Below are 227,279 nucleotides of genomic sequence, written 5' to 3'. Positions count from 1 at the left end.
AAATCTTCACAGTCACTGGCCCGACTGGCTAGTGAATTTTCATGGGGTCATTTTGTAATAATATCACTCTCTCAAATGCAAGATTATGGCCTGATAAAAAATGTACATCATATTAGCAGCTTAATGATGAAACCTGTGTCATGCCGACAATATTTTATTCTCGTCTATGTCTGTAATCTTTTGTTTAGTTTCTACATCCAAATTTTGGGCTAGTGAATTAGTTTGTGGGCTTGTAAGTTTCAGACATAGTTAGCCTGACTGGCTAGCAAAATTTGAAAAACTATTTCGCACACTGGACATGATAAATTCAGAGTGGTGCATATTTATGGCAGAGGAAAATGGACTGGGGATTTTTTCATTCATGTGGAGTCATTGCTGAATATTGAACATTTAATAAGAGTCATAACAACAATGAAGCTTTCACCAACGGAGAGAAATAACATGAATAATGGAGAAATAATCTGAAGTCTCTTGGAAACTGTTCCAATGTTAGATGATGACAGCACTAAAAGGAGGACCAGAGCTCCAGATAAGATTTAGCTAATGTGGGTACTGTACCCACTGTATTTTTTTTGGAGTGGGTATTATGAATGTTGAGTGGGTATTTACCCACTGCTTTCAAATATGTGCGTATTTCAGTCATTTTACACACCTAAGTATTGTGTCATTGGGTTTACTAAGCAGGTATGTTCTGCCTTATGTCATACCTAATCAAAACCAACTTAAATATAAGGGAAATGATTTCATAAAAAAATCAGTCATCCTATACTGACAGTACAATTTGATAGCAATCGATGTCTTTTTCATTACGCAAGCGATTTTTATAAGTATATTCCGTACGCATTTGTTTTAAACTCTTTGCGTATCTAACAGTTTAAATGCGTAATTGGTACGCAACAATTATTTTTCAATGCGTAATTGGAAATTTTCTATGTGTCTTTTACCTGGATACGCAGCTTATCTGGGCCTCTGGAGGACAACATGGGTGTAGCATTACAAGACCAATGTTTCAACTATATCACTAACAGAGTGTTAGGATGACAAAGTTTAAAAGAGCCACCAGATGCCAACCATGCATGTAAACTCCATATTGATGTGAACAACAATCAATAAAGACAAGTGACAGTTGGAAGACACAGATCACTCACATGAAGCAAGAAGTAGTCACACAAAGCATAAGCTAGCCCTGAATCAATAACCTCAAAATATAAAATATAATACCTTTGCTCAAGCTAACATCTTTCATAAGAATCCAACAGCATTAGAAAAAGCACTATGATTGTCATTTCAAACAGGCTTTAATTATCAAAGAAAAATGTTTTTCACCTGATGTAGCACACACTTGAACAATTGCAGCCCATAATGCAGAATGAGATAGATGAAGTCTTACTGAAGCAAGCACTGTAAGAATCCCAGTGTACCAGGATTTCAATGGTACAAAGAGAGAACATACTTAACAACATCTGACCACATAGCATTGGTCTTGGTAGCCTTAGAAGCCTCCCTCATTCAGCTGGTAATAAATACAATGAGCATGGCTAAACGAAGTCACTAAGTGTTGAAACTTATGGGGACCCTTTGGGTCTTCTTTTGTAGTTTCTGAATCTTGGGTCTTCCTAAGTCTCTTAACATGTAACATTTGGGGAATGATAAGTACTCCCTGATTTTCATGCTAAATCTCCTACATTGGTTCTGCATGCAGCTGTTTTTCTGGTGAGAGTTTAATGTCTATGTGTGACCGATTCAAACAGAAGGTTAGGAATGTCACTCCCATGATGACATATCCATCTCTACCACCTCTATATTGTTAAAATATTCTGAGGGTCGACAACCCCTACTTTAAAAAACAATCGAACATCAGTGAGGGGAGACTGCTTTGTGCCACATCAAAACTGTTGGAGATGAACAAATATTAGTAGTATATGACCATAATAATATACAAAATATCAACATTTCATTGCAGTAACTCTACAGCTTGATGAAATATAAAAGTTGAACACGTAAAAGTATTTATGAGAAATACATGATAGATGTAATGAAGTGTGACCATCACAAGATGATTGTTAGTACATGAAATTATAATTCTATGATTGCAAACATGGCATAACAAGGAAAAAGGTAACAAAAATACACACAGTGGAAACATCTCTGAAATCATACATCTATTTGATATGTACATAACCAAAAATAACATTTATTTGATTAATATATCACATAGTCTGTGTAAATCAAACAGTAAAATCAAACATGGATGGAACCAGGAAAATCACAGACAGTAGCCAACAAGTATAAAGGTTTGAGGAATGTTTCTCTCATGAAAAAAGTATACAAATGCCTTTTTCAAGCTGAACATATTGCATCACTTGATAATTCTTAACACTGACGTTGACCTTTCTCTAAACTTGTATTTTGACTTGAAAAAAGTTAACTCATTCATTTGAAACGTGACCATTCAACACATTTTCACAAAGAAACAATAGTCTCTCACTGATGTGACACTTGGGATATGTAATTTGATTACATACACTGTTAATAGTCAAGAGTCAATACGAGAAGGGGTAAAATACTATTATGCATAAGATAAATCCTATACAAATTTGTTAGCATAGTTACAACAGATTTGCAATCAGACTTGGTAACCTACACATGTTAAATAGGCAAAAATCGTAACATTCATTCAGTTCAAGGCAACTTACTAAAGGCTGAATGTAGTACAGTCAAATAATGTTGTGTCAAGCAGGGATATATCAAATTCCAGAAAGTCTCAAGCTCTCCTTACAGACCTGCAAATTCCTTCTACATTTATGATCATTTATACTTAAGTATTTATACTGTTGATGTGGATGTGTGAACTTCCTGAATGTCTTGAACTCATTTGGGAGTCCCAAGTATCCAAATTAAGCATAATATACTCTGATGACTTGAAGAGTTCGAAATTAAAAATCACATCCACACTCCCACTTTCGGCAACTTCAACTTCAACTCACTTCACACACAATTCACTGGCCTTGTTGAAAGTGGCACTATTACATCAAAGGCAGAAGGTTTTCTGACAAAATACCAATATCCAATCAAGCCTAATCAACAAGCCAACCACCGCTCCATGGTGCAAGCTGATACCTGGAAACAAATCCATAGCAAGCTCCTTAAAGGCACAATGTCACACATTTTCGACAATATTTTGGTCTATATTATATATATTGGTGATATAATCACTCGGTTTAGCTTCCTATTGATGCAATAAAAGTCTTGCCTGAAATTGATAATTGGTGAACAGCCTCAAGAGAACACTTACCATATATGGAATCAGTGTATGAAAAAAGGCCCGCCCGAGACAGGCTACATTTCTGAAAGACGGTCTAAATTAACAGCTAGCCAGCCCATTGAGTGGTAAAAACCTATGTAACATGTCCCACACATCTAAGTAATTTCATCATATCTTAAAATCTTTTTTTCAAATTGAGCATTACATTTAGATTTGACAATTACTGTTTGAACATTGAACAATTGTATCGCAGGCTCAAAGAACTGTGTTGACATATATTATAACTAAAACAGCAACACCTATCGATGTGTGGAGTTATGCAGACAAGTAGTAAATACATGTCTCTATTTCTCTAAAAGTGAAAACAATAAATTCTATCAAAAATGGATGCTGTATCATGCTCTTGTAGACCAGTAGCACACTCCCAGCCATCAGTTTAACACCATATTAAACTTCTCACCCAAATCTATATCACTGTACATAACATCAAAGTGTCATTTCATCCATCATGTGCTAGTCATTTTCCCTTATATGCTCTATACTTCATGTTATTTGCTACCTATTCTGTCAGTGTGAATGTGTGAGTGAATGCAATGTGCTTGTCTAATGTCTTAAAAAAAAGAAGTGTTTGTCACTGATATGGTAATGTCCCCTGCCGCTAAAGAATGGAATATCTATATTTACTACTTTTTATTTTTTGGTCACATACAAGATGCCTGAAATGACTGGTGTCTGCATAATCACCCAATGTAGGCTGTCAACGTTCTTGAAAACATTGGGTGCAATGTTTTATGAGATATCGCGTTTAAATAAGTTTGAAAAGCGGTCAAAGTGTCGTGGTGACCCCGAAGATAAGGTCAAGGTCACCCAAATAAACTGGTGTCAGCATAATACCCCAATGTAAACTGTCACCAAATTTGAAGACATTGGGTACAACAGTCCATGAGATATCGCGTTAACAAGAGTTAAAAGTGTGAAAAGTGTCGTGGTGACCATGAAGATGTATGCTGTCACTAAATTTGAAGACATTGGGTACGACAGTCCATGAGATGTCGCGTAACAAGAGTTTGAAAAGTGTTCAAAGTGTCATGGTGACCTTGAAAATAAAGTCAAGGTCACCCAGATCAACCAGTGTCTGCATAATCCCTTAATGTAGGCTGTCACCAAATTTGAAGACACTGGGTACAACAGTTCATGACAAGAGTTAGAAAACTGGTCAAAGTGTCATGGTGACCTTGAAGAAAACGTCAAGGTCACCCAAATAAACTGGTGTCTGCGTAATCCCCTAATGTAGGCTGTCACCAAATCAGAAGACATTGGGTACAACAGTTCATGAGATATCGCACTAACAAGAGTTTGAAAAGTGGTCAAAGTATTGTGGTGACCTTGAAAATAAGGCCAAGGTCACCCAAATCGACTGGTGTCTGGGTAATCTCGCAATGTAGGCTGTCACCAAATTTGAAGACATTGGGTACAACAGTTCATGAGATATCGCGTTAACATGAATCGGGACGTACGTACGGGCGCCGCTGAATCCATAGTCCCCTGTTCCGCGTTGCGGCGGGGGACAAAAATAAACCCCAGAAGCCTGTTGCTTCAATTTCTTTTCAATGGGATTTCTGCTTTGCTGGGCTGCAGCCCCAATTTGTAACAGGGGTTTCTGAAATAAAAAGATAATGAACAAAACAAAAAATACATGTCTCAGGTTCATTATATTATTCATTGTAACTAAAAATTGAATTATTTTCTTTGGATTGTCTGGTGTGGATAAATTCATTTTGGGCTGGTAACATTTGGAAGTAACCAGCCCTGATGTCTGGCTGGGTTTTTGGCTTATTTCATACACTGATGGAATGTAAACAATTGCGCTGTACATCAGAAACTGTTGCACGCGATGTTGTCAGTGTTTGCCGAACTGGTTTCAATCACAAGTTGTGAGTAGGATATTCGTAAAGAGCACTCCAAGGAACATAACTCTATGGGGTTCACTTGAAATAATGTTTAGCCGGTAGAGGGCACGAGAGTCGATTAAATGCAACATTGCATTAATTCATTCGAACTTTTCAATCTAATATTGTAATCTAAATATGTAAGTTTGTTTGAAATAAATTATATGGTAGATTCCCTGAGGGCTGATAGTTAGTATTATCGAGAGAAATGCATTATTTATTTTTGGAGAAGTGTGGTGTGATATAGTGCCTTTAAGACTTCTGCCAATAACACATATAAAAAGTTAAGGATTAAGATTATGGTTGTGAATCTATTTTACAAGTGGCAGTCCCTGACACTACCAGAAACTTTGGCATTCTTACCTGGTTATAAACTCTCATAACATGGTCTTTTGTTTTAGAAAGATTCACTTTACTGGTTGTCTCGAACTTAACATAACTCAAGCTATTTTTGAGGTTCTAACAAGCATGACATAACAATATTTGACTGTATATCTGATTGGTTGTCAAGCAGATAATCATTTTTGATATCTGATAATATATCCAAGAATGTAGTGACAAGACCAGACAGCAAATGTTCCTGTATGCAACAGTAAGCATCAATTAATGATAAAACCATCTGTCATTTATACAAGGAGACAAGTTGACTGAAATGTCTGTAGTCAATTATAACAATAGTATTTAAACAATAAAAGATAAGATCTATCTGCAGGTAATGTAACTGCAGTGTATATTTACTATAACACAACAGGTATATTTGAAAATGTACAATCAATCAATCAAACAAATGAGATTTTTATGCAGCATTTTCTCATCAAACCAAGACACTATTGCACTCTTAGAACGGAGAAAACTACTGAAGATCAATCTGGGCAGCTACCAAACTACTGAATATAATATATCATAACTAGACATAAATGTTACTCTGACTATACAAGTATGATTTTCCCCATTAAAAAATAGTCCAATCTGACATCATTGCTGTATTCTCTCAAATACACATCTGGTAACTATGTATTCTCCCTGCCAAAACATAATGTATTTAAAGAAATTAACAATTACAATATATGCCAAGAAAAAGACCAAAGAAAGTAAAAATGTAACACCTTCTTACCACTATGATACAAATACCCCGATATACATAGACACATCTATCTAAATGGTTTATGGAAATAATTCTCTGTTTAAATAATAACAATAATAATTATGATGGTGATACATGTAACATGAACAGACCTTGGACCACAACTAGTTCAAAGCATGACAATAAATGACCATGTTTTACATACACTAAATGTTGACCTTGACCTTTGGCTTATTTTGAACAAAAGCTTTAAAAAACATGGAACCAGCCTTAAATTGCCTCACTGTATTTGCTATAATAATTCTCCAGGGAGAACTTCATTGAAAGATGTATTCTAATGTCAATAATCTTTGCTCCAAATCCAGTCATATTTTGACTACTACTTCAAAGGCGACCTTGACCATTTACATAAATGCAAGTGACACATTCAGTGAGTAGGATTTCTCAAGAATACGAACAATACATATGTTTTACTAAAAACATGAACACTGACCTTGACCAGAGATAAATCATGACCAAAACCTTCTCAAAGAAAGGCCCTATGCTTCAAAAATGTTAATGATAAATGTAGGAAATACTTTTTCAGAAAGTATCATGACAAACCCATTTCGTGAATTTTGCCTGTGCCAAAAGAATTACCCTGATGATTTGGAAAAGTCCCTTGGAAGAAGTGTCATGAATGTCATTAATCTTTGTGCGGCAGTAACTTGACAGAATGACCAGCGGTGGCAGTTAACACAGCCGTGACAGCCACCCCATTTCACAGAGTTGCTATTAATATCCAATAACATGACTCCACACCAGAGAGGAACATGCTGAAGCACATGGCATTATTATGCATGATGCATTCTCAACTGCCCAAGCTGCCATTATGCAAACAGATGAAAAACAATGTTCACTGACGAATGAGATGAGCTGAGCTCTATTGCCCAATCAAACGAGACCACTGACTGCAACCTGGTACACACTTGCCAGTAGTGAGACAAGGTAAATACATCAACCATATTGGTCTTGTCAACATTCTTATTGATCACACAAACAGGCTCTGGAGTACATGCAGAAATCTTGAATATCACAAAATATAATACACAGTTTTTTATGTCTTTAAATACATTTGCCAGATGATCACAGTTGATAACAATCAGGGAGGGGAATCCACTAAAAGAAGTGGCCATTATAAGCATACATCACTACACATCACAGTGAGAAGAGATTGCTGACGAAATAAAATGTAGATAACAACATTAACAGATGATGTAGTCAGTTGCAACAACAATTACATAAAATATATCACCAGTAACAGAATAACAATCAACAATTAAATCTTTGAAGGGCATTTCAGAATATATACTATGAAGATGCACGCTTGTCTTTTAAAAGTATTTACCTTTTCCTAAGATAGAATAAATAACAAAGATTTTAGAAACTGTCCCAATATAAAAAACGAGGCATTCAAATACTTGTCATCTGCCGAGTTTCCACTTTATGTTCAAGGTACATGATGATTTCACATTTAGTATTTTGATTCTCAGGTTCATCACTTCACACACGCAATAGACAGATATGTCGATAAAGGACTCTCAGAATAAGACTGGTTTTGTGTTCATGGTGGAAAGTGAACATGCAACCAGAGATTCAAAGATCTCGAAGGAGATAGGAAGATTTGTGGTCAGATTTTACTATGCTACTATATATAGATATAGTGGAACACTGAATCACGTGAGCAGTGAATTATCACATCACAGGGCCATACATCTGTCATTATATGGTTCATGCTCAAAGAAATGTAATTACAATTGTAATATGTCTTTAACATTATCATCTGACAGTGTCACTGTTAATCAGCAGAACCAAACTGACAAACTGCATTTTAATTCTGTGTGAACAATTTTATGGTAATAAATGTATGATGAGTGTTGACATGAAACAGCCACAGTGTACAGATTCTTTGTATCTTATATATCAGATATATCTATACACCTTTCATGCTATCCCTGTTGTCATTACTTAGTAATACCACTGTTTTATTATCTCATTGGCTTCATCATTATACATGTATTGGTATCTTTGTATATCAATCCTATTCCACTGGCTTTGAAATTATAATGCTATCATTGTACATTCATAACCATCCTTGTGTTGTGTAAACATATATATATTTTATCTGTGATCAAACCTAACTTTAAATACTGACGTATGGATAAACCTCGCCTATAAAGGTCTGTACCAAATGAGATCAATGTAAATGTGGCATGTGTTAAAATATTAAAATTATGTATGACGTCCATTTCCATGGGATCAGATTTACCTTAACTCTGTGGAGATTGTATGTGTATCACGACTGTGACTTAGTTCAAAATTTGGCAACCCATTGCTGGTACAGTCATCCCTCACCATAACTCGGGCCTTGGGGTCCATTAATGACCCCCCGCATTATGAGACACCCGCGGTATAGTAACTTATACATTACACGGAATAAAGGCCAAGTAAAATCGTATTTTCCATGGACATAACAGAACTGGTATTTCGTGTATTGTGCCCAGTCAAAACTATATTGTATTGTCAGAGGTGAAAAAACAAACTTTGTAAATTAAAATAGATACATGTACAGGAAACTTGCAATCAAACATCACTAGATATGATAATTCAATTGTTGTTCCTGTTATGCTACCTGTTATTCAACTAAGCTGGAAATAGCAATCAGCTGTGTATGCATGTTTTGGTCCAATGTACCATTGATTCAGTTAAAAACAATCCAAAAATATAACATCAATTAATTAATTAAATATAACATCAGTAATAGAAATCTCCCCTCAAAATCAGATATCAATGTAATTGTTGTTTGTAAATGTACTACCAACACAACTAATTATTTTAGGCAATTTGGCAACATATTCTACTAATACTTCAGATCAATGATAATACAATTCAGATCTCCAGCAGTACAATGCTGAAACAATCATGTTTAACAAATACATTGTATATAAAATATGTCACTATCAAATCAAGACATAAGCAAAGTTTTCCCAATAAAGGAAAGGTAAATATACATCTATAAAATCTTTATACAGAGAAGTTTCATATCAGAGTGAAAGATCTGATTTTAATCTGACAGAACTTAAAGTCATAGCCTAAAACCTGACTACAGATCCAGACATCAACATAGGTCTTCTACAGCAACACAAGTCTTCTAAATGGCCAAGATGAGTTTTGTTACTACAACAGAAACTATCAGGATCTACAGGCATCACACAACATGGAGGACCAGTTGAACAAACAGTTGAGGTCTCATAAAAGACCAAACATAGTACAGCATGGCAAAACAACAGTCACACATTTGATACACAGTCCCTGAAGAGATCAGATAAAGCTTTGACACAGAATATATCAAACGATATACGAGGTGAGCCATGTTGTATTGCATATCAATAACATTGCATGAAATGTCTCTCAATTTCATAATGCATAACAGCTAGTCAGAAAGCCTGCTACTTACATTTCAATGTATCATGGGAACAAAATTTAAACATTATCAAATCGTGTCTCTTAGTGAACATTAGACTTGTTAAAACACATTTCTGTTTCGTACTTATCTATGCTGCACAATTGTCTATGTAAACCTAACAAGATACTATCTCATTCAACTGAAGTCAGCAATCTATCTTACAGGCGTAATCTATCAGTCATGTTCAAGTTTTCAGTTTTACACTGCCATGCAAATTAGCTACTGTTTAATGCCCAGCATTCATTCCTCAGTTAAAGAAGCATGATACATGGATTTCCAACTGAATGTAGATTTCCTCTGTATTATACCTGAAACAGTTTTCTGTAGACAGGACTGAAAGTATGACCATTAAATATTATTTCTAAAATATAGCCAAATTATCATACACCTACCTACAGAAGACATCAGTATAGTCACATCACAGAAGCTATTATCTGACAACAAAATGTGCTTCAACCACTGAGAGACAACTGGTTGGCACAACTAAGTACAGAAAGGACAAACCTGATCACAAGATAGTACAACTCTTCGATTTTGCTTCATCCCCTTTTTGTGACCGTTTTGAATTTCTTCGTTTGACCTTTTCTCTTCCATTTCCCTGCGTGATGATAGAATCAAATCCTCTATCTTGTGGTGCCAGATGAAAATTCTGGGGAGGCGGAGCTTGATTTGAAACTGAAGCAGGCTGAACAACCGGAGTTGTTTCTTGCTTCCCTGGCTCCACGTACTTCTCAGTGGGTATGTCCTCTGGAATGTCGGGGAGAGGTTTGAAGAGTTGGTCTTTGATGTCAAGGTCATCTAAGTCCCCGCCATCTGCTTGTACCGAGTTTTCAAGATCAATCAGTTGTTTTGCCTCTTTGACAAGAATGTCTACTGCCTGCTTTGTGAAAGGGTGCGACTGGATGATGGAGGCAGAAAAGTCAAGCTGAACTTGATTTACTGAAAGGAGAATAAGGACACATTTAATTTCATTTTCAGATTATGCTAATGTTAAAATTGTATGGACATGTTTAATACATACATGCCTCAATACAGGTGGGTAAACATTGTAGATTTATTAAACAGTGATATCTTCAACGGGTAAGTAATAGTCAGTGTTTAATGTTCCAATATGTATTCATCACAATCTTCAATTCCACAATGTGTTAAGCCCATTTCTGGTGTCCTCCGCCATGATATTAGTGCTATTATGGCAAACTAAACTCAGTCAGTCAGTCAGTCAGTTTAATGTTCCAATATATCATATTTTAGTATAGGGCTTTATATCATATTATATATTCAATTCAGAAAATAAATCATGTCAGGACAACAAATTATTTTGGTCTGGCTTCAGTATGGTATACTTCTAGTGGATGTTTTCCTATTGTACTGAAGTAACTAGGTATTACTTCACTTTGTCTGCATTATTCATTTCCCATCTGTACTGTGAAATGGGAAATATATGTAAATTATAATCTTAGCATTTAGCCGAAAAAAAAATAACTTCTTCTTGCTTAACATAGTGGAACACTTGTATCTCCCTAACTGAAGCTCCTTCAATGTAAAATCACTAATTAGTACACCACTCTAGTTACCTCCCTTCCACAAGCTGGGAACGAGGGCCACCTCTACCCATGTGCCTCACTCTCTCCTCATATACTGAGCCCAACATTTGAATTTACAGGAAATCCAAAGTGTTATGTGGGGAGGATGGGAGGGGCTTACCTCATGAGTCAGGATAAGTATAAAATATCAATTTTACTCTAAAAATTACATATTTTTCCTTATCCTGACTCATGCTCTTTTTGCTTGTAGAATCCTATGGCAAAGGAGGTGGGAATATATAATACTTTGGATTTTAATAATTAGTGATTTGAACTGTGATGATTGTAATAACCCCATGGGAACTTCATAAAGGCACTGAACTGATGAATTCCTGCTGCTAACTTATCAGCTGCCATATAAAGGTTATTACAATGTACTTATTATGATAAAGTATATATAACATTAATACAATGCTTAAGACTAATAGACTTAAGCTTGTTAATATGCTAGTATAAACTCCTTAGAGTTTGTTAGCTAAAATACTTAAGATATAAACATAGTACTAAGCTTAAGATATGATTAAACTTAAGCTAATTATATAATAGCAAAACTCTTTAGAGTTTGTTAGTTAATATACTTATATGATATAGATATAATGCTGAGCTTAAGATATGAATAAGCTTTAGTTACATATATAATAGCAAAACTCTGTAGAGTTTGTTAGCTAATATATTTTTACAATATGAGTATAGTACTGTGCTTAAGATATAATTAACTTAAGCTACATATACAATAGCCAAAAACTCTGTAGAGTTTATTAGCTAATAGATTTATAATGTAACCATAGTACTAAGCTTAAGATAAGATTAGACTTAAGCTAAATGTATATAGCAAAAAAAACCTCCTTAGAGTTTATTAACTAATATACTTTTATGTTATAAACATAGTACTGAGCTTAAGATATGAATAAGCTTAAGTTACATATATAATAGCAAAAACTCCGTAGAGTTTGTTAGCTAATACATGTTATAATGTAACCATATTGCTTAAGATATGATGAAACATAAGCCAAATAGCAAAAAACTCTTTAGAGTTTGTTAGCTAATATACTTATATGATATAAACATAGTACTGAGCTTAAGATATGAATAAGCTTAAGCTACCTATATAATAGCCCAAACTCTGTAGAGTTTGTTAGCTTATATATTTTTACATATGAGTATAGTACTATGCTTAAGATATAATTAACTTAAGCTAAGTATATAATAGCCAAAACTCTGTAGAGTTTGTTAGCTAATACATTTATCATGTAACCATAGTACTACTCTTAAGATATGATTAACTTAAGGTAAATATATAATAACCAACTCTGTAGAGTTGTTAACTTATATATTGTATGATGTAATAATCATAGTACTGTGATGATAAAAAGAACTTAAGCAAATTATATATAGCATGTAGCTATTTAGTACTGTTATAAGATAAGTAGAAATCTGTAAGATTGACTTATCTTCTCCGAGGAACTGTCAACTGTTGTGCGAGGACCATGGGATCGAATTGGTGGATACCTGAGACGCCCTCGGTGGTGATATCTCTCAGATAATGGTTGGCAACCACCATATCGATCTCCAGAAATAAACCCTCCATTATTTCAAATAACATTTGTGTAGATCAATTGTAGAAGTTAGCTTCTAATATCATGAGTATTAAAAGCTCATGGAGGGTCGGATTGGGTCCATCCGCCTTGTATGCACGTGAGTATGACAGTTCTGATCCAAACGGAGATATAGTACGTGAGACTTCATTCTGCATAAGTTGATGATAGAGGAAATAATCTGTTGCATTTTTCCCTCCTGTTTGGTTCGGGTGGAGATAAATTTACAGTGCTCTTGCTGGCCATCGTGATAGAATCATCGTGATCATGGAGTCCAAGTATGTCATCCAGGCGTGTTCATAAACCTCACTTGTGAGGTGTTGGAGCACTATATTCAGATCCCCAAGTTGGAGGGTGAAACTTCCGCTTTAATCTCCAATCAGAAAGCTTAAGTAGGTTTACTAACCATCTAGTTGTGTTAGTAGCTTGATGATGAAATTCAGCTGTAGTTCTGAGACGCTGTGGATTTAGATCCACTTGTATCCCGTCGTCTAGGTTATTCGCCGCGAAGTCCTTTGACGATGTAGGTGCACAACCAGGTGTGTCTGTCCTCGTTGAACTTTATGTAAAATGCAGCCTGACTGCCGTGTTCTCGTCCTGACTTGACAGGGAGGTCTCTAACCTGAAGAAAGCAGCCCAATCATGAAGGTTCAGATTAACTGGACTGTAAGGAGGCTTGCTCGTTCACTGATATATAGTTGTCACTTGTAACCTAAGTCTTGAACTGTGAACTAAGATCGACCTCTCGTGTAGAGTCAGTGTCCAACACGGTCCAATCAGAACAAGGCATTTTGATTCTGTAGAATACCCGCTGTGATCGCCACCGGTGTAGCAGGAAAAAACCTTGTATAAAATCGGGCCGCCATTGATATTAGCATAATCGTCGGTCTTCACCGTGAAGCTTCGAAGTTACCCGAAAGTGACCACATGTTTCGAGGGTTTAAGGTAAACGCATGAAACCTCCGTAAATAATTACTCGCTTGTAATATTAATGCTGGGTAGGTTATTTTCCTGGCTGTCGTGAAAGTAACTTCAGTTTTGAATATAATTCACTTCCTTATATAAAGGTACAATAAACTTGTAAGTTGTCAGCTTGTAGACTGTATACATGAATGTATCGTCATAATTGTAGAATTAAAGCTGAACTTGTTGTACATATTTCTTCTCAGAAACTTTGACGATTATGAGTTATACCGCTGTAACAAGGCTGCTGTTCAATTTCGATATTGAATTGTCTGCAGATCTGGCGTAATGGTCACGCGATGTAGATAATCGTATCAGAAGTCCGGGATTGCATATTCTAGCAATCTATAATGAAAGGTTGATTCCTGTGAAGATCTATGAAACGCCGCTGACTAATTAATACAGCGACGTTCTATGTTGTAAATAGCCTGTGCAATTGTCTTCGCGTAGTTTTATAGACGGCATATGGCATACAGTTGATAGACAACTTATGCGATGTCTTGAACGGACTGACGAGTAGATATATATGACGAGTGGCTAATATATGGAGACCTTGGAGGAGATTTCCTCGGTGGACGCCGGAGACTTCGCGAAGCTCTCGAAGTATCCATTCTAGATTTTCTGTGTGAAGTAGACTTGGAGCCACTTAGCCTTCGCGACCTTCGCGAAGGTATCGAGTCAGAGCCCGATCAGTATATATATATACGACCTCTGTGTTCAACAGGAGTGAGTGAGTGAGTGAGTTTAGTTTTACGCCGCACTCAGTAATATGTGGGGTCGGTGAAGCGCTACTCCTCCGCGACGTCCCTTGTAACTGGTGAGGCTCTAGCTCCTTCTTCGCGGAGGTGGCCTGGGACTTCTTAGCGAAGTGTCTAGAGTCCGATCAATATATGAGCGCTTAGCTTCATACAGGGTGTGGTTCTTGCTGGTTCTGCATAAGTAGAGCCGGTGTAGATCATCCTATCATCTTCAGAAGTCGCGGTCACCTAAATCTGGTGATAAGAATCTCATTGATCGCTCTAGATCTATTAAGGCCAAGAACATACGCCTCTGGCGCTTTGAACTTTTATGGCTTTACGGTAGGCTGTGTCCACATTCTGTGGCACCGCAGCAATCGAAGTCGATCGGAGGTAAGGTGATGGCGCCTGCATCGCCTTCCTTTATCAGGTATGTCTGCCGAAAGTTGCCACTCTTGGAAGGTGAAGAGAGGTCTAGGTTGTTTACCATCCAATATCGTGATCTCAGCATCTGAGAAAATGATGCCTCCATCATCTTCTATCCCAGCATCGCTGATGAGAGTTGATGCTCTTCTGATGGTGGACTGTGTATTTCTATCTCTATGTCGGGTGACGCCGGGAGACCTGACTGTAGACTTGTGTGCAGACTTGTGTGGTGACCTGTGAGGCGTCGACGTGGTGATGTACGAGGAGATCGGGCGCCGTGAACGGCGAGGAGATCATCTTGGTGATCTGGCGCCTATGGGTTGACCTTCTCGAGACCTGTGAGGAGAATGTTGATAGCTTCGGCTCTTGTGTAGTCAGGTGTCCTTCGCGAAGGCCTTCGCGAAGCTTCCTCTGCGTCCGGTCCTGGGGAACGGCGACTTGACCTTCGCGAAGGCTTCCTTGAGGTCTGGTGGTCTGAGTCCGCATCTAAGGATGAAGCCGAGGAAAGGTGATGATCTATCCCGCCTTCGCGGGCTGTACATCTGGGTCCTTCGTTGAGGTGGTCTGCGACTTCCTTCGCGAAGGTGGCTTCGCCGTGGCTGCTACGCTGACAGGGGTGCCTCTGGGTGTCGCTCGCGTTGGAACCTTCAGCGAAGGCTCAGGCCTTGGGCTGGCTGCTTCTCCAGTCTGTAGTGGCCCTCCATCATGATCATGATTTGCCGCAACAGTTCATCTGGGATGGTCTGCGACGAAGTAGTCGGTGCCCTCTCTGCGATGTTAGCGGCGGGCCCTCAGGGAAGTCGCCTGATCGCCAGTGTAGAGACATCAGGCTGCATGGCGATCTCTGCTGATGTCACTGTAGCTGTCTCGGTCAAACTTCTTGTATGCGTCGTCGGGATGATGATCGGCTGATCATCGTAGAGAGGCCCAGTTCAGCGGCTGGAACAATCTCGGTTGAGAAAGTCCTAGTAGACTTCGCTGATTTCCCCTCAGAGGTCGACGCTGCCCTGGGGGTGCGCGGTCCGCGCTGAGTGTTGGTAGGCAACGGACCCTCAGGAAGATCATAGAATATCAGCGTTGGTACATCAGGCTGCATGTTGATCTCGCGCTGACATCACTGTTGCCGACATCGGTCATTCTTTTGATGTAATTATCAGGTATGATGATCGGCTGATCATCATACAGGCCCAAATCTCGCGACGGGAACAATCTCGCTGAGAAAGTTCAAGTAGACTTCGTTGATTTCCCCTCAGAGGTCGCGTTGAGATGCAGTAGAAGCCCTCTAGTCTTCGGCTGCGCGACGATGGGATGTCTGGGGAAGCAGGACGCTTCTTGGAGGCGGCGGACTACGCCCCACTCTCCACCACTCTAGCGGAACACCAGACGGGAGGGGTCGACCAACAGCAGTAGACTGGCGAGGGATTCAGGTGTATCAGTCATGGCTAGACTCTGCATGCATGACCTATCTGCTGCGCCGCCTCAAACGCAGTAATTATTTATTAAAGGCAGAATTGATAAATTAGTACCGCAACTGCAACGTGAATAACATGAAACATGGCGCAGTACAGCTAGGGCATATTAAATGCGGATCAGCAGCAGAATAAAAACGTAATGTGCAATAGTACAGAATTTTATCAACGTAATCCACTGAAACAACACGGCCCCCGTGAATAAACAGTAGAAACACGACTAAATATCAATATATAATTGTTGAAGGATACTAGCTAAACCTCTATAGATGTCTATACGAGGTAACTAACTAAATATAATCAAAGGATATAGTGTGTCGGGAGACACAGGCGCTTTCACGCCCAGCTCACTGGGCGAAGAAGGAGAGAGTGAGGCACATGGGTAGAGGTGGCGCCCTCGTTCCCGCGCTTGTGGAAGGGAGGTAACTCGTGGTGTACTAATTAGTGATTTAACATTGAAGGGAGCTTCAATTAGGGAGATACAAGTGTTCCACTATGTTCGCAAGAAGAAGAAGACAAGCAAAAAGAGCATGAGTCAGGATAAGGAAAAATAATTCTTTTCTAATTTCTACTTTTTGAACAAAGTTACAACTTGTTAAAATAATCTGACCTGAAAAGATGGATAAGTCCCTATAATGAAAGTTGCAGGAAGCATTTGTTTATCCACTCACCACCAGGTGGCAAGATAACTAGGGGATAGAAGCCCCCCGGGGGCTGGTAAATGACACGGGTCAGAACCATGTTCCTGTTGACGGTCAAGTAGCAGATGACCAGTTGCTCCTCATGGTCCTCCAGGGTGTTGTCCAGATACAAAAGACCCCAGCCAACCAGGTCCCCCTTCTGCACCACATCTCTGGCTGGAACACAACATGACACTGCATTCATACATCTTTTGTGGAATACAGCATGACAAAGCATGAATACATCCTAGGCTGGAATACAAAATTACACTTCATTAATACATCCGAGGTTGGAATACAACATGACACTGCCTTAATACATCCTTAACTGGAATACAACATGACACTATTGATACATCTTTGTTGGAATACAGCATAACATGGCATTAATACATCCTTGGTTGGAATACAACATGATACTGCATGAATACATCCCTGGATAGAATACAACATGGAAGTGCATGAATACATCCCTGGATAGAATACAACATGGTACTGCATGAATACATCCTTGGTTGGAATACAACATGATACTGCATGAATACATCCCTGGATAGAATACAACATGGTACTGCCTTAATACATCCCTGGATAGAATACAACATGGTACTGCCTTAGTACATGCCTGGATAGAATACAACATGCTACTGCATGAATACATCCCTGGATAGAATACAACATGGTACTGCATGAATACATCCCTGGATAGAATACAACATGATACTGCATGAATACATCCCTCGATAAATACAACATGGCACTGCCTTAATATATCCCTGGAGAGAATACAACATGATACTGCATGAATACATCCCTGGATAGAATACAACATGGTACTGCATGAATACATCCCTGGATAGAATACAACATGGTACTGCATGAATACATCCCTGGATAGAATACAACATGGTACTGCATGAATACATCCCTGGATAGAATACCACATGATACTGCATGAATACATCCCTGGATAGAATACAACATGGTACTGCCTTAATACATCCCTGGATAGAATACAACATGGTACTGCCTTAATATATCACTGGATAGAATACAACATGGTACTGGATGAATACATCCCTGGATAGAATACAACATGGTACTGCGTGAATACATCCCTGGATAGAATACAACATGGTACTGCCTTAATACATCCTTGGTTGGAATACAACATGATACTGCATGAATACATCCTTGGATGGTACTGCATTAATACAATTCCCCAGCCATACAATAAGATATTGTATTAATACAATCATCATACCTTCTCCTGTAGCCCAGAATCGGAGAAAGTCCTGCTTGAAGTTGGACTGAGGTGGAGGATCGAAGGGACTTGCTGTTGACAAGGCCAGAGCTGGAGGAGGGGAGTCATCATCAAATTTGTCAATAATCTTGACCTCAAAATGGTTGTACCCTGCAACAAATGGATGGAAGAACTGTGGGATCATCTACACACACTGCTGTTTATATGTATCTCATCATTCATGCATCAACACATTGGAAAGCTGAATCTTCTTGACCTAATATAATTAACTTCTCTTCTAAGACTATTGTAACAGTTGATGTTCCATCTCATACCCCATTCTGTGTCAACACTCATGTGTGAACAGATCCACCAAAGGATGGCAGAAATCCCAGTCACAGTCTTAGTGTTAATCATGGCCCAACTTTTTCATAAAACTCGACACACATTTATTTTACAAGTGAAGTTCTTTATATGAATCCTCCACCCTACCTCTATTGAGACTGTATGGAGCTTGGAGTGCGACCGGAGATATGTGATCCCTGACGTTCACCTGGCAGGCTGCCTGGTCCACTTTGGAGCCGCTTGGCAAACACCAGTGGTCAGCATTGGTCTGGAACAAGATGGCACCGATGATGGTCAGTACCACCAGGACAACTGCATATCATACTGTTTGTTAAATCAGCTGAAAACACTGGAAATACTTAATGCAGATCCATATGTGTTCAGTCATCTACTTTCAACTGCCATGCTCAGAATACGAAAAGTATAGTGCAAAAGGTTTGCTGCTTTAGTTTAAAACTGTATCTAACAGACCTTAGCCCAAGTCTAGCATAAATTTATACAAACCTGTAGAGGTTATGAATTCTTTGAAGAAAGTCCTCCTTGGGGTACATATAAGCATTAAAATGTCCATTTTAAATCCTACGACAGTTGTAACTATATTTTTAATAAAATATTTACAAAACAAAAAAAACTCGTTTTGTCTTGTGAGACCACCCCTACAGGGCCCCACGGGACCAACACAGCCAAGAGCAGGTAACTCGCCCGTCTACCTCGTGCCTCACTTTTCATGCTGAACGTGTCAGACAGAATGAGGGAGGAGGGTGGCATTACTTGTTGAGGACTTTCTTCAAAATTCATAACCTCTACAGGTTTGTATAATTCTTTTTCAGAAGAAGACCTCCTTGGGGTACATATAAACATATGACAGACTCCCAAAGATATTTGAGACAGGAGTGGCATTCTGTCTGGCAACAACTAAACCCGTGGTGGAGTGAAATCTACAACCGATACGGAAATAGAAAACATCGAGCCACCTGACCGCTGATGTCAATCAGACGGGGCGGGAACTAGAGAGCCCAAGCTTACATGTCAATTGGCTCAATATCAATGACATAAAACCCGGCCCCCAACCATTACAATGGAAGGAATGTATGGGGACATGCCGAAACAACTCCCAACCCTAATATAGCCCCAGCCAGACAAGCGTGGCGAGAGGTATAAGGGTAGGGAAAGCTTAAAAACTTTAAACGCTACAAAGCCAATAACCCAGGAGTCGAGCTAAGAAGTACTGCAAACTAATGCTCGATAAAACCCAGAGAAATTATTAGCCTCGCTAAAACTTTTCTGAGGAAATCGAACGAGTACAAACGCCATGCATTGTACGAGTGAAAAACACCCCCACCAAACACTCTCTGCGTGAGGAGGGTAAGTGTAGGCCACCATCCCACAAAGCTGATTAACACAGACTCCCAAATACCGAAGGCTCGGGAAGAGGGAAAACCTGTAAGCGTACAAAAATCCTCTGAATAGCGGAAAGCGTAGCTGAACATGTGTTGGCTCACCATTACACTAACCTGGTCCGCGTGACATGCGGCTCGGCGGGAGGCATACCAAACAGTGCCCGTGGGGGTTCGTACCCAATTCCGCCGCAAAGGCGGGTTAATAGCATATGACTGGTTAAAGCGTTCAAAGCGGACCCTCTCTTGAAGAGGGCGTAAGGGACATATGTACACCCAAAACCGACCCAACCCGAAGGATGGTAAAGGCTAATACGATGTAGTGATATGAAATATATCGACATTGAACACAGAACCGATACCAATGACCAGTTACTGACTTGGTCAGGGTGGCAGGTCACTCTCCACTGGAGAGAACCGAAAGACCGAACCGAACCGCGATCCTTAGAATGCGTGTCAAGTTGGTAATGGCGAATGAAGGCGTTCTGCTGGCTCCAAAGAGCGACAGAACCGATCTCTTCATTGAGCAGTGCCGCTGTGTAATGTCAACAAAGCGGCATCTGCCCTACCCAGTCTGCCTTCAACCCCTCGGGGGGAGGTAAACCTTATCATTGTAACCATACAATTATGGAAACAAGCCAACGAGATAAGGTGCTTTGCTAGCAGACTCCCCAGTCTTCCGCCACCCGAACAGCTCACATGGGTACCCATACGGATCCTTGTTGTTCGCTTAGTTTGACAGGAACACGGGTGAGCAATCGAAGATTGGTCCCGGTCGCGCGAAGGCTGGTTAAAGTAGAGTTGAAGTCGCGATATGAGCAGTCACGTGAAAGCAATATCGCGACTGAGAGTGGTTGGTATCCGGGAGTCGAATACGGACATGATCAGTATAAAATACTGTCAGTGTCGGGTCAGTGGGAATCGCATGGATGTACCCGACCCTTCTACCAGAGTTCACCACAACAAGTAAAGTCGTCTTCCACGTCAACAAGTGAAGTGAGAGAGACGATATACTTGAAAAATTTGGGCCAGACAGCCAATTGTGAATAAGTGGCAATTTTAAGGTGGGCTGGGTTCATGCCAGCAGAGCACCATCGAACGAGGTGTGAAACGTGGAACTAGCCATGGAGTACCCGGCAATGGTGGAGGTCATAAGGCTCTCAACCAAAATGAGGTTATAGTAACTCCAATATCCGAACTAAATCCGCAGAATAGGGATTATGAAATCCCCCTATCTGCACACCAGCGGGCCCCACCTATCAACACACTGAACGGGTGTCGAATCCCAGCCAGAATTGTGTCTGCAACGGTTGCAGGAATTCGCAGTGTGTTATACCGACAGAGGCCAAGCCACCCAGTGAATCCGAGGATTCGGTGTGGCGCCCGTTCAGAGTGAGAATGTCTGGTCGAAGAGGTAATTCGAATCCGGCGTCAAGGGATCGAACACCAACCTGACTGCTGTCAATTCCAGCACATTGATGTGCAGGTTGTAACTTCGTCTCAAGAGGCTGCAGGTCACCCAGAACATCGCCCTAACCCGGTAGGGATGTATCTGGCTGGACTGAGAGCGACGGTGTCTCCAGGGTGGGACCTCGAGAGAATCTTCGCGTCTGTCCATCTGACTGCGTGAGGTTGACAATTCCGCCCAGTTTAAGTGGAAGAGTGACCAACACTGATCGTGGGGTCCCCAGACTCAATAGTTATCTGAAACCACAATGAGCCAGTCGACTATGTACGGGTGACAACACCGGCACTGCGATCTGGCTATCTGAGCTGTAATAAACCTCAATTTGGTGAACACCCTTGGCACCGTAATGTAGCCTAAAGCGACACCGCCGAAACTGGTAGCACGTCCGTCAAACAAGAAACCGGAAGGTAAATCTTGAAATCAGGGTGCAATGGAACAAGGAGGTACGCGACCTCGAGGTCGATTGACATGCGCCAATCCCCTGTCTCGGCAGATGAGATCACCGAGCGCGGTGTCTCCATCTTGAAAGACAGTACCTCTATGAACTTGTTCAGCTCCCAGATGAGAATGGGTCTGAACATTCCGTTCGTAATGGCAACGATGAAATAAATGGAGTCAAGCCCCACATATTCCTGACCATTGGAAACCACCACACTGGTTGCCTAGCCCAGCAGAGACTGGATCTCGGCACGGAGTATTGTCGCCGTCTCCCGGGAAGCCGACACTGGAGTGTGTCGCTCCGACCTGGGATTGCGGCAGAATATAGTAACCCCAGCAGTTGGCAACTTAACGTTTGCCGATGCCTGGGCACCTGAGGAATTAACGAGAAGCTCAACAGACTTCCGTATTCCTCGAAACGGTCCCGGGCGTATAGGCCCATAACCGCCCTCATCATTTGGCTGGCACAGCTACAATGCAGTCCCTAGCCAGATGAGAGTTGCCCCGTCAGATGCCGCCCAGATTAAGCCCGGCGAAAAAATTCCACCGGCGCTCTCTCCCTTTCCACAAGCTCCCTCAGCAGAGCTGAGAGATGCGCCGAGTGGAGCATACAGCGTTGAGCTGTGAAGGGAAAGAACGGCAGACTTAAGGGAGAGAGTGAGGCCTTGTCCCGGATGCGTGCGAAGTAGGCTTCCCTCGGGGAGGCTTACTCCGACGGTTCGGGTATTCGACATGGACAACACCTGAGGCAACACAGCAGCGATTCTATCTCGCACTTGCCCTCAGGGACGAACCTACTCAGTGGTAAGTTCAAAGTGGCTTAAAATGAGCGAAGCTCAAATCGACTTGTCCACTGTAATGAGCCTGAACCCCGATTCGAGGCACATGTGAGAAGCCTGACAATCAAGGTTTCGCAAGCACTCAGACAGACCTCGGAGCGGCGAGGTGACCGTCACACTCGATGGCATCTTGGTCAAGACGTCGATAGACATCAGGCCGAGACCTGAACTACCGGAGCAAAGACCTGAACTACCGGAGCCGGGAATCTGCGCCCTACCAGTGCCGAAGCCTGGGTCGGCGCTACCCACGGGGTTCAGAGAATCCGCAGAGCCGAAGCTCAGCTGTTCTAGACCGAACCCCGATCCCGAGACACGTGGGAGTAGCCCGATAAATCAGGTTTCCCCAAGTACTCTCCAAAAGCACACTAAGCATATAGTCAAACATAGCCTATAGCGCTATATAAATACCCATACATACACATGTATGTGTGTACATATATATACACAGATATATATGTCTATACGTAAGTGCTCGGGTCGGCGGTTCGAGTTCGAACCCCGATCCCAAAACACATGGGAGTAGCCTGGCAATGCAGGGCTCCCCTGGTGTACACGGGTAGACCTCGGAGCGCCGAGGTGATCGGCAGCTCAGTGGAACCTAGACCGGGGCGCTGAGAGGAACCTGCCGATATACAGGTTTCCCGGGCAACCCCGACTGACCACTTGGCGACGAGCTGTCCCCGAGCTGGTCGGCGCCTAGGCGACCGCCAGTCAGGGCACCAGGCTTAAGACATGGTGAAACCTGCATCGCCGGGCCGCGGACGAACCTGAGCCGAAGCCAGGTCGCCACAAGGTGTCGAAGGGGCCCCTGAGCTGGTCGGCGCCTAGGCGACCGCCAGCCAGGGCACCAGGCGAAGACAGGGTGAAACCTGCATCGCCGGCGCCAGGCGCCCGTGACAAACCTGAGCCCGAAGATAGGTCGCCACAAGGTGCCGAAGGCACACCATCACCTGAGCCGCAGCCAGGATCAAGCGTTCTCCGAGCAGCCAACCCCCCCAGATGCGTCCGATCCACCCCCGACGACAGGCGTGCTGAGCTCCTTGCGGAACCCAGACAGCACCGTGTCAATCGGGGATTTCACCACAGACGACACCTGGTTAACTTACCTTCGAGATCAACACTATGCGAGCCGAGCTACTCACGGAGCCCGGACATCGTGCTATCAATCATCGACTTGACATTATGTTGAATATGTTGCTGCAATAGTAAAGCAAATTGAGTCATATTTAAGTCAGCAACATTGTTTGCGGGGGATCGATAAAGGGATTTCCTTAGAAACCTTTTATCAAATATTATCCCGCCTGGAAGCAGATTAGTGAAAAACATAAAATCTGGCGCGTGTCGGAAGAAGAATGCCGCGTGGCGCAGAAACCCAGACAAAACCACAACCTCGGCCTATGAGCCACGTTGTGTATAAATAGCGATTAAATATGTATCATAATACAACATAATGTAACAGGAATATTGGCGCTTAAAGGCTTATTATGAGCATCCTTGTGGCGTCCTCGGCTAAACACCGGGCACACTTTATAACCATCCTGTGGCGGTAGTGTTACTTGCGCACTGCTTGTAGGGCTTAAACTGCAACAAACAGAACCACGCCAGTGTTACTAGCAGGAACTGTGAAGCAGCAAACACATAAACACAAGTAATAGCAAGAATAACCTGCGGGCAATATATAAATGCTACAAGCTACAGCCATTTAAATACTAAACATACAATGCAAAGCAGAAAAAAGGCTAGCCACCCTGGTTTACATAGAGTAAAGTTGAGGTGATCTGAAAGCGAACACTATCAAAATTACCCAACAACGACTTACCACAAATTCGCTGAAAAGAAAGAGAATTTAGGCAAGCCTACCATATAATATGCAAACATAATATATGAACTCCCTACTACACTGTACTGTCTAGTAAGCTCAGATAACAATAGTCCATATGACAACACTAAATCTACTGAGTGATGTTTGTAGTCTCAAAGGTTTATGGCATAAACCATTTCATTACAAACATTATAGAGAGGATTTGGATTGACCAATGTACCATTAGAATAATTACATACCACACTAAAGGTGGTGTTGGACAGGATCTGTGTCTGCCAGTAGACGTGTATCTCAACCTCATAGCCATTGCCGCATACAGCTATAGTGGGCAGGTTCTCTGACATTTCCCTTTCTGTGTAGAAGCGGGTGCCAATGGCACGGGAATTTTTACTGAACAGACACACAGACATTTCCTTGGCAAAAGATGATATTTCCATTGAAACTGTGTCTCCTGAAAATAAAGCGACCCATGCATATGTGAATCAAATGTCTAAACTCTTCAGCACAATGGTAAATAACCAATAATCTTTCCAGAAATATACACTGCATATAAGTCAGAGAATCACTGACATGATGGGAGACAGCATGCAACAAAATACACATAGACCAGACTGAACCTGTGTCTTCTCAAACACTGGGAAAGTTTAACAGATCAGCAGACCACATGCTGTTTTAATTCTTGTAGCTCTAGTCATCTAATGCTGCACCCACCTTCACAGAACCTCTCCCCTGGCATGTTGCCTTGACTCTTTTCATTTGCATATAGACGTCCATCCCGCGACACCCAGCCCACAGATGCCGCACACTTCCCGGGGAGTTTCTTCAGGGGGAAACCAGATCCCGCTACACCAAACGACACTATTGAGTCCTCATCTGGAAACAGTCAGCTCATCATCAAGCCAGCAAACAAGTGTCTCCTCTCTCAGAGTCATATTCTGAACCAAACCACAAAATTAATAAAAACCGAACACAGACTTGTCTTTTTAAGTTGACAGTGTTGAGACAGACGCACAACTAGATACATCAAACTAGACTTACTGAATGTCCTAATCTCAGTAATGTTAACAGTGTTGAGACAGATGCACATACATCATACAAGTTTTACTGAGTCTTCTAATGTCCAGATGCCCAACTAGATACATCACACTAGACTTACTGAATCTCCTAATGTCCAGTACGCAGCCCATATTGACAATGTTCAGACACACACAGCTGGATACATCACAATAGACTTACTGAATCTCCTAATGTCCAATATTGACAATGCTCAAACACACACAGCTGGATACATCACAGTAGACTTACTGAGTCTCCTAATCTCCAGAACATAGCTTCTGTTGACAGTGTTGAGGGATTTCTGCAGTTGTATGACATGAATGCCCTTCTCCTCAGCTGGCAGACGGATCTGACTGTACTTCTCCATGTTCAAAACCTGGAGAGCATCCGACTTACGAAACATGGACAAAATGATCTCTGAAAACATATTGAAGCAACCAGACTTAAATTTATGTTCTGAAAGAGAGTTGGTTCTATTATTGACATTTCAGCTGTATTACAGATATATCAATGCACTGCACTTTGAGTGGTAAAAGACTACTGAGGTAAAACTGTATTCAAGCACAGAGCATTTCTAAAGATGAATTATAACTTAAGCTTAAGAGAGATGGGATATTTATCAGTGCCCACTTTCACAAACAGCACTTGGTGCTGAATATAAGTCTATGTTAAGTTCAAGCACAGTGGGCAAATGGGACATCGTTGATGTATTCCTTGGATCAAATGTCAGTGGTCTGTGAAAGACATGTTTGACCCTCGACAACTACATTATGAAATATTTGGAAGTTGGGACCAGAGATGAACAGAGTCATTGTAACCAGATAATGCGCACTAGTTTCAGGTGTCATAACTTACTTACCTGAACTGATTGTAGCAGATGTCAGGGTTCGCCTAGCTTCTTCTAAGAGTCTGAGAAATGCTTCATCTAACTTGTCATTTACTGATGGCATGGGATTGGACTCAACATCCACTGTTACTTTAGATGCTGCAGCACAAAAAATCCACATGGTTAACTAACTTGTACCATGAAGTAACTGGAGATGACTCTAAGTTTTAAAGATACAGTTTGTGTTAGGGAAAGATATAGATACAAGCTTAAAGTTCAATTAGAACACAGCTGCAGCAGAATTACTTCAGGCATTCCACTTATTCAGATGACAACACTAAATAAGGGATGTATTGGGATTCAAACATGAAGTACTGGGGTGAGTGAGTGAGTTTAGTTTCATGCCACTTCAAAGAATATTCCAGCAGTATCACAGTGGGACTGGGATCAAGGATTGGTTCAGTACAGTGACACTGAGTACAACAATCGAATGTGTGATGTGCAGGCAACTAAAGACGTTCATGTAAACATTAGTATTTAATGAGGTATTTGATGGACTGTTAATATCTTAATACACCATCTAAAAACAAACATTGTCACTAAGGTGACATAATCCCCACCGCAAATTATCAAATCAAACTTATAAAGTAATGAAAGTTTATATCTTGCTCTTTATGTGTTCAAACACACACATATTTTCAAGACTGACTTTGACCTTGACATGAATGTCATAGTGTATGAAATATGCAAAAATAGTACAAAAGAAATTGCTTATTGAAAAACATTTAAGGGAAGTCTTGAAAGTCTGAATAAAATCCAGTGAACTGTTCTTGAATTATCTTGCTGACAATTCAGGTTAACATGCTGAAATCTTCAAAGTGTCTCTGTGACCTTGAAAATTAAGTGAAGGTCACCAAAATTGACTAGGCCCTGCACCTTCCCTAGATAAAGCTTTGTATTGAATATGAAGAAAATCCAGTGAACGGTTCTTGAGATAGCTTAACATGCAGGTAAATATGCTGAAAGTCCCCTTGTGACCTTGAAATGAAGGTCAAGGTCACCAAAAAGCCAAATATCAAGACTCCAGTGGCGGTTCCTTTCTTATACTGTGATGAACCTAGGTACCAAACATAAAAAGAATCTAGAGTGAACGGTTCTTGAGATATTCATGCAATTTTGTGACCTTGAAATGAAGGTCAAGGTCGGAACCTGACTTGGACCTTTCTTATACTGTGATGAACCTAGGTACCAAATATGAAAAGAATCTAGAGAACGGTTCTTAAGACTATATCCCCCGCTTCACGATGCGCGGACGGATTGACGCCAAATACTATATCCCCGGGCTAAACGCACCGCGGGGGATAACTAACAAAACATTACTCATTCTAATTCATAAACCGAAATATATCTTTACAAATATAGCATACTCATTTCTTAAGCACATTACCTTCACTATACAAGACAACAACAGGATAGAACCCGCCTGCAGGTTGCAACATCATCTGGTAATGACCAATCCTGGTATCCATGGAAACATAGCACAACACCAGTTGTTCTGCTCTGCAGTCAAATCCTGGCAGATCCCGTGTGAGGGGATTGTAATGAACGCCCCAACCAATGTGCTGTCCCACCATCACCTTACAGTCTGTAGAAATATAGGGGAAAACAATTTTCATCAGGTTCTTTGGCTTACTGAGCTTCTGCATATTTAGAAAAATCATGAAACATCAAACAAAGGACAAAACTATCTCTCAAAATGGCAGTCACTTAAGTAGATCCTTTTTGATATCTATGTAATGTAGCAGTTGACACATTTTCAGAACATTTTATTGACTTTTAAAGCATTTTCCATGCAGATTCAAATTTAAGTCCTTTTCAGGACCAAACTGACAAATCAAGTGCTTTTCAACAAGCCTTATGTGAAATGTGATTCTCAAATGCCTTGGTGAGTGTTGGCATTTCCTTGTGGTCCCACATCGATTCATTTCAGCAAAGAGTGTGACTAAGTTTGAATCCAGAATGAAGACTCTATCAACTGAGCTAACTCTTGATATGAAGATATATAAACTGTCACATGTACTCACTCTTGCCGTTAGCCTGCCACATGAGGAAGTCAGATGAGAGGGAGCAGATAGGGCTGGGTTTCAGGGGGCTACATGTGGCCAGGGTAATCCCCGGACCCCGCCCATCAGGGCTTGTCTCCTGGACAATCACCTCAAAATGCTGCTGACCTAACAACAAATGATATAACTGACAAATTACCATTTGTCACAATGTTCAAATATATTTTATCAATAATAATTAATCTCTCACCAAACATTTGTATTCATGACTGCAATTGTAATAACAACAATTTCAGCCTGAAAGTACTTTTATCATTACATATTTACTAGTCTTTCAAACATTGACATGACAAAAGAAGCAAACACAAATCTGATATTGCTATTTTCCAGAAACTATATCAACTGGTAAACCAAATTAAGTAGTACATTAGATAAGTTCATCAACATGGGCAGACTTTCAAAAATATGTAATTTTTAAGTAAAATTGATATTTTATACTTATCCTGACTCATGCTATTTTGCTTATCTCCTTCTTCTATGCAAATGGGCTGAATGGTAGTGGAACACTTGAATCTCTTGTAGTTCCCAGAAGGGGACGTAAAAGTTCCCTCACCCACGAGTTGCCTCCCTTTTCCCGCGCAAACAGTCATGTGACCTGCCATGCTTGTCACTATCTCCTGAATAAGTCCAAGCTCCTGGTTTGCTGGGAAACCCGAAGTGTCTTCTGCAGGGGAGGTTGGGAGGGCTTGATCTCATGAGTCAGGATAAGTATAAAATATCAAGTTGGATGAGAGCCGTTATACTGAGGCCCTACAAAGCAGCAGGACTAGAACCTCCAAGAACTTCCAATCCACACAAAGTCAGAGCACTGGCGTCCACACTTGTTCTACACGGAAACTGCTCAATATCATCAATAATGGAGGGCTGCTTTTGGAAGTCGGACACAGTGTTTGCCAACCACTACCTCAGAGACATGGCCACTGAAGACACCAGTTTGGGCCACTTGTTGTAGCACAACAACTAACGGTTCCACAAAGGTGCTCAGTTGGAAATCTCACCCTTTATCACGTTGACTTGTTGATAACCCTCACTCTGGAGAGTTTTGGTTGAAAAGTCCATGCGCACCATCTTAGACTAGACTAGCATGAGTGATTAAGACTGTACGGGTAACGATCTTACCTGTACGTTAAGGGTCCGAACTCATTTATGGTAACGATCTTATGATAATCTATGGGTTGTTTATAGATCTCTAGTAAGAAGAAGATACTAGTAGTCTGTAGACGTCTCTGGTGACAAGGGGATGAATAGGAGCTTGAATTTTCTTCTCCTTGTTTTAGTCTTTTGTAGATATATTTTCAGGGCTCTGACAGGGCACAAGGATAAATCCTGGGTGTCCTCTCCCCATCTAAGTCCTTGTTCATCCAAAGTCCAACGCATGTATTTCAGACATCCGAGCTGCCATGGCTAAGGCGAGGTGGAATACCCCACTCAGACACATTATACTGACTCCGAGCCGACCAGTCCTTGTTGTACCCATTAATGCCGAGCGCCAGACAGGGACAAACAAGTACCACATTTTAACGTCGTTTGGTATGACGGGCGGAACGCTCTAACCACTACACCACGGAGGCGGTCTGAGGAGGAACAGAGTTTTCTGTGTGAGTAACTGGAATGTAGTCTGTTCTAGTGGTTCGTAATCATCACTCGTAAGATGTTGGAGAACTATGTTCAGATCCCAGGCTGGTGCTCTGAATTTCCTCTGCTGGTCTTCCAACTTGAAGGAGCGTAGTAGAGCAAGTACTTCTGGCACTTTCGTCAGTTTGATGCCCGTCCTCATTGTGACGACTGTACTGATAGCTGCCAGGTATGTAGATAGTGTCGAACCTTTCAATCGCCTCGTATGTCTAAGGTGACATAGATATTCCGCCACTTGAGGATGAGTTGCTTTCATATCTGTGAAGCCTTTCCGCACTGCATATTGTTCAAAGTTGCGAGTTGATCTGCGTGAGCTAGAGTTACTGCTTTCGCTGCTCTGGCGGAGTACCCTCTGTTCTTCAAGCAAGTCTTGATATGGTCCATACGTGTAGCTGGAACGTTAGTGGGTTTCCGTGAGCTTGCTTGGTGTGCGGATGTACTAATAGGTTCGACCACTCTGGTAGTTTCAGGGTTGGACTTCCAAGTTCTTGTATTAGATCTGGGAACCAGACTCTCGCTGGCCAGTTGGGCGCGACCAAAGGCAGTTGTAGTATTTGGGTCTGCTTGATCTTAGATATTACTTGTGGTAGTAGAACCAGAGGCAGAAATGCGTATCCCTTTAGTCTTCCTATGACATGCTCAGTGCATCTGTTGCCCAGGCTTGAGGATCCAGTACTGGTGAGACGAATGGAGGGAGATCCTATTTCCCTTATGATGAGTCGGAACGCCTCTGGCTGGAGCATCCATTCCGTGGGTGATGGATGAAGTGGGCGAGATAGAGCGTCTGCTAGCACATTCTTGGCTCCCGGAATGTGACATGCTTTTAGCCAGATGTTTGATTCGTCTGTGATGTTGAACAACTGGAATGTGAGCTGAAGCAGGCTTGGTGATATCGTTGATCCCTGCCGATTTATGTAAAACGCCACTGTTGAGTTGTCTGTGTGCACCATCAGTGTGTGGTTGGCCAATGGGCTTGACCAATGTTGAATGGCATTGATTACAGCTTTCATCTCCAGATGGTTGATGTGAAGATGTTGTTCTTGTTTCGACCACTTCCCTGATGCTACTTTGTTGTCAAGATGTGCTCCCCATCCCTGTAGTGAGGCATCTACGTAGACGTGTGTGTCGCAAACTGGCTCTCCGCAGACATTCGATTTGTGAGTCCACCATAACAGGTAGTGCACGGGCTTGTGTAATTTTGTGGGAATTACATGTTAATTTTTTGAACCAATACTAATTGTAATCACTGTTGTGTATGGATTCAGGAAAAACGTGGTTCCATTTTTTTCTGTTTGCTATAAGTGTAATTGTGGGGTGATTGAATATGAGTTCCCAAAATTGCTTGTGACACCATTTTGAGAAAAACATGTTTTCATAAACCTATCACAACATAGTCATGTAGCATATCAAAAGGCAGCTTATGATGTATGACATAGAGTTAACCACATAATAGGCTTCTAATTTCAATTTGGTGACATAAAATATGACATAATCATATAAATTAATCAAATATTGTCTTTCCTTCATTGGACACCAACATTGTAAGTATTGTCCTATATTAATGGAAACGATTTATTCAATTAATGTATTCTCCCATTTCATAACATATATAGCCAACCCAGTTGTGTGAGCAGTTTGATGGTAAAGTCTAGCTGCTGTCTGAGTTGATTGGCTTCTTGATGAACTTGTATCCGTCCATCCAGATAAAAGACACTGCGTAGACCTCGACGATGTAGATAGGTTACGATGGGTTTTGTCACTCGGGTGAATAACCACGGTGCCGATCATTTTTCCAAATGGTAGGACGCTCCATTGGTAGTGACGACCTTCGAACAGGAATCTTATAGTCCGTCAACTGAACATTTGGCACCCTGTTTTTCACAATTTACCTTTTAACCAAAAATGCCTTCAAAATGTTTTTGTGCATAGGCTCTTTATATTTTATGACCTATCCAAGGTTTAAATTTCATAATTTTATGTCAAGTATTAAAGCTTCTTCTTAAGAAGCCATCTTATAAAGATATGAAAAATAGAAGTAGTTATACAAGGGAGTAAAATGATACGATGGAACAGCCATCGTCAGGCTCTGAAATAGTGTCATGGGAGATAACTCTTTGCAATATTCTTTTGCAGATCTTGGTGGCATTAAATGTCTTTTGGAGAAACATTCAATTGAAAAAAAATTGAATTTTTTTTCGCTTTGCCTCGTGCTTGAAAAAGTTGTAAACTCTTTTGATGATTTGCCAGTCATCTTTGTGCAACCTCGTTTTCCCTACAACCTGTGCGTGTTGACGATCTTTGACATCACTTAAGCGTGCTAATGTAAATACCTGTGCATGTACATATTACGCTGACACACATTTTACAGTGTTGTTGGCTTTACCATCAGGTGTGTTAACCCCTCGTAAAACTCTCCACAGTTTTACAATTATTATATGACAGGTTTAAAGGCAAAATCTTTAATAATCGTTTTAAAGTTACTAAAATCGATATCTTGTTAGGTCACGGTATACAATTATCATATGAACAGAGTAGTGTTTTAAAATATTCAGGAGTTTTATATAAATTGTGAAAAACAGGGTGCCAAAAGTTAAGTTGACGGACTATAGGTATTTTCTTGATACCGGATGAATCGGGATGTGTAGATATGCATCCTGTAGGTCTATGCTGGCCAAGTAATCTGCTGGACAGATGAGTTGTCTAAGTTGAGGTAGATGGACCATCTTGAATCTCTCTGGCTTGAGTAGATAGAAGCCAGGCGTCAGATGATGTTGATCTATCATTTCTATGGCGCTCTTGGCCAATAGCAAGTTGATGGCTTCTTCTAACTGTACTTCCTGGTCGTCTGCGTAACTGAAGACTACCGGGTCGAGGGTCAGAGGTGGTGTGGCGTTCAGCTGAACTCTGTAGCCTTCTCGCAGTACTTGTGAGACGTAGTCGTCCTCCAATATTCCCCAATTTTCTCAGTACCTTTGCAGATGTCCACCCACTGTCGATGGTTGTACGGAACAGCTGGGGATGGAAGCATCCAGTCGTTCCAAACCCCATCTTCAATGTCTTGAACCTCTGAAGCCTCTGGGATTACGCCCTCTCCCAGAGTTGCCTCTGCTGTTTCCGGATGAGCGACGAAAAGAGCTTTTCCAGCCTCTAGAGCTGGAGTATTTCTTCTCCTTCGCCTTCTGTATACCGGAGAATTTAGACCTGTTGCTGTACCTCTGATGTTTGACGAATGACGTTGGCCAACGTGTCAATAGACTTGATCATCATGACTTCCCTGGATTCATGTGTAACTTCCCTGGCAACTTCATCAATCTCTCCACCGAAGATAGTAGGCGCTGCCCAAGGAACTGTAAGTAGTGGCTGGGTAAACCTGTCACTCCAGGAACATGTAGATAGTAGACCTTGTCTTCGTAATAGAGTGAGACCCGCCGACGTCGAGGCCAAGTGATCTGACATGAAGTGTTGGTCCTTTTTCTGAGTTAATAGTGCAGATAGAATCATTCTATCTTCCTCCGTTTTGGGGTTCTGGAATCCAGATATCAATGTCTCGTTTATAGCTCTGGATCTCGCCAGGCCGAAGAATGTTCTTCTAGTCGTGGTGTTGGTTGAGCAATTTTCTTGTTTTCCACTTTGTAAGACTTATTACGGGAGTCGTTGATCAACCTCATGTTAGCATCTAAGTCCGGCGCTCTCAGGAAGGGTTCCATATGATGAAGAGGGAATCTCCTAGCATTAAATGTAGGTAGATGTTGATTTTGATGCCGAGTTGCTTTCTCAAATGCTGCACGGAGATTAGTAGACACCTTGTAGATCGGTTCAATTGGTGGAATCGTGAGGGTGTCGAAGTCATCATTACTAGAAAATGCTGCATCCGATTCCTTGGAGGGGGAGTCCAAGTCCAAACTGTTAGCAATCCATGATGTGACCTCTGCTTCTGAAAAAATAAAGTCGCCCTCTTCCTCAGATAGTTCCGGGTCCGCCGAACCTTCCTTCCGTGAGTCTATGTTCCGCGATGTGGGTTTGCTGAACCTTCTATATACTCAGGGACGTTCGCCAAACCTCTTGTAGACTCAGGGACGTTCGCTGAATCTCTCATAAACTCATGGACGTTTGCCGAACCTCTTGAAGATTCATGAAAGTCAGCTAGGTCAAAGTTCTGTGTTGTAGGCCGAAACTGATGTTGTGTGGATGAAGCGTTTGAGAACGCTAAGGCGTCAAATGCGTCTACAGGCAACTGCGATGATGCTACACTGTTGTTGTCTACATTGCCCAACGTCTGCGTTGCTGCCGGCTGGTCAGCAAAAAAGTTGATCGGATGCCGAGGCTGCAGGGGATGATCGTCTCGCCTTGGAGGTAGACTGTGACGAAGATCTTACCAATACTTCAGGCAATAGTATCGGGGGTTCAGCATACACGTCTGCTTCATCACAATGTCTTCATTAAACGACCTCTGATGCGTTGACTTGCTGGAACGAGTTGACTTTGACGAAGTTATAGACGAAGAAGATTTCTTCTGCGACGAATACGATGAGGGCATCTTCCTCTTACACCCAGCTGGCGTCAACTCTTCTTGGACCCGGCTAAGTCCCGACTAGTCACAGATGACTGCCCCTGTAATGTACTTGGCAAATCACCGGAGTTATGAATTACATCAGTAGTTAACAACATATGGTTACCGGCGTTATCTACGGATTTACCACCAGTGACTTGAAATGATTTCCTCACCCGTTCCATGGCACGTTTAGAAACATAAGACAAATAACGATTAAATTGCCAATCTGGTAAAATAATACAATATCTGCAACGCAAGCTAGAAGAATATGGATTAATGCATGTCGGACATTGGATCAGCCGCTGATAACCGGTACCTGCAAATACTGCAAGATTTCATCAAATGTAAACAAACTACATTATGATGAGAAAAAGTGACAAAATATGAATAATTTTTTCAAAATTTTGGCACACAATTAAAGCTAAATATAACCAGAAACCATACACAGCTAAATTGGATAAAAGGATCTAAATATCAAAGGATATAGTGCTGTATACGGGACCCCAGTGCTCGCTCAACCATCCGCTTGGGCAATGAAGGAGAGAGTGACAAGCATGGCAGGTCACATGACTGTTTCCGCGGGAAAAGGGAGGCAACTCGTGGGTGAGTGAACTTTTACATCCTCTTTATGGAACTACAGGGATTCGAGTGTTCCACTACCATTCGCACAGAGAAGGAGTAAAGCATAATAAGCATTAGTCAGGATAAGGCAAAATAATGAAATGCGTGAAAAACATGTACATTGTTGAATGGACTTTATTATATGCGATGAATTGTCAAAACTCACTGGTGAGTAGCTGATACTAGGTTGTCAGCAAGTGTGTCTTCTTAACAGAGTGAATTGATAAATGACTCAAGCAAAACAACACTTTATGATGGAACTACTTTCAGTGTGCTTCCATTATGCAATGGTGTTTAGAGTAAGATCCTGAAGATCAGCAGGATAATGCATTTGTCTTATCCTGTCACTCAGTAACCATGTGCTCATTTCATTAAGTCACATGTAGTGGTGGTCCGATTAATTGAAATAATCAAAGATTGGTCGCAGTGGCCAAACGACCAAGCAATCGATCACATTTTCTCATAATCGAACACAAACGATTTTGGAACCGCTGTAATAGAGTTTGAAATACTTGATGATGGAACATATCTAGGACGTTGTCAGGGCCTGAAAACGTGTTTATTTCTAAGAAAACTCACTTCACTTCCTGAAAAGTCATGACTGAATATTTCTTGAAGAATCTGGGAAGTTAATGTTACACTGGAACTGAATCATTTTACACTGGATGTGAAATCTGCAAATGTAATTTGTGCAGTTTCTAAAAAACAACAACAGAGAACCAAATGTTTGTTTCTTTATACTTATCTGCAACTACAACCTGAATAGAAAAATCTAAAAAATGACGCTAACCAATTTTTTTCGATGATTGGTCGTTGGTAATGAACCAATCATCAATTGTGAGATTTCAACCAATTCCCAACACTAGTCACATGATGAGATTAACACACCATTTTGACAACAAAGAACATGTATCTTCCATGTCTGTCTGACACCAAACAGTTTCTGGTCACCTCCAACCTACCTGTTCTCAGTGGCCGTGGACTCTGTATGATGTTTGTTTCTCCAGCATCCTTGGCAACAACAAACATGTTGTTTACAATGTTGTACTGAACAACACTTGGTCGGATCCAGTGCCGCATGTTGGTCTGAAAACAATGTCAACATTTTGTGCCCATGAGACAAGTACTTCACACTTAATATGGAAATAATGTAAAGTGTATATCAAATACAGTAATGTTTATGTGAATAGTTTTTGACATAGTATGTATCTTCGGACCTCTGAAATGCTTAATATGTAGAAAATAGTAATGCAACAAAATGTCTTTACATTGACTGACAGTAACAAAACATGTTAGTATTGGTACATTAGTACATTACAAAACAAATGCACTTCTTACAGTTAAAGTTTACAACATGGAGCACTGATAGGATCCGAACTGCTCACCTCAGTGAACTCTGGAACACTGAGAAGGGTCTCTGGCCACATGAGACCAAGGTCAATTGGTCCGTTCTCCAGTGCAATGGTTGGCAAGAAGTGGCTGTGTTCAGTCTCAAACAAATACCTGTTGAATGTATAAGTAGTTGAAAAAGCACCTCAAATAAGGTATAACATTGACCACATTACATTACACATTATACTGTAGCGTGACATACAGTATCTCATATCATATACTACAGCTTAAAAGATACAGGGTACACAGTCGGTACACAGCTTAGAAACTAATCTGCACTGAGATACACAATGTTTCAAGAAACATTTTTCAACATTTTTCACAAAATAACATGTTAGCTGTTCTTAGTCTGAAATGGTAATGTTTTAAATTTGATAATTGCTTTTGTGACCTGTCATTTTCTTCTTGACTGTGAAACTTAACATTGCTCACCGTGTAGCAACTGGTTGGCCATTCTTGAGAAACATTACTGTCGACATAGTTGAGCCAAAGTATGTCACCAATACTCCGAACTCATCACCTGAAGACACAAAACGTACACCATATAAACTGTAAAACATGTTATTACTTTTCTGACAGTGTATCATGCACAGGGAATCAGAGTACACCCCATATTTCTATAGGTATCCATAACTCTTTATGCTCTGAAACAGTGTAGAACAATGTAGAACATGCACCTGAACACATCCTTTGATCATCTCACTCTCAGCAAGCACATCATCTATGATCACCCACAGATAGGTAATAAATCTTCAAGGGGAAGGATGGGCAGGCAGCAGGGATTTACATGGAGTCCTGTATTTCAGGGTCCCTGGGACTCATCCTCTTAATTTTCAGGGATCCTGGACAACAAAATGGGGTCCAGACACGTAAATATTATTATTAATACTGTTATTGTATTGTGCATCATGATCATCACATTGTTACAGTCAAATAATTCCATAACCCAGCTAGTAGCAAACCAAGTGGAGAGTAATATAAGGACAAACTTTATGGATAAACAACTTCTTTATTCTGATGATGCGACGTTTCTGATGATGCCGAAGTCATCCACATCAAACGACACTGACCCCTCATCAATAGAGATCAAGGTTACTTCATCCCCTCCGCGTACGATGATCTCATCAACCAATCCTAACTGGTTGTTTTACTTGTACAAACAGTCCATAACCCCACTGGCTTCTACATGTATCCCTTATGATCATATTGTTACTGTACATCCCTATTCACGTCCTTGTTGGTTTAGTTAATTATTTACTGTATATATATATATTACCCTGTTTTCCATCTTACACATACCTACAAGAATCTGTATCGAAACATTGCATCATCAGAATAAAGAAGTTGTTTATCCATAAAGTTTGTCCTTATATCAGTGATAACTTATTGTTATTTGATTGGAAAAGTATTTGGACTATTTCTGATTCCCCGTGGACGCACATTAAATTTCGTTGTGTCCATTGTCAATTTTTATGCTTATAGGACACAGGAATTTGCGTCCTGTAAATCCCTGAGGCAGTGATGATGACAACTTCTTAGAGAACATGCACGTGAAGTGAAGTGAACAGTGAGCATGCTAGCTATAGGAGCAAGGTGGTCAGATCTGTGTTTAAGTGAATGTTCTACATCGTTGCACGACTGAACCAAGACGGAATACTGCATACTAATTAGTTGAAAAATAGGTTTTAACAAATACCTAATCAGACTATGACCTCCACATTGCCTGAAAAAACTATGGAAAGACGCTTTTGATTTCTCAAAAATATATGATAAATGAAATGGAGATTATGGCAGACATTCAAATTAAACAAGACATGATCTGTTTATCTGAATGCTTATCTATACCAACCATACATGGACATATACAGTAGTGAGTTTGGTTTTACGTCGCTTTTAGCAATATTCCAGCAATATCACGGCGGGGGACACCAAAAATGGGCTTCACACATTATACCCATGTGGGGAATCGAACCCAGGGCTTCAGCATGACGAGCAAACGCTTTAACCACTAGGCTACCCCACCGCCCTGGACATATACAGTAAAAGTAAAGGTCTTTTAATAAACGTTTTTTGTTGAATTACAGAAACAATTTGTTCCTCACCAATGCCAAACTTTTCCCCCTCTGTGTTAGCTGTGCCATTATGGGATGTATAGCACTTTCCTGTGTCACTATGGTAACCCACAGAATTGTTCCAGTTTCCTGGGTGAGCATTATCCTCAATGTCTGGACCAGCAATGCCCAGGGTGATCTTGCTGTTCTGAGCTTAAATACAAGTCCAGGAAGATTACAAACATTCAACTGATGTCATACCTTCTATCACAAAACTTATTATTTAAAAATTCTACAAATTTATTAATATCTATCACAAACACATGGCTGAAATGAAATGAGATTACAATTGTAAGAAGTGTTAAGTTCCAGCTCAAGTCTCATTTATTTCAGTAGTCTGTTGATAGGAGCCGTTATAGTGGTTATCTGATTTTTATAAGACTTGAATTTGCAGAAAGAAGAATTTGTTAATAAATTTGAATTTACGGAGACCCAATTGTACCCAAGTAAAGACCAATTATACACTCGCCAAAATATCTTGAGGCTACTGCCAGAATGATTCTGCACATCACTTTCACTCAACTATTATGTTATGACATGGTCTGATATTTCTTTACTTCCTAGAATTTCACATGAAACTTGCTTCAAACTAGTAGCTAATGTCACAGATAAAACAATTCAGTTATTTCTCTCTTTTTTAAAAATGTTTTCATTGTTTCTGTCTTTGTACATCCTGGCATACCAATTCCTCTGATTTGTGCGAAGAAACATGGCTGCTGTGGTGTGAGGGGTTTCAGGTACTGCAGGAAGTTGCATGTCTCCGAGTACTGTTTCAGCTGCACGCTACTGATGCTGCCCGGCCTGGGTGCAGTGCGGTCAAACACAATATCACCCGCACAGCGGAACAATGACGTCATTGAGGACACTTCTCCTGGAAAACACATGATGAGGTACTATTTTTCACAAAGTAGAAATACTAGACAAAAGTTGAAATTGTCTTGATCTTTATGTAAAACAAAACAACATATCATCTAGGACATCATCGTTAATGTGTCAGTTACCACATGATTATAGTATAAAATGCTTTTCCATTTCAATAAAATTACAAAGAACAAAAACAAGACATTATCCTCATCCTCATCCTCATTATCATGATAGTAATAATCTTCATTTTACTGATAATTTATACTTGACCAAGCACAACATATATTTCCTTTGGCTATGTACATATTTGTTTGTCCTTTTCAATTTCAGTTTGACTGAACATACGGGTATCGTCACCACAAATTGATTGTCTCTATAGACTACTATAATGCTGGCACTTGACGGTCTCTTCCTCTGATTCGCAATATAAGGGACTTTCAGGCAGCTATTATGGAGTAATAATTTATACAAAAATTCATTATCATTTATTACCACAAGTGATAATTAGGCAATTAGGATTCAGATATTAGGAAAATATAAATATAGAATATTAGTGTCACCATGATCAGTAATAGCTTTTAGAAAAACACCAGTCTACAGTAATAAAAGTCATTTGGTTTAAACATATTCATGTTAAAAAACCTGGGTTGGTAAACAAGCATTGTTATGCTTATATAAATACCGCCCCAGCAACATAACAATTCTAGTAATGGTTACAAGTAAACAAAAATAATTAACAACTCATGTATTCATAGATAAATAAGCATGTGTTCATTAATAAATGAAGCAAAGGTGTAATTAACAACATGATGATAAGTGCTGCAATGATGGTAAACATACAGACATATAAGAGTTCCAGCTTTTTTAGATTTTGAAGTCTCAATCATACGAAACTTGCCTTTACAAATCGATTGCTTTCAGTTATGAAGTGATGTACAGATTTTAATATATCCATTTCAACATTTCTGCTTTAAAACTTGTTACCAATTTTATAAGATAGTTTCTAGATCATATCCATGGATGTGAAACATGGCATTTTTTTCTGATTTCACTATATTTAGTACAAGTAAAGAAATAATGATATGAATTCTCAATTAGGGGCCCACAAGAGCAGACCGGGTTTTCTGATATATATCTTTGAAATTTGTCCCAGTTAAGATCACTACATCCTAGTCTCAGTTGACTGTGAGTTATTTGACAGTTTCTACTACCATAATATACGTCAAAGTAAACATTACATTTATTTTGTTCTTTGATAAGGGTTTTGAAATCAGATAGAGGCATACAATTTCTAAATTTGAGAGGCAGTGAATTCCAGAGTTTGACTGTATCTGGAATGAATGATTTGGCAGATCTTGTTGTTCGGCAGTAAATGCTTCTCAAATTAGTGCCATCAAGTAAGGGATAACAACTATTTGCCCCGACTAATTGGGGTAACAGATTGCACAGATAGTCCGATAATAAATAATGATACATTTTATAAAATGTTAGCAATTTATAGTATATTCGCCTTTCACTCAAGGAAGTGAAGGAAGTTTCGCGATAAATATTTTCATGGCTTGTTCCACGGACAGCACCACATATTGTTCTAAGGGCATCTAAATGTAGTTTTTCTAAAGTCAGAGCTTGCTGATCTGTACAGGTGTCCCAAATACGAGAGCAGTAATCGAAAGAAGGAAGAATAATATAGGATTTGTACATGGTCTCTAGTGTTTTTCTAGACAAGCGATATTTGAAACTTTTAAGACAATTTATCATGGGACTAAAATTGAACAGTCAGTTTGCAGTGTTATTCCAAGGTGTTTATGACTTTCAACGTCTTGGATAGCAATCCCATTCATAAATAAGTTCGGCTTAGGGTTGAGAACATTTCTGCGCGTGAACTGCATAGTTTCTGTTTTTTGAAGGATTAAAAGTATCTTGCCACGTATTTGCCCAATTAGATATTTTTTCTAGATCGTCATTTCAGCAGTTAGCTAATTCTAATGGATCGTCTACGATAACATAAATGGACGTATCATCAGCAAAAAGTCTGATGCTACTGTTAATCCCATCCACTATGTCATTTATGTATATAATATAAAGTAGTGGTCCTAAAACTGAGTCCATTAATAACAACTTCTTGTACTCTATTTTCTAAATAACTTTCAAACCATTTTAATAAATCTCCTTTAATTCCATTAGCCTGAACCTTTTAAATAATTCCCTTATTCCAGACTTTGTCAAACGCCTTACTAATGTCGCAAAAAAACTGCTCTTATCTCCTTACCTTCATCCAGGCCTTTAACAATAAAGTTATACAAGTATGTTAGTTGATTGGCACACGAGTCCCCCGGCATGAATCCCGACTGAAGATTGCATAGTAAATTGTTGTCCCTAAGGTATTAAAAAACGTGCTTGAAAACACAGTTTTCAAAGATTTTAGATAAACAACTCATTAAGGCCACGGGTCTGTAGTTAGAACATTCATTTGTGCTTCCTTTCTTATGGAGAGGAATTACATTCACTTCCTTCCACACGGACGGAAATATCATTTGCTGTAGGGAAAGATTAAAGAACTTAGTATTGGTGTTAAGGTATTAGCCGTTATTTTCAGAATTTTGTTACTGATTCCATCTGGACCAATAGCTTTAGAAATATCAACCGATTTAAGGATGCTTTCAACTTCCCCCTGGTTTAGGAGTATATCTGATAGCGAGTCCCTTTGGACTCGTAGTTCAATGTCGGGTGGACTAATATTAGGATTCGGAATGTTTGATTGTTCGGTAAAATATTTGTTAAAAGCCTCAGTTATTTCTGTCATATCATCAATAATTTGGATTTTGTATGACACTGATGGGAAGGTAGAGATGTTAAATGTTTTGGTCCTCATATAGTTTTTGACAAGGCTCCGCCTTGATTTATTTCATAAAGTAAACATTTCATCAACTATATTAGAACAACATTAGGCAGATACTTCAATTTAAACACATTAAGATTTAGACCCAGCATCTATTTTAATACTGAGGTACCATAATTATCCAAGCATCCAAATGTGTCTCCAAGCATCCAAATGTGTCAACAAAATCAGTGCCAGTTCAATTAGGATTAGCAGGATTAAGTACTCCCCTCTGTCTGGTCATTTCATATCGATAGTTTTCATACATAGTTAGAAAATGAAAGTGTTAGGCAGTAAGGTTTAAACTCCTTCACACATGTAAGCTCTAGCCCTCAGCCTAGAGGGTTGTACTGACTTTCTGCCACCACCCTATGTTACTCTGTTCCCATAAATAAAATTGTAATTAGGTTCTCGTGACTTCAGACTCTTTGCTGAACTAATTCCACACAATGACCAGCATATCTATAGACCCCAACCATAATAATGAAAAAGTCCTTATCAAATACTACTCCATTTTAGGGGTGACTATTGAGACAAACTAACTATTGTGATAGCGATAGTCTGTAGCAACCTGCTATTGCGATAACAATACACTACTGCAACCACTTATTGCAATTACTATTGTAAGAGTTACCTTTCAAGTTTTTCCAATTTCAGAAATCAAAATGTATTCTGAATTCTTTGAAATAAAAACAGATATTTTGTTTTGTTGGAGGTTTCACTTTTTCTACTTATATGTGACGGACAAGTTTTCAAAACAATAGAACACCCCACCCCACCCCCACCCCCCCCCCGTAACTCTTAGCTTGACTCATCAAATCTAAGTATTTCCTCAATCATTGTTGTGCTGCACATTTGTTTATGAAAACAATCTCTGAAATATGGATAGTCTCACATACTATTGATCTATGGACAGTAGTTTATGTTTACAATCAATTAATTGCTATTGGGGATTTTGCTATTGCAAGACATCAATAGTTTGATCTACACTCCTACTGCACCGTATGGGACCTCCGAATATGTACTGGCATAATCGAATTTGTTTCATAAGGAATATAAAGGCACACAATCTCTCTCTCTCTCTCTCTCTCTCTCTCTCTCTCTCTCTCTCTCTCTCTCTCTCTCTCTCTCTCTCTCTCTCTCTCTCTCTCTCTCTCTCTCTCTCTCTCTCTCTCTCTCTCTCTCTCTCTCTCTCTCATATTAATACACAATTGAAATTAATGCACATGTTCTCCTAAAATAACAAACCTTCACAGTTCCCATTATTAGTAGCGAAAATTATGGTTCCAAACATTACAGATGGGTAATCATATAAACCCAGTGATAATGTCATATCCCTCAATTAACTCTTATCACATCTAGACACCTACCTATACACAGTGGAGATCATAAACAAGGTTTCAGTTCATAGAAGCTATACCGAATCGACCATCCTTAACACTGGGTCCACTAGAATTCACAATCAGATCTTTTGATGATACATGCTGTCGCAACAAATTGTACCCTATTTCTTCGCATGTAGCCTTGTAATGTTGGTAAACATAAATGAACATGAGACTTACCTCCCTTGCTTCAGCCCCATTATCAGTAAATAATAAAATAGCCTTACTTTTTTAGCATTTCTTACAATACGCTACTCACAATTCTCAGAACGCTGTCAATCTGTTGTCATCGATAAATCTTGTCTCGGGGGTAAAATGTACGTTTGGCGAGCAAAAGAACGTTGAATGTATTCGTCATCGGAAGGTGTTTCGTTGCTACAACAAGTGCACGCGAGAACTGTTCAAAGGGAAGTAATTCTTGGTTTTAAATAGCGGTTTTAGTAAAGATCATGTAAAATCATCAGATGCGGTCAAAGTCGCTGTATAGTTGTCCATTTTATTTGACAGTTTACATTTGTAATCTACATTCCAGCAGCATGAGCGTGTGTGTTCGTGCGTAGGTGCGTTCGTGCGTGTGTGCGTTCATGCGTGTGTGCGTGCGTGTGCACCTGATGTTTATATACCTCTCTTTGACACTGAGTACAGCTTAAATTTACCACGTACTTTGGTTATTTTTTAACATAAGTCTAAAGGAAATTGTGATGTAATTGCATTTGAACATGTTTCAGTACTAGACATGTTATTATAAGACACTGGCTATGTCGTGAGCTTTTTTAAATGGTACATTTTCTACACATTTTTCTAAATTGAAAATCCGATGCCCAGGAGGAACATTGTGCGAACAAAACATTCCCACGTCCAGAAGATATCTCTTCTAGGCGATTTTATAAATGCGACATGTGTTTATGAATCACTATCCAATAATGACACCAGGTGTTCGCGAAAAGGTGAACGTATGCTGCCCCAACCTAAATTGTTACCCGTCATAAACAAATGCAGAGGTTACCGAGTCACCTGCTCAGTCATGTGCTCAACAGAACAAATTGTGCTTCAAAGCTTGTAAAATGTCAACACTAAAGGCTGGAGCTGCTGGAATAATGCTGGACATGAAAGCAAAGTTGACCATTAGAAAGTCGACGTCATCCCTCTTGTCAAACAGCCCTCTAGGCATTTTTTATGCATAGACAGAGATTATTACACGAGCAAATGTGTCACACGACTTATACGAAACGAGTGTGAAATTTTGTATTAATACATAACTTTGCACGAGTTTCGTATAAGTCATATGACACATGCTAGAGTGTAATAATTTCTTTATTATCCATTTCGTTCCTGTACATTTGTGCAGCTAAACACAGTAAGCAAATGACGTCACTACATTGACGTGACGTTCAATTGTTTAATGACGTCACAGACGACGAAATACAGAAACAATGGTTGTTGGGCAAAAGTGATATGTGCACATGTGTAATATGTTATATATGACACTGGTTATGTTTTACCATGTTGGTAACAAAATCAAAACATGAAACACACGAAGCGGTCTTGATTTCAAGTAGGACTTACTACTCTTCACAGGCGAGTTCAGGTAGTCTGTTATACAGACCCTGAAACAAATATACTTGAAGCAGCCCATGCAAGTCTGGAATGTGTAGCAAGCCTTGATTTCCACAGTTTCAGCTTCTGAAAATCAAGAAAGTCTGGGCACCTTTTTAATATATTTTATGTATATAATTTAGGAACTTTCTTTCTGACAAATATGTTCATTTCATAGACCAGATGTTAGTCAAGTCCCCAGGTTTCACCCTGACAACACTGATGGTCGTCAGGACTTTCAGAAAGAACGTTGTAAACACTGGTATTCTGCATTTGGTGGTGGGAGCCTAATGAAGTTTACGTCGTTATTTTTCTTCAAACCCATGGATGTGACTACACTTTTCACGAGGACAATGCACGTCGTCCTCACGTGTCGTCAGAAAGAACGTTGTAAACACTGGTATTCTGCATTTGGTGGTGGGAGCCTAATGAAGTTTACGTCGTTATTTTTCTTCAAACCCATGGATGTGACTACACTTTTCACGAGGACAATGCACGTCGTCCTCACGTGTCGTCAGAAATTTCACCGGACGTTTTGTCTCTGAATATATTTGATTTTGATAGCAACAGATAATGCCAATTGTATTGGATCTCCAATAAGATGGGAGCCGAGGAAATCTACATTTGCTTCAGTTAGGGTTATAACATTGTGGAAAGAGCTTGGCGAAAGAAAATAATATGGGACCCTGGACATGCTATCCCTCCCGAAGCATTCTGCAGTCATCCGACCGAAAGTCCAGGTGGTTTGTAAACTTTTGAGATTAAATCAGATGGGTATGAATAATCTGGTATCAGGAGAACGTGGAAGGATACCTGCATTTGCATGTGGTGCATATGTAACCTGCATAACATTTTGGTGTAAAATATTATACCTCTAGAGAGTTAGCCCAAATAGTGTTAATTAGTGTTGAAATCTATGGAAGAAAATGCTGAAGATACTTGTGCTTTAAACGTTATGAATATGATATATTTGTATATAATTAGGTATGATTTGTTATCACAAGAGACAGACAACGAGAACGTGATTGGGTTGGGGATATGGGCGACTGTATTGCAACGTCATGCATTTCAAATGTTGTCTACACTTGACTCCTCTTACGATTCAATGTTAATTTCAAACGAAACCCCATAAATTCATAGATTGAAATGGAAAATTGGAAATGTTGAAATGCAGCAGGCCCTAAGGAGCCAGAACCATAAAATGTTGTGGGTCCTGATCAGAATGTGTAGGTCCTATATTTTAATAAGGACAAAATACTATTAATTATTGGGGATGAAAAAATGTCAGCCATAAGGACCTGCAGACCACAAAAGTCCGAGTGGTTGTCAGGCTTCAAATCTAAGGACCGACGTTAATTTCGAACGCTGTACATGTGGTCATTTTGTAAACTCTCCCCGACTTGTTAAATTATAATAAACTTTTAAATCCTGCAAGATTATGGTCTGACAAAAAATGTTCATCATATCAGCAGCTTAATGATGAAACCCATGTCATGCCGACAATATCTTATTCTCATCTATTTTTGTAAGCTTTTGCTCAGTTTCTACATTCAAAATTCGGGCTAGTGATTCATTTTGTGGGCTAGGAATTTCAGGCATAGCTAGCCCGACTTGGCAACAAAATTTGAAACTATTTTGCATACTGATTGCATATTTGTATAATAATTTGTAAATTTTTTAAATATATTTGAAATCTTAACAAATTTAGGTTTCTTTTTACAGGTGGCATACAGATAAAAGAACCCAGTTTTCGCAGTCTAAGTAAACTTAGGCTCAGTATTATTCGTAACACTGCTATACTGAGTCAGTATAGTAGTGTAACGAATAATACTAAGGGACCGTTCATAATTTATGGCTAGGGGTGGGGTTGGGTTTTTTTTGTTGATGATTTTAAGGGGGGTCACCCATTTTGTTCTAGGGAGCTAGAGGGGTTCAGCAATTTTGTACACACATACTGGGGGGGTGTTCAGCAATTTTGTACATAAACTTATATTTAAAATTATGCTTAGAAATTATGGGAAGGGGAGGGGCTGTCATTGATTTTGCACATGAAATGCAAGGGGGGCACTTATTAGCTCATACATTTTAGGGGGTCATTCACATTGTACATGCTTCTCCATAAAAAATCATCACCACCCCACCCTAGCCATAAATTATGAACGGTCCCCAAGCCTAAGTTTTCTTACACTGCAGTTTTCGATTTAATCGGAAACTTATGGCAGTTCATTCACACCCGTCTTTACAGAGTCTCAGTGGTCATATAATAATTTTTTCTGCCCAAAGGGACTTCTCTCTCTTCCCCCAATCCCCAGAAAAATGGTTTCTAGATTTTTCGAAGCTCTCTTAGCGCTAAGATAGTCGTAAGTTAATGTTAATGTATGGCACTTACGACTATCGTAGGGCTAAGAGAGCTTCGAAAATCTAGGCCCTTGTGCTTTTTGTCCCTGGGTCACTGGCGCCCTAGTGAAAAAAAATAAATCGCGTCATCGCGTCACGTGTCTTCTGTGTGAGTGCGTGCGATTAGAAGGCAAGGCAACAATTATATCAAACAGTTGATATTCACGTATGGTTGGGTGCGTTGAAAGTACTTTCTTCGTAATTAAAATAGGCTTTTCTGAGCCTGAACGCTCAACAATGATCAGTTTAGACCATTTGGAAAAACCCGTTTCTTGGAACTAAAAACGAAACCGAAATTAAGCTTTTCCTAGAAGGATTGTTGTGAACCTTACGTCATATGAGGTGACTCGGGCTACACCCTATTATGTACTTTACGTGTGTGGTGTTACTCTCAGGTGGATCTGCACATTGGTTTGCAAAGCGATAATATGGGTGCATCAGCTCGTAAACCAACATACATATTTGACTTTGAGGTAAGCGCAATATACATGACGAGGAATGGCAAACTAAATCTTCAGCCCTCAAATGTTAATGGCGGATTGTAGCCGTATCAGCAATTTAGCTGCGATTCGGTCCGGGTTACACTTGATAATTCACCTTTCAAACTTTATTCATAAATAATGGAAAGTTTGGAAGCTCATAATTGCTTCAAGCTTCTTCCTTCCCTGTATGGTCTTCGGTTAAATGCATTGACAACTGAGCTGAACATAAGATTTACAGCAATGTGCAGTTTCATATTTGTGGTGAACGACAGACGAACAGTCGCGCCGTATGTTTTAGTTATTATCTTAATATTGTCACAACAGTTACCTTAACGTATTAGCCGCCAATGTCGCATTTGTCAGCTTAAGACATGTATCTGCAACTTGCATGGTTTTGCTAAGTCCTGGAGTGAGGGGTCCAATCACTGTTCCTAACTACCTAGCGCGCATGCACAGGCGCACAGGTACCACTCTTAACACAAGGTTGATACTCAACCAGACTTTTCAAAACCTCAATTATTCTATCTTTCAATAGAAAATAGCACCACAAAAGTACAAGACAGGACTGACACTTCACAGAGTAGGTTACTAAATAGCCCAGGACCCACCCACATGGACAAAGCATCTTGGCACTAAGATGATCGTACTCCAACATGGGCATAAAACATGGATGACAAGAACAAGCCCTGAAACGTTGTACTCGAGAATAAAAAGAAGATGTAACCGAGAAAAAATCTCTATGTTCCAGAAGGGAGTAGTAGTAGTTATTCTCAGTTTTCCTGATGAAGTAAAAGTCATCACTGTTTTGAGTACATTAACTGAACTTCATTGATGCAAAACTAATAGCACACATAACTGACATATACTGAAATACATAATTGTACATACACATTGGCACACATATATGAATTTGCAACATGACAGGTTTTCGTAAGCATAATCTGATGAACTATGAGAATTCAAGGGGATTCCCCTGGTTTTCAAAGGATTCCTTTCCTTGTCCTTACACCATTGTTTGGGTGGGTGACGTTAATTGGCAGCTGGTGATTATGTGAGGTAATTAAAATAGGTGGACGACTAAAATTTGGAGTTTTGCTTCCCTTTAAAAGTCAATCCCATGACTGAACCTACCACAAAAGTAGCTGCAATTTTAAATGAGGTTATTGTTATAATTTTCCTAAGTTTTGGGGATATGTTTTAGGGATACATTTTGACCGTACAATAATATTTTAGGCTCCCAACTTGTCCAGTCCTTGACGAGCAAGAAATTAGCTCTCTGCTCATCATGTGTAGATTACACCTACATGTCTACATATTTTCACTAGTTTACATGTATATTACTCATTTCAGAATAACTGTAAACTGTTTATGTGGGCTGGAACGAACGAACGAAATTTAAAGTTTAACGTCGGCTTTTAGCATGGCCAATGTCGCCGACGGGGTAGGTGGGGTTGATATATAATTAATTAATAATGTAATAATAGGGATAAACCACCATACCCAAAAAAATGTAAATTATGGGGGATTAAGCTTAACTAGTTTTAGGATAAAATAGTTAAAAATATAATATAAATAAAATAAAAAGCCGAAATTATAGAGAGAGAGAAAAATAAAGCAGTTGTTAATAATAAGAGGAGTTGGAATGAGTATGTGATAGATAAAATTGGGGTGGGGGGTGAGGGGTGGGGGTGGGGTGGGGTGAGTATGAAGTAAGTGTATAGCATGTTGGGGGTTAAAATTGTATTGGTACAGTTAAGCTGTACTATTTAATAATAGGGGACCTAATAAAGAAAGAAAAACGGGTTTGTAACGGGGTTGGGGGGGTGAAGGAGACGATAAGGCAAAGGCCGTGGCAGTGGTTATAAGGCTGTGGGTGAGCTGGCTTGGTAGGGAGGCCGTGACCTTTGTACACAAGGGCTGGTGCTCGGTTTATTTACATTTTAGAGGTTGCTGATTGGCTGAGAGAGGGCGCGGACGTTTTAGCGAAAATAAAACAACTATGGGTAATTGAAATTTGTTTCCCAGGTCTAAATGAGTAGGCTAATGTTGGTGATAAAGTAATAGTATGGATAAATGAGGTTTGGAAGCCTGGTCTAAATATATAAGCTATTGAGAGGTAGTGTGGTGGGGATTGTTTGGGAAGTTCTAAATTTTATTGATTAGGTTGGAGTTTTGTAGGAAGGTGGCTATGGCATGGAAGATAGTTGACGGGTTGAGGGGATTAAAAAGTAGATGTATATTATTGTGATATTTAGCTGGTATACTGCTGTGTATTTGTGTGATGTTTGTTTGTTGCAGGTGGCAGTGTGTAAATATGTGTTCAATTGTTTCTGGTTGTTTGCATTGTGTACATAGTCCATCTGGGTGTCTGTTTTGTTTGAATAATGCGTGGTTTAAGTTTGTTATGCCAGTGATTAGTCTAGTGATGAGTGTGTCCATGTGTTTGTTGTTTGAGTAGGTGAGGGTTTTGGTGATAGGTTTGGTTATGATGGCTTTGACCCAGGTGGATTTGTTAGTGTTGAGGTTGTGTTGGTAGTTTTGGTTTATTATGTGAGATTTAATGAGTTGTTTTATTTTAGTTTTGGATGTGTGGAATTGTATGACTGGAGAGTTTTGTGTGGTGGCTAGTTTGGCTGCTATGTCTGCTGTATTATTTCCTTGGTTGTGGGTGTGAGCTGGTATCCACATTAATGTTATGTTTTTATTTAATTGTTGCAGTGAGTGAATCTGTATAATTATGTTGTGTATTAGGTCGTTACGTGATTTTGAGTGATCATGTTGGAGTTGTTTGACGGCGCTGAGGGAATCTGTGAGTATTAAGATGTTGGTGTGGGACATAGTGGGGATGAGGTGTAATGCAGTTAGGATTGCTGTTAATTCTGCTGTGTTAATGTTTGTGTGGTTTTGTATAGTGGAGGTTTGTTGTTAAGGGGGTGTTTGTTGTACATGGATGCCTATGCCTATGTTTATTTGTACCGACTGAAAGCGTCTGTATATATTTGGGTGTGGTTGGGGTAATTTAGGTTGATGTGGGTTTGGATGAGGTTTGTTTTGGTTTGGGTGTCAGTGGTTTTAGGGAGATTTTGGAGTGTTTCTACTAGGGTGGTATCTGTAGAGGGTGGGGGTTTGTCATGAATGTAGGTTGTTATGGGAGGTGTGTGTTGGATGGTGTTTAGGTGTTGTGAGTGAAGCAGACTGTTGAGGTGAGTGAGTAGAGGGGCTTTGTTTGGGTTGTTTTTAAATTTTTTAATGGTGGATTTGTTAGTGTTGGTGTATTTAGTTGTGATAAGTTTGTATATTGGGTTGTGTTGGGCCCCAGCCCAGTATTTGAGTGCAGTTTGATTTATTCGTGTTTTGATTGAAGGGATGCCTGTGAGTAGGAGAAGAGTGTTGTGGGAGGTGCCAGTCCTAGTGCCTAGGGCTTGTTTAAGGGCTTTGTACTGTATAGAATTGAGTTTTTGAAGGTTGGATGGGGAGATGGAGTGGAGGACCGGAGCAGCATGGTCCAGTCTAGACTGTGTAAGAGTTTTGTATATATTAATAAGTGTTTGTTTGTCGGCTCCCCAGTTTGTACCACTGATAGCTCGCATGAGATTTAGATCTTTTTGACATGAGTTGACCAGATTATTAATGTTGGGTGTCCATGTCATGTGTTGGTCAAAAGTTACACCTAAGAATTTTGCCTCTTTTTCGAACTTGATTTCTTGGTTATTAAGATGGAGTTTGGGTGTATAATTTTGCATTCTTTGCTTTTTGAATAAGATGCCCACGTTTTTTTTAACGTTAATGTGGAACCCCCATTTATGGGCCCAGTTTTGGATGTGATTTAGCATTCTTTGAGTTTTGATTGTGGCTTGGTTTCCTGAGGTGGATGATGTCCAAAAGGAAATGTCATCAGCAAATTTTGCAGTAGAAATTTCTGGCCACTTGTCCGGAAATATGTCGTTAATCATAAAGTTGAAAAGTGTTGGGAAATTATGCTCCCCTGGGGGGTTCCATTTTCTAGTGGAAAAGGATCCGAGACAGTGTTGTGGGATTTAACTATTATTTGTGTATTTTTGAGGAATGCCTGTATGAAATTTAAAATACGCCCGTGTATGGCATTTTCTTGTAGTTTTTGGATTAGGCCGTTGTGCCAGATCATGTCGAAAGCTTTGCTAAAGTCAATAAAAATGGCCAGCGTGTATTGTTTTTGTGCTTGGGCTACCTTAATATCGTGTTCCAAATGTAAAATGTGATCTAAAGTTTGCCTATTTGGAGTGAAGCCACTCTGGTCCTGCTTAATTAAGTTGTGGGTTTGGATTTGATGTTTTAGCCTATTATTTACTATAGACTCTAGTCTTTTACATAAGTGTGAAGTGAGGGAAATAGGTCGAAATGAATCTGGGGAGTTAATGGGTTTCCCTGGCTTTAGGATTGGCACCACCTTAGCTGTTTTCCATGAAGATGGTATGTTTCCTGTGGTCCAGATATGGTTAAATAGTGTAAGTGTTAAGTTTAGCATGTTTGGTGGAAGTTTGTTAAGTATGGTGTATGTAATGTTATCTGGACCAGGGGATGAGGCTGTTTTTTTATGTTTTAAAGCTGCCTTAAGTTCGTGAATGTTTATGTTTTTGTTTATAGGTAGATGTGAGTGGGGTGGTTCAGGTGAGTAGGGTGGTTGGTTTTTAATGATGTTTTGGAAGTTTGCTGTGTAGTTGGTGGAGCTACTAGTGTTCGAAAAGTGGGCAGCAACTGTATTAGCTTTTTCTTTATTTGTGGGGAGGTTCGGAAGGTTTGGTTGAATTATAGATTTGGAATTTCCCTGAATAGCTTTAAAATTTTTCCACATTTTTCTAGAGTTGTGTTGGTTTAGCCTCAGGGTCGAGCAAAATTTTCTCCAGTGTTCCTTTTTTGCTGCCTTGATTAGTTGTTTTGTGTTGTTTCTGAGTTTTTTAGCCAAATGTAATTTTGAACGGTCCCTCTTTGATTTATTGAGGGCCTTTTTTCGTGCCTTTCTGGCATTGATAATGTCTTGGCTCCACCATGGGACTGTTTTCTGTGCTTGAGTGGTCCGAAAAGTGGGTATGCATGTATTTGTTATATCAATGATGGTGTTGGTAAGCTGTGAGTTAAAGGTTTCTGTGTCAGTGTTTATAATGTTGGATGGGTCAACTTGATTGCATAGTTTAGTGAATTTATTCCAGTCTGCTTTGTGTACATTGTATTTGATTTCTGTGCTGGGGGTGGGGGTAGTATGGGGATTTGTTTGTGGTTCTGGTGTAAGTAGTGTAGATATGGTAATTTTTATGGGGCAGTGGTCACTGCCCCAGGTGTCTGCATGTACCTCCCATAGGCAAGATTTTGTATATGTAAGGGTGGTGATTGTTAGGTCTATTGCTGTGGGTGATTGAACGTGGGAGAGAGGGTATCTGGTAGGTTGGTTATCATTTAGTGTGATGAGGTTGTGGTCGTCTAGCCAGTTAGATAGAAGAAAGCCGTTATTGTCAGTATAGGGTTTTGTGCCCCATAATGGATGGTGAGAGTTTAGGTCTCCGAGGATAAAGGTGTTGGGCGTTAAGAATTTTGCTATATTGTCTAAATCTTGGGGTATAAGTTTAATAGAGGGTCTTCTGTAGATATTTATGAATGTTAATAATTTATTATTTATTGTTGTTTTTATAGCCAGGACTTCTAGATTAGTGGTTGGAATGTCAATTTCTGAATAGTTAAGTTTGTTTGAAATAAATATCCCCAGGCCCCCAGCTGGGGGGACCTGGGAGGTTTATTGGCCGGGGTCTATCTTTCCTGATATAATTGTAGCCTGGGATTTTGAAGGCGAATTTTGGTGATAATTTTGTCTCTTGTAAGAAAATTATTTGGGGCGAGATTTTGTTTTGGGCGATGAGTGCCTTAAGCTCATGCCCGTTTGCTCGGAGGCCATTGCAGTTCCATTGCATCAGAGCCATGACTGCGGTAATTTGGAATAGAATATTATAAAAAGCCATGGATGGGGCAGAAATTTAGAATGGGCGGTTTAGGTGCTAGGGTAGCTTTAGTGGTGGGTTGTTTATGATAGGGATTTTACTGCGATGATGAAACTGGCTAGGCTTTTGTGGTATATTTTGTTTTTGCGTGCAATATTGTGTAGTTTTTTAGCTGTTGGATTTTGCATAAGTATTGCTGCAGTGATGAATTCTATGATGAGGTTTAGGTTGTGGTTTATTTTTTGTGGGGTGAGTGTGAGGTTTGTTTGAGGGGCAGATGTAGTGGATTTTTTAGGTTGCAGTGACCGGGGTTTTGGTGATGCAGTGAAAGAGGGTTGGGGGGGATGGAGGATGTAGGAGGAGTGGTTGGTTGGGGGTTTGGTGGGTGGGGGTGCAGTTTTGGGCCGGGGTTGTTTGGGTGGGTTGGATGGGGTGGGGTTGGGGAGCCGGAAGTAATGGTTTTTAATGGGTTGGGAGTTTGGGGTGGGTATTTGGGCTTGGGTTGGGGCTTGGGTTTGGTTGGTTTGGGGTGGGGTGGGTTGGGGTGTTGGGGTGGTTTGGTTGGGGGGGAGGGAGGGTGGTTGGGAGTGAGGTAGGGATGGAGGTTGGCGGGATTTATGGGATTTGGTGGGGCGGTGGGGGATGGTAGGATGGGGTGGAGGTGTTGGAGGAAGAGGAGATGTTTGAGGGGGTAGAGGATGATAGTGATAGTAGTGAGTAATTTGTTCTGTGGTTGTAGGTTGCAGGTTTGGGTAGGTCAGTGTGTTTGAGGTGCTTGTTTAGTTTTAGTATTTGTGTTTGTTTTATGGGGCATGTGTTTTGGTTTGCAGAGTGTCCATGTATTTCACAGCGTATGCAATATGTGGCGAGTGTACATTCTGTTATGTCGTGCATGTCTGACCCGCACCTTGGGCATAGTGAGTAATTTTTGCAGTTTTCTGTAGTGTGATTGTACTGGAAGCAGTTTTTGCATTGTGTGGGGTTTTTGCGTATGGGATGGACTTTGTAATTGAGTGCTCCGAATGTGATGTAGTTTGGTAGTGTGGTGGACTGGAATGTGAGGAAGGTGATTTGAGTGTTTGGCTTGCTTGCAGATGGTTGCTTTGTGTTGATTGTTTTGTAGTCGATGATTTTGGGTTGGGTGCTGATGTTGTTTGCTATGTGGATGTACTCTTGTATGTCTGCTGGTGTTTCCCTGTTGTCGATATGTATAACTCCTTGTGATTGCGTCTGCCACCTTGGGTATTCCCATTTTATTGTGTTTCCATCGATGAGTGTGTGTTTGAGTGTGCTTTTTAGTGACTGTTCGTCTGGAAATGTGACCTTGAACCCTCTGCCACAGAAGTTTATGTACTTGTAAGTGATATTTTGTTTTTTCAGGCAGAGGGCAAATTTGTTGGTCAAGTATGTTTGGTTGAGTGGTGTGTTGGTGTTTGTGGCGAATGCGAGTAGTAGGTGTTTGGTGGGTAGTGGTTGGGGTGGTGTATCTTTGTCACATGATTTTTTGTTTGCTTGTTGTGAGGCTTCAGGTGAGATATGTGGGCGTTTTTTGTTTTGCTGAGTATTGGGATTTTTTGTGGGGGGTGGTGGTGGTGGTGGGGATTGGGTGGTTTCAATGGGTTGGGATGGGAGAAAGTGTTCTAGGTCTATGCCGAAGTTAATTGGTATTGGATTGATGTTGTTTGGGGAGGTGAGTTGGGGGAAATCTTTGTTTGGGGTGGAGAAGAGTGATGTTGATGGTAGTGGGGATGACATGTTGGGGGTGGGGTTGGGGGAAGGGTTTGAGAGTTGAGGGGGCAGTGGGTGTGGGTGGGGTTGTGTTACATACAATATATACAAGAAGAACAATAGAAACATATAAGGTTGAGGAAACAAACATAGAATATTTACAAAACAATTGATGGTATTTATGGTATTTACAGATTGGATTTAAATGGTGATATTTACAAGAGAGCAAGTTGTACTTGCAGTTTGTTTGGTGGGCAGGAGCCCGGAGTGCCGGTGGCTAGGCGCCCTGCCGAGACTTTAGAATAGATTGTCTTTGCTTGAGGGTGAAAAATGGCGACGCCAGGGTCAGATGATTTGTGATTTCCTTTTGATGCTGCGGCTTGCTTAGCGACCAGCTCCAAGGACGCTCACGAATCGAATGTGGGCTGGAACATAGTTAACTCATATTTGTACATTTAACATCAAAACGAAATTGCTAGGGAGATAGAACAATGGTCACTGTAATGAATTATGTGAGATCTCATGAGAGTAACCAGCACACCACTGCCCCATATTGAATATAACATAACAATGCAATTTAGTCACAGCACTGTTTTACAGTGAATAACACTGACACATAACAAGTATTACAAAACCAGCTTAGCAAGCTCATCAGATATTTGGAGATTAGTGTTTTGCTGCAGCTTAGCATAACTCAAATACTATACATTTCTGGTCTCAGTCCAAAAGAAAAGCTGTAAGCAGGAACATCTCCATGTATGAACGTACACAATGCTATGGTATCAGTAAGACTCTTGGAAGTTTACAGAAGTGATAGGACTATATAAAAGCACCAACCCGTTAACATCAAGTAGATGAAAGCAATAACCTTTGGAATTCTCAGTTTCAATGCCTGGGGTTCTAACATGGTAAATGCTAGTCTTTAGGATTCACTGACAGATAGTTGAATATTTTGGAGAATTGTATATATAAATATAACTACTGTTAGCTCAGAGGTAAACAAATCTTGTAGACTCAAATTTTATTGCATATTTTTGTGTGGTTGATGACAAGATAGCAAGTTTCAAGTAGCAAAAGAGAGAGAATATTTGATAATATGTTTAGCTCAATGAAATTTAATGAACACAATTTTGAACATATATGAAAGTCCTAATAGATTTTTTGTAAATATTTGAGGTTAATAGATTGGTAATGAATGATATGGTATTGTGAGAATGTTGAAAGAAACCTTTTTATAGTGTATATAGTTAAATGTAGAACATTGTGGTGTAAACTTTTATGAATGCCTCTGGAGAGGTACCATCGACATTGTTGTTTAATGTTAAAATCTATGGAAGAAAATGGTGAAGATACTGGTGCATTAAAGAATAAGAATTTGCTACATTTATTTGGATTTGGTTATGCTTTGTTGTCAAAAGAGATAGACAATGACAACATGTTTTACCAGAGTTGTAAAATGAACTAAAAACGTATTCATGCAAAAATTCAGAATGAGAACTAGTGACAGATATGGATAGATTTAAAGTCATTCCATCCCATTCCAATGGTTGGTTGGTTGATTGTTTAATGTCACTCTCAGCAATATTCCAGTTATATGGCCGTGTTCTGTAAATAATCAATTCTGGACTGCACAATCCAGTGATCATGAGCACTGATCTATTTTTTTTACAATTTTTTTTACAGATGAACTAAAATGAAGTGTTCTGGAACGAATAAAGATGGTTCTCGATGCAGATATGAATCAGACGAACAACTTCTCTTTTGTCCAATATGTGGTTCGGGTTGCTCTGAAGACCAATCAACAACGAAGAAATCCATCAAGTGTCCTGGCAAGAGTGGGGTTTGTGGCACAGATCTTGCTGCAGATTCAGATGTAAATTTTTGCTTTAAATGTGGTTGGAAGATTGACAAGTCACTCTTTGTGACACCAAGGACATGCCCAGGTGAACTAAAGGGTGTCCCATGTGGAGCAGAGTTAAAGGAAGGAAGTAACTTTTGTAGCAAATGTGGTTTTGACCTTTTTCCTGAAGATGCAATAACAGGTTGGTCAGCTTGTTTATGACCTGTAGAAATGTTTCTTGCTCTCTCACTGGTATGATCTAGGAGCATGTATGTGATGACATTTGCCCATGCATGGCCATTAAAAACCATTTGCTTACATATTTCGTATGTTTGATGCTTTTTGCTAGCTTACATTCAAGTGTGCTTATGCTGCTCATTGCCTGTCAGTCCATCCATTTGATTTCAGAGCTTGCATTTTTTACTAATCTTCTAAAACTTTAAGGCTTAAGTAGCCTCCAAATTGCCTGTATGAAACAGTCATTTTGAGCCATTATTCATCTATTTCTGGATCTGTCACTGTGGCATTTGAAATACAGTAAGTTTGTGGTTTTCAGAATAATATATAATACTTTCACATACCACGGTTTTCCTTGTTCCCCTAAACTTTGGGCTTCTCTGCTGAAACTGCAAGAACCATTTTGCTGAAACATATGATGAATGATAATGAATAGTGATAATTAGTGAATATACACAGGCCCAATGCCATGCATACTTTTCTTCCTTACACTGGCCTCCTGAGTGTAAACACAGACCATGAGGAATGAGGTGACATATAGTTAGCCATGCCATCTGATGTAACAGAATTTTACAGAATGATATAGGTTATTGTAACAACTGGTCACAAACTCACGGTAAGGAGCTCTGTCAAGAGCAAAAAGATGTTAGATCATATTCCACACAGAATCAGAAAAATCATGCACAACACAAACTCTCCCACAACTGATGCAAGCTTTGCTGTGCAGTCTGCTTCAGTGACACGAGAGGAACATCAGAACCATCAATTGCCTGTATTAGAAGCATCTGCTGAATCCATAATCAGTACCTGGTGTAGCCACCACTTGCCTGGATCAATTCCTACAGATTTGGAACATCCGATCTCTAGCTCGAACTTGGGGTCCAATAGTTCCAGTGTGGTTTTCTATTGGTTTGTCATTATTATTCTGTGTGCCATATTAACTTGAAGACCCTCCTATTTTAACAGCAATATTCTGACTTTTTTCCATTTTCCATCCATTCCACATGAAATATGCATGAGTTATTTAAGTGTGGGTCAATGCAGAGTCATCAGCAAACAGTAATAGTATAATATTATTATTTCTTCCAATATATAAATGCCTTCATCAAATGAAGAAATGATATTTACTACTAATTCATCATAATCAAAGGAAAACAAGGATAATGGCACACCCATGCCTGGCACCATAGACACTATCAATATATTCAGTTAAATGTTTTCCATGATCAACTGAAACAGTGGCTTTGATAATACATGTCGTTTTGAACTGCCCATGGATTCTAGTTTGTAGCTGTGCGTGTAATAATTCATACAAAAGTCTAGGAATGTGTTATATACTGTTCCTTTCTTTGATTGTGTGGTCTCTTGTTGATGTTGGTGTGGCATTCATTTCTTTGTTGCCAGACCACGCCTGTCAAGGAAGTCCAAAGTGAATCAATACTCATCCGAAAACATGAGTGAGTGAGTTTAATTTCACGTCCCTCAGCAATATTGCAGCTATATGACGGCGGTCTGTACATAATCGACTCTGGACCAGACAATCCAGTGATCAACTGCATGAGCACCAATCAATGCAACTGGGATATGATGACATGTGTCAACCAAGTCAGCGAGCGTGACCACACGATCCCATTAGTCACCTTTTTTGAGAAGCATGAGTTACTGAAGATCAAGAGTCTTTGTGCAACTATAGGCCAGTATCCAACCTGCCATTTATGTCCAAGGTACTTGAAGACTCAAATTGTGGCCCATCTGAAGCAATTTCACTTGATGTATGTATCGGCCAGCACACAGTATTGAGACTGCCTTGATCTCTGAAATGAACAATATCATGTGTGATGTGGATAAAGCTGACTTCGCCATGTTAGTGCTCCTAGACCTTTTCACTGCTTTTGATATGATGGACCATACCATACTGACTTATCATCATAAACTGGAATATGGATTAGATGGCACTGTTCTTCAGTGGTGTGAGTTTTACCAGTGCAATAGATTTCGAGCTGTGGAAATTGGAAATTCAGTTTCGCAGAAAACAACTTTGTCTTGTGGTGTCCCTCAAGGGTCTGTTTTAGGGCCTCTTGTCTCCACAATGTATACAAAGCCTTTGAGAAGATTGATATATGATCATCAAATTGGAAACGATTCTCAATTGATGAAAGCTTTTTCTGTGGAAGACAGTATGTTGTGATATAAATGTCATGTGTTATCGGTTTAACTCCAATCCATTTCCCTGACTCACAAGAGTTTTTAAAATGAGATTATTATGTATTGAGTAATCAAGCTCTGGATTGACTACCATGTCTTATGACTGATGTAGTTTCATGTTAATGTCTATCCAAAGGGGAGGTGGGGTAGCCTAGTGGTTAAAGCGTTCGCTCGTCATGCCGAAGGCCCGGGTTCGATTCCCCACATGGGTACAACTTGTGAAGCCCATTTCTGGTGTCCCCCGCCGTGATATTGCTGGAATATTGCTAAAAACGGCGTAAAACCATACTCAGTCAATCAGTCAGTCTATTCAAAACTTTCAAACTGTTAACAGTACATACTGCTGACAGTACACAACCCACAGACCTGTTAACCAACAGATTATCACTGTGAATAAGTGCAACAGGATTTTCCATGATAAGAATGATGCTCAGAGATGCTCCACCCATGACGTCCATCTTCCCCCATTCATGCAGGGCACAATTGAAGCAATCTGTTGTATACCTCATGGCAAAGCAAACCACCCAATTTTGCCTCCATGTTACGAAATTCCCAATCGTAATAATAACTAATAACTTCTCTTCCAAAGATATATTTTGAAAAATACCCTATCTCATTTTAAAAACTCTTGTGAGTCAGGGAAATGGATTGGAGTTAAATCCCATGAGGGAGCCATAGTCTCATTCTTTGCTAATTAACATGGAGATTCTTTTTCATTGAAAAATTTGGTTCTTTGTGGATTCTATATACACATTCTGATAGTTGGTTCTTAACTATGTACGGTCCATCCCAGGATCTGCGCAATTTGCTACAGAGTCCTTTTTTTATAATAGGTTGAGGGCAGTGGGGTAGCCTAGTGTTTAAAGCATTCGCTTGTCACGCCAAGATCCCCAGGTTCTTTTCCCCACATGGGTATAATGTGTGAAGCCCATTTCTGGTCTCCTCTGCTGTGATATTGCTGGAATATTGCTAAAAGCAGCATAAAACTATGCTCACTCACTCTAATAGATTGATGTCACCAACTATGTCACCAACATAGTAAGGTATACAATATATATACTTATACTGCCTTATTAAGATTTTCTTGTATTTGTGAAATGCCTCTTGCAACTTGGCCCTGGTCTTATTGACATCAAACTGCTCATTTAGAGTAATTTCTAGCATGATTGGTACGTTAATTTCATGTGCCATCATAGAATAGAATAGAATAGAATAGAATAATACTTTAATGCCTTTTCAGGAATTTGTGTTACATCAGCAGAGCTACTGACACATTAGAGAGATACCAAACATATTTACATAAATTCTTGATTTAGATATCTTCACATTTGTTTAAGAGAGATATGGTACTTGGAATAAAGGATGTACGGGCTCTCTTAGTTTTCACAATTGGAACTTTGTATCGGCGGCCTGAAGGGAGAAGGTTGTATTCCGAATTTAAGTAGTGAGTAAGGGTCAGATATGATTTTGACAGCTTGATTCACGATTTGCAGCTCATATATTGATGATAAACATTCAAATCTGACTCCAGCGATTTTACTTGCAGTGTTAACAATTTTGTCTATTTTAGATTTGAGATGAACTGAGAGAGACCCATTACCAACAATGGAAGGAAAATGTTAAAATACTCTGAATAAATGCTACATAAAAGATGACATCACAGATGGGTTAACATTAAAAGATCTCAATTTACGATGAGATGAAGACGTTGTTGACACTTTTGTATAGGGCTTCAGTGTTAGAGTTCCAGTTCAGCTTAGAGTCAATGAAGGTTCCCAGATACTTATACTCCGACACTGTCTCAACACATTCACCGTTGATTATCACTGGAAGCAGTTCTGTGGGTTTACTCCGAAAAGTCAATTATCAGTTCCTTTGTTTTTGTGACATTTAAGAGTAAGTGGTTTTCTGCACACCAAGTCGTAAAATGATTAATGTCCTCTTTATACAGTTCTTCAGAATCAGTGTCGCTCAGTTTGCCGACAATTGCTGCATCATCTGCGAACTTTACAGTTGAACAGGTTGAATTCGAGCTTGCACAATCATTAGTGTAGAGGGTGAAAAGAACAGGAGATATTACACAGCCTTGTGGTGCACCAGTGTTGGTGGTCCGCTTACTTTCGATACAGCCCGCTAACTTTCACGTGCACTGCTGTCTGTCCACAAGAAAGTTTTCGATCCACTTGATGAGGTATGAGTTAACGCCCATGTCTAACAGTTTCTGTATCATGATATGTGGCTGGATAGTGTTGAAAGCAGATGAAAAGTCAACGAAGAGGATCCTGATGTATGACTTAGGTGTCTCTAGATGTTTATAGACATTATTCAGGAGTGACAGTGTGGCATCAACAACTCCTCTCCTTGGCCTGTAGGCGAAACTGAAGCGGTTCCAGTATGTCGGCAACTTCCTGACAGAGATGTCTCAACAAGATGCGTTCCAGCGACTTCATTGCTATAGATGTGAGAGCAACTGGCCTGTAGTCGTTGAGTTCTTTAGGTTGTGTCTTTTTAGGAACTGGTACAATTTCTGATGTTTTCCAGACCGAAGGAATAACGTGTGTATTCACTGAGAATTGAAACAATCTAGTGAAAACTGTACACAGTTGAAGTCTGCACACCTTCAACACAATGCCGTCAAGGCTGTCAGGTCCTTTTGCTTTTCTGATGTTAATTCTGGAGAAGCTTTGAATGACGTCCGCTTCTGATATATGGATACGACTTTCACTATCCTGTACGGCTTCACTAACTTGGGCTCTCTCATCGGTAAAGTCGTGACAATCAAAGCGGCTGTAGAAAGTGTTGAGGTCCTCAGCAAAGGTTTTATTATCCCCGGCGTTGGTTGTCTGTCGTCGCCTGCTCTTGCCAATCCCCTTTATTAGCATTAAAGGGGAAAATTTTGCTTTGTGAAACATTTTCTTGATGCTTCTGCCTGAGTATACCTTCTTGTTACCCTTGTGTTTGCCTGTTATACACCCACAGGAATAGGGTATCACCTTAGTCAGGAGCCAGTAGAATTTGACACAATATCACTACCAATATGGAACCCTCTATGAAAAGTGAGTGAGTTTAGTTTTACGCCACACTCAGTAATATTCCAGCTATATGGCGGCGGTCTGTAAATAACCTGATGTAAACCAAAAATCCAAGGGTCAACAGCATGAACATTGATCTACACAAATGGGATAAGATGACATGTGTCAACCCAGTCAGCAAGCCTGACCACCCGATCCCATTAGTCAGCTCTTACAACAAGCATGGGTTACTGAAGATCAATTCTAAACCGGATCCTCATAAGAGTTACATGCTTGGTTTGATACTGAGGATGATAGTCCACATATACTTATTTAGTTATAGAAATTGAATCTAATTCCTTTTCCCTATGCTTGGAGTGTAAAATGTTGAAAATGTAAGAGACAAAAGCTAGCAGTTAATCTTCTTTCAGTTGAAACCTTTGCAAATGTTCTGGTTGAGGTTTCAGGGTATAACTCCCTCAAAAGCAGTAAGGGAATAGTGCCAAAAAAGGTCAGTTCCTTGCTGATATGACTGAGGAAGACATTTCAGATGAAATTTCATCCAAGTCCAATGCTTACATGTTTATTGTTGGTCTTCTAAACCTTCCAGAATCAATTAGAGCATCCATAACCCACTATGATGCTGCAAGTCTCAACATTATGGCCATGGAACAAGAACATGTGATATATAAGTAGGCTGCTTGTCATTGACGTGGTGGCAGTTGTGGAGACAGTGCATGTTTATGGTGTTCCTTCAACTGTTGTGCTTCCTCTGATAAGAATGTCACCTTGTACACTAGACAACTTGATATTTTTTAAAGCAACTTTTTCAAGTGTAAATATGGCAGACAGCTGATATTGTTTGGTTGAGGGTATCCATTCCTGATTTTTATTTATTTTGCATTTCATCATGCTCATTTGGAGACAAACAGACTCAAGGAATAAAATTTGCTTCTGTTATGTCTTTGTAAAGCCTTAAAAACAAAAACTAACAATTTAATTGCTCAGGTCTTAGGGGTAACTTTTAAAGAAAACTTCTGCCAAAAGGATTCAATTATTCGGGAGTTTCTGGAAATTGAAACCACTGACACAGAATGATTACATGCCTGCAATTTTTTTAACTGACATTGTAGACATGTTTAATATGTAAATTCTTTTTATATATCCATTTCTAATGGTATGCATTTTGATGACAGTTCGTGTTTACATGTTCAAGTATTTGTGTTCTTTCAGACCAAGCATCTAAAACAACTGCACCAGGTCTAGATCCAAATGACAGTGCCAAAACTATGAATAATTTGGCAGATCATGCAGGGAAAAAGTGTAAGAAAAAAAAGAAGAGGGTTAAAGATGAAGCTGAGAAAGAATCTCCAGATAGTAACAGTACTGGTGACAGTGATGATGACCATGTCAGTGAAGATCCTGATCCTAGTAAATCTGAAGATACTACTAGAAACATCCAGGTGGTTAATCAGACAGAAAACAGTGAACCTGTCGTTACAAGAATGGAAACTGATCCAGTCTCTCCAGGAGCTGGACCATCTACTCTGGATGATCAATTAAAAGTATCACTACCCCAGCAAGAGAGAGGACATCACAAAGATGTTTTGCAAAATGAAACAACTCAACCAATGACTGAAAGGGACCTTCTCCAACCCAAGGTAGATGAACGTTCCAGTCAACAGGAAATGGGCAATGACAGTATTCCTACAGGAACAACAAACAGTCCTTCTGATGGCACAGAATCACATGATGCCCCTTGTAGTGGGGTCACCACTCGTCAGATGGCAAGAGCTCAGGAAAATAGCAACTCTGGAGTACCCAAAATGTCCTACTCAGAGGCTGCAAAGCAAAATCCAGTTTGTATATTTAATATTTTGAAAGCTCATGTTTAGCTCAAGTCAAATGAGTGGCCTGTTTGTCTGACATATGGTGTGTTGTGTCTATCATCTGTTGTCTGTTGTTTTTAACTCAGAAACAACTGCACTTATGAAACTGATGCATCACATGTTTTTTTTCTGACATATGATTATGCCAGGATTAGTTCAAGTGAGTGAGTGAGTTTAGTTTTACGCTGCTTTTAGCAATATTCCATCAATATCACGGCTGGGAACACTAGAAATGGGCTTCACACATTGTACCCATGTGGGGATTCAAACCCAGCAAATGCTTTAGCCACAAGGCTAGCCCACCACACCAAATTAGTTCAAGAGTGTCTGATGTACATCTTTAGTTTGAGCTTGATTTGCCTATTGACTGCTTTGATAATGTCCAAAGTCTATCAAAATGCATTTCAGACAGACAGACAGACAGACAGTTTATTCAGTAAAATGGCCATAGATCTATCATGCAGACAATGTTTGGTCGCATGGATCATGCATGCCAGTGAAGTAATTGATTAAGTTTCTCTTAGCTTTTGGGGGCGGTGGGGTAGAGGAGTGATTAAAGATTATCAATGTGTTAACACTAAGAGATTTTCCATGTAGCTTTTTATTTGACTGTGTTATAAGGACTCTTGAGTTGTTTGGTTTGTGTAAATTCAATACAAGATTCAGCTATCTTGTATGGGAGTTACAGTTTCTTGTGTATTTCTAAATAAAACATTAGCCCATGCTATTAACCGTAATGGGAAAAATCATAAGTGGTCTTTGTTATTCTCTTTCAGAAAGTGAATGAAGTTGATACAGGAAATAGAAGGCAAGTATGTTCAGCCAATAAAAGATTCCCTAAAGTATTCATGATATAGTTAAGTTCTGTACCTCAAGGAAATAATACTTTAGAAGTTTATTGGTTGTTGTTTGCAGTTTATGCTGTGAAAAATGGCATTTGGTAGGTCCAGACGTTAAAGTATTTATATCCATTCTGATGTATGAGAAAACTCAGTTGTGGTTTCAGTTTGTTTATAGATATAGTACTGTCGCAATAACAGTATAATATTTTACATGTAAGTATATGTAGCAAAGTTTAACCTTATGTTGATAAGTAGAGATAAAGAATATTTTGAATCTTGAAATTAAAGTCATATGGTTGGCAGTTTTCTTGACTGGATCAAATCTATCTTACAGGTCTTGTCAAGGAGAACCAATAGTGGATGTTATATTCCATGTTCTTGTTTCTGAAGAAATGAACTTGAACCATTCAACTGACAAAGTAACTGTTCAGTTTGGATCACAGCTTCTCAAAGGATGGCAAAGTGATCACTGGGAAATGAAATTTGTGAGGTAAGGTAAAATTATACTGAAGCATAGTTAGTATTTTATAATGATCTGACAGTATGTTTGAAAGAGTACAAAGTCTGTTAGCCCTTATCTTTGGTATTTTTACATAACCAACAAATGAAAATATAGTAATATGATAATCCTAAGAGTGTATATCCATCATTTAACTGGACAGTGATGTATCCTACTGGTTAAAGCATTCGCTCATCACGCCGAAGACCCGGGTTCGATTCTCCACATGGGTACAATGTATGAAGCCCATTTCTGTTGTCTCCTGCTGTGATATTGCTGGAATATTGCTAAAAGCAGCATAAAACTGAACTCCCTCACTCACTTATCATTTATCTAAAGCATTCATCTATAAGGTAAAAGTATGGTAAAAAAACATCTTCGTCATACCTCTGTGACATGAGCATGGAAATCACATGACTTGAAGTGGAAATGTTTTGGCTAAGAGACATGGCAGATGTACTTCAAAATAGAAGTGATTCCTTTGATGTTCTAGAAAATCTAGTAATAGATCAAATGGGTAATGCTATAACAACAGCATTGCTAGTACAGAATACACATTGATGGTAATGCATTTGAATGTGATTGCGAGGACAAATAATTTTCTAAACCCCACAATGACATTGTTGCTTATTGTTGAGGTATGTGAGGAAATCTAAGATGCCCAAGGTAGACTACATGATCAATGGAGTAATTCTGGTGTTACCTTAGAAGAAATCAGCGATGCAATTCCCCTCTACTTCAGAGTACAATCTACACATCTAACACACATTTATATGCAAATGTAGGCACAAATGCAGGAAAAAAATAGCATTTTACTAAACTTAAAATTCTAAAATGGAGATATTTCAGTATTTTCTTATTTCTGTGGAACTATAGGGAATACTAACCTCACATCTCTGATGACAGCTATTTGAGTTGCTTTCACCAATCACACCTTCTTTGGTAACTATGCATTCATTAGTGCTTACTTATCATGTAAAAAACTCACTTAACCCCATGACAATGTTAACACCATGTCACATTTTAGTTATCATCATGAGATACAAATCAACAGTGTAATTATCATTTGTCCAAAGCTTCATTGATTTACACATGGAAAATAGTATTGCATTTTTTCTGAGGTTTATAAGAACAGGTACAGCATCTTGTGTCGTCTTGTGGCAAACATAGTGAACAACTCCCAACAGCAAATTCCAATGAAGTGTTCCTCTTGGGGGGAGTTGAATATAAGTGAAAAGAACTTGCACTAGCTCTCTTTAAAGCAACCATGCCATTTTTTATGTTCATTTTCAGTCTTGCCTTTAGGTATAAGACCTGACTTCTTGGAACTTTTAAGAAAGGAAGCAAGTTCTGTAGATAACAACTGAGACATTGTGCAATGATCAAATATCAAAGAAGGAAAACAGTACAAACACTACACAATGATTCAGACACAGTACCAGGATGTGTTTAAAAATCCAGAGTAAATTGTGTGTGAACCCCAATAGAAAAGAGATTACATGCTGGATAATTCAGGAATGTTTTACAGCACATAACTGTGTAATACATGTTGTATGAGACAACATATATTTACATGGAAATTTTAAGTGCCACGTGTGTTTAAGCGATTGTGGTATTATAGCTCATAAATCGGTGTCCTCCCATAAGAACTACTTCCCATAAAAAACTACAGTCTAAAAGTCTAAAACAACACTGGTCAGGGTCAGTTGCACCAGGCTTATACCTATGTCAGGACAGCTGGACTGATCTAATAAGTTGGAAAACTCAGTAAACTCCCATAAGAATTGCAGGGTGATAAAAACTACAGGGTGAACTATAAGTGAAAACAAAACAAGCTTTTAGTAGTATATACAATGATAGTCCGAGATCAAGTCCAACAAAAGCCTCTGTAAAGCTTTATTTCATAAATAAAGCTTTTGTCAGGTCCTTAGATCTCGCCGCCATTGTATATACTACTTTTGAATCCCCAGTTAACTTCCTGGCCACACGTGACACAATAGTATCACTATGACCGCGATCCTGATCACGTGACACTATGTCGTGTTGACCTCGAGGAAACAGTTTAATGTGAATCGCCTATGATCTCTTTGGTGTTCGTAATAAAGGCTTGCTGGGCTTTTCGTACCCCTTGTTCTATGTACTTTATTTTCTCGTCTTCGCTGATAGGAGACTTATGAGACTTGGACCAGATTTCTTGTTTCATCTTACGGTACTTGTCAAGTTCAGAGAGGATTGAACGAAATTCCTCCTCTGAGATCTTACTGTCAGTGAGTGCCGTGGAAATACCCTCACTTACAGTGTTCAGCTTTGCTTCTGCAAGAACCCTGATCTCGTCGTGTTTCAACGCTTTACGGTGCAGTCTGTGGGATGCGAACTTAAACACCAACCCTGCCACCCCTACAACCCCAGCTGTTATTTCAATGCCTAGCACTATAGGTGCGGCCACGATGGTGGCTAACTACCCATCACCTGCCACCCGTAGTCCCATGCTGGTTGTCGTAAGGGCAGTATCAGTCCCGTCCATGATATTGAAAGCTCTATGGTACTTCTTATATAGTGCTTTCCACGTGTCGCGGTCTTGTTCTAGTTGGCGTTTTACATCACATAACTGTCTCAAGCGGAACCCGTCTACGGTTTCCAGGGTCTTCACGACTTCCTCTACGACTGGGTACAGGCCCATACTGTGCATATAATATATTCTAAAAAATATCTTTAAATCGTATGACATTTAATTCTTGCACAGTGTATTTGAGGCTTATAAGGTTTAGATCATCGTACAGGGAAATAGGCGAGAGGCTAATAGGTAACTCTGCATCCACACATCATGGGGGCATCTTACTGAGGGGACTATAGAACCTGTTGAGGGGTCCGGTTGTATGATGATACGGCAACGTTGGTCCCTGCCTGTGACGCCCCAGTGTATTGTCACCCCGGGTAAAAGTTGCCATTCTGTATCATCAAAAACCACCCCGAGGCAGACTTCTATGGCGAGTGTGGAGCCTGGTTTCACGGTCATAAGGTCCAATTGGGAATTGGGGACGTCAAACCTTAACTCGTTCTTCCGGCTTGAAACTAACACGTTACCCATGTGATCCCGTATTAGCTGAGTACTTATACCATACTTCGGAACGAAAATCCCAAGCAAGATACCGTTGTTCCTAATTTCGGAGACCTCCCTATCTTTGTTTAACGAGATATAAGGTGCGGTGAGGATCATGTTGATCAACCATTTGGGCTCTATAAAGTCGTCTGGCAGACGCCGCCGCACGTACACACTGTTTCTTAAGTACAGGGCGTACGAGCCTTCCAAGCCAGGCAGATCGAACCCCTTGTGTCTCCTAGGCCCCCGAATGTGATGTTGGGTCGATGATCGGCCATTGCCGCCCTCCTATACACGTTGTCTTTCAAGTGTAGGACGTACAAGGCGTCTTCCTTGCCAGGCAGATGAAACCCTCCGTGTCTCCTAGGTCGTTAAGCGTGGCGTTGGGTAGATGACTAGTCATTGTTATATTACTGTCATAAGATAGTTTCCAACTTTTTTTCTGATAATTTCTCAGGGGTGCACTTCACCCCCATGAAGTGTATGTTGTCGGGTAGGAAGATCTTGGTGAGTGATATCGTGTCTTCCACAGTCACGGTGACCCCCTGCAGACTGGTGTGGGAGTCAACACCCACCCGCACGTAAACAGTGCAAACCTGATACTGGTGCTGTTTCACCCACCGGAGTTTGATTCCCTTCACGATTTCGACTTCATCCCGCGATGGTTCCCCTAGGCAGACTTGGATGACCAGCGTGGAGTTCGCCGGTAGGCTCTCAAGTATGTTGACCACGCCTTCGAATTCAGACACCACCTGCAATGCCACGTTTTGCATCCCGGGCTTGCTCGACAGCATGTGGGCTGTAGATGACTATGCTACGTCTCTGCGTCGGGACGTAAGCCACGAGCTGGGTTCTGTTGTTCACGACTTTGTTTAGGTAGTTGTCTTTGTTTTCCGTGAACACGTAGGGGGAGCCGAGCCTAATGTTGAGAAAACCAATCTACTCGAGAGGGCAACAACACCCACTTGTCATCGTCGGTGAAGACGAGGGTATACTGCTTGTTTCGGGCGACGGTCGTGCTCTCAACATCTGCTAAGTCGAACAGTTTGCCTCCGAACGATTGGTATACCGCCCATCTATCATCACCGATGCGAACTAGGTTGAACCGAGTGTTGAGGGCCGCTCCTGAGGTATCTACTATGTCACCTAGGGTTCTACCGATGGAGGGGACTTCAACGCGTTTGTAAATGTTGTTTTTCAGTTGCAAGGCTAACAATTTACCATCTACCTCGGGGTCGTCGAATCTGCGTGTGTCCCCAAGGTCGGAGATCCCCACATTGACGCATTTTTTCAACTTCATTCCGGGACCTTGTGCGCTAGTCATTTTATGTGCAGCGTTATGCTGAGGTATCCTATATTCACAGGATTATGCTTTATATCTAACACCGATATTATCAACTCAGGGATGTTGCCCCAAGTTAACCTCTTATACTGCCGCTGTGAAAACGACTCGGTTCTACCGTCGTTGTATTTCTCCATTTCACCGCTACGGGTCTCAGTATCGTGGAAGGGTGACCACCTTGAATGTTGTCCGTTGTGCTCAACTGGCCGAGATGAATGCACAGCTCTCGGTACGGTACTAGGTCGGGTAACTTCGTGCCTGTGACGGTAGTTGTGGGTTTTATCTCGTCTGGGACATCCCGAGTGTCCTCGCCAATGGTCGGCCGAGCCTCAAGGGGTTTATCCCATTGTTGGTTAACACCACTGTGCCGTTTGAGTCGTTCATCTTGCGTTCGGCTCCCAAGGGTTTGAAGACCTCGTCGCTTAGCGAGCACACGCTGTAGTAGCTGTCAGTTATCTGGTTGCGGGCGCCACTGATGAACAGCTTGTTGTTGTTGGCGTTGATGTTAGTCCATCGCGGTAGGTAGGTGATATCGCAGAGGGTGACTTCGAGTTGGCCCAACGTGTTATCGATCGTGTGCATCAGCTGAACGGACTCACCATCGTTATTCCTGGAAGTGTTAGAGTATATATACCCATTATATAATACTTTAAAAATGTACAAACCAGGAGTGTTTTACCCTAAACTGGACATAGATTTCCCGCACATGAAGATCGTGGTCGACGCTGCTGGGCTGTATTTCGGTTTATAGATGTGTTCGACCAGTATAAGCTTTCGGTGACTAACATCAAGGCAGTCCATGCTTGGTTCAACAATCCTATGCAGTTCTGGCAGAATCAACTCAACTTTGCCGTGTGGTGCGCTACAACGGGGTGTGGCTTGACACTGACCGACACTCGGCGAGATGCGCTGAGTAGATCTGTGTTCATGTTTCACGTGTACTACCAGGTCAGGCGTATCCTCAAAGAGATCAGCGCCCCACTTCCACAGGACAAGGCGTGGGATGCATCAAACAATCCGCACGATCGGCGTGCTTACGAACGGATTTGTGGTTAATTCGGAATCGATCCAAAAACGGATTGGCGTATACCAGGAGGAGTGAACCACGGGTTGGGTATTCCATACAGTGATGGACTCTCCGTAAAAGCATTATGAAAAGATACAGTGGTAAACTTTATGAAGCACCATATGTTTAGTTCGGGTAATTTCTTCCATCCATTTTCCAACCTCGTTCCTAAACCCATACACAGTGGGCCAAAACCAGTGAAAGAAGCCAGCGATGATCTACTGACGACCAGTGACGACCAGTGAAACGGGTATAGTCGTACCAACCCCGGAGCCTAGGGTTCAACCCACACCACCACAGCCCAAATCCTTACACGTGCAGGCGTCCAATCAGCAGCATATCGACCGTAAAACAGCGATGCTGGTCGGGGGCATCGTGGCCGGGTTGGGTCTCATTTGGTTAAAAATTCCTTAGCCGCTACGTACACCATACCCACCACGGCGACAACGGCTGCCCACAGGTTTTGGCCGATCCACGTGACAGTTTTAGCCAGCGTGCTCAGCAGCCACGAGACGATGCTACCCAGGATGCTTTGGGCTTCGGCGGCCTTACCAGCGAGTTTAGCCAGGGCCTCCCCGAGTGATTTCAGGTGTTTTTTTTATCCAGTCTCTAATATCACCAGTGGGTGTTGGTGTGCCACCACTTGGGGGTGTGGGGGTACCCCCACTCAGCGATTGATATGATGAAGCCCAATGCAGTCAGAATGCTGGCGATAGTAATCCCTTTCTCTCGGAGGAGGATTCGGATCCTGTTGGCCAACGTGGTGTCTTCATTCAGGATTCAATCGATGGTTGCCTGCACATGGCTGATCTGGGATCGAAGCTGTTCCTGGTTCGAGGGAATGTTTATGTAAAGCCCACAGGGCAAACGTAGTCAGGCACCAGCTTATCTACGAGAAGAAAAAAGACTACATAAATGAATGTAGACGCCTCCTTAGTATGGGGTAAATGTAGTATTGACAACATCAGACCTCTGGTAATTAGCAAACTCGGAGAGGAAATAAACGAATTGGGACACATCAACTTTCAAATGATTGTTGCTACAAAGCTGGATGTATTCAGAGAACAAGTATTGACTGAATCAGCTAATATATATACATGTATCCCCAACGTTCTGGAAATAATAAAACGGGAAGACTATCCTGAAATTGATACGGTTATTCTAAATATAGCGCTGGGCGGGGGACTAGTTTCGTGTTACCTCCCTTGTTGGCGGCCCAATTAGAGATTGTATACACCTTGGTATAACAATGACTACTGTCCGAGAGCTCAAGCAGATTGCGAGAGAATGAGGTGTAGTGGGTTACTCCCGAATGAGGAAACCAGAGTTGTCGATATTTCTCGGCATACAACCCCCTCCCATGGTAAAACAACTAAAACTCTGAGCGAAAGAGCTTGGGCTGATGGGTTATTCTGGTATGAGGAAAGCCGGGCTAGTCGCACTATTGCACGACCACGTAGTAAAGACCCACACTGTGAAACAACTCAAACAGGAGGCTCGAGAGCTGGGGTTAGTAGGTTATTCCTGACGAAGCCCGACCTAATTGAACTATTGCGTCAGAATAAAGCTATTGATCTGGAGTTCATGCGCACTGAGCGCGCTGTAGGTAACTATCTGAGAGGCTGGCGCATGCATGTTGATCAGAACATAGACATCGCCGACATCAAGCCTCTAATCGCTGATAAAGTTAATGAGGAACTGAACGATTTGGGACGTCTAAAGTTTCAAATCACAGTGAAAATGTCACTCGATAAACAGCAGAATGGGGGGGGATGGGGGTCATTGAGTACGTTCAGCCTTACTTCCGAGGTAAACAAGAAGTCGTGACTCATACCGAGACTATAGACGAGTCAATCGATTTCAGTTTTCAGCAGATACAAGAATACAGTACAAACGCTACACACACATGGGTTCCGGGTGGGTCGTGGATAAAATCAATAAGGTCTATCTAGACATAGCTAACTACGTACCATTCAGAGGGGGGTCATACCTAGACTTGCCCCCCTACTATAAAGCAAAACAGGCCATAGTCAACATCAAGACTAGAGGAGACGATTGCATGAGGTAAGCTATCAGGTCAGCCTTGTTTCCAGCTGACACTAATTCGAACAGGCCTTCTAGCTATCCCCAAGACGATGGGCTCAACTGGGATGGTATAGCCGAACCCACCCCCATATCCCAGATCACTAAAATAGAAAAACAGAATGACATAGCCATAAACGTCTTAGGGCACAAAGGCAACACAACGGTCGTGCACAGGATTAGCCCAATGTTGGGGGCACCCCAACTGGGGGGTCGCCGCGTGATCAATATATTCATGATCCAGCGAGGTGATAAGTATCACTACACGTGGATAAAACACCTCAGCAGGCTGTTGCACGACCAGTCGAAACACTTTGGGAAAAAACACTTTTGCGTACGATGCCTGCACGGTTTCAGCCGACCCACCCTGCTGGAATCCAACCGGGAGGATTGCCAAGGTGTGGGGCAGACGGCCATACGAGTCAACAATATCCTAAAATTCGACAACCACAAGAACCAGATGCCCGTGCCTTACATCATCTACACCGACTTTGAAGCCTTGGTCAAACCCGTTGAGGCTGCTGGGGTTCCCCCAGGGGTCACACAAAAAACACAGGAGCACGAGGCCTGTGGGTTTGGATACGTGGTCGTTCGATGTGATGGGGAAGCGAAAGCTCCCGTAGTGTACAGGGGTCCCGACGCGGCTGAAAAGGTTCTAAAGTGTTTGCAGGAGGAAGAGAAAACTATCAGGAATGTGCTGTATACAGTCACCATGTCACCGGTAAGTATAGAGGCGACGCTCACAACGCATGCAACCTCAAGCTCAGAATCAACCCCAAGACAATAAACATCCCCGTGGTCTTCCACAACTTGAGAGGGTACGACTCTCACTTGATCATGCAGGCCATCGTGAGGGTCGACGGCAACCTGACGTGCATCCCCAACAACATGGAGAGATACATCTCCTTCAGCTTGAATGGCCTGAGGTTCATCAACTCGGTTCAGTTCCTCCTGTCGTCACTCGACAATCTGGTCAAGGCCAACGATACCTTCCCCATCACCGATCGATACACCGACTCCAAGACTCGACCCCTGCTGATTAGGAAGGGCGTGTACCCCTACGAGTACATGGATGGCTGGGCCAAGTTCGCCAATACCCGACTGCCTCCCATCGGCCGATTTTACAGCAACCTGACCAACTCGGCAATCACCCAAGACGATTACTCACACGCGATTAACGTATGGAATAAACTGGGCTGTAAGAATCTGGGTGACTACCACGACCGGTACTTGAGAACAGACGTACTCCTGCTAGCCAACGTATTTGAGACGTTTAGGAGGACGTGTTTTAAGCAGTATCAACTCGACCCCACATGATACTACACCAGCCCAGGTCTATCTTGGGATGCCTTGCTGAAGAAAACCGGAGTTAAGTTGGATTACGACATGCACCTGTTCATTGAGAAAGGCTTGTGAGGTGGGATTTCCATGGCCTCTAAACACTATGCGAAAGCCAATAATCAATATGTGAAGGGCTACGACTCGAGCAAGCCAACCACTCACATCCTCTCCCTCGATGCCAACAACCTGTATGGCTGGGCCATGAGCCAGTATCTACCCACAGGGGGATTCGAATGGTCATCACCCGAGATCGATGTTATGAGCATCGCGCTGGATTCGAACAAAGGCTATATCCTCGAAGTGGACTTGGAATACCCCAAGGCATTGCACACATTGCACAACAGCTACCCCCTGGCCCCCGAACGTTTGAGGGTTAACCCGGACTGGATGTCCGAGTACCAACATAACTTGTTGGGTGGCTGGGTGGCAGACGTTGAAAAACTCGTGCCCAACTTAATGAATAAGACCAAGTACATTGTTCACTATCGCAACCTACAGCTGTACCTGTCGTTGGGTATGAGGCTGACCAAAATACACAGGGTGCTCGTATTCGACCAGAGCCCCTGGTTGGAGCCCTACATCAGAATGAACACAGACCTGCGAAAGCTGGCCACCAGTGACTTTGAGAAAAATCTCTACAAGCTCATGAACAACTCGGTGTTCGGTAAGACGATGGAGAACATGAGGAAACGCGTGACCGTGAAGCTGGTTCGGTCGAGAGAGGAAGACAAGCTCAGGAAACTGATAGCCAGCCCAGCATTCAACTGGAACAAGATATTCACCGACAACCTGGTGGCCCTGCACATGAAGAAAAGCCACATCAAATTCAACCGGCCTGTTTATGTGGGGATGACCTCGATTTATCTAAACACCTGATGAACGACTTTTACTACAACGAGCTCAAGAAACAGTACGGCGCCAGGTGTGAACTGCTGTACACGGACACGGATTCCCTGCTGATGGAGATTCGAAACGAGGACGTGTACGAGGACATGAAGAAACGCCTCGATTTGTATGACACCAGTGACTACCCCAAGGACCATGCCATACACAGCACGGTAAATAAAAAGGTCCTCGGTAGGATGAAGGACGAGTGTGCTGGCACGCCCATAGCCGAGTACATAGGCTTGAGGTCCAAGATGTACTCCATACTGAAAGCCGACAATGGTGAGATCCGGAAGGCGAAGGGTGTTAAGAAGTACGTGGTTAAACAACACATCAAACACGCCAGATTCAAGGAAGCCCAGTTCAAGACCCGCACCTTCAGGCATCAAATGAACATGCTTAGAAGCGACGGGCACAGGATATATGGACTGACGATAAACAAGATGTCCCTGTCGCCGATGGACACGAAGCATTGGATAGCCATCGATGGGATCAACACGTACGCATACGGGCATGAGAAAATTGAACCAAGAACATAGGTGTATATATAAATACCCTGTTGGGATGTCACGGAACCAAAGAAAGTTTGAGGCTATTTACTACAGCCCGCGTGGGTACTGGAAAGGAGCTAGCGCCGTACATAAGCTAGCCAAAATGGCTCGAGTACCCCCGGATGAGGCCAAAGCGTGGCTTGAAAAATAAGCCCTGTGGCAGATCTATTTACCGGCACCACGCTCCGTGCCTCGAAGAAGGTTCAGCAGTACCGTACCCAATAGCGCCCACCAGGCCGACCTCCTGTTCCTACCACACGACAAGAGGCACAAGTATGCCCTAACCGTCGTGGACGTGGCCAGCAGCTACAAAGAAGCCGAACCCTTAACCGCAAAAGACTCGGCCCAGGTAGCCTGCAGATTCGAATGCATCGCATTCCGCTGACATGGCCCACCGAACTGCAAGTCGATCCCGGACGGGAGTTCATGGGTGTCGTGTCACAACTGCTAGCTAAACACGATACTAAGATCAGGCGTGGCGCGGTCAGAGCCCATCGCAACCAAGCCATAGTCGAGAGATTCAATCGGACTTTGGCTGAGCGCTTATTCAGGCAACCACGAAACCACCCGTCTCACCGGCAAGAAACCAGCCAACGCTATCAAACTGATATCAGTGGTGGCTGAGTCGGCTGCACCATCGCGTGGGAAGGAGAAACAGATACCCGATAGGGCCATCGTGAGGGACGTCTACCAGCCGGGGGAACACGAAGGGCACACTCGGAAACAAGCAACCGATCCAATATGGTTAGTCAAAACTTACAACATAGATAAAGTGGACATCAAAGCTGACGAGCCGAACTTGACCTACTTGAAAGATGGGCCAGGGAGCGGTTTCGTTAGAGAGGAATTATTAGTCATACCGTACGGCACAATGTTACCCCCCAAGCAAAATATTTAACACTTACCAAGTAATCCCAATAGTATCCTGTAACCAGCTCATTCACATTAAACTGTTTCCTTGAGGTCAACACAACATAGTGTCACGTGATCAGGAAAGTGCTAGTTCGCGGTCATAGTGACACTATTGTGTCACGTGTGGCCGTGAAGTTAACTGGGGATCCAAAAGTAGTATATACAATGGCAGCGAGATCTAAGGGCCTGACAAAAGCTTTATTTATGAAATAAAGCTTTACAGAGGCTTTTGTTGGACTTGATCTCGGACTATCATAGTATATACTACTCTTTTGTTTTTAACTTTTGTATTTTGTATGTTATATTCATATTTATTTATATAATAATAATATATATCAGCACTGGAAAGTATTTCACATTGTTTTCACATTGATTGTTTTACTGGGTTTCACTGGATTGTTTTACTGGGATTGTCAATGGGCACTTCATCCAAGCTCAACTAGTTGGCCAACAGCATCCAAATACTGAAGTGGAGTCTTCTCTGCTCAATGAAGCTGCATTTTCAATCGATCTAATCTGTTGTCAATTTCTTTGTACACTCGCTTCCTTCTAGGAGGGGCAACACCAAAGTCGAGCTGGGCGATCTTCGTCCATTCTATTTTCACACCGCAGATCAGTTCAAGAAACTTGAAAATGTTGGGACGTCGGCACGACAGAGAATGATTGATCTGTGAGTGAAATCCTTCGAGACTGTAGTTTGTCCTAGGGACGGTATTTTTTAAGTGATTCCAAAGTCCAAGGGTGAAGAAAGCATCGTCATCAACCCAGGTAGAAACTATGTAGTCATTGAAGTCAACGGCTCAGGGAACGTCTGTTCCTACAGGGATCCTGCACCTTTGCAAGGGGAAGTAGAGGAAGAGCGGCAGCTCTACGGATCCATCGCTGAAACTCTGGGTCTTCCTTGTACTGGACTGCAAGGCTGGACTTGGGTCTTCCTCCAGATTGCCTGTGTATAGTGGAAAAAGCAACCTGATACTCGGACATTCGGAAACTTGGATGCTTGGATAGCTGCTTGTTCAAAATCAGTCTGGATTTGTGTAGGAGCAAACAGACAATGTAGGATTTCTTGGATAGATGTCTTGAGCTTGCTGAAGAAGCGGCGATAGGTACTTCGTTGACGAAAGGGTAGTAGCACAAAAACAAGTGGGCACATAGACAAACCCTTCCTAACATGAAGTATGTAGAGCTGGTTCCAGAGAAGAGGTGCTACTGAAAAGGTTACATCCATGTAAATAGTGTCTGTGGACTGGAGAGTGGCCAGCTGTTCATCACTTGAGAACACCAACATCTTGTCTTCATCCCCATCCGCAAATAGCAGGAATCTTCTACCATCTCTGGTCTGTGTCCATCTATCCTCAAGCTGAACCTCTGATCTGGTCTGTGGAAGTAATGGAAGGACTGTTCTTCTATGTCTGTACATGGCACTAGCAACACTGGGAAATGATGGAAAGTTCTGGGTTCTCTTTGGTGGAATATGGCCAATCTGCTCATTGTAGATATCCTGTACCGATCCGGTGTCCTCTCTATCTCTTTTCCTCAAGTTACTCACAAATATCACTTGTTCTGAATCAATAGGTGGATGACAATGTTCGGATGTGTTGCGCACAAACTCTCCAACAGTAGTACACTTCCAGTGAACTCTATCTCCTCTGGTGTCGTTTCTTTGGTAATGGAATTCATCAAGAAGTACTTACTTTCCTTTCATAGACAGAACAAATTCTACTTTCCGAAGTGGAACACTTTTATGGATAGACAACATCTTTGTTGCAGTAGTAGCTGCGATGTTTCAGTGCAGATCCTAACACCATTATCAAGCAAATGAAACAGTGTTAGGATCTACACCAAAACGTCGCATCTACTGCAACAAAGATGTTGTCTATCCATATAAGTGTTCCACTTCATCATACCAGCTTCTAAATGCCACTTAAGGAAGTTCTACTTTCCGAAGCCCATCCATATCTGAATGTTAGCTGAATGTCAACCATATAATGATGAGTTGGATGGTTTAACGTCGATTTCTGGCAGATGCCAATTTTCCCGACGGGGTAGGTGGGATTTAATTTAAATTATTAATAGTTGCTAATAGGGGATAAACCACCATACCCAAAAAAATGTAAATGTAGGGGCTTTAACCTATTAAATTTGGAATATAAAACGTTTAAAACGTGAGATGTAAAAATAATAAAAGGCCGAACTTATAATAAAGGGAAAGAGAGGAAAAAACTAGGTTGTTGGTCAGTTAATGAGAGAAAGAGTGATAACTGAATGATAGGTTAGATGTAAATGGGGGCCTATGGGTGTGAGTGGGGGGCAGGGAGTATGGTGATCTAAGAAATAAGTAAAGCATATGTGGGGTTATATGTAGATAATACAGTTATGCTGTATTGTAGTGGTAAAAAGGGGGCCTATAAACGTGGGGGTAGGGGTAGGGCAAGAGAGGGCAAGTTGGCTTGGTTGGGTGGGGTGGGTGAAGAAGTATGGGTGATTGAGAGAGGTATAAGATGGTTGATGGCAGTTGATGACAAAACCGGATCAAGATTGCAGTGTGTAGATGAGGGCTCGGACGTTGGAGAAGACAGTAAGTGTTGGGGAGAGTGGAGAGTGTTGTAGAGCTACAGCGTTGACGGGAGAGATAGAGGGGATTGAGATGGCAGTGTGGAGGTGCGGCGCATGGACGTGGGAGAGGACATCCAGCGCTGTGGAATGTGAATTTCGATCCCTTTTCTAAATGTAGATGCTGAGAGTAGGTTTGGGAAGATATTTAATCAATTTGTTTGGGAGGTTCTAATTTATTTGCATTATGTTTGAGTTTAGAATGAAGGTAGATATGGCTTTGAATATATTGGGGGGATTATGAGGATTTAGTAGGAGATGTACATGTGCTGTGGTATTTGGGAGGTATGTTGTTGTGAAGTTGCTTAATGTTTGTTTGTTGTAGGTGGCCATTGTGTAAATATGTGGTTAATGTCCTCTGGTGTGTTGCAGTGTGTGCATAGGCCATCTGGGTGTCTGTGTTGTTTGTATAATGTATAGTTGAGATTTGTGATGCCTGTAATTAGTCGGGTTATGCACGTGTCAATGTTTTTGGTGTTTGAGAATGTAGGAAGTTTCTAAATAGGTGCCTTGATGATATTTTTAACCCATGATGATTTGTTTGTGTTTATGTTGTGTTGGAAGTATGTATTTGTTACTAGTATGTTTCTTTTGATGAGTTGTTTGATTTCTGTTTTGGATGTGTGGAAGTTGATACTAGGTGAGTTGTGTGTGGTGGCAAGCTTGGCAGCTGTGTCTGCAGTGTTGTTTCCTTGGATGTTGGAGTGGCTGGGTATCCATATGAATGTTATGTTTTTGTTTAAGCGTTTAAGTGAATCGTGAATTGTGATGTTGCGATTAGATCCAGGGGTGATTTTGAGTACATGTTGTGTAGTTGTCTGATAGAGCTGAGCGAGTTGAAGAGTATAAGGAAGTTTGTTTGCTGTAGAGAAGGTATTAAGTGCAGTGCAGAGAGGATTGCAGTTAGTTCAGCAGTATTGATAGTAGTGTGGTTAGAATAGTGCAGGTTTGTTGTTAAAGGGGGAGTTTGTTGTACATGGATGCCTATGCCTCTTTTGTTGTTTGTATAAATGGATGCATCTGTGTAGATGTGGGTGTAAGAGGGGTACTATGTGTTTATATGATGGTTTATAATGTTTAGTTTGGTGTGAATGTCAGTGTTGTTTGGTAAGTTTTGTAGAATGGTGGCTAATGTGGTGTCTGTGCTTAGTGGGGGTTTGTCGTGGATGTAGTTTGTAATGGGAGGTGTGTGGTGTATAGTGTGTAGCTGTTGTGCATGTAGCAGGCTGTTGAGGTGGGTGAGGCATGGAGCTTTGTATGGATTTAGTTTGAATTTTTTGAGGGTTGATTTTTTAGTGTTGTTGTATTTGTTTGTAATTAGTTTGAAGGTTATGTTGTGTTGGGCCCCAGCCCAGTAAGAGAGTGTAGTTTGGTTAATTCTGTGGGTGATTGAAGAGGTGCCTGTGATGAAAAGGAGTGTACCAGGGAGGTACCACTCCTCGTACCGTGGCAAGCTTAAGGGCCTTCTACTGTACTGATTTGAGTTTTTGTAGGTCGCAGGGGAAGAGGTTATGGAAGACTGGGGCAGCATAGTCCAGTCACGACAGTATAAGAGTTTTATATATATTAAATAGTGTATGTTTGTCGGCACCCCAGTTTGTGCCGCTGATGGCTCGCATTAAGTTTAAATCCTTTTGACACGAGTTGACCAAGTTATGAATGTGGGGTGACCATGTCATATGGTGGTCAAAAGTTACTCCTAAGAATTTGGCTTCTATTATTAACTCAATTTCTTGATTATTTAGGTGTAGTTTTGGGGGATATCATTTTGCATTCGCTGAGTTTTGAATAAGATGCCCACAGTTTTTTTTCATTAATGTCGAACCCGCATTTTTGGGCCCAGTTTTGGATATAATTTGGTATTTTTTTTATATTTTGGTGGATGCCTGTTCAACTGAAGTGGAGGAAGTCCAAAACAAAATATCGTCAGCAAATTTGGCAGTTGAGATTTCAGGCCGTTTTTCTGGAAATATGTCATTAATCATGAAATTGAATAAAGTTGGGGATAATATTCTCCCTTGGGGGGGGTCCGTTTTCTAGAGGATAAGGATCCGAGATGGTGTTGTGAGATTTGATTGTTATTTGTCTGTTATTTAGGAAAGAGTGAATAAAATATAGAATTCGGCCATGGGTGGCATGTATTTGGAGTTTTTGTAGGAGGCAGTTGTGCCAAACCATGTCAAAAGCTTTACTGAAATCAATGAAAATGGCCATAGTATATTGTTTCTGTGCCTATGCTACTTTAATGTCTTGTTCTAAATGTAAAATGTGGTCTAAAGTTTGTCGATTTGGAGTGAAGCCACTCTGGACCTCCTTTGTAAGTTTTTCACTTAAAGAACTTATAAACTTTGGGTTTTTTACTCTTTCAACTATTACATATGAAAGATTTGTGGTTAGTCTTATGCAGAACACTAAATTCATTCTTTAAAAAACTTGTGGTTAATTAATACTGAGCGATTAAAAGTTGCCAAAAAGTCGCCTGCTTCACTCTCGCCTGCCAACGAAACCACAGACAGGTTACGTAACTCTGTCGCCAAAGCACTGCAGTGATGTCATATAAGGAAGGAATTTCAGTTACTTGTATATAAAGTGTGTAGCAAGTGTCATGTTGATGATTTCTCAATATCAACGAAGATATGCTGAATCTTTGCGTTGTCGTCAATTGCTCCTAGGGGTCGGGCGATGGTGTCACCATGGTGACCCCGCAGTTCATGCTAAATGGGTTATGTTTGTGAGTGCGAAGCGAGCGTTGTGGAAGCCTGAAACGATATCTTACTTGTATTCAGATCGCTTCACGGAAGTTAAAGAATCAAAACTACTTACTAGTTGTAGTAAAATATGTATATGATTGATGACCATAAAGATTTTCCATGACACAAGTTGTAACATAACGATTTCTTCCTCAGAAGCGAGGTTGTGGTCGAAGTAACAATAATACTGTAAGTAGTATTATATTGACACCCACCTCGCTTCCACGAGAGACATTGTTATGTTATGAGCTATGTCATGCAAAATCCAATTGGCCATCAATCAAATACTTAGTTTACTACCAGTAGAAAGTAGTTTTGATTTTGTAACTCGGTGAAAACCTAAATAGCATTTATCCTCTGACTGGTGGATGTTCACGACAGGGCGCTGCCATTTTTGAAAATCGCGGCTAAAGTCTGTTAGAATTATTGAGATTATGGTTTGTTTTCTCCAAGTTAGAAAATCAAAACTACTTTCCACTCGTAGTAAAATATGTATTTGAATCATGACCAACAGGATTTTGCATGACACAACTTATAACATAATGATTTCTTCCACGGAATCGAGGTGGGGGGGGGTGGTGGGGTAGCCTAGTGGTTAAAACGTTGGCTCGTCACGCCGAAGACCCGGGTTCGATTCCCCACATGGGCACAATGTGTTAAGCCCATTTCTGGTGTCCCCGCTATGATGTTGCTGGAATATTGCTAAAAACGGCGTAAAACTAAACTCAGTCAGTCAGTCAGTCAGTCAGTCGAGGTGGGGGTCGAAGTGATAAACTTCTTGCTACATTCACTTGGTTAACGTCGCCTCACCAGTATGTACATACAAGTCAATGTACGTCTTTATATTTGGTCTTATAATCCTAATTAGTTTATTATCATACTTGTATGCATTTTGAAACTAAATAAAAAGCAGACGATCTGCTGATACTTATAGTGAATTTATAACAGGACTGTAATATCTAGACATTGCATAGTTTGCCAATGTAAATCATAATTCGCACACACGCCCTAGTGTATGTTGTCTGTCTCATTACACTTCACGGCGAAAACAATGATTCTGTTGAATGCTACGACAAATGAATAAAAACAAAATGCAAATATTAAAATTAAAACAGATTAAAGTTATAGGAACAATGTCAGGCTATTACCTTGTTCGAGAAATGTATCCATCAGTATCCACAAAAACGAGTGATATGCCATTCATCTGCAGCTGTTCCAAATGATGTGTCTTTTAGCGGTCTAATATACGAAAAATTGATATATCATTTCAGGTATTTCACATTGGTGGATAGTCTCATTGGTCACCCAAGATAGCACACCTGGCAACTAACTGCATAATGTCCGCCATTCTTTAAAAAAAGTAATTTAGTTAGCCAATAATGAGCAATCAATCAATGTATTGGCGGTTAATCCTTTGAAAGAAAGACGTTTTTTCGCAGACACAGACACGACAGAGTGTATTCAGTATAGATTAGTAAATCTACATTCATGAACACTACCTTTTGACAAATCCGCTGTGTAAGATAAAATAATTAATCAATCGTGTTATCAGTTAATCCTTTGATCGATGTTCATAATGTTGAGTATTTACTCCAGACACAAGAAATGCCAAATGGGAACCTTTGTCGGGTAATCTAAGTGATGTTACCACTAATTATACCTGTTATAAATTCATTAACTGACCATCAAGTGATAGATGACAAATAACATGTGTATAGGTTTATACCAACTAACACGGGTTACAACAAAGGAGTATTAATTGCTGTATTGCATGTGAAAACCTTTTGGCCGACAATGTTTTGAGAATACAAACAGAACTTCATTGTTTCATAAGAAATACATGTAAGCATTTGCTGTGTGCTAAAACTGTATGTACCTATGTACCTAAGTAAATTTTCAGATTCTTTTATCAATGGCAGGGTTGTTTAGTTTACGGATTCATATAAATCAAATGTCAATTTTTAATATCATACGTAATAGACGACATATTTTTACATGACATGATTAAATATCGAGGTAAAAAAACACAGAAATGGGATCAATTTGGATCAGTCATTATACCATCCAGGCATTAGAAAACCTGAAAAAGCCCACACTGCTTTGATACTTTATTACAATCAGACAAGAACTACCGGGGATATTTTCAAATAATTGCATCTGATGGGCATCCACCCTTCTTAATGTCGCACGGTTTAGGTGGAAGAAATTAACCATTAACCAGCAGATTTGAAGGTGATAATTTTGTTTCTTGCAGAGTGATTATTTGGGGAGAAAGTTTTTTTTGGGCAATGAGAGCCTTAAGTTCATGCCCGTGTGCTCGGAAACCATTGCAATTCCACTGTAAAATAACCATGGCTGCAGTAATTTGTAATAGTAAGTCATGAAGACCATGGGTTGGGGCATAATTTTGAATAGAGAGTTGAGGGCTAGAGTAGCTTAGTGGTTATCAGGATTTAGGAAAGGTTTTTAATGGCAATGAGGAGGCTGGCTAGATTAAGTTTGTTTAGGTTTTGTGGTGTGAGAGAGAGAGAGTGAGAGAGAGAGAGAGAGAGAGAGAGAGAGAGTGAGAGAGAGAGAGAGAGAGAGTAGGGTAGGGGAGTTTGTTGACTTGGGGGAGAGAGTGGAGAGAGTTTTGGTGGGGGTTAGTGTGTGTTGGTTTGGAGGTGGATTGGGTGGTAACGTGGTGTGAGGGGATTTAATGGGGGGGGATTTAATGGGGGTGGAAGGCTGAGGAGGGAGCTGGAGGAGGTGTTAGCAAATGGGGTGGATGATGAGGCTGAGAGGAGGGAATGGTAGGAAAGTATTATGCGTACTGGTTTGGGCAGGTCGATGTGTTTGATGTGTTTATTTAGTTTGATTATGTGTTTTTGTTTGATTGGGCAGGTCTTTTGTGTTGAGGTGTGGCTGTGTGTGTTACAGTGTATGCAATATTTCTGCCATGTACACTTGTCTATTGTGTGAGTGTCCGACCCACATTTTGCACATAACATGGGTGATTTGCATGTATTGGATGAGTGTGTGTATGAGAAGCAGAATTTGCATTGTTGTGAGTATTTCCTGATTGGGTGAACTTTGTATGTTAGTGCTCCAAAGGTAATGTGAGTGTGGTGGTGTCAAATGTGAGGATTAGGTTGTTTGGGTGTTGGTGTTGTACGTGGTGGGTTCTTTATTGTTGATTGTTCAGAATTGGGTGATTTTGGGTTGAGTTGGGATGTTGTTGGCGATGTCGATGTAGTGTTACATGTCTGTTTCTGTTTCCCTTGTGTCAATATGGATTACCCCTGTATGGATGATTGCCACTGTGGTATCTGCCAACTTATTTGTTTGCCATCTATGAGTGTGTGTTTGAGAGTGCTGCTGAGTAATTGTTTGTCTGTGAATGTAATTTTGAAGCCCCAGCCACAATTATTTATATATTTGTATTGGATGTGTTGTTGGAGGCATAATGCAAATTTGTTGATTGAGTATGTGTGGTTTAGTGGTGTGTGTGTTGGTGGCGAAGGCTAGATGGATATGTTTGTTGGTTTGAGGTTGGGGTGTGTGTGTGTGTCTTGGTCGCATTGTTACTTATTGGATTAGGGTTTTTCGTTGGGTGAAATGTGTGGTCGTTTTGGTGGTTTTGGTAGTTTGGGGAGGTTGGGGGGAGGGAATAGTTCCAATTTGTTGAGGGGGTAGTATAGAGTCAAGGTCAAGGCCAAAGTTGATAGGAATAGGGTCTATTTGATGTGGGGATTTAAGGGGTGGGAAGTCGGTGGGGTAGGTGGGGTAGTGTTGATGGATCGCTGTGGACGGTTTCGTGTGAAGGCTGTGTAGAGGAGGAGGGTTGAGTTGGCACGGCCAGTTTAGAAGTTGTTGAGTGTGATCGACGATCGGGACCAGGCGTCAGTAGCACATCCAGCTCCAAGCGCAGTCAATGAATGAAATGGACTAGATCGTTATATAGGTACATGCATGATTAGTATCTTTTACTCAACATTTACTAGTGTATACATCTTATTATACTCATCCAGTATCATTTCCTCATTTAAAATATCCAACAAAATGTTAACCTTTAACAAACCATTTTTGCTAAATACATACTTCTCCAACCTAACTATTTCTGCATTTAGCATTGTAGAAATAGTGGGTATACATATCACCAACTAATATTTTCTTGCAATACACCTTGAAATACAATACATTGTACTATTGTCTTAACAGTGTTTTGTTTACACTGTAGTTCTTGTGGGAGTAGTTGCTTCCTTGGGCACTCATTATCCACAATAGGGGTGACACAGTTGTCATAACACTTCCCATGTATTAAAGTGGTATAGTTCTTACCTTCACCAACACCATCATCAACATAACAAGTAAATGCATACCCACTTTCCAAACCACCCCTGCACACAAAAAAACAGTCCCATGGTGGTGCCCCTCAATCAATCAAAGAGGGACCGTTCAAAATTACATTTGGCTAAAAAACTCAGAAATAATACTAAACAAATCATTCAGGCTGCAAACAAGGACCACTGGAGAAAATTTTGCTCAAACCTGAGGCTAAACAATAAAAAAAAGTGGAATACATTTAAGGCTAATCAGGGAAATTCCAAAAAAATAATTCAACCAAACCTCCCGAATCTCCCCACAAACAAAGACAAAGCCAACACAGTTGCTGCCCACTTCTCGGAAACTAGCAGATCCACCAACTACCCAATACATTTTCACAAACACCACCAAAAACCCACCCCCATACTCACCAGAACCACCCCCACACACATCTACCCATAAACAAATAATATAAACATTCATGAACTTGAGTCAGCCCTTAAACATAAAACACAGCCTCAGCCCCAGGTCCAGATAATATCACATACACTATACTAAACAAACTCCCATCAAACATGCTAAACCTAACACTCACTCTATTTAACCAAATCTGGACCACAGGTAGAAAACCCACTTCTTGGAAAACAGCCAAGGTGTTGCCAATCCTAAAGCCAGGGAAACCCATTAACTCCCCAGATTCATTTCGACCAATCTCCCTCACATCCCACCTATGCAATACTTTAGAAACTATAATAAATAATAGATTAAAACACCAATTCAAACTCACAACCTAATAAAACAAGACCAGAGTGGCTTCACTCAAAATCGACAAACTTTAGACCACATTTTACATTTGGAACAGGATATCAAGGTAACGCAGGCACAAAACAATACACTTTGGCCATTTGTATCGATTTCAGTAAAGCCATACACGGACACATTCTAAATTTCATTCATGCTTTTCTAAATAACAGACAAATAATTATCAAATCTCACAACACTCTCTCGGATCCTTATCTCTTAGAAAATGGAACCCCTCAGGGGAGCATATTATCCTCAACTTTATTAAACTTTATGATAAATGACATATTTCCAGACAAGTGGCCAGAAATTTCTACTGCTAAATTCGCTGATGATATTTCCTTTTGGACATCTTCGACCTCAGTTAAGCAAGCCACAACCAAATCCCAAAGAATGCTAAACTATATTCAAAATTGGGCCCCAAAATAGGGGTTCCATTTCAATGTAAAAAAACCATGGGCATCTTATTGAAAAACCAAAGTATGCAAAATCATACACCCAAACTACACATTAATAACCAAGAAATTAAATTCGAAAAAAAGAAGCAAAATTTCTAGGTGTAACTTTCGACCAACACATGACATGGACACCCCACATTTATAACTTGGTCAGTTCCTGTCAAAAAGATCTTAACCTGATAAGAGCTATCAGCTGTACTAACCGGGGTGCTGACAAACAAACACTTAACAACATCTATAAATCTCTTATACAGTCGAAATTGGGCTACGCCGCCTCGGTCATCCACTCCCTGTCCCCATGTAATCTACAAAAAATCAACTCCATCCAATATAAAGCCCTTAAACAAGCCCTAGGCACTAGGACTGGCACCTCCCACAACACACTTCTCCTACTCACAGGCATCCCTTCAATCAAAACACGAATAAACCAAACTACACTCAACAACTGGGCTGGGGCCCAATACAATCCAATCTACAAACTAACCACAACCAAATAAACAAACACCAAAATATCCACCATGAAAATTTTTAAAAACAACCCTAACAAAGCCCCGCTCCTCACCCACCTCAACACTCTGCACCATGCACAACAACTAAATAACATAAAACACACACCTCCCATAACAAGCTACATCCACGACAAACCCCCACCCATCACAGCCCTAGCAGGCACACTACAAAATCTCCAAAAAAACATTGACATTCACACGAAATCAAATCTCATTCAAACCCACATAAACTCAAACTACCCCCTCCACACCCATATATACACTGATGCATCCATCGGCGCAAATAAACACACAGGCATTGGCATACATGTACAACAAACACCTCCTTTAACAACAAACCTCCACTACACAAATCATACCACTATTAACACAGCAGAACTAACAGCAATACTAACTGCACTGCACCAAATCCCCTCCCTCCAACCAACCTGATACTCTCAGATTCCCTCAGTGCCATGAAACATTTGTAAAACATGCACTCAAAATCACGAAACGACTTAATACACAACATCATTCTCCAGATTCATTCCCTACAACACCTAAATAAAAACAGTGAGGACACACTCACAACAAAGGCAACATCACAGCAGACACAGCAGGAGTAGTATATACAATGATAGTCCGAGATCAAGTCCAACAAAAGCCTCTGTAAAGCTTTATTTCATAAATAAAGCTTTCGTCAGACCCTTAGATCTCGCCGCCATTGTATATACTACTTTTGAATCCCCAGTTAACTTCACGGCCACACGTGACACAATAGTGTCACTATGACCGCGAACTAGCACTTTCCTGATGACGTGACACTATGTCGTGTTGACAGGATACCATTGAGATTACCCGACAAGGTAAGTGTTAAATATTTTGCTTGGGTGGCAACATTGTGCCGTACGGTATGACTAATAATTCCTCTCTAACGAAACCTCTCCCTGACCCATCTCTCAAGTAGTACAAGTTCGGCTCATCGGCTTTGATGTCTACTTTATCTATGTTGTAAGTTTTGACTGACCATATTGGATCGGTGGCTCGTTTCCGAATGTCCCCTTCGTGTTCCCCCGGCTGGTAGAGGTACCTCACGAGGACCCTATCGGGTATCTGTTTCTCCTTCCCACGCGATGGTGCAGCCAACTCAGCCACCACTGATTTCAGTTTGATAGCGTCGGCTGGTTTCTTGCCGGTGAGACGGGTGGTTTCGTGGTTGATGGCCGACACCACCTGAGGTAGCCAGACTAACCATTCCGTCGATCGTTTTTCTGGGTTAACCATCTCTCTCCCATACTGGTGCCCTAATAAGCGTTGGCCAAAGTCCGATTGAATCTCTCGACTATGGCTTGGCTGCGATGGGCTCCGACCGCGCCACGCCTGACCTTGGTATCGTGCTTGGCGAGCAGTTGTGACATGGCACCCATGAACTCCCGTCCGGGATCAACTTGCAGTTCGGTGGGCCATGTCAGCGGGCTGCGTTTGTATATGCGTTCGAATTCGCGGGCTACCTGGGCTGAGTCTTTCGCTGTTAAGGGTTCGGCTTCTTTGTAGCGGCTGGCCACGTCCACGACGGTTAGGGCATACTTGTACCTCTTGTCATGGGGTAGGAACAGGAGGTTGGCCTGGTGGGCGCTATTGGGTACGGTAATGCCGAACCTTCTTCGAGGCACGTAGCGTGGTGCCGGTAAATAGATCTGCCACAGGGCTTGTTTTTCAAGCCACGCTTTGGCCTCGTCCGGGGTTACTCGCGCCATTTTGGCTAGCTTATGTACGGCGCTAGCTCCTTTCCAGTACCCATGCGGGCTGTAGTAAATAGCCTCAAACTTTCTTTGGTTCCGTGACATCACGACAGGGTATTTACTAGAGCCTTAAAATCTGTAGGGTGCCATGAGATTCGGCAACCCCAATGCAATGGAACCAAAAAAAAGCCCAACGTTTCAAGATTTTCCAATTAGACATTTGGTGCTGAAGTAGGTATACAGCAACCTATCTATATTTCCAGAAAATATGGCAACCGAAGCAACTTTCGAAAATATGGACTTGCGAGCGGAAAAAGCGGTGGCATACCACCTCCTACTGGAAAATACCGTGGGAAGCAATCTTCTACCGGACATTGCCCGTGTAGACAATCTCGATGGCAATCTAGGCAAAACAAACCTCCAACCACTGAAAGGCCTACCTACATTTGTGGACGATATATACGTATTTGGCTATCTTCGGCGAAAAGACTGTGTCTATAGAAAAGGAACCGTGTATTGCACCATCGGACTGACTGACTGACTGAGTTTAGTTTTACGCCGCTTTTAGCAATATTCCAGCAATATCACGGCGGGGGACACCAGAAATGGGCTTAACACATTGTGCCCATGTGGGGAATCGAACCCGGGTCTTCGGCGTGACGAGCCAACGCTTTAACCACTAGGCTACCCCACCGCCCCTGCACCATCGGAGAAAAAGGAACAGCATCTATTGTAGATTCCAATAAAGCGAATGCAGTACGCGAATCTTTCGAGCAAGAGGAGGGCTATGTGCAAACCAAAATCGTACATACGCTACAATATGCCATAGATGCGCTCTCTGCAATACGGAGCACTGTACGAAGGATCGAGAAAGAAACCAACTGTGCAGCAAAGACACAATGGGAATCTCTACACGTGGACGACCCAATATTCGAACATTCGTAGCAAAAGTGGATGTCTCGGAAATACCCATAGAGCAAATACAAGCCAATATTTCCAGATTAGAACAATTTCTGTTGGTACATGGCTATGGCCTGTATTCTATCGACTATACGAGGGATTTCTCCGGCACCCTAGATAGAAAGTGTCTGCGTGGAATACCTCCAAAGGATACGACTTTCGAAACCAAAAGATCTTGCAACTGCCATGGACTGCAAGGGACCCACCATCCTGGACAATACAAAAGTGTAGGCAACCACGTCTGTACTTGGTTTGGAACCTGGAATGGCTATACCATGCGAACAAAAATCTACAACAAAGTAGTTTCCAATTTTTGAAGCCGGAGAAGTGCGAACACATCGGGGCCATTTGGCCGACTATGCGATTGTTCCAACGAACACCTGCGGAAAACCTTTCTCCATCCAGATGTCCAGGCTAGAGGTTGTACTTTCGCATAGAGGTCTCTTTGTGCGCGCATAGAACCAACACCGCGTATGGCCAACGATTTGGTGGAGCACTAGAGCTATTCTCGGGGAAAACCTGATTCCGTAGTACAACCATCCATCGCAAAACAGTGGGAGAATCTATCGAAAATGTCTAGACCGTTGCATGGTGCTTGCAGACAGACCCCAGGGGACCATCTTCGTTGGTTGGTATGCACACACGGGCACGGGAAGAGTATCCGGAATTCTAGTACAACCAACCAAAGCCAACGTGGAAGACGATGCTAGGTTGGACCACGCTGTAGAATGGGCTACAGCCGATTTTTGATTCCGAGCGTGTCCTCTATTCCGAGTAGACATTTTGGCTGCTACACCTACAGGAGTGGAAATAGGCCCAGTACGATGCTATACAAAAGCTCCCCATACGAGAACTATACTATCTCAAAGTCGTAGGCCGACATAGCTACATCCCCAAGGTCCAAATCCAGATACGATGCTACCCCCGAACAAACTAGTCGCTTTCGAATGGCGCAAAAGAAAGACCAAAAACGCCATTGGCATAGAAAAATCGAAATACGAGATAGAGGAAGTACCGGAAATCGTAGTAGGTCGCACTATACTATCTTGTGGGTGAAGCGAGAGATCGCGAAAAAGACAACTGGAAGAGATTTTGCATGCTGCCAATGCAGAAGAATGGCGTGAGATGCATGTCATCGCTCTAGAGACGGTGATGCGAGGACTACAAACAGAGCGAGAGAAAAAGCTTAGCGGAGGAAGTCCATGCGCCCTCGAAGAGATCGTTGCCACCAAAAGCTTATGCAGAGATTTGAAAAGCACAGGGAAATGGCCGCTTGCCTCTCCCTTCCCAGCAAAATCCGCCTGTCTTGCTTTCGGGGAAAAAAAACTATTCCGGTTCTCGGATGGCGTATACAGAAATCCAAATGGGGACTCCAGCAAGACTTCCTATAGAGTAGTTGTGCAAAACGAAAAGCAAACCAATAGCAGTTTGGGCAAACAAAGGTCTAGAACGAATTCTCTCCGCGTGCAACAAGTTTTATGGAAAAGAAATGCTGCGATAGGTGGGACGAACTAACATTATTGGACTCCCAATGGAACAATTTCTTTCTGCGTAGAGCCTAGTAGGAGTTTCGAACAGAAATGGTGTTCGATCTATTGGAATCCAGTGTCTGTCGTATAGTTGCCAGATGCTATAATGATTGAATCTGTTAAAATCGAGCACTTGCTACTGAATCTGCAGTGCAAGATCTCGAAGAACTACACCAAAGGCAATAGAAGAAACGAATCAACCAAAGCCAAACGAAACAATGCGTGATATACAACATGCTTCCTGGGGAATACATTTGTTGGAAATTTGCTTCTACAACCTATCGCGGAAACCAGAGAACCATACTGTGGCTGGTTCCGACTGCAGATGGAGTGGAGACAACAGACGTACATGTACCCGTGTGTGGATTCTATCTAGAAAAAGAAATCGAACGGCTCGGGGGGACACGATGCTCTTCGAAACAGGGAAACTCCAATTCTCTGCTCCATCTGCAAACTGAAAAGAACCCCACCAAAAAAGAACGATAGATATTGTACACTAGAAATTGCAAGGTCTACACGACAACATGGCCAGTAGAAATGCAGAACAAAATCTTCCCACGATAGGCTACTGGATACAAACAACCGAGAGACCAGCCACAGTATGGTTCTCTGGTTTCCGCGATAGGTTGTAGAAGCAAATTTCCAACAAATGTATTCCCCAGGAAGCATGTTGTATATACGCATTGTTTCGTTGGCTTTGGTTGGATTCGTTTCTTCTATTGCCTTTTGGTGTAGTCTTTCGAGATCTTGCACTGCAGATTCCGTAGCAAGTGCTCGACGTTGAACAGATTCAATCATAGCATCTGGCAACTATACGACAGACACTGGATTCCAATAGATCGGAACACCATTTTCTGTTTCGAAACTCCTACTAGGCTCTACGCAGAAAGAAATTGTTCCATTGGGAGTCCAATACGTAGTTCGTCCCCACCTATCGCATTTCTTTTCCGCAAACTTGTTGCATGCGGAGAGAATTCGTTCTAGACCTTTGTTTGCCCAAACTGCTATTGGTTTGCTTTCGTTTTGCACAACTACTCTATAGGAAGTCTTGCTGGAGTCCCATTTGGATTTCTGTATACGCCATCCGAGAACGGAATAGTTTTTTTCCCCCGAAAGGCAAGACAGGCGGATTTTGCTGGGAAGGAGAGACGTTTTTCGCCATTTCCTGTGCTTTTTCGAAATCTCTGCATAGCTTTTTGGTGGCAACTTAGCGATCTCTTCGAGGCGCATGGACTTCCTCCGCTCGTTTTTCTTACGTTCTGTTTGTAGTCCTCTCGTACCGTCTCTAGACGATGACATGCATCTCTACGCCATTCTTCTGCATTGGCAGCATGCAAAATCTCTTCCAGTTGTCTTTCGCGATCTCTCGTCTACCCGCATAGTATAGTGCGACCTACTACGATTTCCGGTACTTCCTCTATCTCAGATTTCGATTTTTCTATGCCAATGGCGTTTGGTCTTTCTTTGCTAGCCATTCAGCGACTAGTTTGTTCGGGGGTAGCATCGTATCTGGATTTGGACCTTGGGGATGTAGCTATGTCGGCCTATGACTTCGAGATAGTATAGTTCTCGTATGGGGAGCTTTTGTATAGCATCGTACTGGGCCTATTTCCACTCCTGTAGGTGTAGCAGCCAAAATGTCTACTCGGAATAGAGGACACGCTCGGAATCAAAAATCGTCTGTAGCCCATTCTACAGCGTGGTCCAACCTAGCATCGTCTTCCACGTTGGCTTTGGTTGGTTGTACTAGAATTCCGGATACTCTTCCCGTGCCCGTGTGTGCATACCAACCAACGAAGATGGTCCCCTGGGGTCTGTCTGCAAGCACCATGCAACGGTCTAGACATTTCGATAGATTCTCCCACTGTTTTGCCGGTGGTTGTACTACGAATAGGTTTTCCCCGAGAATAGCTCTAGTGCTCCACCAAATCGTTGGCCATTGCGGTGTTGGTTCTATGCACGTACAAAGAGACCTCTATGCGAGTACAACCTCTAGCCTGGACATCTGGATGGAGAAAGGTTTTCCGCAGGTGTTCGTTGGAACAATCCGCATAGTCGGGCCAAATGGCCCCGATGTGTTCTCGCACTTCTCCCGCTTCAAAATTGGAAACTACTTTGTTGTAGATTTTTGTTCGCATGGTATAGCCATTCCAGGTTCCAACCCAAGTACAGACGTGGTTGCCTACACTTCTTGTATTGTCCAGGATGGTGGGTCCCTTGCAGTCCATGGCAGTTGCAAGATCTTTTTGGTTTCGAAAGTCGTGTATCCTTTGGAGGTATTCCACGAGACACTTTCTATCTAGGGTGCCGGAGAAATCCCTTGTATAGTCGATAGAATACAGGCCATAGCCATGTACCAACAGAAATTGTTCTAATCTGGAAATATTGGCTTGTATTTGCTCTATGGGTATTTCCGAGACATCCACGTTTACTACAGAATGTTCGAATATTGGGTCGCCCACGCGTGTAGAGATTCCCCATTGTGTCTTTGCTGCACAGTTGGTTTCTTTCTCGATCCGTCGTACAGTGCTCCGTATTGCAGAGAGCGCATCTATGGCATATTGTAGCGCATATGCGATTTTGGTTTGCACATAGCCCTCCTCTTGCTTTCGAAGATTACGCGTACTGCATTAAGCTATATTGGAAACTACAATAGATGCTGTTCCTTTTCTCCGATGGTGCAATACGGTTCCTTTTCTATAGACATAGTCTTTTATCGAAGATAGCCAAATCGTGTATATATCGTCCCACAAATGTAGGTAGGCCTTTCAGTGGTTGGAGTTTGTTTTGCCTAGATTGCCATCGAGATAGTCTACACGGGCAATGTCCGGTAGAAGATTGCTTCCCACGGTATTTTCCAGTAGGAGGTGGTATGCCACCGCTTTTTCGGCTCGCAAGTCCATATTTTCGAAAGTTGCTTCGGTTGCCATATTTTCTGGAAATATAGATAGGTTGCTGTATACCTACTTCGGCACCAAATGTCTAATTGGAAAATCTTGAAACGTTGGGCTTTTTTTTGGTTCCATTGCATTGGGGTTGCCGAATCTCATGGCACCCTACAGATTTTAAGGCTCTAGTAAATACCCTGTCGTGATGTCACGGAACCAAAGAAAGTTTGAGGCTATTTACTACAGCCCGCGTGGGTACTGGAAAGGAGCTAGCGCCGTACATAAGCTAGCCAAAATGGCGCGAGTACCCCCGGACGAGGCCAAAGCGTGGCTTGAAAAACAAGCCCTGTGGCAGATCTATTTACCGGCACCACGCTACGTGCCTCGAAGAAGGTTCGGCATTACTGTACCAAATAGCACCCACCAGGCCAACCTCCTGTTCCTACCCCACAACAAGAGGTACAAGTATGCCCTAACCGTCGTGGACGTGGCCAGCCGCTACAAAGAAGCCGAACCCTTAACCGCAAAAGACTCGGCCCAGGTAGCCCGCCCCGCGGATTCGAACGCATATACAAACGCAGCCCGCTGACATGGCCCACCAAACTGCAAGTCGATCCCGGACGGGAGTTCATGGGTGCCATGTCACAACTGCTAGCCAAGCACGATACCAAGGTCAGGCGTGGCGCGGTTGAAGCCCATCGCAGCCAAGCCATAGTCGAGAGATTCAATCGGACTTTGGCCGAGCGCTTATTAGGGCACCAGTATGGGAGAGAGATGGATAACCCAGAAAAACGATCGACGGAATGGATAGTCTGGCTACCTCAGGTGGTGTCGGCCATCAACCACGAAACCACCCGTCTCACCGGCAAGAAACCAGCCGACACTATCAAACTGAAATCAGTGGTGGCTGAGTGGGCTGCACCATCGCGTGGGAAGGAGAAACAGATACCCGATAGGGTCCTCGTGAGGTACTTCTACCAGCCGGGGGAACACGAAGGGGACACTCGGAAACGAGCCACCGATCCGATATGGTCAGTCAAAACATACAACATAGATATAGTAGACATCAAAGCCGACGAGCCGAACTTGTACTACTTGAGAGATGGGTCAGGGAGAGGTTTGTTAGAGAGGAATTATTAGTCATACCGTACGGCACAATGTTGCCACCCAAGCAAAATATTTAACACTTACCTTGTCGGGTAATCTCAATGGTATCCTGTCAACACGACATAGTGTCACGTCATCAGGAAAGTGCTAGTTCGCGGTCATAGTGACACTATTGTGTCACGTGTGGCCGTGAAGTTAACTGGGGATTCAAAAGTAGTATATACAATGGCGGCGAGATCTAAGGGTCTGACGAAAGCTTTATTTATGAAATAAAGCTTTACAGAGGCTTTTGTTGGACTTGATCTCGGACTATCATTGTATATACTACTGCAGGCACTACCAACCTAAATCACACATTATTTAAACAAAACAGACACTCGGATGGACTATGCACACACTGCATATCACCTGAAACAATTGAATATATATTCACACACTGCCACCTGCAACAAACAAACATCACACAATTACACAATTCTATACCAAGCAAATACCACAACAACATCCACCACTCAACCCACCAAACATATTCAACGACAACTCTACCTTTCTCACAAACTCTAACTTAATTGAAAAAATGAAGACCATCCCAAATAAAACTCACAACAGCTTAAGCAAACCTTTCCCCTCACTGTTTAGACATGGGATCCAAATTCACTTTCTCCAGCGCGACCATCCTCTCCAGTGTCCGTGCACCCCTTCCTAACTAGACATTTCAATCCGCTCTTCCCCTCTCACTCAGTACATAACCACAGCCCGGGTTGTCCACTCTGAGGGTGGTACCACCTCTATTACTCAAGTTACCACTAAATGTTAAAGGTCACATGCAATGTAAAACACAACTTTGCAGATTCTGATACCTTTCGGTATGGACTTACCGAAACAAATCGTCAAAAATGCAAATTCAACTTATGAAGTTGAAAAATAACGCAATTAAAAAAAACGCGCGAAATCGGAGTTCAAACGTTTCACTAATTTTCCGCAGACTTTTCTGGTTTCAACAGCTGGGCTGCGCTCATAGCACGTGCGCAGTGAAATAGGTTCGCGCAACTTGGAAGCGGGCTGTCTGGTGAATACTCCGTGAAGGCTTTGGTGTGAGCTATTTTCATAATGTTTTGTTGATATCTCACAGGCGAGCTTTTATATGTTATGACAGTAAATAAACTGTTTATATAATTTCATTTGTCTATTTCACCACACGTTCTTCTTACCGAGACACTTTCTCAGTTCGATACTTAAAAGCAATGTCATTATTAAGCGTTGACACAATTTCTAACTGTGATATAGATATGTCGCTGTCACAGACAAAACTCAATGTCTTGTTTTATTGACACGTGTGTGTCTGCCTGCCTGTCTGCTAATGACAATATTCAATACACAACTGCGATCACTGACCACATGCAATTTGAACTTAACACCAATCAGGCTATACACCATAAACAAAACGCATTGATTTATGGCCCGAGTTCGGTCTCTGTCACATTATGTAATTACACAGACAGGCAGGTGTGATACTTGAACACATGACATGTTATGATGTCTGTTGATTGCAAAATGTTATACATAAAAAATGAGCATGTATTTACAAAACCCAACATCTCTATATATACACACACAATGAGCCGTGAAGGCGGCATCTGCTAATGAACCAGCCGTTACACTTGAGTGCACTCCCACCCCATCTGACTGGGTTCGGTATCCCGGCTGCTTCGTTTCGAGGGAGGTAAACCCAAGTACAAAATATTGCACTTTTGATTTGCGATTATATGCTTATAATTTTGTTTATTTGTTTTTTCATAATCAGCAATGCATATTATATGTCATGAAGAAGTGATAATTGTGTTTTAATTATGTATGATTTTTTGGTTGCACGTGACCTTTAAGGAATTTTAAATTATATTCAAAATTGGGCCCAAAACTGGGGTTCCACTTTAACGTAAAAAAACCTGTGGGCATCAAAAACCAAAGAATGCAAAATTATGCACCCAAACTCCACCTAAATTACCAAGAAATTGAAATAAAAAAGGAAGCAAACTTCTTAGGAGTAACTTTAGACCAACACCTCACATGGACACCCCACATTCATAACTTGGTCAACTCATGTAAAAAAACACTTAAACTTAATGAGAGCCATCAGTGGCACAAGCTGGGGTGCCGACAAACATACACTTATTAATATATATAAAACTCGTATGCTGCCGAGACTGGATTACGCTGCCCTGGTCCTCCACAACCTCTCCCCTGCAATCTCTTAAAACTTAATTCAATCCAATATAAAGCCCTCAAACTCACCCTAGGCACTAGGAGAAACTGGTACCTCCCTTAAAACATTACTTCTTCTTACAGGCACCTCTTCAATCACACAAAGAATAAACCAAACCACACTCACTTACTGGGCTGGGGCCGAACACAGCCCAACATTCAAACTCATAACCCACAAATATAACAACACCAAAATATCTACCCTCAAAAAGTTTAAACTTAAAGGATAATACGAACGAAAACAAAACTTTTGATATATTGTAAAGGATATTCTAAAAGTCACATTCCGTGATTAAAATTGAACAAAAAGTTTGTAAAATAGCAATAAAAACACAAAAATGTACTCGTATTCCCGCGTATTACAGAAACACCCGACAGTTAATGAGCAGAGGGGGTATCACGTGACATGACGTCATAAGTGCCTGTTGCTGATGGCTTTTTCTTTGATTTTACCTAACAACTTAACAGTGTCCGTGTATTCTGAAGCAGTAAAAGATGTTCCTGATGTCATTTCTGAAATGGATGTTAGACCGTATCAATACGATCCGATTTTACATCTTGCAAAACAATCTTCCACTGAAGATGAAGAAGAAGAATCAAGTGAAACGGAGGCACCGCTTGAGGTCAAAATAAATTTTAAAATAGACCATACCATTTAACAAGATTACTATTTGTCAGCAAAATGTCATACAGTTCCAGCCAGCAAACTCACTCCTATAAATATATGACCAGTCACTAAGAATTTTTTTTTTTAAATGTGATTACAGTTCATTTTGTGTCAAATGGGTGACTGTAGGGTGTCTGGGATTTAAAAACAAAATAATTATGCTTCAGACGAGGGAAAATGAAAATTATCTGTTTCAAAAATTACACTGGAATTATTTTGGTGAAAAAATTAGGATTTTAGTTCTCATTAATAAGGTATTAAGTCTCGATACAAGATCCCAGCCTGGTTGAGCAGAGATAATATTCGCGACGCAGATAAGTTATTCCCTGAAAACTGGTGAATTATAAAATACTAGTCAGGACAACGTATGTTTCCCCATTGTTTGGTTATGGAAATAGTTATGGTACACGACCATAGCCTTAGAATGACATCTTGTCAGCCAATGAGAATACAGAACAACTTTCACGGCACACACTACTGACAAATAGCGGGTCTGATGCCGACGTGAGTAATTGGACAAAATGGAAAACAATGAAAGCAACAAGTACTTCATGATTTGCCGTTGTATTCGGCAATGTTTCGAGTTGACTGCATCATTTAGGGCTCCAAACCGAAAAGAACATTGTAGCGAAACATTTTTTAGGTCATGTGAAATCACTTACTGATTTTGATAATATATATCTCATGTGTACCAGTGGAACTGCCCCAGCTACAAAATGCCCCTGCAAATTTGGTCATTCATTCTAATTTGTTCAAATTTATTTATAATGATTGAATATATGCCGTAAATGCATAGTTTTTGTCAACTTATTATGATATTATGTTCTTCATATAAAAGTTATTAGGAAGTAATATTTCTGATAAATGTTTCATTAGTAAACTCATAACTATGTATATACTTATATATGAAGAACATAATATCAAAGTTGACAAAACTATGCATTAATGGCCTATATTTATTCATTTTAAATAAATTGGGGCATTTTGACTACCCAACTGGGGCAATTTTACCAAATTTGCTGGGTCATTTTGTAGCAGGGGCAATTCGACTGGCAACCGGACTTGATTTAATTTATGTTAAAAATACCACTGACAGTAAGTTGTTACAGGGAATGATGGAGTATAAATGAATCACGTGGATACTTTTTCCTTCTTCAGCCTAGCTTGGGGATTTCCATACCCCATGCGTGCATGTCTCTTTCATATGCATCCGACTTCGGAATGATCAGCGCATTTCTCCTGCGAAATCTGTCATTTCACTTGGAAAGCGGAAGAAATGGTGGTTCTTTCCCATGTTCGATGATGCTGTGCATCCCCAGGCAACGCAATACACCATCGTACCATTTCAAAGAACGACAGAAACAACGCGATTTGTACTACTGTAGCGCTTGGTCTTTGGCAATATGGCGGACTCCAGGCACATTTGACGTCACGAGCGGAAGGGTCACGTGGGTTCCAGCGAAATATGCATAATGGCCGAAGCTGAGATTTACAGAAACTGTTTTCGCGATTAAAACATAATTATGCATAAATTTTAATTGAAAATTTGGGAATATGTTTCTGATGACTTTATCTTTCACCCAGCAAATTATTGCAATTCTCTCGTATTCTCCTTTAATCCATCTAAAGCTACATGCCTCACCCACCTCAACAGTCTGCTACATGCAAAACAGCTTAACAACATACAACACACACCTCCCACTACAAGCTACATTCATGACAAAGCCCCACCCACTACAGACACCATTCTTGACACCAAGGCTACCGTATATGACCGTCTATAAGACGACCCCATGCCAAATAAGTCTGCCAATTACATCAATATAGTTTGAAAGACAATGGAAGGACAAGTAAAATTCTATTTTCCACACTTTACTTGTTATCTTCACCAGTTCTCTAGAGAGCACAATGAAAGTTGGCAGTATGTATCTCAAAAGTTTGCTGATCATTTTCTGTTCATGATGCATGTTAAAAGTATCACCATTTAATACATATCTTTTTCATGATTGCTTGCGTTAATTGAGATAGCTGACAGAAGCGCCAGTAAATCTACCAACAACCCCCACTCGCTGGCTTTCTAATGCCCAAAGAGTAATGTGCTTTCAGTAACAATTTGGTCTTCTGCAGTTTGCACGGATATTAAAACTTAATAGGCGACCTGTATCGAGGTGTTAAGTGTACTTCCAGTATGATACATATACTTGCTCTTGATTCACAAGTTCAGTTTACAACAGCCTGAGCGTAACAGTGTAATGGATACTGCAGTGTTTGCCAGGGCAGGGTTCCTCACATGCACAGATGAGAGACACGTCTTGACAGTTCTATACTTTATTCATGAATACTCCATACAGGCCATGCCGCTTCCAGTCAACCAGATAATACTAGTGACACAACTTATTATCACCAATACACTACATTCCCTCTTTTCCTTAAGATTAAAATAATTTACTCATCCTGTATATTAAAATGAGACTGACAATCACTTCTTCTTTTTTCTACATACATGTATATGACTATAAAAATATATATAAAACATCACAGTAAATACTCCTTGTGTTGCTTCACCTTTCCACATCTTCTGGAGAATCACAGAAAATAATATTCAGTTCAAATACAATTCACTCTCCTTTTTTCCTTTTTTTTTTTTTTTAAAACCAATTCCTTGTTTATTACAATAGTAAGACACTGGTCAGTCAATTGGTTGACTAATTCTCGACACTTCAGACTGTTTCAGTACATGATGTAGATGCAAATGCTTGGCACTGATTACTTCACTACTATACTCATTACATAATCTCTGTATTTTGCTGACCCCTATGCCTCACTGGTCTACCACTACACACATCCTGTAAATCAGGGGAACTCTCACCTGATTTAGACACACTGGTGGATGCACCACTTCCACCACTGCACGGCACCACATGCACTGACCCACTATCCACTTCCTGACTATCCAGGGTATTCTCACTAGATGATTCTTTTTGTGACTCTTCTGCTCTTGTCACATTTCCACCATCACACTGAACATGCACACTGTTCTCACCCACACATGATGACTCCACAAACTTTTTCACATGACTCGAATTTCTTCTATATCGACTGCCATTCTCTGCCTGAACTAACACGCTATTACCATTCTTGCTAACCACTGTATATGGTCTGTGTTCAAATCTTGTCGTCATTTTGTCATGTCGCCTCTGTTGCACTAACACCTTGTCACCCGTCTTCAACGTAGACTCACACACTCTCCATGTTCTATCCGCATATTGCTTTGTTCTCAACTTGATTTGTGCATCTCTATCTCTTACTTCTTCATCCAGTTGCATGTTGGTCTTCACTTCTGGTAACTTTGTCCGGATTGCTCGGTTGAACATCAGTTGTGCTGGCATCTGTCCTGTCGTTGAATGTGGAGTTGATCTGTATGAAATTAAATAAGTCTGTATGGCTCTTTTCCAGTCTCCACCTTCGGCTTGAGCAATGCAAATTCTTTTTGTTATAACTGTTAAAATAATTGCATTAAAAATTGTAGGTCATCAGACTACCGCAGCCTGACGCTATTATATGATTAGTCGTCACAAACATTATCGCATGCTGCACGTGCAATGTACAGGTCAGTGAATAAAGGGCGGCAGTCTTGTCGCAGTCGTCACCCAGTCGACATGTTGTGTGATTTGTGTATGGAACAATCAATGGTAATAATTAACGAACCTAACACTTTTCATGAGTGACCTATTCTGTCTCTCAACCTCACCGTTAGCACTAGGCCACAAAGGTGTGTGTGTCAAAATGATCCCACATTCATTTAAGTAAGCTGACAGTTCAGCTGATATGAATTGTCTACCATTGTCACTGATGATGGAGAGAGGAAATCTAAATCTGGCAAACATTACTTCTAAACTTTTAATAATATCATGTGAGGTAATGGACTTCAAAATATCAACCTCATAGTACCGGCTGTAGTAATCAACCACAACAAATACATGCTCACCACTTGGAAGTGGACCCATAAGATCCATAGCGAGACGCTGCCATGGACCTTGAGGCAATTCTGTCGACACCACAGGTTCCGGTGGAACTCCACTAGAAACAACCTGACAGCTGTGACATGACTGGACAAACTTTTCAGCTTCTTTGTCTATGCTGGGCCACCATACTTTCGTTCTCAGGCGCTGCTTTGTTCCAGCTATTCTTAAGTGACCTTCATGAGCTGCACTAATAATCTGTTTCCTCAATGACTGTGGAGTCACAATTCGAGTTCCTCTCAAAACTACAGTTCCTTGTACACACAGTTCATGTTTGACATGCTTGTACTGCATACACAGTCCTTTGTCCCACAAATCTTCTTGAATGCATCTCCAGTAGTTCTGATATCTCTTGGTCAGTCTCTGACAGTTTCTGGATTTCTTCTAGTCTGATTGATCTTGGCACCGCTCTTTGTGTTACAAAATTGACATATTCCTCTGCTAGAATCGAAGGCCAGGAGTTACTGGTCTTAGTGACTTGATCCTTGTGGAGTCGTGACAATACATCAGCAACATTCTGATTACCTGGCTTGTATTGCACTCTGAATGCATATGGTTGAAGTCTGAGCACCCATCTCTGAATTCGTGCAGACGGCTTTGAAGATGCAGAAGAAATCACCTCCAATGGCTTGTGATCTGTGACGAGATCAAACATGATGCCGTACAAATACAAATGGAACCGTTCGCACGCCCACACCAATGCGAGCGCCTCCCTTTCCGTTTGCGAATACCTCTGTTCAACATCTGTCAAACTGCGACTGGCATATGAAATAAGTCTAGGTTCATTTTTTTTAATCTGTACCAAGACAGCACCAAGGCCAACCAGACTTGCATCCTCAATGATTTTTGTTGGGGCATTTTTTGTCAAAATATGCCAAAGTATCAGTGTTCGCCAGACTTGCTTCGAGCTGTTCAAATGCTTGATCATGTTCACTGTTCCAAATGAACGACTCGTCTTTGTGTGTCAATCTTCTCAACGGTTCAGACACTGTTGCCATGTTTGGTATGAACCGAGCACAGTAATTCGCTAAACCTAAGAAGCTTCGTGTCTCCGATGCATTTTCAGGTTTTCTGAACTCCTGTACAGCTTTGACTTTCTCTGTTGAGGGGTCAATACCTTTTGCCGACAGCACATGGCCCGTGAAAGTTAATTTCGACATATGAAATTGACACTTGTCAGGATTCAATGTGAAGCCAGAGTCTCTGATTTTACTCATCACCTGCTTGAGTCGCTGATCATGTTCCTCCCGATCCTTACCATGCATAATGATATCATCTGAAATGTTGTTCGCACCAACACATCCGTTAAGTACTTGTCCAACGGATTGGTATTTCTCTGGAGCTGATGAGATGCCAAACACAAGCTGTTTATAACGGTAGAGGCCTTGATGCGTCACAAAAGTTGTGATGACGCGTGATTCTTCATCTAATTCCAACTGATATCCCCACTTTAAATCCAACTTTGAGTACACTGTAGAGTTGTTCATGTCATGCAGAACCTCTTCTATTGTCGGTATTGGATGCCTCGCACGCACAACTGCACGATTAGCTATTCTCATATCAATGCACATCAACTTATTATGACCAATACACTACAGATACTGATACAAACTACTGAACCTTTGATGTTGTCTGTTTTTTAAGTAAGGGATTAACTGGTCGGGAAGTGTTAAATTCTGAACTGTAATCCGGAATTGTCAAGGTGTCATGAACTCTGTTCACTCTGGTAAGTGTGGTAAGCATGTGACTATGATAGGTGAGTGAGTTCACTCAGAAATTGTTTTCAGTGTTGAATGATTTCATAAAATATGTTCACTCCAATAAGTATACACCGCTAAGTGAGTAAATTAATCAGTGTCAGGAAATTGTACTATATAATTCTGACAAAATGAGGTCAATACATCACTTTCACTATGACAAACGTACAGTTAGATTACAAATGTCTTCCGACATCACGAGGTGGAAGATATTTAGAAGATAAAGCTACTATGTTTTCAATTTTGTGATCCTTTATCGTTGATTTAAGACCACTAAATGTAATTTAAAAACCAAACGCGTTAGCGTGAGGTTTTAAATTAAACATTTAGCGTCAACGTCAACACACGTAGATCTGGACCCACTTTGAATATACTGCCGCTTTTGCGCTGCTGATGGATTTTCCAGCTTCGTAGTTTCTTCACTGGGATTAGGGTCAAGAAATTCTTCTTCAAACCATTCACTTTTTACTTCAAAAACACCAAAGATGCTGCCGAGATAGAAATTGCAGATGTCCGACGTGTTTGTTTACAAACAATAGGGTCAATGAGTTCGTTGTATTCATACGCTGTGAATCAGTCACTTTAATTAGCGGTCCTTAAACTGTCATTTAGGTATGGTTTTGATGAGCTCTCAGCCAATCAGAATCGAGTATCACACATTGTCGTACTAGAATTCTGCGTGAATGGACACACATACAGAATCCTGAAGAGAAGAAGAAATGAATGGTGTTCTTGGCATCAAGGGTTGTAAATCAACTGTATCTACAGTCAACGACATCCTCACACAACCACCCCGCTGTTCCAAATGAAATTGAGGTTTATCGATGTTTAATAACCATGGGGACATCAGCGTCATTGTGTTTGCCGACACAGTGTCTTATAATTTTATTAAAACTGTTAACAAAACCCCTTGTTTCGTTTCCTCATAATTTCACAAATCTAGTATTGCCCGAAGCCTTGCAATCACACACTCTGTCTATTGTCTGGCGTTAATTAGGTTAGTAACCCAAAATGGACACTTTTTCTGGACTTTGTGTTTACATGACTAGGGTGTCCACATCCCGAGAATACCCCTACTGGAATACCTTAATTGCAGCGAAATCCCCGGTTCACTTGCGTCGTGAGAGAAACAGCGTTATGTATATTGATAAACGCTACAGATATACAGAGCAAGAGTGCTTCGTGTCAACATGTCAATTTGGCTGCTGTTGATATTTAAATGGAAATGGTGTCTACCAACAGTGCAGCAAAAATCTGCAGCACAACTTGACAGGTATCTCTATCAGTAGGCAATGCATAATGATAAAGAGCATAAGAATGTCATTCTTTTGGTCAAATGGCTCAAGAGTTAATAATAATACAGTAATAATAATACAGTTTGTGCCCAAAACCCCATAGCGCCACACAAAATTAAAATACACTGTAGTAGAGGTGCTATTTCTTCATTGTAATTCAATCTTTTGGAAGAGGTATATCTTTAGGCAGCTTTTAAAAATTGTCAATCATTGGGATTTTTTTATTCCCAAGGAAAGAGCGTTCCGGGTCATAGTAAAAGTTAAGGGACTAACTGTGGTCTAAGGGGGGTAACTCTGGTCTGAAGCTGTGTTTCAGCAAGACGCTCGCGTATCAAAAACGTGTTCGGGCTCCGTTTTGGACGATTTCAAGCCCCCTTCAAACACCCTTAACTCTAAGACTTTCAGTCCGATTTCGACCAAAATATGTGTATTATACCTATGAATTGTAGCAATACAGCACCAAAGACAACAGTAGGACAAGAAAAAATCTATTTTGCTCACTATAGTTGCTGTTTTCATTGGTTCTCTTCAGAGCACAATGAAAGCTGGCAATATGTATCTCAAAAGCTGATCATGTTTTATGCTAATGTGCATGTTAAAAGCATTACCGTTTGTGGGTTAGATACATATGTATTTGTGAGTGTTGGCGGTAGTTGCGCTAAGCTAGCTGAAGGAAGCGCCAGTAAAATATACCAACAACCCCCACTCGCCGGCTTTGCAATGCCCAAAGAGTAATGCTCTTTCGGTAACATTTGGATCTTCTGCAGTTTGCATGGATTTTAAAACTTCATAGGTGACCTGTATTGAGGTGTTACGTGTATTTCCAGTATATATACCTGCTCTCGAGTGTAACAGTGTAAGCTGTGAAGTCACAAGTTCACTTGAGCCAATGTGAGAGTGAGTGAGTGAGTTTAGTTTTACGGCGCACACAGCAATATTCCAGCTATACAGCGGCGGTATGTAAATAATCGAGTCTGGACCAGACAATCCAGTGATCAACAGCATGAGCATTGATCTGCGCAATTGGGAACCAGTGACATGTGTCAACAAAGCTCAGCGTGAGAGAAACAGCATTATGGTTATTGGTACTTACTACAGAAATACAGAGTATGAGCGCTTCGTGTCAACATTTCAATTTGTCTGTTGTTGATATTTAAATGGAAAATTGAAACTCGTAGGCAATGCATCATCATAGTAAAGAGCATAACAATGTTATTCTTTCAGTCAAATGGCACAAGAGTTGTGTTTACTGACAGTTAGATATGAATCACGTCAGCTACATGTAGCGGCATGTAATGCAGATCAAGAGTATAACAATAGAAAAGGATCTCGTGAAAATAAAACAATGTCTTTGCTGCTTTTTGTATATATCTATTATTGATATTAGATCAATGGAAAAGTATGTTTTATTGTTAAAGAAAGACGTACATTTAAATTTGCATAATGTGAATCACAGTGAGCCTTGCAATTAGTTATGGCCACCAAATTTTATGTTTCTCTGACTGTTTGAACAAAGGGTTCTTCTGTTTTGAGATTCATGATACCCAAGAATATTTCTTAATCTAAGAAAATAGGTTTTATGATGAATTTATCGAAACTTAAAGACCTTCCAGTCGAAGGGCATTCGACTAGCAGTGATATGATTCATATTAACTAAAACTGCTACTACTTTCATCAGATATGTGACAGATACACTAGTCTAGATAGAACTAAAGCCAAGGAGCCCCATCGTTGCTTGGAACTATATTTACTAATACTGTTATTGTATTGTGTATCATGATCAACACATTAATGGTTACAGTAATGAAATTGCAAATGATGCCATACCCATCTAGTAGCAAACTCAGTGATAACTTATTGTTGCTTGATTGGAATTTTTACAAAAGTATTTGGACTTTATCTGCGTCCTAGTGGATGCGCTAATAAATGTTGTTGCGTCCATTGTCAATTTTTATGTGTATAGGATGCAGGAATTCGCGTCCTGTAAATCCCTGATGCCTAAAGCTCAATCTGTCATTTTCCCCGAGGCGTGGCATGTCGAACTTGTTCCAGAATGAAGAGTAAAGGTGTTTTTCTGACTTCTGCACTTCATAAAGAATGCATTGAGTGGAAATGATAAGCCTCTGGTTATCTGGCCTTTTAATGTGAACATTGGTGGCCATTTGTCTTGATTATGTCATGTTTCTTGCAAAATACATGTAATTAGAATAACAACTGCAGCTGTGTTTCTTTAACCAATTTAACACACATTTCCCCTGATTCAAATCCTAGTTCATACTAAAGAGTCCCAATGAACAAATCCCATGTAATAATAACTTTTCCCCCTTGAGTTTATCTTGAAGAAACCATTGAAAATTTTATTCTAATTGAGTTTGTTCTTATGAAATGTGATGTAATAAAGTATTTCATTCTTCACAGGGAACATCAGGATGGTGTACATGAGTATCAGTGTTGTGTTCCCATGACCAAAGGTCTACGAAATGGAGGATTTGAATACAAGTATAGAGTGAAACAGTACTCAAAAAAGGAAAGGAAATACAATAACCACTGGGAAACTGTACACTATATGAACAGGCAACACTTAGCAGGAAATGATCCAAATCGTCATTTCAACATTCCAGAACAAAAGAGAAAAGATGTGTGTAAGTATATGTGCATCATGTTACTTTTGGTGATGGTGAGTTGAACTTAATGTGTTTTTAGCTTAACTCCGGTGTAGCAGGTCATTTCTTCCCCAGTCTAGACTTTCCCTTGGTAGAACCTGGCTCAGGCCAAACTTTCCCACGGGGGAGTTTTGTCATAGGATATACTTATCCCAGGGAAAGTTTTGGCTGGGGTAAAGTTCTCTTTCCCTTTCCCCTACCCTAAAGGGGGAGAAAATTCTGGCCTGGCTAGGCCACTTCTTTTCCACCCTTGTTCTTATATGAAAAGGGGAGAACAAGTTATTACCAACATCAAACCGACAGTAGTGTTGACTTAATTTTTGGTACAAATTTTTGCCAAATATTCCATTCTTGCCTGTGACTTAGGTGTAGTGATTTGAATACATACATGCTTGAAAGGCATATATCTCTAAATCCGTCCTGCTCCTGTCTCCAATCCTATGAAGACATGTTCAATTAGTTCTTCATCTGCCCATCTGACAGTTGGATTGTTTCATTTTCATCTCCTGGACGTGTATCATTTCTGTACCTGTTCCAGCAGGTTGCACCTGGTGCAAGTAACTTTGTACTCTCAATAAGTTCTAGCTCATGACTATTTGATCATTATTGACATATTGGAAGATAAATGATGCAAACAATTCATACTTTGTTTCATGACAACATCTGCATCATTAACTGTATACACATACTTTTGATGCTTTGCTTTTACGCTTTTCTTTGCTTTTGAATCTCACCTTATATAAGGATATTGAACCAAAATGTGCACCATGTACATCTTATATATGAAGATGAAGATGACCTGTAAATTGTTAATGGAACTTGATATCAACATGAATATCTTATCAAAGTGTTCATGTAAATAGCTATGTCTTGTTTTCGTTTCTGACTTTTTCAATATTAACATAAACATGAAAACAAGCACTACAAAAATAAGTTGGTTTCCGGGAACACTGAAACTGAGAAGAAACGACATGGAAACCACCATTTCCAGTTGGTTTCCATGTAGTTTCCTATAGTTTCATTGTGGTTTCCATGAAAACTGAAACTGAATTTTGCACCATTTCCGGCTGGTTTCCAGTGAGATTCATTACCCACTCCTCCAAGCTGGATCCAGCTGGTTTCCGTGTTTTCGTTTATTGTAGGTTTCAACCTGGTTTCCGTGTTTTTTGTTTATTGTAGGTTTCAACCTGGTTTCCGTTTTTTCGTTTATTGTAGGTTTCAACCTGGTTTCCATGTTTTCGATTATTGTAGGTTTCAACCTGGTTTCCATGTTTTAGTTTGTTGTAGGTTTCAACCTGGTTTACATGTTTTAGTTAGTTGTAGGTTTCAACCTAGTTTCCAAGTTATAACCTAGTTTCCATTAAAACTGAAACTACATTTTGCACCAGTATCTGGATAGTATCCATGTCGGGACTTTGCCCACTCGTTCATGGAGGCTCTTGCTGGTGCTTAGTTTATTGTTGTTTCCAACCAAGTTCCCAGCTTATTACCTGGTTTCCATGAAACTGAATCTGTTGTGCTGGCCCCTTACCCGCTCCTCCAGAAAAGAGGTTGTGTTTCATGCAACACACATACCAAATCAGGTATTTCATACAATTGCACAATGGTAAAACCGTCAGGATAACAAATAACAGAATAAAACACAAAGTCATGATAGCTTTATTTACATTCAACAATTTGCTGATAAACAACTGATGTTTGGAATGTTCACATTAATAAAAACTGAATTTTCAAAGTGCATAAATAATTAAAAGTAATAAGGGAATAAATAGCAGTGAGTATGAGATGTTTTCTTAAACTCGTCAATGTAGATGAATCCATATTATTTGGTTTTCCAATTTGAGAAATGTTAACTCTTTCCCCAAGCGAGGAATAACTTTCTGTTTCTTCTCCGGCCAGTCAATCGTCAGGACCTTCCTCCTGCTTTCCAGCTTCTGAAAGTTAGAAAACAATAAACAATCAGTACAAACAAGCATTCGTCAACAATATCGCTAGCTGGAGAAAGGAAAACTGTCCAATGTTCCTTAAGCTTGAGGAAAAATAAACTGTAACCACTGTCCAATAAGAACGAAGTTCAATAAATCAAAACTGATCATTTGACCTGAAAAGTGACAAAAGTTTCAATAGCAGAAGAACTTAATGAAATTTGTAAGAGTAGAGAGACAAGCGAGAGAAGGACGTATTTCCTTAGCTTGGGTTGGACATTTGATGACTGACAAAAAAGATTTTCTTTCACTAAATAACAGTTGTGACTTATAGAAAACATTGACATTGAATTAATAACATTTCTTAGGAATGCACACTAAATTCATGCTATCATTGCCTATATTTCCGAGAAATTCTCATGTGAAAGCTATAACTTATTTTCTGAATGTTACATGCATTATGCTTTGATATTATATTATAGAACTATGAATTATCCATTATTCTGAAAATAATGTGAAAAGAAATATTTGGGTTTTAAAAAATAATAATGTGGGGTCATTCTGGCAGACAAGAAAGTGAATGGGGTCATAGGCGGACCTCCATAACTAATATCTCATACTGCTATTGACAATGTGTTTGCAGCTACTATTTAGTGGGGTATTGTTAATAAATTGTTAATTGATGTGTGCAAGGTGAAATATGTCCGGACCAAAACATAATGTACATTGGCGCTGTACTATGTACTATTTAAAACTCTTTTAGCTGCATATTTCTAATTATACATTGCACGTATTAAACAGTGTTTATTTTGTAAGTTCTTTGGAATATCAGTGTACATTTTCAAGAAATTACATTAACTTGATTTTTGTTCAAATAAGGTTTTTCTTAAATTTTAACCTGTGTTAGAATTGAGAACGGTTAGAATTTACTTACACATCTGAATCTTTTGTTGTTCTTTGCGGACAAAGGCATCTGCTTTCCCACTTCTTTGTCTTCTAGGTGAATGAACCCTCTTGTTCGTCCAAAACCGCCAAACTGCTTCTGAAAGGAGATGTGTATAGGTGGAAAATATTTCCAGTTGGAAGTTACGAAAATAGTGGTTGTGTAATTTTTATGTATTTTTCTGATTCATAGGATTTACATTATTTGGATAATTTTATGTACATCATTTACTGAAGGGTTTGGATTACACATACCTGTTGCAGGTCAAGATCAGTTAGTCATCTTCAGTTTTTCCAACACTGCCCCAATTGAATGCTGGAAATATAGAAATTAAGGGAAAAATCAGGAACTTTCTAAGTGATATTGTACTCTTGATAACAATAAGGCATGAAAATAGAAGAATAAATATCAATTTGCAAGGTGTAGATATGCTAATATCAAAAGAAGCAAAATTAACAAGTTCATATAATTTTTGACAATGGACATCAATGTATCCCCAACATATCCTATTAAACGTTCTATATATCCAACTTTCTTTGCAAACTTCTTTTGTGGATCTAACAAAATCCACATCTTTTCATTCAGAGTTAAATATCTTCACATTCTAAGTGTAAAATTGTTTACATCAGATGATTACCTCATACATCAGTAATCTATCCTATACTGACTTGAAAACCTTTTAAAAAACTGTTTCCAAAAATATTGTGTTGACAATTTATCCACTCAACAGCATTATAGTATCATGATGAATATCGTCTTAAAAGTTGGCTGAAAAATATTGTCGATTTTTTTTGTCATAGGCTGTCTTGTAACTCTAATAACTAGACAAAGAATTTTGAAACTTCACTCTAACCATGCACCAAATCTGGTCAGAGAATTCCTATAAATGCAAAATGGCTCACTATCCCCCACTGAATTGTTTTCAGTGGTACAAATATCAAAAGCAATTTTCATTAATTTCAATAACAAGCTTTAAAATAGAACTTCCAATCATTGGATTTCTTGCAATAACATTCGAATACTTCTAAATACGTTTGGAAGTTATCTTGAGTCGTGACATTGCTGGATATATTTGTGGTTCATATTGTTCTTGCAAAGACAATATTTCATACATTACGATAATGAACCATTTAGTCATATGTGACCTGATCCAAATCACAATCGAGTTCTTGAGTTGACTAAGTAAAGGAAGCCATATCTCTTGCCAACATTTCGACACGCAATTGCTTATCGAGTTCCATCAAGTCTATAACTTTAATTTCATATTTATTGTCCTAGCTACTTATGTACATTAAACGTTACACATAACATGAGCTATTGCTTAATTCAAGAAATTTACACTATACCTGACATGGTCGTGGAATGTTCCCTTTCTCCCTCCGCGATCGACGACTGCTCCTGTTTTCAAGTTTTCACGTACCCGAGCCTCCAAAGCTTCTAGTGTAACCGCATTGCCATTTTCTTGATTCAGATAACATGGACAAGTGAAGGAACAATTCATTGTGCTAGGTTCCTTGTTGTGTTAAAAACGGGAGACACTTTGGTCCACTTTCAAGACAACTTCTCATGAGTTCAAGTGACAAAATGGCGGCAATTGTGTGTAGGGGCATTGTGGGTAATAACAAATACCTAATCCCTTTTCGATTGGCAGGTATGAAAACATTATCTGACCAAATTTGGTTGTGATTTCAAGACATAAAAGACGAAAATGACCACTTCAGTACATAAAACATTGCTTTTATAAAATGTGTGAGTTAAGTTCGTGCCCACGGATTACCGACTCATTACTTCTACATCAATTCAATTTTGATAATAGGTGCCCGTTAAGATGAGACAACCCCAAGGAAGCCGACACACAGGCCCCGACATACAAATGACATGACACTGATTGTTTGTCAAGTACTTAAACTCACTGTCAAAGCTTATACTAACTTTTAAATGCTTTTAATGGTAAACATTACTCACAACCTCAATTCATAGTACAATTCCCTGATATTCTAGTTATTGAGAAATCCGTAATGTATGTACCGGATTGACAATTGTTTCAATTACATTATACTAAACTTCCTAAATGCTTATACTCTTTCACATTCTAAAGCAAAAATAATGAAACCGAGTTTTCCCTCAAATTTCACTTTTTGACGTTTAAGCTTTTTCATTACTACAGTGAAAATTGTTACTCATCGTAGAATATCATCCATCTATTTAGATTTTCAAAATTCCCCATGATATGAAATGACGATAAATAATTGGTATTTAATAACAATTAAGATTGTAATAAATGATAAAATTTGATAACTGAGGATTGTTCATCTAAGCTTGTCAGACTTCACAGTTATTGTCGAACACAAGTGAAACACTTCATGTGTCATATATATCAAAATTATAACAGTATAGTGATTTGGTGTCCCACATGAATATCAATTCTTTCCACACACTCAACATCTTGGTTCAACAAAAACAGGTAAATATAAAGTTGACCAATGCGTCAACAACTATTTGGGGTAACCTTTCTTCTTGTTCATCTAAGCAATCTTACAAATTACGTACTCTTTCAAATGTAAATCTGCTGTTCCTTCCCCGGGCATATTCATTTTGAATTTTAAGACCTCATAATTATTCTACGCAATTACTGATAATGTAATATGATATGAAAGTAGTTAATCTTCGAAACTAAGTTTCAGGAATGGAAACCAACAGTATACACATGACCATAGTTTCTTGTTGGTTTCCATTACCGGAACTATAAGTTTACAGTATCCATTATGGATTCTATTAGGAAACTAGGTTACCCAGTTTCAATGAATGGATACCAACTGGATGCCAGGATGGTCAACTTCATGCCAAATACTTGCAGTTACTCAGTTCAAAACAGTGGACAGGAAACCAACATGAAACTACATTTTCTGGTTTTATGTTGGTTTCCATTTCATGAAACCTTCAATTGCAAATTCCAGGAATGGAAACCAACAAGAAACCTATAACCTTAGTTTCTTGTTGGTTTCCATTTACTGAAATGCAAAAATCAAAGAATCCAAAATGGAATCTAGTTGGAAACTCAGTTACTCAGTTTCAGTGAATGGAAACCAACTGGATTCCCCATTTACCCAGTATACGGATGGTTTCCAGATTTCAGGAAACCAAGTCATTTTTGTAGTGAAGGTTGGGGAAGAAATAGCCCCCTTTTGATGTAAGAACAAGGATGGGAAAGAAGTAGCCTTTAAAGTTGATTCAAGGGTGGGGAAAGTTTGGCCTAGGACAAACTTTCCATCGGGAAGATTAAGCCTAGGGGGTGAAAGTTTGGCCTGGGTGAAAGTTTCAATGGGGAAGGTTTGGCCAGAGAGAAAGTTTGGCCTGTTACAGTATGTGGTATTCATTCTAAACAATTGGACATTGATTAAGCAACACCCATATTTTTTCTGACTCCGCAACTTTAATGAAGTGGTGCATAAAATGTGTCAAAGATTTTCATATGAATTTTGTAGTGAAAAGACAGGGTTGAGGAGAAATAGAGCCAAGGTTACCTTGACATAATGTGGTTTATTTGAAGATGGTACAGATTTGGAAAACAATGTCATTTCATGCAAAAACATCACGAATTTAATTTTTCTTGCACAGGCTTAACTGTCAGTTCCATACACACATCTTGTTCAGGTATTGAAGAATACCATCTTGCATGTCCAAATACTGACTTTCCATCAGTATCTTGTGTAACCTCTCTGCACACGAACAACTGATTCAAGATGCATCCTCATTGCTTGGATCAATATCTGGATTTGACTCTGAAAAATCCTGTTCAATTCCTCATGCAAAATAGCAATCAATTCATTTAGAGCCTGGACAGGTGTGTCTCTTTGTTGAATATGATGGCCTAAAATGTACCACAGATGTTCAATGGTATTGAGACCTGGTAATGAAAATGTGGGAAAACAGCCATATCAATGATCTTCTGTTGATACTGAAGCCCATTGAGGATACCATGAATGGTAATGAGGTCCATCTTGCAACCTAATTAAATGCATCCCCATACCATGATTTACCCTCCCCCTGTAGGGAACTGTGTCCTAGATATTTTGGGAGACCATAGACAGGCCAACGAAAGAAAACTTTCCCACTGTGCAGAAAAATGCTGTTTAGTCCACATTAATCATGGAAATAGCAACATAAACATAATACCTCACTACTGAAACTATAAAAACAGTAACTTTAAATCGCTAAAACTGGATAAAAAAACCAAAGAACCTTCGATTTTGCGCATGCGCACATGGAAGAAGAAGTCTCAACCGCATGTTGACATTTTCCAGATTGGACAAAAGTTACATTCCCCTTTTAAAGTCTTTCTGTTGTGTTATCTGTTATCTGTATTATTCTGTTGCATTTATCATCATGATTATTATGTGCTCATTACTTTCCATGTGTATGAAATGACTGACAGCAATTATTTCGACATATTTAATACTTTTTCTATGCGAGGCGATTCACGGTTGCTCAGAAATTTGAAAGCGCATAATGCGCATGCGCATTAGAGTCAAAGTTTGCTGATATAAAAATGTTGCAGTTTCATAGTCTTTAGTTGCCGTTTTTACTGTTTCAGTAGCCAGGTCATATGTTTATGCTGCTCATTCCACGATTAATGTGCACTTATCTGCGTTTTTCTGCACAGTGGGAAAGTTTTCTTTGGTAGGCCTGACAGATGTGCTCTTTTGTCTTCAGACACGTATACCCTCCGTCGTTATACAGTGTTCAAGTTAACACATTGATTGCATCAGGCAAGTCGTGCTGCTTTGTGAGCTGGAGATGGGTTTTCTGGCCCTGTATCTCATGAGTCCGATTTGCCTAACAAGTCGCAGCAATGCTGTATTTCCTCTTAATGTTGTCTTACAGGGTCTGCCAGGCCTTGGAAGATCTTGAACATCATTGGTAGCCCTGTGTTTGTTCAAGAGTCTTCAAATAAAGGAAGGATTGTGCCCAACTTGATGTCCAGTTTGTCTGAGGGACATTTCTGCATTTCTCATGCCAACTATTTGCCTCTCACAATTTACTACATGCCATTACAATTATGGTACTGAATATTCAGTCCAAATGGAAAGGAGGGAGTGTGACATGTTATGAGTAAAAACTTGATTTCAACAATATTGGGGACGTGATATTTCACACGCTTTGCACGCTGTTGCACATGCATTGAATATCCATTAAAAATCATGCTATGCTGCACGATGCATAATGTTAATAGATCATTCAGAAAAGTGTTCTCTTTTCTTAATTCATAGAATTATGGGTCTGTAAATTAGGTGTTGCTTAATTAATTTCCATATGTATATAATTTTGCATTTATAACTAACCAGTCATCTTCAGTCAGACCCTCAGTTACCTTTTGACTTCCTCCCTGAATTGTCGGAAGTGATTGGCCTTAAAGTGTGCAAGAATGTTCAACATCATTATTGGTTTTGTTTGGGTGATATTGTATATGTGTAAAGGTAAAACTTACCAAGAAACCATCTTTTTCTTTCATGAACACATTTGAATAATAATGTGTTGCAATACACAATATCATTGATTTCATGGCCCTCTTATGTAAGAAGATTCTCCTTAAACAATCGTTGATTGCACATTTGTTTTTGTTCAAAAGCCAATGAAATTTGGTATATATTTGGATAGTATTAAGGCCCCCATGTCTTTCTCTTAAATTTAAAGTTTCAAAGTTTTAACCATGCTCTTGCTTTTTTCATCATTTTCTTGTCATTGTACAAGACTTCTCTTCTGAATTTCCCAGATTCAGAATACTGAACTTTAACATGTTATTGTTTCTTCATGATGACTTTGTATACTTTCAAAATAGAATTTGTTGTTCATGTTCTCACTATTTATGCATAAAATCAGTATCAAAACTTGACTGAGGCTTTTGATAAGTGTCTGACATTTCAACTTGGTGAAAACAATCATGTAATTAAATGTTTTCAATGTGGATTTTGCCTTTGGTTAACAAAGTGTTGGAATATCAAAGAATATGGTAATAAACAAACTCTTAAAAACAAACAACCTGAATATCCTAATATTTGATGTATTCCTTCTTCAGCACCATGGCATCAATATGATGGATTTGTATATCCAAAGATGTCAGAGAACATTGTGAAAAGATTATGGTCCAAAGCTTTTGGAGGTGGCCTTCAAGGCAGAATACGTCATGATGTCATGTTTGCAGGAGAATTATTCCTACCATCTGCAAAATCAATTTTGACAAGGTTGATACAGAGGGAATCTGGAGAGTCGAGTGTTATTGAAGAATACTTGGATAAGATTGGCATGACATATACTGGATTGTCAATTCAAATGGTAGACAAAAACATGGCTTATTTGGACAAAGAACTATCTCTGCAGGTAGGTCAGTTTATTAAGCAGATGTTAATGGTAATACATTAAGGGCATCTTAATTTGACTGCTGACATGTTTTGTCTTGAAACAAAACAGTGATAGGACATCTGAGGGGTAAATTTATATTACTTTCCTTTAGAGCTTGATTTCCTTTATGACAAATTGATCACTCAAAGGCCAAGATTACCCCAAAAGTCATAACCTGAAAATAGTTTGTTTCGAAGAATTGAGGAGCATTTGTCATAAATGTAGCTTAGGAAATGTCCTCCTCATAGTTTGGCATGAAATGCATGTGGACCCGTTTTTTTGTAAATATCTCTTCATCCAATGATCCAATCGATCTCAAACTGTGCAAGTGGATGTTTTGTCAGACAACCTAATCACTTTGTAAATCACCGATTTTATGCATTTGTAGTAAAGAATCTGTCTCTGTAACTGTCAACAAAATAAACAGCAGAAAGCAGACGGCTTGCAGAGGGAGGGAGCCAATGACCTGTAACAGTGGCAGTGTTGGGTCATTAAGGTCAACGTTCGTCAATGTAGGTGAGCTATGCACGTGACAGGTATGAAGAGGTGGCACAGGTCGTGAATAGGGTAAGGTGGGTGCCAACTGTTAACCATTATACGGAGTTTGTTTCTCTGAGTTGTTCAACATGAACCACAAAACCCATTAGTGAGAATTATTCTGTAGGTTAAAATCTTTAAATTTGTAATGTTAATGTCATATTTTGTTTATGCAGTACCGAAGTGGAAATGCATTTAAAGAACACAGAAAGTATACTTACACTAAATCATTAATCGGACCACCTATGGTGAGAACTTAACAACTGTTAAAGCCCCGTTCCCTCGGACACAAGCACACACAATCATGCACACTCATTGAAGAAAAGATAGAATGAAGACAAAAGTTTTATCTTTTGATGTCGTTCACATTCCAAATGAAGCAATGCATTTCTAATAGCTTTAAGCATATAGATAGTTAATATTTATATTTTCATGATAATTTTATGTGAAATGAGTGTTTCATGTTACACTATAAGTCGTTGGAATTAGTCAGTGCTGTCATTGTTAAAAGAAGTTATATTTCTTTGAGCATATCTGACTGGATACTATTATTATCTGTAAATATAATAACAGAATTAAACTTCATCAAGGTCACTCCATTCTTCCACAGAGGAGTCATCAGTGTCCAGACGAATGACAACTGGATTAACTGTTTGCTCCTTCAAGCCATCTTTGAGCCAGTACTCTTTCTCCACCTTCTTGACATGTTCAACACATGCATGCCAGCGTGCAATGTCAATGTCACATATAGCAGTGTTGAGAATGTGCTTGACATCATTCAACTTGTATGATTGATTTTTCGGGGCCACTGTACTTTTAAGGTCTCCCCAGATTAGTTCGATTGGGTTGAGATCACAGTGATACGGTGGTAATCTCAAGACCTTATGGCCGTGTTGGCGTAGCATGTTGTCAATGTTATATGTGGGTGGAGGTTTATTAGGTTCAATGAAAGAGTACAACTGTGGTTTAGTGGCCTTAATTGAAAATTGTGTAGTGTTATTTGTTAGCCATTGCTGCATATCTGACTTCTTTGTATTGGAAGTTGGGCACCTATTGTTTGGATCTCGAACACTGTGATAGGGAGCATTGTCCATGACAACAAGACTTTTGTAAGGCAGAGCTGGCAACAATTGTTCCTCAACATACTGTGTGAAAACCGTTGAGTTCATTTCTGTATGATAGTCCCTACCATCTGTGCTCTTTGACCGAAATACCAGATCACACCCAGGTAGGAATCCACGGTGGGAACCAGCATGAAGAACGATTAAACGTTCACCTTTGCCTGTTGGTATTTTCCTACCATCACTGGGATCAGTGGGTAGCCACTGTCTGGCAGCAGTATGGTTTGCATTGACCCAGGTCTCATCCAGTTATATAGGTTCGAACCCATCCTCTCTTGCCTGCTTAATTGCTCTCAGATAGTTACACCTTATTTTCACAATATCAGATCTCTCACACATTACAAGTTTCTGGTTTGCTACCTTCTTGTAATTGTATCGAAATTTGAGCAGTAGTTTGCTTAGCATAAACCTAGAAACATTAATGTCATGATCCTCTGCAAGGATGTGTTTTAACTTTCTTGTGGACAGGTGTTCATTTGTAGCAAATAGCCGGCGAATGACATCTCTGATGACCCTGATGTCAAAAGAATCTAACTTTGGATGCCTACCTTTTTGTACAAGGTTTTGTTTATTGGTTGTTGGTTTATTTTTCACAATTTTTAGCACAATGTTCTTTTTCATGCCAAGAGCAAAAGTTGTACGTTTCATGTAATCCGACACCTTATAAATTGGTTTACTACGTTTGCTCTCTTTTTAAAAAAAATTCAACACATTTCTAATTAAACATTTAGCATCATCTGAATAAGCTTTCATGATGACAGCTAGAAGTAGTCAATGTGAATGATCCAAACGGTCTATCACTGTGCAGTGCACAGGTAACTATCATGAATTGCACATGCATTGACCTTTATGACCCAACACTGCCGCTGTTACAGGTCATTGGCTCCCTCCCTCTGCAAGCCGTCTGCGTTCTGCTGTTTATTTTGTTGACAGTTACATAGACAGATTCTTTACTACAAATGCATAAAATCGGTGATTTACAATGTGATTAGGTTGTCTGACAAAAAAATCCACTTGCACAGTTTGAGATCGATTGGATCATTGGATGAAGAGATATTTACAAAAAAACGGGTCCACATGCATTTCATGCCAAACTATAGGTTGGGCTGCAATAGTTAAGGTAACGTCATGTTTGCAATTTTTAACTAAAATGCGTTTCCTAGCTGATATAATTTTCATTTCTGGTGCATAAATTTGTTATATGAATTGGATACTGATACCATATATCCAAAGTGAACAACGCACACATCAGCATACCGTTCACCTTGCCGTTCTTACTCCTTTGCCCTGCCATCTGAGCTGTCCAGATGAAATCCTGACTCGTCAGTGAACAAAACACAATCCCAATCTTGTCTCCTGTACTGTAAATGTTGTTTGATTTGATGTAAGCCAGGAATGGTCCTGGCAGTCAAACAGTCAGTCATGTATTGATTCCAAAGATGGATCAGCCGAATGTGGTCATGCTGATGTGACATCATGTGTGGACAGCTGGTCTGAGGCAAATCTCTCGTGTTCCCATAATGTTGAAAACGTCTCCACAGAGATGAGATCATGTTTCAATGAACCCCAAAATGTCTGACCACTTCATTTTGGGCCATTCCAGTCTCCAGCAATTGGAGACTCTGTGGCATGACATACATGCAGTTTAAGCTGAAATTCAGAGGTTGCAGAATAAACAGTTCTTAAATTTTCAATATCAGGTTATATCCATAACAGCGTTTCTAAATTGTGCTTGTTATAAGTGGCTATTACTTGAATATTGAGTGGTTACTTTTGATCAGCATGCTTATAATATCTCTTACTAGTTTGTTCTTGACTTCAACTATTTACAGACTGTCATGATAAAGCTGTATTAATTTTATGGTGTTATATATAAGGAAATACATTAAAAAATATATTTCAAAACAAGAAAAGCATACAAGTATTGGTTTTAAAACAAAAAAACTGTTATGTATTTCCTGCTTCGACCTGTAATCGATATTGATAGGGAACATGCCAAGAATGACAGACAAATCTGACCTTCATTATTTAGTCAGCCATACATTTTCTGCATGTGCACGTGATGGCATTATTATGACAAACATGATGGCTCGAAATAGAGGAAAAACCTATTGATGGACATAATACTAACTGCATTTAAGTTTTGGTATCTGAATAAAAGTGAGCCTCTTCAGCCTTAGTATACAGGTATGTGTGAAATATTCTGGATATACCACAGCAAGTGATGCCAATTTCAACTGCTCTTCACACATTGGTCCCATGGATAACATAAAAAATGTCAAGCTCTATTACTTTTCATTATATTGATTTTATAGGCCCCCTTCTCCACCTGTATAGTATATGTGATCAGTGTTGAACACTATTTGGTCAAAATACTGTTTTGATAATCACTTGAATAAGACAATATTAGTTCATGACTTACCTTTTTCTATAATGCATTACTATTGCAATCACATAACTACATTTGTCTTTTGTAGATGTTCCAAAACGTCATAGATCCTCTGATGGACCATCTTGTGAAGATTGAAAAGAATTTTGCAGCTTCCCTTGTGCTTAGTGTTTTTATTCTGTCTGCACACAGTGAAAACAAAATTCCTTTCAAAGCTGCAGGTCTGAATAGGGATTTTCTCAAGATTTTGATGATGAAGCCAGATTCACAGCAGAATACTGTTGAAGGCTTTGAAGCTTTAAGGACACACTTCCCAAAGAGGTCTTCAAAGTAAGTAATTGAAAGTTCCTTTTGTGATATTGATAATTTTGATGCTGTCTATGTCATGAGTGACTTATGTCTACCCTCAATAATAGTCAAACTTTAAAGCATACAATTTCCAAATGAAAGTATTCTGTCCAATCCAACTCAGAGAATCATGGCAAATACCTCAGTGTTCAATAGGAAACTGTCATAAGAGGGGGTATGATCATTTTAGCCATTAAAGAACCAATAAACTTTGTTTTTTGTTACTCTTTTAACCATTACATATGAAAGATTTGTGGTTAGTCTTATGCGGAACACCAAATTTATTCTTTAAAAACTTGTGGTTAATTAATACCGAGCGATTAAAAGTGGCCAAAAAGTCGCCTGCTTCCCTTTCGCCAGCCAACGAAACCACAGACAGGTTACGTAACTCTGTCGCCAGAGCACTGCAGTGACGTCATATGAGGAACGATTTTCAGTTAGTTGTATAGAAAATGTGTAGCGCTCATCAATTTTGATGATTTCTCGACATCAACGGCGACATGCCGAATCGTTGCTTTGTCGTCAATTGCTCCTAGGGGTTGGGTGATGGTGTCCCCATGCACAGATTTCCACAGGACCCCGCGGTTCGTATGCTAAATGGGTTATGTTTGTGAGTCCGGCGGCGTTGTGGAAGCCTGAAGCGATATCTTACTTGTGTTCAGATCGCTTCATGGAAGTTAAAGAATCAAAAGTACTTACTAGTTGTAGTAAAATATGCATATGATTGATGACCATAAAGATTTTCTATGACACAACTTGTAACATAACGATTTCTTCCTCGGAAGTGAGGTTGTGGTTGAAGTAACAATAATATTGTAAAGTAGTATTATATTGACACCCACCTCGCTGCCACGAGAGAAATTGTTATGATATATTATGTCATGCAAAATCCTATTGGCCATCAATAAAATACATATTTTACTACCAGTAGAAAGTAGTTTTGATTTTATAACTGAGTGAAAACAAACCTAAATACCATTTATCCTCAGACTGGCGGATGTTCCCGACAGGGTAGCCGCCATTTTAAAAATAAAACAATCTGTTAGAATTAATGAGATTATAGTTTGTTTTCATCAAGTTAGAAAATCAAGACTACTTTCTACTCAGTAGTTAAATATGTATTGGAATCAAAACCAAACGGATTTTGCATGACACAACTTATAACATAACGATTTCTTCCACGGAGGCGAGGTGGGGTCGAAGTCACAATACTAGCGATAAATTTCTTGCTACATTCCCATGGTTAATGTCCACTCACCAGTATGTAGATACTAGTCAATGTGCGTCTTTATATTTGGTCTTATAATCCTAATTAGTTTATTATCACACTTGTATGCATTTTGAAACTAAATAAAAAGCAGACGATCTGCTGATACTTATAGTGAATTTATAACAGAACTGTAATAGCTAGACATTTTATAGTTTGCCAATGTGAATCATAATTCGCACACACCCCTCCCTAGTGCATGTTGTCTGTCTCATTACACTTCACGGCAAAAACAATGATTCTGTTGAATGCTACGACAAATGAATAAAAACAAAATGCAAATATTAAAATTAAAACAGATTAAAGTTATAGGAACAATATCAGGCCATTACCTTGTTCGAGGAATGTATCCATCAATATCCACAAAACTGTTCCAAATGATGTGTCTTTTAACAGTTTAATATACGAAAAAAGAGTGATAAATCTTTTCAGGTATTGGTGTATAGTCTCATTGGTCACCCAAGATAGCACACCTGGCAACTAATTGCATAATGTCCGCTTTCTTTAAAACAGTAATTTAGTTAGCCAATAATGGGCAATCAATCAATGTATTGCCGGTTAATCCTTTGAAAGAAGGACGTTGTTTTACGCGAGACACCGACAGCGACAGAGTGTATTCAGTATAGATTAGTAAATCTACATACATAAACATACCTTTTGAAAATTCCGCTGTGTAATATAAAAGTAATTAATCAATCAGCGTGTTACCGGTTAATCCTTTGATCGATGTTTATAATGTTGAATATTTACTCCAGACACAAGAAATGCCAAATGGGAACCTTTGTCGGGTAATCTAAGTGTGTTACCACTAATTATACCTGTTATAAATTCATTAACTGACCATCAAGTGAATGATGACAAATAACATGTGTAGGTTTATACCAACCTAACACGGGTTACAACAAGGGGGTATTAATTGCTGTATTGCATGTGAAAACTTATGGGCGACACTGTTTTGAGAATACAAACAGATTTTTACATGACATGATTAAATATCGAGGTAAAAAACACAGAAATGGGATCAATTTGGATCAGTCATTATACAAATAGGGCCTAACGACACCAATCGATTTTGACAGAATCGTCTATGAAAACAAGTTGTAACTCGAAACTAGGCAAAGCAGAAGACAAAATTAAATGACAGTAGATTGTGAGAACATATAGCTTTCATTTTCCACAACAATTGTCACGATTTCAGGTTTATACAAGCCTGTAAACAAGATAATTTACCCCCTAAAATGTAGATGAATTCTGCATCGGCCCTCAAAGCTATTCCTCATATGACGTCACAGAGGCGCGCCGCTCTGATTGGTTGAAATTTCGTTCGCGGGTGAGAATTGTGCACTGTTGTCAAAAAGGTCGATTTAAGTAAATTAAAGGTCGAAATGAGTAGTTTTAATGACGGGGTTTCATTTATAACGATGCCAGTTAGTGATTTATGTATTTGTACCCCCTAGGGTTTATGTGACCTTTAAGTATGCTCAATGAAGGGAAACAAGACTCCCAACTTTCTCAGGAAGCTATTTAGCACCAGTGTGAACTGAACAAACTGTACTTCGGACCAACTAGTGTGGACTTCAGTGACAACATATTTGATCAGATTATACTTACCAAAACTTTTCACCTCGCAAACTCTTATAGATGTATATACTCTTCAAAAAAAAGAAACTTGACATGCTGTTTCGGAGTTTATTTACTGCGTGCATATAACTGATTCAAACATGACATCATTGCTCAATTACAGTAAAATCATCACTTTACAAATTTCCAAAACATGATTATCCAGAAAGTGTTTGGTTTAAACCACCGAGGGCTATTAAAGCCACTTGGTCAGAGTAAAATGTCAGTATCTGGTGTGACCACCATAAACATCGATAACAGCTTGGCAGCAGCGTCCAATAGAAGAAAGGAGATGTCGAATGCTGTCTTGAGGAATGTTTTAATACTTTTGCTGAATTGCTGCATACAGTTCTTTTAGTCTCTGAGGTGGCAGATTACACTGGTGCAAGCATCGTTCCAGAGTATCCCATAGATGTCCAAATGGGGACAAATCGGGTGACCAAGAAGGATGATGGATACCTGCTCACACCATGACACTTCCACCACTAAATCTATCGACTGCTGTACACAGTTGTTGGCGTAATGTTCATTCCCACGTCTGTATACACATGAACATCCATCAGCACATCTGAGAAGAAACCGAGACTCATCTGAGAACAAGATTGTCCTCCATCTTGCCTGTGGCCATCTCACTCATTGTCTGCACTGTTGTAGACGTTCTGCTTGGTGACGTTGTCTCAAGACGTTACGTCAAACTGGTCTTCTGGCAAAAAGTCTGGCTTCCTTTTGCTGATTACGCACTGTCTGATCGGAGATTCAGTGCAATCCAGGAATTTGGGTTGTTGTGGATGTTGCAGTTGTGGTGTGTGAACAAAGATGTCTCAACCAGGTGTAGCGATCCTGGGCGGTTGTGGTAACTCCACATCGACCTGACCTGGGTTTGTTATTGACACTCCCAGTATTGTTGTATCAGGTGCATAGGTTTGTACATGGCCGATGTCATTATGTTGTTGAGCTTCTGTCAGTCTTGGCATTCTTTTGTCATCTATAGTGGCTTAAGGCAATGCATATGGAGTACCATTGATGTGTCTTTAAAGCCTACAGTCATAGGTTTCACATCAGGTTGATACACAATTTTGTGATACACGTGCGTTTCATGTAGTGTGCGTTTTAGCAATTCACTACAAACGTGAAGGTAACATTATGTTTTTGTTCAACGTTCCTCCACATGTTGGGATTCAGGATGGATTGGTTTGCATCAAATATTTTCAAATTTATATTGTTCCTATGTCAAGTTTCTTTTTTTGGAAGAGTATATGTTTAAATGTGTATGTACAGTTATGTACTTCAGTATACAGCAATTATGTGAACATATTTTTGCAACAATCAAGTTCAGTTAATGTACTCAAAACAGTAATAACCCTTACTTTATCAGGCAAATTGCATGTAATACAACACTTACTAATCTCTCATTGCCCTAGTTTTATCAACCCTCTTGACAATCAATCGAGGTTCATATAAACTTTATTCACAGAAAATGTATTTTATGAACAAGGAGTTATTTTATGAACAAGGAGTTCAGATACAGTGGAGTACACACACGCACACACGCACACACACATGCACATGCACACGCACGCACACACAAATTTTGAGACTGAGATTAATTGAGATTGATTGATTGTGTGCTTTTGATATTTCTTAGGAAACAAAATTCAATAATATACATATTCAGACTGAGAGGGCCCATACTGTGCAGTATCATAAAGTAGGAGTGTACCGATGGATCAGACTATCGATGTATTGCAATAGCTAAAGCCTCAATGGCAATTAATTAAACATAAACTACTGTCCATAGATCAATAGTATGTGTGACTATCCATATTTCAGAGAGTGTTTTGATAAACAAATGTGCAGCGTAACATAGCGGAAGGGCTTAGATTTGATGAGTTAAGCTAAGAGTTACCCATTATTTTTCTGTTGTTTTGAAAACCTATCTGTCATATATAAGTAGAAAAAGTTAAACCTCCAACAATACAATACTTTATCACAGAAAATGTATATTATGAACAAGGCGTTCAGATAGAGAGAGAGAGAGAGATCTTATAACAATTATTTCCAATAAAATGCAATGTTTTACTGTCAAACACTGCTTGACATTGCCAATGGAATCTGAAAGTTATACTGCTAGAAAAAAGTGTGAGATGTTATACCCCTTGCTTGAGGTGACCCCATTTCATACACCTCTTATTATATATTTCCTTTCAAAAGTTTAGACTCACGAGGTAAATATATCCTCTTACTTCAGGCGACTGTTCTAAACTAAATTTTGCAAAATATTCCATACTATTTAAAGGTACTGTTTGCACATGAACTGATGTATTGTAAAACAAATTTGTAATGTTAAAAAAGATTGTCATGAGTTCAATAAATGATAAAAAGTCAGTGAAAATTGGCCAATTCTTAACAAAGTTTTACACCAAAACGCAGCTGTTCACATGCAAAATATTTGCACATGCTTTTCAGCAATTTGATGCATGATCCTCGTGCAATTCATCTGCATAATGTTTGCAGTTGGTTCGCCCAAGTTAGTGGAGAACAATCTTTGATGTAACCATATATACAATGTATATGTATCCACATCATAAAGTGAATGTTTTAAGTGAGTCTAAACTTTTGGAAGGAAGTATATTTTCAAAAAAACATAGCCTTATAAACAGTGATATGTGCTTCCTTAAACCCCTGTGACATTTGAGTTTCTTTTGTGATTCTGTATACCGTAAGAGTTTAGTAATATGTGGGACAAACGTAAACAATAATTTGCTGGTAAATATCTTACAAAAGAGTATTATTTAATTGTGGTTAAATTATCATGTGACAATAATAAGTTCTCTTAGGAATGCATTCATTCTTATACAAGAAAGAAATACCTATATGGTAGGAAAAAGTGATGCTCTGATATTTCTGACTGTTATAGTTCTGAAAATTGTCGTACTGCCAATCGGTAAACATTGATAAAAGCTGAATGGAGAATATTCTTGATTAAATTAATCAGGGCATATTTTGCAAAAAGGATCAAAACACACAAAGCAAATATAGAGACTAAATAATATTATCAGTAGTACCTTATTAATTAAATGAGAAACACTAATAATGAAAGTAATACATGTAAGATGTTAATCAGTAGATGAGACACATACAACGCACATGAAAAAGCATAAAATATCTTCGAGATGATCCCTTGTGCTTGTATGCAGCACATGCATTTCATGCATCAATGGTCCGTCGTCATACGTAGCTGCACGACCTAATTGCCATCTATAGTCTGATCTATTGTTTTCAGCAGCTATTCGTATTTTTTCTAAGTTTTGCCAGATTTTACGAGTAAACATGCTTTTCTGGATATCCTATTACGCTTCCTACTGAACACTCAGTTAGGCTGATGTGGGTTATTTTTCGACATATGCTATTTGCAATTGTGTAAATTTTAGGGATACAGAGTAACAGCCTAAAAACATTTTTTTTCTATTTCCGACAATACTTTAGTACAGTTATTAACTAATGGTAGGTAGAAGTCTGTTCATATTATCTATCTGTTGGGCATTGATGCATGGTTAAGAACAATTATGGATGTCTTCATCCTCTCCAAGTACTTCCTCAGTTTGTTAATGTCTTATGTGACTGCCTTTGTCTTTCCTTCAGGACGTTTGCTGGAGCTGTTCTTAAAATGATGGAGGAAAATAGCTCAGTGACATACCACACCGTCTTTCATCCATACTTAAACACATACAAGGAATCACATGCAGATTCTTCATGGTTGTACTTTGTTCCACTGTTGCATTTTCTGAGAGAAGATTCAAAGCCAATGTTGAAATATTCAACAAAACACATTGATGATATGTGGTGGGGTATAAAAAGCATAGAGCAACACAAAGAAAAACTGAAGAATTGTGCCCAATGGACCATGTAAGTATTGTCCTACCATGATTTGGGGATACCATCAATTTTTACATCTTGAGTAAAAGAAATTACATGTGCATGACTTTGAAAATAATTACAGGGGTAAATTAAAAGGGTAACTTGGGGTGAATGAGGATCTCCTTAACTTCCCTGGTTCATCGAAGACTTCATCTCATCCAAAGAAGCTTGATTTGCCTTAACATCTAGAATGGTCATTGTGAAATCCCTGCTTTTGGTTTGAGTGGTTTCTGGCATCACCTCCACCTCCCAAGCCATTGTGTTGGGACAACATGCAAGCACTTATTCCCTCTATTATAACCAGTGGAAGATCTTTGAGAATTCCTGCAAGGTACTGGGTATTTCTTTCCCAAATGCAGGTCAGCACAAGTTGTTACATATCATAGCTACAACATCTTCACATTAAAAAAACCTGAAGATTTTTTCTCGCAGGCATTAACTCACAACTCTGTTGTGGCTACTGCAAAAGATAACAAGAATTCTAGAATGCCATAAATGCGAATGCTTCTTTTGTTAATAGCTGGTCAAGTGGGCCAAGTTTTGACTTCCAGCTTATGACCTTTGTGTGGTTCTTAGTCATCTTACGTCAGCATCGTTCTCTTACCTTGTGCTACAGTGGCAAGGTTTTTGAGTTTTGCAGGGTGTGTTTTTAGAGAAACTGGCATTGAAAGGTCTTCATATGTCTTTGTTGGGACTTTATCACCAAGAACCTGCCCAACCAGACAGACTGTTCACCATTCCACTGCTTTTATACATCCTTGGCCCAGATGATGTGGAAGATCTCTCATTCTGCCCACTCAGAGCCCTCATGATCTATCTCAAGGCGGTTTATTCTCATAAAGTCACCAACTTGGTAAAACCCTTATCCCTATTGGGTGACTTCGTGCGAATTTCGCTAAATAGTCAATTACTGCAATTACGGGACATAATAGTCAGATTAAATTTACTAATCCGCTTAGGACCAAAGGTGACTTTGGGGAGACGACAGATAATTGGAACTCTTGTCTGGTAGCAGCAGGTAGACCAAGGGTAACATCTGACCGACGTCTGTAACAGCATGGATGGTGTGCAGCTGGTGAAATATGTGAGGTGTCACATAAACGTACCATCTGCAAAGAAGGTGTCGGCTTGACACAACTTCTCCAAGTTGGATGTGGTGGCGAATCCCAGGATCTTGTCCTCATCCCCATCTTCAAATGCCAGGAACTGTTCCCCGCCTTCTGTTGTTTGGTACTGCTCAGGGATTACTAGGTCACGACGATGGGAAGGTAGAGGAGGAAATGACTTTTTCCTTGCTCTATACAGGGTGTCTTTCTTCATATGAAACGTAGGTAAGTTGCCAACAAGGGTGGCGTGTTCCGGTGTCCAGTCACCACCCCGCATACTCTCTACTTCTTCCTGGAACAGCTGCGGCAGAGTTCTGATCGTGGCCTTGGCTTTTCTTTTAGTGTCTCCATGGTCTCTCTCACCTTGATGTCGGTCTCCACTGGTGGGTGGTTGTGGTTCTGGGAGGGTCTGGTGAGGATATCACTGATGGTGGTCAAGGTCATATGGCAATCCTTGGTCGTACACTTCCATACTAAGGTTTCATCACGTTTCTTTTTGTTGACTCTGTACATGAAACCATCCGAACAAAGATATCTGCCGCCTCTCGAAGTTGGGATGAACTTTTGCATTTGCCATGGTAGGACTTAGTGACGAAAGTGGTCCGGACCATCTATGTATATTTGTCATAAAATTGTTGAACAGAGTTCACTAATAAATGTCATGTAATTTACAGCTCATTAGCGTCTCTCGCTCGAGTGACCAACTGACTAATCCGTTAATCCTGATTGGATTAGAAACTTCAAAGCAAAATCGCCAGTGACTTAGTGCGAATAGTGTTCCCCCTACTGGTGACTTCATGAGAAGACACCCTCAAGGCTTTGCAAGATCCAGAAAATGCTCTTCATTGTGTCTCCACTGTTCTCATCATCTATGCTGCAAGTCTCCAGAATTACTCACTGACTGACTGACTGAGTTTAGTTTTACGCCGCTTTTAGCAATATTCCAGCAATATCACTGCGGGGGACACCAGAAATGGGCTTAACACATTGTGCCCATGTGGGGGAATTACTATCTAATTATCCCCCCCCACAAAACGGAATGGGGACCTATGTAGTTAGCAACTTCTGTCTGTACGTCCTGATTCTTGTTGATTCGATATCTCATGAACAGTTGTACCCATTGTCTACGAATCTGGTGACAACCTATATTGAGAGATTATGCAGACACCAGTGGATTTGTGTGACCTTGACCTTATTTTCAAGGACACCACAACACTTTGACCACTTTTCAATCTCTCATGGACTGTTGTATCCAATATTTTCAAATTTGGTGACAGCCTACATTGGGGGTTATGCAAAAAAAACCAGTCAGTTTGGGTGACCTCGACCTTATGACCACTTTTCAAACTTATGTAAGCAAGATATCTCATAAAAAGTTGCACCCAATGTCTTCAATTATGTCGACAGCCTACATTGTGTGATTACACAGACACGAGTAATTTCAGGATGACCTTGACATTATTTTGAAGGTCACACATGACACTTTTCAAAATCTCACACATCTCAATACCCAGACCCGTTATAACCGTGAAATGGAATATGTTATAATACATGTGTGTGTGTGTGTGTGTGTGTGTGTGTGTGCTGCGTGCGTGTGTGTGCGTGCGTGTTTGTGAAGAGAGACGTGTACCCAGGTAGAAAATTTGGAACTGTCCCAGCCTTAATACACGCTGATACTGACAGTGGATATGTGCATCTATACATTCAAATCTACTATACTTTTCCTTATCCTGACGCATGCTATTTTGCTTGTCTTCTTCTTCTTGCGAACACAGTGGGACACTTGTATCTCCCAATTGAAGCTCCCTTCAATGTAAAATCACTAATTAGGACTCACCAAGAGTTATCTCTTTCCCAATCATTTCCATGGGAACGAGGGCGCCACTTCCCACCACATGCCTCACTCTCTCCTTCTTCGCCCAGTGAGCAGGATGTGAGAGCGCCTGTGTCTCCCTACACATTATATCCTTTGTTTATTCTTAGTTATTTACCTCTCAGACTTCTATAGAGGTGTAGCTAGTATCCTTCAACATAATGCATTGATATTTATTCGTGTTTCTACTGTTTTATTCACGGGACTCCGTGTTTGTTCAGTAGATTGCGTTGATGAAAATCTGCACTATTTGTAAATTACGTTTTTCTGCTGCTGACCCGCATTTAATATGCCCTAGTTGTACTACGCCATGCTCTACTGTTTCACGTTACAATTATTGTATTAATTTATCCAATTCTGCCTTTGATAAATATTTATTTTGCATCTTGAGACGCGCAGCAGATAGGTCACGTAAACAGATTTTAGCCATGGCTAATACACCAGAGCCCTTACCCTGTCAACTGTTGTCGGACGACCCCCTCCGGTCTGGTGTTCCGCTAGAGTTACCCTCGGAGGAGAGGCGTGGGACGCAGTCCGCTATCTCCAAGAAGCGACCTGCATCGACCTGGACCCTTTTTACAAGGCACAAGATATCGATTATAACTATAAGATGATCAGCGATGCCAAGTCCAAGACTTACAGAATAGATGACCGCAAGCTAGTCCAGATGGAAACCATGTCAAGGAGGATGTTTTTTGGTCTGAACAGATCAAAAACAGTCAACTAAACTCTCCTCACGAAGTTCAGAGACTCTACATCTGAGGATGACAGGATGATTTACTCGGCCCTCCTCATGCAGAAGAAGGACCAGCAGTTCCTTACGGATCACTTGACAGCACTATCCGCAGCTACAACTATGGCTCGTCGTCAAGGTCTCCTTGCCTCCTGTAACTGGGGTGATCACTTCACCGCATCACTCTACACAGCCCCGTGGTCTTCACCGTCCATCTTCGATGGTAACATAGACAAAGTCTCTAAAGAAGTCTCTAAAGACTCAAGAGAGGTACTCAAAGTCTATGGATACACTAGCAAGCGTCATCAGACAAACTTCGCAGAGGTACTCAGGCAAATCGAAGTTCTCCGGTCTACAGAAGGCATGGGACAGGAAGATGGCAAGTGTAAGAGGAGCAAAAGAGTCTTTTCGCTGCCCTTACGGCAATTACAGGGGAGGATCTGGTAGAGGCAGGTCATCCAGAGGCTCCCGCAACTATAAACGATGAAGGACAGGTTCGGAACGAATGGAGTCTTCCACCCCCACAACCATCACAAGTGGGTGGACGCCTTCAACTGCACTGGGAAAACTGGGGAATCCTAGAGGATCCATATGTCTCCAACATTCTACAGCACGGATATCGAATACAACTACAGGCCACGCCCCCGCTGACAGTCATCCCTCCGAGGCTCGACTTCCAGGCTTTACAACTACCAAAGTTAAGAGAAGCGGTATCAACGCTCCTAACCAAGCAGGCCATAGAAGTACTGGACCAAGTAAACATCGAACCAGGCTTCTACTCCCCAGTTTTCCTAGTGCCCAAGAAAAATTCCAAGGAAAAGTTTTGTCTCATCTACAATATGAGCACGTTCAACAGAGACTATCTACGCAAACCGCCAGCGTTTCGCATGATACACCTACCACAACTACGGCACTTAATTCGTCCCAGAGTCTACATGGCCAGCATAGATCTGCAAGACGCATATCTACACATCCCAATACATCCCGACTCCAGGAAATACCTTCGGTTTACACTAGACGGGCTGCATTACCAATGGAAAGTACTACCTTCCGGAATCTCATCGGCCCCCTGGTTATTCACAAGAATGACAAAACCTATCGTATCTTACCTACATCGTCAAGGACTACGCAGTGCATTCTACCTCGACGACGGGATACAAGTGGATCCAGATCCACAGCGTCTCAAACTACAGTTAAACTTCATCATCAAGCTACTAACACAGCTAGGATGGTTAGTAAATCTACTCAAGTCGGACCTAGAACCTACGCAAGATCTGCAATTTCTAGGCATTCGATTTCTCACGGCGCAGAATCGTATCGTCGTACCGGAGGACCGATGGATCAAGATCCAACAGACAATCCCTCAAGCCTTACCCTCTCCGCTACCACTACGACAATGGCAGAGCCTGTCGGGTCTACTCACGTCAGCTCAAGACATGACAGTCAGAGGCAGACTACAGTTACGTCCGTTACAGGTCCTCATCAACTCTCATCTTGACGACCCTCAACCATTCAGTCTACCGAATCACGTCAAACCTTACCTACTATGGTGGACCAAGAGATCGAATGTTTGGGATGGAATCTGTTTAATAGAGCCGTAATTGAAAACACATCTCTATGTAGACGCGTCGCTCCAAGGTTGGGGAGCACACCTCGCCAACAGGACGGCATCAGGGTTATGGAGCCAACAAGAGAGCAAACTACACATAAACTTGCTAGAAATGCAAGCAGTAGTAAACGCCATACATCATTGGTGTAACTTACTAAAGAATGCCAAATTGATGATTCACACAGACAATTCAACAGTGGCGTTTTATGTGAACAAACAAGGCTCAACCAGGTCCCCGAACCTATTGACTCTATGTTTTCATTTGTTCGATCTAGTCGACAATCTCAACATACATGTCAGAGCATGTCACGTTCCAGGAGCAAAGAATGTAATAGCAGACGGCTCTCTCTCGCCACACCTACCATCGCCGACAGAATGGATGCTCCATACAGAGATATTCGCACACAAATTATCAAGAAAATAGGAGCTCCACTAATAGACCTATTTGCCACTTTCGCTTCAACAATCAGCTGACAACATTCAGATCACCAGTCCCAGACCCACTAGCATGGACAATGGACACACTAAGCATATCGTGGGAAGGACTCAACGCTGCGACGCTGCCCATACCACCAGCGCTAATCCCACAGGTGTTACAGAAAATCAAGCAAACTCGAGCCTCCAAATGATTTTGGTCAATCCTACTGGCCAGCGAGAACGTGGTTTCCAACTCTTATTCAAGAAATCGGACAACCAATACTACAACTTCCAAAGCGCTAGAATCTACTAATACATCCTCACACCAAACAAGCGCACGGAAAGCCAGAAGCATTCCAACTTCACTTATGGACTGTATTAAGGCGTGTCTAAACAAGAGAGGTTATTCAGCCAGAGCAGCGAATGCAGTCACGCTTGCATTATGCAACTCCACTCGCAACTTATCATAATGATGACAAGTGGCACAGTTTTGAAAATTATGCTGCAAAGAAAGGATTTACAGCTAGAAATGCTACACATCCACAAGTGGCTGACCACTTATGTTACCTACGACAGACTAAACGTCTAAAAGGCTCAACATTATCAACATATCTCGCAGCTTTAAGCTCCGTCATAACTATGAGAACGGGTGTCAAGTTGACGAAGACCCCAGAGTTACTCACCTTACTACGTGCATTCCGATTGGAGGATCAGAAACGAAGGTTTCGCGCTCCAGCATGGGATCTAAATATAGTGCTACAACACCTCACAAGTGAGGCATATGAACCACTGGAATCAACATCATTCGAATTTCTGACACAGAAAACTTTGTTCCTGTTATCCCTAGCAACAGCAGCCAGGATGTCAGAGATTCACGCACTAGATTACGAGAGAACACGCTTTGATGACAATCATAACATCGTGCATATGGGACTACGCTGGGATTTCATCGCCAAGAACCAGTTGCCAGGTCAACCAGACAGATTATTCCACGTTCCAGCTCTCTCATCAATTCTCGGACCTCATGATACACTGGATCTATCATTATGCCCAGTCAGAGCACTGAAAATATATCTACGGGCGATCCAAACTGAGGCTGACAAAAACTCAAACGATTATTCATCCCTCTTCGACAGCTACACAGAATGAAGTCTCACGCATAAGTATCTCGATATGGATCAGAACTGTCATACTACGCGCCTACAAGGCTGCAGGACTCGACCCTCCAAGAGCATCTAATCCACATGAAATTAGAGCTCTAGCTTCAACACTTGCTCTACACGGCAATTGCTCTTTGAATACCATCATGGAGGGCTGCTTCTGGAGATCCGATATGGTGTTTGCCAACCACTATCTGAGAGATATCACCACCGAGGACGTCTCAGGTATTCACCATTTTGGTCCCATGGTCCTCGCACAGCAGTTGACAGTCCCTCGAAGAAGATAAGTCAATCTTACGAGATTTTTACTGCTTATTTCACAACAGTATCCCTAGCAACAGCAGCCAGGATGTATATAGCTAATAACTCCATGAAGTTTATGCTATTATATATTTTAGCTTAAGTTCAATCACAATCTTAAGCTCAGTACTATGTTTATTATATCATAATAATATCATTAGCTAACAACTCTATGAAGTTTATGCTATTATATTATCAAGCTTAAGTCTTTCTTAGTCTTAGTCTTATTCATGTTGTAAATACTTTATTTATGTTTATCATAATATCTATATATTGTAGTAACCCATATATGGCATCTGATAAGTTTAACAGCAGTAATTTATCAATTCAGTGCCTGTATGAAGTTCCCATAGGGGTTATTACAATAATTACAGTTATCAAATCACTAATTATCTAAATCCAAAGTATTCTGTATTCCCACCTCCGTATCCGTAGGATTCTACAAGCAAAATAGCATGAGTCAGGATAAGGAAAAATATGTAATTTTCTGAATAAAATTGATATTTTATACTTATCCTGACTCATGAGGTAAGCCCTCCCATCCTCCCCACATAACACTTTGGATTTCCCTGAAAATTCAAGTGTTGGGCTCACTATATAAGGAGAGAGTGAGGCATGTGGCGGGAAGTGGCGCCCTTGTTCCCGCGCAAATGATTGGGAAAGAGATAACTCTTGGTGAGTACTAATTAGTGATTTTACATTGAAGGGAGCTTCAATTGGGAGATACAAGTGTTCCACTGTGTTCGCAAGAAGAAGAAGACAAGCAAAATAGCATGAGTCAGGATAAGTATAAAATATCAATTTTATTCAGAAAATTACATATTCTTGACATATCTTCAGAGTTAGGAGGGGCGGTGGGGTAGCCTAGTGGTTAAAGCATTGGCTCGTCATGCCAAAGACCCAGGTTTGAATCCCACATGGGTACATTGTGTGAAGCCCATTTCTGGTGTCCCCTGCCATGATGTTGCTGGAATATTGCTATATTGCTTAAAACATGCTGAAAAACATAACCAGTGCTTACTAATGATAGACATTGAAATCACAATGTTCCTCTCATGCACATATCTTAGAATAAGCAACAGCATAGTACTTTTGAAGTTTACAAATTTCATGAGTCAATTTCTCTGCCGTGTGTCTTTTGATTGCAAAGTGTTTTAGTGGCTAGCTTCTATACCTCACAGAAATTATCAAAACCTCATATTTGTTGATGTTGTGAATATATAATCAAACCAACTTCTTCTTTTCCAGATCTGAAGAAGAGGTATTCCGTGGTTTATCTCCTTACTTTGAAGCAGACTTCCTCCTCCCACGGACACTCATGGCTTGTGTATCTCTTCTGAATCTGAGAAAGGTTGTAGATCTACAAGTAATTCCACCTGAGATATGCACAGCAACTCTTTATTTCTACTGTGAAAGCTCAGGATCCTCTTTACCTCGTGAGACAAAGCAGGTAATTATATTTTATAGATTTACCACAAATAATTTAGATGAATCTTAGATAAAAACTAATAAATGTAAGCCAAATATTTAATTCCTCCTGTTTTTTATGGAGTCAGCAAGTTTCAAGGTGTTAAAGCAAAACTATTGCCCCTATTTTCAGATACTTTCATGCATTTTTGGGAAAGTGTTTTACATGATTGCAGGGTTTTTCTGAAACCATCGCACCACATTTATGTTACTGTGGGGCAATTTTGGCACTGCTATTGGGCTCCTATAGGTCCTGCTACCTAGCAATGTTTTTGACACATCTGGAGTTCTACATTCCTTGTTGCATCAATATTCATAGGTTTAGCATTCATGCATTTCCCATGGCATGCTAGTCTGCATTGTTTATGATCAAATTGTGAATTTTCACCTTTTGACAATTTCTTAGATACTGTATTTAGGCTGTAAATATTAGGTGATCAATAGAACAAACTGACACTCAATCATTGTGGCACTTCACGGAAATTCATAAGCAACTGCTGCTTTTTTCCTCAACCTGAATCTTTACAGTACTTCAGAGAGAGTAGAAACAGATCAGCTGGGTTGGTTGATAAAATCCCAGGTATGACTTGTTGCCTCACATTCAGCAGCACAGGTGTTTTCAGTGCAGCTCAATTTCATCCAAGTTCCACCCTCCTGGTTCAAGTCCATTTAAGCGGGAATCTAGAGAGCTCAGCCCTTTGTACCACATTGTTTGCATGTTTGAGGGTGGATATTGGGTCATCTGAAACATATCCATTGAATTTTTTAGAGAAAACCAGTTGAAAACAATTTATACAGTTTAAGCAAGATTTCTTTAATATGGTTTTTGAAAGGAAATGTGTGTTTTTCTTCTAATTTTTAGTATCTGAGAGAGTGCTTTTTGAGTGTGGCAAAACAATTCAAAGAAGTCTCAGGAAGGAGAGGCATGAAGAATCACAGGTACATACAACATTGCAAACTTGTGCTATAATTTCAGACACCACTACATAAAGGTCACTATGAGTTAATGATAATATTTTCATCCCCATCTGTGTTATTACCCAACTCAAATCATTTTATTGTTACCAAGCAAACAAAGAAATTTTGATGTAACTTAACTTCTTTCTTTACTTGATGAAATAACCAGTATAGTTAAACATACCAAACATACTTCATAAAATTCATGGAGATTTCATCAACATAAAGGCTCTTAACATTGAAATGGATAAGAAATTGTGTTAAAAACTAATACTTAAATTGCTGTGGATGATTTTAAACTTAAAAGATATAAATTGGTATTACAGGAAATTCTGTTATAGAGGATTCATCATGAGTGTTTCCCTTAATAAAACGCAAATGGTGAATCCTATTTATCATTCCTGCCAAAGTTGTTGAAGTTCAACATTACATTGTGACAAAGATTTAGAATTGTGGTGAAATACAGGATTTGTGGCAATGATGTTGTAGAGTAAGTATTCTTAGAGTCATTATGGATAATAACTATTGTTTGATGACTGTATAACTTAATACAGAGTGATATACAGTTCTAAGTGTAGGATATGCCACAACACACATTTTATATGCAACTACAGTTTGAAATTTCCATCAAATACATTAGTAGATTCCTTTTCTGTACATTTTATATTTTTGTTCATCTTGAGGTCTGTTTGATTACAGGGAAACAGAGCTGGATTGCACAGAGCACAGATATATGTGTGTGAAAATAGCAGCAGATCTTCTTGATGTTTGTTTGGCTGATACCTATCAGTCAACCCGATTACTGCTTGCTGCTGTTGATGTATTCACATCAAGTATCAGTGTGTGTCAATGTCACAATGAAAACAGTAACAATCCTGAGGGTAGAGTGGAAGAAGTCCACAATCTGGTGAATTGTTTGCTTGATGAAAAGATGAAACAGATCATTACCTGGATGGAAAACTACTCTTCCCGGATATCTACATCAAATATTGATTTGAACCACTGCATTAAAGTAAGTAAAGTATGTCAATATGTCGCGGGTCCTGGCCGCTGATTAATCGGACTGAGGCGTGGTTGATTAAAATCTGTTTATTCTGTAAAATACACATGAACATCAATATAATATGATGTATGGCCGAGGGGTGTATCAACTCACCTCGGCCTTGGCGTGACATGAAGTGCCAATATCAAGATCGCACGAATTTTACCATTTATAAAATGGTCTTTATAGCATTTTATGAAATATTGCACTTTGAATATTATGAGCAAAATTAAAGGAAGCAGACATCACTCACACTTACTTACGTGCTGGTGCCAGTGTTTAATTAGTAATTTAGCAACGCGATGCCTTATTATAGAAATATTATAGATATTATAAATACTATGATATCGCTGCGCACCTTTACGATAATACGTTTAGAGGATGACAAAGAAAGTAGACAGAAAAGGTACATACCTGTAAAATACACATGAACATCAATATAATATGATGTATGGCCGAGGGGTGTATCAACTCACCTCGACGTGGCGTGACATGAAGTGGCAAATATGAAGATGCCTACGCCACGGAACAGGTAATGCATGAGATGTCACGCGGAACAGGTAATGCACGAGATACTACTGGTATTACAACCAGAGTAAGAGTGATAGAAGAAGCCAAATAAATGAGCAGAGAGGAATAACGTAAGAGATACGCAAATGTATGGGGAAATACATCCGGCGACATCCTCCCTCCTTTGAGAAATGTTGTCCTCAACATTTAAATGCAGCAACACATTAAAACTGAACAAAACACAAACTTATACAACTAATTACACCGAGCTACAAAATGACAACTCATACAAACACTTCAAAATCCAAGGTACCAGCCACCGCTGGAAAGTATCAACCAACCTAACCTCTTCAGCTGACAAAGCAACAGGACGACCTGGGGAAGATGGAAAAGCCTGAATACCAAAATTAGTGACCCAATCACCACTCCTTAACCAAGCTGGTGGAACTCTGGTACGGGTAGGCCTCCCCATATCAGAGTTCGGCAACAGCTCAGGATCAACTGTGTCTTCAACAACGGTATCAGAAGCGGAAGATGTGTTGAGCCCTTGTTCAGCTGAAGCAGATGACTGTTCCACAGGGGTTGATGGGATTGCTAAACTGCGTGATGTTCCAGGTGATTCTGTGAAAGCTGGAGATGAATCTTGAAATCCATGTACAGTTCCAACTGTTTCCAACGTAGAATCTCCAGTTCCTGTTACGTCTTGCTTCAAATGCATCGGTAGCATGTACTGTCGATGCCTCCGGTATAGGAGTGGCTGGTAGCATCACCATCATCTCGCAAACACTTCCTTCATCCGAATCGTTCAGTTCTTGGAATTCCATATTTTCAAGGACATTGACTTTCTCGTTCCTGTTCTTTTGTTTGTCTGTGGCTAATGGTTTAACTGGAACTGACACAATAGGAAGAAGCATATTCGGTGCAAAGTCTTCTTAGAACCTTTGCCATCTTCCTGCTGCACAGTGAAAACTGGGATCTCTTCATTAGGTTGATTAACTACAGTGAATACTTCCCGTCCCCACTTGTTTGCAAGCTTGTGTTTTCCAGTGAGTCCTACTAACCCGAATGAGAACTTCGGTCACCACGTTGAAGAGTTGAGTAGCACCTTTGTGTCGTATCTCTGCTTGTGTCGTCGGCCTGCCTTACGGGCTTCCCTTGGCGCTTTTCGTAAGCAAAAGTTCAATCGTTTCCTCAGATTATTAACATACTCCGCTTTTGTGTGATCACCATGAGTGTTGTCTATTCCCAGGAATGCATCAACTGGCAGTCGTGGATGTCGACCAAACATCAGGTAGAAAGGTGAAAATCCTGTACTATCATCATGTTTACGTGGCATTGTAGGCATGTACTAAGCGGAGATACATAACTCTTCCAATCAGCTTTCCTGTCATCCTCGAGAGTTCCAAGCATGTTGAGAAGTGTCTGATTGAATCGCTCACACATTCCATTACCTTGGGGATGATATGGTGTTGTTCGAGTTTTCTGTATTCCAGTGATATGGCAAAGCTCCTTGATAATGTTGCCTCTCTGAAGTTTCTACCTTGATAAGCTGTGTAGTTTGGCAGGAAATCCGTAATGAACCAGGAAATTATCGAAGAGAACTCTTGCTGTTGTCTTGGCGGATTGGTTCTTAGTAGGAATGGCAATGGCGTAGCGTGTAAAATGATCAGTGATGATCAAAATATTTCCAAAACCTCCTTTTCGATTCCTCCAATTGCAAGTAGTCCATGCAAACAAGTTCCATTGGGCACGTTGTTTGAATGTTCACTAGTTCAGCAGATCGTTGTGAAGTTGGTGATTTCCTTCTGATACAGTTTCCACATTTTCTGATGTAACTCTCCACATCCTCGTTCATTCCAGGCCAGTAAAACCTGTTGCGGATTAAGTCAAAGTCACGATCTCTGCCTTGATGTCCTGAGTTGTCATGAATTGCCTTGAGAACCGTTTCCCTTTGATGTCTCGGAAGAATGACCTGACTAAGAACTTCATCCTTGACCTTCACACGTCGATAGAGAACTCCATCATTCATAGTCAACTTGTCCCATTCCAGAAGAAGCTTTCCAACTGAAGGAGTCTCAAGTGATCTCAACCTTGAAGTAAGCTTGTGACCTTCCATGAATAGTTGTACAACTCTGGAGATGGTTTGGTCTTTGGATTGTTCCTTCTTCCAACTGTTGATGTTAGCTGACAAAGTTATTGATGGTTCTTTGGGTAAAACTGCATTCTCATCAAAGATAGACTCTCTGCTTTGTTGCAGGTTGTGGTGTGCACATGACAAATGGCCTTGATGCTCGGGATATCAACGTTCCTGGATGCTTCCTGATAGTCATACCGTCGAGACAAACCATCAGCATCTTGGTTTCTTGTTCCTGACGATCGTAATCCTGAAGTCATCACGCTGATAAAGCCGCCAGCCACCGATGACCTGTAGCATCAAGTTTAGCAGTTGTGAGGGCGTCGTTAAAGGGTTGTTGTCTGTTTTGACTTCAAATTGATTCCCATAGAGATATTCGTGGAATTTATCAGTGACAGCCCACTTGAGAGCTAAGAACTCCAGTTTATGTGCGGGGTAGTTCTTCTCACCTTTCCTAAGAGCTCGACTAGCATAGGCAATAACTCTTAATTTCCCTTGTTGTTTCTGATAAAGTCGGCCCCCAATCCATCTGCACTTGCATCCGTATGTACCTCAAATGGTTGAGTGTAATCGGCGTAGGCTAGAATCGGTGGTTCTGTCAAGTGTGATATCAAAGTTTCAAAGGCATGTTGGTGCTCCTCTAACCATGTCCACTCGTCCTTACATGTAGTCCGTCTCCGTTTCTTCTTTGGCTGTCCAACGAGAAGATCATTCATGGGTTTAGCTATCTTGGAAAAGTCTTTGACAAAGCGGCGAAAGTACCCGGTAAATCCAAGAAATCTTCTTACGTCATCGGTATTCTTTGGAACAGGCCAGGTTTTGAGTGCAGTTGTCTTTTCTGGGTCTGTCTCTATACCATTTACTGATACAATGTGTCCTAGATACTTGATCCTTTCTCTGAACAGTTCACACTTAGATGGTTTCAGCTTGAGTCCATGATCTTTCAAGCGTTGAAACACTGCTTCCAACCTCTTCATGTGTTCTTCAACAGTATCAGAGAATATGATTATGTCATCCAGATATATAAGACATTCTTTTAGATTCAGATCTCCCATGCACTTTTCCATCAGTCTCTGAAATGTTGCTGGCGCATTGGTGAGACCAAACGGCATCCTGTTACATTCATAAAAACCTAATGGTCCGACAGAAAATGCAGTTTTCTCCTTGTCCTCTTCTTCGAGCTCTACTTGCCAGTATCCCGCTCGAAGATCAAGCTTACTGAACAGTCTAGCACCAGACAAACAATCCAGAGTCTCATCAATCCTTGGAATGGCATACGAATCCCGAATTGTCCGTCCATTAATAGCTCTCAGGTCAATGCAAAAGCGTAAAGTGTTGTCATGCTTCCTTACCAGTACCACGTTAGAAGAGTAAGGGCTGTGGGACTCTCTGATAGCTCCACAAGCAAGCATTTCATGTAGATGTTCCCGAACTTCTTCAAATAATCCAGGAGGGATTCGTCTATGTGGCTGTTTGAAAGGGATGTCATCAGTCAGCTTGATTGAGTGCTTCACAGTGGTACAACATCCTAAGTCTGTGATACTTGAAGACATAATAGAGTCCCAGCTGTAGCATCTCTGAAACTTGCTGCTTCTGTGTATCATCAAGTGGACTATCCGACAAATCAAACTTACAACTGCCACTGGAAGAAGTGTCCTGTGGTGATTGAGTAGGTTTGTCTACAGGTACATCAATAGGTACTTGGGTAACAACACGAACCTGCTGTAGCTGACAGAGTTTAGCCTTCGGGGAATGGTAATAACTTTCGGGCGGATAGGTTGCAGCATCTAACTGGAATCCTTGATGTGTTACCATGTTTACCAACCTCTACCACTTTCGTGGACATATGGAAAGACCTGTCTGTAAATCCGAATCAGCTTCAAGATGTTCTGTGACAGCAGTGTAACTTCCAGGTATATGGCGATACAAGACCCGGTGATGGTGATCATCTGATTAGGTTGAATGGCTATAGGCTTATTCCTAGTTGACTTGACTGTACCCAATACTCCTTGTGACAGATGGAATTCAGAGCTGTTGTCCACTCCTTTGGCACGTCCTTGAAGTATCTTGCAAATCAGACTTTAGGCGGCTTGATGACATTCACTCCAATGCAAAGTGGAACTCTTTGGTTGTACTCTGTGTCCTTGGTGATCAACACTGGTATCAGATATTCAACATCATAAATAGGAATGTAGATAGGAGCCTCAATATAACCTGTGTATGGAATCAAGTTGTCTCCAGCACCCATGATGTCAAGTTCAAACTCTTTTAATGACTTGCGTTCCAATTCAGATAGTGTTGACTGGTAGTATGCTTCACTTACGGATGTTATCATGGAACCTGAATCCAGAAGGGCAAGACAATCAAATCCAGCAATAGCAACCATAGCCTCATTAGCATCACCGATCATCCTGTCTCTGAGATAAGTTTCGTTATTAGGGCTGTGTTCTCTCTCGGCCTCTACTTGCCCTGCAGTAGGTGGCCTCTCTAATTTTAAAGAACCTCCTTGTTTCCCTCTACCTCGCTTACCACGACCTCGACCTCTAACTGGATGAGAACTGTCAGCAGCAGGAGTGCCCCTCTGTGCCTCTAGTACTGTAAGTCGGTCCAAGATCTGTCTCAAGATTTCATTCTCCACAGGAGGTGGTGGTGGTGGTGGTGGTGGCTGTTGTCGCCTAAGTTCCAACTTGTCCAGTTTCTTGATAACCTCTGATAACTGTTGTGCTATCTTGTAAGGAGAATCTGAGTCTGAAGTCTGTTGTGGATCAGTCACCTTAGGTTGATGAATAACCTTGACCTTTGACTTGTGTACATGCAGGGAACGATCCTGAAGCTCATGCTCTATCTCCCTGACAGTCTGTATAAGGTCTTCAAATCCTTGTCCAGAGTGGAAAGCAGGTCTTGTGGCATTCTTCAGAGTGTCTCTAACAAGTCCGGTCCAGAACCTGTTCCTAAGGATACTATCCCTGGTGTGGACATCAATACGACTTCCTCTGTCTGTAGCCTTCTGAAGTAGAGTTTCCAAACGTATTCCCCATGATGCGACAGATTCAGAGTCATGTTGATGAGCTGTGTAGAACTCTTGCATCAAAGTCTCTGGGTTGTCCAACGTTCCATAGAGTCCGTCTAGTTTCCGAATTATAGCTTCCACCGATGCAGTGTGTCCTAACGATAAAAGGATACTTGCGGCGTCACCTTTCAGAGATTTCCTTACAGCCTGGGCTATCAACGCAGGTGGATAGGCGGCGTCCTGAAGAAGACATTTCAGTTCCCATTTCCATGATTCAAATGAGGCTTCATTCTTCGGAACCGGAATCTCTCCAGAAAAGGGTGAAATCCTTGGAAGCTGAAACTGTTGGAGCTGTGGGTTCAGAAAACCTTGATTAAAATATGGGGTACTATACATGGGTATCTCAGGTGGAGTCTGTTGAAACCTCATGTGCGTGTCTGGTTTAAATCCTTGACGCCTTGGTGTGAATTCCTCCATCTTAGGAGTGAACTTCTGATCCTGAGTAGAAGGACATAAAGGAGGAATAGGTCGAATCTGATATCGTCCTGTAGCTGATAAGTAATTGATCATCTTCCTCTCTTCCTCTTCTGAGATGACCTGAGTGTCCACATCCAAATCCTCAACCCCAGAAGCCATAATGATACCAGCTGAATACCTACACAAGTTCACACTGTTCATTCACTAACACTAGGACTAACTAGGACATGTCTAACTATGTATGGGGATATTCAGACGAAGCAGGAATATAACCAACCGCAATAGAAGCCAAGAACCAATGAGTCTGGACCACAAAAATACTATCAAAATCCAAACCAGAATAAATCCACAATGACCCGAGTATCTAAGCAACTGGGCCAAAAGGAAGAATACCAACAACCAAACACTAAAGTATATACACTAGAAAATATGCAATGCCACTACCAAGTAAAAAAACATGTAAACAAAGGAAGCGGATGTCGACCGATGTATACTGAAAATACAAAGGTGTAAAGCATATATGCAACAGTGAAAGTGGATAGTAAGGAAAAGTTATTACTAATGACGAAGGCAATGAAAATGTCAAAAGTAATAATAAAGTAAAACAACAAAGAACCTGTCAAGTTTATTGAACTAACGCGAAGCCGGAAGCTAAGTAAACCGGAAATACACCTACGGATGTTTACAAATTACATGAGTATCGAGAAGTATAAGTCCGAAATGTAAACACGCCGAAAATAAGTTACAAGTGCTATGCTAAAAGCGAGTGTAAAGGCACGGTCGCGATCCGAAACAGCGCGAAAATTGTAAACAATAACACGAAATACGTGAAAACAATGTACTATGATGTTTTAGTATAAGTGCAGGTGAGATGTATTCGCGCACACTCTCAATCACTCCATGATATGAATGTATAAAACTAAGTTGAATAAAACTATCAAAAAGTTAAACACACGATGTAAAATGAGTAACTGACAAAGCCCTAAGAGACAATTAACTAAAAGACATAAGTTGTACAATGTCTTATTGTCTCTCTAAATACTATACTAAGTGTGTACAAACTATAGGCCTGTAGCTAACTAATGCTAACTTATCCTCTGCAGAGATACACTGTATTCTTACCAACTCATAGTAAACACTCAATATGTCTACTATGACGATTTATAAGAATATACAAACATGTTGTAATGTGCACATGAAACACAGCAAAATATTTCACATGAGAATATTGATATCACATGAAATATATCAAAACATAGTTCATATATATATAGAGAAAGAGCATAAATATCAATATCAGGAAATGTTGAACATATCATAGTTTCAAAATGTCTCAAATGTCTCACATGGGAATCTCAACGTTCAATCCGTGGAAATCATGCATGATTGATGAATCATGAATATGTGAAATGTCATAATATAAGGCACAAATAGTATCACAGCCGAAATAACACAGGTCCATACTGAAATCACTTGGTAAAAGTCACTGCACAGTCCTAGCACATGAGACATGTCAAGTGGATATGATATAAAATCATCAAAATGTCAAATCGTGGCATACCTATCGCTGAAACTGTAGCGGTAGCAATGTTGGTGCATGACTGTGGCGTTGGCGTGGCGGTGGCGGTATGGATGATGATGACCTGGCTGGCGAATCAATCGAGCGATGGCGGAGAAGACATCGATGACATGGGATGATGTGGCGTCAGCACTGTTGTCGTTGTGTCTCAACCCTCAGTCCCTGTTGAAGCCATTTTGTCAGCGGGTCCTGGCAGCTGATTAATCGGACTGGGCGTGGTTGATTAAAATCTGTTTATTCTGTAAAATACATGAACATCAATATAATATGATGTATGGCGAGGGTGTATCGACTCACCTCGGCCTTGGCGTGTTTATGAAGTGCCAATATCAAGATCGCATCGAATTTTACCATTTATAAAATGGTCTTTATAGCATTTTATGAAATATTGCACTTTGAATATTATGAGCAAAATTAAAGGAAGCAGACATCACTCACACTTACTTACGTGCTGGTGCCAGTGTTTAATTAGTAATTTAGGTACAGCGATGCCTTATTATAGAAATATTATAGATATTATAAATACTATGATATCGGCACCTTTACTGATAATACGTTTAGAGGATGACAAAGAAAGTAGACAGAAAAGGTACATACCTGTAAAATACACATGAACATCAATATAATATGATGTATGGCCGAGGGTGTATCAACTCACCTCGGCCGTGGCGTGACATGAAGTGGCAAATATGAAGATGCCTACGTCACGGAACAGGTAATGCACGAGATGTCACGGAACAGGTAATGCACGAGATACTACTGGTATTACAACCAGAGTAAGAGTGATAGAAGAAGCGCTCGTAAATGAGCAGAGAGGAATAACGTAAGAGATACGCAAATGTATGGGGAAATACATCCGGCGACAAATAAATTATTCGTCTTAAATTATGACGTAGAGTTTAATGGGAAACAAAACTCCAACTTTTAGTCATCCAGCTGAACCATTTCAATCAGCCCATGTAATCACTGGATGCCAACTAGCATTAGCAACTCATATGAACTGGGTTTCAGATCAGTTCGGGAGGACCTCGTTGACAACCAGGGAATCCCTTTGAAGTCTCGTATTTGATTGGATTATGTCTACGAAAACCTTTCACCTTGCAAACTCATATATGTGTGTAAATGTTAAGATACAACTATGTCATTCAGTATACACTAATCATGTGTATGTGTTATTTTGCCATCAATTAAGTTCAGTTAATGTATACTGGACTGCAAAAGAAATGTGACTTTTCAAATGCAAAATTTGCTCTTACAAGGTGGTCTTTTTATTGTGATTGTACCGTTTTGTTAACATGTTTTTCAATCCAAGTTGACAGTTAAATACCAGCATCAGTGTGTTTTCTGATGAAAAAAGCATATCGAACAAACGTACCTATAAAGACTGGCATGGTGAAAGGTTCCGTATGACATTTGTGAAAATGAAAATGCATGTGTAGATTGTGACAACCCTACCAGTGAAAGCGAGTCCCAAACTCACCTGAAATCATTCTTGTGTTGACACAATTGCCATACCACGGCTTACGAGAGATGAGAGGAACCAAGCCTTGGGATGATTGCAAGCTTGCCAGGCTGCACGGAGGGTAGCCAATCATTGTAATGTTCATGATAGGTCAATCTACCGACTGCAGGAACAGTATCAGGCAACTAACAGCACCCCAGACCCTCCACGCAGTGGACGACAGCCGATGGCAGAGTCATGGAGAATGGGTTTTTAATGCGTGTATTGTTGAAAGAGACTCGTGGGGTGGTCCAAGCATCATGGTGTGGGGTGCAATCGATCTGAACCAGGGAGTTGGCCCCATGGTGTTCCAGAATCACGGTCCAGGATGAAGAAATGGCGTGACAGCTGCTCGTCATACTGACCGAGTCCTAAGACCACACGTTGTACCACATTTTGAACGTCGCAGAAATCACATCTTCCAGCACTCAGTCCAGATTTAAGTCCAATAGAACACCTTTGGGACGAGATTCAAAGAAGACAGAATGACCTTCAACCAAGTCCGACAACTCTGGCTGGACTCGATCAGACATTAAGCAGAGTATGGACCCAAGTGCCTATGGCCTTCAATAACCGGCTAATTAAATCCACGTACAGACCACGCAATGCCGTCATCGATGCCAATGGAGGCCAACACGATACTGACTTTGAGGTATCTTAGTGGTACCATTTTTTGGTGAATTTGTTTGTGTGAACTCTAAATGTGATTCCCGAACATGTGTTAACCATAATTGTCAACACAATCCTCTGTTTTGATTGTTCATTAGAGCAAATTAAAGCGTGTGGTTTAAGAAACCTCTGTCTTGTGCAGATCAGTATACTTATCGTACAAGCCCTACACCCGTATAATTATCCCCTGCAACACATTTTTCGGGGGGTATTAAAATGGACTCCATCCGTGCGTGCGTCCGTCCGTCAGTCTGTGCACATTTGTCTTTTCTGGAGCAGAACTCTAAAAGCGTTCACTATTTCTTCACCAAGTTGGCACATAGATAGATCTGGTGGTGTACTGGTGCCTTTTGGTAGTTTTGGAATTCTGAATAAAATATTTTTGGCATTTCCATGGCAACAAGTTCGACTTAGAATGAAATTAGTGGTAGTGCTCTTTTCCGGAGCAGAACTCTAAAACCGTTCACTATTTCTTTACCAAACTTGGCACATAGATTGGTCTGGTGGTGTACTGGTGCCTTTTGGTAGTTTTGGAATTCTGAATAAAATATTTTTGGCATTTCCATGGCAACAAGTTTGAGGTGAGGTGAGGTGAAATTGGATTTAACGTCGTGCTTGAGAATATTTCGCTCATATGACGACGTGCATGCGTGTGTGTGTGTATGTGCGGCTGCTTGTACTAGCCCAGACTTAAAGGTCACATAAACCCTAGGGGGTACAAATACATAAATCACTAACTGGCATCGTTATAAATGAAACCCCGTCATTAAAACTACTCATTTCGACCTTTAATTGACTTAAATCGACCTTTTTGACAACAGTGCACAATTCTCACCCGCGAACGAAATTTCAACCAATCAGAGCGGCGCGCCTCTGTGACGTCATATGAGGAATAGCTTTGAGGGCCGATGCAGAATTCATCTACATTTCAGGGGGTAAATTATCTTGTTTACAGGCTTGTATAAACCTGAAATCGTGACAATTGTTGTGGAAAATGAAAGCTATATGTTCTCACAATCTACTGTCATTTAATTTTGTCTCCTGCTTTGCCTAGTTTCGAGTTACAACTTGTTTTCATAGGCGATTCTGTGAAAATCGATTGGTGTCGTTAGGCCCTATTTGTATAATGACTGATCCAAATTGATCCCATTTCTGTGTTTTTTACCTCGATATTTAATCATGTCATGTAAAAAATCTGTTTGTATTTTCAAAACAGTGTCGGCCCATAAGTTTTCACATGCAATACAGCAATTAATACTCCCTTGTTGTAACTCGTCGTGTTAGGTGGTATAAACCTACACATGTTATTTGTCATCATTCACTTGATGGTCAGTTAATGAATTTATAACAGGTATAATTAGTGGTAACACACTTAGATTACCGACAAAGGTTCCCATTTGGCATTTCTTGTGTCTGGAGTAAATATTCAACATTATAAACATCGATCAAAGGATTAACCGATAACACGCTGATTGATTAATTACTTTTATCTTACACAGCGGAATTGTCAAAAGGTAGTGTTTATGTATGTAGATTTACTAATCTATACTGAATACACTCTGTCGTGTCGGCGTCTGCGTAAAAACAACGTCCTTCTTTCAAAGGATTAACCGGCAATACATTGATTGATTGCCCATTATTGGCTAACTAAATTACTGTTTTTAAAGACAGGCGGACATTATGCAATTACCGGTAGTTGCCAGGTGTGCTATCTTGGGTGACCAAAGAGACTATACACCAATACCTGAAAAGATTTATCACTCTTTCGTATATTAAACTGTTAAAAGACACATCATTTGGAACAGTTTTGTGGATATTGATGGATACATTCCTCGAACAAGGTAATGGCCTGATATTGTTCCTATAACTTTAATCTGTTTTAATTTTAATATTTGCATTTTGTTTTTATTCATTTGTCGTAGCATTCAACAGAATCATTGTTTTCGCCGTGAAGTGTAATGAGACAGACAACATGCACTAGGGTGTGTGTGCGAATTATGATTCACATTGGCAAACTATAAAATGTCTAGATATTACAGTTCTGTTATAAATTCACTATAAGCATCAGCAGATCGTCTGCTTTTTATTTAGTATCAAAATGCATACAAGTATGATAATAAACTAATTAGGATTATAAGACCAAATATAAAGACGCACATTGACTAGTATCTACATACTGGTGAGTGGACATTGGGAATGTAGCAAGAAATTTATCGCGCAGTATTGTGACTTCGACCCCCACCTCGCTTCCGTGGAAGAAATCGTTATGTTATAAGTTGTGTCATCCAAAATGCTCTTGGTTATGATTCCAATACATATTTAACTACGAGTAGAAAGTAGTCTTGATTTTCTAACTTGATGAAAACAAACTATAATCTCATTAATTCTAACAGATTGTTTTATTTTTAAAATGGTAGGCCTCTGTCGGGAACATCCGCCAGTCTGAGGATAAATGGTATTTAGGTTTGTTTTCACCGAGGTTCAAAATCAAAACTACTTTCTACTGGTAATAAAATATGTATTTTATTGATAACCAATAGGATTTTGCATGACATATAATATAACATAACAATTTCTCTCGTGGCAGCGAGGTGGGTGTCAATATAATACTACTTACAATATTATTGTTACTTCAACCACAACCTCACTTCCGAGGAAGAAATCGTTATGTTACAAGTTGTGTCATAGAAAATCTTTATGGTCATCAATCATATGCATATTTTACTACAACTAGTAAGTAGTTTTGATTCTTTAACTTCCGTGAAGCGATCTGAACACAAGTAAGATATCGTTTCAGGCTTCCACAACGCTCGCTTTGCACTCACAAACATAACCCATTTAGCACGAATTGCGGGGTCCTGTGGAAATCTGTGCATGGGGACACCATCGCCCGACCCTAGGAGCAATTGGCGACAAAGCAAACGATTCGGCATGTCGCCGTTGATGTCGAAAATCATCAAAATGATGAGCGTGCTACACATTTTCTATACAACTAACTGAAAATCGTTCCTCATATGACGTCACTGCAGTGCTCTGGCGACAGAGTTACGTAACCTGTCTGTGGTTTCGTTGGCGGTCGAGAGGGAAGCAGGCGACTTTTTGGCCACTTTTAATCGCTCGGTATTACTTAACCACAAGTTTTTAAAGACTAAATTTGGTGTTCCGCATAAGACTAACCACAAATCTTTCATATGTAATGGTTAAAAGAGTAACAAAAAACAAAGTTTAGTGGTTCTTTAAGCTGGTTTTATAGTGCTAGCCCACTGAGATACCATGCCACAGTGAAGCATGGATACCCCACTCAGACACATTATACTGACTCCGAGCCGACCAGTCCTTGTTGTACCCATTAATGCCAAGCGCCAGGCAGGGACCAACAAGTACCATATTTTAACGTCTTTTGGTATGACGCGGTCGGGGATCGAACCCTCAACCTTCCGCTCTCTGGGCGGACGCTCTAACCACTACACGATGGAGGCGGTCGCAACAAGTTTGATATAGACTGAAATTGGTGGTAGTGCTCCTTTCTGGAGCAGAACTTAAAAACCTTTAAATACTCTCCTTCCACTTTTCTATATACACACCTAAATATTTGACATAATCATAACTCGTAGACATAATCATGAAGAGTATTTTGCCATTGCGGGGGATATTGATGACTTTGTCTTCTTGTAGTCATTCACTTTATTGCACAATTACGGACTCTATTACAAGTATTAATTAGTGGTGGCAGCACTTGGATAACCTTGACTATGCAAAATAACTCAATGAAGTTCAGCTCTGCCTCTGAGGTTGTCAAGGATATATGACCAGTGGTTCATATTGGGCATTTAGCATATCTGGTGTCATTCAATCCAGATTGGTAAAAATCTTACATGTTATGGAATTGGCACATCACAGTGCAACATGAAAGGAATGACCTGTTGAGTTACAAAACAAAATCAAAAGATGAACTGATAATAAGTTACAATCTTGCACAGTGGACTTTCAGAATTGTTTATATAGGTTCACAATTGTAGATGGAATACACCTTTATCTCAGCACCTATGCAAAAACAACACACTTTATTCAAAGGATTAGCTGGTAATGTGTTGACTGAGTGCTCACGGTTGTCTAACTAAATTTTTTTTTTTTAAAGAACCATGGATATCATAAAAATAGATGTGGTGTGCTATCTTAGGTGATTGATGAGACATGACACTGATGTGTAACAGCTGTGACAAACTTACATGATCAGTTGAGAGATGAACATGCTTAGATATTTTTGAATGCAAAGACATGTGACATCAAACAAATTTCTTTGTACAGCCAGATATGTATGGGATATTACTCCTATTTGTGGTCAGAGACAGATATTTTCCCTTAACTCAGTAACTGCCTGATAATATTTTTGTTACTTTTTGGTCATAATTACAATGTTTGCATTTTGTCTTCATTCATTGACTGCACCTGGAATGTGAGAGACCTCAAAGGCTACTGATCAAACAGTTCCATTTTGAAAAATTATCACACTTATATTTTATATTTCAGGTGTGGAATGATTTGATCACACTGCAAGTCAACTCACCATCACTGTCTCATGAGTGGAACGCCACACTCCTTGATGCATTTGAAAAGGTGTTATCACAGGTGATTATGACAAAATTTGAACAAAATAAACTAGTTCACAATTCAGTTAATCATTTGCCAACTTTCAATCCAACAATGTATTCCAACAATCAATAATGCCAAGACTCTGAAACTAATGAATATTTTTGTACTACATAAGTACATGTGCATATGAAATAACCTCCTACAGAAATATTGCCTTTTCATATTTTCAGTTTTTATAGTGTTTTTTTTTAATTTCCTGTGTTTTGATGAAATCAGGATTCAGAATCTGTACTAGTATTTGTTACTAATATTGTTTTTACAACCTGTATACATGTTCATAGTAACATGTGTTTATATGAGTGAAAATGCTTTCTATTGGTAGTATGTGACTGACAGGTAAGCAGTAACATTAGAACTCTGATCCAGAGCGACTGGCCCCACGTCTGGTATCTCATGTAAGGACAGGAACTGCTACAAGGCAACCTGTTTTTTGGTGTGTTTTTTTTTTTCCAAAAGGCCTGTTGGAAGTAACTGGTGGTTACTAAGGAGATTTCTTTAATCCCCTGGATGCCAAGACTTTTATACCCCGCAACAAGTTTTGCTGGGGGTATTAAAATGGACTCCGTCCGTGCGTCTGTCCGTCCGTGCACATTTATCTTTTCTGGAGCATAACTCTAAAACCGTTCAATATTTCTTCACCAAACTTGGCACATAGATAGATCTGGTGGTGTACTGGTGGCTTTTGGTAGTTTTGGAATTCTTAATAAAACATTTTTGGCGTTTCCATGGCAACAAGTTCGACTTAGAATGAAATTAGTGGTAGTGCTCTTTTCCGGAGCAGAACTCTAAAACCGTTCACTATTTCTTTACCAAACTTGGCACATAGATTGGTCTGGTGGTGTACTGGTGCCTTTTGGTAGTTTTGGAATTCTGAATAAAATATTTTTGGCATTTCCATGGCAACAAGTTTGACTTAGCCTGAAATTGGTGGTAGTGCTCTTTTCCGGAGCAGAACTCTAAAAGCGTTCACTATTTCTTCACCAAACTTGGCACATACATAGATCTGGTGGTGTACTGGTGCTTTTTGGTAGTTTTTGATTTCTGAATAAAATATTTTTGGCATTTCCATGGCAACAAGTTTGACATAGACTGAAATTGGTGATAGTGCTCCTTTCTGGAGCAGAACTTTAAAAACCTTTCAATACTCTCCTTCCACTTTTCTATATACACACCTAAATATTTGACATAATCATAACTCGTAGACATAATCATGAAGAGTATTTTGCCATTTTGGGGGATATTGATAACTTTGTCTTCTTGTTTTATTTTTTTTTGCAGGCGCACATTTTCATAAGGTTTGAAAAATGAATGTTGTGTGAGAATTGCGCTCGCGTGGTCCTGGATCTGCGTACGGCTATGATATTACAAAGAAATGTAGAATATTACATTTCCTATCCATTGGTATAAAAAGAAGTGCAAATACCTCAATGGTTTTAGAAATAAACACTGCTAAATGGTGTACAAAATTTTGTTAAACGTAAAAAAAAGTAAATTTCCCCGCTTTTTATCGTGCACCGATAAAAGCACTGTGCTAGAATTTTTATCCCACTGGCATGTAATGCGGTGGGATATAGTCGATGCTCATCCGTCTGTCCGTCTGTCCGTAATCATTTTGTTTCCGGAGCATAACTGAAGAACCATTCAATATTTTTCAACAAGACTTGGTAGATATATCAGACAGAACGTTGAGTGGTGCCTTTTGCTATTTGCAGATTTGGGGAATTTTTATTTTTCCCGGTTTTCATGGAAACGATTCGGACTTAGTCCCAAAGGTGTGTGGGGGGGCTTCGTTTCTGAAGCATAACTCAAGGACCGTTCAATATTTTTCAACAAAACTTGGTAGATATATCAAACAGATCCTAAAGTGGTGCCTTTTGCTATTTGGCAGAATTTGGCATATTTATTTTTCCCGATTTTCATGGAAACGATTCAGACTTAATCCCAAAAGGCAGGGTGGGCTTCGTTTCCGGAGCACGACTCAAAAACCATATAATATTTTTCAACAAAACTTGGTAGATATATGAAACAGAACCTTAAGTGATGCCTTTTGCTATTTGCAGATTTTTCTCATTTTTATTTTTCTTGGTTTCCATGGAAACGATTCAGACTTAGTCTCAAAAGGGAGGGGTAGGTTTTGTTTCCGGAGCACAACTCAAAAACTTCTTAATATTTTTCAGCAAAACTTAGCAGATATGTGAGGCAGATCTTGAAGTGGTGCCTTTTGCTATTTGCAGATATTTGTCATTTATGTTTTCCATGATTTCCATGGAACGATTTGCACTTAGTATAAAATCAAGGTGGACTTTAAGTAACTGTCAGATGATTTGTTCTTTCAAAGATGTGGGGGCCGGGGGGATATGTCATCTTCTGATGACTCTTGATTTAATTTGGCATCTTCACGGACAGGGTGAGCGAAGAAAATACGGCCAGATATCGGAATGACATAAGTAAATATGAAATGGGTTTGTGTGCTTATGCATAACATTATACGCTCAATCTTTAAAATGACTCACAATAAATGTTGAAAATGGATTTTCTTCTGTGACATCAAATGACGACAGAGAGGTCAGACATGTATAAAGATAAGGGGGCATAACTCTGCTATGCTTAACACTAGGTCAATGTAACTCAGATCACTTGGAGAGAATTTGTTGTTGATACAGTCACTATATTCTCATAAAGCCACGGGGCCTGATGGCATTGGAAACATCATACTGAAACTAACTTCAACCTCTCTAACCCCGTTGTTAGCTAAGCTGTTCAACATCCCCCCTCGTAATAAAACGTATCCTACTTCTTGGAAACTAGCTTCGGTGATTCCACTTCATAAGAAAGGTGATGAACATGATTGCTCAAACTATAGACCTGTAGCGTTAACAAGCTAAGCTGTGTTGCTAAAGTTCTTGAAAAATGCGTTTTTAAATACGTCTTCAACTTCCTCAGGGATAACAATATTTTATCAAACTTACAATCTGGATTTATGCCTGGTGATTCTACAGTAAATCAACTAACTTATCTTTATAATTTTATCGCAAGTGCCGTAGACCAAGGAAAGGAAATCAGAGCGGTATTCTGTGATGTAAGTAAAGCCTTTGACAAAGTTTGGCACAAAGGTATTATTCATAGACTTTATGCTTATGGTATATGGGGAGAACTTTTGGAGTGGTTTGAAAGTTATTTAGATAGTAGAATGCAGAAAGTGGTAATAAATGGATATTGTTGAGGTATCAAATCTGTGGAAGCTGGTGTACCCCAGGGTTCCGTTTTAGGACCACTTCTGTTCATCATTTATATTAATGACATTGTAGATGGTATAGACAGTAACATTCGCCTTTTTGCTGATGATACATCAATATATGCTATAATAGATGATCATATTACAGCAGCTGCAATTATAAACAATGATTTGGCAAAAATTTCAGACTGGGCCAGAAAGTGGCAGGTAAGTTTTAATCCTAGTAAGACTGAAAGTATAACATTCATTCGTAAAACGAAAAATTATGCCAGTCCGAACTTACTAATGAATGGCGAAACTATTAAAGAAGTTGATAACCATAAACACTTAGGTATAACACTTCAAAGCGATTGTTCTTGGAAAGTTAAATACTCCTTTTTCTTACCACTTTTTGATTACTGCAGTCATATATGGGATAATTGTACAATTGAACAGGCGATTTTACTGGAAAATTTACACTTAGATGCATTAAGAACTATATGCGGTGCGGTTCGTGGCCCCAGTCATGATAAAATATACAAGGAAACCAATTATAGCACACTGAAACAAAGACAATATCGCTCTAAACTTATAACTTTCTATAAAATGCATTATCGTCTGACTCCTGGTTATCTGAATGATCTTGTACCAGGTAGAGTATTTCAACAAAGCAACTATAATCTTAGAGATAGTACTTCTATTCAAACTACTAACTGTAGAGCACAAAGATATTCTCAATCATTTTTACCGAGCGCAATTATGTCGTGGAATTCATTGCCCGATGGAGCTGTTAACACTATTTCCGTGAGAAAGTTTAAAACCATGATAAATTCAAAAGAAACCCACAACTACTTTGATTTAAATTTTGGGACTAGATTTTGTCAAATTATCCATTGTCGCCTCAAGCTCGGCTGTAGTGATCTGAACGCAGACAGATATAATCGACATATATCAGAAACAGCTAAGTGTTCATGTGGTCATTATAACGAAGACGTCATTCACTACCTTTTTACATGTCGGGAACTATCAAAATTTAAGAACAGCTGGGTATTTTTATATTCAAGGATACGATGTGAAAACTACCTTATACGGTAACGGTGCATTGGATAACTCAACAAATTGTGACATTCTCAACTCATTACACCAGTTCATTTCTAAAATTAAGCGCTTCCAGTGATTATCACCTCTACATATACATGTATATTCAATGCAAGACAAAATTTATATAACTTGCTTTTCTGCGGCAGCTCATTTCGTTGCTAGGCACAACCAACACCATAACCAAATATTTATTATTCAATCATTTTTCTGAGTGTAATTTTGTCTCAGTATTATTCTTTTCTTGTCGGACTATTTCAATTATGTATCCAGCTATATTGGAACCGTGTACTGGAGCGGCGTTTATATAAGCCACTAGGCTTGTTCGCCTATCCAGGTTTCTGCATTGACGGAATACAAATATGTTTAAACCATATTCTCATTATGTTTTCTTCACCGTGAACCAAACTATTCCAATACAAAGTTACCCAATGTGAGCGGACACGTTTTGGTAGTTTCACAATTTATAAGAAAAGATGACAATGTACTACAGTCTGTTTGATTAGAAAGTGCCCCAATGCATTGCTAAATGTATCAGATTAGAAAGGTAGTTAAGAAATATTACAAGGCAAGATATTCATGAATAACCTTTACCCAAACACCTTTTCAGATATTAGAAATTGTTATGCATCACAGAAAAAGTTGTCTCACAAAACTGTCATCATTATAAACATGACTGTTAATGGTTGGCCTGGAGGGGCGCACGGCAGCAACAGAAATAGACAGGTGCAGAGGGACAATGTTTCAGAATTATCATTAGTGATATCATGAAAAACTGCTATCAGCGATCATTAATATGCTATTTTTAAAATGACCACATGAACACTTAGCTGTTTCTGATATATGTCCGTGCGTGCGTGTGTGCGTGCGTGTGTGCGTCTGTCCGTCCGTGCACATTTGTCTTTTCCGGAGCAGAACTCTAAAACCGTTCACTATTTCTTCACCAAACTTGGCACATAGATAGATCTGGTGGTGTACTGGTGCCTTTTGGTAGTTTTTGATTTCTGAATAAAATATTTTTGGCGTTTCCATGGCAATAAGTTTGACTTAGCCTGAAATTGGTGGTAGTGCTCTTTTCTGGAGCAGAACTCTAAAACTGTTCAATGTTTCTTCACCAAACTTGGCACATACATACACTGGAAAAAAAATCCACATTTACAAGCTTGGAAATGTCTTGGAAAGATGATGTTTCCAAGACATTTCCAATTTTGGAAAGATGATGTTTCCAAAAATTTCCAATTTTGGAAATATCCACAAGGGGAGATAACTGGTGGGTGATGGTAAATTATTGTTCTGCATGGGCTAATTGCTATAGTTGCATGGGGGCGGCATGAGTGTTTCATGGGGGCGTTAAGGCGACTGGCGGTAGTCTTTGATGTTTGGTGTTGTTTTAGTAATGATTGTTTAAGGGATTAACGAAAGGATTATTGACTTAACTAGTCGAAATTGCAGTGGTGAACATATTTTAAATGTTCAATGTTTTGGGTGAAAAGTGAATTTTGTCACGTTTAGTTTAAGTATGTGTCATCGTAAAGCTTATATCTAGTGAGTGAGAGTTAATTTAGGTACAAAGGGCCACCGACCGTTATACAATTATAAAGATGACAATACAATCCAGCCATATATAATATTAAGCTGTATGCTAACATGTACAATGTCTCATTTAATCTTATACTCTATATTCAAAAACATCGCTCTTTTTGTCAGTGCAAGAAATATAAACTTAGCAAGATTGTTAACAGTTGAAGAATTGCAAGACAATAATAAGTTGATAAATTTAGTTTCACATGGATTATTTATGTAGTATTGTGGGAACAGGCTGTTTCTCAGATCACAGTAAAATGAACATTCAATAAAGAATTGGTACTCTGATTCAATGGTAAGTACAATACACAGAGGGCAGAATCGCTCATGTTGTTTTATATTTACTTTTCGCCCATATTCCAACATTAAAGGATGGTCTGAACAACGAAACTTACTCAAAGCAAAACGAATCGTTGAGTTGCCGTCAATCGTTGCCCTCCTAGGGGGTCGAGTGATGGTGTCACCATGCACTAACTTCCACCGGACCCCGTAGTTTGTGCTAAATGGGTTATGTTTGTGAGTGCGAAGCGAGCGTTGTGGAAGCTTGGAACGATATCTTAAATGTGTTCAGATCGCTTCACGGAAGTTAAAGAATCAAAACTACTTACTAGTTGTAGTACAATATATATATGATTGATGACCAAAAAGATTTTCCATGACACAACTTGAAGCATAACGATTTCTTTCTCGGAAGCGAGGTTGTGGTGGAAGTGACAATAATATTGTAAGTAGTATTATATTGACACCCACCTCGCTTCCACGAGACTGACTGACTGACTGAGTTTGGTTTTACGCCGCTTTTAGCAATATTCCAGCAACATCACGGCGGGGGACACCAGAAATGGGCTTCACACATTGTACCCATGTGGGGATTCGAACCCGGGTCTTCAGCGTGACGAGCCAACGCTCTTACCACTAGGCTACCCCACCGCCCCCGCTTCCATGAGAGAAATTGTTATGTTATAAGATGTGTCATGCAAAATCCTATTGGACATCAATCAAATACATATTTTACTACCAGTAGAGGTGGGGGTCGAAGTGACAATACTGCGCAATAAATGTCTTGCTACATTCACGTGGTTAATGTCCACTCACCAGTATGTAGATACTAGTCAACGTGCGTCTTTATATTTGGTCTTATAATCCTAATTAGTTTATTATCATACTTGTATGCATTTTGAAACTAAATAAAAATCAGGCGATCTGCCTATACTTATAACTTGAATATCTAGACATTTTATAGTTTGCCAATGTAAATCATTATTCGCACACACGCCCTAGTGTATGTTGTCTGTCTCATTACTTCACGACGAAAACAATGATTCTGTGGAATGCTACGACAAATGAATAAAAACAAAATGCAATTATTAAAATTAAAACAGATTAAAGTTATAAGAAAAATGTCAGGCTATTACTTTGTTCGAGGAATGTATCCATCAATATCCACAAAAACGAGTGATATGCCATTCACCTGCAGCTGTTCCAAATGATGTGTCTTTTAACAGTCTAATACATGTTTACGAAAAGTGATATATCGTTTCAGGTATTTCACATTGGTATATAGTCTCATTTGTCACCCAAGATAGCATACCTGGGAACTAATTGCATAATGTCCGCCATTCTTTACAAAAAAGTAATTTAGTTAGCCAATAATGAGCAATCAATCAATGTCTTGGCGGTTAATCCTTTGAAAGAAGGAAGTTGTTTTACGCAGACACAGACACAACAGAGTGTATTCAGTATAGATTAGTAAATCTACATACATAAACACGACCTTTTGACAAATCTGCTGTGTAAGATAAAAGTAATTAATCAATCAGCGTGTTATCGGTTAATCCTTTGATCGATGTTTATAATGTTGAGTATTTACTCCAGACACAAGAAATGCCAAATGGGAACCTTTGTCGGGTTATCTAAGTGGTGTTACCACTAATTATACCTGTTTTAAATTCATTAACTGATCATCAAGTAAATGATGTTTATACCACCTAACACGGGTTACAACAAGGGAGTATTAATTGCTGTATTGCATGCAATTTTAATTGCATGTGAAAACCTATGGGCCGACACTATTTTGAGAATACTGACTTATTGTTGCATAAGAAATACATATAAGCATTTGCTGTGTGCTAAAACTGTTTGTACCTATTTATCTAAGTAAATTTTCAGAGTCTTCTAGCAATGGCAAAGTAGGGTTGTTTAGTTTACGGATTCAAATAGATCAAATGTCATTTTTTAATATTATACGTCATATTTTTACATGACCTGAATAAATATCGAGGTAAAAAAACACACAGAAATGGGATCAATTATGATCAGTCATTAAACCATCCAGGCATTAGAAAACCTGCAAAAGCTCACACTGCTTTGATACTTTAATACAATCAGACAAGAACTACCGGGGAAATTTTCAAATAACTGCATCTGATGGGCATCCACCCTTCCTAATGTTTAGGTTGAAGAAATTAACCGTAACCGATATGAGCGAGGCTGATCATAGTTTTCACTATCACTAGCGGCTGGCTCGAACAAATACGTCCCAGCGACACCAAGCAATTACGACAGAATCGTCTGTGAAAACAAGTTGTAACTCGGAAGGGGAGCAGGACAAAAGCCACCCGGACAAATGCCACCCAGTTATTTTACCATTACAGAGAGGACAATTACTACCCATATTGATTTTAATGTTGATTTTGTTGTAAAATTATGTAGACTTTGTATAATTTGGTTTCTTAAAAAAATATATTCACTTTGATAAAAAAGTTGATTTTCATGTAAAATTTGATTTCATAGTAATGTTGACTTTTTAAAAATGTTATTGTGTTGGTGTTTTTTATGTTTATTTGGGTGGCATTTGTCCGGGTGGCATTTGTCCTAGGCCCATTCGGAGGCTAGGCAAAGCAGGTGACAAATTAAATTAAATGACAGCAGATTGTGAGAACATATAGCTTTCATTTTATCACAACAATTATCACGATTTCTGTTACTGCTGAGCTGTAGGCTTGTTCGATATCTCGCTATGTCGTTATTGCGATAATGCACCGAGGAGATCATCAAAGGAGTGGATTGCTTAAAGGTCACATGCAACCAAGAAATCAAACATAATTAAAACACAGTTATCACTTATTTATGACATATAATATACATTGCTGATTATGAAAAAACATATAAACAAAATTAAAAGCGTACAATCGCAAATCAAAAGTGCAATATTTTGTACTTGGGTTTACTTCCCTAGAAACGAAGCAGCCGGGATACCGAACCCAGTCAGAGTGGGTGGGTGTGCACTCAAGTGTAATGGCTGGTTCATTTGCCGAAGCCCTCACGGCTCATTGTGTGTGTATATATAGAGATGTTAGGTTTTGTAAATAATGGTGTCGCATGTCGGAAGGCTAAAATTTATATTTCAGATGTCCCGGGAAGCCTAAAATGTATATTTCGGATTTCCTGGGAGAGCTAATTAGGGGAGTACCGCCAAAGCTAAAGATACGGTGCCGGGAAGCATAATCCATGCCAGGAGTAGATACATTTCTTTTCAAAACATTGTTATAATAGAGTATTTATCAGAACAGAATAGAACATATACTTTATTAAGACTTGAACCAGTCTTCTATTCGATTAAGATTTAAAGATAAACAATGGACACATATTATTTCTTCCCTAGGTACATTATGGTATCTTCCAACTTCAATATGTAGCAGGAATCTTTATCTTCTTCGCTTGTTTATTTCAGATGTATTTAATTCGAAAAACATTGCTATAATATTTAAGTTGCAAAGTGACACCGAACTATCATACACATATTCGTGATGGCAGGTGCGCAGGTTAGAGTTAACTTAATCCTGAAGGGTCTTGTGAACAACATCATCGGGGACATCACCTACACAGACCATGTGTCTGAACTTCTCAAATTGTCTTAAACTCGACGTAGATTGACAGAAATGTGATTTACTATGGATAATGACAATTTAATGTCGAATTCAAGAAAATGTATACTGAAAATGAAAACGTATAGCTGTATTAATATTTTTGTGTGTGCCCAAATTAAGGAGCGTCCACGTTAATCCTGTTTTCTTTGTAATTTGTCAGAGCCTCCGAGTGAGGGGCCCCGTGTTCATTTAACCATAACATTACATTGCAAGTACCGCGAAGGCTACGCTCATTAAACCGAGAAGTGTCACGATTTTAGCCTTCCCGGCAATGAACCGTAAATACATGCTCATTTTCTTGTGTATAACAATTTGCAATCAACAGACATCATAACATGTCATGTGTACAAGTATCACACGTGCCTGTCTGTGTAATTACATAATGTGACAGAGACTGAACTCGGGCCATAAATCAATGCGTTTTGTTTATGGTGTATAGCCTGATAGGTGTTAAGTTCAAATTGCATGTGGTCAGTGATCGAACTTGTGTATTGAATATTGTCATCTGTGTGCTTCTTGTAAATGATCAAATTAATCTAGATACACTTATGATTCAGTAAAAAGGGAATTCATTTGAGTATTTGCTTCAATCCGCACATTTTTGGACAACACAATCAATTTTCTATTGACAAGTTCTTGAGATTTTCGTGAATACGCCAATTGCATAACACCGTTATTGAGCACAAACTCAAATGGCCTCTCCCTTGTGACAGGTGGAGAATGTATTCTACTACGGTTAGTTCCCATGAAGCAGAATTGTAAAAACATAGGGTGATTACCTCCAAGACCTGGTGATCTCGAACAAAGGCCAGTTAATGTTTTAGCAGGCACAAGGTTGATACGAAAAGTTGAAGGTCTAAAGAAATTAAATAAGCCTAAACTGATATTTGCCATTTTCATGACATAATATATTTGGTGTTGCCACAATTAATCCTCACAAGATGAAACATATCATGTGAAATATATCTCAACTATCATTTGGAGGGCCTTTTCAACGATCTTCTTAAATCTGCCATGCCAACAACCCAAGTAATAATAAGATACATAATGTCAAATCATGTATGACCTATTTCAACTTATTACTGACCCAAGGAAGGTCACCCAAAACTCTAGCACTTTGTTAGATATTAGTAGATTAGTAGGTTAATCAATAACTTTGGCGAGACGTAGAACGTATCATCCCCATAGACGTTGAGTGAGGACATGAATCAGTATAATTATAATCTCAGTGAGCTAAACTCAGTAAATTAACTCAGTAAATTCGATCATATTTCAAAACAAGTTCAGAATTTTATAGCACCCAGTGTCTTAATCCCGTATAACAACACCAACGCAACATGAACGAGATTATACTGTAATAACAAAATCCTACTTCACGGAATACCCCATTACATTAAGCATGGCACGGGGTTCACTTTTATGGCATGTAATACACTCAGTCAGTCAGTATGTCTGGTACACTGTTACATAGTCCTTATAGCATAGGTGTATGGAATTTGTATTCATACGAACATTGAGAAGGGGAAAAAATTAAACATATCTAAGCTTTGTGGATAACAACTAAAACATACACTTGAAACTGACTTTTGAAAATGCTCGCCATACTAGCGGTAAATAGAACAGTCAATATCAATTTTTGACACATAGAACAAGAAGAATGCAGATGAGTGAAGTTTAACTAATATATAGAATTGGTTCCTAGTTGGTCGCATAGGACGGTGAATAGCAAACACTTACTCTAAACATAATCCCAACTTAAAAAAATGTATCACTTCATGTGAGAAGCAGTTGCATTGATATCAAGCACAAAGGGATAATACGAAAATATGGCTTATTCCTGCAGTTTTCATGAATAAATATGTCACATGCAAGATACATTATGTATATCAACAATAAGAACTCTAACAGATCAAAAGATTCGTGAAATAGTTCAGTCTATACACCCATGGGAAAAAAGAGAAATTGAAAGAAGTAGTGGTAAAATCCTTCCTAAATTTCCCAAAATTTCCAAGCCTTGGAAACGTCATCTTTCCAATTTTGGAATTTTTTTGGAAATCACCATTTTTTTTCTTGTGATAGATCTGGTGGTGTACTGGTGCCTTTTGGTAGTTTTGGAATTTTTGGCATTTCCATGGCAACAAGTTTGACTAAAACTGAAATTGGTGGTAGTGCTCTTTTCTGGAGTAGAACTCTAAAACCGTTCAATGTTTCTTCACCAAACTTGGCACATAGATTGTACTGGTGGTGTACTGGTGGTGTACTGGTGCCTTTTTGGTAGTTTTGGAATTCTGAATAAAATATTTTTGGCATTTCCATGGCAACAAGTTTGACTTAGACTGAAATTGGTGATAGTGCTCCTTTCTGGAGCAGAACTTTAAAAACCTTTCAATACTCTCCTCCCACTTTTCTATATACACACCAAAATATTTGACATAATCATAACTCATAGACATAATCATGAAGAGTAGTTTGCCATTGCGGGGGATATTGATGACTTTGTCTTCTTGTTGAAATTCAATACTCCCAGTAATTATCCGATTTTTACACTTCAAAACATAGAGCAAATAAAGCTGTGAATCGCAATAACATTTACGATGAAGTCTATTTTGAAAGGTCTTCTACAACACTTTAGCTTTATCTGAGATAATAGTGGATGGTATCAAGAAACAGGGAATTTCCTGCAGAATTTGAAACTGGGAAGTATATTTGTGTGTGAGATATATTTAGAATTTTATTGGACTTCAAAGTAAGAGTTGAGGAGGAGGGACATATATGTCCCTGTGGCACCCAGGGGGTTAAAGGGGGATTTCTGACCTTATAAGTATTATTTGTTATGGCGGTGTGCTATTATGCTCAGGTCAACTTCTTATTGTTGATTTTGTTTCACATTGACTGTCATTAATAGTTGCCTTTTAGAATTGACATTGGTATATTTTTAATACATTCATTAGGAAATGTGTAATTGGTTTTACCTTTGTTGGCAATGTGTAATTAACAGTCCTAGAATGACTGGTTTGACTTGTATGGATCCTATTGGACCCCAGTCCCTTGGTTATACGTAGAGGTGTGGAATTAGCTGTACATTTCTGTATCTGTGGTTGTGCTGTCATAGAGACTAATTATGGACAGTCATCGTCCAAATATTTAAAAAGTTAAAACTATGTACTCAAGACATATGAGACTTCATTTAATTATTTATATGATGCTAATCTGTATTCTATGTAATCCTTATCACTTCCGCATTTTACATTGACTTGTCAGGCAATTAATTATTGTATATGACATTTATAGCCTTAATTGGTCATCCCACTTGACCGTGTCTCCCATCACATCAACTGGTCAAGGAAGTGCTATTGTTTTTCTATCTGTCCATTGTTGAGTCGTCGCCTGTCCATTGTTGTCAAAAACTGTCTATATATGCTCACATCTATATTGTCAAAACAGAGAACGAGTCCTGTATTCCAACTGTCTGTGTTGGGACGACCACTAGCAGGATAATGCCGCTCATTCGAAACACCCTGGGGTTGAGCAGGTACTCCGCTCATCTCATTTATGAGATACATACAGTTATGAGGATGTAGTTGGAGCTTTAGAGAAGCATATTGCTCAACAAAGAAGTGTAATACTGGGGCATTGACATTTTCATTACACAGAACAGTGGCAAGGGAAGGGAACTGGTCAGTTCTTGGGCCGAGTGAGCCGACTGCTTCATGTCAGTTTGGAACTCATGACTTTTTGATTGAGAAACAAACCTTTAGCAAATAATGAAGCTGAAAACCAGTAAAGACAAAGCAAACATGTTGAGAAGGAGGTTAAGTGCCTGGTTTTGACTGTCGAGTTGAACAGCTTACCAAAGACTGTGAACCTTGTGTCATCAGTGATAAACCTTCTAAACCTGTGCCTGTTACTTGAACTAAAGAACCATATGACCAATTGCAAGTAGACAATTTTGGTGAAGTTCATGTTCACCCACGACAAGAGTTTGCATGACCTACTCCCAAAGTGTACTGTAATTTCTGCTACTGGAACTGTCACAGACATTCTAACCAACCTCTTCACTAGATGGTGTTTACCAGAGGTCATCTCAGACAATGGTTCATGCTCTCACCAGGAAAATGGCAGACAGACCTAGGTGGCCATCCCATGAATTTGATGCAGAGGCTTGGGATATTTTTGGATCCCATTTTTAAGAAACCCATTAATATGATTTCAGTGTGCACCTGAAAAGAGGTTTTGGAATAAATTTCACCATTTGTGGATGCAGTTGTTTGCTGTACAAGTCTGTTAAATTGATTACTGTTGAACACAACAATCACCCCAGCCAAAATATGTTAATCAACACTTAGCACATTTTACTCAAGATCAACTGTCTCACAATATTTAATATTGGATAAACATCCATTCTGTTTAGAAATGTCAGTACATTTATGGCTTTTAAACCAAATTGTGTTCCTTTGTCTTTTTGTGCTGACATCTGATAGAGCATCTTCACTTGATTGGTCTACCTCACTTTTCTGCTCTGCTATGATGATACTATACAGATGTGTATACTCACAGGTATGTCCAGAGACTTGTCTGAACCTTCACAGAAGCCAAATAGACAAGCCAGTTCACAGACTTCTTCAAGAAAGGATGACTTCAGCTGCATTCAGATCATTTGAGCTTCTGATGAAGGTAAAAATGTATTTAGACCAATAATGTCATGCTTTTATTATTGGCATCGATACAGCAGGTGAATGAATCCTATGAGGCAGAGGGCATATATATGTACATGTAAGACCAACAAAAGTAATAAAACCACAAAGATGGAGGCTGAGCAAGGGAAGTCAATTGTTAACTGGCGCTGACTATATCAGCTCTTTTTACTCTTAAGTGTTAGCTTCCATTTGTCATTGCCAATCAGCTATCACGCCAGCTAACTTTTGGCTTCCCTTGATTATAATGATTCTGTGAAAGACATGCTCATAATATGTCTTCACTAATTGTTTACTTACTGCATGGTAAATTATGCAAAGTTCAGCAACAGGAACAAGGAAAGGGTTCTTGGATCAGTGGGCCAGTATTTGCATCATGTATGGCAGTATTGTGTCTGTACATGCCAACAAGTCAGGAAGTATTCGTAAAGAACGAATTGACGTCAATGTACCTAAATTCTAACAATCACAAAATACAGCCCCAAATTCCAAATCAGTCAACAAGGTAACATTTGTCACAACTGTTATTGGAATGGTCTCTACAGTCTGATAATCGAGTGCTATTCAAAGCCTGTATATAAAGCAGCAAACATAATTTGTACTTCCTCAGTATTCCATGAAATATAACAATATATGTTAGATGTATTTAGAAAAGATATGTTTTAAGATTATTCTTGCATGAATAAATGATAAAACATATTTCATGATTTACTATATTACATTACCGACAATTGTTCGATGGGCTTCTTGTCATTTGTTAGAAGACAAAATGTGTTAACTTTTCAAATGATCAAAGCATACAATGATGCAAAATCATTGACATTCCCAGTAACATTTATCGATTTATGGTAAGACAAGCATTTTTACAATTCTTTGACATAATTAAATACAACACTTTCCTAATATCACAAATGTTCTGCACAAATTTCAGATCTGTATTACTTATTAAGGGGTCGATCATATAACCGGCATGTATGTATTTTCTTTTGAGGGGTGAGTGAGCAAATATTCATAGAATTACTTATTTCAACATATGCAGTAATAATAAAGTCTGAACTGCTGTGTTTTAAACATATTTCATTAACAGTCTAGGTGGGAGAATGTGATGTAATCCTTGATAAAATAATGTTCATGTTTTAGAGTAGGACTCATTTCAATGTTGAGTGGTGCATTAGATACATTTCTTGTCCAACCTCACAAACCGTGCCCCCTTCAAAAAAATTAAAGTTGTGTTTACAAATAGGGCCTTGTTCGGATGTGCAAATAGGGCCTTGTTCTATGATATATTGATATGAAGGCCTTATTGATATGAAGACCAATGTCAACCAATGTCGAATAGAGAGGTACATGTATCATGTTCCTTTGCATTCATGATTTTGAGGCCAATGAGATTTGTTTTGTAAAGGACGACAGTTCGAAATTGTGTAAGGTAAGTATATTTCGTACCCTACGACCCAAACATCACCATCAAACGGTGCTTTATGGTCTAGAATTGTATGAAAATAGACATTTTATGTTTGGATAGGGGTATCCCAGTTGTTGACAGACCTGTTGGCGTAGCCTTGTCATCAGATATACATGATACATGTTATTTATAAGACGTGATGCCTGTTCTTTGTTCTTATCTTTTTTTCTCTTTTTTGTGTGTTTTGATTTATATTTTCTATCTTAAAGAACACTTTGCTAGCTGACACTCTGGAAGCTATGAAACTTAATGCTTATAAAAAGCTGTCACTACCAGTGAAAAATAGAAAGAACATGAATTTTGTTCAGTAATAATCGTTTGTGAATTAATACCTCACACTGCTCCAGTGCAATTTAGGTTTTTAATTATGTTAGCTGGAGGTTTTATGCCACAAGATCAATGTTAACTTTGTTTGATTTATTTCAATAGATTGATAATTTTTTATGTGAATTTCACTATGCAGAAAGACGACCAGTTTGCAAGGAATAGCCAGATGGATAAGGCATTCTGCGAAATGGTTTCTAAACATCTCCAAATGTACTGGCCAGAAAATGCAGATGAGGAGAAATTGATTCTTCACATCGTTACTTGGAGACCCTTGATCAGTTACTTCAGTCGTTTCAGTAAGTCATTATAAAGTAAGCAGATCACCATTTGCTTACCTGGTAAGAGTGACCTCAGAGCAAGGCATGCTCTTTTGTCATTTATCGTATCAATCAAGGTTTTACTTGTAGGTGTAGGCTGAAGGTTTTAGTCTGAACCATATTTTGATCATTTGATACATAGATCATGGTGTTAATGTTTGCATTGTTTTGATTGTCTTCAAAATATTGTTTTTAAATCTTTAGTAATTTACTCTTTCTCTGACACCATAAGGTCTAAAACTCTAAAAACATTGACAAGGATTTAACATGCTGCAATATAGTGGGCATCATAGTTGTTTATGTCAGTTAAATAAAAGTTTTTCCAAACCAAATGTGTTAAAACTGTCTAAAAATGTTCATGAGCATAATTCGACTTTGAATTTCAGATTTTATTTGATTTTACAAAAATATATAAAATTTATTTAATGAAAGAGTTTAGGCATGACATCACCATAATAAATTTTAGTCATACTGGTAGTTTCTTTAAAAATGTCTTCTACTGTCTTCCCCTCATTGCTGTAAACCTCCTGACAAGGTTATGCATCTCAGTGGATAGTTTTCAGAAAACTATTACAAACACAAACAAAATGGAATCAACTTTAGAAGAAAAGAATATAACATCGTTTCACTGTTATTTTGCCTCATATGCCATGCTTATCTTTATTCCTAATCTGGAACCCATTGTAATAATCATGGTAGATTATAGAAGTCACATGTTGCCCTTCCATTGTTGTAACAAATGTTCTAAACAATTTTATGAATGTGAGGGTTTGAATGACAGTATCACTAAACAACTAACAACATAAGCCATATTACTTTAAGCCGTATGTATCAGGGCTCTATATATCTGTGATAATATTATCTTGGGAATCAATAAAAAAATAAAAACAAAACAAAACAAAAAACTAAACAACTAACAGCATAACTGGAATTTGTAAAGTATATACACCTGAAATGATTTGTCAGAGACAACCGTAGACAAAATGACATACCCATGGATAGGAATCAGCAAGTGAACGAGGCTGCAGTGGGCACAGAAAGTATATGATGACACATGTTATAGTTACCAAAAGGCAAAGTACTGACAGTGCAAACCTGTCTAGTCTTGTCCCTTTGAATTGGATAAGTTTGTGACAGGTACTACTTTCTCAAAATGCATTTTCTGGTACTGAAAACTTTATCTTCTGATAAACCTGATGACCTATGAAGTTGAACTTCACATGCATGCCTTGCAGACAGATCATTCGTAATATTTGAAAACTTGATCTCTATAATGAAAAATATACAATTATATCTTTTAAATTTCTACTACTGTTTATATGTGAAAATCTATGCCATTTGATTGTAACATAAAGACTTTTTTAAGATATAAAAGATAATGTAAGACATAAGTTTAAGTGTTATTACAGGTGCATTTGATTTGAATAGTTTCTGTATGTCAACATGAGTATAAAATGAGATTATCTATTTTATGTTAGGTTTTGTATCCAGGTATAAAATGATAGTGTACTTAAGTCTGGTCCTGAATCCTTTATCATATATTAGGAATATTGCCGAGTCCAATAATAAATTGTCAAAATTCTTTTTATTACCATACCTCTTTTACAGCATATTTTTGTTCATTTCTTTGATGCTGCACTATTAAATGATAACACTGATAATTCTTTTGAATACCCTACCGCTATTACGTAAGGACAAAATTCTTGCAATATGGCAATGATGTTATAGTGGTTTGTATTCCTAAAATTCTACACAATGATAACCATACTTTGTTTACTGATCATCTTTTTTTCTCTATAATGCATTTTTACTCTATGAAATTGCCAGATTGATGAATACGAACATGTATCTGTCTATAGTTTCTTGATCCAGACATCAAATATCTTTCAAATCTAAGCATGTTAGTGTGTTTTTGTGAAAAGGTTGCCAGGCATTAGAGAAAAAACATTCTTCTCAATGTATGGCTCAGGTTTAAAACTTTGTCATGAGCAAATGTAACAGTTGTACATCATGTACATTGTATTATATGACTATGCATTATTTTTGAAGAATTAAAAACGTAGAAATTTACTCACATATATCGCAATTGCTCATGATTTTTCCTTGGTATTAAGACAGGATAAAATATTTTAATAGCATTGCTGACAGTGACTATTGTTGCCTATTTCAATTGATGACTGTATTCTGGTGAGCTACAACTCTATGACACTATTGCTTTAATTATCCCCCACGTTTAGCGCGAAGCGGGGGATATAGTATTAGGCTCCGTCTGTCAGTACGTACAAATTGGAATATCTTAAGAACCATTGACTGGATTCTCTTTATACTTGGTATATCAGTTCATCACAGTATAAGAAAGGTCCCACACAGGTTTGGTGACCTTGACCTTCATTTCAAGGTCACCAGGGGACTTTAACGTTTTACCCTTGTCAGCAAGATATCCCAAGAACCGTTCACTGGATTTTCTTCATATTTGATACCAAGCTTCATATAGGAAAGGTGCAGGGCCCAGTGGATTTTGGTGACCTTCCAATTGTTTTTGAGGTCACGACGATACTTTGAAGATTTCAGCATGTTAGCCTGCATGTTAAGCTTGTCAGCGAGATATCTGAAGAGCCAATCACTGGATTTTCTTCATGTTTGACAGCAAGCTTCATATAGTGAAGGCGCAGGGCCCAGTGGATATTGGTGACCTTCATGACATTTTCAAGGGCACAGCGACACTTTGAAGATTTCAGCATGTTAAGCTGCATGTTAAGCTTGTCAGCACGATACCTCAAGAGCCAATCACTGGATTTTCTTCATATTTGACACCAAGCTTCATATAGGGAGGGCGCAGGGCTCAGTTGAGTTTGGTGACCCGTACGTAATTTTCAAGGTCACAGCGACACTTTGAAGATTTCAGTATGTTAAGATTGTCAGCAAGATATCTCAAGAAGAATTCACTGGGTTTTCTTCATAGATTTCAAGACTTCTCTTGAATGTATTTTTGTGCCCCGCTGCAACATGGAACGGGGGACTATGTATTCAGCGGCGTACGTATGTCCCGATTCTTGTTAACGCGATATCTCATGAACTGTTTTACCCAATGTCTTCAAATTTGGTGACGGGCTACATTGGGGGATTATGCAGACACCAGTTGGTTTGGGTGACCTTGACCTTTTTTCAAGGTCACCATGACACTTTGACCACTTTTCAAAATGTTGTTAATGTGATATCTCATGCATTGTTGTATCCAATATCTTCAAATGTGGTGACAGCCTACATTGGGGGGATTACCCAGACACCATTTGATTTGGGTGATCTTGACCTTATCTTCAAGGTCACCACGACACTTTGACCACTTTTCAAACCTATTTAAACGTGATATCTCATAAAACATTGCACCCAATGTTTTCAAGTATGTTGACAGCCTACCTTGGGTGATTATGCAGACACCAGTCATTTCAGGCATCTTGTATGTGACCAAAAAGTAAAAAATAGTAAATATAGATATTCCATTCTTTAGCGGCAAGGGACATTGCCATATCAGTGGCAAACACATGTTTGATAAGCAATTTCTCTATTACTAATTTTTGCATATTTCATACATCATGACATTCATGTCAAGGTCAAAGTGAGTCTTGAAAATATTTGTGTGTTTGAACAGCTACAGAGCAGAGCAAAATATCAAGAGAGGTTGACTGGTCATGTTTTTGTTGACAGTTAACCTCATCTTAAACTACGACCTTCACTTTCATTACTCTTTAAGTTTGATTTGATAATATGCGGCGAGGGATGATGTCACTTTAGTGACAACTGCTTGTTATCTCTTGAATAGAAACATTGGGACAAAAGAACAGTTTGTCACTGCAGACAAGTAGCTATCAGGTATCATATTTATTATATTAAGATTGAGAATCAGATAATTTTAATATACAATTATCTCAAGTTAAAGTCAAAGAATTCTTATGATATATTTTTGTTCATTTGGTGATATAGTTGGTGATCCTGACGCTTACGACTTGTTGGTGTATGACTGCTCACAACATCTGATGGAAGCTGTCTCTTTGCTGGACAAAATAGCAGCATCTTTGTCAAAGGGAGACAATTCAGTGTGGCTGCTGAAACTGATTCTTTCCAACAAGAAGAATTTTATTGAACTTTGGGCAGCATCAAGGCAAGGAGATGAATTACACATCAGCATGGAACACACTCTTAATGTTCGTGAGAAAGAACTCCAAGCATGCCAGATCTATCTGAAAAGAGCTCATGTCCTACTCATCATGTGTACTGATATCATTGAAGGTAAGAAAAACACATTCTTGAAGCAGTAGAAGCAGTATCATGAGGAGTATATCAATGGTCAGGGGCTAATACAGCTTTTTTAGAAAAGGGGTTGGGGGGTGGGGGCACAGTTCATTTTCACCCGTTGTCATGAGAGTTTCAATGGTCATTTAATAACCTTTCAGGACTCTGTGTGTGTGGTGTGTGTGTGTGTGTGTGTTGGGTGTGTGTTGGGTGCATGCATGCATGCGTGTGTGGATCCGTCTATGATGGTTTTACTGCTTCTGTTAATTGAATTTATCTTGCCAACAGATTTTCAATCTGCCATTGTGAAAATATGCAATGATTAAATTAAAGCAAATTGAAAGTTGACAGAAACAGCTGTTCGATTTAGCTGATATTATCTTTACTGTATCATGTGACTCATCATGAAGTGTTGCTTAAACTTCATAGCAGGGTGAAGAGGTATGTTGCACATGCCACTTCTTTGTGTATGGGTGAAATAGATGTATTCTCTTGCTCAGAAATGTGTTTTCCTCCCATGCCAGATACTTGGTACTTTGTCTAGATCACATAAACCAATCAGATCTCACCATTTTGACATGGACGTAAGATACCATGTCAAGTACAGCTTGTATTACCTTTCCACCTGTACCATATTAACTTTGTAAGTTTGACTTGATTTTTTTCCAGAGTTAGCATTGATTAGCCTTTATCCATAAAGTGAGATGAATTATGGGAAGTCATAATCTCATCCTTTAGAATGCTTAAAGGGTTTTTAGAGTTCTTTTTGTCATGTTTTTAGACTTGTGATCTCATAATTTATCTCTGTATTAAAACACATGTTCATGTTTCATATCCAGTGAATACAGATGAATTATCAAACAGAGTAAGAGAAATAGAAGAAAGGATTGACACTGAAGTGTTGTGTACTCTGTGTCATCCACAACAAGAATGTGAAGCTGGGGAAGACAGCCTAGATTCCTATGAACCAATCATTTGTATCTCAGAAATCCCAGAGAAAATCATGGAAATGGTTCCTCGACTTGAGAGGTTGAATGAAAGTCTGATCTTTAGGGAAATGTGGAGACATGAAGGAGCAAGCATTGCCCCTGGAACAAAGTTTGAGGAAGCTGTCTTGAAAGTATGGCAGAAGTCCAGTCAGAGATGGTGCAATCTCTGCAAGAAGATGCAGGATGGAACAGAGACATTCAACAACATACAGGAACATGTGAGAATATTTCAAGGTGATGAAATTAAAATAACAAAAGAGTTCCAGGTTATGAGTGATGGATCTTCAGACTGGATTCCTAAGAGAATTAAGCAACTCCAGAGCTTTGAGATTCTGCAGGGTTGTCAGAGGGCTGCTGAAATCATCATGAGTATAAAGGAAATATACTCTATTGAAGGAAACTTTGCCCCAGTTGAGGCTGTGAAACAAATGGTATGTTATGGAGTTGTGACTTATACAAATATGGGAAGGAATGATGATTTTAAGGGGTGGTCACCCATTTTGTTTTATGGGAGGGGTCAACAATTGTGTACACATGTACTGGGGTGGGGGCAGCAATTTTGTACATGAAAATATTAAACAATTATGGTGGGGTAATTGATTTTGTATGTGACATGCAGGGGGGGTCACTTACTTTGTACATAAATTTGATGGGGGCTTTCTCATTGTACATGTTTCTCCGTAAAAGTGATCATCATCATCATTACCACAACCACACACGCACGCATGCACGCTCGCTCCCACACACATGCGCACACACACACACACACACACACCTAGCCATAGATTATGAACAGTCTCTTATGCTACTGATGAAATTCTTTGGGGTCTTTTGATTCACTGTATCTGAATTGTATTTAGTGATTCTAAGGGTTTGAAACCTATGGTTCAACTTATGACTTTCCATGTGGGAGATGGCCATTCAGTTCTCAGTGCCTTATTGCAGACATCACTACCCACTATGTTCTGGCATTTTTACTGTGTACAACTTGGAAACATTATGATCAAGGTCTATTAGAAATCATTATCTCTAGGTTGACATCTCTGAAATGTATTTTGCAACAAGCTTCTGTTCCAGCAGATATATGACATCAGCCCTATGCATTTTGCCACTTAGATGCATGTATAATTTTCTTGAAAATTCTATTTTACCTGTTTTAACTCCTTTGGTGAAAAACTTATTCAACAGCATTAAGTTGTTCTTTAGGGAAGTTTTAATGACTACTATTTTAAGATATGAGCTGAATTAATTGAATTATTAATTTTATTTTCAAGGGAAGTGGCAAAGACCACCCAATAAACACAATGGATGACTCTGTGTTAGAGACTTGTTCCATACTCCATGACATGAATGATTCCCAAAAGCAAAGGTGTATTGAAGCCTTCGAGAATAGCAGTCATCTGGTGAATTGGCTCAGAGCATCCATGAAAGGTAAATGAATCTTGTTACTTTAATATGTACAGGACAACATTGTTAATCAGCCCCATGTAATCAATTAAGCATGTAATCAATTATGCTTTAAAGTTTTGTCAGAATTTGACTACCAATACACTAGCTAGCACTTTGTTTATGTTACCATGGTGAGCTGTGACTTCCCAACAATATTCTTTGAATTCAAAGATATATAATGGACAAGATCTTTCGAATTTTCAGCAGATTCTCTGACCTCTGAAAAATCAAGGTCATTATCAATTTGTGAATATACAAACAGTTTATGTGATTAACAATACATAAGCACTGACCTTTCTTGAATGAATTTTATGTCAAAGGTTGTTCACACTTTGAAAAAGACTTTGAAATACTGCATTTACTGTTTGCTACAGTGATGAATCTTTCGTTGCACCAGATATGCTTTTAATGTTATTTTAGCTGGCAGCGCATGGTCGTGAATGAAGGTCATTGACATCAGAATGGAAGTGCATATGCAGGCTTACCATACAAATGGTGAACAAATCCTCAAAACTGAACTCATATACACCAAAACAGAACAAAAATCACCAAAATAAGAAAATAAACTTCCAAAACTGCAACAATTTCCTCTAAAACCAAAACAAACACATCTGTAATGAAATGGAAGCAAAACTCGTGTATCAGGTACAAGAGCACCCGTGTACAAAACGGCAGTCATAGTATCCCAAAACAGTATATCCATCTGTCCATAATAATTTGATTTCCAGAGCATAACTAAAAAACTGTTCAACATTTTTCGACAAGAATTAGTACATAAATCAAACAGAATGTAAGTGGGGCCTTTTGCCACTTACAGATTTAGGACATTGTTATTGTTCTCGATTTCCATGGATACAATTTGGACTTGGTCTTCAAAGTGTGTGGATATCATTGCCGGAGCATAACTTAAAAACTGCTCAATATCTATCAATAAAATAATTACAGTCTTACTTTAACTAGTACAAAGTTTTAGGGTGATACCATAGTATAGACCTTCTATTCAACCTTTTCCCCAAACAGTCAATATTTACAATATCAAATCATTTATTGAAATATATGTTTCACAGAATGTGTTGATCCTCACCATTATTTTGGTGTACCTTCAGCAGGGACTAGTTCCCAAAGTTTCCACTAATTTGCCATTGGTTTTGTTTCAAAGTGACTTTGCATATTGATGTTTGTATGTCAGATGGCGTGAAGGAACTGAAGGTGTTTGTGGACCTGGCTTTCATCTCAGCTGGAGAGGAACCGATGGAGATTCATAAAGTCAACTGTTTCCACTCTGCCACCACTGGATATGCTCCACTGATCTTCAACACACCAAAGAATGCTGATTATGATACTTTCCTCAAGAACTGTGAACTGGTCTGGCAGGAACTCAGATCTGATGAGGAACTACCAAACAAATTGGTAATTCTTATCAGGCTTTTATTGTTATTTGTAATGTTAATATATTTTGATGCAGTGGTTATTGATCTAGGTAAATATAAGCTGATTAATGCCATTATGATCAATAGTGTTTGAAATATAGGGGTTCAATGAACAGCTTAAGGTTACATCACATCAATGCATCTGTGAATAGACTTGCTTTATTTACTTTCTCTAAAAGGAAGCCCTGCTTTGAAAAGTGGTCAAAGGTTTTCATGCAGGTTACTGTGAAACATAACATACCATCATATAACATAGTTACCCCTGCAGCCATAAAACTTTGCATTTATCATTGCAAATTCATAATCCAAAGTAAAGGTCTATAAATTGTGTATATTTTATTCCCTGCAATGCCTTTTGTGGTCTGGTATTATTTTGAACTCCATCTGTCCATCTGTTCATCCATGCAAATCTGTCTTTTCCAGAGCAGAACTTTAAAAGTGTTCAATGTTTCTTCACCAAACTTGGCACACCGTTTGTGTCTAGTGGTGAACTAGTGCCTTTTGGTAGTTTTGGATTTCTGAGTAAAGTTTTGTTGTGTTTCCATTGCAGAACTTTAAAACCTTTTAATACTCTCCTTCCATTTTGTGGGTATTCAACAACCAAAAGTCATAATTTAACATTTCCACTCTATTCCCAGTATTAACATGACTTAGGTACACCAAACCATGGAAACACTCATGCAGTCTGTTGTTGATACAAGCATACTAGTATATTAATAGTTTACATATGAATGTCGTCGTTAGATCAATGTGAAGTTAAATGTAACATTTGTAACAAATGTAAATGTAACATTCTAACTAGTTGAAATATTCATGAAGAATATTTTACATCAGTATTTTAATTTTGTCATGAAAGTATGTGCAAAAATTAGTACATGTGAAATTACTAGCACCATAACTGATTTGATGCAAAGAAAGGACATCAAACGTTCTATTTATCATTTTTGCAAACCAAAAATGATTGAAAGTAAGCAATTGAATGCTTTTTTTTCTTTTTCTTTTTTTTAAACCCAAACAAAACAAAAAACATTAAAGGTCACATGCAACCAAAAACCAAACATAATTAAAACACAATTATCGCTTCTTCATGACATATAATATGCATTGCTGATTATGAAAAAACATATAAACAAAATTGTAAGCGTATAATCGCAAATCAAAAGTGCAATATTTTGTACTTGGGTTTACCTCCCTCGAAACGAAGCAGCCGGGATACCGAACCCAGTCAGAGCGGGTGGGTGTGCACTCAAGTGTAACGGCTGGTTCATTTGCCGATGCCGCCCTCATGCACGGCTCATTGTGTGTGTATATATAGAGATGTTGGGTTTTGTAAATACATGCTCATTTTTTGTGTATAATATTTTGCAATCAACAGACATCATAACATGTCATGTGTTCAAGTATCACACCTGCCTGTCTGTGTAATTACATAAAGTGACAGAGACCGAACTCGTGCCATAAATCAATGCGTTTTGTTTATGGTGTATAGCCTGATTGGTGTTAAGTTCAAATTGCACGTGGTCAGTGATAGCAGCTGTGTATTGAATATTGTCATTAGCAGACAGGCAGGCAGACACACACACAGGTGTCAATAAAACAAGACATTGAGTTTTGTCTGTGACAACGACATATCTATATCACAGTTAGAAATTCTGTCAACGCTAAATAATGACATTGCTTTTAAGTATCGAACTGAGAAAGTGTCTCGGTAAGAAGAACGTATGGTGAAATAGACAAATGAAATTATATAAACAGTTAATTTTCTGTCATAACATATAAAAGCTCAGCCTGTGAGATATCAACAAAACATTAGAAAAATAGCTCACACCAAAGCCTTCACCGGTATTCACCTGACAACCCGGCTTCCAAGCTGCGCAAACCTATTTACTTGCGCACGTGCTATGAGCGCAGCCCAGCTGTTGAAACCCGTTTTCCCCAGAAATTTTGGGGAAAATTAGTGAAACGTTTGAACTCCGATTTCGCGCGTTTTTTTTCATCTCGTTATTTTTCAACTTCATAAGTTGAATTTGCATTTTTGACGATTTGTTTCGGTATGTCCATACCGAAAGGTATCAGAATCTGCAAAGTTGTGTTTTACGTTGCATGTGACCTTTAAGTTATGTTATGTAAATCATGTCAATCATATCCTATGAATGGCATTTTACTGACTAAAGCCACCCTAGACTGTCAATGATACAAATGAGTTTTGTGCATATTATATCTTTGAAATAGCTGACCAAAGTTTGAGGATTTTTTTTTCACAATAACAGGATTAACTGATGTGAAATAAAGCTAATGTGATGTAAATCTAATCTAATGTTTCAAAACTGATTTTGAATATTTTGTAGATAATCCTGATCTAGTTCAAAGTAAAACACATTTGAACTCCACAGACCTTTTATGGACACCATTACCTATTATGCAAATTAGTTGGACAAAAAGCTTGTTCTTTTCCACCATGCTTACTATTGCCAGATTGCAAAATCCATTTTGATAATAATCCATTGAAAGAAATGACACTAATTACAGATAAAAATCAGTTGGTAGGTTTGACAAGATATAGCCAAGATTTGTGACCTTGATTTAAACTCTAAGACTATATTCCAAACTACCTATACTATATAGCCAATACTTAACTCTTTGTTACTATTATTAGTATTTTATGATTTTTAGGATTCATTGCCAGTATTTCTGCAGAGGATACAGAAGAATGGTAATAAAATGTGATGTAATAAACCATGAATGTAGATCTAATGGCTTGCAATGTTTTTTACATGTGTGTGGTAGACTGAATGCAGTCGGTTTTTGAACTGGCTGAAGGAAGTTAAGAAGTCACATGGATCTGTTGAAGTAACCTCCTTGACACAGGCAGGACAGATAAACAACAGGGGCATGTACAAAATTGGCAACTTAGATGACATACAGAACTGTTCACTTCTGGTAAGATAATACTCCTTTCTATATACCAGTGTTCCATTAGTATTTATTGTGATGTCTGTAATGATTTGTCCCGTAACATTTTATCTGCTTCTTTTAAATTAAAGTTAATTAGGGTTTTGTTTGATCATCACATTGCAACCATCCTATCATTTTTCTGATAGGCCTTGAACAATGTCATCAGCCTACATGTTACACAAGACAAAGAGCAAAATCTATCCCGAAGATACACCTACAGCCAGTTGGTGGATCTCCAGAGCAGGCTCATGCTGGTGGCTGGCCAGGCAGAAAAGGGGAAAGAAGATATGGACCACTTCACCATGGTGAGAAATTTGTTGTGAAAGTTGTCTCTGAAAACTGGCATTTTCAGCATTTGTAAATTTTTTACTTAAAACAACTTCAAGAGTATTTGCCTGAAATGCTTAAATTTGTGTAAATCTGTAAAAACTATTAAAAAAATAAAGCTGCCATTCCTGAGTGCGAACTACAGACATACTGCAATTTGTATGTCTATTCCAAGGTGGTTTCTGAAATTGTCACTGCAGCAAAATCACCTTATTAATGCTTGTACTATTTAAATAATATGACTTTAATTATCAAGATTTCTGGCAGACATCTAAGAATTGTGAATCCACAGAATGTATTCCAAGATTAGGTCTTGCCATGTAGTCAGGAAATGCTGTAACAGCCAATAGTTGGTGGTGGTATTGTCAGTACATTTTAGATGGCTCTTTTTAATTTTCACCTCACATTTCCAATAATATTTAGGTGAAGAGGTTATGATTATCATTTCTTGATATGAATGTAATTATCACATAGGCTTTCAAGACATTTGCATGGTCAACAGGTGCATTGCCATCTGAAAACATGTAGGAAATGCCTCGCTATTACCAGCCAAAGATTGGCATCATGGACATCAATGTATTTATGGCCATGACGGACAACAAAGTTCCAATACCACATCATAAGACTTAGCACCTGTTCTGAGGAGGAAAGATCATTTGCTTGATAACCATGTTAGTAGCTACACCGAAATGTTGCTCATATTATATTAAAGAAGTTGTATATCCATAGAACTCTCCTTGTTGTTCATCACACCAACTTCTAACTGCCACTGAAACAAGTTATGTCTATCCTACTTGTGGATTATCAGGGATGATAATAAAGGCTAGATAAGGCCATATTAACACTATGAAACAATAAAGTATCAACATGGACTTTAGTGAGTTTCACCTGAGAAAAACAAACTTATCAAAATTGTAATTACAGAAGTAGTCCATCATAGTCTGACTTCAAGTCACCAACGTGGAGTAGCCAATCATGGACCTGGTGATTCATGATGTTAAACCCTTATAGCATACTGATGTACATGATTTATGGTCATTGCACATATATAATATGTGTTATTTTTATTTTAACATTATAATGAGTTGAATTGTCTATACAGTCAGGAATCATTTTACATATGTTTGACCATTTGCAAGATTAAAACCCAAGGTGATTTCATTCAATGTTAGGTACAACAAAACAAACATTGATGGTCAAATGTATTGTGGGTCACAGACTTACGTAAAGTTGAGACAGACCAAGACTGAAATTAACATTGTGTTATTTGCAGTTTCCAATGGGCAATAATTTTGATAATTTTGCATTTGATGTTTGATGGCTCAAGTAGTTTCTCACCTCCTTTTCAGATATTTGTCACCCAAAGTGGGGGTTCATATGATCAGATGCTATCATGTGTATGCTTTTCTTACAGGTTTTAGATGGCATAGTGCGTCTTGCAAAGACCTATATCAGACTGTGCATAGACGGATGTGTCTTGTTCAACTGTTGGAAGGGGAAGTTTTTGTGTGGAGATGAGAGGAATGTTTGCACCTTTTTGGAATTTGGTGAAGGGGAAAATCTTGAAACTTTAAAAGGACATCGAGGGAAAGAGGATGTTGATGTCTTTATCCAAGCTCTTGCAAATGAGTTTGAGGACTTCCATGATGAATGGATGAACTATGTCAGTGACAAAAGGGATGAATACTTGGAGCTGAACTTCTACACCATTGAGCAGCTGGTGTTCCTTCAGAGAGAACTCATCAAACTGGGCACAGATGAGGAACCTTCTGTTCATGTGTACTCTATGTTGTCTCTGATCAAGCCTGATTGTACTGAGTCTGATCTTGGCCTTGCTATGAAGACTGCTAGAGAAGTTGTATTTGCCAAGAAAGACAGAAAAGAGACAGAGACTGAAGACATTGAACCAGAGACACATCAAGATGTTGACACTAAACAAGTTTTCATTGATGCTATGAAAAACAGTAACTTCTCAGAAAAACTGGCCAGACAAGCCTTGGAAGAAGTGAACCCTGAAAATATTGATTCTGGTTGGTATTACACACATGTGGATAGAATTGTAATGTGTGAAAACTGATGATAGATCATGTTCTTGATAGTGTAAGATGTATGAGGGATGTCTAAGAGATGACTAACTGTTAGGGCTGAAAGTTCATGAAGATCATTATGTTGCCTAGATTTGCTCAAGACATTTTTTTAGATTGTTTTAAATTTAGAAAAATGTAAGGGCAATATGTTCTTAAAAAAACACACAAAAATCTAGCTTTAAACTGTAGTTTGAATGCAATCATGGCAATTATCATAGCATCTTATATTTGACAGTACTCCTCCTCATTTTTTCAAGAAATACTACAAATTGACGTTAGAGATTATTCTTTTACGGGCTCTTCCACGGGACCATTAGGAATTCTTTTTAAGTCAACTCAAAGTATTGGATAACACTTTCTCAAAACGTTTTAAGCAGTCGCCATCAAACTTGGTATATCAGTTTGTCTTCTTTTGATGGGGCCTTTCTTTGCCAAGGCTTTTGGTAAGATTAGGCATGGGTCAATGTTTACATACTTACATATTTCAAGGTCACCATTGGGTAAATGTTCAATGGTAGTTGTATTATTATATTATCTTGCAAATATGGCAGTTAGTTACTGAGGCATAGTTTTCTCTGCAACATACTTGCTTGTATCTATACAATCCAATTTTTCCTTATCCTGACTCATGCTTATTTGCTTGTCTTCTTCCTCTTGCGAACATAGTGGAACACTTGTATCTCCTTATTGAAGCTCCCTTCAATAAAACGTACGTAAAATCACTACTCACCAGAGTTATCTCTGTTTCTGGTTTTGGCGGGAAAAGTGGCGCCACTGTTTTCCCATGCTTCACTCTCTCCTTCTTCACCCTGTGAGCAGGGTGTGAGAGCGCCTGTGTCTCCTGTACGGCACTATATCCTTTTATTATTTAGTTAGACACCTCTATTATACTTTATAGAGGTTTAGCTAGTATCTTTCAACAATATGGTTCCATATTTAATCGTATTTAGCACTGTTTATGCACGGGTTGGTCCGTGTTTGTTCAGTTGTTTACGTTCATGAAAAACTGTTCCAATTGTAGATTACGTTTCTCTGCTGCTGACCCTCATCAATTGTGCCCTAGCTGCACGGTACCATGTTCTTTCAGCTCCTGCTGCATTAATTGCAAGCATTTAACTACTTGTGCATTTAATAAATACCTTCTTTGCGTCTTTAGACGTGCTGCAGATAGGTTTAGACTGGTTGGTCCAGTCATGGATAAATCAGCGGTGTCCCTCACCAGTCAACTGCTGTCTGACGACCCCCTGCCGTCTGGTGTTCCGCTGGAGTTTCCCACGGAGGAGAGGCGTGGGACGAAGTCCGCCACCTCCAAGAAGAGACCTGCTACTCCGGACATCCTGTCGTCTCAGCCTAAGACTCGGAAATCGTCAACCACCCAGCGCAGACTCCGCACCCCCAGGGCGTCGTCCACCACCACGGGGAAGTCAGCGCAGACAACACAGACTTTCTCAGCCGAGATTGTCCCGTTGACGGAACAGGGACTCTACGATGATCAACCGATCATCATCCCAGAGGTTCATCCCCAAAAAAGACCAGTCTCAGCTCACGGTGACTTCAGCGCCAGATCTCCACGCAACCCGAGGTATCTACGCTGACAACAGATGAGCGTCCTGTGGGCCACGTCGCTATCACCGCAGAAAGGGCAGCGCTACTTCCACCGCAGACCTTCAACCAGGGGGACTTTATGCAGCAGTTCTACCAACAAATCATGGAGATGATGGAGCAGCGTTACGGCCTGGAGAAGAAGTCACAGCCAGCCCACAAAGAGGTCCCGAGCCTTCACGAAGGCTCCAACACAGATGTCGTCTCTGAGGGGCCCTCCATCAACGTGACATCTGGCAGCAGATCTACACTGCAGGACCAGCCTGTGCGAAGGTCGACTCAACCATCCCCTGCGGCGGACTCGGACGATCAGCATCCGCGAAGGCATTCGCGAAGGCATTTGCGAAGGACGACTCGGTCATCACCTGCTACGGATTCGGACGATCAGCATTCGCGAAGGAATTCGCGAAGGAGGAATCGCCCATCCCCAGATACAGAATCGGATGACCAGCGTTCGCGAAGGACCAGTCGCCATTCCCCAGATGCAGAATCAGATGATCAGCGTTCTCGAAGGCATTCGCGAAGGACTTCAGATACAGTATCCAAGACATCTTCCACATCACGCAGATCGTCGAGGGATTCGCCGAGCCATTCGTGAACCCACAGTCGCTCATCTCCGCGCAGGTCACCCTAGAGACGCAGTTCACCAGGCCACTCGCCACACTGATCTCCAAGCCGATCTCCACGCAGGTCTCCACGAGGTCACCGCAGTTGCGAAGGACTCCACCTTGATCACCATCGGAGGAGGATCAACGTCCCTTATTCAACACTCCTCTCATTGAGGATGACGGCGGGATCATCTTTTCGGACGCTGAAATATGCTACTGGATGGCCAACGGTCTAGACTTGGCATCACCATCTAAGGATGATAATCCGGCTCACACCTATCTCATGCAGGATGATGATGTCGACACGATCACTCTCCCTCCGATTGATCCCATCGCTGCGGTCCCAGAGAACCTGGACGCAGCCTTCAAGTCAGCCACAAAAGCCCAGGCGCCGCATCTACCACAGTTCAACGCCAAAAAGTTCTCCTTCCACAACATGGATCCATTCTTGAAGGCACAGGACATCGATGAGAACTTCAAAGTCATCAGTGATGCCAAGGCCAAGTCTTACAACATTGAAGACAAAAAGTTGGCACAAGTTGAAACTATGACCAGGCGCATGTTCTTCGGCCTCAACAGATCAAGGGCAGTCAATGAAACGCTCATCGCTAAATTCCGAGACTCTACTGCGGAAGAAGATAGGATGATATATTCGGCCCTCCTTATGCAGAAGAAGGACCAACAGTTTATGACAGACCATCTCTCATCCATCTCCAGCACTGACACTGGCACGTCGACAAGGTCTCCTCGCCTCCTGCAGTTGGAGTGACCACTTTATCAAGTCACTCTACACAGCCCTGTGGTCAACTCCTTCCATCTTCGCTGGAGGAATCAACGAGGTTGCCAAGGAAGTTACCAAAGACTCAAGGGAGGTCCTTATGATCAAGTCCATAGATACTCTGGCCAGCGTCATCAGGCAAACATCCCAGCGCTACTCGGGCAAGTCCAAGTTTCCTGGGATACAGAGAGCATGGGACAAGAAAGTGGGTAGCTCCAGAGGCGGAAAAAGTTCCTTTCGTCGCCCAGCCGGCAACTACAGAGCAAGGTCCGGATGAGGCAGGGCACCCAGAGGTGCCAAGGATTATCGAACCCCCAGCCGTTCCTGTACAACCTTCACGAGTGGGTGGACACCTTCAGCTACACTGGGAAAACTGGGGAATACTTCAAGATCCGTTTGTATCCAACATCCTAAGAAACGGATATCACATACAACTACAGGCCGCTCCACCGCTTACAGTCGACCCTCACAAGTTCGACTTCAAGACGCATCAGATAGAGAAGTTATGAGAGGAGGTCTCATCTGTACTAGTAAATCGAGCCATAGAGGTCGTAGATCAAACCAACATCACGCCAGGTTTCTACTCACCAGTTTTCCTAGTACCCAAGAAAAACTCCAAAGAAAAGTTCTGACTCATCTACAATATGAGCACGTTCAACAGAGACTATCTGAGCAGACCTCCCAAGTTTCGCATGATACATCTACCTCAACTAATCCACCTCGTCCGTCCGATGGACTACATGGCCAGCATAGATCTACAGGACGCTTACCTGCATATTCCTGTACATCCAGACTTGAGGAAGTACCTCAGGTTTACACTGGACGGGCTACATTACCAATGGAAGGTCCTGCCATTTGGAATATCATCGGCCCTTTGGTTGTTTACAAGGGTGACGAAACCCATAGTCATACATCTACATCATCGAGGTCTACGCAGTGCCTTTTACCTCAACGACGGGATTCAAATACATCAAGATCCCAAGCATCTCAGACTACAGAACTGTACCATCAAACTGCTTACACAGCTGGGGTGGTTAGTGAATCTACTCAAGTCGGACCTAGAACCTACGCAGGACCTGCAGTTCCTAGGCATCAGATTTCTCACGACGCAGAACCGCATCATCGTACCAGAGGACCGATGGCTCAAGATTCAACAGACAATCCCACAAGCCCTACTCTCTCCGTGGCCACTACGACAGTGGCAGAGTCTGTTGGGTCTCCTCACGTCTGCACAAGACATGACAGCCAGAGGGAGATTACACCTACGCCCGTTAGAGGTCCTCATCAATGCTCATCTCGACGACCCAGACCCCTTTGGTCTCCCGGACTACCTCAGACCTCATCTTCTATGGTGAACCCAGAGAGCGAATGTCTGCAAAGGCATCTATCTAGCAGAGCCAGAGTGCAAGAATCATCTGTATGCGTCACTCCAAGGTTGGGGAGCACATCTCGACAACGATGTGGCAGCCGGGAAATGGACCAAGGAAGAGAAAAGTCTGCACATCAACATGCTGGAAATGAAAGCAGTCGTCAACGCCATACTCCATTGGGGCAACATTCTACAGAATGCGCATCTCATGGTACACATGGACAACTCCAAAGTGGCGTTCTACATAAACAAGCAAGGATCAACATAATCATTGAACCTGCTGTACCTCTGCTTTCAACTGTTCGACCTAATCGACGATCTGAACATCCACATAAGAGCATGCCACATTCCAGGAGCCAGGAATGTCATAGCAGACGCACTCTCCCGTCCAACTCAACAATCTCCGACGGAATGGATGCTACATCCCGAGATCTTCAAACAGATCATCAAGGAGATAGGAGCCCCGCTGATAGACCTCTTCACCACATGTTTCAACAATCAGCTGACAACATTCTTCTCTCCAGTACCAGATCCACGAGCGTGGGCAACGGACACTCTCAGCATATCCTGGGAAGGACTAAACGCATACGCGTGTCCACCGCCAGCTCTACTACCGAGGGTGTTGCAGAAAATCAGCCAGACCAGGAACCTCCAACTGATTTTGGTCGCGCCCTACTGGCCAGCGAGAATGTGGTTCCCCATTCTCATACAAGAACTAGGACCACCACAGCTACAACTACCAGAGTGGTCGAATCTACTCGTACATCCTCACACAAAGCAGGCGCACGGCAACCCACGGACATTCCAACTACATGGGTGGACTGTATCAAGGCGTGCTTGAACAAGAGAGGGTACTCCGCCAGAGCAGCGAAAGCAGTGACACTAGCTTTACGCAAGTCTACACGCAACTTGTACGACGACAAGTGGCGCAGCTTCGAGACATATGCTGCCAGAAACGGACTTTTTGTCCCGATATCGACAGTGAGACAGACGGAGGTCTCCCGCACTACGATATCAATCTGGATCAGAACTGTCATACTACGGGCCTACAAGGCAGCAGGACTTGATCCTCCAAGAGCCTCCAACCCACACGAAGTTAGAGCTCTGGTGCAACACTCGCTCTACATGGGAATTGCTCGTTACAGACGATAATGGAGGGCTGCTTCTGGAAATCAGACATAGGGTTTGTAAATCACTACTTGGGAGATATCGCCACCGAGGACGTCTCAGGCATTCACCATTTCGGCCCACTGGTTGTAGCACAACAGTTGACAGTTCCTCAAAGACGCTGAGACGAAGTCTTGCTCTTTTATCACATGACTTACCAAGCCTACACTCAGCAGAGTTCTGCTTAAGTCTAAATGCACGTCTAACGACTAGTATAAGTGATACGACCCAGTACTTGTAAGATTACTCGTACAGGAAAGGGTCGCTTCTCCACTTGATGCTTGCATCAAAATCCACATATAAATGTTAACAGAAGAAAGGACCAAAAGTTAACAATTGTGGTCCCCCCATCAAAAGGCAGCTGACAGGACAGAGTCACAAACAGCAGCAGAGATTAGCACAGTGCCAATACGAAATTCCCATAGGGGGGTATATATTGACGTAAATCACTACACGAAATCCTAAAGTATTTTTCCCGCCTCCAAATCCGACGGATTCTACAAGCAATAAGCATGAGTCAGGATAAGGAAAAATATGTAATTTTCTGACTAAAATTGATATTTTATACTTATCCTGACTCATGAGGTAAGCCCTTCCAACCTCCCCACTAGACACTTTGGATTTCCCTGCAAATTCAAGTGTCGGGCTCATTATCAGGAGAGAGTGAAGCGTGGGAAAACAGTGCCGCCACTTTTCCCGCCAAAACCGGAAACACAGATAACTCTGGTGAGTAGTGATTTTATGTACATTTTATTGAAGGGAGCTTCAATAAGGAGATACAAGTGTTCGACTATGTTCTCAAGAGGAAGAAGACAAGCAAATAAGCATGAGTCAGGATAAGTATGAAATATCAATTTTATTCAGAAAATTACATTTTACATCCATGATAGATTGAGGTCATCTTTTTTTTTTGGTTGAACATGGTTGTAATATATATATTGTCATTTATTACCTGATTGCCATTTGCAAGTTTACTTGTACAATGCTGAGACTTGAGCAAGTCTTGTACTTTAAGAACTTGTCTTAATTGAAGTTAAGGTCAGGAAGTATTGTTTTTCACATTAGCACTTTAAACATTGAACAAGTGGCAGTGCCTGGGCTGCTTTTGATTTTGAAAGCACTAGCAGAAACTGCTAGTTGATAATAATGTGAGTGTAAAATATCTTAGAAACTGTTTACCAAACTGGTAATGAATTTTTGTTACCGAAACAATGAAAGAACATTAGATTTATGTTGCGCTGTCTGCTTACATCAAACAGATAACATTATGCAGCCACCTGATGTGTACATGGTGTTTTGAATCAAGATAGCTACACCAAAAATTACAGGAGAAAAATTAATACTTCCTTTATGCTATTTAATATTTTCAGGTTTAGCTTGGTGTATGGAACATGAAGATGACTTCCCCAATGAAGAAGAAGGCACAGAATCTTCGGTTGATCCATTGTTCATGGGCTGGCAGGTGGGAGGAGAGTCAGTGTCATCCATTGCAACCTCCTGGGTCAAAAGAATCTCGCATCAAACCAAGTGAGTCTGAATGCATGCATGGGCTGTGAAACTCTGAAAAATGTGCCAGATCTTTCTCTTGCCCATGAATACAATTCCCGATCCAGTCAACCATAAGATACAGATTGTACTGGGTTTTGTGACCTTGTAGTCTAACTATTGCTAGGTGGATCTGCTGTTGTGGTAAATGTGAACATATACAAAGGAAGTTAAAGGTCACATGCAACAAAAAAATCAAACATAATTAAAACACAATTATCACTTATTCGTGACATATAATATACATTGCTGGTTATGAAAAAACATATAAACAAAATTATAAGCGTACAATCGCAAATCAAAAGTGCAATATTGTGTACTTCGGTTTACTTCCCAAGAAACGAAGCAGCTGGGATACCGAACCCAGTCAGAGTGGGTGGGTGTGCACTCAAGTGTAACGGCTGGTTCATTTACGTATGCCCTCACGGCTTATTGTGTGTGTATGTGTAGAGATGTTGGGTTTTGTAAATACATGCTCATTTTTTGTGTATAACATTTTGCAATCAACAGACATCATAACATGTCATGTGTTCAACTACCACACCTGCCTGTCTGTGTAATTACATAATGTGACAGAGACTGAACTCGGGCCATAAATCAATGCATTTTGTTTATGGTGTATAGCCTGATTGGTGTTAAGTTCAAATTGCATGTGGTCAGTGATAGCAGCTGTGTATTAAATATTGTCATTAGCAGACAGGCAGGCAGACACACAGGTGTCAATAAAACAAGACATTGAGTTTTGTCTGTGACAACAACATATTATCTATATCACAGTTAGAAATTCTGTCAACGCTAAATAATGACATTGCTTTTAAGTATCGAACTGAGAAAGTGACTCGGTAAGAAGAACGTGTGGTGAAAATATATAAACAGTTAATTTACTGTCATAACATATAAAAAAGCTCGCGCCTGTGAGATATCAACAAAACATTAGAAAAATAGCTCACACCAAAGCCTTCACCGAGTATTCACCGGACAACCCGCTTCCAAGCTGCGCAAACCTATTTCACTGTGCACGTGCTATGAGCGCAGCCCAGCTGTTGAAACCCGTTTTCCCCAGAAATTTTGGGGAAAATTAGTGAAACGTTTGAACTCCGATTTCGCGCGTTTTTTTTTCATCTCGTTATTTTTCAACTTCATAAGTTGAATTTGCATTTTTTGACGATTTGTTTCGGTATGTCCATACCGAAAGGTATCAGAATCTGCAAAGTTGTGTTTTACGTTGCATGTGACCTTTAAGAAAAGTACAGCTTTATAAATAAGTTGTCCACTTTCTTGGAAAACCAAACGCTACTAATGAACTAAAGTAGCTGACATGTAAATATTAACTTTTGCATTTGGCAGTTGCAAGGTTAAATCCTTGAACTATCTTTGTACAATGGTTTGAACATATGACAAACAAAATGAGTGCCATAGTAAGGAGAGAATTGCACTTTAGTTCACTTATTTCACTTTGATTTCCACCTGATATTTGTTCAAATTTTTGCCTGAGAGTTTGTTTGATGTGTTAAACAGGAATATGACAACTGTGCAGGATTTGACCTTGAACTTGAGGTCAGTTTGGAAGACGTTCCTGGAAGCTGTATCATCCAGTGTAGCAGATTATCTCAGTCTGGAACATCTTGGCATCATCCTCAGGCAGCTCGCTCAAGCAGGTACTTAGGGCTTACAATACACAAATAGATATGGCTTTACACAGGAAACAGCCATCAAAATCTCTGTCTGTAATATGTATTAAACTGCAAGAAAGGAGGGATGAACACAAATAGGAGTGTCACTTTGGGCTATTAGATCAAAAACAGAAATGTCTTCCAAAACTGGCAGTGCAGTTGCCATGGCTATTGACACTTGTCAGAATCCTTAGAACAGTGACTCAACAAATGTGCACAAACCTGATGCCTATAAACATAAATATCCTAACCATCACATAACTGATTTTTTATGATCTCAAAGCTCTGCATAATAGCTTGATTGTCTACCTCAAGCTGCAGTTCAAATCACCATTGGCATGAAGTGAAAGTGATTGATTTCAGTTGAAGGGTAAATGTCTCTCTCGGCTAGAAATGTCAATTTAAATTACCACAAACATATCATTGTTGGTCAAACAGATGAAGAATAACTAATTTAACGCCTGTATTGTACTATCTTTATGTCATTTGTCAAGGTTACTTTGAAGGAATTTCATTTGTGAAATTGTTTTTCAATTAAAAATGTAAAAGAAATTAGGTCATCAAAAACTTGTAAAAAGATTAACTAATGTACCTATATGTAGTAATTAATTAAATTTTTTCCAGACGAGCGAACATTTAACAGGACTATACCACCACCGCTAAAACCAGGAATTTCAAACTTGATCGTCTGCCCTGAAGGTGAGATATATAGGATGAGATTACAAATAACATTGCCATATCATTAAAGCTTTGCAGTGACAGAAGGACAGAAATATATATTCTTCAAATATCTATAAATATGCTTGCATCTAAGCTAGTAATGTTACATAATGTGAAAGTCTTTGCTTATATTGCCTTTTTGTATACCTCTGTAGCTGACATGCTGAACACTGTTGTATATATGTACAAACACTCAGAGGACCAGCCACTTCCACAACCCGATGAGGTCCTTCTGTGCACTCAACAAACTACCTTTGACCAGGTAAAGCTATACTTCTATGCACAAATTCTGGTGACAAAATGTTGTGGACTGTTTATGTAGCTGCATCTGTTGGGAACATCTTCTACTTAGAAACCACTGGACCAATATATAGCTGGAACTTGATGTGCTTGTTACCACCGAAGAAGATACCTGAATTTGTTCAAGAGGTCTAATCCAGATACATACTGTAAACGTACTTATTTTCGCGTGGTGCAATTTTCGCAGAATTGACAGTTTAGACTACATCGCGCGGTCAATTATTCGCGCAATCAGTAATTGCCAGAACTGCCAGCTGTCTCTTTGGCCGCCACTAATAGCAGTGAAAACAAACAGAGTGGCTTAACCTGTCAGGCGGCGTAAATTGCTTACTCACAGGAAATCCCTATCTGTGCGATATACTAGTACACAGTAATCCGTTTACTCACGGAAGAGATGAAAAACACATCAGTCTTATGTTCCGAATTCTGATGATCTGACGAATTAACTTCTACTGTATATGAAGCTCTTTGTGATTTCAAACAAGCCGGGTTGTTGTGAATGAGATGATTGAGTGTTAAGTGACTATTCGCCTCATGATGTACTGGTCAATAAAATCTAAATGAATAAATAAAATACTGCTGTATTATTTCTTTCCGAGTCGTTTCATGGTAATCTGTTTTGTATCAAACCATCTGTCATGTGACCAATTTCCATGGCGGCCACAACACACATTGCTCTTTTCGCTAATTCGGCGATGGGATTTGGCTCATTATTTAATTATGTTTTTTGGAAATCCATTACAGTGGCAGTTAAGTGTGATTCTTTATGCTACTATCAGTCGTCATTTTAAGATTCCCGTAGATTTCTGTCTTCAAACTTGATATGTTATGGTAACAACTCAGGGGCGAGCGTGGCTAGACTGAATGAATGATGTGTATGGTGTATTAATTTTCGCGCTAAAATGTTTTGCGCGAAAAGCGCGAAAATAAAACCTGCGCGAAATATAATACGTTTACAGTATTCAGATACAGTCGAACCTGCACTAGCCGTTTTTCATATACAACATGAATAATACTATGTATCTACACATACCTATGTACATGTAAACATCTGGGAAATAATAGGTAATGTAAAAATGACTTATGCCTTGCATGTGACCAGATGCAGTCAAACTTGCACTAGCTCTATTTCCTATACAATACTATTAATATTATGTATCTATGCATTCTTGTGTACATGTAAACATCTGCTGGGAAATAATTGGTAGTGTAAAAATGACTTGCGCCATGCATGTCAAACCTGCATTAGCTGTATTTCACATACAATATGAACAGTATTATGTATCTATGCATACTCATGTACATGTAAACATCTGCTGGCAAATAATGGGTATTGTAAAAATAGTTGCAGTAAAACCTGCACTAGTCGTAGTTTATATACAATATGATCAATGTTATGTATCTACGCATGCTTATATACATGTAAACACCTGCTGGGAAATAATTGTTCATGTAAAAATTACTTATGCCTTGCACATTACCAGTTACACTCAAACTTGCACTAGTTGTAGTTCATATACAATATGAACAATATTATGTATCTACACGTACTTATGTACATGTAAACATCTGCTGGAAAAAGGAAACCTACAAATATAATAAAGAAAAACAGGCTAGTCATATTGAACAATTTTTGATGGCCATTACTTGGTCATTTTTTATTCATAATGTAATGAGATTTGGTTCTCAGGCAGGACAGGGTTAAATTAACATTGGTCAAACAGATGAAGAATAACTAATTTAACGCCTGTATTGTACTATCTTTGTGTCATATGTCAAGGTTACTTTGAAGGAATTTCATTTGTGAAATTGTTTTTCAATTAAAAATGTAAAAGAAATTAGGTCATATATTCATATATATCCCATTGTTTATGACAGTTTGAGTTTGTCCTGTGTTTCAAATAATTTTTTATGTGAACTTATGTTCTGAAAGATTAAACTTTTCACTGTTATTCAGCCATTTCATTTCAAACTGAAAATAAATATGGTGAACATGGGATTAGTTGTGGGACTCGAGCTTCGATTAAAAATGCCAGGCTGTATAAATTGCACTTGTCATGTTTCTCCTTCTGTTGACATCATATTTTGTTTACATCATTAGTCTTGCTCTTTTTTTATATTAGTGTGAGACAATATGAAAAATTGTATGGCACTTGCAAAAGAAAATTTCTTATAAGTCTGATGAGGATGAGTGTGGAAACTTTGCATGAAATACATTTATATTTTGTCCTTGTGCATGCGTGTGTCAAAAAGTATCTTTAAAATAGTATGCTGTTTGAATAACAAATATCAGATGTGTAGCTGTGTTCTTAGGTTGACATCTTCCTTCGACGAGCTTTCTTTAGCAACCCTGGCAAGTTGTATACAATGGCCAATGCTGATCTGCTGCAGTATGAGATTGAGGAGAGGGCAGAGAAAAAGCTCAAGGAGTATTCAAGCAGGGACAGAGGTACAATATTGAAAATGTCTGAAGACATGCATTAAATGTTATCGTCTTTCAAGTCTCACACAGTCTACAAATTTAGCAGGGAACTGGATTGTTACACTCAGTGAGGCTTTATGTACCTATGATGTTATGAAATATAATGAAAGAAGTATCTTTTTCTTTTAAAATTACTTTTTTTGTAAAATATGTACGCTTTATTTTGAGAAAATGCCTTCTTTGTAAAGACAATGTAAATATGGATAGCAGATTGTGTAATGACATGATAAATTGGTCCTTTTTGACACAGATTTCACTTGATGAAAAATCAAGTAAATTCATCATGTTAGATATACTGAAAGCAATCCAGATAGGTCAGAGTCTGTTTTTCTCATATTTACTTGTAAGAAATGTTCAATGTTTCTTAAATGATATATGGAGAAACAATTTGGGAAGTTCTTGAATTAACTGTGAGAACTATACAGGCATCATGAAGGCTTTGTTCACACATGAATATTTATATCATTGAAATTTGATGAAACTAAGTACCCTTCATCTCAATTAACACTTGTCTATCTTTGTTTGAGGTCAAGATTACCAGAGACTGAATGAAATAGCTCTTAAAAACTGAGAAAACATTTGTGTTCAAATAGAAGATATTTTTTAACAACTAAATTTACGTTTGTCCTGTCAAGGTAAAGGTCATTTCAAAAGTCTTTCACTCATTGAATGATTTGTCAATAGTATGGAATAGAAAGTTTGTGCATGTTATGCCTCATATGTTTGCAACGGGTACTATTGTCACATTGAATTGGTGATGGTTGAGGGTGAAATCAGGTCATCAAAACTCATGAACCTTTTGATAGGTATTTGACTAGGTATTACAATATACTGAAATATTTTCAGATTTTGATTGTCAACTTGTGATACTTTGTTCCACGGAAAATGAATTCAAGGCAAGAATTGTGGCAGCTCTAGAGAGACAAAGATGTCCACCTCCTGCACTGCAAAACTTGCATGATGTGAAAACATATCTACTCTTAAAGTTTTCACAAAAAGTGGAATGTGATCAAGATCACAATCCAGCCTCAAATTTGGATTTCAGCAGGTAAGATTATTAGTGCAGTACTTGTAATTCAGATTTCTTCTAGCCATTCACAAATACCATAAAGTGACATGACAGCAAAGAAGTTTCACTGAAGACCTGAAAATGTAAAGGTATTAAGAACCCTGCCCTTATTTCATAGTTTCACTAAAGGTAAATAGGGTACATGGTACAGAGTAGTGAACCTTTATCATATATGATAGTGTGAATGATGAAAATATGACATTAGTTTTAACATTTCTTCATTTATGCATAATTTCCATTTATGTATAATGTTGGAACAACATCTAAGAAATTTAAAAGCACAATCAGCTGGTATTTGTCACTCCATTTGAATTCAGATTTAGTCAATGAATTTAAGATAGGTTTACAGATTTTTTATATGAAAAGAAGAGGAAAATCCACCTGTGTAGATTATAATTAAGCAGTCAGTTGTAATTTTGAAATGACATATATTTCTCATTCGTAGAACTTGGAAATGTTCTGAAAGTGTGGTTTCAAATCACAGATGGGATTTAACCCCAAAACATTGTAGGATCTGTACTTTCTAAAAATGTAATCCCCAAAATACCAGATGTTGTTGACAAGTGACAACATGTAAAATTTACAAGAGTTACCCTGTTCCAGTGTTTGTATTGTTATGGACTTTGTCTATCTTGAACTAATTGAATTTAGACTCATCTGCAAAAGCTGTTTCAGTTGGGTTTTTTTGCCAATTATTCCCTTAAAGAATATTAGTTATCATGAACAGTTTAGCAAATTTTTGTGGTGAAATCCTGAAGTTAGATGTTCCATTAATACAAGATCCTGACAGATTTGCAGTAAACAAGAGCAAAGCCTACTATCTGATCACTGCAAACTCCTCACAAAAATGCAATATTTCTTATGATATAAGTAAATACATCTTCATGACACAATAACATTTGTAAACATTCTGCAGATATTTTTTTACTTAATGATGACAACAACCTCAACAACAAGTTACATTACAAAATATTGAGCCTTACAAATACATTTTTATTCATATTTAGAGCTAAACAAATCAATGTGAACCAAAGCATTTAGTTAGATGCTTCTGAAAACCTAGTTTGTACTGATGAGAGATAAAGTTGACAATTTAATTTTGTAGTGTCTTTGAACAAAGCATACATTTTTGTTTGCAGTTCCACAGTGCGAGTGATCAAGTCCAAGAGAGCTGGTGTTGGGAAGACCTTGTACAAGAAGCGTCAGGTGGAGGCACTGCAACGTCTGAACCCCAGAGTCCCTGCTACATCAGTGTCCATACATCTGTATGAGAAAAGTGTGTCCACAACAGCTGTGGCAGAGAAACTGCTGGATCATACACTGCAGCCTGGACAAGTCCAGCCTAGAATATTCCACTTGGACATTTCATATGAGGTCAGCTACATTCACCTATGTGAATGTCCAGGCTAGCTATTCTCGAAACATTCATAGCCCTATGAACTTCTTAAGCCCATTCTTAACACATTGGCTATGATCAAAGTTAAGAATTCTTAGGGCTACAAACGTTTCGAGAATAAGGGCCCTGTATCTTTGAGCGCATTTGCAAACTAGAAGACCCAAATATATATGCATTGAATGAAATGAGCAGATTAAACCATGTGATGGTTACTGTGGCAGGTTCAGGAAGGCGTTGACTATCTCCTCTTCAACCTGCTGGTTCTGGGCTGCATCAGCAACAACATGGGGCATGTCTGGCTGAAGTCTCCCCTGGACCTGTATCTCGTGGAGACCATTCCCATCACAGATGTCAGGCATGACAGGGTATGTATCTGTCAATATCTGGAGAGTGAAAGTCTGTATGTAAAATGTGTATCTCGTGGAGACCATTCCCATCACAGATGTCAGGCAGGACAGGGTATGTATCTGTCAATATCTGGAGAGTGAAAGTCTGTATGTAAAATGTGTATCTTGTGGAGACCATTCCCATCACAGATGTCAGGCAGGACAGGGTATGTATCTGTCAATATCTAGAGAGTGAAAGTCTGTATGTAAAATGTGTATCTCGTGGAGACAGATGTCAGACAGTAAGTCTTATTTACTGTGCAGGGGAAAAGGTATTTCTGGTCTTGGTTGCAATGAGTTACTTATTGGAATGAACACTGCATTCTTTTTCATAGAGATCGTCCTTGGGGTACATATATGCATTTTCTGCGCTGAAAATGTCCTGTGACAGTTGTATCAATGTTTTAATACAAATATTGTACAATAAATAAAATCTTTTTTATCTATTATATGGCCCCCACCTCGTGGAGTTACCTCCCGCTACGCATGCGCAACCAACCAGGTAAGCACCTAGGCCCATATCATCATTCCGTCTGCTGTCACTCCATTGAAGGGATGTGCCGTGTAGAGCTGAACTCCTTCCATAAAATGAAGTTTACGAGAATAATGTCTGGGACACCACCACCTGTATGTATGGTCTTTATTTTGTCCTATGAACGGAACAATAAGGCTTTACGGTCGATTGTCTCATAATTGTGACTTTGTATTAAATATTTTACACTAACTTTCCCATGGTTTACGCACGTGTTGCTTTGCCATGGCGGGAAGTTTAGCGTGCCAAGTGGTTGTCATATTGCGTTTTAACCAAGTATTTCTTCCCGTGGTCGCATTCACGTAATTTTCAATGTTTTGTACATGTATATTTATGCTGCTGGCTCTGCTGTTAGCTACATGCTTGCGTGTTTGCTTTCAGGCGTTTTCCGGATGTACTGTCTGCGGACAAAGTATTCCCAGAGCAGACAAGCATGACAAGTGTCTCGTTTGTCTAGAGAAAGTCGGACATAATTCCGACATATGTGAACAATGTATGGGCTTCTCCCCCCGAGCCCAGAAAAGACGGGTTGCCGATTTCCTCTTTTGTAGAGAAATGCGAGAGCCGGGAAGGGAACTGACCCAGGTCCCCCCGTCTAAAGCCAAAAAACCTAAGGCAGGCAAAAAAGCTAAGTCGCGCAGTAAGGGGCCTTCTACTGCTCCCACTGGTTTTGACATGTCTGTAATCACACAGCTTTTTCAGTAGCACATGGACTCCGTGAAGTCCCTTGTTCATGATTCAGTTGGAGGTCTCCGGCAGGAGTTCCTCGCCCACTCTGAGCAGGGGACGGAGAGTCCGGGGGTGGGATCGCCGAGCCCAGCTCGATCCCTTGGCCTGGAGGCGTCTGTCGATCCGTTGCCTCTGGCTTCGGGTCCGGACGCCTCGGCTACCCCGGAGGGGGAGGGTTCTCTCCGAGTCCCCCTCTCGGTGTTGGCGCAGGGTCCGTTGAGGATTCCTGGGGTTCCGGTCCCTGCGCCGTCCCGCCCCAATGAGAGCGGAGGAACCAGTTTTGCCTGGTATTCCTCCCGCGTCTCAGGACCGGGGTTCGAGTGTGGTGTCGGGAGCTGAAGCGGGGAGCTCCTTCAGCTCTTCCCTTCCCTCTGTGTCTGGTGCTAGGCTGCCCACCGGGTCGGGGTTTGGGTCCTCTTCGCGAGGAGACCCAGCCTCTGACTCGGGCTCAGGTGCCGAGTCCATGGACGTTGGGGAGGTAGAGGAGCCAGAGGGCGCTTTCCATTTCTCGACGGCTCCTCTGAGGGAGGTACGGCAATGCATTGCTGAGTTTATCCCCCAGGCCGCGGTGCCTACCAGCCGCTCGGTCTATGCTGAGTTCCGCCTGCCAGGTGAGGCATTTGCCCCTAGTCAACCCTCGCAGACGCTGCTCCGCATCTTGCCGTCCCTGGTGCAGGACGTGGTGGATCCCCTCCTGGTTGGGACACGCCTCCGGTTTGATTTGCCTGAGCTTGTCAAGAGGTACCAGCTGGGGGACAATTCCCTGTTCTTTGTGCCAGTGGTCGATGAGTGTGTTTTCACCTCGGTCGCCCTGGGGGGAGGCTCGGCTTCCTCCGGTGCAGCTCCGGCTGCCAGGCAAGGGCGTTTGATGCCACCGTTTGCCCTCGCGGGTGCCCCCCTGCAACAGGCTTACTGGACCTACGAGGAGGTTTACCGGAATGCCATGCAGCAGGTGCGGGTGGTCATCCACGAGGCCGACCTCTCCTCGATTCAGAGGTCGGCCCTGGAGGCTGAGGGGTATGCTGAGGACGTTTCTCTGCATGTCGTTCTCCTCTGCCAACTATCCGAAGTTCAGGCCCACCTAGCGCGCGACTCCTTGCGGTCAGCGGCGTCTACGGTGATGTGCGCAGTCATGGGGATGCGCAAACTGTGGCTGTCGATGTCTCGCTACTCGGCAGCTACACAGCAGACCTTGCTGGCCCTTCCCTTCCGTCTGGGAGCTACGTTGTTTCCTGGGGCACAGCAGGTCATACGGGAGGCTGCCGCTGCAGCTACCTCCTTCAAGGATTCTAAGGCCTTGTTGGAGCAACCGCGGGCTTCTCGCCCCCACGCTCCCGTCCCGGCTTCCTTCTCCTGGGTGCAGCCTACACTCTAGTCTGCCGGCTGGCTTCGGCTGCTTGGCAGGGGTAGGCGGAGGAGCCGTCCCACCAAGGGTAAGGGCAAGGAGCAGTCCTCTTCGTCTGGCTGCCCCGACCTCCCGTTAACCCAACAGGCTGTCGCTGTGGGTCCGTCCCAGTCAGCTCAGCTACTCAGGACCACTCATGCTCTCTTACCACACGTCCCAGTGGGAGGCCGCCTCTTTTTATTCCTGCCGGAGTGGGAGAAGGCTACAAGCAACACTTGGGTGCTACCACTGCCAGAATTCACCGGCATACGTTGCACTCTGGTGCCGTCATGTCAGGTCAGGGCAGGTATACTGCGAGACGAAGTTCAGGCTTTGCTGGACAAGTCTGCTATAGAGTGCATACCACCGGGTGAGGAACAGGCGGGATTTTAATCCACTTACTTCCTCGTTCCGAAGAAAGACGGCGGGTTCTGTCCCATTCTCAACCTCAAGGGGTTGAATCGCATGCTAGAGGTTCCATTGTTCAAGATGGAGACACTTCGCTCGGTGATCTCCTCTGTTCAGCCCGGCGGTTGGCTCACGTCAATCGACCTAAAGGATGCGTATCTCCATGTGCCCATACATCCATCGATCAAGCAGTACCTCTGGTTCTCTTACGACGGGATGAATTACCAATTCACGGTGCTCCCCTTCGGGTGTTCACCAAGCTCATGTTAGTGCCAGCTACCCTCGCTTGATCGCAAGGAAGGCGTTGTTACCCTTACCTCGAAGACTGGTTGCTCAGCGCTAACTCAGCCAGCGAGCCTAGATTCTACTCACAAGGTGATAGACATTCTAGTTCGACTGGGGTGGATCATCAACTTAAGAAATCCGACCTGGAACCCACCCAGGACTTGGTTTTTCTCGGGGCGAGGTTCCAAACTCACAAGGATCTTGTTTCCTTGTCGCCCAACTGGGTCACCAGAGTACGGGAGATGGTGTCTTCGTTCCTCTCCCATCCCCAGGCACCAACACAGACTTGGCTCCGTCTACTGGGCCATATGGCGGCGACTATCTCTGTAGTGATGCAGGTGCGGTTGAGGATGGCGCCCTATAAAGCAAGTTTTGGCGAGTCTGTGGGCTCACTCGGAGGACCTGGAGCGGAGTCTCAAAGTCCCCGGGTGGTTGTCTCCACACCTTCAGTGGTGGACCAATGTCGGGAATCTCTCCAATGGGATCCCTTTGGAAATCCCGATGCCAGCTCTTACAGTTCAATCCGATGCGTCCCTCACGAGCTGGGGGGGAACTGAGAGCTGTGCGGTTGGTTTTCGAGCGCTTCCGGGAGCATGTCCAGGGCCAGGTGGTTCGTCTTCAGTTAGACAACCGTACGGCCTTGACATACATCCTGAAGCAAGGCGGCATGGTGTCCCTAGAGCTCCTTCAGGATACGTGGGACTTTCTCCTCTGGTGCGACCAGTGCGACTGTCAGGTACTCCCTGTTTATCTCCCGGGGCTGGAGAATGTGCGAGCAGACGCTCTCCGTCGCCAGATCCTGGCCCCGCACGACGAGTGGATGCTCGACCAGCAGATATTCGGAGTTATCTCCCAGTTGTACGGATCGTTCCAGGTGGATCTGTTTGCGTCCGGCGAGACGAATCAGATACCCTTGTTCTCTCGAATACCGGACCAGAGGGCATTGGGACTCATTCCCCGGGTCCTCTCCCAGCTGTCCACCCAGCCAGCTCGGCTGCTTGTGCTACTGGCACCGCTTTGGCCGTCACAGAGCTGGTTTCTGGTAATTCTCAGGTTTCTGGCTCAGCCTCCTGTTCTATTACCTTTGCTACCGGACATTCTCACTCAGAATGGTGCACCATACCCCAATCCAAGGATTCAGTGGGTGGCTTGGCCTCGGTCAGGTCTAGCCTCGAAGCTCGCGGAATTCCTGCAGCATTTGCAGACACAATTCGGCTTCGAGGCGGGATTTGATAAACGTTCAGTATGAGGATAGGTGGTCCCGCTATGCGCGCTGGTGTTCAGATAGGGGGATTGCAGATCCCTTTTCTGCGGATTTAGTCCGAGTATTGGAGTTTTTGCTATTTCCACTTTTCACACCCCTCTCGATGGTGCTCTTCTGGGGCAGCACCCTCTCATACAGCGCTTTTTAGCTGGCGCAGATCGGGTTCGACCTGCTGTCAGGCGAACCATCCCACCTTGGGATTTGTCTATTGTGCTCGATTGGCTGTCCGGTCTTACGTTCTCACGTCTATCAGCTATTTCCATTCAGTTGTTAACATGGAAGGCTGTATTTCTGGTGGCGGTAACATCTGGGCGTAGGGTTGGCGACTTACATGCTATGTCGTCAGACCCGGTGCTGACTGTGTTCCATTCAGATCGTGTCAGTATTCGCATCCCGGATACTTACCGCCTGAAGGTCGATCACGCTTTCCATGTGACAGCTCCTTCCTACTCTTACCCAGCCTTCCACATTGGGGACCTCTCCTACGAGCACTCACCCGTTGGATGTCCGAAAGACTCTCAAGGTCTATATCAAACGAACACAAAGGGATCCGTCACGGGTACCCATCTGTTCTGCTATTACGGTGGCGGGAAGGCTGGGGTGCCGGCGAACAAACAGACCCTGTCTCGCTGGCTTGTATCGGTCATTTGTGCTGCTTATCAGGCTAAGGGCAAGCCTCCCCCTGAGGGGTTGAAGGCTCACTCGGTCAGGGCAGTAGCCACGTCAAAAGCTTTTGCATCGGCACTACCCATTGAAGAGATATGCTCTGCCGCTATTTGGAGCCGGCCTAGCACTTTTATCAGGCACTATCAGCTCGATACACATTCACGTGATCGTGAGCACTTTGGCCGTTCTGTTCTCTCCAGTGGACAGTGTCCTGCAACCCTGACCGAGTGAGTCTTGGTTATTTGGTTTAGTTGACGCTGCTTTCAATTTTGTTTTATTGATATGTCTGCTGCTGTGTGCATTACCTCCTTTCGATCCTCTACGGAGATTATGGTCGGTAGTGAGTGTTTTTTCCCCCCTACGGTGCTCTCTAACAGACCATAAGGTGGGTGGGGTTGTTTACGTTCGCACTTTGTGCAATCTCATTATGCTTAACCTGCGAGGTCGACTCTCAGTACCTTTCCTCCCTGTCGGTTACCCTCCCATCATGCCTCTTGCGGAAGCTCAAAACGGGACATGTGACAGGTGAGTGATTGTGGCGTCTGTTACATTATTCTTAAAGATCGCTATTTGTGTGTACTTTGACAGAATTCCCTCCTCCCTGGCCTCCGGTCTTTGGGAGTCTGTGTTTATGCATATATGTACCCCAAGGATCTCTATGAAAAATAATTAACCAAACCTGAAGAGGTTATTCAATTCTTTGAAGAGAGTTAGATCCTTGGGGTAGGGCCGCCCGCCTCTCCGCGATTCTGTTCACTGATTTATTCAGCAGAAGGAATGATGATACGGGCCTAGGTGCTTACCTGGTTGGCTGCGCATGCGTAGCGGGAGGTAACTCCACGAGGTGGGGGCCGTATAATAGATAAAAAAGATTTTATTTATTGTACAATATTTGTATTAAAACATTGATACAACTGTCACAGGACATTTTCAGCGTGGAAAATGCATATATGTACCCCAAGGACGACTCTCTTCAAAGAATTGAAAACCTCTTCAGGTTTGGTTAAGTTATTTATTTATGTATATTGTAGCTTTTTGTACGTTATTGACAAGAGACGGGATGAGCGACTATTTTGTATGAGAAACAACTTTTCTGTACATCAGTATATCTTTATGACTTTGATGTTATTCAGAGAGTCAATTTGCGTCTAATCCACACCTTGCTGGAGGTCCTTCCTGATGTCTACTGCTGGTCTCCTCAAGACAGTCTGCAGATACTCAAAACTGGCATTAAACCAGAAGGTATTTAAGGGGGAACAGACTTACCGGTATACAACTTTCCAATCCTGACAAAGTTTATGAAAACATTATACTTTTGCCATCTTTGACTGGCATCCAAATTGTTGATTGACCCAGCTGCCACAATACAGTTTCAACCAAGGTACTAGTTATGCTGAAAACAAACAACATTGTGGAGCACAATCCCTCTTTAAATTTTTAATTGTAATAAGTTATCAAGCCATGCAAGCAAAAATATGTTTGATGCTTTCATACTAAAACTATTCTACCAGTTCAAGATCATGTCAGTGTTAATTTTGTGAACATCTTTTCTTGTAGAGTATGGTGAGAAAGACAGTCTCTTTGATATCATTGAGTTTGAAGGTGAAATTTACCAGCGACCATTTCAATACCTCAAGCGATGGAACAGCAACAAAGGGCTTACTAACATCAACTCACAAGTACCTGAAGGAACACATGAAGAATGTCTAACAGTTCTCCTGCAGTCAGTATTTCAGCAAGTCATATCTCTGTTCTTATTATCATATACATTGCTGGATGTTAATTATTATGATCATGTAAATAGTTTTCAATCGGCTGAAATTAAATACATTTTGGCCCTACACAGACATTAATTTTCTAAATGGCTGTTTTTCACGACTGCGTCTTAGTAATTTTCTCACCTGAAATTGTCTTACTAAGGAAGTTGAACTTTGGCATGAATGTTTCCGAACTTTTATATTCTTGTTCCCACAAATGATGACCCCAGATTTGTTCAAGAGGTGATTTCTTTATACGACTGCCAATGGTGCCACATTGAAAACAAATATTTTTTGCAATTATTATGTCATTTGGGTTAACCATGCAACAGAATTTGGTATCTACTGTAACTCATGAAATTAATGCGAGCATTTTATTAATGCGAAAAATGCGTCTGTACTCTTCTCACATCATTATAGTGATGCATTTCAGTCTAACCATGTCTACTTTGGGGAACTTAATAAAATACAGAAAACGTAAATATCTCGTCATCTTATTGTCTTCAGGTTAGCATTCATCATAACAATACAGAATATAAAAATAATTTAGACATCTCTCATAAAAATAAATGACAAATGAGCACTAATTTCCATGACACTAATTAATATACACTGAATTTATTCATCGGCAAATTATGTAACAATAGCGGAAGTGTTGACACTACACATTACACCAATACAGGTCACTTCCTCATTACAGGTGGTGTCCTGCCGGGAAGGCTAAAATTTATATTTTGGATTTCCCGGGAGAGCTAATTTCCAAGGGAGTAGGGGAGTACCGTCAAAGATACATTGCCGGGAAGCAAAATCCGTGTTGGGAGTAGATAGATTTCTTTTCAAAACATTGTTATAGTATTCGATTCATTTATTACCGTTATCTGTACACTGGTTAATAATATTTTTATAAATTGCACATTTCGATGAGTTGGACAGCTCACTAAAGATAAACTGAATAGCCTGACCATTTTTTCTTTGTTTTATAACTATTAGATATCTAGTGGTAATTCCCGCCTTAACCATATTTAACTTAATCCAATGATTGACAAAATACTTTTTACCTGATACGCCCAATTTTGGACACCATGGGTCTCCACCTCCACTTACAAATACTCATAACAACCCCATAAAAAGCTATATTCAGAAACAAGAAGCTTACACCAATATTTAATCATGCTATATTGCCTTTTAAATACGAGTGGATAACAACCTAACTCGGCATAAACCATGGAATTACATGTTGATTTCTTAACTCCTAATAACCTTTTACAAAAATCCAAATGCAACCTTTCAATATTTAAGCCTTTATTATATTCCCATATCTCAGATACATAAGGTGGTATACTGCCAACATAACATTCAAAGACAAATAAAAGAGATTCCAGGTTGAGAGAGATCGACCTGATATTATTGTAAAATGAGAATCTGTTATTATAATTAAAAACTATTCCTAAATATGTAAACGTATCAACAACCTCGAGGACACAACCATTATATCACCAATGTTCTGACGAATTAACTTTACCACCTCTTCTAAAGACCATTATCTTTAGAAGAGTTTTAGCAATATTTTCTTCAATGTCCTACTGTCTGGAATAAGCTGACAACGAATTCAACTGTGTTTGCAACCTTTCAACAGATTCAGAAAATATTACAAGTTCATCTGCATACATAAGCGGAAACATATTCAAAGATTTAAACTCGCAAGGTATACATTTATCTTTTAGGAAAGACTCCTTAAAATGAACTATCTAATGTTGAATTAAAGAAAATGTATAATGAAGAATAGACGTGAAAATGTGTAAATAACTTTATTTATATTGTTATATGTGTCCAAATTAAAGAGCGTTCGCGTTTATCCTGTTTTCTTTGTAATTTATCAGAGCCTCCGAGTGAGGCGCGCTGTGTTCATTCAGCCATAACATTGTATTGCAAGTACCGCGAAGGCTACGCTCATTGAACTAAGAAGCGTCACAATTTTAGCCTTCCCGGCCATGAACCTTACAGGTAACCCAAGTCACATGTAATTATTACTGGTTACAGTCACTGGTCATTGTTTAAAGTCACTAAAGCCCATCAGGCTGACTGTACATTCTCCAACCTTGCAGGATCATTTCACAATCTAGCTAACCTTTGACATCGCAGCTTCCATCAGACAAGTAGTAGCAAGCAATCACATGATCAAACATGGCAGCGTAATCAAAACATCGTCAACTCATTTCCATTCATTGATTAACAAGCTCAATTCAGGTTATTTGGTAAATAGCAAGTGTGAAAAGAAAATGAACAACATCAAAGATTCAGGGTGTCACATTTTATCGCATTTTAGACTAGACCCTTGCACTTACATTAAATTTGTGACGCATTAATTTCATGATTTACAGTATTTATTTTGTAGTCGGGCTGAACACATAGGTTTTGTGTTTTTCAGATATGTTAAGTTTTGATCTTGCTTTCATTCTTGAGTTTGGAACAGGCTCTTAATTTCTATCAAAATTCATGCATTCTAGCCATCTTGAAAACATTCCAACCAGAAAGCAATGTGTGTCATTGTTAAATGGGTTGTTCATTATCATTTAATCACCTGTAAGCTATGATAATTCAAATATATAGAAAACTGTAGGTGAGCTACAGAGCTTATATAGCTTGATGTTTATGTATATTTCAGACATTGTGGTGTGATGGATCCATCTTGGTCTGAACTTCACAACTTTGTATGGTTCCTCAACACCCAGTTGGTCGACTTTGAGAAATCTAATTTTTGTTCCAATGCTGTCCTTGAGGATTTGCCAGGTTTCCCAGTGTTTGTTCTAAAGTTCCTTATCCAGATGTCAAGGGTGAGTCAAACAGATTACCTTTTCATAAACATAGCAACAACAGACATCTTTGTTAATAATTCTCAGAATACATCCAACATTACACCGTCAAAAATCCTGTAATTTTTCCTTATCCTGACTCATGCTATTTGCTTGTCTCCTTCTTGCGAATGATAGTGGAACACTTGAATCCCTTTTTTAAGCTCCCTTTAAATAAAGCGGACGTAAAATCACTCACCCACGGTTGCCTCCCTTTACTGTTTTGGCGCCAAAATCAGTCACATGATCGCCCATGCTTGTCACTCTCTCCTTCTTCGCCCTAGAGGACGGTTGTGAGAGCGCCTGGGTCCCTATACGGCAGTATATCCTTTTAATTTGAGGCCTTTACCTCAAAATTTAGCTGTATATGGCATTTAGGAAGATATACTAGCAATATGGTTTGAATTTTTTGTCTAAATTATCTGTTTTTTTACGTTGTTGACATGATACTTCATCTTGTTTACATTTGATGAAAGGTTGCAGGTACCAGTTGTCTGCTACTGATCCTCATCTATTATGTCCTAATTGCACTTCTACGTGTTCTTCCAGCTTTCGCTGTCAACTTTGTCAGCACTTATCTGAAATTGAATTCAATAATTATTTATTTTCCATTCTTAGACGTGCTAATGACTGGTCTAGAAGGCATTTACAAGTCAATTCTAAACCGAGTGAATACGCTGATAACCCTTTAATTGTTTGCTGCTAAAATTCACCATTCCAGTGAATTGCCGGTCGCTACTACGGAGCATGTTGCTGTGGCAGAGGGGAGCTCCAGCTCCAGGAAGAGATCGTCAACGTCTGAAGTAGCCTCGTCGCAGTCTAAGAAGACCAGATCATCGTCTTCACAGAAAAAGAAGTTGACTGCAGATAAGACTTCGGTGAAGTCTTCCCCCGGTGCAGCACAGAAGACGAGGTCCTTTTATGCAGAGATCATCCCTCCAGACGAAGTAGACGTGTATGACAATCCACCCATCCTCATTCCTGAAGTAGCAGTTAAGAAGAAGACGAGATCCTCTTCTGCAGTGACATCAGCAGCCATCTCAGCGCAGACAGATGATCTATCAACGCAGACATCAGGTACCAGAGACGGCAGTTCTTCACAAGTGCAGCGGTCCTTGGAAGAAGCCTCATCCCGCTCAGATGCGTCGTCATCTCTGCAGCAGCAGCAGGCGTCGGCGCAGGACTTCAACCTGGGTATCTTCATGCAGCAGTTCACTGAGCAAATGTTGGAGCTGATGGAACGACGCTTTGCGCAGGAGAAGGCTGTGGCGAAGACCCCATCTACGACAAGCCTGCACGAAGAACAAGCAGTCTGCACATCGCATCCTGTTGAAGATAGAAGCCTGCGTGAAGGAGGAAGCCTGCGTGAAGGGTCTCGCACTCAACGATCGTCTATGGCAACTTCCAGAGAACCTGGCAGCCCTGACAATGATGAGCCTGCTGTAGATGTTCCAGAAGAGCCTATCGAGGAGCCTTCATGCAGGAGCAGAACTAGACATTCTCCGGAGCATCGCAGAAGCAGATCACAAGGATCATCTTCGACCTCAGATACGGACAACCATCAGGAGCCTGCATGCAGGCACTCCTCATCCCGTAGAAGAGAATCTACACCGTCACGAAGGCACTGAGATATGTCTCAAGACTCCAGGGAGGAACCTAGCTTATCCCAACCGGTCACCTGCGCGCAGGTCTCCAGGCAGGTCTCCAAGCAGGTCTCCATGCAGATCTCCACGCAGGTCTTTGGGATAGGATTCACAGTGGCAATGATCTTCAGAGCGAGAGGCCACTAGATCTGAAGATGATGGCGGAATCATATTCTCCGATACAGGGATCAAATCTTGGATTGCTAATGGATTGGAACTTGCATCACCTTCTAAAGAGGATAATGAAGCACTCACGTAAAAGATGTGGAACGAAGACTTTGATACGCTCACCCTTCCACCCATCGATCGTGTCTCGGACTAAGTTCCAGAGCCAAAGCGTCCCGCCGTTCAACACCAAGAAGTTCTCACTTCATCACATGGAACCCTTCATGTAGGCCCCAGATGGAACACTTCATGCAGGCCCCAGAGATAGATGAGAACTACAAAATCATCAACGACTCCCGATCTAGGACTTATAAGAGAGAGGATAAGAAGCTGGCACAACTAGATACAACCACCAGACGTACCTTCTTTGGTCTTGCCAAATCAAGAGCCATTAATGAAACCCTCATCGCTAAGTTCAGGAACTCGACCTCTGAAGAGGATCGGATGATTTACTCTGCACTGCTGACCCAAAGGAAGGATCATCAGTTTATGTCCGAACATCTGGCATCTACGTCAGCGGGCCTGACGCTTCGAGAAGACAAGGATTGCTGTCTTCCTGCAACTGGAGTGAGCGGTTCACCACCAAGACGTTGTACAGAGCTCCGTGGTCAGCATCGCCCGTCTTCGCAGGGGAGATTGATGACATAGCCAAAGAAGTTATGAAAGAGTCAAGGGATGTGATGATGATCAAGTCCATCGTCACACTAGCCAGTGTTATCCATCAGACAGCACAACGCTACTCTGGCAAGTCGAAATTCGTGGGGATACAGAGAGCCAGGGAAAAGAAGCATGGCAAGAGACTCTTTTCGTCGCCCAACCGGAGCTCCCAGGTAACCCCAGAAGAGGCCAAGCACCCAGAGGTGCCAGAGGATCTAGGCGCTGATGGACGGGTTCGGAACAACTGGAGTCATCCACCCCCAGCCGTTCCCATACAACCTTCGACAGTGGGTGGACGTCTGCAACGCTACTGGGAGAATTGGGGAATTCTTCAGGACAACTACGTATCCCAGATCCTACGCAAAGGATACAAGATACAACTGCAAGCAGTACCGCCACTTACAAGCAACCCTCTGGACCATAACTACGCTGCCGACCAGATGGAGAAACTACATGATGCCATCATAACTCTACTCGAGAAAGAGGCAGTCGAAGAGATAAAACAGGAGCTCATCATGATCAGCTTTTATTCCCCAATCTTCCTAGTACCAAAGAAAAATTCCAAGGAAAATTTCTGACTCATCTACAACCTGAGGAAATTCAACCAAGATTATCTACGAAGACCCTCAAAGTTCAGGATGATACATCTTCATCAGCTGCGACAAGTCGTTCGTCCATTAGACTACCTCGCCAGCATAGATGTACAGGATGCATATCTTCACATCCATATATATCCGGACTCAAGGAAATACCTACGATTCCTCTTCAACGGTCATCATTTCCAATGGAAGGTGCTACCATTTGGAATATCGTCGGCCCCCTGGTTGTTTACTCGAGTGACAAAGCCCATCATCACATATCTACATCATCGAGGTCTACGCAGTGCGTTTTACCTGGACGACGGGATTCAAGTTCATCAAGATCCCAGTCAAGTCAGACTGCAACTAAACTTCACCATCAGGCTTCTCACTCAACTAGGATTGCTAGTAAATCTCCTCAAGTCGGAACTAGAACCAACACAGGATCTTCAATTCCTAGAAATGCGGCTCCTCACGTCGTTCCAGAGGAGCGTTGGGTCAAGATACAACACATGGTATCTCTAGCACTACTCTCTCCGTTACCACTATGAAGTTGGCAGAGCCTACTCGGTCTTCTCACATCAGCTCAAGACATGACTCGCAGAAGAAGACTACAACTGTGCCCACAACAAGTGTTCGTGAACGCCCATCTTGACAGTCTGGATCCCTTCGTGTTCCCGGACAGTCTGAAACCTATGGTGGACTCGGAAGTCGATGTCTGCGGAAGAACCTATTTATCAGAGCCGGAGTGCAGCACTAATCTCTACGTAGATGCATCACTTTTTAAGGATGGGGAGCTCACCTCGACAACGAAGTGGCAGCATGGAAATGGTCGAGTCGAGTTTGCACATCAACATGCTCGAGATGAAAGCAGTAATAAACGCCTTACTACACTGGTTCAGCATACTAAGGAACGCACAGCTGTTGATCCATACGGACAACTCCACAGTAGTGTTCTACATCAACAAACAAGGATCAACAAGATCAAGAAATCTTCTAGATCTCAGCTTTCATCTGTTCAGCATAATAGACGACCTGAACATCTACATAAAAGCATGCCACATTCCGGCAGCCAAGAATGTGATAGCAGACGACCTATCTCGTCCAACACAACCATCCCCGACGGAATGGATGTTACATCCAGAAGCCTTCCGATGCATCATACAGATCATAGGATCTCCGCTGATAGACCTGTTTGCCACAAAGTACAACAAACAACTACCAACATTTGTCTCTCTGATTCCCGATCCACAAGCATGGGCAACAGATGCTCTAAGCGTCTCTTGGGAAGGACTAAACGCTTACGCGTTTCCACCTCCAGCTCTAATACCGCAGGTGTTGCAGAAAATCAAGCAGATGAAGAAGCTGCAACTGATTTTGGTCGCACTCTATTGGCCGGCGAGGGTGTGGTTTCCCATCCTCATGCAAGAACTGGGAACTCCAACCCTGCAACTCCCAGAGTGGCCGAACCTACTCATCCATCCGCACACCAAGCAAGTACACGGGAATCCCACAGTGTTCCAGTTACACGCATGGAGTGTAACAAAACTTGCTTGAAGAAAAGAGGATATTCCGCTAGAGCAGCAAAAGCGGTGACACTAGCTCTACGTAGATCAACCCGCAACTTGTACGACAACAAGTGGCAGAGATTTGAGGAATACGCTTTGAGGAAGTGCTTGACGGCGATGAAAGCAACGCATTCTCAAGTGGCGGAATACCTATGTCATCTAAGACAAACGAAGCGGTTAAAAGGTTCAACACTCCCTATATACCTAGCGGCCCTCAGCACGGTAATCACCATGAAGACGGGTGTTAAGCTGATCAAAGTACCAGAGATACTGGCACTACTACGCTCCTTCAAGTTGGAAGACCAACAAAACAAGTTTAAGGCGCCTGCTTGGGATCTCATCGTAGTCTTGTAGCATCTCACCAGTGACGCTTACGAACCACTAGAAAGGACATCCTACAAGTTTTTAACACAGAAAACTCTCTTCCTGATCACCTTGGCAACAGCAGCACTGATGTCGGAGATACATGCTCGGGACTTTGAACGAACACAATTTGATGCACATCGTAACATCGTACATCTAGGGCTGAGATGGATTTCATAGCAAAGAACCAGATGCCCAGTCAACCACACAGATAGTTCCACATCCCAGCACTCTCTACAGTCCTTGGGCCACAGGATATGCAGGATCTATCCTTATGCCCAGTCAAAGCATTAAAAGTCTATCTACAAAGAACTAAGACGAGGAGACGAAAATTCAAGCGCCTTTTCATCCCACTATCCACAGAGACACCCACAGAAGTCTCACGTACAGCAATATCCATTTGGATGAGAGCTGTCATCTTAAGGGCCTACGAAGCAGCAGGACATGAGCCTCCACGAGCCTCCAACCCTCATGAAGTCAGAGCTCTGGCATCGGCACTTGCTCTGGATGGAAACTCCTTCATCTTGACGATAATGGAGGGCTGCTTTTGGAAGTCGGAGACGGTGTTTGCCAACCACTACCTCAGAGACATTGCTACCGAGGACATCTTCGGCATTCACCAGTTTGGGCCTCTTGTTGTAGCACAACAATTGACGCTGACAAAGGCGCTGAGATGGATCTCACCCTTTTATCAGGTGACTTGTAAAAGCCAATGCTCTGGAGAGCTAGAGCTTTAGAGTTCAGGTGCACGTCTAGGACAGACCAGCATGAGTTATAGACCCTGTACTTGTAAGGAGTTACTCGTACATGAAGAAGGGTCGCTTCTCCACTTGATGCGAGCATCAAGACATGGAGTTGCATGAATCCACACATAATGCCAAGAGAAGAGTTCCAGAGAATCTGACAAGTTGTGGTCCCCCAAGACTCATCAGAGGAAGCTGGAAGAATAGGATCAGCATAAGTGCCATAAGAAGTTCCCACGGGGGGTATGCAGGACATAAATCAGCAACCTATGAATCCAGAAGTGGCCTGATCCACCACCGGTTCCGTCGGATTCTACAAGCAAATAGCAAGAGTCAGGATAAGGAAAAATATGTAATTTTCTGACTAAAATTGATATTTTATACTTATCCTGACTCATGAGGTCAGCCCTCCCAACCTCCCCACATGGCACTCTGGATTTCCCTGTAAATCCGGGTGTCGGGCTCATATACAGAGAGAGTGACAAGCATGGGCGATCATGTGACTGATTTTAGCACCAAAACAGTAAAGGGAGGCAACCCTGGGTAAGTGATTTTACGTCCGCTTTTTTGAAAGGGAGCTTCAAAAGGGATTCAAGTGTTCCACTATCATTCGCAAGGAGAAGGAGACAAGCAAATAGCATGAGTCAGGATAAGTATAAAATATCAATTTTAGTCAGAAAATTACATTTTTGGCTGCAATCACACAAAAATAATCTTCCAAATTTCCAACTGTTCCCTGCACTTCAAACTGACAACCAGGTATCAAAATAACTGTACTGCTAATTGGTATCAACCTTTTCAACAGGGTGGTGTTTGAAACTTTACATTTGTAAATCAGACTTTTAGCCAGTAAGAGCATCAAACATTTCATCTGAAACAAGATTCAAGGCTAAGGTTTACATTGCTTACATGTGTACAATTATCTTTCACAATGTCTGACAATATCTTCCAGGAAGTTTCAACATAATATTGTCAGGTTTTCTGATCCAGAGAAATAGGATTTTGATACCTCTTATAGATACCTCACAGGGATTGTTTCAAAACTTCGGACAGCCATTTTCTATGCTTTAGAAACTAAAGATCTTTTCAAATATGAACCTTTCTCTGGATAAGTCCAAGCTCATTAGTTCTCCCTGCCTCAAGAACTAAAATGAAGGCCTAAACTCTGAGGCATATATCAAGAAAACATATTTGTATTTCAAGCAAGCATGATGCCTTCTTACTTAAAAACGGCTAAATTTAAGAAAATATGGACAAAATAACAGGTTTTTTGTTTGTTTGTTTATTTTTAGCACTGTTTTTTTTGGGGTGCTAAATATGCCTATCTATGCATAGGTTAAAATCCAAGATAAGACCCTGAATATGAATTAGAATGTATTCTATGCTTCATATTTTAGAATATTGCAACAGATGTCTAATGTATCGGACATTCTCTCCTTCTATGAACAAAAACAATTTGTATTATGATGCTTTGGTGCATTCAGGATTCAGATCATTCTCTTTCATTTTTCACAGGACTTTGCAACGAGATCTTTGGTGATGAGTGAGCAGACGCCTCTGGATCAACTGAATGTCCAAGAAACCATAGACCTAGCTCAGTTTCAGATGAAGAGAAAATGGGAGAGCAGGTGTGGATTTGTCTAGTGTCATATATCTAAAGTGGAAATGGTCTGTACAGTTAGCTTACAAAACAATAATTACAAAGTTAAAACAACTATAACATTAATCCGATTTCATCAATTGTTCTGCTCTTATGAATGTAAGTGTATCTAAATGCTGTTGATGTACAGTATTGATCCTTTTTCTTCAGCCCTCATCCCTACATTTTCTTCAACCCTGATGGCCACACAATGACCTTTCTTGGCTTCAACATCAACCGCCAGACAGGGAACATGGTGGATCAGCAGACAGGGAGGGTGCTGGAGAGAAATCTAGTGCCCAAACCACTACAGAAAGCACTGATCAGAAACAAGGTCAACATGAATGAAAACTTTGAACAGATGAAAAGGTTAAACATCTTTCTATATATGTATATTTAATAGGTTAGGTAATGATGTAATCATATCTGATAAGCCACGTACAAATCTTTAGCCAACTACCTAGATGATAGATTTATATGAGAGTAGATTTATACCAGAAAATTATATTTGTTGATTTCAAATCTAGAAACATTGCAGGTATTGAATTGGTGTGTTCCTTCATGACCAAAAGCACTGACTGTTTGGTAACAGCAGAAGTGATTAGTAATGAGGATTTGGCAGAGTCTTCATATTTTCAAGAGTGAAATGAATGAACTCATTGATAAATGAAAATAAGTTTTAATACACATAAGTTTCCTTTCCTGTACCCACACCATGAATTACATCATTATCCCCCGCCGCGCGTTTTGCGCGAAGCGGGGGATATAGTATTAGGGTCCGTCCGTCCGTCCGTACGTGCGAATTCGAATATCTTAAGAACCGTTGACTAGATTCTTTTCATATTTGTTACCTAGGTTCATCACAGTATAAGAAAGGTCCCAGTCAGATTTGGTGACCTTGACCATAAGTTCAAGGTCACAAGGAGACTTTAACGTTTTGCTCTTGTCAGCAAGATATCTCAAGAACCGTTCACTAGATTTTCTTCATATTCAATACCGAGCTTTATCTACGGTAGGCGCAGGGCCCACTTGATTTTGATGACCTTCACATAATTTTCAAGGTCATGGCGACACTTTGAAGATTTCAGCAGATTAACCTGCATGTTATGCTTGTCAGCGAGATACGTCCAGAACCATTCACTGGATTTTCTTCATATTTGACGCCAAGCTTCAGGGAAAGTGCAAGGCCCAGTCTATTTTGGTGACCTTCGCTTAATTTTCAAGATCACAAGGACACTTTGAAGATTTCAGCATGTTAAATTGCATATTAAGATAGTCAGCAAGATATCGCAAATACCATTCACTGGATTTGTTTCATATTTAACACCAAGCTTTATCTAATGAAGGTGCAGGGCCCAGTCAATTTTGGTGACCTTCACATAATTTTGAAGGACACTGTGACACTTTGAAGATTTCAGCATGTAAACCTGAATTCACTGGATTTTCTTCATAGACTTTCAAGACTTCCCTTGAATGTTCTTTAGTACCTTTTTTGCATATTTCATACACTATGACATTCATGTCAAGGTCAAAGCCAGTCTTGAAAATATTTGTGTGTTTGAACAACTAAAGAGCAAGATATCAATAGCGGTTGACTGGTCATGTTTTTGTTGACATTTAACTTCATCTTAAACTTTTATTACTTTTAAAGTTTGATTTGATAATTTGCAGCGGAGGATTATGTCATCTTAGTGACAATGCTTGTCTTACTTGTTTTCGCCTCTATAGTTAGTTCCAAAATACACGCAACAACATAAGATGGTAATGTCATTCAGATAGGAAATCCAAGCATTGGGATGTTAAATACATTGCAGTTTGTAGCTCCAAAATTAGACATTTTTACACTTCCTCTACCTCTACATCATTGCCATACATCCAGCATTATGGCTGAAATCCAACTAATCTTCACAAGTTTCAGAGGTCCTTTTCACTGTCAGCTACACACAACCAGTTGTCAAGTCAACAGCACTGGCAATTAGTATTTATCTCTTCAGCTTGATAAGGCAGGAAGTTGTGTGCAAAATTCACTTTATGTCGGAAAGCGCAGGTTAAATCTCCAAATTATCATCAAGGCAGGAAAAAACAAATAATGATAGTAATAGTAATGCACTTGTTGAGTGCCTGATATCCAACCGCTCAGGGGTGCTTAACAGTGTCAGTGGAAATAGGTAGGTTTTCAGTTGTTCCTTGAAAGAGTCCAGTGAAGTGCAGGATCTAATGTCGATAGGAAGAGAGGTCTAGAGAATAAGGGCATTGGCTGAGAAGGCTCTGGCTGTCTTGGAGTCTTGGCACTGAGAGTTGGCATTTGCTCTGTGATCTGAGAGTTCTTTTTGGTTGGTAGTGATGGATGAGATATTGTGGTGATTGAGGATCGTTCAGGGTGGAGTCTTTCCAATTGTTTATCACCCAGACTGTTATCAGTACTAGTAGTTACGGAAAACACTACATATCTCTAATGACAAGAGGAAATTCAATCTTTCTGACTCTGAAGTTAATAATAATAGTAATAATGCTAATCCAACCCGATGCTGCTCTCTGGCATTACATTATTACCCTGATGTAATCGTACTTTCAAAGCTGCTACTTAGTGCTTCACACGACCGTATAGGTCTGTACGTCCGCTTCTCAGGTTCCCATTTTAAACAGCTGGGTGGACTGAGTGCAATGTAGGCGAAGTGCCTTGCCCAGGGACACAACACAGTATGAGACCAAGGTCACAAATTTTGGTGTCTCCACCGGGATTCGAATCCGGGCCTTTGGCATGAGAGGCCAGCATGCTAACCACTACACCACTGTTATCCTCATAGCCCCATCTTGACCAAACAGATTCTTCCCTGTCCTCATGGAAGATCCACTTCTACTACGACTACATTAGGAACTATTTACCACTACATTAAGAACAACTTCATAAGATATTTTTCAATTCTTAAGCTAAATAATCAAGTAGGATTATTTTTGGATCCTTTGTGAAGTAGTATCAGTATTTGATGTGCCCATCAGCCTGGTTTGCAGAAAACATTTTTCTGAATAAATACTTTGTGTTGCTCTGCTGTGGACATTACATGAATCATTGTTTCATACAGATTCAATGCTACTTGTACACTGGTCAGAATTTGATAATGCTTGATACTATAATGTCATGGTAGGATGGATCCATTCTATAGGTTATCACGTATCTTCCAAGACCATAAGAACTTAAACACTAGCATGAACATATTTGGTTCTTATAAATTGCATTTTTCCATTTACAGACACGATCGATTGGCTAAGCTGTGCAGTGTGATGCCAGGTGTCGACTTTGTACATGACCCGGATGACACATATGAACTGACAACAGACAATGTCAAGAAGATTCTGGCCATTTACATGAGATTTAGGTGAGTGTTTGCCAGCCAAGTCAAATGTCATCATGTAAATATTGCACAAAGGAAGCCACAGGCTACTTTACAGATCATGCCTTTGCAATACCAGGCCAAGGTTGCGTATGTGGCTGTGTGCCCAACACAATATGTGACTATTATGGCTGCCAAACAAAGCTATATTGTGATTCCACTGGTTATCAGTTTCTCACTTGAAGCTGGTAACTCTAAACACAAGTGGTAAGTAAGGAAGAGAGTTTTTATGGATGTCAACTTCTTTATTATGATAAACAGGTTTATCATAATACAGAAGTTGACATCCATAAAAACTCTCTTCCTTATGTGTTTCACTTCTAAATGCCATTCCCGCCATATAGCTTGTCAAACTCTAAATGCCATTCAAAGACCAAGTGGTAAGTAAAAAGTTTCCTTATTTGATATTTCTGTCATCACTTAAAAATATTGAGTAAAATATGAAGAAGACAAACTGTGCAATGAGATAAGTAGAAAATATGACATTCCCAAAGCAAGAGGCATGTGTGAAAAGCCTTAATAATAGTTGTGACAGATGTAAATGGATGCTGCTGATGACAGCTCCAAACTAATGCACTGGACACAGCAGGATGTGATAACCCAGAAATAGGTTAGGAGTAATGGTGTAATTAAAGTGTGGCTTGTATATATGTAATAAAGATATTTAGTAGCTGTACTAAATATATTACAGATCTACCAGATTCTTATAGGATATATTGCTGTGTACCTGTTTGTATAGATGTGGAATCCCAGTGATAATCATGGGAGAGACAGGATGTGGGAAGACAAGACTGGTCAAATTCATGTGTGATCTGCAGTGCTTGCCAGGCTCTGACATGGAAAATATGGTCATTGTGAAGGTAAAGGTGTAATAATACATGTTAGAGAAGGAACTTGGTGGATGACATCATCACCATATGTAATTCCAAGTTTGATCTTCATCAAATGGAATTCAAATTTGTGTGTCATCATGATATGGACATGTTTTATATCACATGCTTATGATAATTTACACACATATTTTCAAAAAGAAATCATTATTAAAATTAAGGATCAAGGTCATTAAAGTGGAAGTACATTTAACTTTCGCTTACATGTACATGTATCAAGAGGCTTTTTGAAGGTTCTTAAGAAAGGACATTCTGATGCCCTAAATTTGCAGTGATGCCATTATACTGAAAGTGTAAGTGTAAGTTAGGAAGCATAGGTCTTACTCCATTAGACAACCTTGGGGATGAAAGATGAAAAAAGGTACTAGTAAGGTCATATTTAACTTTCTTAAGTACTAAGACAGGTTTGAAATAGTTTGACAATGAATGTCATCTGACCATAAATGCATGTGTTTTAGTGTTGAAAGTTATCTTTGAAAGGTTCATGGAGGCACAACCTCTGAGGACATCATCAGGAAGGTCAAGCATGCAGAACAACTCGCCATTGCTAATAAGGCTAATAACCCTCACCTGTACACTGTCCTGTTCTTTGATGAAGCAAACACAACTGAGGCCATTGGACTCATCAAGGAAATAATGTGTGATGGCTCTATGGATGGACAGCCACTGAAACTGTCAGAAAACCTAAAGATTGTAGCTGCCTGCAATCCTTACAGAAAGTATGTTTGAGTACATAAGTGTTATGGTATTAGGTAAACCTTGGAAAGGTCATTAGTTTCCATACAGGTAGAGCCATTGCACATTTGCAAATAGTCAAAATTAATGCATTCAGTTTCTCATGCCATTGTAGCATCTTGTTTATAAAACAATAAATACCAGTAGGTGTTTATTATCTAAGACATATTAAGCTCTACCTTCATGGATAACATACAAGTAAAGACTTGGTATGACTTATAACTGTATTGTCCATGTGTGATTTAAATATTTAATTCCTGTTGACTGCTCTGACCTTTCTCTAGTGAAATTTGGAGCTTAAGTTACTTAGAGAATTTGGTGTATGGTTTTAAGTATTAAGGTTTAGCAACATCTAAATCTACTTTAAATATCCATCTACATGATCTATAATTGCAAAATTTAGTGTTGTTAGCAAAGATAATTAATGAGTCAATGGCATTGGTCTAATATTTTGAGTAGGTTGTTGATTTTAGTACAGGAATCACTAAATATGTAGCTGTATATAATCAGCATTATGTGGAATAAATACCACTCAGATCATCATAGGCTTGCAAAATTGAATTCTACACTGTACATAACCATATAATAAATGTAGTGGATACATGGAAAGAACTTACAGTTACAATCATTTGAAGAAATGTTGCTGGTAATGGTTGTGAGATAATAATTATCGAATTGAAAACTCACTGCTATCAGTAATGAATTATGTCAGTAGAAGTATCAGTCTTTACAGATGATATGAGTTAGATGGGAAATCTCGATGTTGTTCACATTTGTGAATCAGTAGTGCCTAATAGCACCATGATTTGTCAACATTCATTCACTTCATGAGACTGTGTATGGCAGCCTTACATGTTGATGCACATATATCCCTTCCATGTCTTAGACTTGATGTTCATTTCAGCATCGTCAGACACAGTAAAACTACTCATCTGAAAACATGGCGTGCAACAATTATCCCCGTATTGACGTTGTTTACATCATTGACATGCATTTGGTATTATGACAATTTGTAAGGTGTGGCACAACATGTGGCCACTGTACATGATAACATGCCGGCATAGTTTGAATTGGTTAATTCTGTACTTTATGTATTTCACATGAGGTCAGTCATTACCATTTTGAACCTATTGGTACATGTTCCATAATCTGCCATAACCTGCGGACTGCCATAACCTATAAAGAATTCCATGAATTGCAGACACTGCATGATAAATCAAACTCAAACAATGAATGAAAACAGATGAATCAACAGTATATTGTAAGCAAATCAACTTGCTTGACAGAAACCACACAGATTCATCTACCTTCGTTGAAATGATCAAAGTCACTAAGATTGTTTGAAATCAGTGTTGTAAACTCCCCAAAATTTCAGCCAGACAACTGGTCTGGTAACTCTCAAAAGTTACCAGACTGGCTTGAAAGTTGCCAGTCCAGAATTTTCTGGATCAAGAAAAATAAAAAGAAGGTTACGTTAATAAGAGGAGGGAAATGTTTAATGTCAGGTTATTGTCACAATAACACACGTTTTCAAATGTTTTTCAGTCAAGGCTTTATTCATTATATACATTACAAAATTACACTGATTTAACAACCAGACCATCGGGCGTGCAACTTTTTATTGAAATACTATATACTATAAGTCATTTTCATGTATTTTTCATTTCAATATACATGTATCTTGCCTACATTATGCTTTTGTCTCTATGCAAAATTCTTTTGATATTTACTCCACAGTGAAGTGGTATTCAAATTAGTTGTTATTATTTGTTTTTTGTTATTTTTAACCTATGATTGACAAAGTATTTTCCCTATAATAACTGGACTATGGTATAACGACAGTATTTCAGGTATGTTGTTGGTGTTCGGACAATGTTTTTCCCTGACAATTGGGAATTCAGTTTCACATAAATGAAAGTACTCAAAGATCTTTGACTAACTTTTGCTAATGTTTACAAACAGACATTCGGATGAGTATATTCAGAGACTTGAAAAAGCAGGACTTGGCTATCATGTTGAGGCTGACAAGACAACAGATAAGCTGGGTAAGTGAGTCCACTGGAGTGAATTCTGAAAGTAAAATGGTAAAACTGAAAATTGTACTTTGATTATGGAATTAGTAGAAATGGAATCCCAGACAAATTAATGACAAACTGTCTTGTTCATCTATTCATGTATGGTACTAACAGAGTAATTGATGAATAAGGATTTATGGTTAAGACATGGATATGATTGTGTTGATGATCAACCATGAAATGCAGATTGCACTTTCATATTTACAGTTTTCAGCAAAGAAATGCATTTCAATGTGTATATGTACACTAGGTATTTTCATTATTTTGATATATTTAGGATGTTTCCAAAATTAACCTACTTCACATAAACGGTATCTGTTTTAATATTACACTAACTTTACATTAAAATTTGGTTCCATTAATGTTTTACACATTGAAGTATTTTAGCCATACAGATTTGTAATTGTAATTTTTTGTAGTTACTGAAGCAAAATAGTTATGTCATGTTACATGTGTACATGTGATTATTTTCTATGTCCAGGCCATGTCCCTATGAGGAGACTTGTCTACCGGGTGCAGCCCTTGCCACAGAGCATGCTTCCTCTTGTTTGGGACTTTGGCCAACTCAACGTTCAAGTGGAAGAACTCTACATCAGACAGATGGTCAACAGATATGTGAGATGATTTCACTGTTTCATAGCTATGAAATGAGCGCTGAAGTCAACTCTTGATCTGTTAAGCATGTCTGCTTGTTGGTAGTAATATTTAACATATGAAAGATATTCTTTAATCCAGATGATATAGTCCACCTCTTCATCTGATAAAAGAAGTGGGTCACTGTGCATTGTTGCTCTGTAAAATTATTGTTACACAGCTTTTAAAAATATTTTGAATACATTCAGACAGAACACAACAAAATTAGAATTGAGTAATGTCATTATTTAAATATTTTATCTATATCACCACACTCGTTCACTTTTGAGTGAGTGAGTATGGTTTTACATCACTTTTAGCAATATTCAAGCAATATCACGGGCAAGTGACACCAGAAATGGAATCACACATTGTACCCTGTGGGGAATCTAACCCGGCCTATGTGACCACATGCCTCTCATTCACTTTTTATGTTACAGCAATACATGACCTTTTAAAAACTAGGATATAATTATTTTATTTTATTTTTATTTTTACACAGGTAACACTGTATGCTATGATATACTGGTAACTCTTTATCTATAATTCTTGACTGCACCATTTTCAAATGGACAATAAAGTGACTTTAAGTCTGTTTCAAAGGACTTCTGATTCACAGCAATTTAAACACTGATGTTATAGGGGTAGAATTCTTAAAGCTATCAAAACTGCTAACTATTGTTTGACATGAATATGACTAAAATGTTGATGCATCATATTTACCATAATCATATATGTTTGGAATTATTGCAGGTTCGAAATGGCCAGATACCTGTACTTGGTAGTATTGTGTCAGTTGTCAGTAAGGTCCTCATAGCCTCTCAGTCTTTCATGAGGATACAACAGGTATGTTTGCTTCAATTATATTTTGTAGTGTAATC

At 40.2% G+C, this 227,279-nt stretch overlaps 2 protein-coding genes across 2 annotated transcripts; one reads left to right on the top strand and one right to left on the bottom strand.

Moving 5' to 3' along the window:
- Positions 1-9,020: 9,020 nt before the first annotated feature.
- LOC124289212 lies at positions 9,021-44,423 on the bottom strand. Its single transcript, XM_046725816.1, has 16 exons — positions 44,237-44,423; positions 39,807-39,995; positions 39,116-39,277; positions 37,446-37,533; positions 37,007-37,124; positions 36,584-36,707; positions 28,775-28,921; positions 28,138-28,335; positions 26,724-26,849; positions 26,114-26,281; positions 25,520-25,681; positions 25,048-25,259; positions 18,992-19,112; positions 18,521-18,670; positions 17,248-17,433; positions 9,021-10,742 (listed from the first exon to the last, which is right to left on the bottom strand). The coding sequence occupies exons 2-16, from the start codon at positions 39,979-39,981 to the stop codon at positions 10,312-10,314; spliced, it is 2,568 nt and encodes an 855-aa protein (XP_046581772.1). The 5' UTR covers positions 39,982-39,995; positions 44,237-44,423; the 3' UTR covers positions 9,021-10,311.
- A 4,126-nt stretch (positions 44,424-48,549) lies between these two features.
- On the top strand, positions 48,550-227,248 carry LOC124289211 (E3 ubiquitin-protein ligase rnf213-beta-like; the record flags this gene model as incomplete). Its single annotated transcript, XM_046725815.1, has 41 exons — positions 48,550-48,714; positions 58,101-58,459; positions 64,944-65,569; positions 66,376-66,407; positions 66,776-66,931; positions 110,282-110,505; positions 119,471-119,772; positions 123,929-124,170; positions 130,718-130,981; positions 139,440-139,641; positions 140,521-140,597; positions 141,315-141,627; positions 156,068-156,166; positions 170,573-170,689; positions 172,638-172,797; positions 176,800-177,105; positions 177,948-178,528; positions 179,372-179,528; positions 180,736-180,956; positions 183,764-183,916; positions 184,078-184,236; positions 185,673-186,288; positions 193,240-193,396; positions 194,933-195,072; positions 195,712-195,786; positions 195,963-196,069; positions 198,421-198,556; positions 199,436-199,637; positions 200,798-201,032; positions 201,276-201,419; positions 207,842-207,950; positions 208,266-208,431; positions 211,131-211,299; positions 218,550-218,662; positions 218,845-219,042; positions 221,925-222,050; positions 222,805-222,925; positions 223,436-223,674; positions 225,653-225,735; positions 226,247-226,380; positions 227,152-227,248. Coding segments are annotated over exons 2-41 (8,107 nt in total), but the record flags the coding sequence as incomplete, so codon positions are not given.
- Positions 227,249-227,279: the final 31 nt, after the last annotated feature.

Source organism: Haliotis rubra, unplaced genomic scaffold, assembly GCF_003918875.1.
Source record: "Haliotis rubra isolate DU_JTF1 unplaced genomic scaffold, ASM391887v1 Scf436, whole genome shotgun sequence".
NCBI lineage: Eukaryota > Metazoa > Mollusca > Gastropoda > Lepetellida > Haliotidae > Haliotis > Haliotis rubra.
This window is presented reverse-complemented; position numbering and strand designations above follow the sequence as displayed.

What these genes read in the sequence shown, in the direction of transcription:
- LOC124289212 (XM_046725816.1), bottom strand. Translation starts at nt 39,981, where the DNA reads ATGACGTCATTGTTCCGCTGTGCGGGTGATATTGTGTTTGACCGCACT. An exon ending in GGCCAACCAGTTGCTACACG is followed by an intron (nt 37,125 to 37,445) that starts GTGAGCAATGTT and finishes TACATTCAACAG; the next exon opens with GTATTTGTTTGAGACTGAAC. An exon ending in ATTCTGGGCTACAGGAGAAG is followed by an intron (nt 17,434 to 18,520) that starts GTATGATGATTG and finishes GTTGTGTTCCAG; the next exon opens with CCAGAGATGTGGTGCAGAAG.